Source organism: Myotis myotis, unplaced genomic scaffold (genome assembly GCF_014108235.1).
Source record: "Myotis myotis isolate mMyoMyo1 unplaced genomic scaffold, mMyoMyo1.p scaffold_m19_p_16, whole genome shotgun sequence".
NCBI classification, from domain to species: Eukaryota; Metazoa; Chordata; class Mammalia; order Chiroptera; family Vespertilionidae; genus Myotis; species Myotis myotis.
The window spans coordinates 3,755,852-4,044,209 of NW_023416320.1; the positions used below are offsets into that span (position 1 = coordinate 3,755,852).

A 288,358-nucleotide genomic window follows, 5' to 3' on the forward strand; every position below is an offset into this window, starting at 1 on the left:
CCCAGACCTCGCTCCAGCGGGGAGGGTCAGGGGAAGGAAAGAGGAAAGAGGAGAGCATCAAGCCTGCCTTACCATTCTCTGCCTGCTTGCTTGCTGCTGAATGAAGAGAACAGTTTACAGGGTTTTTATGAAGATTGAGTGAGATCATTCTGGGGAGAGAGCTCTACGAACGGAACGTAAGGGCATGTCAGGTAGTGCAATTAATCCCACTCTGTCTCATTCAACAGAGCAGAGGCGGGAAGAATCCCAAAGCCTACACATTGTTAGGAGACAGATTTGCGTTTTCAATTGTTCTTCCGGAAATTTTAAAAGCGGTTTCGGCCTAAATGAGTACTGAAGCAATTTCAATTTTCCTTTAAATTCCGAGATGCCAAAACCCTGTGATTTAGACTCCCAGGAAATACCACGGCCATCGTCTGCCTGCTCTTAATTTTAATCAAGTACTTAGTACCTCGCTGCAAGGAAGACAATAATGTCCTCAATCATGCTTCAGCCTTTTAGCGAGACAGGCAAGCTCACCTATTAAGGACCCACTAGGGTTTGAAGGTGCAAATTAGTACATCATCCCATCCCATGCCTCTGTGCTTCTATCTTCCATTTCCCTCTGTCTAGAATGCCTTGACCTCCACCAGCCTGCCACCAGCACAGAGACTTCTGTGCTTGTCCTTGGATCTCAGCACCCTTTAGCTACAACTCAAACACCCCTTATTCTATGAAGCTTTCCTCTCTGTCTTACTCTCAGTCAGAATTTATGTCTTCTTCACCTATGTTTCTCTTAGAGTCATTTATGCGTCCGTCTGTCCATCCCTCTTTCTATCTATCCAGCATGCCTTTCCTCCCTCTCTCCTTCTTTCCCTCCTATATTTATCCCTCCATCCATCCCACCCTCCTTCCATTTCTTCGTCTCTCCTGCCTGCTTTCCTCCCTCTCTTCATCTATCTACTTATCTATCATCCAACAGGAATGTCTCCTGTACAAAACCTTAAAGTCCTAGAAGAAGTGAGGGGAGGGGTCAAAACAAACAAAAACCATAATAGGTCTCAAAACACCCCTTTATTTGATATTGAAAATTTTCTAAATATTGTGGTTGCAGTGAGTAAGTGAGATAATGGTGAATGTTGAGGATGGAAAAGTATTTTTTCATGGGTAAATCAAAGAAGACTTCAGAGAGGAGGCGATATTCACATTTACCCATTTTGAAGGATGGATAAGAAGCTGCCATATGAAGCCCATGAATTGCAGTAATTTTCTTATCATCATATACTTCTCTACCCTGTTTTTCTGGGAGTCATCTGAGGGCATAACTCATATGGTGTTATTCATTCTTAGTACCTTGAGGAGTGCCAGTGAAACCAATAAACAGATACATGGTGATGTTTCAGGAAGAGGAAATATTTTCCCTTTTTTATATATATAAAGGAGCTCGTGATGGCAAGACAGAAGTATTCTGGTCATAGAGATGAGCGCTATGAAGACTGATCTCATGCTACATTGTGAAGCAATACTACCCAATGCTTATTGAGCACTTAATATATGCCAGACAGCTGCTGAACATTTCTTCTGCATTATTATAATCAATCTACAAAACAATCTTGACTCATAGCGATTATTATCATCTTTAAGATGGAAAAAAAAAACCCAGCACACAAAGAGGTAAAGCCACTTGTCCCAGGTCTCACAGTTCTGACTCAGCTAAGATTCAGCGGTTCAGCCTTAGGGGACACTTGGATGGCTCACACTTGAATCACTCTACTTGGTCCATAAAATTTCTTCTCTGGGATTTTGATTCATAGCATTAATGAGTGACACATTCTATATGGCACTTTGATTTAGCATCGTCTTTGACACCAGATAACCCCAGGTTCAAATACAAGCTCTGCCACGCCCAAAAGATCTCAGACAAAAAAAGACAAACAAAAATCTATTCAATTTAGCTCAGTTCACATTTCATCAGCTATACTAACAGTACGCTGACACCTAGTGAGGCAAAATTAAATGCGATAACATATGCCACATGCTGAGCATGGTGCCTATCATATGGTAAGTGCTTAATAAATATTGGTTAACACTCAATTTATGCAAATGTGCATATGCACATATGCAATACCAAAACTATAAATATTGCATATTATGCATCATATAGCACAATGAATACTGTTATCTCTATCCCATAGTATAAACGCATTTTATCCTACACATAGCATAGTCATTGAACAGTTTTTCTCACTTCCGCCCAATCTTTCAGAAGCTGCAGTGCAACGCATGCATTATGAGCACAGGTTTGGAAACGTGACTGCATTCCGTGGAGCCCTGTTCTTCCAGGTGTTAGCTGTGGGTCCCTAGCCAAGACCACGGGCATTCAGGAGACTGGCAACAGGAATTCCAGTCTCACTGGGCGTTCTGAGGACTGAGTGAGACACAATTCCCAAGCAAAATGACAAATAAATAGTAAGCACTTAATAAATGTTGTTGTTATTATTTATTACCTGTAGCGTTATAGCCCCTATTTCCCTTGTCTTCCCAGAATGCCTGGGCATGGCTTGCATGTACCCGCACGCCCTGAAGGTGATGCTGACATGGCTGTGTGTGGCAAACAGCTGCTCGATGAAGGAGCATTCTGCCTCCTTTTCGATCCCCTCCAGCTCCCACCTGCTATGATCTTTCGTCTGTAGGGGAATCAGATGCAATGTTTGAGAACTTGACGGCAGCAGTTCTCAAGGGCAGCAGTACCACTCTCCAAAGTGCACGCTGGAAAGATACAGGGTGCATTTTTTTGTTTGTCCCAAGAATTGGCCATAGGGAGCAATATCGGCACCGGGGATGCTGCATGTCCCACACTGTCAGGGACAGTGCATCACACAAAGAACTGTTCTACCTTTCACATGATTTAAAGGTTTCGCTGTATAGTCATCAATAAATCGCTTCTAATTATTACACACACATGGGGATACACACAGAGTATGTTTTTCCTGATTTCAAAATAAAGGTAATTGCCCAGGATACAACTATCATGTAAAGTGACAAGAGATTTCAATGCGCTATTTTTAGAAGATTACCAAGGCTGTTACCCATTGAGAAAATCACCCACAGTAATAACTTTGAGACAGTTACTCACACTCAGATGAGCCTATATTTGTAGCTGTCATATTCCTGGGGAGCCTTGGATTCTGGCAACCTCGGATAATTTGCCAGCTCATCTAGAGTATCTACGTATCAGTAATTATATATAATGCCATATGCATAATAAGCAACAATGAATTTATTGAACTACAGATTTGATTTTAGCGTAAACTAATTTTACTTCTTACATCTATTACATTCAGAATTCTGTCTTGTCAGGGTTCGATGGGAAGAGAAAGCTTCGGACGGAAAAACCAGACCAGAGGTGTTCTGAGGTGAATATATTTTAGGTCACCCATGCATTTAAATAGCAGTGCAGACAGTCATCTCTACATTAAACGAAAGGGTGTGCGCCTCCATTTTCCTCTCTGCTCTCCAGAACATCTGCATTACACACTTCCCTGGAGCTCTAAGCACCCGTAAGTTACAAAGGAATGTGTACTCTGAAGGGTCTCAAAGCTTTAGTCATAGAGTCATTCTGACCCCACTGTCACTGGCCTGCACTGTCCGGGGCTGGGTACAGCGGAGGCAGGGGCTGCCCAGCTTGCCCGGTGCTGATGAAGGGCCTAGAGCTCAAGGAGCTCCTAGGGTCATCTGCCCTGGCCTGCCTTTCCTTCGCCACTGGGGCCCCGCCTCCCCCTCAGCCTGCCAGGCAAGTCATAAAGAGCATAAATTCTTGGCTTAGGCGCGGGTTTGAATCCTAATCAGTCACGAATTAGCTAGATAACATCATTCAAACTCTCTTCGCCTCAATTTCCTCATCTATGAGGCAGACAACTCATACGCTTGCTATAATTGAGACAGTAAATAAGGGAGACAAGGAATGATGAGTTCATGACACACAATCTTTTCTTTCCAAAAACGGTGAGTTTTCTTCATTGATGAGTTTTTCTTTACTTTTTCTTCCATCCCCCCAACTAAACCAGAAGCAACTGCCTCTTCCTCTGTTTCTCCAAAAGTCGTCTGCAGGTATCACGGGACACTCAGCACGGTCCATTTCGTGTATTAGCCATTGCTGCCCACTCCCTTCAAATGTTCCATGGGAGAGAGGAAGCTGCTGAAGGGGATCGTGTCTTTTGTATAGTAGCCTTAGCCCTAGAAGTTTCTAGCATATAACTGAATACAAAGAAATGACAGGTTTTACGGATGTGTATTTCAGATATGCAAGAACAGCAAACAACCTGTCAGCAAAATTAAATATTCCAGAGCAGCGGTCACCAATCGGTGGTCCATGAGGTCCGAAAGGTTGGTGACGGCTGTTCCAGAGAATACACGCTGACTAGACACATTAGGTGTCATCTTTAATTTAATAGTGAATTGTCTATTCAAATACACTTCAACAACCTTTACCACTTTGGGACAAGAATTAACATTCCCCTTTGGTAGAGACGAGCCTTGAATATCATGCTAATAAACTAGGTCTTGATCCTGTGGATTTAATATCAGCAATAGCCCTGGCTGGTGTTGCCCAGTGGTTAGAGTGGTCAGACCACCCACAGAAGGGTCATGGGTCTGATTTACGGTCAAGGCCATGTACCTGGGTTGCGGGTTCACTCCCCATTCCTGCATGCAGGAGGCTCTCTCACATCGGTGTTTCTCTCCCTCCTGCCCTCCCTTTCCCCCTCCCTTCCCCTTTTTGCAAAGCAATGGGAAAAATATCCTCAGGTGAGGATCAACAACAACAAAAATCAGCAAGTCAGCAATAAATTCTCAGTGAACAAGACTAACAGAATGGCATACAAATGATACCAACTCATTGCTCGGCCTGATTCAAGTCCTGACTCTTCCATAGCCATGCGCAGCTCTCGTCATCAGCTTTTTGAGTTGATAATAGGCCCAGTTGCTTCTCTGTCCCACGGCTTCCCATTTTGCATCCAATACAAACCAGATGCCTGGAGGTAGCTTTCAAAGACCTACGTAATCAGGCCCCATTACTCCTCTACTCCTCTTCTCTTCCTCCGTCTCCTCTGCTCCTGGCACACCACCTGCCTGCTACCTAACATGCCAAGCGACCCCGCTCCCTTGCACTGGCCTTTCCTTTCGCCACATGCTCGCATGGCACGCCTTCCCTTCTCTTCAGGTCTCGGCCCAGACATTATCGCTTGGTGAGGTCTGCCATGTGCACCCATTTAAAATCGCAGCCCTCCTCACTGTCCTCCCTTCCCCACATCCCATTTCATGTTTGGCCATGAAACAGATGCCCTCTAGCATATTATAGAATTTACTGCCTCGCCTCTAGCTTATCAAGTCCAGGAAGGCAGGAGGCTCTGCCCCTTTTAGCCTCTGCAGCGAACGGCTCTTGGTCAGAGCTTAATATTTGCTGGATGGATGAAAGAATAAGTGGATCTCTCCGACTCTAGACTCTAAATCTTTCCCCACAGTCACCATTCAAGACCAAAGATCCACAGTTTCTTCAATGTTCCCGCATAAATTCCTATTTCATAGCCAATTCATTCGGAGGGCAATTGCTCACTGCACACAATTTCGCTTACATTTCCACCTTTATGACCAAAGAGCTAACGAGAAATGAACATGTGATGAAAATAGACAAAAGTAATATACATACTTTTTAGATGCGCAATTTTCACTTGAATCATTTATCCCTTTTTAATCAGAAACCGGTGATGCACAAAAGCAATCAACGGATGGGAGGGAACTCAGGGGGGGGTTGCAAACAGCAATGTGCTGATAACCAGCCATGCATTTCCTTTATGTTAATTACTTTCCCTGCTTAGACCCTAAAATCACTCATTAAACGCTCGATTTGCTAGGCTTTCTCCTTTTCTCTGGTTGCATCAGGACATTCTCCCAGGCACTCACTTTCCCGACGTAACTGCTGCAAAATTGTGTAATGTTTTCTCTCTTTCCGAATCATCCAATGTAGAGATTCGTTAATGCTATCTTTAGTAACTTCTCTTTATTTTTGGTAGCAAAGACGGATGTTTTTATTTTAATCACCCCTCCAAATTTTAAAAAAAATTTCTGTTAAATGTTGTCTTACTTCTGGAGTGTCTGAGTAAAGAACTTAGCAAATCCTATCTCCAAAAAACGATAGTGAAACTGGACAAAATTGACCAAAACAACTATTTCAGGACTCTGGAAAGTGACCAAAGGCATACAACGAATTGAGATGTATTTCTTTAAGAAAAAGCTATTATCGCCTGGCCGGCATGGCTCAGTGGTTGAGCGTTGACCTACGAACCAGGAGGTCACTGGTTCGATTCCTGATCAGGGCACCTGCCAGGGTTGTGGGCTCCATCCCCAGTGTGGGGCCTGCAGGAGGTAGCTGATCAATGATTCTCTCTCATCATTGGTGTTTCTATCTCTCTATCCCTCTCCCTTCCTCTCTCTGACATCAACAAGAACCTATTAAAAAAGAAAAGAAAAAGCTATTATTAAAAAATCCACCAAATTAGGTAAAAATAGGGATTTAGTTTTCCTGTTTTGCCTCGTGATTCCTTCATCTGACCTTCTGGCCACAAAGTCTCCTTTCCCTGACTCCACTTACAGCAGTGGTTCTCAACCTTCTGGCCCTTTAAATACAGTTCCTCATGTTGTGACCCAACCATAAAATTATTTTTGTTGCTACTTCATAACTGTAATGTCGCTACTGTTATGAATCATTATGTAAATATCTGATATGCAGGATGATTTTAGGCAACCCCTGTGAAAGGGTCGTTCGACCGCCAAAGGGGTCGCGACCCACAGGTTGAGAACTGCTGTCTTACAGAAAGATCTGACTGTAACGGCCCCAGGACAGAGCAGGTGCAGTCAAGGGTGGCATCCTGAGGTTGCTAGATGCTTGCTCCCCACACCCCAGAGGTGCCCCATACAAATGCTTTTCACAAAGACATTTCCTCCTCGCCTCCCTCCTGAGGTAATAAAAGGAAAATAAAGGAAGCCTTTATAGATGTCACAATGCTGCTTTTTATCAAGGCCATCGGCTTCACAATACACCGCCTTATTTATTGTTTCCTTTTATGTGGCCCAGGTACAGTCCTGCTGGCGCATCCTCTAACGGGGTGAGCGTGTGTGTATGTTTCTTTACATATAATCAGACCGGCTGTTGCCACTGCTTTATTTCCACAGTGTCTCCTGTGGTCAGTTTTAAAAATGGGGAAATTTCTCTTTATGATTCTGTACACAGTTTGAGGCACGTCTCTCTGCTGAAGGCTTCGCTTTCTCAGATGTTAGTGCCCGTGTTTGCGCAAAGTCTCAACGTTCATGAAAGGGAAGATAAATGGACTTGGCTATGGAATTATGATGCAATAAAAGATGTGGGCGCCCTGGTCGGTGTTGCTCAGTGTTTAGAGCCTTGGCCCATGCACCAAAGGGTTGCAGGTTTGGTCCCTAGCCTGGTCGGGGAGCGTGTGGGAAGCACCCAATCGATATGTCTCTCTCATATCGATGTCTCTCTCTCTCTCTCTCCCTCCCTCTTCTTCTTCTTCCCTCTCTACCCCTCCCTTTCACTCTGGGCCCATGGCATCCCAGATTGCAACTCTTTCCTCGCCTGTCCCGCAGCTTAGCTGTGAAGCTGACTAGCCGATGGAGTGAACATTTTAAAAAGTAAATCAGAACTTGTTACTTCTCCCCTTAAAAACCACTAATGGCTCCCATCACCCGTAGAATAAAATCCTAACCCCTCCTCTCATCGACTTGCAAAGCCTTGTATACTCTGGGTTGTGAGCCTCTCTGTGACCTCAGCTCGTACCACTTGTCCTGTCCTCGCGGGGCCATGACCCATTATCTACGCCTCAGTGAGCCAAGGTCACCACAGGCCTTGGAAAGGGCTATTTCCTTTGCTTAGGATGCTCTCGCTCTTGACCGCTATTATTCTCTATTATTTCTATTATTCTATATTGTCTCTATCATCCTCTATTGTCTCTATTATCCTCTATTGTCTCTACTATTCTCTATTATTTCCTATTATTCTCCATTATCTCACCCTATTGTAGTTCTTTTATCTGATCTCTCCCTCTCTTTTCCTTCCTCCCTCCTTCCCTTCCTTCTTCTTTTCACCATCTTCTATCAGAATTCAAACACCTGTAAACATGACCCTTACCTGTCTTGCTCGTGGCCATAGGCACAGAGCAAGTGCTCCACAATTACCTGAAGCATAAGTGAGTCCAGCTCTGACAGGTAGAGAAGTAGAGGACGGACAGCTCGAAGAGACTGCGGTAGCTTCAAGAGCCCAGACAAGTTACTTATCACCAGGGGTCATACATTTCCGTGCCTAACATTTTTCTCTTAAATCCAAATATGTCATGTTCTCCCATTGTACAAGCCCTGGTGTCTATGGGGGGCCAGGGTGTGCAGGTCTGGTGCCTGTTCTTTCAGAGGGACTTCATGAGGCTTGGGCTGCTCCCCCGAAGGCCAAGGGCAGTAAGGCTGCTGGACAATTTCAGACTCGAAATGACAGGATGGTTTTGTCTTGAAATGTTAGGTTGAGAAGAGGTGGGAACAAAATCTGAAGGGATTTGGGGAGAGAAATCGCCATGTTATTCATCAAAACCCCAAAATCCTATTTCACCTCCTTTTGGAGCTCAAAAGAAGACACTTTTAGGGCAAATAAAATATTGTTACCCTTCATTGGCATGACACTTTATGTTGACAAAATGCTTTTATTTCTTTTCCCCCCCAAAATATCCACACAACATCTGTATAATGATTTTTATTCTGAAAATTGAGGGTATCCAGGCTCTTGCCTGAATTCTTTAAGGAAAAGAGCCACATCTGATTTATTCTTTTAGTGTCATCTGTAAAGTTATGAAAAAAAGATCAATAAACATCTATAAAATTGACTTGGATAAAACCCAGATAAATAGGAACAGGCTTCTTAAGAATGCCTTGCCCATCTCTTTTATCATTAAAAGTGAAGAAAGAAAAAAAAAAAAGAAGAAAAAAAAAAGTGAAGAAAGAGAATTCACTTTTATTGCCTCATCGTTCATAAGGCCCTCACCCTTAAAAGATGAGCAGAATGAACACAGAAATGAAAAATTCAACCAAAAAGATGTTAACAGCTCTCCACGGGGCCTGGAGAGAAATGAGTTGCAGAAGAAAAGGAGAGTGAGAGCGCCCTGTTTCCATTTCTTGACAAAATGATGGAACAACATACGATCCTTTCCCTCAAATGAACCCTAGAAGTCTAAGCAAGGAGAGGGAGGCGGCAAACCCCCAAACTGTCAGTTGGGGTTCTAGTCAAGCAGAGTGAGCTCGAGTTGCCCTGTCTTTCCCACTCGGTGCCACAGAAAGCCCTGGACAGAACGCAGAGAGCAGGTGTCTGAGGGCTGTTCTGTAAAGTGGTAGCAGGTAGAGAACTGGAAATAACACCGAACTGGCGTCTTTCCTCTTTTTCCTCCTCCAGTATTTCTCAGCCTGGACTCAGAGACAGCCTAACACTCCTAAGTGCACATCAAATAGAACAAGAGAGATCTGTTCTTGTTTGCTAGAGCGGTCATATCAGTGAGCCACACGCTGGGTGCCTTAGAAGACTGAAATGTATTATCTCACAGATCTGGAGGCTAGAAGGGCAAAATCGAAGTGCCAGCAGGGTTGGTTTCCTCTGAGAATCAGGAGGGAAGGCCCTCTCTCAGACCGGTCTCTGGCTTGGAGGTGGCTACCTCTTCCCTGTGTCTTTTCATGACATCTTCCCTGTATATGCACTTGCATCCAAACTTCCTTTTTAAAAATTTTATTCTATTTATTTTTTTATTAAATTTATCAGGGTGACATTGGTGAACACATTATAGAAGTTTCAATAATTCAGTCTACAGATGCTGTGTACAAGTCTATGACACAGCACCTGTAGACTGTATTGTGTGCTCACCACCCAAAGTCTAACCTCCCTCCATCACCATGCAATTGGCCCTCTTTACCCTCACAGCCTTTCCCCACCCCCTCCCTCTGGAAACCGCCATACTGTTGTCGGTGTCTATGAGTCTGTTTGTTGCCTTCTGTATTCCATCCCCCATATGAGTGACCCTCCTTTTTAACAAGGACACCTGTCAGCTTGCGTTAGGGACCAGCCTACTCCAGCAGGGCCATCTTCACTGAACTAATGACATCTGCAATGATCCTATTTCCAAATAAGGGTTTCAACATGTGAATTTGGGGGGACACAGACATTCAGACCATAGCTTAAAGTCATTTTTAAACCTGATTTACTATCCAAAAAGACTATGAATTTCTTAATGTAAGAGGCTCTGGTGACACCCTATCTATGTATCTAGTGTGCTTCTGGCATATAGAGCTGCTTAACTTTCACAGTGTGTAGTCTGATGAAGGGGGCATAAAACTCCTATGGAAAAAAGTGGAATGGGAAGACAATCTGCCTCCAGCACTCACTAGTTTCCCAATCTTGGGGAGTCGCTCAACCTCTGGAGTCTCAGCACCTTTTCTTAAACCTTAGAAGAGGCCCAGTGCCGACTGGGGTACATCATGAAGATGCATAAGCCAGTCCCTGTGCAAATGCATTGGAGGGCAATACACATATGACATGTCATTGGACTGATTCATTGCAAGGCAAACAGGAGTAGGTCAAGCACATGATAAAGAGCTTGGCAGCCTAGGAGAGGGAGAGACTGGCTCCCAGCTGGGAGCACTGAGGAAGGTTTTCCGGATAAAAACAACTACAACAAGCTGGGAAGGAGTTGTCTAATAGCAAAGAGGCCAAGGCCGGAGGTACAGAGAGCTGCGTCCTGGCGTGGGCAGCCCCACCCTGGAACCTACTTCCGACCTCCTCCTCTCCCTCGAGCTTGGCAGAGACAGGAACTCAGGGAATATGCTCAGAATCACAGCAACCATTTGGAACATTTTGTAATTGAAAAGAAAGAGAGAGAGAGAGAACACCACATAGATGAAAATCAAGAGACAAAAAGAGAGAGGCTTTAAGAGGAGCAAGGTTTTTATGAAGCATGTCTTTATCTTTTATTATTATTAATTTGGGGGGGGGAAGGGGCTTTTCTTTTCCAAACTGAGCCAAATTAGCTTCTAGTCCAGCTGTTGGGGAAGCCAACAGTTGTGTCTTCTGTGTTTTTAGCACAGAGTTTGTGCCAGTGTTTTTCAAACTTGAGTGTGGAAAAAAATTACCTTGATGAGATTATTTTTTTTATAGATGCCCAGGCTGAACCCACAATGCTTCTGATACAGAGTGTACCTGGACTTGGGCCACCGTTCTTTATTTTTTAAATGTTTTTATTGATTTCAGAGAGAGAGGAAGGGAGAGGGAAAGAAACAGATTGGTTGCCTCTTGCACGCCCCCTACTGGGGATGGAGCCTACAATGCCGGCATGTGCCCTGACCAGGAGTCAACCCGGGATGTCTCCGTGCACAGGATGATGCCCAACCAAGTGAGCCACACCGACCAGGGTCCCAGTTCTTTATTTTAACACATAACCAGGCACTCCAGCTGCAGGTGATTATTCTTCTCACCGTGGACAAGACCGAAGATCAGTCCATGCCAAAGCTGAGAGCACAGTTACAGGCACTCTAAGCAGTTCCAAAGATGCTAAAGTCCTTTCCTCCACAAACAGCAGCTTGGGAATGTGGACAGAGAGGGAGGCTTGAAATCCACATTGGCTTTTCCAGATTGCTTTATTTTATTCTCTGTATCCCACCCCCCACCCCATCCCCGACGCCCCCCAAGTAAAAGCGGAAAAAGAAAAAGATCTCATTAGTCAATTTTTACTTTAAACTTACTTTTTAAATAAGACCTGGCCACTGTACCGCCCTGTCTGGGAAACCAGGCAACCATGGTCTTTATAAGGCAACTTGAGGACACAGTTGTGTCCTAATCCCGAGCCGGATGTGGTTGCACCACTCTCCTTTTCGTTCCATAAAAAGAGAGGAAGACACAATCGAGAACTAGACAAATAACATGGAAATTACCTCCTGTTTATAGTTCAGTGATGACAAATGTTGAAAAGCGCTCCAAGCACTCACAGGAATGATAATTACCTTCTGCTCCTGGGGTGAGAACAGGGACACCGTAATGGTCTCATCAGAGTTGGATAAACTGCAACGTAAGCAATAAAAGTTCCCTGAACATCTGGGTTCTGTCCGCCCTCTGAAAGGGTTGTGAGCATCAGATGAAGCAGACTCGGGACATTTTGATTTCAGAGAGTGGTCACAGTGGTCCCATTGTGAATTAGATCAAGTCTGAATTTCCGGAAGTCACCAATGAAAGTCACTCTCAAAGCAGCCCGTGGCCGGAAGTCAAAGATGTGTCCAACTGAACCATGTCCTTCCAAGGAAAACCAATTCCTCAACCCCACAACTTTCCTCATTTCAGTTCTCCCGATGGAGAGAACACCAATACTGAAGAGTTGCCCAGGCCAAGGAGTGTGGCGGAAACTCTACAAAGGTGACATCATTTAACCCGCCCTACACACAGGCACGGCTGCAAGTATAAGCTCTATTTTACAGAAGACAGAACGGAGACTCCAATGGGCTACAGAACTTGGTTAATATTGAACCGGAAGTAAAGGGTAAGATAAGAATCCAGGCTTGTCTGATTCACACACAAACTGCAAGTTACACCTCAACCACCCCCTGCTGGAAGTCGTTCATAATCTCGCCCTGAATCTGAGTTCACCGTCCCTCTAGGTGTGCCGAAGGGTCAGGAAGTGCATGCTTCCTGGAGCGGTGGGAGGCTGGGTCACGTGACTTTAGACTGTAAGTGTACATCCTTGTCATGGGCGACGCTCCATGGGCTTCCCTCCATGAACTTCTGGCCACATGTTATCGCTATGAAGAGAGGAAGGGAAGGAAACAGTACACAGTGTCTTGGTTCAGAGAAGTGAAGGCAGAAAGAGGGCAAGTGACTTGGTCAGGTATGATCGTGAAGCCTCGGACCTTGGGGTCCGCATGGGGCCGGGGCTGGTTTCAGGATTCCTATGGTCCTGGGAGCCGGGGGTGGGGAGAGAGGTGGGGCGAGGGGAGCTAGAGGTCCAGGTGTGAGCACCGTGGGTTTCACACCAAGCAGGGAAGCCGCGTAAACAGAGGCGTCAGTTTTTCTCCTGAACCGGATGGAACTAAGAGACCTGGATCATTTCCAGCTCGGCCACTTTGTACTTGTGTGACCTTGGGAAGGTCACTGGCTCACTCTGGACCTTACCTCCCTTTTCTCTAATATGTGCAATCATGTCAGACCATCTCCAAGTTCCCCTCAAGTTCTGAACTCCTCGAGCTCTATACCTTTGCCAGAGGAGGAACAAGGCCGGGGAGAGACCGGAGACGAAGGAAGGCACCCCAAATGTTCTGCAGTGTCTCCGAAGCGGATAAGTGGAATTCGAGCTTTGAAAACAAGTTAAAAGCTGTTTCCCATCCCACCTCACCCACAGCTTCGACCACTGCCTGAGGGATCTTAGAAAATTAAAAACAATGTATGTTCCCATTGGATTTATTTTTAATTTCTGAATGCAAATATTTGAAGGGAGAGGCTTAAGGCAAGTTCTGGTAAAGTTGAAAAAAATACAGGGGAAAAAAACAAGTAAATCAAAACCCCTCTCTCCTCACAGGATGTGGGAGAACAAGTAATGCTGATATTCTCTGATGGTTGGTGAGGGACACAGGTAGATGGGTAGAGGGAATGTATATGCCCATACGTGTGTGTGTGAATTTGACATGTCTCTACCCCAAGTTTCATCATATGTGCTGATTTCATTAAGATCCAGCTCAGCCTTTGAAGAGACGAGTTCTCTCTGCAGGTGTTCTTAATCCTACACATTCTGGAGCCTATTCAATGGACACTTTCATTTCCATGCTGGTCCGACCCCGCCTCCCTGTGCTCATCTCTTACAGCTGGGCTCACACGTCTCACTAGGGAAGGTGACGTGCAGCCCATGTGCCTGTCTGTTATAAGAATACACACTACATGCACCCACACCTTTCTGCTGTTCTCATACTTCCCATAAGAAAGTCAAGTTCATCTGGTGAGACATCCTGGCAGCACAGGCCTATGGGTAACTAAAGTTAATACCCCCACTTGCCGAAAGGGCTGCAGTACAGAAGGCAGTGAGCTGGTACTTTGAGGACATACTGAGTGTTAGGTACTTGGTTCTATGTTGCTGCATTTAAACCTTAAGAAAGAATTGTATGAGCTTCTGTCCAGGAAACAGTGCAACCATGGTCTGTATAAGACAGTTTGAGGACACAGTTTTGTGACCTTGCTGGACAGAGCGGTATTCCAGTCAGTAAGCAGGTGTAAAATCCCCACATCCACAGAGACTAAATGAAATAAAGTCACACAAGAAGAGCCTGGTACCCAGTAGGAGCTCCATAAATACTACTTCTCTTTTAGAGCCATTTAACCTAAATTTTGGTGAGGGATTAGCATCATGGCTTTCCCCAAAATTCTCTCCAGGAGCCATGACTGATTTATTCCTAACAGTCCCTCAATCATGCAGACTACCGATGCTCTCGACCTGGAGGGCTGCTCTCCGGGTCCGACAGCCACTGAGCTATAGTCAGAAAGTCAGGAAGGGAAGAAGGGCAGAGCCATTAACTGGTGCTGAAAGGAAAAGTGAAATATGATACCAACTGACAAGAGGGTAGGAGCAGGGAATAATGGCTGAGAAGGAAGGCTGGGACCTCTGCAAGGGTGGAGGTGGGCAGGAGAATGAGGCAGGTGGGAATTAGTTCTGAGAGCCTCATGGAAGATGCTGTGTGTGTGTGTGTGTGTGTGTGTGTGTGTGTGTGTGTGTGTGTGTGAGAGAGAGAGAGATAGAGAGAGAGAGAGAGAGAGAGAGAGAGAGCGAGAGAGAGACTCTTGAAGACACTGGTTCAGTCGTCGTCATCAAGTCAACCTCCAAAAACTTTCAAATCTGTCCCTCTTCCCTGTGACGACTCTACTCCAGATTGCGTTAGCGTTGGTCTTGGTACCTAGCCCGGCCTTCTTGCGTGTCTCATTCAGCCTTGACTCCTTTTAATCCCACGGTGAGTTTTCTAGCCATGACATTACCTAATTTCAGAGCCCTCAAAACCTCTCCATGGTCCTCCAAAGTACAACCTTGGCCTCCATCGCTGCCTCCTTGCTGCCCCACTTTTCCCTGCATATGACCCTCCAAAAGTGTTTCTCTTTGGGACCATCATTACTTGTCATTTGTTTTACTCGCTTTTATTCATCCTTCAGGTGTCAGCTTCAACACCATTTCTTCCAAAAAGCATCACTTACAGGCGACATGCTCTGTGTTTCCCTTGTCAAAATAATTGTCAGTCTGTATTCTAATTGCCTGTCTAGCCCTTGGTGCCTACTATGACACTGTGAGAACGTTAACATCCTTGACACCTTCTTCACCATCGAATGGCTGATCCCTAACGCATGATCTAGTGCCATTAGAGGAACTCAGTAATATTTGGCATATCTGTTAAAAGAAGGATGGAATAGGACTATCACTGTTGGGCTGAGAGGTGGCATTGAAAATAATACAAATGTGGGAATTACACAAATCTAGTTGTAGTTTCAGCTTCTTTATTCATAAATCCGAATGAATTTGATTAAATTTCGCACCTTAGTTTCTTTGGCTACCATAAGGACACAAAATTATGTACTCTATGGGATCATTATGAAGATTTAATGAGATAATATGTACTAGGCTTCTTGCAAATGATTATTGTTCAATAAGTAATTAAACAGGGATCATTTAGGTTCCATGGTATATTTTCACAAGCTATTTCCCCATATATTTTCCTCTTAAAGATTGTTCTTGCTTTTTATTATCCAGATTCCCACTGAGTAACCATTTGGGAGAACCAGAACCCAGGTCCTGGAGTTGAAAGTGGGTTGTAGATGTAAGATTTGCTCCTGGCGTAGTGTCCTGATTTTAAAAAAGCTGGAGTTAATTTCCTCTTGCCTGTTGAAATAGCTGTCACCAAGACTCTGTGGCCATCCCCAGTTTCAAGCTAATTTGTCCTTTTAAGTATTAGAAGCTGCTTCTGGATCGAGGCAAATGCCAGCAGCACCAGTGTCATATTAGAAGGTTGAAGACAGTGATGTGTGACACATGAAATTGGGAAGACTCTGCCAGATGGATTGGGGGGCCTCTTCTTCATACCGAGGGTCTCGGGTCAGGCAGGGCCTCGGAGCTGGTTTCAAGGGCACAGGAAAGGCAGGCTGGAGGCAACCAGACAAATGGCTTTGGATAGAAAGAGCAGTCCTTTCCGGTGGAGAGGAAGCAGCCACCACATGTGGAATCAGAAGCCCTGGGTGGATGGAGGGAGGCAGAGCAGAGGGAGGGAAGAAAGTGAAAAGTTCCCAATTCCCTCCTGAAGATTAGGCATTTGTGAGCAGCTGTGGGCCGTTTTTAATAGGAAAGATATAAACCCTATAAACAAGAAACCTCAAGGGCCATGGGAAGTATGGATTGTGCAAGAGCATCTAGAGCAGCGGTTCTCAACCCGTGGGTCGCGACCCCTTTGGGGGTCGAACGACCCTTTCACAGGGGTCGCCTAAGACCATCGGAAAACACATATATAAATTACATACTGTTTTTTTGATTAATCACTATGCTTTAATTATGTTCAATTTGTAACAATGAAAACACATCCTGCATATCAGATATTTACATCACGATTCATCACAGTAGCAACATTACAGTTATGAAGTAGCAACGAAAATAATTTTATGGTTGGGGGTCCCCACAACATGAGGAACTATATTAAAGGGTCGCGGCATTAGGAAGGTTGAGAACCACTGGTCTAGGGACAGATAGGCAACATGATCTTGGTAAGAGGTAGCAAATGGTTGAGTTTGGTAGAGGGCATGGAAATGAGCAAGCAGGCTTGGATAGGAGAGAGATGTCAATGAAAGAATCAATGGGGCCTGAACACTGATTAGAGGTTGGGTTCAAGGAATAAAGCCTCCCTGACTGGGAGAAAAGTGGAACCAACAAGAAAAGATCAAGGTCAGGAGGTGCCGCAATGTGGACAGTGGAGGGACAGGAGGTGCTTACACTCCCCCCTGGATTGCTGCAGAGTCTCCTGGGACTTGTGTCCACACGATGTCACAACATCTAGTCAATCTGCTCTAAAATCCAGTCCAGCTGTTGGTTAACACCCTGGGGAGAAGCAAGAGGGTGACAGGATGAATTCTGCCCTTTCTCATGGTGTCTCCTGGCCCAAACTCATTCTGTTTGGCTATTGGAAGGCAGCGAACTGACCTACAACAACGACGGCGCATGACGCTGAATAGCACAGAGCGTGACTGTTTCCCAGGATCTTGACTTCATTGGTGGACAGTGAAGGCCCAAAGAGTGGGAGGCAGGGAGTTAGGAAAAGAAAAGCAAAACACTGAGAAACAAAAAGGTGACATTCTTTGCACTCCCTGCAGCAATGGGTCTATTCTTACATTTGCACATGGGGCAGAGGGCTGACGTTGTCATTTCAAACACTGCTTCATCTTGACCAAGGCATGATTCCATGTGACAGCACTGCAACCACATCTCCCCGGGCGACCGAGCGGAGGACTTCTCAGTGCTCTGGGGACCCAGAGGTACCACCACCATCCCAGCGTGTCCCCGCTGCCTGGGAAAGCGAGAGCATTAATTCCCCAGAAAGAACACACTGAGTTTTCAAATAAATATATGAAGAAAGCACCCTGCAACACAATAACCTCACTGTGATATGGTTTGTTCAGATTATAAAGGGGCTCAATTTTGCCATCTCTGAACTTAGAGTAATCCATATTATTTTTTTTTTAAGTGTCAATAGAAACCAGGTCCAAGACAGACAAAGAAAAATGCGCAAGACCTCTTTCTTGGGGGTATAGAAAATGCATTCTAAAAAGCGCACTCGCTGCTTTGTGTGCATGTCATTTATTTCTGTATCCCCGGTGCCTGGTACCATGTCTAGGAGTTTAATAAGTTTTGGTAGGTTGAATGGGTTTAGCAAAGTAACTGTGCGATGTTATTCCCCTACCAGGAGTGCCCTGCTACTGTGTTCCTTTGACTGGAAAATTCCTACTTATATTTTATGTCATATCCCCACTCACATATGAAATATCACTTCCTGGGAGAAATCTTCTCTGTCAACAAGATTGAAAGGATGTCTCCATCATTACCTTAACACTGCGCTGGCTTACTGGGGGTGCCAGCAAGCGAATTGTGTTTTATCTGGTATCCTGTTTGCCTCTGAGCAACCTGGGGGTAGAAACCATTTCTTCTTCTTCTTTCCTCCTCCCCCTCCTCCTCCTCCCTCTCCTCCTCCTCCTCCTCCTCCTCTTCCTCCTCCTCCTCTTCCTCTTCCTCTTCCTCCTCCCCTCCTCCTCCTCCTCCTCCTCCTCCTCCTCCTCCTCCTCCTCCTCCTCCTCCTCCTCCTCCTCCTCCTCCTCCTTCTTCTTCTTCTTCTTCTTCTTCTCTCTCTCTCTCTCTCTCTCTCTCTCTCTCTCTCTCTCTCTCTCTCTCTCTCTCTCTCATTGCTTGATATAACTTGGCACACAGTAGGTTCATAATAAATAAGGGTTGAGAAACTGCTCTGAGAGATATTAGAGAGAAAATATTGTCAGAGAGAAATAACGGATGGAAAGCAGGGACGAACAGGAGGGGAAGGGTGGTGAGAAATAACCCTGGGCAGTCATTTCTTCAGCCTCCTTGCATTTCTTTGCTTGTCATCAGTAAGTGATCTATGCATGCAGCCCTTCCAGCCCCGACACAAACCCTCAGCTGCGATTTCCTGCAGTGAGGCTTTCTGCCATGAAGTTGCAAATAAAAGATAAAAAATGTGAGTGATGTTTTCTGGATGGCAGTTGCCTTTTTTTATGATTATTTTTCCCAATTGGATTTAGAGCCCGAGTCTGCGTGTGGTCCCTCGGAGGAGAGCAGCTTTCCGGTCACAGTGGGCTGGAATAGGGTCTGACACGCTCCCCAAAGGGAGCCATTATGTGCAGCCAATTAGATCCTGTTCCACGCTCCTGTTTCCTCCTAAATCATCGTGTATTTTTTGAAGTGTATGTGCTGTCTATGAGATGGATTGCTCGTCTCCTTTCATAAAGCAACTGAAAGAATCAAGGGGCAGATTTTCTTGGCACTTTCCCCTTTAAAAAAATCAGCCACACTCATAGCCTTGCCTTGTTGTTGTTTTTTTCAGGGGAGTGACCCCTAACTCTAAATCGTCAGCTCAACCCTCTCGCTGGATCTTCAAGTCATTATCTTCCGTCCGGCGCACGAATTTCCACACGTCTCAAGTCTAACTCAGAATCTCCTTCCTCCACCTGCAAAACCAGCTTCCCACGTGGCATTGAGGCCACCTCTCTCCCAGCCACCAGGATGGAGGCCACAGTCACCTGGCATGAGAACGGGAGGCTTCTGCTGGGTTTGCCTGTCACTAGTCCTCTGCACAATCCTCCTGAATTATAGGCATGAAGCTTCATTTCTTCCACGAGAACTCACACTCTCCAGTCTGGCTTTCAAAGCCCTACACAGATGACTCTTAGGTACCAGTCCAGGTTATCTCCTGAGAAATCCTCCAAGAACCTTCTCCTGGGTCCCTCTAGTTGCCATTCACTAAGCAAACTCTAACCCTCAGGCTCCATCCTCGGACTCACCATCCTGAACTAATTCCCTTTATCTCTCCAGTTCTTGTCCAGTGCCTAGGCTACTTGGGGCCTTGGGTTTGATGCTTCTGTAAGCTTCTAGTGTGTTCTGTAAGTTCTGAAAGTATGATCCCACGTAGAGTCCGGATGCTGGTCATCAGTTGTACCTTGACTCCATGCTCAGAAGCTCACTGGACAACCCAACCCCACTTCCAGCCCTCACCCTGGTTCCTAAGACCAGAGCAAGGCACATGGCCCAGGGTCACTGTTTGTCTGGAAAGGAAGTTCAGAAAGTAGCTAAGTAAAGGCATCCTGGACCATAAAATGAAGAGAAGCCATGATAAGATAAGATACGAAAGAGACCCTTCGGATGAGGTGCACCATCTGGGAGAATTTACTGGTACTCTTTTCGTTGCAATTGATGGAGACCTAACTCAAACCTTGAGCCATACCAGGATGAATTAGCCCATGTCACTTAAAAATCTGTAAATAATTTTGGCTTCCTATGGGGTTGAATATAGGTGCACAGATGATGTCCTTGGACACCTTTCTCTCTCCGTAGCTTGGTCTGCTTCCCACTGTGACTTCTTAGGCGGGCTCCTCCTTGCGTGAGCAAGCTCTCAGCTTCCATCCCACCAGCTTAGCATCCCCAGAGAAGAGAGCGCCTCTTTCACAGTCGTGGTGCCAAGTTTCAGGAATGTTTCCTAATGAAGTGGCTTAGGCGCTATTTCCATTCCTGAATGAATCACTGTGGCCAGAGAGGAGAAATCTACCACCAGAAGACTCGGGGTGCTGTCAGAAGGACAAGGGACGAGATGTGAGGTCAGTAAAACACAGCCAGCGTGCACCAGGATGGGTAAGAGAAGCTGGTGGTTCGGGACAAAGGGCGTGCTGGAGGCCTGGGCCTTGTGGGTTGAGGGTGATTCGGGTCACTTTTATAGGTCCCACGCTTCATCTCTCTCTTATAACTTGGTACATGTGAGAGGGGTTATGGGCGATGGTGAACCAGAGAAATACCTCTTCCCATCTCAATAATATGGGGCACACGCTGATACAAAAAATCACTGGTCAAAGGAAGTACCTTCTACTTAGATCAGCTATTCAGAGGAGAATCTTACTGAGCAGATGTCTGGGGCCACCCACAAAATACGCTCTCCTAGTCTAGGTGAAAGGATGGGTGAGCAAGACCTGGGACCAAAGGAACAGCCTCAGGTAACTTTAAAGGCAATAAACTCTTCAACCAGGTCATTGCAGTTTGGCCACCAATTCACCCCATGCAACCTGATGAGCTTTTAAGAGGTAAGAGCTTCTTTAGGGAAAATTTCTCACCCCAGACCTCTAACCTGGATAAAACTCCTGGTGACCACATGCCATGGTCTTTCCTTGCTCTGTACCAGGGGTTAGGATCCAAGGGTCCCTCTGACCGCCCCCCCGCCCCCACCCTTGCCCCAGGTGAATCCTTGATTAGACACATCCCAACACATTTCTTCACCTGGCCCAGGTCAAATTCCTCTTTCTCCTACAAGCCTGCCTCCCAATGCCCTTATTTTAAGTTAGCTCCCCCTTCCCCCAAATTCCATAGTATGTTGTTTATTCTCCTGCGATCGCTCTTATCACAGTCTGCTTTTGAATTAGGGTTATTTATGTACGTGTCTGTCTTCCTTGATAGACTGGGAGCTCTCAACAGGCCTGGAATCGCTCTTATTCATCTCTGTGTCCCCCACAGTGTCAAGTGCAGCCTTTGTACTGAGCAGAAACTCCACAAACTCAGAGGGCTGAGTCCAATCATATAGTTTCCTGCACAGTGTTTTTCAGAGGTTCCACATTCACTAGAGCACTGCTTCTCACTTGAAACAAACCCAGCTCCCCGTAAGAAATGAAAATCTCATGCCTCCTGCTGGGATTGGAGGGGTGTGCTAAATAAACCCTTCTCTCCACTCATGTGCTGAACCGGCTAAAGCGTTAGACCAGAAGGCAGAGAGAGGATTCGAGCAGCTTTATGACGGATAGAAACTAAATTGAGGAAGCGGCTGAGGATGGCAAGCCCTTTCTAGGGCTTCCTAATCTAAACACCAGCCGCAGGTCTTTTCGGACCTGGGCGTGCCCTTCAGAGATGCAGAGAGGAGAGGAGCAGAGCAGCGGCTCCTGCGTGCTGTGAGCCGGTGGCTCCCAGGATGGTGGCTGAGCTACGCATGCATGTCCTTCCTTAGCCCATATTCAGCCAGCCGCTCTTCCTCCCGTGGAGGAGTGAGAGGAGGGGAAAGACGTGGCTTGAGTGTCACTATCATTAAAAAAACAGTCCTTCATATGGAAGGAAGCACAGGAGGTGCGGATTATGTCTTCAACCAGCACCTGTCTTCATTCCTTTGTTCACTAAATTTTAAAGTAAATAACTATGCATCATCTACTTTGTCCCGAGTACCTGTTGGCACTTGGAATAGAGCAGTGGACGAGGAAGGCGCAATCACAGCCTCCAGGGCTCACAGTCCAGAGTGGGGAACAGACAAGAGGCACGTGATAGCAGGTGCAGCACCCCAGGGCCTGTGGAGGCAGACCAGACTGGGAGGTCCAGGAACGGCTCTGAAGAAGGCGTTTGGGCTGGGATCGGATGGGCCTTCTTGGCCACAATAACAGGAAGAGGGTTTGGTGGAGAGAGGAGTGGGAGAGAAAGGGAAAGTAGAGGAGATGGTTTCAAAGAAAGCGAACAGAATGATATGCAAGGGCCTGGCACATCTCCAGAACAAAGAGGAAGCTGGTCCACTCTGGAGAGCTGGGAGTAAGGAGGATAGTGAGGTGCAAAGAGCCCATGGAGGTGGCCGGCCTGGTAAACCAGATTAAGAAATCTGAATTCATGCCCGGCCGGTGTGGCTCAGTGGTTGAGCATCGACCTATAAACCAGGAGGTCATCATTCCATTCCCGGTCAGGGCACATGCCCAGGTTGTGGGCTCAATCCCCAGTAGGGGGCGTGCAGGAGGCAGCTGATCAATGATTCTCTCTCATCATGGATGTTTCTCTCTCTCTTTCCCTCTCCATTCCTCTCTGAAATCAATAAAAATATTTTTTTAAAAAATAAATCTGAATTCATTACTAAATGCACCTCCCAAATTTACAAAATATTTCAAAAGTACATACAGAGGCCCAAGATTTATTCAGCACTGAATTTTCATCTGCTTTCCTCACCCTGCTTCATGCTAAAGTACAAAGCTGATTGCCAAGGTACCCAGGTGCTGTGGCGTTTGGAAATATGAATGGGATTAAAGTGAGAGGCAAACAATGACTCTAAGAGAGAGCGCGTCGCTGACAGAGAAAACCGGAGAGAAAAACACAAAATCACGAGGGTTGGAGGCAGGCGTGTCAGCTCTAAAATGATTCTTAAGGGAAAGAGACAATTTAAACTTGTCAACGTACTTTTTAAAGGCAGCCAAATGCAAACAAAACTCACTTGGAGGTTTTGGCAGTGCTTTCATTCTTGCTGGGGAAAAAAATAAAAGAGTCTGCATTATCAGAATCTTATTATCAGAAACATCTAGACCAAAAAAGGCTCTGTTCTATTTTTAATGTCACCCGCTACAGCAAGGCTGACCCTACGAGCAGTCATTAGTTAGCCCCATATATGGCACCTCTGTTTCAGAGCCCAATTCCCAAAGCCAGAATAATACATGGATACCAGCGACGACTGTGACGTGCAAAGGCAACTGATCGAGATGGAAGTCAGCCTACAAATACGAACTCCCACCCCTCAGTGTTCTCCCCCTAGCACCGCGGTATATTAAAGCTAGAAGAAGCCTTAGCGACCATCTTGTCCTACCCTGCCACTGTACATCTGAGACAACTCAGGCCCGGGGCGTTCAGTGATCTTCCCAGCATCACACAGCGTGTCGGTGGCAGAGCTAGATTTAGGCCCAGACGCTTACTTCATTAGGACTGTTATACTCCCCGGGCTCCAGACAACGCATTGAAAGCCAACTTAGAAGCAGGTGTGACCCAAAGACAATCCATGCGCCATGATTCCAACTACATTTGAAGCTGGGTAGTCCAATGGGCTTAGGAACATTCCTCTGAAAAAGAACGTAGCTCCTAAAGCAGCACACTTTCATTGCAGGGTGGAATCTGCTCCATTAAGGTGACTACCTGGTAGAACAAGGTCAGAATGTGTCCCCTTAAAGGCAGGCAGATCCCAAAAGGAAAGCCAGAGTGAGATAAGCCATTCACGCCAACTGCCTTTTCCCAAACTCATCAAACAAATAGGCCATCTGTCTTCTGGTTCGGGTGGAGGAGAGTCACAAAAGGTCGGGGCCTTCCATAGAAAACAAGGAGAAAGGAGGTGCCTTTTCTACCAAAGCCAGGATGAAGGAGGTCCCTTCTCTAACATTTCAAGATAATTTTTAAAATCTTAATTCATGGAGCTTTTAATCATCAACCCAGGCTGTAGTCTACCCATGGTGAGAGAAGATCAGCAATCTACCAAGAAATTCTTGTTTCCCTTCTCATGAAGCCACTTTCACTAATAACCAATATACCTAAGGGTATCCTATTGATTAGCTACATATATTTTGCTTCCAGTATGGGTCAGACAAATATTAAGTGAATGAACTTCCTGTCCATGTTGTACCTAAAACTGGAAATGTATCCCCTATTCTATCAGATTATGTCCAGCCACATTATCTAGGAGAGCTTGTCAAAGGTTCTGGAACAAGATCAAATGGCGACCTAAATGACTCTCCAGCTCCATGGTGTTGCAAATCGAGAGACTTCTCCCCTTGTCCAAGCCACAGGCAGAGACAAAGGTACAAAGATCAAGTGCTCTTGCAGGTTAAAGCCCAAAGAAATGAATTTCTAAGACAAAATATTAGGCATTTTAAGGAAAAGTTCAAAGTAGAAAGTTCAAAGTATAAAAAGTAAAACCCAAATAAAAATAAATTAAACTACCCCCCGCCCCCCCCCCCCCCGCCACCACCAGTTTTGTATTCTTCACGATGCCACCGAGGACTCCTGATGCCTCGGGAAGGTAGGGGTTCCCTTGGCATGACACCCTTGGTTCTCTTACTATAATGAGTGTCTTTCTGTTAGGGTCTCAACATTTGTATACGTCTAATCCAAAATCACTCATAAGCTCCCCTTTCTAAAGAATCCAAAAAATTAATAAGGATAAACATTATTTTGGCATCTACAGCACACCCACAAAATTTAAAAGCATAAATTTCCAGTCCTAAATCGTTTAATTTAAGTAAAATCGTATTCCAATAATTGACACAGCAATAGCAAGAGTCTGTAAAGCATGAGCATCTGGTTTATGAGCATTCTGTTCAGTCTCGGTAAGCCCTCCAGGGCCTATGACCTTTAAGAGAAACCTTCCATTAAGTATTAATGGCATATTTTCTATATTTAGGGGGAGAAAAATCCCCACCAAGCAATATTATTATTTTTTGTTTAAAGGGATGTATTTATGAAACTCCTCTCTTCTATTTAAGGTATAGAAATGCCCACTGTTACAAGCCCCTTTCATTAAAAACCTCTTCACTCCCTTCATCATATTGAACTCGGCCTACAAAATCCACATTATCTTTGTGAGCATACATTTGCATTTCTGAGAGAGTGGTTGCTGTGTGTTGCTTAGGTCTTAAGAAATCTGCCCCCTAGATTTCTCCTCACCCTAATATTAGTTTCGGTGAAAGAATCATCCCCAGCATATTCCAGCACCAAGACTGCAGTTGATGCTTCAGAAATGTTTGTCCTAGGGACCTAGGAAGGGCCGCTACCTCTGCTGTAAGCCCCTCAAGACACTCTGCTCACTTTAATTATCCTGGTCTTGAGTAGCACTTTTTTCTGTGACATCCTCCTTTGCAGGAGTGAGCTATGCCTTTGATGTTTCTTTTCTCTCTGTTGTTCTGCTAAATTGTACAGGAATGCTCAACTCAGTTCCTAACTATTTATTCTGCTTCGTAGCTTGGCCCCATTCCCTCTCTAACAAATGGAAAAGTTCTACTATTAGCTGGAACTGAATTCCTTCCTTTTCTCCTTTGATTTTTTCCCCTCTGCTTTCTGGCCAAAACATGTATTCATCTACTATCACCCTCTCGGTGTTATCTCTCCTAGTTTCCCACAATGAGAGATATGAAATTAATAACTTTAGGGTCATCCAAAAGCCTCTACATCCCAATAAATCTTGCCCATTACCATTTCCCGAGTTAAATCACCACACCCAGGAGATAGTCTCTCACCAGACTACACCAAGCCCAGACTGGACTTAACGTACCAATTATTCTAGGTTCCCTTTAATATGTGTTGTGGTAAGTAGAATCCAAAAATAGTCTCGAGGTATGCCACCCGAATCCCTGGGACTCTGAATATGACATCACATTGATGATTATGCAGCATTACATGGCAAAAAGGATGCTAAAGATATAATTAATGTTTTCCATCAGTTGACGTTAATCAAAAGAAATATTATCAGTATTATCATGTGGTTTATCTAATCACTTAAGTTTAGACAGTTGTATCTGGATGGTGGCCTTAGAATCCTATACCCGGAAATAGCCCAAGCATGGTCTCTAATGGCTTAGGTAGCTGAAGTCCACCTCTAACATCTGTGTCACTATTGACCCAGAACTTCTTTGGTGTATGTTCTATTGGCCTCTCACTTGCCCAAATGAGCGTCACCACATGTCTCTCTCAGTTTCCAGGGCTACTTCCCGGTGTGGACCTTCATGGTCACCTCTTGGCGGTTCCCAGAATCCAGCCACGTCCATTCCCGTCAGCTTTCTGAGACTTTGCCTCTTTCCCTGTGTTACATTTCTTCGTATTCCTGGCACATTGTTGGATCTAACAACAACTAAAATGCCTTCTTTGAGAACAATTACACCTAGGTGCAGCTACTTGCACCTTTTATTATACTGCTTATCTCATTTTTTCAGTTTTATTAACCAATGTCACTCCAATAAATTCAATAAAAAAGAAAAAAATTTAAAATCTCATCTTTCATATCTGCCTGACTGTTCCTATAAAATGTCAACATTTTTTCCTGAGGAGATATTTTTCTGCTTCAACACAATCTCCCTGGGCTTGATTTCATTGTTCCATGACTCTTGTCGAGATAGTGACACCCATATAAGTCGGGATATCCTACTTCTTCCTTGATTTCCTGAATAAAATGATTCCTAGATGATAAATATTCCAGGCACAGGCAGTTTCTGACTTGCCTTCATAGCCTCTGGGTTTTTAATAATTCCCTCTGAGAAAAGAGCTTATTCTTCTTTACAATAAGAATATTTATTTATTTATTTATTTATTTATTTATTTATTTATTTATTTATTTTTGCCTGTTTACTATCACCAAATCTGTGGGTGAAGCAACAGTTCTAGTCTTGGGAAACTAAAGCTGTGGGCACAACCTCAGAATGAAGAAACCTCTGGTCAGTTTGAGAGCGCACAGTACAGAGCTCTCAAGAACCCACAGGTGAGCCTGAGTGTATAAGAGATCAGAGCTCGGGGTTCCACCTTTGTTCCTTCGTGTAGCAAAATGAATTTCAGGGAAATTCAGTCTGCCTACCTAGGCTTGACAACATTTTAAAGTGAATATTTTACACAGTAGGGCTCTGCAGTCCATGAAGAACGTCCCTGCCTTTGCAGTTCGAAGTCTTCATAAAGGATATGCCATTTATTAAGCCCAAAGGGTTCTAATATCTGCTCAGCCTCTACTGAAATATGAGTACAAGTCCTACCTGTGTGGTTTAAGGTCAAGTTTCAGTAGGCCAAAATGAAGATTGAAATGGCTGGCATATTTCCAAGTTTGTCCTTAATTGTATAATAACAGCCACTCATTAGCAGGAAAAGCCCGCAGGTCAACAGTACAACTGTAAAACCAAAACCAAACCCATGGTACACAAGTTCAATGCCAATGAGTCAAAATCCCACATGGGCACCATGACCCAGAGCCACGTCCCTGCCCAACAAATTGTCTCTCTCAACTCTTTTTATTTTGCCCCCAAATACCATTTCTTATCTGTGGTTTAAGATGGTCTATTTTCACTCAATGACAGAATTTTTGTAGTAAGTAAGTAATAGCTCGCTTTTTCCTATTATGGAGCAAATGAGATACGGACTCAGGGTTGGTGAGACAGAGATCAAAATGTCAGCTTCATTACTGATAAAAGTTACAGTTATCGACACGGTTTCTGTGCACAGCCAATGGGCTTGCGAACACTCTTTGAAATGAGCTTCTGCCAAATCACTGTTCCTCTCCTTTGACATACAAAGCCTGCCCCGCTCAAATCGGTGCATAACAGAGAGAGTGGGCCAGATGCTTTCTCTTTACAGGCAGAAATGCGCCCAAAAGAAGAGTGAGGATCGATTGAGCAATCCACCCATCAATTAAGTTGCCTTTTTGCCCTGAGGATGGTGATGGAGAGGAAGGCCAGGACAGCCCTGTAATGGAGCGCTTTCTGCATGAAAGCATGAAGCCAGGGAAGAAGATTTCACTCTCAAACAGAATTGGCTCAATTTAGACTGCTTCTGAAGAAATTAAGTAATCATAATAAAGATAGGACTCTCCTAACAACTGACTGTCTGGTTTCCAAGTTCAGGGGTATAAGGAATAATTAACAAACCATCTATTCATTCATTCATTCATTCATTCATTCATTCATTCATTCATTCATTCATTCGTTATTGAAAGCCAATCATGTAGAAGGCATTGTGCAATCCCCTCTCGATCAAATGAAGAAGCCAAGGACCAGAGAAATGAAGCAATGTGACCAGTGTCACCCACCACATCGAGGATGAAGCTAAGACTAAAACCCATCCTTCTGGGCACCACAAAATGAACAGACTAAGATGTGTGCCCCTAGGCACATCGCATCTGAAACGCTGTGTTCAGTGCTAGCCACCTCCAAGAAGTTGGTGACACAACTGTGACCCAGAGAAAAGAAGTCAGAGTAGTGAGAGAAGGTGTGGAAAATGGGTTCTGTGAGAAGTGGAAGGAAGAAAGCTGTGGTGGAGAGAGTTCTTCCGCTGGTGTCAGATCCGCTGGGTTCAAGACTTGATTCAATCACGCTGAGCTGCTATAACCTTGGACAGCTCCCTTGACTTCCTGAGCCTCCATCCCCTCCTCTATAGGGTGGAGATGACGATAAACATCACTGCCCTTCTCACAGAATTATATGTGGTACTGGACCAGAGTGATGTATGTAAAATGATGCAATGTCAGGCATTTTACTATTATTATTATTATTATTATGGTCATCATCATTATTGAAGGTAATAGAATATAAAGAATGTTTAGCAAAGAGAGTTGAACCCTTGGTTATTTGAGATTTTGTCTCTTATGACAAAAAAAAAAAAAAAAAAAAAGACTAAATTTGCTAGCCTTCTAACTGTTAAGGTGTTTTTCTAAGTTCTCATTGTAAATTCACCACTAAGTAATGCTGTGATTACTGTTTCCCTACTATGCATATAAGGAAAATGAGGCTTCAGAGAAGTTGAGAAATTTGCCCAAACATGGGAAGTGGGGGAGTCACGCCTGGTATGAAGTCAAAATTCATCCTATTTCCTCTGCACGCACCTTCAGCCAGTCTCTTGTAGCGGGCACACAGAGCTGAGGACAGATAGAGGTGGTACACAGGCCATACGCTGGAATCACACTTGAGTCTGCCTGCTTGGGTCAAAGCACAGCTGCTGTCCACCATCAGGCAAAGAGTGAAATGGTTGGGGTGTGAGCTCTGGAGCCCAAATCCTTGAGTTTGCATCTGGGCTCTGCCACTTAGTAGCTGTTGGCCATAAGGGTTCCAGAGGGTTCTCACCCAGCCACAAGATACCTGATCTGTCTGTGTCTCCTCTTTTTGCAACTGAGGGTGCTAATTGGCCTACCTTCCCAGGTCACTATGTGAGAACACGTGAGCTCATGCATGTAGGTGCTTGCAGCTGCGTGGCATAAATACAGCGATCATTACTGAACTGCTTGTCAGGGGAGTAGAAGGCAGAGCCTTCGGAAGAGCGATGGACCAGGTGACATGCAAGTCCCCTTGCAACCCTCAGAGCCTAAGAGCACTGTTCCTGTTCCCTTCTCCACAGATCACGGGCAGGCGCTCCTGGGAGCTTCCTGGAGCTCAGCCAGCTGCTTAGCTCCACAAGGATTTTGACAATGGCAAAGGGAATTGGGAAGATAACATCAAAGTGCTGGGTACAGAAACTGATTTTTAAAAATAGGCACACTCGAGCTGGTTCTGAGAATTTGCTGGCATAGTTCATATATTTAGGGATTATTCTACCTCTTCTTTTAAACTGATCAAACATGTATTGCATAGTCCTAACGGGTCTGGATTCCAGGAAGCCCATTCTGAGGCAAAAAAAAAAAGGTTTTAGCCAAACAGCATGCTGTCACATCTTGAGGGCGGAGATCCAACCTCCCTCGGGGTGTGAGGAGGGGTGAGTCTCGACAGGAAGTTTTAACGGGAGAATAAAAATAGTAGAGGTGGTATAGTTTCCCAAGTTCCACTGAGATCAGGCTAAGTGACGGGTGTGGACTTGTGGCAAAGCCCTCTAACACAATTATAGCCAGAAAGCTATGGTTGTAAGCTTGACCTTTTAGTCGGACCCTGCAGTCCTAGGTACCTAAGGGATGTGGGCTGCGGGGGGTGCAGCAAGTGCTGCAAAAACAAGGCCTGACAGAGTTCAGAGAATGGCAACAACAGGAAAGAAGCAGATTTAAAATTCGCAAGAACATTATAAACATCTTGCCCTTGTTTTGCTTTGTGTGACCTGACAATAAAATAAAGCTTCGGCCTACAGGCTGTGTCACTGTTTCCTCATCCAGGCACAGTGATCCACCTGGTCCCAACTGTATTCTCTTGTCTGTCTTCTTTAATCCTTCACCGCCCCCCTCCACCCTCCTGCTAAGGTTCACCCCTGGCTGTGCTGGACACGGTTCAATGGGAAATGTCAAAGTTGTCTCCCCCAAACCCCACACTACTAAATATCAACATGGCTTTAACTTAATTAGGAACACTTCCTCTTTAAGGTGGTAAATCTTTTGGGCTTGTTTTACTGAATTAATTGGAGTTACAATGGTTAAGAAAATTATATAGGTTTAAGATGTACAATTCTATAAGACATCATCTGTATATTGACTTGTGTGTTCACCACCCCAAGTCATGTCTCTTTCCATCACCATTTATCCCCTCTTTACCCTCACCTGCCTTCCCCCACTCCCATTTCCCTCTGGTAATGACTGTACTGTTGTCTGTCTATGAGGTTGTTTGGGTGTGTTTGTTTGTTTGTTTTGGGCCTTGATTTTAAAGGCAACAATCACAGCAGTAGAGGAAGCCAGGGTGGCCATTTGTACAGAATATTGATGAAAAAGTAAGGTATATCTTTTTGGAAGGTAATACGACAGTAATGTATATGAATCCCCCCAAAATGTATTTTGATCCCAAAATCCCTTTTCTAAATAAACCATTAAGGATAGGTCAGATGGCCTGTTTTCTGCGTTTAAAGTTCAGAAGCATAAGAATCTGGTCCATCGATGCTTCCAATCCACCAACGGGAGAAGAAATGTTCGAAAATGCAAGACCAGTGAAATAACTCAGAGCAGACCTGTGAGATGAACATCAGGCTGCTATTAAACTGATGATTTGGGAAAAATAATGGTACAGGAAATCATTAGGAGCAACTGTTGGGTGAAAGGAGCAGGTTCATTAAGGAGTCTGAGCTGTGGACACCATAACTGTGTGCATTCATTTACACGGAAACAAGAGGACGCATGGCAGGATGAATGTAACCAGATAAACACAGTGATTACTAGGGCTAATGGGATGCAAAGCATTTTTTAGGTCCTTCTGCATGCTTTCATGTACTATCTGAATTATTCCAAATAAGTTTCACAGTAAGTACCACTTCACAATAAGAAAAAAAAAAATCCATAAATAACTTTTGTAAAGGAAGACCTCCTGCTACTTTTTATAGGCAAAGAGGAAACTGTAGATTTGTGGAAGATATATTTGGGTTGTCCAGTAGCCTGCAAGGAGTTAATGGAGTCACCCACATTCTTTAACTGTGCCTCTGTCCCTCCTGTCGTAGAAGGAGATGGGGTTGTGAAGTTCGAGATAATAAAAGCAACAAGTCCCAAATCATTCTGCCTCTTATTGAACACATGGCCTTGATCTCACAAGGCCTTCATTTCCTTATTTCTAAAATGAAGATCCACAGTTCAAAGTTTTGCTGTGAAGGCTCATTGAGAAACTAAATTTGAAAGCCATTGGACAGGGCCTGCTCATAGTTGAACTTCAATCGACATCCGGTGTTTTACTTCATCCACCCATTTAAAACGTGGGCTGGTGACCTTCGATGAGATAAGGTCTGAAACGCACGCATGTGCTGGAGGACACACAGGACATGCTGAAGGCTGGTTCTCTTCCTCTCCTCTTTGGCTATACCTGAACTTGACCTCCTGCTCAAGCCTTTGCTCCCTGCTGCCCTTTTAGGACATAAGGCAGAGTAATGGAACAGCCTGCAGGAGGCAAAAGGGGCGGGCGGGGGGGGGGGGGGGGCGCTGCTGCACCTTGGACTCCAGGAAGATACACCTTGCCTGTGCTCCAGGGACAGAGAGGCTGACACCTCACCTGGCCACTCCATGCAGGCCAGTTCTGCACTAGGAAAAAACAGGGTTTAACATTTAGTGGAAACATGCTCTAGTTTCCTTCCTTCCTTCCTTCCTTCCTTCCTTCCTTCCTTCCTTCCTTCCTTCCTTCCTTCCTCCCTCCCTCCCTCCCTCCCTCCCTCCCTCCCTTCCTTTCTTCCTTAGTTAATCCTCACCCAAGGATATTTTTCCATTGATTTTTAGAGAGAGTGGAAGAGAGAGGGAAAGACAGAGAGAAACATCAATGTGAGAGAAGCACATCAATTGGTTGCCTCCTGTATGTGCCCTGACCAGGGCCCGGGCTGGGGAGGAGCCTGGAACCAAGGTACATGCCCTTGACCGGAATCCAACCCAGGATCCTTTGGTCCACAGGCCAGCGCTCTATCTACTGAGCCACACCGGCTGGGGGAAAACATACTCTAATATTATACACTTCTCATAGAGCTGCACTTAGAAGAGGACCGGTGTTCGCCTGGTGAGATAGAGTGAGGCATCTGGCCTGAGGAGGAAGAGGGAACGTGGCCTTCGTCCCACGGAGAGAGGAAACCACTCCAAGAACGACGGTCTCTCCAGGTGGAAAGTGTCCCTTAGGGGCTGGGATCATCTCCCAGGCTGAACAGGGCCTGTCGCCGCAAGGACAAGGGCAAAGACGGCCAGTGGTCATTTCCCTCTGTGGTCCTAACAAACATGCCGTCGCTTTTCACTTTCCTCTCCGGGTTTACGGAGAAGCCATTGCCTTGCATCGCTGTGCATGTATGAAGTGCCGAGCACGGTGCTGTGACTTACATATATTGTGGAGTGGTTATCACAGTGGGTTCAGTTAGCATCCATCATCTCGCATAGGCACTATACAGAGAGAGCTCCTAGGACCTCCTCTCCAGCACACAGCAGCGAGGCCACAGTCATCATGCTTACATTACATCGCTGCAGCTTACTTCTCTTATCACTGGATGGAGCTTTTCATTTGCAGTCGAGGCAGGAGAGAGGAAATGAATTACGACTGAGCACTTGCTTTAGGCCAACAGTTGTCACTTGCCAATTATTCGCGGAGCTCCTGCTATGTTTCTGAGACTCGGGTTCAGGCATGGGATGTGCAAGGCAGATGAAGACGCCAGCACTAAGAGGAGCTTCAAGCAGGCATGGGGAATAGAGAGTTAACACCAAACACAATAAATCAATACGTTTTCTAGCTCGTTAGAAAGAGGCAGGTGTTCCCTAAAATGAATAAATAACACAGGCTGGGGGGGAGGGAGAGGAGTGGGGAGGGAATTGTGACTTAAACTCCGGGGCCACACTAGGTTTCACTGAGAAGGTGACTTCTGAGCAAAGACTGGAAAGGTGGACAATTAGCCAGGAGACCACAAGGAAAAGAGGGCGCCAGCCAGGGGAAGCAGGCCCCCTGGGGCAACCTGTCTGGGATATTCAGGGAAGAGGAGGCCAGCAGGGCCAGTTCGGAGGAAACAAGGACCAGGGGGGGAGTAGAGAGATGAGATCAGAGAGGAAATGAGGGGCCGTTTTGTGAAAGGCCTTGTGGGTCATGGTAAAGATTCTGGCTTTTTCTATGAATGAAATGGGGAGCCATCGTAGGCTTCCGAGAAGTGACATGATCTAATTTGTGATTTTGAAGGAACACATTCTCTTCTCTGCTGAGAACAAACTGAATGGGGGCACACGTGTATACACAAGGAGATTGTATGGAGGCTGCAGCAGTAGCCAGGTCAGAGACTGCCGTGGTTGGCCCATGACGGTAGTAGTGGAGTCAGTGAGAATGGGTGGAATCCAGCTGAAGACAGAGGTTGATACAAGGTTTTCTCATGTATCACATGTGACGTGTGGAAGGAAGGAGTCAAAGGTGACTACAATTTTTTGACTTGAGCAAGTAAAAGGATAGAGTGGTCTTCAACTGACTTAGGTAAGATGTGTGTGGAACATCTGGGGGAGGAGATCGAAGTTGTTTTAAATATGCTTTGAGATTAATCTTAGATGTTCAGGTAGAGATGTCAAGTAGTCAGGTGTTAGTGAGCCTGGACTTTGAGGGAAAGTCCTGGGGTGGAAATGTAAATTTGCTTTGCAATTGGTTTTATTCATTCCTCCTCAAAACCCCTCAAAGTAGGCAGTGTTCTCTCTGGGTTGTTCCAAAGTGGTTGTAACTTACCCATGATCACATCATTAAGAAAGGACTACATGGAATTTTGATTTGTGTCGCCCTCCTCTCCCCCTGCAAGCCCAAACTTTTTGAAAGGTAACGACTCCTGCAAGAGAAATTAGTTCACTTATTTCCCCCTTATATTCTTTTCGTTTTATTCCTGTAACCTAGTTTGTGTTAAGCTCAATACAGAATCATAGAGGGATAAAACTACAAAGAACTCACAAATCTGGCCTCCCTTTCAACAACTTTATTGTTATTATTTTATTGATTTCAGAGAAGAAGGGAGAGGGAGAGATAGAAACATCAATAATGAGAGAGAATCATTGATCTGCCTGCCTCCTGCACGCTCTATACTGGGGATCAAGCCTGCAGCCCGGGCCTGTGCCCTGACTGGAATCGAACTATGATCTCATAGGTTGATGCTCAATCACTGAGCCACGCCGGCCAGGCCCAACAACTTGATTAGGATTGAAGACAATTAGGAGACACTTGGTGTTGAACCCAAAATGGGGACTTAGAAAAGATGGACTAGAGGCAATAAGAGAAGGGAATTCAAAGAAAATGTGGGAGATTTTGTTAGGGGCAGAAATAGAATATTGGGCACCAGCTATAATTAGAAGAAATACAAATCATGTTCTGTTAACCATGATTGTTTTGTTCTGACTAAAGAAGGCACATTGTTACCTGGCTGGGAGTTGTATGCGAGAGGCCTGGGAGCCCAAATGGAAACGTAGCCCATCCTCCATATCCGGGAGCAGTCTGTTATCATGGAGAGATTATCAACCTTGTTGCAGAAACCAGAGCCACCAGCCCTTTGAGACCTCCCGGCCCTTTGCATATTCGCAGCCCTTTGCAAACCCCCAGCCTGCGTTACCTATAAACTGCCCATTCTGCATACCCATTCCTATCCCTTTTGCCTACTTCCCCATGTAATCTTTGTCCTTCTACCCAACGTAAGCAGCTCGCTTATGGGGAGGGGGTGGGAAGAGCAGATTTCTGTGGATGGCCTGCTGCTCCCACGCTGCTGGCAGTATTGGAATAAACACTCATATCTGATTCAGCCCTGTCTCTGCTTCATTGGCTCGAGCAGTGACAGGCAGCCCGGATCCTTGATTGTCCGCTTACAAGTTGACAAAGTAGGCCACTGACAGTCGTAAAACATCAGGGGATACAAGATGTATCAGAGAGCATCTCCCAGCCCTTTCAGACCCACCATTCCCACCGCATCACAAGTGAACTTAATTCTTTGCATCCCAATGTGCACCGTGAGGTCCATGTACATGTTCTGTCCCCTTTAGACTCAGCTCCTTGAGAACCATCCTGCTGTATCTTATTCACCTTTGCAACTCCAGCATCCTGTCTCATGCCTGGCTTGGAGTCCATGTAAAATGGACATATGGAGAATACATGACTTAAATGCCAGATATGCAATAATTTGTATCTAGAGTTTCCTGAAGGAACATTCTGGAAAGAAGAAAAATAATTTGAGTGAAAATTAAGCATCTTGTTATTCTACTTCAACATGAAGGGTAGCAGATTTCTGTGGACATATTTGCATATCTCTTTCTTAAATAGACAGGCCAATTTACATACATTTTTCTGTTCCATTCAAAGAAACTTGTTGTCAGTATGCAAATTACTCAACACATTGAGTTCTCCTTTTCCTCTTTGGATTTATACTTAAATATCTATATTTTATGCAAATTATCTCCATATTCCAATAGTGCCTTTCAATGGCCTATATTATTTTTAATGAAATTATATAATTATATATGCATCATCTATTTGGATATGTATAACATATATTCTGAACTTTTATTAATCAAAGAAGCCATATCCTTACAATTCAGTATAAAAAGTTCTGACTTAGAAAAGCTTCTTAATCTGATTGCATGTTATTTTTATTACTATTACTGATACAATTGCTGCTTGTTTGTACAAGTGGTCAGAGAGCACAGGGACCAGCCAGCTGGGTTCAAATCCCAATTCTGCCACATAGTGACCTGGGTCACTGATTTTATCTGCTGAACACCATTTAAAAATGGGGACAATAACAGAACTTACCCCTTAGCGTTGCTGTGAGGATTAAATGAGTCCATCTACATTAAATCTTAAAATAATTCCTGGAACATTCATTATGAGCATCATTCAGAGTCCGAAAGATAAGTATTTAAGACCTCAGGCAGGTCACATAATATTCCCAATCTCCACTATTATCTTTTATAAAACAGGGGTATTTGATATCTACTTTGCAAGTTGTAGTAAGAATTAGTGTGAAAGTATGCATCCATTAGGGTTGGGTACTCACTGAATTATATTTCCTCCTAGTTTTAAAATTGTGTGCATTGTTCATTTATCTATGAAAAATTTTGCCCACGTTGAGCCACAGAAACACTCTCTGACATCATTTCCATCAATTATTTTAATGGAATATGCAAATAGTATTTCTAGCCTCTGATTTTTGTTCTCTCGTTTTCTTAGCTTTTCTTTCATAGCTTCTCGAGCTGAAAAATCAATCGGATTTTACTTAGTTCCAGCCATTCAAAGGGCACAGGACGCCGAGAGGATGCTGGGATTGCCATCCTCATGCGATGTCGGGGACACTATCAGATGCAAATGAGGTGTGGGCTGTGTGCAGCCATTTTTCTTTCACGGAAGCATCCCCGGAATCTCCATCCACCAGGGCTGACATTTCAGGGCATGAGATGGGAGCCCTGGCCCAGCTGTGCTTCACACTCACATGTGTGATGCGCTGCTTACACTCTGAGATGCAGTGTTCTAACCCGTAAAGTGGGGGTGCTGGCGGCTACCACAGAGCATTTAATGAGGACTCGATGTGATAATGCACTTGCTGTGCTTAGCATAGTACTTGGCACAATAATGTTCAGAATTCTTTTGATGATGATGATGATGATAGATTTTGCCTGGGGTCCATTATCATCAAAGGGTTCTTTTACCCTTAAGACATCTTCAGGAGCCCTTTCTACAATCCTGCCATTTTTAACATAAACCTTCATGTTGGGGTGTAAAGTCTGATTCTTACCAAAAGTGAGAAAATCCCTCATTATGAGCTTCACAAGCTGACATTAAAAATAGCCTTGCCAGTCAGTAAATGCATAGAAACCAGGCAGCATCCCGGACTTGGGAAGGGGGGGCGGGGGGGACGGGGGGGGGGGGCAGGGAGGTTATAGGCCCATGGGTGTTCTCTTGGCAGCTGAGCTCCAAGAAGGCAGGGACTCTGGCTTCTTTACTCATCACAGCCCATGTGGCATTCATCTTTCACCTGGATTACTGAAATATCTAAGTCCTTTTTTCCTTTTTGACTACTTTTCTCAAAGTTATCCTCCATAATCAACTGTGGGAAGAGCTCAGGAGATTTATCTCAGTGCAGTGGCAGATGCAATGGCGTGAGTGCACTCCACCTGTACAAGCTTCCTCGGCACACCGGGAAGTGGCAGCGCCCGCCTGAGTAAGCCCCCTAGAGCCCCTACATAGTACCCTGATCTTTCCTACTATTGGTTGCCCTAAGGATGGTGTAAACTTCTGATTGGTCTGGAATGTTATATATGTTGCTGCACTTACACAATAAACTTAGATCTGCGTCACTGAACCTGGTCTCCGGAGTCGGGCATGCTTCGTTAGGACTCCGTAGGCCTCACCCCCGCGGGACCCCCTGCTTCAATCAACCAAACGGACTTATGTTCGTGTCCTAAAGAAAGCCGCCATGCTCCCTGGTGGCATGAGGAAGGAAAGACAAACTCTTTGGCATGTGATATAAGGTCCTCCATGACCTTGAACTTGTCTCCCAGCCTGATTTCCTGCCACTACCAAACCTCACATCCTACGGTCCATCCACCTTAAGTTTCATCTTATATGATGCCCCTGAACATGGGACTAATTCTCTAGACTGGCCTTGTCTTCTGCAGTTCAGTAAACCAGCTTCAGCCTCTACCCCAGGAGACACAGGTACTATGCCCTCTGACAAAGCCAAAGTGGCCTGCCAATCCCCAAGCACACAGAATGGCCTGGAGTGTTCTTCCCCCTCAACTTCTTCATTATAAAAAGTCTGACCTCATCTTCCAGACCCTGTTCAAATATCACTTTCTCGGGAGAGCATTTCCTGACTATCCCTGGCAGAATCAATTGTGCACTGAGTGTTCCATCAATATTTGGAGCTCACTCTGACTATAACACTTGTCACATTATATTGCGGATGTCTGATGCATGTCTTCACCCTCCCAGTGTCTATGCTTTGGGCCCCTAGAAGGCAGAAACTTCTGGTTCATCTTTACCAGTTCCTGTCACATAGGAAGCATTAAAAATAAAGTTCAGAGGCAAAGAAGGTGAGTGGCTTTCATCAGAGATCTCTCCCAACAACTGCACATATAAAACTAGAGGCCCATATAAAATGGGATTCCTGCACTGGTGGGGGGTGGGGCTTAAGGGGATTGGCCTGCTGTGGGGCCACCACTCATCCTGGTCAGCCAAGCAGCACTCCCACTGTGGGAGTGCACTGACCACCAGGGGGCAGCTCCTGCATTGAGCGTCTGTCCCTGGTGGTCAGTGCGCATCCTAGAGACTGGTCAACCGGTCGTTCTGGTCGTTCTACCATTCAGTCGCTGGGCTTTCATTATATAGGATTGTTTTGCTTGAAAGTATTTGGTGCTACCATTAAAAATCACCAGAAGGGTACCCTGGCTGGTGTGGCTCAGTTGGTTGAGCATCATCCCAGGCCTGGGTTGTGGGCTCAATCCCCAGTATGGGGTGTGCAGGAGGCAGCTGATTGATGTTTCTCCCTCACATCGATGTCTCTCTCCATCCCTCTCCCTTGCTCTCTCTCTAAAATCAATAAAAACATATTTTTAACAAATTGCCAGGAGGGTAAATAACCATAGTGATAATAAATAAGGCTGGAATAAAATTTGGAATAATTTGGGAATGATAAAAAAAAAGTGTTGACTATGCAATGGCATTTCTAATGAAATGAGCAATCAATTTAAATTAGGAGCTATTCATAAAAAAATATGGGAGCACTTTGGGAAACAGGTGAAGAGGAGCTTACTTGGGAAGTAGATCCTGGCAGCATTCATATTTAAGAATGACAGCTCTTAAAACACGAATGAGGACCTAAAGGTCCATGACAAAGGAACACAGGTTCAGCATGGTGGACCCTCAACCCATGGTTGTTGACTGATACACGGTCATTCAAAAAGTGTGGCAGATGGAATGTTTTTAGTTTGTGTTGTGCATGTTAACTGCTTTGCCCCAGTCAACAACAAATGTTCCGAAAATCACTCTGAAAACATTCATTTCTTAACTACTCTATAAAACGGAGTATCAGCCATTCATTTTGTCTCCATGATCAGATCCATCAAAACTGTGTAGACATCAGGGAACTGAGTTAAAATCTGGCAGACGAGGGTTGCAATCCTATCTCTGCTACCAGCTCGTTTTCCTCCAGGGTCTCACTTTACCCTCTTGAACCAGATGAGATAAAAGTTAAAGTATATTAAGTGCTTATTATGCTCCGGGCACTCATGCAAGCACTTTGTATATTAACTGATGCCGCCTTCGTAACAATTCTGTGAGGTAGTTACTGCTGTATCTGCATTTTCAGGGGAGGAAACTGGGGCATTAAGGGGCTAATCAAGTTTCCCAAAATCGCAGCAACTGGGACTGGAGGAAGCAGCGTTTTCAGCAGTTCCTTTAGCTGCAGAATCCACAGGCATCAGTTCTAGTGACCCCCACGGCGGGGCGGTGGGAGGTGGCCATAAGGAAGTGCATTGTCTTCAAGAATTTAAAAAAAACAATAAACCTAGCTGGACACCAGTCTGCTTTTATCATCAGCGTCCACTTGAGACTCTGAACATGAGGGAGCAGATACACATCCCCCCCAAAAGTATTTGTTGTTCCAAGTTCTCAACAATGGCTGTTCTCCTGTTGAGCTCGACTAATGTTTACATAAGTGTCAAATGGGCACATTTATTGCCCATTAATGAAATGGAAGTTGATCCAAAGAACTCCCCTGACGCAGGCTGACCCAGCTGCACACATTGATTTTGAAAGCAGGTTTGCAACGATCTGAAATCATCTGCTCTCACTGCAGGTGCTGGTGTCGCTCAGATCCACAACCCCTGTGGGGGGACCTGGTCCTCTATCTAACCAAAGGTGGGAAGTAAACAGCGATGCCCGGTGAGAGCAGAGGTGAAGAACTGCGCGGGCTCCCGAGTGCCAGTCTGTGGGGCTCCTCAGCCTGCTTATTTCTGTGTAAACGTTTAAACGACGAGACAGGGTTTGAAATGCAAAGCGTGGCATTTGTATTAGGAAACTGCCAAGTTTAGTTCATAAATAAAATATATCCATCCCATATCACGGTTATCACTAAAAATAATTCTGGCCTAGGACGGAAGGAGGTGCCAAGAACAGCTCTGCTTCGGGTGTCAATCAACTCTGCTAGCTCTGCCACTTCACTCTCTGAGTGTCTCAGGACAAACATGCGCTCTCCGTGTCCTACCTCATCCCCAAATGCCACTGTTTACGACTCTATCAACTCTCACTCTTCCTATTTCTGGGCTGAGGCAGCTCAAAGGGCCTGAGATCCTTCTCCAAAAAGGAGCAGGGACTAAATAATTCTTTTATACCGGCCCCTCCACCATCGCCTTCATCGTATTGTGATGCTTCCTTCTCCACTGTGCTCCTCAGAAATGGGGCTGCCAGACCACAGGGCAAAGCTAATGCTTCTCTGTAGCTTTGAGCCCTAAGTCCTTCCCGGCTTCATTTCATCCCGATAAACTCTTGCAGTTTCCCCGGATGTATCATCGTTTTCCTCACCGCATCTGTGTGCCTGCTCCTCCCTCCACCTGCAGGGCCTTCCTCTCTGATCCGCCCTGTTTGCTGGAGAAATTCCTCCCTTCCTGAAGGGAATGGGTATTTCCTTGTGGAACACTTACTACCATCTCCGAAGGCTTGTTCACACATCCGCTTCCCCTCCTCCCATCTTAAAGTGACCCCTGAAGCTCAGGAAGAACTAGCTGTCTTGGCATTTTGGGGCCTATGAGGCCCACTCGGAGCCCAGCCCCTGGTATGACCGCAATAAGTATCCAGCTCATAACTGCAGGATGGAGGGCTCACGTCTTCTGACTGTTTAGACTGATGGCCCTAAAGAAGCATCTGATGCTGAAAATAATAGGGGAATTATCTAAGCCGGGGCTTCCGAGAAAACAGTCGGAGGCCAATCGTAACTGCTAACTTTTTTTAAAAAAAAAATCTATTTTTATTGATTTCAGAGAGGAAGGGAGAGAGAGATAGAAATATCAAAGATGAGAGAGGACCACTGATCAGCTAGCTGCCTCCTGCATGCTCCCAACGGGGGATGGAGCCCACAACCCAAGCATGTGCCCTGACCGGAATGGAACCATGACCTCGTTGCTCAACCACCTAGCCACACTGGGACTGCTAACTTTTAATGGGGATGTAATGCCAGGCACAAGAGAGAGGAACAAAAGGGAAGAGAGCGAGAGGGGAGCAGGAAAAACCAATATAAAGTGGGCACTACTCTCTTGGTCAAGATTCAGACGCAAGTAAAGGGAGAGGGTTGACTGTCACGGGGATTCCCTGGAAAAGCCGAAGGGGCTGTCATGTCTCACGGCCTCAGAAGGAAGAAGGGTGAGCACTTCATCTCCCAGCTCCTTCCTGTCTCCTGACTCTCCTGGTCCAAATTTGCCCCCTGGCCATCAACTCCACCCAGCCTCTCCGGGAAGCCAGAGCCTCTTGGTTCTGGTGGGGTCAGACCTAGGCTCTGTTGTACCACAGACCTCACCAGTGCAGACACCCTGTAGGCCACGCTGCAGCCTGGCTCTGCCCCCGGGGAGGCAGTGCTAGGACGCAGGGATGGAGACAGTCAGTGTTTACTGCTGCAGAAATGGTAGGAGCCACAGTCAGAAAAGGGGCAAATGACTGAAAACACCAATTATACAGACGGGATCCACTAAAAAATTAATGTTAAACAGCAGCTGAAATGTTCGGAGCATTTATACTGGCTCAATTCTGGGACATGGAGCCACAAGGGTGAGCCAAAAAAAAGGGGGCATAGTCCTACTTCAAATGGTCTGGCAGGAAAAATGGACATTAAGCAAATAACTGCCAAATAAATGAAAAATGGCAAATTTGTAAAGCACAAGCAAGAAGAAGTTCTGCCATCTTCTCCGAGCCGGTGATAGGAGCCTTGACTAGATCAGGGGTTCAGGGGAAGCTTCTCGGAGGATGTAACAATGAAGTGAGATGTTGAGAATGAACAGGAGTGACAGAGGTGAGCAGGGAGAGAAAGGCAGAGACAACGGGGCTGTGGGTGGGCAGGGGCCCATGGACAGCGAGGAGGTGAACAGGATGAAGGTGATGGTTGGGGCGGGTAAAGAAGGAGAGAAAGGCCGAGGCTGGGTAAAGGGAAGCCCTCGAGTCCATACTGGGGATTTCTGTCTTCACCCTAAGCCAACAGGAAGCTACCAGAGGGGGTGAGCAGATTTGTTGTGTGTTAAATTGTTACCCAGATCAGCATTGCCAGAAGAACACGCTGACAGTGAAGAAGAGAGTGAACAAAAGGAAGGACAGGGACACCAATTAAAAAGCAGTTGTAACCTGGGCTGAGGAAGTAACAGCGGGGTTGAAAGAAAAAGTAGAAAGACTTGATGGATGATTTACGATGACAAGACAGCTTACGAAGACAGGCGGGACAGAGCCGGGAGAAGTGGAGCTGCATGTGATAATGACCCTCGTTTTACACCTTGTCACATGCGTCCCCAGACTGAGCGTTACCGGTGGCTTGGACTGTGTTTGTTCTGAGCACATGGCTTCACACGTCCCAGGTGGTGGACCTTTCCTTACCCTCTCTGACGCCCGGTGAGGCTCTGTTTCCTAGTAGTCAGATGTTCCACTGCTCAAGCAGAAGGATTATTCTTTCATTTCTTCTCCTGATGTTTAGTAACCTATTAACAAGAACACCTGACCAGACACGTTTCCCAAGAAGACATACAAATGGCCAACAGATATATGAAAAGATGCTCAACTTCACCAGCTACTAGAGAAATGCAATCAAAACAACAATGAGATACCACCTCACACCTCCTGGAATGGCTATTCTCAACAAGACAAGAAATAACAAGTGCTGGAGAGGATGTGGAGAAGTGGAACCCTCACTCACTGCCGGTGGGGAGGAAAATTGGGACAGTTACTATGGAAACTGTATGGCGGTTCCTTAAAAAATTAAGACTAGAGCTCCCTTATGATGCAATGCAACACACTGATGATGCATTATAGAATTGTACACTGGAAACATAAACAATGTTAATAACCAGTGTCACTCCAATAAATTTAATTGAAAAACTAAACAAAAGGCTGGTTATCCCTTTTTAAAAAAGAAAAGAAAAGATGAACTGCCCGGGTTTCTGGAATTATGCATTTAAAAAAACATAAGAAATAAATGGTGAGCATATTAACAATTGCCAAAACTATCGTTAATAACCTACTACTACTGGTCACGGTTGGATTCCAGGTCAGGACACATGCCGGGGTTTCGGGCTTGATCCCCAGTAGGGGGCATGCAGGAGGCAGCCAGTCAATGATTCTCTCTCATCGTTGATGTTTCTCTCTCTCTCTCTCTCTCTCTCTCTCTCTCTCTCTCTCTCTCTCTCTCTCTCTCCCTCTCCCTTCTTCTCTGAAATTAATAAAAAGCTGTATTTCTTTAAAAGCTAGAAATATATAAAAAGCTAAAAATATGTCATCTTAATTTTGGATGGAGAGACGCCTCTCTCTTCTTGAGGAATTCTGCCTGGGTGTGCAAAGCCCAGGCCAGGAGCGATGAGAGGGACCGTGCAGAGTGTGCACCGAGGTAGGCAAACCCCTTCACCGCCCTACTTCCTTGTCCTCGTCCTTACAAAGATGGAACACAATCAGCCTTATTCACCAGGGCGTTGCAAAAGCCAATGAGAGTTTTCTTTTCAAATAATCTATAAACCACTTATAACAAGTGACCATTACGATTACAACAATAGGAAATGATAGAAGAACTATGGAGTGCATCCCAATGCAGTGTGGGATTTTTTTTTTCTTTTACTGTAACAGGAAATATGACACTTAAATGCTAATAGTAGAGAAAAATTTAGTAATGCTTGTAGTAGAGTTCATTAAATTTTCTTATAAAATATAATTAAGATATGAGAAAATAGAAAGTATTGTGAAAGATATTAAATATTCAACCTGTGTGAAACATCCAAAAAATCCCATTAAAATTCTAATAGGCCACTTGAATTCGCTTCTTGATAACTTTTAGTTTATAGTGGATTCTATGCTGGAATTGGCCCCACACAATTTCTGATTAATACTTTTTAATGAGGCTCTTTTCAAAGTTTTAATAGTCATCACAACTAAAAACCGTCTTTGTACAAGAAGGGATAATAAAACGTAAAAACACTTTCCAACCATTCAAATTTTGTGACAGCTGAAATTAAATTTACAGAAGCAAAAAGATCTTTCTCTTCTTTCATTGACAAAAGTGTTAAAGAAATTCCTTGTGATGAATGAATGGATTTCATATGCAATCAAACATTTTCAAATAGAGTGTCTCAAAACAAAGCAGGAATTTTCGTTTGGGAACATACATGAACTCTTAAGGCGCTGTCCTCTCCAACTAGTTTGGACTAAAAGACTACAAGATAACTGTCCTCGAAAGAGCACACCAAGCCCAGCCGATGTGGCTCAGGGGTTGAGCATCAACCTATGAACCGTAGACCAACTGGTCACGACTGGATTCCAGGTCAGGGCACATGCCTGGGTTGGGGGCTTGATCCCCAGTAGGGGGCATGCAGGAGGCAGCTGGTCAATGATTCTCTCTCATCATTGATGTTTCTCTCTCTCTCCCCTCTCCCTTCCTCTCTGAAATCAATAAAAAACTATATATTTTTAAAAAGCTACAAATATATAAATAAAAGAGCACATCAACAGCAAATAGAACAGAAGTGGCCAACATCTGTGGAAACAGAGACTCGTGCTGGCCCTGGAACTGTGGCTCCCAGACCTTACAGAAGCTGCCTCCTACCCACCCCACCCCCTGGCCTGCAGGCTATGCTCCTAGAGCACCAGGAGCATGAACTTCTCCCTCAAATCCATAGTCATCTGGCCACAGAGGGCTGAAAAGTTCCCGGCCACATTTCATATTAAACAGAAGAACCGGGGTTGCTAATTCCGGTCCGCACCTGCAGTGGCTCCACTTGACCTCAGTCATCAGCCCCAACTCTTTGCCCCAAAGCTCCCAGGAGTCTGTGCAGCCAATGGTCACGGGATCCTGGCAACTACAGAGGTCCATATGACAAAGGGCCCCAGCAATCCATCCCATTCAAACCGTATTCTGGAAAATTCTAGTTAAAGAACCTCTTCCAGTAAGAGGAAGGCAAGAGTGTGTGTCTATGAGAAACTCACAAACCCCGTGTTAGCACAGCAGGCGTGCTGGCATTCCCAAAGGGGTGGTGACGGCTTCAATAAGCAAGCCGTGCCGTGTCCACCAGTATCTTCTCTGTCACACAGTGGAATATAGCTCTCTCTTCTGAACTTGTCTAGACAATATGCTCATTTTAACTGGTGCGGACAAAACTGAGCTTTTGAATGAAATGGGAATGTGAGTCAACAGAGCATGCTATATGTAGATTGAAAATAATGGCCAAAGATGCAATTGCATCCAAGTAACACCACAGAGACAGATCAGTCCAAGTGAAGCTCATTCCTGCTCCACAGCTCTCAGCAGCTTGGAGGGTTCAGCATCACTGAGCTGTGGCTTTTGTGGGCGAGCAGTCATCAGGTGGACATCGGGGACCGTTACAAATCCATTGGTGATGTCCCTTAAAAGCGAGTAAATATTTCTCCCAAGGAAGGAAAGTAACCTCCTCTGTTTCTTTCGTTAAGTTTTTCTGCCCAGGAAAAACTTAACAATATGAATCAAGGGAACTAAATTTCTCAATTATCTTTCATGGGGCCTTAGACACATCACTGAAGATCTGTGGGCTATTCATCTATAAACCAAAACCACGCACTAACAGTATGCACGTGGCCACTTAACTCTAAAATTCTAGAATTTCATCTTCATTTCCTTATGTTGCTCAATGGATTAGCACTATGCTACTCAGATGTAAAACGCCACTCAGATGAGCACTGGAAGCCAAGAAACGAGCCCGGCCCGTGTGGCTCGGTTGGTGGAGTGTCTCCGTTCACCAGGAGGTCGCTGGTTGATTACCGGCCAGGGCACAGGTCTGGGTTGTGTGCTCACCCACGGTGGGGGCATGGAAGAGACAGTCAATTGATGTTTCTCTCTCAGCGATGTTTATCTCTCTCTCTCCTCCCTTCCTCTCTCTAAAATCAATAAAACCCTTAAAAAACAAGAAAGAGAGAGAGAGAGAGAGGGAGGGAGGGAGAGAGAGAGAGAGAGAGAGAGAGAGAGAGAGAGAGAGAGAGAGAGAGAGAGAGAGAGAAAGGAAAGGAAAGGAAAGGAAAGGAAAGGAAAGGAAAGGAAAGGAAAGGAAAGGAAAGGAAAGGAAAGGAAAGGAAAGGAAAGGAAAGGAAAGGAAAGGAAAGGAAAGGAAAGAAAAGAATGACATAAAAAGATGCAAGCTTTAGGTGATGTGGGCAGGGGGCATGCACACACACATATACACGCTGTGGGCATGCGTACAACACTAACAACTATTTAGGAATGTCAGGGATGTCAAGTCCTGTAGTGGCTGGTGCTAACCACCTGTGCTTGGGGTGGAGGAGACGGCTGTCTGTGCATTTATACTGCCTTCAAGTTAGGACTCAGGGCCATTTATACAGAGGAGCTCTGTCACCTGCCCCGAAAATAAAACCCTACTAGTCCCACTAGGAGCTAGTTAGTGATCGTGAGCAAGTCGCTTAGCTTTCCGGAAACTCGGTTTTGCGACTAGTGATCAAGAGCGTTGGGGCCACGATAACATCCCAGCCACGCCGCTGGCACCCACAGCCCCTGCGCATGGCCTTCGCAGCCATGCTCCCTCCCTCCATCAGGTCTTGGCCTTCAGCCCCCTCTCCCCAGGGAAACCCATTTTCTTCCCACCCATCAGGTTTCACTTGATGTTATCACACAGATCCACCTGGCCCTCTCCAGGTCCCCACGCCCAAACAGGTGAGCGCTTGCTCTCAATTCATGACAACAAAAACCTTTTCTTTTTTATTTTATTTTATTTTTTGAGAGGGGGTGGGGAGAGGGAGGAGGGGTTTACTGTCCCCAAAAGACGAAGTCTAAGGTTACAAAATCAATAATAAATGCTCACCTATGACAGAGACATCACATGGATATCTTTTGGAATAGGTATTATTGTATTGTTATTCTTCCCAGTTTTCAAATGCGGATGCTGAAGTGGAGGGAATTTGAGTTACGTGGCCAAGGCACAGAACTGCCGCGGGAAGTCAGGATTTGAAACCAGATCCTGCATCAGGACTTTGTGAATGAAGGACAGACCCGGGTGCTGGTCCTGGCAGGCAACCCCTTTAACCTCTCTTGTGCCTCACGCCTTAAGATATCAGGGTGTGAGTCTCTAAGAACCCTTCCAGCTGTAAGTCACTGGTTAATGATCACCAGAGCATACTGTATTTCTTAGAATATCAGACACCATTAATTATAAGACACTCCATTATTTAATGCATCACTAAGAAAGGAAAAATGCTACTGATTACACTGTAAATAATGCTTTTTATCACTTAGAATTCTGATTTTATACTTACTGAAAGAGCATTTTTAAACATAGCGAAATACAGACTTTAACAGATATCACACTTAGAAGTACATAAAAAGAAAATATGGGTGACATAAATTGGGAAATAAATTCCTGAAACTTTCAAAGTGGTTCTCTCCTGAGTAACTTTCCCACTCAGAGTCACGAGTGCTCAAATTTCCTGGAAAATACCATCTTCTGTGCCATCAAGAGCATCATCTCATCTCTCTCAAGTGTTCTCCCAAGCTGCTCACCCTCATTCCTCAGGCTTTAATTCTGGCACTTTCCAGATCTTACTGGTGATGTGAACAGAAGGGTTTGTAGACAACCTCAGAGAGATATAATGTCAAAGGCTAGATCTGTGGTCCTTTTTCAATTGGGGGGCCAGAGACAAATGGGCCTCCTCTGTTGGGACCCCACTCGGGTCCGCTGCGCCCACTCCCAGCCACCCAGAGGAAGGTGGTAGGGTCCTAGGCTCGGGGCACACGGAGAAGTCATAACCAGATCCTGCCGTGGAGCCGTCGGTCTCCCCAGGAATTGAGGCCAAAGAACAAAGCTTTATTTGTGGCGACCTCCTTCCGGGTTCCACAGCCACAATGTCTAGACACTGTTTGTTGGCAATCCCCCTGGGGCTTGTAAGGAGTACACTCACGAAAAATTAATCAATCTGCCTATTAGTGTACGCGGTCGTCAGGGAGCATCCACAGCGGTAATGAAGACAAAGGGCACCAGATGGTTCCTCTGATCCTAGCTCGGGCTACTCTGTGTCCCCTCCCTGATCGTCCCCTGTCCTGCCTGACTCCTCCCAGTCCCCACTCATTTTCTATGGCACCTCTGGGCATCTTTCCTCCTGTGATTCGGGGGCGAGCACATGGACTTGAACACCTCTGTTGACACCATGTCCCATTTCTGAATCATGCAGAGGAATTGCTGCGTGGGCTTGATGAGGCCTCGGTTTCCTCATCTGTCCTATGGGGGTATCGACGTCTAACTTGCAGGGTGGTTGTGCGGATTCAATACAATAAAGTATGTGGATGTGCCGGGTTCCCGCTGAGTAAGTGCAGGTTACCCGTCCTCCTTCTCTCCCTCCTGTCTTTCTCAACCCTCCTATTCTTCCTTCCTTTTCTCCTTCCATATCAAGCTCTTTCCAAATCCTTTGCCACCTTTCCTCCCTCCTTCCTCTCTCTTATCACTTATTTTTTCTTTCCTTCTTTCTTTATTTCCTCCTTTATTTCTACCCTACCTTTTTTCCTACCCCCTGCCCATTCTGGGTTTGTTTTTTTTTTTTTTTTTGCATGATTAAAAAAAAAAAAAAAAGAGCGACATGATATTTTTAAATTTAGAATGCTCCCAGCAGCTGGAGAAAGGAGGCAGACTACAAGGAGAGAGACATGTTCCATCCACTGAAACATCTGGGTGAGAGGACGGAGCCAGAAATAGGAAAGCTGCAGGGGGGCGGGGGGGGGGCGGAGAAAGTTGTGATCTTCCTGCTCAGTAGTTCACAGGCCTTGTTTTGGGAGTGGATGGGGCATTTTTCTGTGAGGCACCAAACCATCCCGGGTGCTTTATATGAATTACCTTTAGGCTTCAAAAAACCTGGCCAAGTGGTTATTTCCCTCATATTATGAAAGCTGAAAAATTTTAAGTAATTTGGTCAAGGTCACAGAGCTAGCACCTTGCAAAGTCAGAGCTAAGAATAAGTCCTGCTGACTACAGAATCCCCTCTTTTCACTAAACCACAGCCTCAGGTAATGATTCCAGTTAGAATCTCGGACTAGACCAGGCACTTCCAAACATTTTTTTTTTTAACTGCAATTCGCATTAAGAAATCCACTGTAAATTGGGGTCAGTACCGTGTGTGTGTGCGTGTGTGTGTGTGTGTGTGTGTGTGTGTGATGTTATCCAGATCTAGTAGATTTTGATTAGGTAATGAGCGTTCAAATATCAAATATCAAGTTGGATATAAGAAATACCATGTTAAATTGCACTTTGATTTGTGAATTTCAGATAATGTCAAATCAAGAGTTTGATAAGGTCTTTTCCTGAAATTTTATCAAACTTCCTTCTGTTCCTCAGAGAGAAGAATCTGGCTGTTGAAGAATGCCTTTGCATAGAGTGGCAAGACATAATTATCCTTATGAGTCTTCCTTACTCTCTTTAATTAATTTACTCTTTAAATGCCAGTGGAGACCCCCGAGTTGATTTTACAACCTAGGATTTGGTTGGAACCAACAGAGCAAACCCCACTGACCGGGACGTGTGAATCTTGTGCATTTAGTGTCTGTGCAGAGAGAAATGGGAGTGCACAGGACATAATCAGCCGGGCTTAGAAGAAACATAAAGCAAGGAATGACACCAGACTAAGAAGATGCTCCCAAACTGGGGGGGGGGGGGGGGGGGGGAGGGAGGGAGGGAGAGGGAGAGGGAGAGAGAGAGAGAGAGAGAGAGAGAGAGAGAGAGAGAGAGAGAGAGAGAAAGAGAGAGAGAAGGGCACACAAAGAGAAACACACAGGGAGCTACTGCGTCCTAAACCACAGCTTCCCAGCAGTGCCCTGGAGAGGGGCCAGCAAGTCAAGCACATGGGACCAAAGGCAGACCTGCGGAGACTCTCCTGTCTGTGTTGAGAGGAAGCAAGGCAGAGGGCAGTGGGGACCGAGTGAGCAGGACCGAAGGCTGACTGCCTCGGTGCTGAGCTGGAGTGGGACCTGGAGTGGAACCATTTGCCAATGGACAGCCAAAGACCAGCGGTCATGCTCGGCATGGGTGGGTGTCCCCCACCTGGGCACCACATCACTATGGCATCTACCTGGGATCAGGAGGGTACAGATGAAAGCCTCGGGAAGGATTTAAGTGTCTCTCCAACTGGATGAAAACAGAAATACACTGGTTTTTGAAAGGTGAAGACTTACGTTTCTTTCACACTCAGTTAATGAACTGAATCCACATATGTGTCAATGTAAATTCACACAAGTACATTTCTATTATAATGTTATCTATATATTTTAGCCTAAATATCCTAAATAGAGTCCCCAAAAAAACCTCTGGGCTTTGGGGAGGAAGACAGTAATAGGGCAACATATTTTAAAAAATAAGAACTTTTTCGGTATTGAAATAGCAATCAGGTAGTTTTTGTTTTGTTTTGAACGAGAATAGAGAACAATGATCTGTTTTGCTTCCCACTGAGGGAGATCATTTCTCTCCGAGCCTTCATATGCGTGTCAAATATTTAAAAACAGATCTTAAACAATGGCCCAAAGAAGATTTGGTGAGATGGTGAACTAGCTGGAAACCCTTTATTTTTCATCACTACTTATTTTAGCTAGCTTCTTAATGGTTCCTCTAATGCAGCGGTCGCCAACCGGTGGTCCACGGGCCACTGGTGGTCCGTGAGGTCCAAAACGTTGGCAACCACTGCCCTAATAGGCTGGGCGCGCACTCACGTGTGTGTGTGTGTGTGTGTGTGTGTGTGTGTGTGTGTGTGTGTGTTCCCATGATTTCAGTAAGTGAAGGCTCCCTGGGTGACGTAACCCTCTACTAGCAGTTAAACCAGAGACAAGGGCATCATCTTCTCAGAGGAACAGAATGTGTCTCTGTCTCCCTGGGAGATTTCTCCCCGACTTGCCTGACGGATGAATTCTGTATATTAATATACTGGCTCGGAATTGTTTTCTCACTGAGGAGACTCACTTCTCCTTCCAGGCACCAGAAGCTAATTTAAACTAGTTCCTGTGAAGACCCAGAAGGTATACAAAGGTTTTTTTCCTCTTGCATTTTACAAGGCAAAGGAAATACGAGACAGACGTAAGATACATTTTATTGTCTCTGTTGTGCATGGGACTGCATTCCAGAGGAAATGGGGGTCCAAAGTTTGGAATTCACAGAGTCTTGTCAGGGGTGAGCTTACTGTAGACACTCCTGACTTTTCCTGGAGCTGAGTCAAAGCAGCGAAGGTCTTGGCATTTCCTAAAAGCAGGGCTCCAGGCCAGGCAGGCATTTCCTTCCCCACCCCCCGGCTTTACTGAGCCGTAATCAAAACTAAAATTGTATGTATTTAGAGGGCTTGTTCTAGATCTGTGAAATACACGGTTGGTATTTTAATAGGGATTGCACTGAATCTATAGATTCCTTTGGGTAGTATGAATATTTTAATGATGTTGATTGTACCAATCCATGAACACGGTATGTTCTTCCATTTGTTTATATCTTCCTCTATCTCTTTTTTTCAACATCCTGAAGTGTTCCCAGTACAGGTCTTTTACCTCCTTGGTTAAGTTTATTCCTAAGTTTACTCCAAAGTATCTTGATTTTTTGTTGTTGTTGCATTGGTAAATGGGACGGATTTTTTAGTTTTTCTTTCTGGAAGCTCATTATTGGTATATAAAAATGCCATCGATTTCTGTGTGTGAATTTTGTATCCTGCTCCATTGCTGAATTCGTTCATTTAAAGTGCACTGGTTAGGGGCAACTTGATGTTTTGGTAAACTTATGCAGTGTGAGTCAATTGCCACAACCACGCTAATGAACACACGCACCACCTCATGTAGTTATCGTCTCCTTTGTTTTTCTTTATGTGTGCCTATAGGGTGAGAATATTTCAGACCTCCCCTCTCTGCAAATATCACCTGCTTTTCCTTTAAGGACTTCCAGCCCTGGAAGCTGCCTTGTCACCAACACCCTCCTTCCCTTTGGAAACAGGATCCCTCTGGTTTCAGGTCCCCTTTCTGAACTGAGTCCATCTTTTCTTTGACATGTGAATATTTCATGTCTTCGGTGAGCATCAGGGTTCCTACTGGTCTTTTGCAGAAGGCACAGCTCTTACAAAATTTGAATCCCCATATTAATATTGTTGACCTAGGAAGTCAAAGATGCATCTGAGTGGAAAACAAATGTCCTTTTCTTGAACATATCTGCCGTAAATGTGGCCGGTGGTATTCAGTAACATCACAAAACAAATACATTGGTTTCCAATGAGGCAAAAGGGTGTTTCCCCATTAACCACCCCCCACAGGAAGAAAAGCAGACCCAATCAATTATTTTGGTTAAACCCAATATGTGAAAATCTGCTTTTTCACAAACTGTAGAAATAGTGCCTACAGCTTGAACTGAGCAAACAGACACCTTCTATTCTAAGAATGAGTTCTGCTCCCTTTCTCTGCCATTCGGTCATCCTACCGGGCTTCCCAAAGCTGAAATATCTCAGAAGTCTCTTATTTCATTGGCACGTGGACTCTCAAAATATATTTGACATTTTCATTTCCATCTTCTATTTAAATTAGGTCAACATTGGTTGACTGCCTGTGGCAGCATTTTTATTAAGCTCACAAATGCTAGATTTATATGTTCCAAATCTAGTTGATGGAATTCTGATGTCTGTTAATTGGAAGATGCTGGATAAGTTACTTAGCCACCTGGAGCCTCAGTATCCTAGTCAGTAAAATGGGAATAAGAAGAAGTACAAAAGGATCTAACTCAGAGAATTGCTGGGATGAATCAAGGGTATATTTATAAAGACCTTAAAGGAGGGTTTCACCCTTCAGGAGAGATTCATGGGGAGAGGTGAGACACAAATGGGTAAGCAGATCCTTGTAAGGAGGGCCATTCTATAAGTACACAGAACAGACTATTGTACAACAGAGAAGGAAGTCAATTTCACTGGGGGGATCAGGAGAAGCTTCCTGCAGAGGACACTGCTAAGGCTTTGAAGGATGAGGTGGGTGGTGTTTGGGGGGAGGAAAATGGAGAAGGGTCTGGGTACAAAAGGCAGCAAGATGGCAAAATCCTGTCCCGGATCAGAGTAGAGCCCCGGCCATAATAAAGCAGGAATAAAGGGAAGCCTGATGAGAAGTCCATGCGGCCTCAAAGCAGTGTGTTGGCATCTCTCCTTCTAAGTGATCATCACTTGGAGGTTTGTATGTTCCCCAAAGCCTCTGAATATGTGTGCTGAGCCCAGGCTGTCATTTAAAAAGCAGAATGAGTTGGGGGCTGAATGGCACTGTGTCATCCCAAGAAGAAGAATAACATGTGAATCTAACTGTGTCATCCATGCTCTTACTGTAAAACAACTTGTTCTAACAACACCAACAGCAAAGGAGAGCTCAGAGGTCAGCTGACCAGATGCAGCGCTTCCTCCCTGACACATTCGTTTCAACCTCTGATTCATGAAACCCTCTGAGTTTCTTTCTGTGGCATGCTCCGCTTCTCCACCAGCCTGACTCATTTCATCTGATTGGGTCCAATCTCCCCCTCCTTGGCACGCCTCCTGCTGCTGCTGAATAAATAAATCATCCTGGGATGTGTCCAGGAGGAAGATTCTCATAGGAAAGTTCCATCTGCAGTCCGCCCCTCGTGTGTTCAGGCTGGGTTCTCAGGCGCCCAAGGAGGAAGAATTGGGGAAATAAAGAGGTGTCTTCCTCTGCCAAGTGGACAAATATGGTCATTAGCACAGGCAACCTGGGGCTATGCCCACAGAGAGAGAACACAGCTCCACACACACCTCCTCTGGGGTCTGCAGGAACCCGCCTCCCTCCCTTCCCAGCCCGAGGCCCAGTCTGCTGTCGCTCCTCTAGTTAAGAAACTTCCTACCCATCTGAGTGTCAGTACAGCTGGCGAGGCTGATGGGTCCATGGAATTTAGGGAAGAAAGACGCAAGCTGCATCCCTTCTCAGGTATGTCATTCCTGGGATGGCTTCATTAAGATCTAGGTAACTACAAAACAGAGTCATTGTTGTTGTTGTTTTGCGGGGAGGGGGGACGCAGGGAGAGAGAGGGGCTTTGGCCCTAACTTCCGGCCCCATTGGATAGGCCAGCTACTCTGGGAGACCTTTACAGTTAAATTAATTAATCTAACTGGGTTAAAAATAGAATCACCATTCCTTCTACTTAAAATTGAGTGTTTACTATGGTTGCCTTTCTTGGGGATGGGAGAATACACCTCTAAGGGACTAGTGTCCAAGGGGTCATTCCCAGGATGTGTTCATCCAGAAATCTACTGGTCGGGGATGTGGAAAAACGTTACAGGCTTCTTCCCGCTTCTGGGATTCTCCGTGTTAAGGCCCGTGTTGCGTGTAAACCAAAATCACGTGCGTGGAAAAGGAAGCATTAACAAGGAAAGAATTTCTGGGACACGGTGGCACGAATATACGTAGCTGGCCACCAAGAGCTAATCTTGCCCTAAGCAGTCGGAGGGACGGAGCCTCTCTAGGCCGGGGCAGGGGACATCGCTCGCTCGCTCCGAGGGCAGAGGGGCGGCGGGCGAGGCGGGTCATTTAGGCTTCACGAGAGCGCGAAAGCGCCCAGAGCCTGACGTCATCGGCCATCAGCTGACTGTGCTCAGGGCCCGGGCTCCGCCGCCTGCAGCCGCAGCCGCAGAAGTGGCGGCCACCACGGCTGGGCCACATTCAGCCGCGGCTCGGGTCTGCGGCGGCCGCACTAGCCCTGGGACTCGGCACCTGGGGCGCCGCTCTGCAGGCGCGGACGCAGACACCGGGCGCCCCCGGCGGCACCGCGGTCCCTCGGAGCATCCCAGGGGTTTTGCCCACAGCCCGGCGCCTGAGCCCAGCGGGCGGGAAAGCGGGCGCTGGAAACGCCTTCCTGCGTCCTCCTCCGGGCCCCCTCCCGGGCCCAGGGAGAGCCTCGGCGGGCCAGGCGCTCGGGGGCGCGCCTTGCAACGCCCGGGATCGGTGGAGTAAAAACTCCGCCGGAAGCTGCCCGCCGCTACAATTTCGGCTTCTTGGGGTTTTGTGCTTTCGAGCCCGAAAGTTGGCTTCACCCACAGCCCCGTGGGAAGGGCGGAACGGAGACCCTCAATTCCGCGCGCCGGGCTCTCGGAGTCCGTGGGCAAAGGGCCTGCGCGTCCCGGCTGCGCACCTGCGGGGGCCCGGAGCCTTCAAAAGCACCGCGGAGCCCGCCCGCACCGCCAGCCGGAGCGCGGGACCCGCGGAGGGGGTCCGGCTGGGGCGCCACCGCCCGCCCCGGCCCGCAGCTGCCGCCTTCCAGACCTGGGGCGTCCGGGAAGATCGGGGTGCCAGGTCCCTGCCGCCCCCTCCCCTCCCCCCAAGTTCCGGGGGCGTGGCTTGGCGCGAGGCGGGGGGAGTCTCCTCGGGTGTCTGAGCAATCTGACAGGTCTCCCAATTCCTGCCGCCGCCGGCGCCCACCGCGCGCTCCGCTCCTCGGCGGGTCCCTGGATCTGGAGGCATCTCCGTGACTGCCCCGCGGCCTCGGGCTTCCCTTCTCGCCCGAACCTTACGCCGCAGCACCCACTCGGCCTCGGTTCTGGCCTTGGATTCGCACGGATGACTTCTCTCCGTTCTCCGGGCGGCTGGCTTTGGGGCCCTCCCCACTTTTTCCGGCCCCCGCCTCCCGCTGCTCCGGGCTCCGGGCCGAATGGACTCCAGAGAGCGCAGTGAAGGGCATGGGAACCGTGAGCTGCGCCTCGTCGCAAGCACAGCTGGCGGGGTGGACCTCGTCTTATTGCCGCGACTGGGACCCTGAGACCCTCCCCGCGCCCGGATGGATGCGTGGGGCCGGAGCCAGCCCTGCTCCGTCAGTCCTCGCTCAGGAAGTAGAGGCAGCCAGAAACGATGAGCCCAGAAGGGAGACTCAGCACACCCCCTCCTCCAAATTAACTGTTTGGTGACTTGTTAGCGCGGAGGCTTCCACCTCTCCAACCCGCCAGCCGGCACCCAGTCCTCCCCCCTTCGTTGCCCCCGCCCCCGGCTCCGCCCCGGCTCCCCAGCCCCGCGAAATGGAGTTCTCCGAAGGGCTCTGTTCCAGCCACAGCTGCTAACTTCGCACCCGTCGCCTCTGCCGGTCACCCTAGGCCAGCCCCCCTCAACCACCCGGCCGTGGGCGTCCCGAGCCCGGTGCCGCAGCCAGGACCCGCCTGGCGCGCAGCAGAAGCGCGGCGCCCGGGAGCCTCTTGGAGAGCAAAGGCTGCGCCAAGACAGGGAGCCGAGAACCGGCCTAGAAGCCCAAGCCCGAGCCCGGGAAGGGGGCTGCGTGGCCCAGAGCCCCGCGGCTTCTGCGGACGAATAGCCGCCGCTGCCGCTCACCCAAGCTGCGCGGGTCGGCGGGAGGGCGGTGCGCCAGGACGCGGGGGTCGGTGGCGATCTTCCAGGCGCCCTTGGCCCCGGGCGCACTATGACCTGACCTGCAGGGGGCCTCCTGCTCCGGACTCCTGCCGCCACCGGGCGGCCGGGACCAAGGGCTCCACGCCAAGCTCCTACGAAGCCGCCTTCGGGTCTTCAGGAGCCCCCTCCCCCAGCCACCTCCCTCGGGCTCTGCGCCTCCTCCCTGCGGCCCGGCGTCATGGAGCTCTCCGATGTGCGCTGCCTCGGCGGCAGCGAGGAACTCTACACCATCCACCCCACGCCCCCGGCCGGCGACGGCGGGAGCGGCTCCCGGCCGCAGCGGCTACTGTGGCAGACGGCGGTGCGGCACATCACCGAGCAGCGCTTCATTCATGGGCACCGGGGCGGCGGCGGGAGCGGGGGCTCCGGCAAAGGCTCTGACCCTGCGGGCGGAGGCCCCAACCACCACGCCTCGCAGCTGTCCGGCGACTTGGCGCTCCCCCTGTATTCGCTGGGCACCTCGGAGAGAGCGCACGGTACCAGCGGCACCAAAGTCTTCCCTGAACGCAGCGGGAGCGGCAGCGCCAGCGGCAGCGGGGGAGGGGGCGACCTGGGGTTCCTGCACCTGGACTGCGCCCCCAGCAACTCGGATTTCTTCCTCAATGGGGGCTACAGCTACCGAGGGGTCATCTTCCCCACCCTGCGCAACTCCTTCAAGTCACGGGACCTGGAGCGCCTCTACCAGCGCTATTTCCTGGGCCAGAGGCGCAAATCCGAGGTGGTGATGAATGTGCTGGACGTGCTGACCAAGCTCACCCTCCTGGTTCTCCACCTGAGCCTGGCCTCGGCGCCCATGGACCCGCTGAAGGGCATCCTGCTGGGCTTCTTCACGGGCATCGAGGTGGTCATCTGCGCCCTGGTGGTGGTCAGGAAGGACACCACTTCGCACACGTACCTGCAGTACAGCGGCCTGGTCACCTGGGTGGCCATGACCACCCAGATCTTGGCCGCGGGCCTTGGGTACGGGCTCCTGGGTGACGGCATCGGCTACGTGCTCTTCACGCTGTTCGCCACCTATAGCATGCTGCCGCTGCCGCTCACCTGGGCCATCCTGGCCGGCCTGGGCACTTCGCTGCTGCAGGTGGTCCTCCAAGTGGTGATCCCCCGACTGGCGGTCATTGCCATCAACCAGGTAACTCTTGCCTGCCTCGCTCTTCCCCTGGGTGGTGTGGAAATAGCATTCCGAGAGGCAGGTGGCCTGCTCACTTGAGTCCCCGCCCTGGGGTGGGCCCAGGGCCTTGTACCTGGGAGGTCCTGGTCCTGGGTGTTACTGGGTGGCATTTCTCTTCCTAGAGGAATTGGAACTAAAACCTCTAAAGTTTCTGTCAACACCCTGCCCTCCCCCCCACCCCATTCTGATTCTGTGAGTATTTCATCCCTGACATCAGCCAGGAAGCCAGCGTCTTCCTACTCCGCACACCTCCCGGGGTCAGTAGTCTCTGGAGTAGGAGGCAGGGGGGAGGAGAAGCACCCAGTTGAGAAGGTGACCCATTTCCTCCCAGCTTGGCTCTGAGAGTCCCCGCAGGGAGTGCTAAGGGACTCTGGGATTCAGAGCTGGGTTGCTGTGTATCTTCGGGCCGCACATCCTCAATGCTCGGAGGAATCAATGTTTGCTAAGCACATACTAATTGCTAGTGCTGGAATCCGACTTCTGTCATCTCACCCCATACTGCAGACAATCCTATGACACGCATTTATCTGGAAATTCTTGATTGCTTTGGGGACCTACTGACGATGTCTTCTTTGCAGAAGCCACCCCAATACTCTGAATCAGTCAACCTTGGGAATTGGGGCCAAGGTGGGTGTCATTGACCAAGAAAGCAAGTTTTGCTTAATTGAAAAGGGGCATATTAATGCAGACGGTTTGAAATATTTAGATGGAACCTGACCCTTCAGGTCCCTTTCTCCCGCTTTATTCCGCTCTTTCCCTATTAAATATGGATGTGTTTAGTGAACAAAGTTCCCATTGTCTGTGAATGAGAAGGTAGACAGTGCCTCTATTGTTTCAGCTCATTAGAATCAATAGATAATTTATGGTCTGGCACTTTCTTTGCCAAATGTCTGGTGGTAACAGGAGACTGGGTTTGGGGGCTTCTGGATAAAGATGAGGGGAACACATCAGTGGAAGTGTTTTCCCATAGAAGGCTGGTGACAGGTGCTGGCCGCTCGGTGAGTCCCTGCTCTAGCCTCAGGCTCTGTGCCACTTCTGCTGTACCTGAAGCTTAAAAACTCCTCCTCCGTGTGCCCAGCTTTGAACAGATGGTTCATAAGATAAGCTGGTACAACACCTCTGAAAATTGCTCATGATTTGTAGAGCACTGGCACCGTGTGAGTGGTTGACCCATGGTTGACCTTCTGGGCTTCTGGCAGTTTAGGATTCTCTCCCTTCTCTGATGGCTCTGTCTGCATTGCTCAGGCTAGTCATCTGGTTGGCAGTGTTTACAGTGCTTTCTGAAGGCTCCCTGTGTAGAGCAACGAGTATGTAAAGTATGTGGCTATGGTCTTCAGGCATGAGATGGGGCCATGAGAGCCTCGGTTAGTAGGGGATGACCAGCTGAACTTTTCTAATTAAAGACAATAATGAAAGTTGTATCAAAATGACCAGGAACCTTAATACCTCCTTGTGATAAAGATTCAATTTTGAATTGTATAACATTATATTTTAACTGTGTTTCTCAATCCTGTTTGTACATGGATCTGAACTGAATCTCACGTTCTTCCAAGTTTTCTCATTATTTTTTTTTGCATTTTTGTTACCATACCTAACCATCAGATCTCTGTTCCCCCTCCTCCCTTTCCCCCTTCCCATCCTCTTCTTTTGTCCTCTCGTCTTTCTTTCCCCATCTCTTTTTTTCTCTATAGGTTGTTCTCACAATACAGCATAGCTATTTGGTCACGTGCAGAAAATTCCATTATAAGCTACTGCTTTTTCATACACTAGCCTTCCTAGGGACGCATTACCAAAAGATTTCATCCAGTCGGCTTGGAATAGTATTTGGAAAAACACATCCTAAGTGGCAAAAGATGAATATTTTCTAAGTTCTAAGTATAGAGACACTTTTCATGCCAAATGAATCCAGAAAGTAAATTTTGGCTCCATATTTGTTTTATATTCTACTCAAATACTACCAGATGGCAGGAGATTAAAAATAACCCCAACATGTCTTCCCACACCCACCTCATCATAAACAATCCTACACTGTGAAAGCCAAGGCCCTGGTACATGCAAACCAAGTTCATCAAACTTTCTGTTTAGGGAGGAGTTGTAGATGAACTACCATTTCTAAGTTGAGTCACCTTTCACCTAACAATCTGAGCGCTATCCTTCACTTTAGGTGCTGAAAGAGCCTTTGTGGCTTTGGCCACAAAACGTTTTCCTTTGGCGCCCTCTACAGGTCCAAGCTTCTTTCTTAGATCCTGCAGAGGGATGAAGATGAAGTGTAATCGCTTTAAAAATTAAAAATAAAAATCTGTGATTTTTGAATAGGCACTGTTTAGTTTTCCCTGCTTGGGTGTGGCAAAAGTAGGTTTACAGTTGTGAGTATGCGAAACACAGTTTATTCTTGTATCATTATTTATTAATTATTTTCCATAAGAACAACTATAAGCCTACTTTTGCCCCACCTTCTGCAAGGCACACTTAAAACCTGCCAACAGCCTCTCGTAGCAACTAGAATAAATCCTAACCCCTTACCATGGCCTCCTTGAGCCTCTGTGAGCTGGCTGCTGCTTCTCTACCTTTCTTTCTCTTCTCTTCTTCAGGTTCCAAATACTGTCCGCATTCTGTTCCTCCGATATCCCAAGCTCTTTCCCTCTTCCTAGCCTGCTGCCTAAAACCATTTTCCCAGGTCCTCACGTGACTGACGCATTCTCATTATGTCATTCACTCCCCAGTGCTTGGTGTGTCTTACTTTCTCCAGAGCACATCCACTATCTGAAATCATCTTACTTGTTTATGTGTATGGTGTTTCTTCCCCTGCCTCCACAACTGCCGGGGTCCAACCCCAGCGGGTCCAGGGGTTCCCAAAGGCGTAGACGGAGTCGGTGAAGAAGGAAGGACACGGAGACAGTGTTCAGTTGATCAGCAGCCTAGCCAGGATCCCCAGCCAGGATCTCCAGCCAAGTTCCGGTCTGGATCTCCAGCTAAGTTCCGGCTAGGATCTCCAGCCAGGTTCTGTGTCCATGTTCTCTTGCTAGGTTCTCCAGGTTCTCCAGCCAGGTTCTGTAGCCATGTTCCCTCGCTAGGTTCTCCAGCCAGGTTCTGTCCAAGTTCTCCAGCCAGGTTCAGTCACCAGGTTCTAGTCAGGTTCTCTTGCCAATTTCTGTAGTCAGGTTCAGTCCAGGATCTTTTGCCATGTTCTCTCGCTAGGTTCTGTCTCTAGGTTCTGAGGCCAGTTTCTGTCCAGGATCTTTTGCCATGTTCTCTCCAGCGAAGTTCTTCTGTCTCTAGAGAACGTTCTGTGTAGGTTCTGTGCCTCCTGGTTCTGTCTTCTCAGTTCTGTGTTCTAAGTTCTGACTCTTGCTGTCTTATTACATCTGTATTTATACCAGTTGATTCAATCCTATCAATCTCTATTACAAAGGTTAGGGTGTTTCTTATCTCCATTCCAGGGAGTAAAGATTATGTAGCTTAAGCATGATTGTTCGTAGTTAAAGTGATTAATTACCCGCCTGGCACTTAGTTAAGAGGTTTTATACCCTCCCTAACTTCAGGGGAAAATCCCTACCTGGGGAAACACCCTTTCTCAGAGACCTTGGTTAAAACACATAGTGCCAAGAAGGTGAGCAAACATATTAAGAACAGTATGCCATATATGCCAGGTCCCTTGAAACAGCAAGCATGGACCGGCTCCGGGCACACAACCTCAGGAGGTAAACACCACGTAAGGGCAAAGGCCTTGTCTGTCCTGTTTACTACTTGATCCTCAACACCTAGAAATCCCCGGCACATAGCAGGTACTCAACAGTCACTGAGTAACAAGGCTAGTCATCGCGCAGACAATATTATAAAACATCCAAGTCCCCTGACGTGTTGGTGAAGGCTTTCTACACACATGTAAGCTGTATCTATGTAAGACAGCCTTTTACACATAAATACCTTTGGAGAAATCAAAGCTCAAAACCAATTCTTTACTTTTATGCAATATTTCATATGTATCCAAGTGCCTTTACATACATGTTCACATCTAATGATGACAAACAGATGGGATCATCCTTCATTTTCGTTTCAGAGAAGAACTGCCTGATTCTTAGAAACTTTAAAGGGATGTCCCAAGGGTGAGGACCCGACAGGTGCTGAGTGCAGGACTGAAATCCTAGCGCCGGTGCCAGTCCTTCTTCGGGAACCTTTAGAGGTTGGTCTTCTGAACACCTAAGTGCCGAGATGGGTCAAGAGTGAGGGGCACCGGTTTCACCATTCAAGAGAGTCACACCCATACAACACCTGAATCAGCGTTTAGTGGGAAGGGCAAAGGGAAATGAATTGCTAGGAGTGGGCCCTTTGCCGCAAGCTCATGGTCATAGTTCTCAGCCGGATCAATTTTGACCACTGAAGGCCATAAATACTGCAGTGTCCTCTTCTTCTACACTAATTTCGATTCCTATGAACAGAACGGTCACATTTAACTTCGCATTTTCGAGAAGCACCAAGTGAGAACAAGTACACAGTCAGAAAACCTGAGCAGCTGTTTCACTTTCCTGAAGATGCCATTTCGAAAAGTAACCCATGAGCCAGCGATGGGCCTCCTTAATCCAAGCTATGAGGACCCCTTTCTCCCCTTTCTGTCCTGGAGGGAATCAGATCTGTGGCTTGGTAGGGTAATGACCAAGCTGTAAATCTCTGCAGATTCCCTGTGTGAAGGAGGCAGAGTCCTGTGTTCACTGAGATCAGCATGTGCTTTCCACTGAGGATACAAGAGGGGACCGAAAAGGGGCCACCCAGGAGGGGCCTCGCCATCAGCGAAGAGGTGGTTTGTGTTTTCTCCACTCAGTGAACAGAGAAGTTCACTCGTCATGGACTTCCCATCCAAACAAGAGACTGCTGTCCAGGGCAGACGTGATGACCCATATATTTTCTAGGTTCCAAGTGGCACTGGAAGTACTGAGGAAACCAGAAGGTTCAACGCCAAGTTTAAAGGGCTCCTATTTTGCGCCCCTGACAAAGCTCAGCTATAGGTTACACCAGGGCTGTAGTGATGCCTCACCCATTTCAAGTTACATCAGCCCCAGGTATGTGATGGAAACTAATAATACTAGTGCTGTTGTCCAGAGTCTCTAAGACACAGATTTTCCCACATTTTAAGTAAACTGTTTATCCTGCTTGCTCAATATACCAACCTGAAAATTCATTACAAAATGACATTACATGTACAAATAAAATATTAATGATGAGGCTATATTTGCTAGGTTCTTTCACGGGGTAGATAAATTCTAAGCACTGTTGCTATAATTAGCGTTTTTCTCTATTTTAATTGCTGGTGACAACATTATGAGCCACCTAACATTTGAAACTCATTTTGTTCTCATTCTTCAGCTCATTAGTGATACAATAGTGAAAATCATTTCGTTATTGGAAAACTGAGAGGCAGCAACAGGAACCAGAAAGATTGCTGCTTTATGCTTCCCTCTGGGGGATTCTAAAATGTGAAAGCTTGTGGCTAATTAATCTTCTGTAACCTCTTGGTGAGGTAGATAAGCAGACGTGTCAGAGAGGAGGCGATTTCTCCAAGATAACTCAGAGCAAAGGCAGCCAGGTATGCAAGTCCAGGTTAGTCAGGGCTCAAGGTCACTGTCAGATCTGAATTTCCCATGCAGCATTGTCTTTCCTGTCTTACATCCATCAAACAGTAGAGACTAGAACCAGAAAAGTGCTAAGTAAATCATGGTCATTAAACTTGACTAATAGTGAGAGATATTTAGCTTATCATTTGGCCTTTAAAAAACCCTTTGGCAAGGAAAATGTCTTTTTTGTACTAGGTAAGATGGTGGCTGATGGTATGAGTAGGTGGGGGTTAGGAGAGAAGCAGGCTTTACATATGCTTTCAAGTGCATTTCTGGTCATTGGAGTATAGGATTGACTTCCCAGTAAAGATTAAGTAAGTATAACGGAATTACCAACATCTCTCCCCCATTGGTATAATTTAAACATAAGCACGCATTATATGTTCTTTGTGAATGTCTGCCAAATCAAATCAAATAAGGGAATTGGCCCTGCTGGCGTGGCTCAGTGGTTGAATGTTTACCTATGACCCAGGAGGTCACGGTTCGATTTCAGGTCAGGGCACATGCCCGGGTTGCAGGCTCGATCCCCAGTAGGGGGCGTGCAGGAGGCAGCTGATCAATGATTCTCTCTCATCATTGATGTTTCTATCTCTTTCCCTCTCCCTTCCTCTCTGAAATCAGTGTGTGTGTGTGTGTGTGTGTAGAATTGTATATGCCTTAGCATACTGCAAATGACATGTAATTGAAATCATTCCAATTTGGTAGTTGCTATCAAGGTAAAAACTCACTTCACAACACACAAATATCCATGAAATGCGAGCACCTCACTAGCTATGGTGTGTGCATCTTTTAAAGCCCAAATCTCTCCATCCCTGTACATTTCCCGTAGCCAGTTCGTATAGGCTTAAAACAAAGAACTGCCTCGCCCCAGCCTGTCTGAGGAAATGACTTTCAAAAACGGGTTTGAGTGTCAACATCCCCAAGAGATTCCTTTGAATGCCCAGAAATGGAAATATTCTCTCGTATGTGTGAAAAATGCCAGAGCCTATCCTTTCTGGTTCTGTCTTTCCTTCCTTTTCTTCCCCTCGCGCCCCCCCCCCCACCTTTGGGGTGGGGGTGGATAGAGAGTAGGCTTCGCAAAGGATATTTTTAATGACTTCTCAAACGACCTATTAGATCCACTCGTCCTGGTCTTTAGACACCTGTGCCCTGAAGTTGCAAACAGACTCGGCGTCTGATTGAGAGAGAGCTATGACATGATTGTGAGGTGCGTGCTTTGCAAGACTGGGTTATGAATGCGTGTTCCTTCCTGCCCAGTGATGTCGTGTGCCCGCCTCGGTGGGCCAGACGTCATCAGATTGGAACTGGGAGGACTGGGAGGACTCCGCTCGGGGACTGCAATGTCACGCTATGTAGGACAAATGCAGGAGTCATAGCTACCCCTTGATGATTGATGGCACTTTCAGAGCGCAACAACAGGAAGGGAAAGCAAGCCTAGGAAGAGGAAAGATGTTTTTAAAGTTTATCGCAGACCCAGTGCTGCTGGCACTGTGTCATCAAAGGACACTACGACCATCGTGCTGCTGTGACATTTCACTGTTGTCTAAATATTTCTTCGGATGCTAATTTATTCATCTCACAAGGGTGTCTATTTCAGTGGGCCCCACATGTGTTTATTTTCAGGGCCTAAGAGACACGGACAGCCTGCATCTCAAACCTTTCCTCTCACCCACAAACGGGTACGATATTGATTCCCTGGGAGGCCAGCGGGTCCAGACCAGGCAGTCAGACAGCCTAGGCGTCCGCTTGGCATATTGATTGGGAAGCGTGTTCTTTGCTTTCTCTGGGCTGGAATTCAAGGCAAAAGAGACTGAAGGCTGGTGAATTTCTGTCATCTATCCGCTTGAAGCTCAGCGTGCAAGGGAATGGGTTCTGGAGATAACTCCTCCCCCACCCCCATTTTCTTGGGGCTTGAGTCTAGGACCACTGCTTTAGCCCACCCGTCCCCACAGAGCAGCGGAAGCCAGAATCACCTGCCCTGTGTCTCCCTGGGAGACGCACTGGATTTACACCCTCAGACGATACCCTGTGAGTTTTGTTTATGAAGGACTATTTTAAGAAGCCAGCTTTTCTCACTGCGAGATTTTTCACAGTCTGCCCTGCAGGGGAGAGGAGGAATGCAGAGGAGATTAATTAACCACTGAGGTGCCAGCCATTCCCAGGGAGGCCTGGCCACATCCTGGCAGGAATAAAGGCCATTCCACCAGCAAATGCAACTATGGGACCACATTCTCAACCAATGAGCTGGGCCTGTAACTCAGCGTGATGTCCCAGAACCTACAGTACATTGTTCCGTTGATATCTCTGCACTGGACCGGGACTGGGCATGTCTGGTTTGGTATTTGAATTTCATTGACCTAGATCCCATATTGAATATGTGCCATACCTTGCTCATTCACAGTTACATGGGGTTTTCTATCCCTTCCATCTCACTTCCTGACTTTTTTGCCTGAACTCTTTGTTCAACGCATCAGATGCTCCTAAATCGGGAAAATGATAAAATTATTCAGGATGAGACATGGAGCTCAAGGTGAAATTAAATCGTATTAACGTTTGGGGGTTTTAAAATGAGTGAGTTGTTAAAACTGCCATCTCTGTGTAAATTGCTACTGGCATACAATTTCCACATGAATCAAGAGCTATTTTCTGAACCATTTTTTAAACAACACATCCTTGTCCTTCCTGGGTCAGCCGGTTTTCCAGTTGACCGGAGTTAACCATTTCGGAATATTTTCTACTTTTGTGTGTGATTGCATGCTGAGCCCACAGGATTGCTTGGGAAAGAGGCACGGCCAAGGATTAGGGAATGCATTAGCAAAGTGCATGTGTTTCTTTAACTCAGACCTGGGGAGAAGAAATGCTGCGTGAGGAATGGAACAGAACAGGACCCCCAAACAGAGAGGACATGGGGAGGCCTGGGGATAGAAGGGATATAGAAGAGATATGATGGGTGTCTTCAAATTTCTGGGGGCGCTGCCATGATGAAGATAGACCAGTTATGTCGTTTGTGTCCTGCAGAACAGAATGAAGACCAAGGGTGGTCGCGATAGCATCCGAAACTTTGGTTCATCTAAAGCTGAGGTTTTGTAACAACAGACCTGCCCCCAGGGGCTGCGTTTTGAAGGGATGAGCTCCCTGATCAGGGATTACTCATAGGGAAGCTGCACAGCAGTCCACAGGGATGGCTCAAAGGAGATTCCCATACAAGGAGATCTTTTTCTCAAGGTCAGTTGAAAGCCACTGGCTGCCTCTCCAAGCCATCATGGCCACTTTGCAGGCAGGAAAATGGAGAGAGCAAAGAACGAGAGGCCAAGGTGGCCACAAGGCCTTTGCCAGCCAAGTCATCTGCCCTTTTATTTATATATTTTTATTGATAACAGAGAGGAAGGGAGAGGGAAAGAGAGATAGAAACATCAATGATGAGAATTATTGACTGGCTGCTTCCTGCACGGCCCCCCCACTAGGGATCAAGCCTGCAACCCAGGCATGTGCCCTCATCGGGAATAGAACTGTGACCTCCTGGCTCATAGGTCGATGCTCAACCACTGAGCCATGTCAGCCGGGCTCAGCTGCCCTTTTAGGTGCCGCTCTGGAATCCCTGTCAAAAAATGTCTGCTTATATTTTGGGAACCAGAATTCTGACACTGGGACACTCCATCCACAAGAGAGAATGGCATAGAATGGATCACATTTCACTGCCCCCAAAAAACTTGGGATTGGTTAGGAAGAAGGGGAGGAGACTGAGAAGGTAGATTATTCCACAGATATCTGTTGACTGCCTGTTGGGCTCTGGGTTCTGCGTACGCAATGGTCAAAGGCAGTTGCTGCATGAGGCTGGTATTTGAATGGATTGGGGAGGGAGTTTGTGACTGGCGCAGAGGTGGCAGGTTTGTGCCTGTCTCTTCAAATCCATCTGGGACACAGAATTCAGTCAATATTTTATGTCAGGGCAGGTCTTGGGCTGCTTTTAGCACAGATCTCTAAAGCATGAAAAATCAAAGCTGCGGTAGATTTTTTAAAGGAAACATCAGACTCTAAAAGATACTGTAGATGGTTGTGTAATGTGAGGAATAGAAAGGGACCCCAGGGAAGGGCTATGATGCCAGTTATTTACCATCACCTATGACTGAATGCACGCCAACCCTGAGGACCAGAAGACATGGTGTGAGGGTGTGCCTGACTCGGGGTCGGAGAAGAGCAGGCTGGCCTGTGGCTCCGGCATGCCCATCGCTCTGTGTTCACAATGACCCCCGCTAAAAGCTGACTGGCTTGCCTTGGAGCTCCAGGCAACCCATCCCCACGCAAGGTGGGCAGACCTGGCACTTAGGCAAGGCTCACATTCCTCTCCTGGGCACTACACTCTGCCCTTCCCCCATCAGAGAAATGCCATGATATTCCCATGTGCCCACCAGGCTATGAGCCGCTGGAGGGCAAGGATTTTGCCTGGCTCATCTCTCGGTCTCTAGCACCTGGCATAGCACCTGGCACATGAGGAGCTCTGAATACCATACTTTTAAAAAATTATATTTTTACTATTGATTTCAGAGAGGAAGTGAGAAGAGAGAGAGAAACATCAGTGGTGAGAGAGAATCATCGGTAGGCTGCCTCCTGCACACCCTACATTGGGGATTCAGCCTGCAACCCGGGCATGTGACCTGACTGGGAATTGAACCATAAATTCCTGGTTCAAAGGTTGATGCTCAAACATTGAGCCACGCAGGCCGGGCTGAATACTGTACTTTTAAATGAATGGAATGAATGAATATGACCTGATCGCCTCCTTTCCTCCTAACCACCCCAATGCACATAGTCACACAGTCATCAACAGATGACTGAAAAACCAGTGAAAGAACAGAAATGAGTTTCTCTGGTCAATACAGGCAGAAGTGCACCAAAAGTTATTCCATGAAGTGTCTTGGGCTGAAAGCCACAAGCTGAGATTTTGCTGCACGGGTTAAAGACGTTATAGCGGATAACATGAAGACAAACTCCAGTGATTATCCAGATTATTTAAGTCAAAAAAAAAAAAAGTAGGAGAAGAAAAGATAAAAAGAAAGGAAAAAATGTGGACCTACGTTATTCATAGATGTTTGTCCATTGCTGAAAAGTTTAAATAGACCCAGCCCATCCATCCAAAATACAATCCAAGTACTAACACAGGTCTTACCCTCTCATTGGCTTCTTTCGTGGTTCTTTAGCTCTCTGGCGCTGAATCCCAACACCAGCACCTCACTCAGGCCTTTGCTTTGTGGGATACCAAGAAAATGCCTCTTTGACTTGACCTCTCAGTGGTGCCCCCTTCTGGTCGCCAGAGGATGTTCACCCACTGACTTCACAGGGGTCCAGCTGTGGGCCAGAGGTGCCCCCACCTTCCAACTTGACACTATACACCAGCAGCATGGCTGGTCTGCCTCACTCCTGAGAGCAAGACATTGAACGGAACCCATTGACTTTGCGGAGCATAGTAACTGGATGATAAATTAGTCCACCGTTTCCCACAGCTTAAAACCTATCCCATCATAGAGCATCGGCCTGCGGACTCAAGGGTCCCAGGTTCGATTCCGGTCAAGGGCATGTACCTGGGTTGCGGGCACATCCCCAATGGGGAGTGTACAAGAGGCAGCTGATCGATGTTTCTCTCTCATCGATGTTTCTAACTCTCTGTCCCTCTCCCTTCCTCTCTGTAAAAAAATCAATAAAATATATTTAAAAAAAATGTTTTAAAAAAAAACACCTATCCCGTAAAGAACAGGTCATGCCCTAACCAGTGTGTCTGAAGATTGCCTATAAGCAGAATGAAGCCTCATTTTGGATATGGGAACCCAATTCTGTTAACTAACGCAGACTTCAGGAAGTCCAAAACAAGGTTATGGTGTAAGTCTTCCGTCTTCAGTTTTATGAATCATTATTCTACTTAGTTCATTTTTCTATGGTCAGTTCAAGAAACAGAATCAAAATCAACAAGAACAAATTCTTTTTCTTCTAGATCAAAGTCAAACTTCCCCCCAAACTTGGGTGAGCCTCCCTAGCCTATTGGCGGCGGGCAGCTCATTTAAGAACAGGTCATGGCCAGACAGTCAATGTCAAATGAATAGAGTCCTCCCTTCTTTACTCATGAGAAAGAGACAAATGGAATTAAGTGCTTTTAAGCCAATTGACATGGAACCTGACCTGCTACGACCTTGAGACAAAGTGCTTCCCGAAACTGTGCGCCCTAGGCACCCAGCTGGCCTCACCCTAGTCCCGGCCCTGGTTTATGTTTAAGAGGAAGAACCTGACTGGGACTGAGAGGAGGGGGTGTTTCTTGGTTAAGACCTGAAGGAGGAAGAGGGGCTATCAGGTAAGAACGGAATTATGGGATCCTCATCTGTTTCTATCACTAACCCACGTGCTCTCTAAGGACAGGCACTGTCCTTTGGTGAATTCCTGGAATACACACGGCACATCACAAGGGACGCTCATCGGAGAGGCTTGCTGAGTATATGCCTGAACAGTCATCCCAGCATCAACATTGCTGCTTCCCTTTTTAGAGCGAGGACACTGACCCTGAGTAGTTACATCATTTCCCCTGGGCCGAATGGCTGAGAAAGGATTCCAAACCACATCTGTCTCATTTCAAAGCCGCCCCTCGATATGATGGTCTTTTAAGGCCACTTTATCTCAATTAACTCTGCTAGCTTCAGAGGCAATGAGTTAAAAGTCATGAAGAACAAGAAACGTGAGATTAGTATTCCAAATAGTAGCCAGGCTTACAATAATGCTATTGCACTATGGAGACGGGGCAGCACCCTGTATTGAAAATAGCACCCCGTCATCACTGGAGGACTGACCTTGGACTTTACATCCAACACGATGCAACTCTGTATAGACCCATCCACCTGTTGTGGCCACGAACTGAATTCCCGCAGCTCTAAAATCCTATCCCTGGGAAATCACTTCTGAGGTTCCTCGAGCTGTCAGCTTTTCATTCCCATGAGTTGTAATGAATGTGAACATGGGGATTTGTGTACTTGGCTGGTTTAGTTGTCTCCTAACATCAGCTAATGACATATCTCACAGCAAACACAGCCTGCTGAGGTCTGTGACCTCTGGAAAAGACGGGGAAATGGGAGTAATGATGTAGCAAATGCTGGGAGAATGACTTCTTAGATGGTATTTAATATTTAATTTTTCCTAGTGGTTTAATTGCATTGGACACCATGAGTTGTAAAACTGTGCAGTTTTTAGTCCGTTGATTTGTTTGGAAGGGAAGAATGACTGAGAGATTTAATTGACAGACAACTGTTTCTTTTGAATATTTAATTACGACTTTGTGGCACTTGTCAGAATTGCCTATCTGGCTTTTTCCTAATGTGCCTGTCAGCTGTGATCAACAAGCTATTTTCTGTCAGCGTCACTCAGAGTGATGGAGCTGGGCACTCACACAGCCTGAGTAACCCCAACCGCAAGGCTGGCTTTGTGGTTTCCTCGTCGTTGTCTGCAGACCCCAGGAGACAGGCACGGTGGCCTTGCTGTACTTCAGTCATCCCACCTATGACGAGATGTCAGACTTCACCATTTATTTTTTAATATGTTTTTGATGTTTTAGAGAGAGAAAGAAAGGGAAGAAGGATAGAGAGATAGGAACATTGATGAGAGAGAAACATCAACATCATCGACTGGCTGCCTCCTACATGCCCCCGACAGGAGATGGAGCCCACAACCCAGGCATGTGCCCTGACCGGGAATCGAGCCTCTTGATCCTTAGGTTGATGCTGAGCCACACTGGCTAGGCAGAACTTTCACCATTTATAAATATGAAAGGGGTTGAGAAAGATGAAAGAGTTGTGAACGAATAGCAGGAACCAAGCCCTGGGCAGGAGCAGTCGTATTTCTGGAACACAGAGGGGTCTGATGTTGTCACTCGGGAGCAGACTGCCTCGCCCTGCCTGGGATGGAAGTCTGCCAAGCACAGGCCAGCGGTCCACAGGCTGACTGCCCGAATGGTAGGTGCAATGGGAGGGCCCCGCCAGTTCCAGAAATAACAGTCATTGCACACACTAGATGCCCAAACTGCTCCTCGGAACGAGAGGATGGCCACTCCCTTTCAAGCTACACATTACTCTAATGTCCGTGCACTAAAACATCAGTCATTAGGAAGCACGCCTTCCATCATGGGTCTAGAACATTCTTCTAAGGAAGAGAAACCATTCTGCGCTTATTGCTGAGGTGTCACCCTACCGATGGCCACAGTGAAGTATTTTTTTATGCAAAGTCCTTCCTAATCTGTGGATGGTGGAAACACATTTTCATTGGACATTGTGCAAAAAAAAAAAGACCTTGGTTAAGGTAATTTGGACATTTTTTTTTAAAAAGGTTGAAAATATCATTTTAAACTCTAGTTAATAACCTTTGTGGGGGGTTTCCAGGCTGATTCATGAGGGAGGTCTGCCCTCTTTCACCCACCCACCCTGTTTGGCTGTCTTTCTGCCTGGTGACCAGGTGTAATGGCACCTCTGCCAGCCATCCTAGGCCCGTGGTCGGCAAACTGCAGCTCGCGAGCCACATGCGGCTCTTTGGCCCCTTGAGTGTGGCTCTTCCTAAGCCTTAGGAGTACGCTAATTAAGTTAATAACAATGTACCTACCTATATAGTTTAAGTTTAAAAAATTTTGCTCTCAAAAGAAATTTCAATCGTCGTACTGTTGATATTTGGCTCTGTTGACTAATGAGTTTGCCGACCACTGTCACAGGGCATGAGCAGACCTTGAGGGTGGAAGCCACACAGTAGGAGGGTGGGCCCCAAGGAATAAGAGCCCTTGGACACCGATAACACCACACTAGCCCTACACTGCCCATCCCTAGATAATTTCTATGTGACATAAAATAGACTCCAAGTTCGTTCAGTCCACTGTTATTTTAGTTCTCCATTACCAACATCCAAATGTAATTTCTGATCAATACCGGCTGCAAAATGTACTTATGGTGTATCGCCCAATAAATTAACATCGACTGCTCCTTGAGACACCATTGCAACTCTTATACTTAATGATCTAATCATCGAAGACAGGCAGGGCCATTTTCATTTTGTGGTTTTGTGGGGGTTTTTTGCTCCATACTTGAGATTCGGGGACCAGAAAGACCCAGATCATAATTCACAGCACTGGAATAAATGCCAGGCAGTTTGTATGGCTGAAGAAGATCCGTGGAACTATTTCCCAAAGGAAGTAACAGATACTTTCCTATTTATAACCCTTTGGACTTGCACCAGGCCTTATGGGATTAAAAAGCCATCCCTGAAGGTGCTCGGTGGAAGCCAGATGCCATCGCCAGGGATTGGGGGAAGCAAGGAAGGGGTTGAACTTAATGCTATTTAAAATCCCTTCTAAAAACAAATAAAATACCTTCTAGTTTGAAGCTTATGACTCTGTGACTCTTGACATTATAAGTAATTGGTTACATGTAGAATAATTGAAATCTAAAAAGGAGAGAAGTCCAATCAACCTCCTAAATCTCAGGAGGGAATGCTGGACACTGACATCATGCAGTTCCCCCTAAACTTGGCCTCATCCTGGATCTTGATCTCAATGAACCCAGGGATCTCTACTCCATCCTCGTAGCTGCCCAAGTCAGAAAGCCCACATGCATTCCTGTCACTTCTTTCTCTCTCAGTCCTCATGGCCAAGCGATTGCAAGTTCCTGACAAATTTCTCTATAAATATCCTCACATCTCTCTCCACTTTTGTCTTTGCTCCGTCCACTTTGGTGCAGGGGACACAGTTCCTCATCTGAGTCATAGTAGCCTCCCTGCATCCACTTTCAATCCTTTCTGATCTCCTTCCTGTACACTGGGTTGCCAGGGTGGTGCCTTTCTTACCATGAGGGCTTACAACCCATCAATGAACATCCGTAGCTAACACTGCTCTTGAGACAAAGGCGGAACTCCCTCCTGGACCCACCTTTTAGATCTCCTGTCTCCCTCCGATGGTGCCATTCTTTAGATCTCTCTCTCTCTCTCTCTCTCTCTCTCTCTCTCTCTCTCTCTCTCCCCCCTAAAGCCACAGTGACCTTCATTCAGTTCCTTGAAGAGCCCATGCCTTTTTCTGCCTCTGGGCTGTCTGACTTTCCCTTCCTTCTTTGCCTGAGATGCTCTTCCCTCATTCTTAGCTCAAGGACACTTTCTTGGGAAGATTTCCTCTGCCTCTCTTAGGAATCACATTTTAAAATTCCCCCTACTTTTCTAAGAAAACATATACCATTGTGTGTGTGTGTGTGTGTGTGTGTGTGTGTGTGTGTGTGTGTTAGTTCATTTCCTACCTGACAATAAATGCTTTGAAAATAGGGAATTGGTCTGATTTGCTTGCTCACTGGGATATTCTCAGCAGCCCATGTTCGATAAATAATTATTTATGATGGAGAGAGGGAAAGAAAGCAAGAGAGGATATAGGGGAGAGGGATAAGCAAAGTGAGGGAATTGCCCAGGGCTGGTATTCACAGCCAGATGGTGGTTCTGGCTTCTTTGAACAATGAATGATAATAGAATTTTAATGTCCAAGAAGGTGAGATAGACTTGAGTTGGACCAGGGTTTGGATTGCTGCTTCTACCAGACTTCTGGCCTGTTTCTCTCTGGCTTAGATCCTGGGTGAGGCTAAAAATTGCAGTGCCAGCTGCTGAACAGGAATCGTACCAAGAGAAGATGACTTAATGGATCTGCCAATTTGTAACCCCAGTGATCCCACATAGAATCGTCATGCCAATGCGATGCTTTCTTTTATTCTGGTAAAAATACTCATGGCTTTGTGATCTTTAAATAGATGGTATCATTAAAGAGGCAAATACCAATTTTATTAAATATAGTTACGCTTATTGCTTATCTATAATAATAAAAGCATAATATGCTAATTAGACTGGACATCCTTCTAGACGACCTTCCAGACAAAGCCAGGGCTGCAAGGGAAGCCTGGGTCCTGGGTGCCGGAGGGAAGCCGGTGCCAGCAGCCGGAGGGAAGGAAGGCCTACTCTTGCACGAATTTCATGCATCGGGCCTCTAGTTTCTTATAAGGAATATGGATAAGGCTGAGTTATCAAATAAACATAAGGCTCTGTTGATCTCATAGAGGAAGTTGACACAAATATTGAATTGGATAGATAGATGATAGATTAATAGGTAGAAAATAGAAGATAAGTAGAATATAAATAGAAAGAAGATAGGTAATAGATAGTTAGTAGATAAATAGACAGACATATATACTAGTAGTGAGTAGCATTTTTGAGTCCTGTCATTCCTTTGTGCATTTAATTTTGGAAATGGTCTGGGAGGAGTAATGAACAACATAAGAAAGAAGGATACAAATAAAAATATATGCTTAATCTAATATATTTTCTATCAAATTTTTATCCTAATTTTGTTTGAATACCCCAATGGTGGGGCAATCACTCCATTCCAAATAGGTCTTTGCCTTTGATGTGACAGCTCTGCTTGTAGGAAATGTTTGTTTGGGGCATGATAGAGGCAGCTGTCAGGGTTGTATGCCTAGGACATCTATGTCATCATTTCCAGTGATAGCACCATTACCATCACTTTAATCCCCATCATCCCCTTTCTCCTCCCTTTCATCATCCCCACAAGACTTCCTGGTGTTTCTGTAGCTCTGTGTGAGCTAGAAGGAAGATGTCGTTATTTCTGACTAGAGACACTGAGGACGTCGCAGTGGAGGAGGAAGTGAACTGGGAGTTCAAGGGCGTGATTGTAAGGTCGACCGCCACTGCTAGGAGGTGAGATGCCCACATGATGCCCTTCACTGTATTTTAACCTTCAGGAATGTCCACTCATACATTTCCTCTCCAAGAGAAGAAGGTACTTCGGTAAAATGAGTGAGCACAGGTGCTCTGGAGCCAGAAGGCTTGGGTTTAGACCCTGAGGCCACCACTCATTAGCTTATGACCTGAGCTCAAGTCCATCATCTATAAAATGGGGACTGTTATAATGCGGGGGGAGGAGGGGGGAGCACGGACAGAGATGATTCAGGATCAGTCTCTGGACAGTGCCTAGATAATGAGTGTTATGTTATCATGCAGCTTGTAGTGGAAACTTTGTGAAGGCGGAGACCTCCGTTCTCTCATTTCCTGCCAGATCTCCAGCCTGAGAAGGTGCCTGGTGCATAAATGCTGCTCTCTAAGTGATTAGTGAATGAAAGCGCAGAGCCCCTGGGGAGAGAATGGCCAGAATGAAAAGGTAGGCAGTAGGCTCCAGCCAAAGCACTAGCACAGTCTGATGAATGAAAGTGTCTGCCTTTGATATTTGAACTGTTTGAAAGAAAATGTTTACTACAAATATCATTTCTCCAGGATGGTGTATTTTAACAAAAGAACAACTTCTTTTGTTGAATGTTCTCTTGACCTTTAAAAAATAGCTAATGGAGACAATATTGCAACTCCACTGAGTGACTATTTTGATTAGATGCTGAAAGAGAACATGTATTTCAAAGCCCACTTCTTTCTCTTGAACCAACACTTAACTCCAAACGATCCACTCGGAGCACTCATACCAAAAAAGTACTTGGCATTTATTTGTGATGCAATTGATGTTTTTAGTTTTCTGTGTACACGGTGGTAAAATAACTGGGCTATAGAGTGCAAATCACTAGCCCTGCTGCTTACCTGACCAGGAAACACAGACCTCAAAGGTTTCTTACCCTCTAAACACTGGGCAGCCACAACCCTGGGCTGTTCGTTCCCTAGAGGGCTTCTTCCCCCTCTTAAATGACCAACTTCTCTGTCATCATTTCTAAAACTCTGATGAGCAAAGGAGATTGATTATTAGCAGGCTGACTGCTAACGGACTCCTGCACCTGCCCCTGGTGGAAAGTGGGGTCACACTCCCTACTGGCGGTCACCAGCGAGAACAGCACCCTCTGGAGGCTGCCCCCACCGTCCCCAGGAGAGGAGGAGGCAGCTCTTCTAGCACCCCAGCACCTGCTCCCTGGCTTCCCAGCATCTTCTATATGTAAATTCAAAAGCCAAGGCAACTGTGCACAGAAGGACCAGGGTGGGAGCAAGGAATCCCCATCTGACCGCCTCTGATCCTCTAGCTCCGCTTTCTAAGTCACGGGCATTCCAAGTTTGAAGGGATGCTCAAAGCCACCAAAGGCCCCTTCGAATCAAAGCCAGGGTCCTGCCTCCAGGGTCCAGGGTGGGGCAGGAGAGTGACTTAGGGCTGAAGAACTTTCGGAGGAGTCACCTAACAGTCTGCGTGCCCTGCCAGTTCCGGCAGTCGGGCCAAGGGCTTCTGGGAGGATCACTTCTGAGCCGAACGTCTATCAGCCGGTCAGCTCCTCCTCTGCTCCAAGCCAAGCAAGCCGCCCCTTTGCAGCAAGCTGCTGTCCCTCACGTGGTCCTCAAGCCCTGCCTCTGGTCCCCGCCTCCCTCTGCCCTGACTCCCATGGCCTCCCCACTGCTCCCTCTGCTCCAGCTCTCTCTCTCCTAGAAATCCTCTGAGCATCCCCTCCTGTCCTGACCACTGGCCCTTCCCTCCACCTGGAATGTCCTTTACCCAGAGACCCACATGACCCACTCCTCCTCCCAGTTTTGGCTGGAATGCCAGCTTCTCAGAGAGCGTATTACCTTAAAATCCTAATTTAAATGTGTGACCTCTTTACCACATGGCGTCACTGCCCGCCCTGCATTCCTCTGCCCTTTACATTGCACTATTTTTTTAAAAATCACTTTCACCTCTTACCAATCCAGATAATGTGCTTAGCTACACTGCCGGCAAGGCAGGCTCACAGATAGGAAATGGAAAATTGTGTCCATTTTTCACGACTGTATCCCTGGAGTGGAGGGCAGTGCCTGGCGCGGGCACTCGGGAAATATTTGTTGGATGATGGATGAAGGAACTGGGTTCCATCAGTAACTGGGTCGTGATGTTTGTTGTCCTCAGACAAACACAGGCTTCTTATCTAGGTGTTGGGATTAAACACAGAGGCTTCGAAGAAGAGGCCGGCATTTGGGACTGGCAGGCTTGGATCTGTATTTCAGGCCCAGCCCCCACGACCTGGCCATGTGCATAGACAAGTGTCTCACCTCTTAAGCCTCGTGTTTCTCACCTGAAAAGTGGGTGTCATTGCCCCCATAGTGAACTGTTATTATATGGAATACACTATTTTTATAAAGCACCAGGCACCTAGGAGGAAATTAGTTAACTATTGTTTTTGTAATGGTAACAGCTGGATAAAGCTAGCTGTCTGTTATGAATTGTTTAAAGACCAATAGCCAAAGTTACAGAGAAGACAATAGGCATATCTGAAGTGAGTTTCAAAAGTCCCTGTGACGTTGATTAGCTCATATTTTATCCATCGTCCATTCATTTTTACCTTTTACTTCATCGGGGCAATTGCTGTGCATGCTTGTTGCTAATGGGATATATACTTTCCATTATTTCTTTGGAGACCTGCTGCATGGTTTGCTCACCTTTTTTGGGTTTCTGCTCAAATACAACCTTATCAGATATACCTTCCCTGACCCATATGAAGGAAGAAGAGCTCCTCACTTCTCCCATTCCTTTCTTCTCTTAATCAGCCTTATTTTTCTCCATGACACGTTTCACCCGTGCACAGGAAATGCTATATTTTTTTACCTTTTTGTTTATTATCTGTGTCCCCATAGGGTGGTGGAGTCTGTTTGGTCCACTGACGTATCCCCAGAGATTACAGCTGTGCACTTACTGATTTGAAGTGACTGCTCTTGATCAGGCAATTGCCCAGGAATAGAGTTTGAAGACTTACACAAATGGTCTGTGCCTCGCCCAGTAGAATGTGCCACGGGTAGGATGCCCATACATCATGGTGTGTCCAGGACACTCTAGGTGTATGCCTGTCTCCTTTCATTCTCAAAAATGCCAGTTTGCAAAATAAGGGCATTGCCACAATAGCTATGGAGTCCAAAAGAACTAAGTATGACACATAACCCTCACTAAAGGAACACACAGTCTAGATGAGAAGGAGAAATAACTATTGATAGTAACAGCTAACATGTATTGAATGCTCATCATATGCCAAGGGCTCCATGTAATTACCTCTCTCAGGCACAACAACCTACGAAACACACAATTATTACCCCCATTTAACATCGGAGGAGTGTGAGGCTTAGAGAGGTTAAGTAGCCTTATCTACCCACAACTAGTTAAAGGCAGAGTTTTCCAGTTTTTAAAAATTATTTTAACCCTAACCATCTTCCTGAGAATAACAGTCCCTTAAGCATGCTGTGGAATAAAATTAATTGAGATGAGTTGGGGAAAAGATCCCAGAATCAGACCTTTGCACTGCTAGGTTAGAGTACCAGGCACCATGGAGGGGCTTTTCTGTGTGACCATCTTTTACCCAAGGGCCATCCTGAAGGTTAATTGTCCCACGTTTAAAAATTGGTGAAGTAGAATTCAAATCCAGAATAAGCATATTTGGGGGGAGGGAGGGGAATATGAACAGGATGGTATTAGGCATGAGTCACCGTGGGCTGGAGACCTATGTTCCTGGCTTCCGGTATATTCTTACTGCCTAATGTGGCACACAGTGTATGTAACTCAGCGTTGTAGACCAAAACACATTGCACTCACTCATAATCACCATCACCTTACGTTCTGGAGGAACACCTTATTTCATTTAGACATTAAATGAATATGCCTGGAAAAGTAAGGGTAGATGAAACCCTGGTTAACAGATTAGCTTCCGTTTATTCCCTACTGCAGATGTTGACCAAGGTTTGTCTGTAGATAGAGTGTCCTTTTAAACCACTCTATTCTCTGTCCTCATCACAAAAAGGGTTGCTGAGAGACAACTTTGTCCCCCCACCCTGAAAATAGTACAGCTGAGAAACTTTATAAAGTTATTCCAGGTAAAGCCACCTTCTGTCTGAATTGGGCTACTCAATTTGGACCTAAGCAACTCTTTTTCCCCCTTTTTTTGTAAAGTAAAATAGAAGATAACATGGGCTTCCTTGGGTGAGTCACGATTAAGACGTCAGTGACTTGGGGAAATGCTCCAATTTTGGGTGCCTACTGGACTTAGGCAACCCCGAACAGATGCATTTGAAGAGAAAACAAGCTCTTGAGAAGATGCTATTTTCAGCTCAGTAACTAATGATGAATCCAAATGTTTCTTCAAACCCGATGACCCAATAAAAATTGCCATAGTAACTATGGCATTGTGGGACACCTCCTTCAGGCTCACACCACAAACTTCCTTAGGAACTGCTGCCACCACCTCCGTGACAGCGCCATCTGCTGGGTAGGGAGGAGGAGGCGGTGGCGGGGAAGCTGGCGAGGACAAGGTGATTCTGATTTGTGGGAATCACTGGGAGAACGGAGTCTCGGGCAGAGATACAGGGTGGAAATCATTCTCTGTGGTTTTCACCATGATCGAGAAGTGGTTCCAGCCAAGAGCACCAGGTGAGACAAGATTAGCGTTCACACAAGGGTCCTCTCCCGCGGCACACACCGTCGGGTCACCGTCCTCGGAAGAAGTGTTTCCTGCCTCTTTTCTTTAGGTTTCATTTAAGTATTTCATCCCCAGAGAGATTGTTCTTCAACCACTTAATCTACATTAAGGTCCCCACTGGATGCCTCATAGGAAGGAAAACTTAGTTGTCCTGTTTGCCACTGGAATCTAAATCAGTGCCTACGTCCTATCTGGGGCTCAGTAAATATTTACCAAATGAATGAAGAAAGGAGGAAATTAATCATGAGACGGTCACCATCACCATCCATCTAAGGGACTGGATGGTACAAACTAATTAAATCCATTAATTAAATTGATCATTCAATAAATTTATTCATTCAACAAATACTGGAGTCTGGCTGCATTAGTAAGGGTAGTGCTTTCTGGTTGTTACAGTTCAACCCTCTGAGGAACAGGCTCTGAGAGGGAGATGGCTGGGTAGGAGGCTTATTAGGGGATGCTGCTGGGATCAGCACCCATGGGACAGAAAAAAGAAATGGAAATAGGCAAAAGGACATGGTGAGCTGTGATGCAATTTCAACAGTCCCGTGGGGAGTTCTGCATCTGGGAAGAACCTTCTGAGATATCTGAGTTGGAGTTACGAGCATTTATATAGTATGTCCATGTACATAATAACCTTCTATGACCTTGGATGAGAAGGCTCTCTTCAGCTCCTCAAAGAGGGCTGAGAGCTGAGGGCTGTCCACCAGCAGCAATCCTAGGAGAATGTTCTCTGTACTTCTTTCCTGAAGGCAGATGCAGTGACTCAGCTCAGGATCCACCACAGTCCACCCCTTGTGCCACTAGGATCTACCTCACACAGGTTCTTCTACGATCCCCGGGGCCTGTCTTCCTTGGGGACACTTGGGGGGGATAAATTAAAGTCCCCACTGCTGCAGCTGGTCCTAGGTTCCCAAGTGGTATACACTGTCTTCCTCCTCTTTCTCCCAGATTCCCCTCGCCCTCAGCCAGCCCCTCTGTGGGACTTGGTGGTTCACCTGATGGCATGGTCCAGAGACTAACTTGTCAGGGGTCTCAGCCTCTGGTAACCATGCCTTTCTCAGGCCAGGAGATAACCCTATCCAGATGGGAACTCTTGTCTACTGCTCCCTTGGCATGAGGAACCCAACGTGCTAGATTTTGTAGTTAACGGGACTCCTGCTGGGTCACCCGGAGGAGGCACTCAGCCTGTGGAAGCTGGAACTCTAAAGCTCCTGGCCCCAGAGTTCAGGCTCTGTCATCACAGGCTCCCCAAGTGGGTCATCAGGAGTAGCCAGTCCTGCTTCCTTGTCTCCCTGTCTCCTGCATTCCACCGACCAGGGATGCGGGACTTGATGGAGGCCTTTGATTTAAAGTGGGCACTGAATTCTGGAGGGGGCACCCCATTCTTGGAGAGCATTGCCTGCAGGACAGCAGCAGGGTGCTCCCTCATTCTGGAAGTGGGGCCCTGGAGTCTGTGATGCCACCACTGGACCCTGTAGACTCAGGCCCGTTCCCACCCCCACCCCCACTACCACAAAAGATGCCCTTGGGCTGACACAACCCCGCTGGAGGTGCCTACAGTATTGTCCCTAAGCCACAGTCTCCTACACACACCTTTCCCCAAAAGTAGAACCAAACTACCCCAGGCTCCATGTTTAGATTTTTCAAGTTAAGCCTAGAAGCAGAAGCACTGGAAGGCAGCTGACCCAGGTCCCCGGCTCCTCCCTGCCCTCTGTACCAGGCATGAGGATGTGGTGAAGGTGGCAGTTTCATCAGTGACCTGGCCAGGAGGGTTCCTCCCGCAGGGCAGCAATTCACCGGAGCCCGAGAGGCTCCAGCAGACCCTTGGCCGCCTCCTCCCCACATCCATCACACACTTTAGACGCAGTGCCTGACAGGCCCGAGATAAAGAGGGAGGAGAATTGAATCAGTGTCCACTTTGGTCTTCAAAACATATCTGATTTGCCTGCCTGTGGATACGGATGACTTCATTTCCTATGCAGTGTTGCAAAAAGCCCAGTCTCCATGGGAAGCCTTCTCAGAAAGACACCCTCCTTCTCCTCCTCCTCCTCCTCCCCACCTCCTTTCTGCCTCTGCCTTCTCCTCCTATCTTCTCTTCCTCCTCCTCCTCACCTTCCTCCTCCCCCTCCTTTTTCTTCTCCTCCACATCTTCTTCCTCCTCCACATCTCCCTGATCCTCCACCTCCTCCTTCTCTTCCTCCTCCTCCTCTTCCACATCTTCCTTCTCCTGCCCCTCCTCCTCCTCCTTCTTCCCCTCCCCTACCTCCTTCTCTCTCTCTCTCTCTCTCTCTCTCTCTCTCTCTCTCTCTCTCTTTCCCCCTCTCTCTCTCTCTCTCCCCCCCCTTCCCCACCCAAACTTGTTATTAACTAAAATGCATATTAACTAAATGTAAGTGTGAGAAAACTCCTCTTGATTTTCCTGGTACCGTCCACATTTAAAAATAAAGTTCTGTGTCCCAGGCAAACTAGGGCAGTTGGCTGCCTTAATACCACATACTAGCTTGGCGGCCTTAGGTAATTCCTTATCCCTGGGAGGCTCACTTTTCTATTCTGTGAAATGGAGCTAATAAGACTAAACACAGTCGCTACTGGATTGTGCAAAAGCCAAAACGCGTGTCTGATAGGCAGTCGGGTGTGTAAATGGAAGTTGCCAAGTCCCGTGCAAGGAAGATGGCAGAGTCTAACTCTAAGCAGTAGTTGCCTCCGGCTGCAAAGCACTCTTGGAACAATTTTGGCAACTGTGTTCTCTCCCTCTCCGAAGGCAGTGGAATGAAAATAAATGTTTACTCTCTGAAGCTACTTTGCATGAACATAGTTTATCTTTATAGTTTGTGCTACCACCTGTTATATTTCTCATATTTAAAAAATTAACTTCATCATTTTCTTCTTGCCTATTTTTAAAGGGTTTAATCATTTTTTTTCTCACCTCCAATCCTTCCTATTTTTAGCGTTTCATTTAACTTTTGTGCTTCCTCCTTAATGTCAGAGGTTTTTATGGTCCATTTTTTTAAAAAACCTTACATCCATGTTCTCTTGTTCTTTTAATTCTAGTTTTCAAAATGCTCTCTTCTTGTTACCTTCTGAAAAGCCTGCCTTTCCCTCTCATCATTTTGTCATTTCTCAGGATACCACTGATTGAACTCGGGCTATGATGTAGGTTTTCCATCATTTACTTTTTTTGTCATGTGATGCCAGCTGAGCTCAACATGCCCGCATCCTTCTCTACCTTTGTCTTAGATTTTCACTGAAGTGTCCTATCCTTTATTGCTCTGCTATTTTTTAAACTTCCTTGCGTACTATTTCTAATTCCCTTTTCTAATTCAGCATGGCCTATTTATAAAGGGCAGGCAGGAAGCATGGCCACAGGGCCGACAGCTGTGGGGAGAGCCCACGCCCTCGCAAGGATGCTGGTGGTACTCTCTACTCCTCCGTCTGGCTTGCTGACTCCTACAGACCCTCCCACCACTTTCATCCCATTCTCCACTGGGTCCTTAAAGAGCCAGCTTCCCCTGGGCCTCACTCTGCCTCCTGCCACATCACACCAGGTCTCCTTAAAGCTTCAGCCTCTCCATGTCGTTTACCTGCTCAGGTGCATACATAGTGAGCAGTCCTTTCATTGATTATCCCACAACACTTTGGGAAAATAGTTCGGTTTTGAAGGCCAGAAAAAATGAACTGGGCCAAATTTACATGACAAATGGCATGAATGGGAGCCCAGATCTTTAATCATTGGGCTAGATGGCGAAGCTCTACATAGATCAGCAAACCAAACCATGTGGTATCTGCCCTCTTAGTGAGGGAATGACTTGCTTGGTCATGGGGGGCAGGGGGACGTTAGAGATGGGATTTGAGGCCCCTCTGTCTGAGCTGGCTCCCTAATCCCCCTCCACTGTTCCCTGAGCAGCAAATAATGCACATAAGCATTCTTTTTAAAACAACATAAATACTAAAGATCTGGAATAGTTTGTAACAAGAAGTATGAGACGCTATAATGCACAATTTATGAAAGAAATAAAAGATACATATTACACCATAGATTAGCATTTGGGGGGGAAATGGCCTTATATTAAAGTATAGAGTGTCCCAAAAAATGTATACACACTTGACAGCTGATAGCTCAATTGATTTTTTTTCTTTTCAGATTTAACCCATAGGAATTAATTATTCAAAGTGCATATACATTTTGGGGGGACACCCTGTATATATCCAACAATTATTGGATATATATATATATATATATATATATATATATATATATATCCAATATATATATCCAATATATATATTGGGTATCTGTTATGTGCTAGGCACATTCATATATATTCACTTGTAGTAACTATATAAATATATAGCTATACATACATGTACATTACTTCTGTGTGACAAAGGTTGATTCCCATTGTTCAGATGAGAAAGTTGAGGCTCAAGAAGGCATAAAGTGACTTGCCCAAGGTCAGATGCCTAGTAAATGGTGGAGCTGAGGGATGCAAACTCGGGTCCCTGGTTACAGAAGCTCCAGGTGGGTGCAAAGGCCTTTGGTGGGTGGCTGCCCGCTCACTTGGCCAGGACCCCACAGCACCCGAGCGCCCCCTCGGGGTTGCGGAGAGGATCACAATCTCCCTATATTGCCGCCCCCCCCCCCCCCCCCCCCGCAGTCTCCAATGCTTGGGCTGCCCTCCTCTGCAGCCCCTCCCTCTGCCCAGTGTGCAACCACTAATGCTCAAGTGTGAAACCAGTGAAGACACACCCAAGTCCAAAAGCAGAGAGGCCCACACACGGGCACGTTCTCCGGCCGTGAGAAGGACTTGTGAAGACACGCCAAGAGCGCATGCTTTGGGTTAAGATTCTGGCCGGGAGAGTTTGGTGCCTAGGAGCTGGGTGACGCTGGAGGTGAGAAGCAGCAGACACTGTGATATCTTTTCTCGAGTTAGCACATCAGGACTTGGATGCTGCCCAAGAGGGCCTGAAAGCACAGGTCAAAACACAACATTGCTCTTCAACTAATACTTTCCCTGGGTCTTAATAGTCTCTTCCCTTCTTCTCACCTGATTCCCAGCCCCTTTAAAGGCCAAAACCTTCAGCTCGTGGAGAGGAGAGGTGAGGTGAGTGTGGAGGAGAGAAGGAGCCCCTTGTCTTGCTTCACGCCTCCGATCCAGGTTCAACTCCGAACTCGGGGATGGAGAAGCTCTAAGTTAGATGGATCGGCCACGGGGGGCCCCTCGGAGGGGCTGACATCTGCCTCAAGACCTGAATGAAGAACTTGGTTCTGCTCACCTGCTACTAAGCTTTGGGATTATTCCCTTAAGATTTGCCGTGGAAATGTTTATTGATTTTCTCTCTGTGCCTCTACACAGCTCCTCTTTGAGCTGCCTGACCGGGCTCTGTCTGCGATTCTGTTGCAGGTGGTGGCCCAGGTGGTGTTATTCATGTGCATGAACACGGCTGGGATCTTCATCAGTTACCTGTCAGACCGCGCCCAGCGCCAGGCCTTCCTGGAGACGCGGAGGTGTGTGGAGGCCAGGCTGCGCCTGGAGACGGAAAACCAAAGACAGGTACCGATGGGAAAGGCTGCGAGTCCTGCTGAGCTTAATTTCTGCCCCAACGTATCCGGACTTGCCTGTGTTCTCTCAAACTGTGTGTCACGGAGTTACCAGGTCTAAAATAGTTAAGGAAGGTCCTCCACACTCAAGTAACTGTTCCCTCAAGAAATAAAATGATTCTAGTCTCAATGTCATCTCCTGCTGCTCTTGACCGACATCTCTGCTTCAAGGCTATGGTTCCTAAAACCATGAAAATTCTCCTCTTTGACCCTCCTGTTTTTGAAGCTGTACATTGTTATTTCAGATGCAATTTTTTTTTTTTTTGCTAGCAATTCAAATTGTAGTAAGCACACAGAAGAATCTTGAGGTTCCTAATACCTGAACCTCACACTCACAAAAGATGACCCAACATAATAGAATTTATGGAACATGACAGGGCTCCCAGGACAAGGGGACAGCAGGTCAGGTCACGGTAGGAGCTATGAGTTCAAGTTTGAAGACATTAAAATAAAGGAGTTTCTTGGGCGGATGTTACAAGAATTTTAAAAATAGCTTCAAATTATATGTTTCACCAAAATAAAATTAGCTTTCATAGAATAAAGATTTTTCCCCTATCAAAATTATTCATCCATTAAAAATGTGTGCCTATTTTAGCCTCTGAGCGCAATTTTCAAAGAGGAATAACAGGAAGGTGTTGAAAATTGGTTATAGAATCAACATATTTTACGTTCAACATGTTTATGTGCCCTTTGGAATTCTATGTTCAATGGATATGTTCTACAATACGAGGCTCTTTTTATTTAAAGTAGTCTGTGGGTACACACTTGTTATTTTAAGCCTTATGCAAAACTGGTATGAGAAATTATAAAGAAAGTAGCTGCAAAAGACACAGCATTTTCCTCATCTTCATTTGATCAAATCATCAGTAAGACGTGGATCTTTGAAATGGGGAAGCCAGGTCTGTGTGGTAATGGATGAGGCAGACAGGCCGGGTGCCAAGACTCAGCTGCAATGCCATGTGTTACTGCCAGGGGCACAGAGGAAATGGCTGAATGGCCAGCTCCTCCATGGACTTCTCAGGATCCAGAATTAGGAAATCTCTAAGTTCATGTCTAAAACCAATATGGAACCTCATCACTGATTCATTGTAGTTGCTCCGAATAACCCTATAGAATAATTTAGAGAAATAACTTTGAGAAAGAATTCACCTTGCGCCCCAAATATGAGGCTCTCCGGGGACTATACGTTGTGTTCCTCTGCAAAGCAGAGCAGCCGCCAGGCAGACATGTCACTCTTTCCATGGGCCCTCTGCCAATTCAGAGAACGTGGCCGGATTAATAATGTGTCCCGCTCTTCTCCATGCTCTGTGGCAACCAGAACTGCAACTGTGGGTGAGTTGTCTGGGCAACTCAGTCTTTTATTTAATGTTCGTGAAATATTGGAGACACTAAAATGATTGCCTTGTTAAACCCATAAGACTTCTTTCCCACCCTTCACGGGGAGTGTCTTGGAGTCACTGTGATGTAAAAATCAAACACTGGTAAAAGGACCTTCCTCTATCCCCTCTAATCGTTGTATCTTTTTAAGTTGATGAAAAGAAGAACATAGTAATATACAGGAGCGAGGACAGGTGCCAACTGGAGTGCAGTGGAAAGCTCACTGCAGTTCATGCCACAGCGACCTTACCCCCTAGCTGGGCCACCTAAGCCACTGAACTTTCAGCCCTAGATCCCTCACCCACAAATGGGGCGATGTCTCTCTTCCCAACCTTGTGCTTGCCTCAAATGAGATAATGTGTATAAAGCAATACAGAATTATGTCAGCCTCATGGTAAGAAAAGATTATCTTTTGGTGGAAGATCCCTTGTTCTGAGGATTCAGTAAAATGTGCTGTAGGCGTGTGAGGGTCCTGTGTCCACAGTGATGGGAAAGCATTTCTGGGGCCCTCTTCCCTCAGCAGTCGTATCTGAGATAGCTGGCTCTGCATCTTTCCGTTGACACTCGATCTCTGCTTCAGGTTCCCATTATCCCTGAGAACCACATCAGTGGAGATGGGCAGGGAAGTTTTTTTAAGGAGACTGCACAAGATTTGAAATCTTTGCCTAGTGACCGATCATTCCAGTGAGCTTAAGCAAGATCTGAGTCTTAGTTTCTCCATCCGTAGCATGGAGATGATAATACTGCCCCCTTCCCCCCGAAGAGGTTCCTTGTGATTAGAAATAGTGTGTGTAGGCCCCTTGCAGCTCAGTGAAGAGCGTCTAGTAGCCTGATTGTGCATAATGGTTTCTGTGAGGCAGCCAACATGGCACAGTCCTGGGAGGACTCATTTGAGAACACGTGGATGGGCTTGTCTCAGTTGAAACCCCAATTGGCAGTTATTCGTGGGGGGAGGGGAATCAGGTCGGTGGTCCTCCTCAGGACACAGTGATCACAGCTCAGCATTAGGCTTCATGTCTTTTAAAGTATCATGTGTCATTAACAAATTCATCCCCACTTAACTCTTACCAAAGCTAATTATAGTACCATAACCGTTAGAAATTCTATACTTTGTGAAGGAAACACTGTCCCGAGGGCTTAAATGACATCAGATCCTTTTTCCTTAGGAAATGATTCCCAAAGAGAACAAATGTCATTTTTTTAAACACTTCTAAATGCAGAATCAAAAGGCCTTATTTCACAGAAATGAAATGTTCAAGTTTTGTGTGATTTTTCAAGCACTGGCTTTACCTCTTGATAGGATACAAAGGAAATATTTAAATAACTTAATATGTTCAACCATGAATTAATTTATGTATTGAGGGTCTAGCGTGTGCCATGAGCTTTGCTGGACATTGGGAATATAATGGTCACTAGCAATTGGTTCCTGGTTTTACAGAATTTACCAGACACAGAAAGAGATGGGTGACTATGCAGACACCTATGGGAATGGCGTATGGGTCAAACCCAAACTGGAGGTGGACAGAAGCCTACCCAAAAGAAACGATGCCTGAATTGATATGTGCATAGGATTTAGCTCATTGAGAAGTGATGAAGAGTTCTGCATAAAAGTCAAAAAACACATACAAACATCCTGGGAGAAAGGAGAACGTAGTTTGTTGGGGCAATTGTGAGTGCTTCCATGGTAACTCACTCCTGTGAAATTCACTTATCCATCCATCCATCCATCCATCCACCCACCCATCAATTTATGTTGGAGCAGCTACAGAGACAAGTAAGACTCAGGCTCCATGCTGGGTTGGGACAGGAAGATGAGTAGAACTTTGTTGGGAGAGAAGGAAGGAAGAATTAGCAAAGATACTGATGTTAAGATGTATACAATGTGATGAAGCACGACCCTGGGGACACCCTCTAGCAAATTCGTGTACTTTCTTCAATGGCATACACTGCGCTTTTCCAGTCAATGAAAAATAGATACTGAAAGTTAACTATCAGGCACTGATCAATGTACTATATATACCAAAAGGGAGGACGTCTGTTACAGATCTCTATGACAGCATGCCCCTTTGGCTCTCACTCTCTGCATGCCTTCTTCGGGTAAACTGTGAGCCCCCTGAGAGTGACCCATAACTCATTCTTTGATACAGCCCACCCAGCAGTGCCTGAAAACCAGCATGGAATATATGGTTATGAAAAGACTGAGGTTTTCAATATTCAATAGTGGTTACTAATCTTTCTTCCCAAGAAAAATCACCAAGCCGTGGCTGAAGGACGCGTGGCCCCTGAGCCGTGCTGCCTCTTGTTTTGTGGGTCCCACAGCACGATGCATGATGAGGTGCTTGGGGTGAGCAACAGGCTTTCTCCTTCGGTAGCCTGAGGCTGCATGTGTGCTTCGTAAGGTCAAGAGCAAGCAGGCAGGAGAGCCCAGCAAATGTGAGCACCCTTTGCTCCATGTCTGTTCTAGAGTAGCCTCTCAGCCAAGCTCCTTAAAGATGGCTCTCTGCTTACGACATCTGCTTCCCCTCCCACAGTAACTGGATGGCACAATGCCAGGCAGAAACTACGGAATGGTGCGAAAGGTTGACATTTTTAATCTAGGTGACTGGCTTCAAGAACTTGAGCACATATTGACCCTTCAGAGAGGCAAGGCCTTTGTGCTTTCTTTTTTTTAAAAAAAAAAAATGTATCACCAATTATCACTAGCACAGTGCATATTAAATACCTCTTGTCTGGTCTCTTGAGCCCCAGCTTCCCTTCCTCCAATGTGTTCTCCATCCCAAAGGCCTGGTCTGGTTCAGAAGCAGTACCTTGTAGGGGTTCAAAGCAAAATCTTCAGTGTCTAGGAGATCTGGATTCCAATCCTACTTCCTGTGCTTCTTGACCATGGGAACTTAGGCAAACTATTGCCTCTAGAGCAGTGGTTCTCAACCTTCCTAATGCCGCGACCCTTTAATCCAGTTCCTCATGTTGCGGTGACCCCCAATTTCATTGTTACAAATTGAACATAATTAAAGCATAGTGATTAATCACAAAAACAATATGTAATTATATATGTGTTTTCCGATGGTCTTAGGCAACCCCTGGGAAAGGGTCGTTCGACCCCCAAAGGGGTCGCGACCCACAGGTTGAGAACCGCTGCTCTAGAGACCTTGCTTTTTAGGTGTGATGTGCACATAATGATGATTCCTTTCTCCACGTGGTGAGAGTGGAGGGTTAAGGATGAACAGGGCTTCGCCCAAGGCAGGGGAAGCTGAGGACCTGACATCGATGCCACTCCTCTCTCAGGAAAACCCTTCAGTGGCCGCATTCCCTCCAAGATAAAGTCCAAACCCCATGCGTGACCCAACAGGACCTAGTCTCCGTGCCCTCTCCCCCAGATTCTTCTTCGCCGCCTTGCCTTGCACTCACCAAACGACCACCGGCTCCCTGGACTGCTGTTTCGCTTCCCTGTGCTATGCGGCTCTTCAGCCTGAGAGGCCACCTCCCTCCTCATGTCTCTGCTCTGAAAATCCCGCTCCCGCATCTCTTCCTCCATGAGGCTTCTTCTCCCCGGTTGAATGAAATGCTTTTCTCATATTTCCAGTACACTCTAACGTTAACTCTCTTATAGAACCATCTAGAACCTTTACTGGTCTGCATTCCTCTCCTTGGCCAATAAGGACTACTTCAAGGCAGCTCCTCCTGTGTGAGTTATCTGCTTCCCTGGTATTTATTCAGCACAATGGCTGGAATATAACATCTTCTGATTGATGTTTATTAAACTGAGTTTTATTGAATTCAAATGTTGGTGCCCTGGCTTCACTTCTACCTACAGGAGGGCCATGTTGAAATAATTCTCCTGTGTAAAAGTTAAGACATTTGTGCCCACTGTGATGCCATCAGAGACGTGGTGGCGGGAGGACGCTTATCCAACGCAGCAGAGACTGGGGCGGGCTGAGCCTGTGTCTTGCATAGACCTGCCAGGGGAATTTTCCATCTGGAAGCCACATCTTGGAACATCTCTCTTTGGGGAGTTAGATTCTAATTATTGTAGTTTTGGTAATTCCACTGCTCCTCCCAAATGATCCAAATGGCCCATATTTATTTTAAATATTTAAATGAATTAATTGTTTTCCTTTTAGCTTTGAGAGTTGCCCAAACTATTATGGTAATCATGGCATTTTGGAGTCTCAGAAGCTCTGGGGGCACTGGAATAACGTTTCTTTTGATGCCATATGTTGCAGCAGCAGGACAATTTATTATTAAATGCGGCAGATGTTCCAGCTGTGTTAAAGCAATTCTGTTTAACTTTAACATCTTCGTTAGACAATATTGATGTAAGTTAGTGGTTCGGACAATAGGTTGGATGGGAAAGTTGGGTTTCCTACTGTGTTCCGAGGTGGTTGGTTTGATTCATATTAGTGCCCTATAACATCTAGGAAATGGTTTTTAAAGCTACAGATAACTGTTAACTGCTAGTGAGACAGAGCCTTGTCATTCATTGATTCATTCATTCATTTATTCAGGAAGAGTCAATTCAAGGTTGACCTGAAAGTGGCAGAATCTCAGAAAATTTGTGGGGTTTTTTGTTCCAGGTCAATGGGTATCTTTATAATCCGAACACTTCTTGAACCTCACACCATCAAGCCATTTATCTGCTTTTCTCCATCTCTTACATTCAAAGACCACCTTGTACCACCCATCTGTCAGGTTCACCTTTTTCTGTCATAAATATATTTTATGGAACTATTCGCCAGTTTGTACTGGAATTTCTGTTTCCTAAACATTCTTATCACGTACTGCATTCATGCCATTTTCATGCCATTGCTTATGTTTTTCCTGCCTATCTGGTATAAAGCTCCTTTCACCCCCTAAACCTTATCCACTCTTCAAGGCTCAGCTCAAATGTCACATCTTCTGCAAAGACCCTCTCTGTTCCCCCTGCTGTGACCTCCATGAGGGTTTCATTCGTACACTGCTTTATGCGGTGATACCTTTCTGCATTCTGCTGCGCTCTTTCTTTATTTTTCCTTCTACATGATAAACTCTTTGAAGACTGGACATGTTTCACTCCCATTCTTCACTATAGCTGTGGATCTGGATGTGGAGAAACCCACGCGGGGAAGAAGAGCAGAGACAATGACTACACAATGAGTGCTGTAATTGTGTTTTTCAAGTATTCTTTCTGTCAAAAAATATTTGTGAACGAGCAGATTTGGGAAATACTCTCCTCTTTGGGTCTGATTTCTGGGGTCCTTGTCCTCCAAAACCAGGAGTCCAATGTCTTCGTGTCAGTGAACAACTTTGTTGAACTTCCTCCACCTACCAGTCAGACTTCACCTTTTATTATTCCTTTACACAAATGACTTCAGTCTAGGTAGAATCCTGCCTAAGCAAATTAAAAAAAATAAATTTCACTCAGAGGCATCGTCTTCATCATCATATTCCAATAAGCTTCTCTATCTTTGTGCTTTATGTCTTTCATAGCTTCCTGTCATTACTTTCCATAGTTTCGTTTTCATTTCTTTCAGGTATTTTGGGGAATACAAGTAAAATGTGATGGAAATATTCTCCCTCTATGTCATCCAAAAGCCACTAACCACGTGTGACTATTGAGCAGCCCATGAAATGTGGTTAGTGTGATTGCGGAATTGATTTTTCTTTTCAATTAATTTAAAAATAGCCATTAAATAACCATTTTTGTCTCTTGTCTCTCTCTGAGTGATTTATCATGACTCAACCTTTGCTTCTGGATTGTTCCCATGTCAGCATCTCTAACACCATGTTCTCTTCTGAGCTCTAGATACCCGTCGTCATGGACAGCTTCATCGGCGTGTCCCGCTGGTATCACTGGTCAGCCTGGTCACGAGCCTCTCATCCCCCTAAAACCTACTTCCTTTCAATATGACACATCCTTGTACCTGATTCACCCACCTCCAGTGGTGCCACTTCCTGTTGATGCTGTCTCCACCATTTATGTACTAACTGTCCCTATCTTTCTTTTTCTATTACTTAATCCCTCCCACAAAATTGCTTTCTGACTGATGCTAACCAGTCGTTAACTAGGGTAAACTGCTCTAACCACCTGAAGTAAACCCTAAAATCCTTCCTGAAAAAGAAGCTGTAGTTTGCTTTTTCCCATTTTCTTTATGAAATAGGAGACCTTGTGGACATATCGAGCCTCATGGGAATGTAGGGAGCATAAGCCACTGCTTTCTCTCCATCCATCTTGTCTCTCTATCTCTTAGAGCAGGATTCCATTGTACTATATTCATAGCCCCTTAGCCTTCTTGTGGGGTAAGAATGTGGATCCTCTCTTCCAGCAGGGAGCCCACTGGCTCAGTGAGCCCCACAGTGGCCCACCTGCTCTCTCTCTGGCTGGAGACCTGTAACCAGTACAAAAAGGAGGCCTAGGAAGCCCATGTTCACTCACTTTGCAGCCACAGTCCCCAGCAATGAAGTGGCTGGTCTTGATTGTTGTATGCCTCTTGTGTCTATTTCTCAATGGGTTCACTTGAGAGGTGAGGCGTGTAGCTAATTCAAATCTCAAAACCCAACAAGTATAATGCCTGCCAGGACCGTCTCTTTAGTGCCCAGTTTTAGTGTAGAAGACCTCACACTAAAGCCTTCCTTCCATGATAGTTACTGATGACAGAATACAAGCCACGACCGGGCTCCAGCCCGACCTTTCAGTCATGTCACTGGCTACCTCCATCCTTGTGCTCTGACGCTCCACCAGACAGCAAACAGGCCCCCACACTCTGTGCCTTTAATTTTTTGCTGGTTTTTCCCTGTTTGCCTTCCAGATCTAGTCTCTATTCTTCTCTGCCTTTCTCTGTGCCCCAGGAGGCTAATGTCTATGGCTGCATCAATAGGCCGTTACCCTCTACTTTGACTGGGTTTGCCAAGGAGGCTCTGAATGGAAGGGCAGGGGTCAATGGATTTATCTCCCCATCTCCTACCCTGCCAGGCTGTGCAATGCCAGTGGCTGTATGTTCAGACCAAAGGCCATAGAATCTATCAGGTAGCCCTCAGCCATAGCTACAGGATTGCCAGGTTCCAGAGGTGTCTGTAGATCCACTCTTCCTAGCCTTCAGGTGCTTTCCTACCCATTGTTGGGTTTCTTAACTCTTCACTAAGCTCTCTCCCATGACCTCTTTGGAAGTACCAACTGTGTCCTGCTAGGACCCTCAATGACATGCTCCTTTTGTTTTATTTGTATGAGAGGCGCTACTCCCATCTCCCATTGTGTTTCTGAGGGAGTTCAGTAGAACAGAAGGATTAGGAGTCAGAACAACTCTCCTCGTCCTCCATCCCAAGTGTGGGTACTGAGCACCTGGTCTAAATGTGCCTCGTCTAGATTCAGATGTGCTGTGAGAATAAAATACACACCAAGTTTTGGAGACAATACCAAAGGGGGGAAAAAAGGAATGCAAAATACCTCTTTTTTACATATTGGTTATATGTTGATTACACATGGAAATGGCAATATTTGGGGTGCAGCCCTAGGTGCTTGTCCCATTTCAATTCCGAACTTGCTGGTGTGACTCTAAGCAAGTTGTTGAACCACTCTGGACAAGAGTTTTCTCATCTCTCAATTAGAAATGATTATTTTTGTCCTCACCCCTGGGGCAGTTCTGAGAGACAAATACCAAAATGCCTGAAAAAAGTGTTCTCTCAGCGGTAAAGAACCCTACAAGTGCGAAAATCTCACCAACCGGATGCTCAGATGCCCCTCCTCCAGGAAGCCTCCTCTGCTGTGTCCAGTCGAGAGCTATTTCTTTTTCCTTGGCACTCAGAAATTTGTAGTTAACGTGGGGTTTTCACACTCTGCCTGGTATTGTGGTTGGCACTGTGATTCCCTCTAATTGCTGGTAAGATTTAGAGCAGTGAGCCGAGGCCCAGTGCTAATCGTCTGTGACCTCCTGTAGCAGCTGACTTCACCCGAAGGTTTGTGTTTACCCCATGTGGGTGGACTGCCAACTCCTGCTCTCCATCTGGCGGCCTGGTTCTCTGCAGTTTCTCCTGCCCACTGTTTGCATTTGGGGGCATGGTGGAAGGAGTGAAAGCTCTGAAGTAGAACAAACCTGGGGTGGATTGTTACCACGATAGCTGGGTGACCTTGGGTGTGTCACTTAAACTCTCTGAACTTTGGCTCTTCCCACAAAATGATATCCTCCTGTAATCTCAAAGTGGATCCGAGGAAATCAAGCAGTAAAGATGAGCACTGGGGCCCAGGTTGGGCGGCTCAGTTGGTTGGGTCATTGTCCCCTCCACCAAAAAGTTGTGGGTTTGATTTCTGGTCAGGGCACAGACCTAGGTTGGGGGTTCGATCCCCATTTGGGGTGCATACAGGAGGCAACAGATTGATGTTTCTCTATCTATCTCTATCTCTCTAAAAATCAATAAAACCTACCCTTGGATGACTTGGGGATGGATCATACTTGGTCCTTGAATTTTTGAACCACCTGGGCCATATCTTGAGTTTTATAGCAGAACACATTCTATTTCTAGTAACTACAGGTTTTCTTCTTGCTATTTGTGTTCTTACTCAGATTTGGCCTCCTGGGAAGTACTAATTGCACCCTGTGCTCACTTGCATACAATTAACATTTCCAGAGGCCGTTTAGACAGAGGACATCCATCACCATCACTGCCCTAGCACCTTCGCTCCAGCCTGGAGCTGGGGAGCAACCAAGGAGCCACGTGGGGGCCTCTCTCCCATAAATCTGTCCAAAGAAAACTGGAGCTGGAAACCTAACTCGGGCCAACCATAAAATGCTGAAGGCCAGGCATGCCCTGTTGCCTGATGTAGTTGAGGGCACATTTCAAAAGTGGTAGTAAACAGGGCAAGTGGAAAATAAATTACGTATTTTTTAAAGTGACCCATGCCTAAAATAGCTTATTTCAGCTGGATTTGAGTATGGGTCCATTGACAGGAATTCTATATTCTCTATTTTGCATAAACCACATTCAAAATAAAAAAGTATACATAATAAAAAATACTCCTAGAACAACCTGAATACAGAACCATTCTAGAATCATCTGCTGTTTCTAATATTTTGCAAATGTCTTGCTCACGTGTAATTGGAAAGCAATTATTTCAGAAGGAAATTGAGTACTTACAAAGAGTTTAACTTATTTTTCATAGAAACAAATGCTTGCTTCCTTTTTACACTCACATTTTGTTGTTTACGCCATACTCAGTTAAATGTGGTCAGGGCAATAGCAAACACAACTGGTATCAGCAGATTTGGAAACAAACACTGCTGCCTCCTGGTAAAGATACGACGGAAGTGTGGGGCACACATGGGGGGGACACCAGACAGGGGCCGGCTAGCGATGAGTTTTTCGCATGTTGGAGTCTCCATCAGGAGGACAGTCTGTTGAATCAGTTAAATGGAGGTCTATGATGCAGTGCCATTAAAATATTATTTATGAAAAGTCAAAGGACTCCACATTGATCTTTTAAACACACTGCAAGTAGTCTTCATTAGCAGTCAGAGTCTACAGAGTTGAGACATGCTGAGAACTCTGCTCTCAAGGCAAGAAGAAACACAGAGACTCACAGGCAAATGCCATGCGGGGAAAGAGGCAAAGACTGGAGTAGAGGGATCTACATGTGCAGCTGGAGCTGAGACTGGAGAGATCTACAAGGCAAGGAGCACCAAGGACTGCTGGTGGCCACCAGAAGCTAGGAGAGCTGGGCCACGGGTGGTGCAGGGCTTCTAGGAAGGTACCGATGTTTTCTCACAGGGGTTTTTATGTTCTCCTGGCTCCTCCCAACTCAACTACTAGTAAAGACTCCAGCTTTGTGCCTACCCACCAAGTGCAAGCAACCGGTAACAGCTCCAAAAGATACTTGGCCAAAGTGTCGACCCCTCCTCCCAAACCAGGTTTAGACTTGCTGAGTTCCATTCTTAATAGGCTTCAGGCACAGTTTGATCCAGGGGCTATCCAGAACACTTGGTTGATGTCTCTTCATTGTTTAGGCCTGAGCTGAGTCATCAAAATCCAGTAAAAATTCCACATTAACTGACTTCTTCTTAGAGCTTTAATAGTAACAAATGTATTATGACTAGTCAGGTGACTACATTATGTAATGTAGACCAAGCTCTAAGTTAGGTACCAGAAATAAAAATAAGATGAAATTTTTTTTTTCATAGTAAACTGGAGTTTGACAAGCTTGGCCCTTTGCAACTTGGAGTTATATGTGTCATGTCTGATATTCCTCCACTGGATTGTAGGCTTCTTGATCAATAGAGGACTCAATATTTTCCCCCATAATATCTAACATGGTATGAGACATTCAGTAACATTCTATCAAATGAATAAAATAACGATTGAATTAAGGAGCCTTTCCCACAAGTCCTTTCCCCAAATATGGGAGAAATAGAGGTCCGGTGCATGGATTCGTGCACCGGTAGGGTCCCTCGGCCTGGCTTGCGTGGTTTGGGCCGAAACCTACTCTCCGACATCACCCGAGGGGTCCCGGATTGCGAGAGGGCGGTTCTTGGGTGACACACCCCGGAATCAGGCTTTCTCTTCTCTGGTTCCAGGTGCATCACCCGAGAACCACAGCTGCCAAGTCACTGCAGCTCAGCAGCTCCTGCATTGAGCGTCTTCCCCCTGGTGGCCAGTGTGCATCATAGCTACCAGTCGGACGGTTGAATGGTCACACTAGGCTTTTATATATATACTAGAGTCCCGGTGCATGAAATGAAATTCGTGCACTTGAAGGGGGGGGCGTCCCTCAGCCCAGCCTGTGCCCTCTCGTAGACCAGGAGCCCTTGGGGGATGTCCGACTGATGACTTCGGCCCACTCCCTCTGGGGAGAGGGCCTAAGTCGTCAGTCAGACATCCTTAGTGCTGCCACAGAGGCCGGAGAGGCTCCTGCCACTGCCGCTGCGCTCACCAGCTGTGAACCCAGCTCAGGCCTTCTGGCTGAGTGGTGCTCCCCCTGTGGGATCGCAGTAACCACCAGGGGGCAACTCCTGTATTGAGCGTCTGCCTCCTGGTGGTCAGTGCTCACCATAGCGACCGGTCATTCTGCCATTTGGTTGATTTGCATATTAGCCTTTTATTATATAGGATAGATTATTGACAAATATTGAATAATTTCCTTCCCTCTTTAGTCAATGGGATGCTGGATTTTTCATTTACAACAGAGGGTGTTCCTGTTGAACTCTCTACTCCACCAACTCTTCTTTCTTCATTCCCATTGTTCAAAACAGTTTGCAGGTAGTCTACGGGAGCCTCTTCTTTTTATACAAGTCGCCAAGATGTAAATATTTCATCTTGACACCTCCTCACTCGCCAACAAAGTATTTTATGTCTCACATCCATTGTCCTGGTATCTCTTTGGAATATGCAAGATACAAGTGGTGCCCTGAGCTGACTTCTATATGAAGGCCGTTCATATTTCATTATAGCCATTTTTCCGTGTCTTGGCCAACTAGACTGCTTGCATGATAAAGGCAGAAGTGAAACGTGTCCCCGGCTCTGCCCCATGCAGAGCACAGTGTCTACCACTGCCTTATTCTTTAGGACACGTGTGTTTGCAAAATAAGTTTACCAGATATATGAATGGGTAGTAGATGATAATCCAACACATGTTACATGGAGATGTGGGAAAGACTGACATGGGAGTCAGCCCCACATGACCCATTGCGCCCAAGAAAAGGATGGGCCCTAATCGACCTCCATAGCACAGAGGCTGGGCCACTGAACTCACTCACTGATGGACCCAGAGGCCTGGGCTCACTCACAGCCCTGCCACTTGCTCTGTGTCCTTGGGAAAACTCCCTGACCGCTCTGGGCCTCAGTTCCCACTTCTGTAAAGTATCAATAATAAGCATAGCACCCTAGCTGGTTTGGCTCAATAGGTAGAGCGTCGGTCTGTGGACCAAAGGGTCCCGAGTTCGATTCCAGTCAATGGCATGTACCTTGGTTGCAGGCCCCACCCCCCCAGCCCAGGCCCTGGTCAGGGCTCATGCAGGAAGCAACCAATCAACGTGTTTCTCTCACATCAATGTTTCTCTCTGTCTTTCCCTCTCTCTTCCACTCTCCCTAAAAATCAATGGAAAAATATCCTCGGGTAAAGATTAACAAAAAACAAAACAACAACAACAAATAATAATAAACATATCTACCTCGTGAATTGTTGTGAAAATTAAATGAGATGGTTCGTGTGCCGAGCTGGACACACAGTAACTGCCCAGTAAGAGCCGTTGTTGGTAGCAGGGCTGTCAATATCACTGCTACTCCTTCTTAGACATTTGCTTTGATCATGAACTACTACATTCCACATTAAAAAAAAAATCCGCAGCCTAACAGACACTGAGTTGACTTTAAATCCAAACAGGGAGAAACCAATTGAGGTGTTTGGAGTATGAAAAGATGGGAAAATCAAAGGCAACTGAATTACACCTTATGTTGTAAGGGGTAGCTGGTGTTTTCGGTTTGAAATAATAGAGAGAACTAATAAATGAGTGAGTATTACATGTATTTTCCGGGTAAGCCATGCTGATTATGTGATTTTCTGCTTTTCAAATGTAAATGAGAAGTGTTTGATAATTGCTCTTCTCACAGGCAGAAAGCTGACATAATTAAACACTGGCTTGAACAGTGATGATTCAACTCATCAGCCACTGTTTTGATGGGCTGGGAGGAGGGGGCTGCAGAGACCACAGGCCCACACCTGACCTGCGTGACTTCTCCAGGCAATTTGCGCAAGTGCAGCAGCAGCAAAGGGGCCACCAGCCATCCCGCCTCTGCCGTGTCCTCCAGCCTCTGACCTAGTTTCCTTTGGCGAGCTCTGGCCTGATAAGCCATGCCTTTTAAAAATATATTTTCTTATTGATTTCAGAGAGGAAGGGAGAGGGAGAGAGAGAAAGAAACATCAATGAAAGAATCATTGATGGGCTGGCTCCTGCATGCCCCACACTGGGTATTGAGCCCACAACCTAAGCATGTGCCCTGACTAGGAATCAAACCGCAACCTCCTGGTTCATGGGTCCACGCTCGACCACTGAGCCACACCTGGACAAGTCATGCCTTTGAGATGTGGCAGAAGCAGGGTGTGTGGCGTGGTGTCCTGCATTCATGCACAAGTTGGCCTTGAGCAAATTGCTTCTCTGAGTCTCAGATTCTCCGCCCGTAAGATCATCTCACTAATTCCCACCTCCCTGGATTCTTTTGACCCTTAGATGGGCTAGAATACATGCAGGTCACTTTTAAAGGTATTATTTTTTTATGTCGTATTTGGGGAGGATGTACAATCTCCTGATAATGCTGCAAGGAAATTATTTGAATTTTAATCAGTCTTTCCATCTCCAAATCAGAACTACTCTACTCACTATTCAACTATGATGATCTTGAGTAAGTGTGAAAAGCTCTACTCAGTGTCAAGACAAAACATAATTTCAATGTTTTTAAATTTTCAATGGATGAGTGCAGAAAGCATTTATAAAAGCATTCTAGAACATGTATTGTGGTGTAATTATAATCAGGTATCTACAGAAACAGCCCATATTAATACTTAATACAGGCGATAATTTGTCTCATCTGTCCCCACGCAGCCACAGGCAGGCAGTCCTGGGTGTGGGCACCATCGGCATTTTCACAATAATGAAGAAAGTCTGTCTGCTCAGGAGCAGATGACGGGGAAGCTGGTGGAGTGTAAGCAGCAGGGCCCTCCTTAAAGGCCTTCCAGGGTCCTAGCAAGTGTGCAGTTATGATTTTCAATGTTTTTCTTAAAGAGGATCCCTCCAGCTTGTTCACGTCTTAGAACCACAAACCCTGCACCCAGCCCCGGCCTCTGCCCCTGCCCCTGCCTCCTCGGAACAGATAGAATGTTCTCTCCCACTACCCCCCACCTTCAGGACCAAAACCTCCACCTTGTAAATACCCAAGTGGTTACTGGTGTTCAGACATGGGGGACAGTCTGAAAATGTATGTATTATTTTTATACCTGTCCAAATATTCTCGGGGGAAAAACAGAAACAAAAAATTTACAATCTAGAGGTACTTTCCACACTGGGATTTGTAATTGTCCAAAATATGTGCTGCTGTTGTTGTTGTTGTTGTTGTTGTTGTGAGCATATGGAAGCAATAGTTGGTAGCTCTTACAGCCTTGCTCCTGTCCCTCATCCCCGACGGCAATATTACTCTAGCAGGTTTGGAAGTGACCACGGTATGAAAAAATTAATCAGAGGTGAAGGGAATGCAGCTCAGAATTTCCCAATGACAAGCCTGACTGTGAGTTCTGTTTTTTTTCATCTTAGAATTTCACCGACTAGAACGTTTATTTCTGAGAAAATCCCTACTGGGTTCACAGGCCACTTATTTGTGATGTTGGCAGTGGAGTCAGACAGAGCTGGTTTTGAATCTCAGCTGTGCGCATCGTGAGCCGTAGACACTTGGGCAAAGGGTGTAGCGGGATGTGCCTCGGTTTTCTCATCTGTGAAATTGGAACAATCCTCCCGACCGCAGTGAATCCTTGTGAAGCCTGCTTGAACTCAATGCGGTGGTGTGACTGAGGGACCGGCCCCACCAGGCCCACTTCCCCACCCGCCCCTGTCTCACTCCTGGTGTCCCCAAAGTGCCAGGGTCTTGCTTCTATGACAGCGCTTCCTGAATGAAGCCTCGAGGACGCTGCCGTGTCTGCATGCCCCGCAGGCTGGGTGTTCTTCGGGGCTGGAGTCTTAATCGGCACCAGGATCACCCTCAGAGCTTGGCACGCAGCAGACACTTAATGTTTATTGAAGGAAATTGAATTGAACAGTCAAATAGAACCAAAGATGCGTGCTCCTTGGTGTGGGGTGGAATAGGAGAGGGATGTGTGCTTTGACATTTGCAAATATGTACTTAGAAGGATGTCCAGGGCACACGGATTTCTGTGTGCCTGACAAATCTTAGAGAGGATTCCTGAGTGCTGATGAAATGATAAAATGCCTTCCTGACCCCCTCACCCCTGCCATCAGGAGACAACAGGACTCGTCTAGTCCGTTGGCCTTGGAGGTGGCACAGATCCTCTCTTGGGGCATCAGTGTGCCTCTTGTGGACCCTACGGACCAGCTTCTCATTGGCTGTGAGCGGCAGAGACCAGGAAACTCCCGCAGCCATGGCTGTTCGCGCCAGAGCTGTGCCACCTTCCGGGTCCACCCGCAAAATATAGACCCTGGGCATCTTCTGAACGGCCACCAATCGTGTGACTGGACACCGGAGGCTGCTTAGTCTCTAGACTTCAAATTGGAAATATTTGGGCACTTATTAAATGAAGAGACCCGAGAAAATGTTAACCCCCTGAAAGAGATAAAAAGGAGGAAAAAGTCCCTGAAACCTTGAATTTTGTGTGTCATCCTTTAAATTACACTCCATGTCATGTCAATGTAGAGTATACAGACTCCAGCATCCTGCAGGCCGTGGCCTGTGAGCTAGCCCCTGGGTGAATTAAAACACGTCTGATGACCTCTGCTATTTAATAAGCACCTACTGTGTACCAGGATCTATAAAAGGGGTTTTGTCCTTTAGTGTGAAAAACAGTCCTGGGAGGAAGGTTATTATTGTTCCCATTTTGTAGATGAAGAAACTGAGGCTCAAAGGTCGTGGGCATAGAACAAATCAGCTGTTGAGCTCAGGCAGGATCCCACTCAAGCTCGCCTGACTCCAAAGCCCTTCAGTCATTGCATTTCTGAGCAGAACCACAGTTCCTGGGACCCTAGACCACCACCAGGGGGACATGGACGTTCACCCAGGCTTTCAACCTCCCTGCTGAATCAGCCTGGAGAGAACATGCCTCTAGGAGCTGATTAAACCACAACTTCCGCTCGGCTGAGTTCACACTTTGCTTTCAGAGACAGGAACAGTTCTGGGTGAAAATGCCATAAAAGCCTTTAAGATATAAACTCAAAAGTCAGGGTCAGGATTTTGATGACACATCTTTAAATGTTTTGTTATTAAGCATGTGACTGGAGGTTTTTCACTGTGTGGTCCAGTTGCCTTTTACGTATTCTGCCTGCTCATTCTCCCCACAGATCCTGAGCAATGTCCCTACTCTGAATGATTTTCTCCTCAGCACCGATATACAATTAGAGCTCTAAAACCAGGCTTAAAATAGAGCATGCTTGCCAGTGAATTCATCAAACATTCGGGCTGTGATTTCAGTTAACACAAATATTAACTCTACACCGACCTTATCAAGTAGATGCTATTAGTTTTTGTTGTTTTGGGGGTTTTTTTTATTGAGTTCAGAGAGGAAGGAAGAGGGAGAGAGAGAGAAACATCAATGGTGAGAGAGAATCATTGATCGGCTGCCTCCTGCATGCCACACACTGGGGATTGAGCCAGCAACCCGGGCATGTGACCTGACCGTGAATCGAACCGTGACCTCCTGGTTCATAGGCCGACGCTCAATCACTGAGCCATGCCAGCCACGCAATGCTATTATCATGTCCAATTTACTGATGGGGAAATTGTGATACAGCGGGGTTCAGTCACAGAGTCAGGAAGTACACTTACGATAAACCTGATTTTTCTTCAGCTATGTTGAGTTGGATATACATCTCATTGTCATCAAAGGAATCTGCAGAATACAGCCACCCATTCCTTACTAAACCTGTGTTGGGTTCTTTTTTTTTTTTAATATATAGTTTTATTGTTTCCAGAGAGGAAGGGAGAGGGAGAGAGAGAGAAACATGAATGATGAGAGAGAATCATTGATCGGCTGCCTACTGCACACCCCACACTGGGGATCAAGTCTGCAACCCAGACATGTACCCTGACCAGGAATTGAACCGTGGCCTCCTTGCTCATGGGCCCACACTCAACCACTGAGCCATGCCGGCCGGGCATGCAAGGTTTTGATTAGATACTGGATGCAGAGCAGTTGGCGTCTGCAGAGTGAGTGGTCAATTAAAACAAACTATTGTCTACGACCGACCGGAGTGAGTCTCTCACCCCGTGCCTGGGCCTTCACTGCAGAGGGAGGTGCGTCAGAGGCCTCTCAGTCTACAAGAGCCTGACGCCATTCCGAGGTCCTGCTTCGTGCACACCCAGACTCGTCCGCCGGGGGCTACCTCTGCTCCCATGCTGGGCCTCCCAGTGTTCCCACCTTGCCTCCCCCAGGGGGACTCTAGCAACTGATACCATGAAGCCATTCTGGTGGCATGAATGGAGCACGTCACGTGAGAAGAGGTGTAAATCCAGACAGGAGCCGCCATGCACTTTGAATCAACCCAGGCCCCTTTTCATGCAAATGAGGGGGGGAAAACACACAAACCAGGGAGTAAAAGATGTGCAGAATGGAGCTCAAAGGCCACCCTGGGCCCCAGTCTGGCTCCAGGAGAGCTTCTGATACTTCTGGTTGCTGAAGCTGGCGAACCATTTATTACGGCTCAGCAGGAGTGGGAACTGTACGGAGGGGCAACTTTCCCATTTTCTTTAAATGGTGTGTTCAGGGGATGTGAGTGATGTGTCTCCAGGAGTCAACAAATCAGGGAAACAAAAGTGTCGCAACCGGGCTTTTCTAAGCAGACTCCAGGCCAAGTTCGTCTTTCAGACCTTGCTCTGCACGGGGAGGGAGTGGGGCTGTTGCCGGGTAGTAGCAGGGCTGCCTGGAGGCGGGTAAGCCTGGAGCTGGAGAGTTTTGCTGTAAAAGTCTCCCTTCAAAGCATCCGTGTCCTGCTCGAGGACTGAAAGGGCATTGCCACTTAAAGAATTTGTTTCACAAATAGTTACCCTGTCCCAGGGACACTGCTGGCCCCTGGAGGAGCTGGACACCATCTCCGCCTTCCATGTGTCCAGGTGTTTGTTTAGGAAGCATTTAGTTAGCACCTGCTGTTTCCGGGCACTGAGTGCCCCTCCGGCTGTGACAGTACCTGCAGTGACTGGGTGAACAGGGCCACCGGCACCTGGCGAGGGATGTTTCTCCCTGTTCTAGGGATCAGCTTGACAGTGGATATATCTACCTCCTTTGTTCTGACTCAACTCTGAATTCCTTCAGCCACCAACTTAGCCACTCTAAATTCATACTTCCTCACTTCCTAAGCACTTCCTGTAGCAGTAAGCCAGCACAGGGCCTGGCAAACAGCAAGCAGTCCCTAGATATTTGTCATGTTTGTAAATGGGATGAGAGGAACAATTCCTCAGGGAATTCAGCCCAGGGCTTCCCTGCCGTCCGCCCGCCCCTCTGAGCCTCGGTGGCCAACCTAACAAGACTGTCCCTCTGCTGTTCTGTCCCAGGAGCGGCTCGTGCTGTCCGTGCTGCCCCGCTTTGTCGTCCTGGAGATGATCAACGACATGACCAACGTGGAAGATGAGCACCTGCAGCACCAGTTCCATCGGATCTACATCCATCGCTACGAGAACGTCAGGTGAGAAAGGCGACGCCCCACCCGTGCGCCATGCGTTCCCTGCGCTGGGCTGCTCTCATCTCGCTGCCGTGACTTCCGTCTGCCTGGATGTCATGCCATTTTTCATTGGTTGGTTAATTCATTAACTAGTTATTACCCATCAGAGAGTTCTACATTTCCAAACAGGCTCGAGAAGAATGTCAGGGAAATGCAGTCATATCTGCTTGCTGACGTGCTGCTTGGCTCCCCTGCAGCGGGCCTGCTGCCTTCACATTCTCAATGGGAAAGTCCAAGCCCTTCCACTGGGGTTGGCAAACTAACCAGAGACATCTGGGGACCTCAGGGTGATCAGCAGCTCTGCTCCTTATATTCCTCATAAGTGTCTTTAAAACAATATGAATACAGGCTACAGCTTTTTTTTTCTTTTTGAAAATGTATTTTTGGCCAACCATGCATCCATCCATCCATCTATCCACTCACCCATCCATCCACCCACCCATCAGTCCATACACCCATCCATGCACTCATCCACCCATCCATGCACTCATCCACCCATCCATGCACTCATCCACCCACCCATCAGTGCCCTCTGAGCCCAGTACTGCCCTGGACAACACGCTGTGCACTGAAAACCAGAGGGTGGACTCCTTACTGAGGCAGAGCAGCTTTAGAATCCCAATTCCACCTCTCCCTCATGTGTGAGCTTGGAGGATTACAGACGCGAGTCTCAGGATCTTTTTCCATAAAATGGGCAGTTTCTATATACCCTGCAGTGAGTAAAGGTCTAAAGAAAGCACAGGACAGGGATGAGCATGCAGTAGAGCACTGGGCATATTGTGCATTGATTCAGACGTGGTTTCTAGTGGCAAACAAAAAAGAACCCAACCTTGGCTGATTTAAAAGAAGTTTCTGAATGGCTACATGGCGGCTCCAGAAAAGTTGGGGAGGGGCAGAGGGGTGGTCTCAGGAACAATCTGGAATAAAGCCAGAAGCATGGCGGAGCACAAGGCCAGTGAGGACCCGCTTCCACTGTTTCCGAAGAGTTCATTCCCTGTCCTCATACAGCTGTCACCTCTGCAGTGCCTCAGTGCCCCAGGATCTGGATATGGCTGCCTTTGCCCACTCCTTACCCTCCCCCGGCCTGCCTCTTTGCAGGTCAAGTTAAAACCTGGGGCTGGTGTGGCCCACTGGCAGAGCCCCGTCACTGGCAAGAAGAGACTGGGAAGCAAATGGCTGGCATGTTCAACTTGGACAGCAGAACTGCATTGCCTTCCCACCAAATGCCATAGGGCGGAAATTTCCCAGACGTAGGGGGAAGTTCACACATGGCTCTGAAAATGCCAGTCTGCCTTCTCAGTTCCTTGCTTCCCACCTTTGTGGGGGAGGAGGAAGAACATTTCCCACATACCAGCACCTCTGGCTGCCCTACACTCATTTCGAAGCAAGGCCAGCAGAGGGCGTGATTCTCACACCTCCCTGTGGCGGGAGAGCCTGTAGAGGTGGTCCCCTGGGTCACATTCAAGAGTGGAGCAACCCTGCCTTAGACGCTTGAGTCTATAAAGGGTCCCTCATCATACGGCAGCGTTGGTGAGAGGTACACACACCCCAGATCTGGGAATCGGTCCACAGATCATGGGACTCGTCATTACCAATTCTAGAACAACAGGTTCCGGGCAGTACCTATAATTACAATACAGTGTGGGCTCTATTATTACAGTAAGCAAAGGGTGCCAAGGAAGCATGAGGCGAGGAAGCCCTGTGGGGGGAGAGGGGGCGGCGAGAGGTGGAGGGTGCCGGTGGGTAGAGAACCCTTTCAAAAGAGATGGTTCTTATTTGCCTCAGTTAAAACTGAGTCAGCCAAGTGAAGAGGACAGGAAGCCAGGCAGAGGGGGCACACAAGACCGAGGGTCTATAGTTATGCCTAGACCTGGATAGAAAAGATGTGCATTATCTATTAATATAAAAGAGGGAAAATATCAACATATGACAAATTATGAGAGTGCCTGTCACCATGGAGAAAAAGATGGGGGGAAACTAACCTTAAGGAAAAAAATGGTGAAAATACACAAGCCAGCTCACCCATACCCACAGGCTGGGGACCCTCAAGTTCAAGAAACAGCACCTTTGGCTTTCTCTCTGCACTAGTCAATTTCAGTGCTGCCTCTGTCCAGAATAACGGAAGTTATTTCCACCCCCTCCATCCACCCATTTATTTCAAACCACTGAACTGAGGTCTGATGCTCCGAGACCCTTTCCTGAGTTCACAACACACTCCATCAAAATTGAGTTTACTGCCCACATTTCTCAGTGGCCTGGGCTCGCGGCAAAGGATCCCTTTGTAAGGGGAGAAGAATCTAGAGACCCCACTGCGCACAGGGCCTCTCCCAGCACTTCCCTGAGGCAGCTCCCACGGGTCCTGGGCAGATGAACTCATCCGGGGGTGGTGGGCCTGTGCAGCCCACGGCAAGGCTGCGGGTGCTAAAATAAGACCAGAGATGGAGAAGGCGGAGGAGGGCCGTCCTTGGCCTGTATCTGAGAGCAAAGTCAGACCGGCTGCTCCGCCCGTTCCCAGCCCCCGGAGCGCACCCGCTGTGGAGTAGGGAGCATCTCTGAAATCATTTCTAAATCTGTCCCTCTCTTCATGGCCACCCACCCGGTTCATCGCCTCCCATCAGCAGGGTACACAGGAGGCACCACACCACGCCTGGGGACATCCGTGGGCCCAGGGGACGGGGAGCCTGCGGACCAGGCTCTCATCAGGAAGACTGCCTGTGAGCCACGGCCCCTACAAGACATTGGCTGCATCCTTTCGTCTCTCTGGGTTTGCTTCCTAAGCCAAAGCATGAGCTGTCTGAAAGGGTCCAAGCATTTAGACTCCAGTTGATTTCGTCCATACACAGCTGAGATGTCTACAACGAGATCCCGGCACTGGGCTTTGTACAGGAAGCCTTTTCGGCTTCCAGCCTCATCTGCCCAATTCTATCCCCTTCCTGTGTCCTCCCCCGCCCACTTCCCCGCCCGGTACATGTAAGACACTTCCCGTATTAGTTAGGCCCTGCTGTGCACTCTAACACAGAACCTCCCAGTTTTGATCATTGAAACTCCATATAGTCAGTGGATGTGAGTGATGAGTCTCAACTGTCCACGGCTAATATTCCTGGTGGGTGGCTGATTCAGGCACAGAGGCCCCTGCATGTTACAGCTGTGCCAACCCCTGGCATTTAGCTCTTGGAGGGAAAAGAGCAGAAAAGGCCCACCTGTTTCTTGACCACCTTGGCGGAGAAATGGCAAGGATCACTTCTGCTCAGATGCCACTGATGAGCCCTGATGGCATGGCTCCACCCAGCTACCCGAGTGGCACAGAGTCCCTGACTCGGCGGTCTTTGCTAGGGCAGGGCGGCGTGGATTTGCTGGACAGTAGCTTCTCTGCCAGGCCTCTCTCCCCCCTTTCCTCCACCCCAGCCCCTGCCACGTGGTTTGCACATTCTCAGTCCACCCGCTTTGGGCTGTTTATTTCCCGCCAGGCCTGCCAGCGTGCGCACTCGCCACATTCGCCCTGCAGACTAGAGTCCCATGGACAAGCGAAATGAAATTGAATGAGCCCAGAAAACTGGGTGCCTCTCGAGGCCTGTCTGTGTGGCAACCTATTAATCCCTCGCTGGTCCCCAAACTTCCCACAGCTGTTATGTGTCCTCTACTTACTGAGGACCGTGGCGTGATTTATCGGCTTCTTCTGACAGCAGAGTAGCTTTAATCATTGCACTATTGTCGAGAAAGTGGAAGCTCGAGGGATTAGATGCGTTTCCCTGGAACACACAGCTAGGGAGACGAATCTACACAGTGTTCCTAATGATTCTAGTGGCTTCTGCTAAAGCCTCTTTGAAGACTCTATTTGCAGAGCGACTGTTAGGTAACATCACTTATTTTTAGCCAAATAAACAACTTATATAACCAAATTAGAGTTGGAAATTAATACGGTCCTGTCAGTATATTCCAAGATGAATATCTTGGAAGGTTACAAATTTACACTTAGAAACAAAAGGCCCTGCCTTGAGCCCAGCACGTGGGGGCAGCAGAATGAGCAAGGCAGTGAGAGCCAGGGCCCGGCTTCTGCTTCTGGTCTTTCCTTCAACTCACTCTTAGTGCACGCGTGTGCCTCAAGCCAGTGCTTCTCGGACTTGACCGCGCGCACGCGCACAAGAATCACCTGAGGCCCTGGTTTTGTCCGAGTGTGACCCAGCGGGTCTGGGTGGTGGCCGGGACCACAGTCTGAGGAAGGAGGTCCTGACGCTGACCATGTCTGTTGATTCAACTCAGAAGACAGGTCATGAGTCTTAACATATGATGGAATCATGAAGGACAAGCAGGATTTTAACAAGCAGCAACGGGAAAGAAAGCTATGGTGGGGAGCAGGTGCACTGCACAGATGCAGGTGCCCCCTTGTCCTTCCTGAACCCCTGGGTGCACTGTCTCAGCCGGGATGTCTGCTAAATACGGCAGGGAGAGCGAACATCCCAGACCACGGCTGACTTCTCTGCCGATGTTGGTGTATGTCCCGGATGATTTAAAACCTTAATGCGCTTTCTCCCCACCCCACCCCTTCCCTGTTGTCTAGTATTCTTTTTGCAGATGTTAAAGGATTTACCAACCTCTCCACGACCTTGTCCGCTCAGGAGCTGGTCAGGATGCTCAACGAGCTCTTTGCCCGATTCGATCGACTGGCCCACGTGAGTTGAATTTCATTCCCTGCTTGTCTTTGGCGGGAGTGGGGACTGCATGTGAATGAGGGGAGGACTCAGCCTTCGCTGCCAATGTCATTACTGTTCTGCATCCTGTCCCTGGGCGTGGCCCCCTGATCCTCACACATTCTGGGGATTAGTGTTAGTTACTGACAGGTCTCGGATGGGAGGTTTGACAGATGAATCTTCCCAGTGGAGAGACAGCTGGTTGAGTGACAATTAAACCGAGTCCTTTTGAACCGCTTCCACCCCAGCATCATGTCCGCCGGAGTGGCCAGGTGCCACCCAGCTGCCCTGGTTCGTGCGGAGGTGGCTGCCTGCCGTTCCCCAGCCGACCCGGCCATGGGGACTGAATTCGCCGGTTCTCAAGAAACAGTGGTCCACTGGGCCCCACTGTGTTTGACCTTACTTAAGAGCTTTGCTGTGTTAGCCAAAGAGACACCACCTTTATTTTCAGTTAGCTGATCAGAGCTCAAATAGAAAACAGGTTAAAAGAGATGACCATTTGCCATCGAAACACAGATTCCTGGTCCTAAAGCCACTTGAGTGATGGAGGGTGAGTTACTTCGTCCTTCTTGGTAAAGGGTGTGCATCACAGCCAGCTTCACAGGCTGGTGGGAGTTCCATGAAACCACATTGAGGGGAGTGCATTCTCCGGGCACTGAAAATGTCCTGTTTTGGCTGCCTCGCCCCAACAGAGAGCCATTCATACTGGAATCTGAGCACCTCTAGGGGTGGTGCGTGGGGCTCTGTGCTGGGAGTATGGGAATGACTAAAGCACACGCCTTCCCTTCCCAGAGCTAAGTCCAGCTGGGGCTACATAAAGAGGAAAGCAGTGCACGATGTGATGTGTGCAAAGGTACATCTGGGTGACCCGGGACTGCAAAGGTGACACAGAACCCTTGGTCAGAGATTTCCAGGAGAAAGTGGCACTTAGGCTGAGTCTTAAAAATTAGAGAACAACATAGATCACGATTCAGCAACGAAACGGAGCAAGCCTCTGATACCTGCCAGACCATCACTGAGTCTCCAACACAATATGCCAAGCGAAAGAAGCCAACCCAAGATACAGATGACGTACCCCTGAAATCTATATCATTTTATGAACGAGATCACCCCAATAAATTCAATAAAAAATAAAATAAAGGAAAAAAAAGAAGCCAGACGCAAAAGGCTAAACATTTTATGATTCCTCACATAAGCCATTCTCGAAAAGTCAAAATTACAGGGACAGAGACGAGCTGAGTGGTTGCCAAGTGGAGGGTGTGGACTGACTGCAGGGCAGCATGGGGTGCGGTGATTTGGGGGTGATGTGGGTGCTCTATATATGAGCAGGGCTCTTCACACTTAGGGAAAGGGTGACTGTTACTTATTTAAGTTATATATCAATTAGCGAGGTAAAGAAGATAGGGAATGTCAGCCGGGAGAATAAAAATAAAGATGCCAGCTACTCAGAAACCAGAAGAGATTCAGCATTGCCGGAGGGAAGGGGTGAGGTGCGCTACACAGACAGGCGGGGACCCGCCAACAACCCGCAGAGGAGCCTGCAGCTCCCGGACAATGCTAACTAGGGCACTAACTGGGCAGCGGAGGAGGTGGGGACTGAGGTCTCTCCTAATACAAGAGCTGGGTTTACTGAAGGGCTGGGAACTGGGAGGTGGGGAAGAATATATACCACCTTTTGATTGTTGCATCAGTGGGGGCTGGTGTGTTACGCATAAATCATTCTACTTCATATTATGGTTGTGAATATTTCTGCTCAGAGACGCTAAGATGGATAGACATGACTCTCCCGCGAGGACTGACAAATGTGACCAAGGTTAATTTTTAGTGTCGCCACAGACGCCGCTGACTCAGGGAACGGGTTGAGTAACAGTTAATGCAAGTTGTTCAACCAACATTTATTGACAACGTACCACATGCCAGGGAACATGCAGGACTCTGGGAAGGCAACGCCAGTCCCTGCCCTCAGGGAGCTCTGAGTCTGGTAAGGGAGACGACCAGCCCGTCATGACTGCAGGACAGTGCGGTGCGAGCAATGACAGGCACAGGGTGGGGGACGAAGGGAAGCCCAGCCAGATGCTGGGCAGGTCTGGGGGTGATGGTGTTGGTGATCCGGCAGCACACAGAGAAGAGGGCCTCTGCACACTGGGGCCTGAGAAAGAGGAAGAGCTTTGCTGGCATCAGATGAGAGGAGGAGGTGCCTTCTAGGCTGAGCCATGGGGCAAAGGCAGGGGAGTGTGAAAATGCAACACTGTGCTACTGGCGTGGGAGCTAGAAGGAGCTCAAGATTGTCAGAGCGTGGAGGGCGAGGGCAATGAGAGGCGAGCCTGAGGGCCTGGCGTGACGTCTGAGGGAAGGTGGAGTTTGTCTCGGTGCCTGGGCTTTTCGCCTGGCTCCTGTCCACACGGTGGGGGAGAGGAGCAAAGGAAGGTACACGGCCAGTGATCCCCACTGGGCACAAGATTCTGTAGTCCACCTTCTGGGGTATTACTCTTATTGGAAGGTTTTAAAGGGAAAATACCTATCAAATTAAGCACAGATAGGTGATGGAGTAAAGTTATTATTAATTTGATAAGATTATTAAATATGAATAAAATGCCCTTTTTAATGCATTGTGATGAGTGTTTTCCCTGGCTTGCCTAACTTAGTTCTCACAACAAATCTACAAGGCAGTGTCTTTATTATTCCCATTTTACAGAACAAGTGACTGAGGCTCAAAGAAGTCAAATAATCTGCCCAGAAGCACCGGTAGGTGGTGCATCTGGGATCCAGACCAAGGCCAGGTGCCTCCATGATAATACACATATTCTTCATGACTAATTTGGATGGGGAGGGGCAGATAGGAACTACCTTACTTTACTAAAGGATCAGGCATTTTAGGGGGTGGAACGGGAGACCTCAGAGATGGGTTGCTGCCTCTGCAGGATGGCTTGAAGGGTTCGAGTGAGGCCAGACTTGAATATTCCTTGTGCAATTCCCCTCTCTGCATCTCAGTTTCCTATCAAAGGTGTGATGAAGGATAAATGACACAACACTGTGAGATGCTTCACACACAGGCTGCTCCAAATAAGGACTCCGTGCCGTTAGCGCTCGGCAACGCCAAGTCCCCCCGCCCCGGGTGCATCAGTACCTGCTGCCCTAGGAGACCTCGGTGGGAAAGTTGAATAGTCTCTGCCAGGGAAAACAAGTCCACTCGGGAAGGAGAAACCCCACCGTAAATGCATTTACCCCACAACTTGCCCCTTGAGCATCCTTTAGCACCAAAATCCTCTGCCTTTGTAATGACCTTTCTCTCCTGGCCACGAGTCTTTGCTTTAGATTTCCCTTATGTTGCACATCAGAGAGAACCCACCTCCCATGCAAATGGCACACACTGCACCTGTTTACTCACTGCGTTATTAAAATACAGGGGAAACCTCACAGCCACCTGTTAGAGATCCTCTTAGCGTGATCCAGTTGCTCAGTTTCCCCGTGGTTAGGGCTGCTCAGAACAGAGCACTGTGACCCTTGACCCTTTGGCAAACTCCCATTTTAGGGGGTTTGGTCTCTGTCACTTTTGCTCTTTGATCTTTTTGTAAAATAAAGTAATTCCTACCTGCCCCTCCCCATCCAAATTAGGAATGAAGAATATGTGTATCATTAGGAAGTCTTTAAAATTGTAAAGCGAAAAACATACTGATTTGTTAACATGATTGACCTCAATACAGCTTAAACCTTTCTTAAAATGACTGACAAAACTGGAAGCACCGAAACTGCTATTATAAAGAACAAATCGAACCCAATGGAAAGCTAATCAACAGATTAAAATCAAGGAGAGAGCTGCTTCTGTACTAACATCGAAAGAATTTCAAGGTATTTGCTGCATGAAAAAAAGCATGTCTCAGATCTATGGACATGGATTGATAAATCTATGGCTAAGAGCAGCCGTGGGCAAACTACGGCCCGCGGGCCGGATCTGGCCCGTTTGAAATGAATAAAACTTAAAAAAAAAAAAAAGACCGTACCCTTTTATGGAATGATGTTTACTTTGAATTTATATTAGTTCACACACACACTCCATCCATGCTTTTGTTCCGGCCTCCGGTCCAGTTTAAGAACCCATTGTGGCCCTCGAGTCAGAAAGCTTGCCCGCCCCTGGCTAAGAGCATGAAAACTAGTCATACGCAACCATGGAAATGTACCTGTGAAAACCAGCAGCCTCGGAGGGGACTGAGACCAGGTCCCCAGGGGCGGTGGGCCTGAGCGCCAGGGGCTGGGCGGGGGCTTACCAGTCTCACTGCTCGTGGACAGTACAGTCTTCTGTTGTTTCTGTAATCACAACGAGACAACGTCATGTTCTCTAACACAGCTATTTTAAGTGCATGAACTGCACCGATGTTTTTGTTCCAAGAATCTTCTCTCTTTTTATTTTTTATTGATTTTTTTCTCTGATTACAAAAGCAATGCTGCTCCTTATATAAAATTTAAACGCCAAAGATATAGACAACACAGGAAGCACACATCCCTGTCGCCCTCGCCCTGCCCAACCACGGAACCGTCTTTGATAACTGGGTGTACAGATCTAAGATTTATCTACACAAATGGTTTCACACATCCTCGGGATTTCCCAAGATATTTATATCAAAGCCATCGAGATGGGAGGAAAAGGATTACATAAAGACTAACTCAAGAAACTCTGCAAGAAGACCCTCGCCCTACTTTATTTTTCCTCTTCAATATCTCTTTTCAAAGCTACCTGGCTTCCTTAATCTGAACTTTACAAAGCAATTTCGGATAAGAGGAAGTTGCTTGCCTATTACTATCAAGTCACCTGACAGCTCATAGAAATTGATCAGAAAAATATGTCTGCAAATTGACAGATAAGAAGACAGGCTTCCACGTATTAGTCAATGAAGGGAAAATACCACATGATCTCACTCATTCATGGATAATAGAGACCATTATAAACTTTTGAACAATAATAGATACAGAGGCAGAGCTGCCTCAAACAGATTGTCAAACTGCAGCGGGAAGGCCGAGGAGGGTTGGGGGGCAGGAGGTAGGGGGGTAAGAGATCAACTAAAGGACTTGTATGCATGCATATAAGCATAACCAGTGGACATAAGACATTGGGGGATAGGGGAGGCTAGGGGACTGTCTAGGGCGGGGGGATAAAATGGACACATATGTAATACCCTTTGTAATACTTTAAGCAATAAATTAAAAAAAAAAAAAAGAAGAAGAAGAAGAAGACAGGCTTCCACGTATTATATGCATGAAAGAGTGCGGATGTGGAAGGCTGACTTGAGCATTTTGGTCTCTCCGGGGGGTGCCGGAACCAATGCCCTGCAGTTACCAAGGGATGGCTGTAGGTAGTTAGGTTTTGGGGAGTCAAATGTTTATGTGGATTTTTGACTGTGTGGGTGGTGAGTGCCCCTAAGTTTCACATTGTTCAGGAATCAGATACACACACACACACACACACACACACACAAATACAGCAATATAGTGAGCTTTTATAATGTTAATTTAATTTAGTGCAAATAACTTTCCTTTATTCTAGGAATATCTTTTTTTTTTTAAATAAAGTGCTGGTGTAGTCGATGGTGGTTGGGTTGTTATTTTGGTTTGTTGATAGGTTTTTCATACTTCCTGGTCAAATAAAAAATTGAGCCCTCCAGCTGTCCCTCTGGCCCTCTGGTTTTTTAGTAACTGTCCCATCGACTCCATTAATCTGGAAACTGCCAGGTCTAGTGGGCGAAGGGCTCCATCTTGGCCCGGAAGCTGTAGGGGTCTCAGAGGAAGCAGAGGAAGGGCCTAGGCGCCGCTGACTGACCAGACCTCTTCGGTGGCTCTTTTGCAAAATTAGCAGCATTGAAGCAGCCAATAGCCAGGAACCACAGGCTCCTAAGAATAGCCCTGGGAAGGCTGTGCGTGCCCTCAGAGTTCCGAGGGTGGCATCTGTGCCTATTTGGGAGGGTTGGCCCTGGAGATCGGATTCAGACTAGAAGCACCAGAGCCCGTTCCGAGTCTCTTTGCTTGTCTGACGCTTGCTTTTCACTGGGGGCGGGGCTCAGTCCACCCTACACATCCTTTCACCCAGGCTTTTAAGTGCATTCATTTGTAACCGAAACATAACGGCCTGACTCCTGCTGAGGTTAGGAGGCCAGCGCAGTGCTTTACAGCCTGGCTATACAAGGGCCTCCATGGTGCTGCTGGCACCTCCCCTCCCCCTGCCCTTGGGCCCCACCCCATAAGGAGGGCCTCTTACCCACAACACACAGACCCGTGCTCCTGGGGCTTCAGGTCTGGAAGGCATCTCAGGGTCATTCAGTCTCACCCATCTACCCAAGGAAACCAGAAGGGAGAGTCATCTGCCCTGGGTCACAGATCAGAGAGGTGAAGGACTGGCACAGGGGTCCAAGTCCTCATCACAGAGGCAGGCCACATTAATCTAGTGCCCCCTCCACTGGGCCCTGCACTCAGTCTTTCCATGTTAATCCTCACAGGCATGATGAGACGGGTCCTATTCTTGTTCCCACTTTACAGATTAGGCAACTGAGGCTCAGAGGTTAAGCAATTTAACTAAAGACACAAGAAAGACGTAGGGTGCCTGGGATCTGACCCTGAGCAGTGTGACTCCTCAGCCAATGCTCTCAGCCCCTATGCTGCAACTTTCAGACAGTTTCTGCGCAGTACGAAGTTTGCACCTTTTCTTTGGGGTTTGTTATGTTTTGAAACTTTGTAAAAATCATGTGTTCAAGATTGTGAAGCCACGAAACAACTGTGTCCCGCTTCTAAGACACAGTTAGCCCGTTCTTAAGGTGCCAGTAACCTACATGGGAAGAGACTTAACATAGAGTTGAAATAGTAGAAATCTCTCCTAATAAACGATTGATGATTTTAAGTGCTTGTTGTTGAGCTAAAGACTGCTAAAGCCCATTAATTCAGAGGCTCGGCCAGAGAAGAAAGACAGTGCTGGGGATAGGATTCCCAGGGGAACACGCAGGTTGAATGCCCGCTCTTTGCCAGGCCTGTCCACATGATGGGTGTTCAGATCAGAAAGCTAGTGCCCGGCAGCGCTAAGATACGGTGCTGAATCTGTCAAGGTCAATATCCAGGGTCTTTCCATATCTCCACTCTACCTCTGAGCCCTTCAAACCCTACTTAGGGTAACGCCTCATTCCCTAGGAAGATAACGCAGGTACAATGCGAAGGTGGGTCCCTGACCCCCGGTGCAGACCACCTGACCTTGCTTCCCTCCTCCAAGCCGCTCTGGAGCCCTGGCCCATCTGCGGACTCAGTCCTTGCCTCTCCATCTGTTCCTTCCAGGAGCATCACTGTCTTCGCATCAAGATCCTGGGGGACTGCTACTACTGCGTCTCCGGACTTCCGGAGCCCCGCCAGGACCACGCCCACTGCTGCGTGGAAATGGGCCTCAGCATGATCAAAACCATCAGGTAACTCGGGGTCTCCCTCATAATGCCAGGCTTTCGATGCGCATGACGGGAGAGGCAAACACTCCATCTATCCTTTGCGGTCGATCGCATGCATGTTGAAAGGTGACGCCCTGATTTGTTTCATGAGCACTGCGTATCCATTGCTTCTCCCAGATGAACCTAGTAGTTTCAGGATGTTCGATTTATACCTCACTTCCAATTGTTTGTGCAACAACTTTGAATTACCAATGTCCTCGTGGGGATACAGCGAGGAACAAGACGAGCGGAACGCTCGCCTTCAGGGAGGCTACGGAGCCGTGGGAGGGACGAGCACATAGGCACTTTCAAGATGGAACAATAAGCTCTGTGATGAAGCAAACCCAGGATGCTTGTGGGGAATAAAGAAGGAACAGCTCATTCAATCCTGGGCGCTGGAGAAGGCTCTGCAGAGCAGAACGTCTGAGCTGTTTCCTGAAAAGTGAGTAGACATTAGCCAGATCCTGAGGGGGCACGAGAGCCTGGAAGACAGCACTGGCAGGTGCCGCGATCAGGAGCTGGGACCTGGGGAGGAACGGGTGTTGGCAGCGCACTGCAGCCGGAGCAGCGAGGGGCTGCAAGGCCTCCTGGGCCATTAAGGGGCTGGACATTATCCTACGGCCAAAAGGAAATCATTAAAGGGCCACCCCAGGGTGGGCCTCATGGGTATGCAACAGCAGAACTCCCCAGAGTTTGTTTTGAACTTTCTTCATTTTAGTTTTCATTTTGTATTCAGGTATAACTGACAAATAAAATTGCACATATTCGAAGGGCACAATGTGATGATTTGATATACGCATAACATTGTGAAATGACTAGCGCAATCAAGCTAATTAATATCCATCACTTCCCATGGTTATCTTTTCCTCTTCCTTTTTTTAAGAGAACGCTAAGATCTACTCTCTTAGCAAATTACCAGTATACACTGCACTATGATTAAGTATAATCACCCTGCCATACATTTAATCCCCAGAACTTATTTTTATAACTAAAATTTTGTACCTTTGACCAACATCTCCTCCCTTCCCCACCTTCGTGCCCAGCAACCACCTGCGCACTCTGTTTCTTTGAGTGCGACTTTTTTTTAGATTCACATATCCAGTATTTGTTGTTGTTGTTGTTGTTTCTATCTGGCTTATTTCACTTAGTACAATGCCTTCCAGGCTCATCCATGTTGACGCGGTAACAGGATTCCCTTCTTTTTTAAGGCTGAGTAATATTTCATCATGTATTTATTTTATGACCTTCCTTATCTAATCATCCACATCTTCTTTGTCTCTTCATGCACAAACTTGCCATAGAACTTTGTATGTTGAGCTTAAGCAATAGGTATGCTGCAGAGATGGCACTGCGGGAGAAATGAACAATGATGATCAGAATTCTTTAAGAGAATTAGAGCATTGCCACTTATCTTTCTGGAGAGGATCTTGTCCCTCCTGGCCATTTTCTCTGACTCACGGTCTCCTTTCTGAAGTTCTGCAGTGGCAGAGTGAGAAATGAGATGTGGGCAGGTTGGAATGACTCAGGGCTTCTCTCATTGATACATAATAAAGAGTGCTGCTTTTACTCCTTTGGAATAAGACGATTCGGTGGGATACTTTTCAAGCTGCGTGAGTCAGAGTCTATTAATGCCCGAACATCTCCCGGATTATACTGTAGGGGACTGAGGTCCAGCATTAATTCTCCCAGTTAACAACACGGCGCGGCGCAGCGGGAAAGCAAGAGCTCTGGGCTTGGGCGAGCCTTGGTTGCCACTGGCTCAGCCTTCTAGAGTTTCCACTCTGCTGTCAGGCCTGTCCTCTCGGGAATGCCTGGCAGACAATATCTGCACACAAATGTGTGTGGAAGAGAATCCCAATGATGTCGCTCCATCAAATAATTAACCATCTTAACCAACTGTTACTTACAAGGGATGCAACTTTTTATTCAGCCCAAAAGAGTCTGGAACCGTGTGGAGCAGTATACTGCAAGGGTTGTAATGCAATGTCAATGTCAATTACCCATTTGTTGACTGGTTTCCCCAGACCAGATGGCCACCTGTGTAACTGTCATCACAGATGGATCCCTGTGGAGGTATGTCCCCACCCTGTCAGGGTCTGTCCTTGTCCCTCTTTCTGACCTTTCCTCGGAGTTAGCATCCCAACAGTAGTCCCACAATGCAGCACGGCTATAAGAGGCTGGTGCTTTGAACATGAGGCGGCATCGACATCTTGGCTCTCAGGATCCCAGGGGCTCCGGTAGTTTTTTTGCTTCAAGTGACATGATAATTCTTGCCCAAAAGCAAACCAACTCAAAGGGACCCAGGTCCCTTATTCACAGATCAGTCCAAATATGTGAGAGAGATTCTGTCAATCACAGACAAGTGGGCACAGGGTGCCAACATCAGGATGGCTGGACTTAGCTGCCGTTGGTGCTAATTCAAACATCACAAGTTTCAGAAGTGAGTGAGAGTCAAGACAAGCAGAAGCACAAACGTGAGGGAGACCACTTCCCTGTCTTTGTCTTTTACTGGGGTGTTGCTACTGTAGTCCTTTGGATGGAGAACCAGTAATTGCTTCTGGTGCCTGAAATCTGACATTTATACCCAAAGGATCATTTCGACCCAAAGGATCAGCTTAGGAGACCTCACATACATCCCTAACAAATTAGCAGAACCAATACTGAAAGTGGAGAAAAGTCCGCAAACGTCAGAATAGCAAAATAATGAGTCTTAGTCAAGCCTCAGATTGAATTTATTCCATTAAAAAACATTTGATTTTAGAAACATATTAGCTAGATGAATGACAAAAAAAGCAATGGCATGTAACTTTATTTCTAATGAAGCATTTAGTGTCGTCTTATGCATACCTGTTCATAAAATTAATTAAAATCGGCTTACATAATGGCTCCAGGTGGCTCCTCTTCCCATGCCCTGGTCTATTCCGGTGAGGCTTGATGGCTGAGAAGACACCACATTATGGTGGGCTCCGTTATAAGCAATATCTTTATGAATGATCTACAGAAGTCTTCCTTGGTGAACTTAATGAAAATCACAGAGCCTGGTCTTTTCAATGCAGCCACTAAAATGTCATAGGATGACACCGGAAGGCCAAGCAGGAACTGGCTTGTCCCTGGCTGGTAACTTGGAGCAAAGGTCTTAATCCCTGTGCAGGGTGGCCCCCAAGCAACATGGCAGGACAAGGGATGAAAAACAGGAGTTACTTTGCTTTCCTCACTTGCAAGGATGCCCAGGCTCTCTGCATGCCTTCCTTTCTCTTGCCCTCTTTCTTATTACTCTTCCTTTTCACTTTTTCTTCTCTCCATCAGCTCTCTTCCATCCCTTTCCTCCTCCTCCTCCTCCTCCTCCTCCTCCTCCTCCTCCTCCTCCTCCTCCTCCTCCTCCTCCTCCTCTTCCTCCTCTTCTTCTTCTCTCCCTCTGCTCCTAAAGCCCCCTTTCTCACCATTTCTGAAATGCTATTAACTGCAGCATCCACAAGACCACATTCCTCTTAAAAATTCAGCAATTACAGCAATCTTGAGTCAATGGGTAATTTATTGTTTTGCAAAAGTATTTACAATGGTGAAGATTGAATATATCTAGTAATTTCGATTAAATGTTCACCTTGTACCAGGCAGACACTGTACTAAATGATCTTCCTAACTCGCCTCACCTAATTCAGAACCCTGTGAGGAAACTGCTCGTACTTCCCCCAATTTTCAGAGGAGGAACTGATGCTCTGATAGGATAAATAACTTCTGATGCACAGCTTGTAAGCAACGCCATAAATGCCCAAAGGCAGGGAAACGGTGAGATTAATTTTGGCATACTACAAAATAGGAAAATGGGTAAGCGTCATGATTTACATTAATATTTACCAGTAACAGCATAAGAAAATGCTTGTGCGTTTAACGAAGTATGCATTGCAGAGTACACACACACACACACACACACACACACACACACACACACATCGTTTAGGGCAACCTCAGCTTTTTAAAATATCTATTTTTACAGAAAGAGAGAAGGTCCTAAAACTCTGTGGTGGGAAATGGGTGGCTGGGTCTTTCCTCTCGCTTTCCCTCACTAGGTCCACGCTGTTTTGGGACAGGTATCGACATTAGTCTTCCCATGTTGTGTCCACCCCCAAAACAGGGGACTACAGCTGAAGGGATACAGGCAGCAAAGTGTCTAAAGGGCACTCGGCCTTGGGCCCTTCCTTACTGACCTTGAGCGGGTGATTTAACCTCTCTGTCCAGCTTCCTTAGTTCACCTCCGTCACTAACTCCCTCCAGAAAGGTCAAGGGCACTGTTCCTCCCAGGTAGCTGAGGACCAAACACTCAGTTCTTTCTACATCATCAACTAGTTCAACCTTTTGAAGCAACTTACATCTAGGAGCTGCACAGTTGGTATATCAAATGGGTTGGTAGAAGCTATTGCGATGTAACTAGAACACATGCAAGCACAGTTTTAGCAAGAAGGGTAAAGTGATCAAATGCATAATTTTTGATCTGCTTCAACCTGTGTAATTGTTGTGTAATTATACGTTGGTATTGCTAACAAAAGTCAGTAGTAGCCACTATGCTTATGTTCAAATAGTACCAGGTGAAGTGCTTTATCCACATGATGTTATAAACCATGCTAACAACTCTGCGGAGGACTGGTGCTCGCTCCCATCACCCCTGAGAAAACTGGGACTTGGACACTAATAGAGCAGTTGCCCAGGGCCTACAGCCAGTGAGTGGAGAATCCCACCCGCACACCAGGCTGCTTTGATGCAGATCCCAGGCCCCTTGGTGCCGGTGAGTGCTCTGCACTGAGCAAGCCTATGGCAGTTGCTCCAGCTCCCACACCAGCCAGTGGTAGGTCCAGCTTGGAACTCCTGTCTGCACCCCCAGAGCTGAGGAGCTGAGTGTTCTCCACCCCACAGTCCCGCATGCGACTCTGCTGAAGTCTCCCCTGCTCATCCAGGCATTTCACAGTGGAGAGAGTCTCATCCACAGACCAAGGGCGGCTACTAGGTTATTCCTCCTGTCATTCCTCCAGCACCTTCTGTAGACGGATTCATTAGCCAAAAAGAGCCACTTAAAGCACTTAAATTGAAAGCAAAAATTCTAAGGTTCTTCATCTTTTTTTTAAACCTCAGTTTCTATTTATTTTCAGAAAGAGGGAGAAGAGGAGGAGGAGAAGGAGGAGGGGAAGGAGGGGGGAGGAGGAGGAAAGGAAGGAGGGGGGGAGGGGAAGGAGGAGGAGGAGGAGGAGGAGGGACCTCGATGCGAGAGAGACACATCAATTGGTTGTCTCCTGCATGAACCTTGACCCAGACCAGGGATTGAGCCTGCAACCGAGGTCCGTGCCCTTGTCAGGGAATCAAACCCGTGACCCTTCGGTTGGGCGGGCTGACACTCTTACCACTGAGCAAAACCGGCCAGGGCATAAGGTCCTTCATCTCTGACCATATACCAAGCATTCCTCTTTAACAGTTCAATGAAAAGGAATATGATCTTCAATCTTTTTCTGGTTAAGTTTTGCATGATTGGTTCCCAGCTTGATATAGAGCTTCAAAAAAAATAATAATTATTATTAAGTGAGTTCCTTATTTAAAAGAAATCTTAGAAATGCAACACGAAAACCGGGAAGGCAAAGGTGCATTATTTGAAGGGGTCAGATGTGGAGGGTCACCCCCACTCCCCAAATGGCAGATCCAGAGACATCTCTGTGGTTCCCTTAGACCAGGGGTGGGCAAACTTTTTGACTCGAGGGCCACAATGGGTTCTTAAACTGGACCGGAGGGCCGGAACAAAAGCATGGATGGAGTGTTTGTGTGAACTAATATAAATTCAAAGTAAACATCATTACATAAAAGGGTACGGTCTTTTTATTTTTAGTTTTATTCATTTCAAACGGGCCAGATCCGGCCCGCGGGCTGTAGTTTGCCCACGGCTGCCTTAGACGCATCTTGGGTCAACAGAGGACTGTGAAGCTAGAGAGCCTTTGAGCCGCGTCCATCAATTCAGTGACTACTAGAGCACTGGCGATGCCGCTGTGCTAAGCACTGTGCTACATGCTGGGCATGTGGAAATGAAAGGTAGTCCCTGTCCTCCAGAAGCTCAGAGGCCCCAGAGAAGAAAGAGTGGGTGCAGGTGTTTATAGTGCCAGCGATCTCTAGTCTTTTCCCTTTATTTGTGGCTGAGGAGGTACAGCTGACATCCCTGGAAGAACGGAACACAATTTGTAACTCAGCAGAATTTGCTCCCCTCTCACTTGAAGATGCTCCCAGGTCCTCCCCTGGAGAGCCTGAAACACATGGTGCGTGTCGGTGGCTCTGTGTGACCACCAGGTCGGCTTCCCAGAGAGGATCAGCATCTGTGAATTATTCATTACTTTTACATAGTTTCATTCCTATCTTTTATGTAAGCCAAATCCCAGACATAACAAAAAGAAAACGGTGCCATAAAGAGATTTTGTCTCTTATGATTTTTCTTTTGCAGAAGAAAAAAAAATCTAAGTGTCTTTTCATTGAGATGTTCCAGTGTGTTCCCTGTGTAATGTTAATTACCTAATGGCCCTGGCATGGTGTGCTGTGTACTCGTCCCTCACAATTAGTCAGCAAAGCACTCTAACATCCATTATCTCCTGTGGGACTCACCGGGGCTCTGTATGTGAAGCAATCAGCTAGAGCTTTATTTACAACCACTGAAACTCAAGGTCACCTTAAGCTATATGCCAAGGATCACACACCACGTTGCAAAGAGCGTGAGGTTTAAAACAAAACAGCCCCAGGTTAGTCCTAGAATCCTATGTGACCACAATAAAATCCTGTACCTTCCTGGGCTGCAGTTCCTTCATATATGGAAAGCAGCTAAGTAGTACTCAGTATGTGCCAGACATTATTTGCAACTCTCCACATATGCTTATTTGCCTAATATGACAATGCTATTATTATTCCCATTTTATAGATAGAAGGTAAGTAACTTACTTGAGGTCCTACAGCTAATAATGGAAGAGTAAGATATAAACTCATGTCAACTGGCTCTAGAGTCCATGTTAACCAATACACTCCAGTGACTCACATGTAATGAGAAGAACATGGAGTGAGACTGGTGATTGTAACAGTCAGGATAGTCCTGGTTATGCTGAAGTAACAAACATCTCCCAAATCTCAGTGCTTTAAAACAGCAAAGATTTATTTTTTGCGCTCATTTCCTGTCCACTATGGGAGGGTTGGGGGAGTAGCAGGACACCACAATACATTGCCTCTTTCAAGAACCCTGGTTAAGAAGGCTCCATCTCCAAGGTCATTGACTGATGGTAGACACAGAATAAAAAACAAAGGAGTGTGGTTAACCAGACTTCTAAAGTTTCTACTCAGAAGTGACTCCAATCACTACTGCTCACATTTTACTGTTCAAAGTAACATGGACTATACAGGAAAGTGCAATCCTACTATGTGCTTGGATATTGCAGCACAAGATATAGCTGGTGGACAGCACAGGTGACCTCTCCCAATGACCTGCCTTACAGACACTGAAATGCTCCTCTCCAATGCTGATGCTATTTCTCCTCTTGCTTTGTTAAATGTTTCCAAATGGCCCCGACTCTTTTCATCATCAGTGGATAAAGGGAACTGTATAGTTGTTCACTTATAAGTCAAAACCATGGCCCAGACACTAGAATCTTCACCAGGGACAAGAATCGTCTCACCCTTTAGCTACAAGCATTCTTTCTAATCTCTTTGGCTTCCTTCCTAATAGCTAATTTATTTCAATATTTTTAATCTTCTCAACTGACATCAACTTTTTTGTTTGAATAACTTTGTATGATCTCACAGCCTGTTGGGAACAGAGAATACAGAGATGCAGTTTTCACATGGAATCATTCATTCACCTACTCTTTCCCTAAAAGGGAGGCATATTTCTAAGCCCAGCTCTATGAGAGGCATGATCCTTCAGGCTGTGAGAGATACAAGGGTTACTCAGAATACTGCCTTCAAGGAGCTTATACTCTTCATCAGAGAACCTAGATATGTGGGAACATGACACCCATCCATTCATCCATCCACCCTTCCATTCAATAAACACTTATTGAGTGTTGGCCAAGTTCCAGACAGTACGTTGGGAAGAGGGGTATATGACACTGAGCCATGCAAAGCCCATATCCTCAATTCAATTAGTTTAAAATCCAGTAGGGGAGGCAGATGGTTACAATGCAGCACCTCGGGTATTGCTCAGATGGGATGCAATAGGAACACTGGGAAAGGCACATAATCGAGGCTTCAGTTAAATGAGGAATGGACATTCCAGACTGACGGAGCATCCCTAGGCCAGAAGAAACACAGGCTCGGGCAACAACAAATTGCTGTGAAAGGCTGGAGTCCAATGGGCGCGTGAGAAGTGAGACTAATAATTTAGGCCCAGGGACAGATCGGGAAGGACTGTGTGTTCCGACCGGGAATTTTCCATTGTATCCTAGAGGCCAGTTTGATCTCCCCTCTTTATCCAAAATAATTATAATAATTATTGTTATTATGTATAAACTGTACTTATTATCTATTCTATTATATTCACGCATGCTATAAAACATACATGTTTTAAAGGATAATGATGAAATAAATAATAATTTTAAATATCTTAATTCAATTGCTGTACTAAAATCTTTCTGTTCTCTTGTTTAGTGAGAGCAATGGGTTTGCACATAATTTATTCTATTTAAAGCATATTAATAGTTTGTGAGACATTAATATAAAGGTCAGGTTCCAAATTTAGTTTATTTCTATACCTGTCTCTATTGGCTATCAGATTTAAATATGTATTTCATAAAGACAGGGAGATCTAGGGGGCGCCCTTGGACCACTGACTGTGTTTTTAAGTCAGTTATGCCCAAGTTCAAGTTCCGTATAAGGCTTGTCATAAATTTGCTTCTCTGGTAGCTCTGAGTTTTTCTTGCAAACTCATTAGAAGGCAATAGTTTTTTGATATTTTTAAAAAATGGGTACAACCCCCACCAACACATTTCACTTGGAACATCTGAAAACATATTAGTGAATATGCAGCTCTGAGTATTTTGATAGATGACATAACTCATGTTTGACAGCCTAGTTCCCGAGGAGATGGCAACATTTCCAAACTTCCTTTTTCAAAATCCTCTCTTCAGAGCACAGATTTCTTGTGAAAAGCAATTACTTTCACCTTCTAAAACTGCCATCTTGAAACAAAATAAGCAAGTTGGGTTTTTCCCCAAATGTTTGCTAGAGAGAATATTAATAGCAACCTATTATCGAAGAAAAGCAACAAATATGGGACACTTGTGGTTTTTCTTTTTCAATGAAAAATGGATAAATCATCTTTAATTTTAACAACTCTGTTAAGCATTTTGAAGTAAAATAACAATTGAATTTCTATGTGGCGCTGAAGATTTTTCTAGTTATTATATTTCAAAGTATTGTGTCCTAGCAGTTGAATTTTTCCTACATAAATGGTGTTTTTTAACTCATAAACTGAAATGGTTTGAAATACTCTGAAAGTGAAGAAGGAATGTGCGTGCAGAAATCTCTCTCTTCTCTCAAGAGGCCTCCTCCATGCTCAGGGTCAGAGGACAGGCCAGCCAGGCCCTGTAGGGTTGCTAAAGCTCGCATGGAAGTGGTGACATTGTCTTCCTGCATCCGAGCAGATGACCCAGCTCAGCCCAGGAACGTGAGTGCTCTGCTCTGGCGACCACTGCTCTGAGGAGGAGGCCAGGAAAGAGTTTTTAACAAGGGAGGGATGGTGCGAAAAGGTCCCATGTGTTTGGGATAACCGTGTAGAACATGGGCCCACTCTGGCCTTACATGTGTATCTCTCCATTCACCTATGTCAACAGGTATGTGCGGTCAAGGACGAAGCATGACGTCGACATGCGAATCGGAATCCACTCGGGCTCAGTGCTGTGTGGTGTGCTGGGCCTGCGGAAGTGGCAGTTTGACGTCTGGTCTTGGGACGTGGATATTGCGAACAAACTTGAATCTGGAGGGATCCCTGGGTAAGCCAGAGCAAAGCCCTCGTCCTCCTAACCCTAGTCATTTGCCACTTTGTGGGAGCGGGTTTCCCCTGTGCAGAATTCAGGGGTATAGATCTAAAAGCAATTATTTGGAAGAAGATAGAACCCTTCATGGTCTGAGATTTTGGGGTTTATATTTTTCTTTTAAGCCCAAATGGCTTTTTAAATGTCTGGTTATTTCCCATCCCTATCAATCCATACATATAGGAATAAACTAAGCTTACTTTTCCTTTCAGGAAGAGAGTTTGCCCCCGATTCTGAACATGTATTAAGTACCTACTATGAATTAGCCAGTCTGCTAAACATCATTACTACATCACATCATTTGATTTTTCAACGCCCCACACAGTAAATGTTATGAAGGGCCTCACCAACTTTACTGCCTCCCCTTGTTAATTCATCAGTCCCGTTTGCTCAGGGCTGACCTTTCATTATTAATCTCCAGGCCTTCAATGTGTCCCCAAGAGCCTGACACGATGCTTGGCACATAGGAAGGAAGGAAGGGAGGCACACAACCCCACTGTGTAATGGTTGACAGCCTGGACCCTGGAATCGTGCGGAATTGAATTAAAATCCTTTCCCTGCCACAGACACCAGCCATGTAGCTCCACACAAATTCTTCAGTGTCTCTCTGAGCCGTGGGTTCCCAGACTAGCGATTCTCAGCTTGTGCTAGAATCTGAATCACCTGGAGGGTGTGGTAAACCTTGGGCGGCTGGGCCCCACCCTCAGACTTTCTGATCAATGTGTCTGGGGCAGGACAAAGACTATGTCTTCCCAACAAGTGTCCAAGTGATGCTGATGCTGCTGGCGTTGGTACCACACTCTGAGGACCACTGTTCTCGAGCTTTAGTTAAATGAGAAAATGCATATCAAGTCCTTGGTCCTGTGCCCAGTAAACATTCACTGTGGTTGTGTTTGTAGCAGTTACCATGTGACACACATGTAGGGTCTTACAAGGGCCTTGAAGTCCTTGTCTCCCTCCAGCACTGCTTGTGACCTCCCAGTGATGTGACTCTGGGCCAGGTACTTACTCCTGGTCTCGGGGCCAGTTTTATCATCAGCAAAATGGGGGTGGAGGGTGCCTATCAGGAAGAGGGAAATTCTATGAGATGATCCATGGAGCCGGTCATGTCATAACAGCTTTGACTACAGATATCGTTTATGTAAAATAAAGTGTTACCAAATGGTTAGATCATATTTACTGTCATGACTATCATCATTATATCCTGGCATTTAAAATTATCAGAAAATATCAGGTTTACCTGACAGTCAATATTTGGGAATATTGCCTGACTTATTTCCGTAGATAAACGTAATCACCAGAATCTCATCCGCACAGTCTTTACTCCAAAACCCCAGCTAGCAGCCATGATCCAAGGAACCTCTAAAGCCCAGTTTCTATCAAAACGTGTAAATGTAAATTGATTAGAACTTGAGCAGAAGATTCAGTAATGAATGAAGGTGAGGATGTCTTTCCCTACGGGAAATATAATATTGATTCAGTATGTGCAAATATTATTCCCCCTGCGCACTGATGCAAGGTAATAAAACGCAGAATCCAGAGAAAATACCAAATGGGGGTTGGCATTTAACTTAATTATTTTAAGAGAAGATCAGCCATCAGACTTTATAAAGATGATGCATGGAGCCAGTCATACCATAGCTTTGACTACCCTTCTGGGGTTTCATTGTGCCTGAGAGAAAAAGACGGCCTTCTAGCCCTAGCTCTGAGGTTGACCAGAGAGACAGGTCTGGGACACCCATTTCATAGGAGGTCAAATGACCTTTCTCTTCCCCGAGGTCAACATTACTGAGTATGTACTGACAAAATCCGCCATGGGGACACTCCGTGCTTATTCAGCGTGTTTCTGAAGAGAGCGCAAATATCTGTACATGTTTCAGGTTTTGTGCTCTGACCCTAGAAGTCAGTGACTGGCTGCAAGGCTGCGACTTTGGAAAAGGTGGAGAATGTGCCTGCAGGATCAGAAATGCATCCTTGGTAGTTTCTGGGTGTTTTACGTGTCCTCTGCAGTGATTTATTCTATGAGCAGGAATTGAGCAGAATGGGTAAAAAGGAAGTAGAAATAGCACTAAAAGTACAATATGCCTGGCCGGTATGGCTCAGTGGTTGACTATGGACTCATTCACTGAGTGGGTACTATTGTTTTTCCCATTTTCATGGATGAGAAAACAGACTCATAGAAAGATTAAGTAACTTGCCCAAGATCTATCAGCTAGCAAGTAAGTGGTAGAGCCAGGGTTTTGATCCCACAATCCGGCCAAAGAGTTCATGTCCGTAACCACCGTGCTAGGCTACCCACAGCACACTATGGCACTGTAAGGCGTCTGGGTGAGTTAGACAGGAGCACACAGAAAAACCCTCCCAGAATGATTCACCATGTGAAATTTCCACGATTCCAGTGTGAGCCTTAAGGCCCTTGATGTCATCTGTTCTTTTGCTAAAAAAGAAACTTGAATCATGAGCTGCAGTGGCTGATGACTGTGCAGGAGTGAGTCACTCACCTTGTGAGTGAGGCCGGCCAGTGGCCAGCCAGCACGTGGCCACAGCTCTGTTCTCCACTCCATGCCGTGCACAAAGGTCAGGGAAAGCTTCTCTGTGGTCCTGTGAGGCCTGCCTTTTTCTTATGATTTTAGACAAGTTGAAGAAACGAGGCAAGACGATAAGAGAACTGTCATTGTTGCTTGGTGATTTTGGACAAAAAATGCCATGGGTTCAGAAACATTTATGGAACTTGTTTTCCCAATATAATCAACATCACTGGAAAAAAAAATCACTGACCGTTGCTTTTTTCTGTGTCCATGAATTTTTTGTTTTATTTTTTTTGCTCAATCCCTTTACCCAGCACCTACCCACCCCCCGCAGCTGTCAGCCTGCTCTATATCTATGAGTCTGTCTCTATTTTGCTTGTTAGTTCATTTTGTTCATTAGATTCCACATATGAGTGAAATCATATGGTACTTGTCTTTCTCTGCCTGGCTTATTTCACTTAGCATGATACTCTCCAGGCCCACGCATGCTGTCACAAAGGGCAAGATTTCCTTCTTTTCTATGGTCCAGTAGTATGTAAATGTGGTGTAAATGTACCACAGCTTTTTTATCCACTCATCTACTGATGGGCACTTGAGTTTCCAAATCTTGATTATTGTAAATAACCCTGCATCTGTTCTTTCGAATCAATGTTTCGGGTTTCTTTGGACAAATTCCGAGAGGTGGGACCGCTGGGTCATAAGGCAGTTCCATTTTTAATTTTTTAAGTAATTCCATGTTGCTTTCCACAGTGGCTGCACCAGTCTGCATTCCCAGCAACAGTGCACGAGGGTTCCCTTTCTCCACATCCTCGCCAACACCTGTTATTTGTTCATCTATTGATGGTAGCCGTTCTGACAGGTGTGAGGTGATATCTCACTGTGGTTTTAGTTTGCAATTCTCCGATGATTATTGACATTGAGCATCTTTTCGTTATGTTATTGGCCATCGTATGTCCATTTAAGCAAAGTGTCTATTCAGGTCCTCTGCCCATTTTTTAAATGGACTGTTTGGGGTTTTGTTTTTTTTTGGTAAAAATCACTGTTTTTAAGGGTTGCCGAGACCAGGCTGACAGTCACAAGAAAAGCTGAAATAAGTGCTTATGTGGGGCAGCTCTGCAGGGCTGTGTTCATCAGAGGCTGCAGTGTCCCTTGGGGTGGAGTCAGCGATGCCCTGCTCGTTGATTTTTTCTTGGAGTTCTGTTTTCTTTTATTCTTTCTGATTTTTTCAGGGGCCCACACACTGTCCCCGAGGACATGACCTCACAGTGCCCTGCTGCTGGCTTTGCCCAGGCCACGTCAGGGGTGGATAATGACCTACGCTTTGTGTCCCCAGGAGGATTCACATTTCCAAAGCCACCCTCGACTGCCTCAACGGTGACTATGATGTGGAAGAGGGCCACGGGAAAGAGAGGAATGAGTTCTTGCGGAAGCATAACATAGAGACCTATTTAATTCAGCAGCCGGAGGACAGTCTGCTGTCGCTGCCCGAAGACATTGTCAAGGAGGCAGTGAGCCCCTCGGACCGGAGGAACAGCGGGGCGACGTTCACCGAGGGGTCCTGGAGCCCCGAGCTGCCCTTCGACAACATCGTGGGTAAACAGAACGTAAGTCCTGGCTTCCTTCTTCTGGTCAGCCCAAGGCATGCGCAGTGCCTCTGCACCAGAGAGGCCCCAGAGATAAGCCATTCATCTTTCACCTTTTCTCTGCTGAGCAACAGCATTGCAAATCATCAAACCCTAGCTCCTCCGGACAGAAATAACTTTTGTATGCAATGTCAGGAAATGCATGAGATACCAGAGTGTGCTCAACACCCTCTCCTTTTATTTTTTATTTTTTTACCTCACTCAAAATAAATGTCATGTGAAGCTGAATTGTAATTATAAAAAAAAAAAAGACCCATATTGCAAAAGAGAAACCTGATATTATTATACTAGCAACAGAAGTAGATGATCAGGTCCAGGGGAATGCCATTCCTTAGACAGCTGGCAGGCTAGGAGTTCTGAACTGCCCTCTGGATTTAAAGTCAGGGGGTCGCCATTGATCTGGGACAGGCAGCACCAGATGATGCCCAAGGGGAGGGTGAGAGCGTTCAGGAGTAGCATGAAATTGCAAAGCCGCCCTCGTAATTCTATTCCTATTTAGTGTGAATTTGCTTCTTATCTGAGGGATGGAGCCAACAGTCAGTCCATGAGGAGTAAATCACCAATCACCAAATTATTTCTTAAATCATTTCTTCAACTACCAGGACTCCACTAACCCGAATGAGATGCTCAGACTCCTAGAGGCGCTAGAGGACTGAGGCTGGTCAAGGCCGAGAACCTGAGAAGTCTGCGATGCCCCGTCCCCAGAATGCTTGCTCAGGACCGGGGCTCTAGTACGGGTTTCCCCTTTCATTGCCCAGGCCCGCCACCTCCAGTTGAATTCATGTGAGTTAAAGAGTAGAACCCCACCATCCTTTTCTAAAGAAACAAACAAAAAAAGCCAATGTGTATGAGACTGGGAAACAGTTTCTGACATGCCCCTGTGCCCAGCAAAAGCTGAGCGCTGAAAACAAAATCAACCCAACCCAGAGCGTCAGGAGCTCTCTGAGGACCTGACGGGGTTCACTGTTTCAATCCATGGACCTGGACTTTCTCCTTAGCTGATAGATAAGAAAAGTCTGTCTGCTTAAAGCCATTTAAAAAGGGAAAGGTTAAAGTGCTGGAAGTCTTCTGCATGGGACAGGTGGGTGGGGCACTCTGAGGCCAGGTTAACCTCTGTCTCCAGTCAGTTCTGTGTGACGGGGCAAAGGAGTAACTCATGGGCCAGACTCCACCGGAAGACCCAGGTCAAACCCAGTCCGCACGCCTTGGGAAGGTCAACCCTTAGGTCCTTACTCTCCTTCTGTGTTTCATTTTTCCCCAGAATTATTATGCACAACAGAGTCACCGCTGATTTCAGTGCCCACTTCCTCCCATCCCTGAACTGGTGTGCATGGTGCAATTTGCTATTATGTAAAACAATGGACTTATATGTCCTTCCTGGAGTGGGTGCGTGGCCAGCTGACAGCACCCTCTGCTTCCTCTGCCTATTGTTAGCTTGAGCCTAGAAGCTGGTTATTTAGAGAGGAATGCATGCTTCACCATAAATACCTCAGTAACTCTGCATCACATTCTCTAAATGTTTTTTTTGTTTGTTTGTGTGGTGTTTTTTTTTGGTCTTGCCATTTGAAAAACTTTTTCTATTTAAGCTGATTGTGGAACCAGGGATAATTCCTAATTGTTCTAATCTTAGTGGTTCCTAACCTGGCTGCTAATCACTGAGAACCAAGAGATAGAGGTGGAGATACTCGGTCTTATTCTGCGATTGATGGATCTGGTAAAATTGTACAGGAATATCTGAAATATTTCTTTGCTAATTTCCTAAAAAAAAATACTTGCTGATATCATCAAGTCATTATTATAAGGTATATCATTGTTAGTCAATAATCACACTGTATATTTCATATGCTGCCCGAGTTTTGCCTGGATGCACTCCACCTGTGCCATCTTCAGCGTGAATCATCTCAGTTCATGTTGATGTCTTGGGACTTCAGAGGCAGGGGATGTGTACTGATATTCACAAATAACTAAATGGCACTAATAAGACTGAGAAAATGAGTCAATTAAAATGGTCACAAACCCTCAAAGTTTACACTTACACTTAACTCTAGAAATCGAGGGCCATCTGTGCCACTCAGAGACATGTGTGTGCCTGGGAGAGACGGAGACTGGTCTGGCTGGGCCTGTCTGCCAAAACACCCCGTCAGCTCCCCGGAAAGCCCAGACCATCTGAGTGTTTGCACATCACATGGAAAACAGACTAATTCTCCACTGGGGCTTTGCCAGCTGAATTGGGCAAATGTTTTGGCTTCTATTGATTCATGTGAGCTTCGAAATATTTTTAATGACATCGGAATGCTGTGGCATAATCTGTGCGCTATACATAGCAGATGTTCAGATAGTTTCCTTCTCATTTATTCATTCATCCAATAAGGATTAATTGAGCATCCTTTACATGCCAACTGCTAGTAGCAGTAGCAGGAAGGACAGAGAGAAGAAACACTGCAGAGATCAAGTCAGCCAGTCGTTTATAGGTTTCATGAAGAGAGAAATTATGTTTCACTTACCACTGTTTAGCCCAACATCTGGCAGGTAATGGGACTTGATGATAGTTTGGTGAATGAATGAATGAATGAATGAATGAATGAATGAATGAATGAAATGACAGATGTGGGTGGTAACAGAGAGGAACCAGTTAAGTTCAACTTCCAGGTATTTTGCTTAGGTGTCGGGGTGGACGGTGGAAATGCCCACTGAAATAAGCACTACTGGGATGGAAGGAGATTGGATGGGAAACCCTAGGAGTTCCGTTTGGGGCATGGTGAGCTTGAGATGTCTGGAGAGGGCTCCGTGGAGGTATATCCGGGGACTACTGAACACTCACTCTGGAGCTCAAGCATAAAGGAACTGTGCAAGGGATGTGAACATGGCAGTCATCAGAACCCGAGGGCTAGTCGAGGCCATGGAATGAAGGGGATCACAGCAGGGAATATGTGAAATAAAACCATAGGGAGGCACAGGATAGACCTCAAGGGGCACCTGGTGGGAGGTGACAGAGAGCAGTGACCCCACAACAGAGACAAATAGGAAGGAAAGTGATGAGAAGAGAATTAGGGGATGTGGTGTCCTGGAAGCCCAGAGAGCAGAGAGCGCGTTTTGAGATGGAGGGAGCAATCAACAATGGCCAGTGGAGCCAAGAGGCTAAGATGGAAAACTGCCCATTGGAGTTGGATGGAAGAACATCATTGGCAAGAGGCAGATTTGATGAGGTGGCAAAGTCAGATGGTCACGGGTGATAGATAAGAGAGGGCTCTGCATCTCACAGTAGATCCCAACTCCACCCCTGTCTCCTCCCCACCACCCCTCTAAGGAGTCTGTCAATGGTTTGGAGCAGCAGCTACTGCACTAAGAATTGTTTTTGGTCCCTTAGGTGAGTCTTCCAGTCCTGCTCTATGCTTGAAGAGCCTTCCTTGGTTTTGATGTCATGCATCTTCCCTGCCCCTTATCTGTGTCCATTTGGGTTAAATTGCTGGTTCAACACAGCCTGAGGTCTGGTGTCCAGGTTGCTCTTGGAAGCCTGCAGCACTCGTGGTTTGCATCCCCGAATCCTGACGTGGCAGGTGTTTGCCCACTGATTTGGCATCTTGGCTCGCTGAACCCTGGCTCAGTTACCAGTGGGGCTGCCTATGCTCGGAGCCTCAGAATGGAATGAAAGTAAGGAAACTAGAAGTCAAGAAGTGTATGATCACAGGTGGACTATTGACGTTCAAGGTATGAATGTAGAAGTGGGTGGTTGAAGTAAATGGAAAGTGGACAATTGGACGTGTGGGGGAGGGTGTCCAGAAATTTCCAGGCTAGATTGTTGGATGAGTCATCAACATGGTCATTGAATCTCTCAGAATAAAGGTAAATTTGGGGATGAAAACAAAGACTTAAGAAATGGGTCCTTGTAATAGAGATCATGCTTCCCTCTGATTGCACGCTGTAACTAAAATCCATTGTGGGCTTGAGCTCTTCATTCGATTACTTAACAGGAACTCAGCAGTCTAACTGCTGGGGATTAGTACTGAGAAGGCAGACCTGGTCCCTGTCCTCTAGGAGCTAACATTTTAAGGGAGTGGGGAATGTACACAACTAACCAAAACATGAAAGTGCTTTGAAGGAAGTAGATATAGGAATGGGGGGGGGGGCAGATCAAATTATCACCGATAGGATCATCGCAAGTTTCTGAAGATTTGATTGGAGCGCTGAAAGGAAACCAGGAGGACATCTAGAGAAAACAGCAGTGCAAAGGCCCTGCAATGGAAAAAACGTTTCATATGTTAGAAGAGCAAAATGGCCCAAGGGGCTAGAGCAGCAACTTCCAACCTGTGTGCTGCAAGAATTCTTAAAACATGAAATACCTGACTATTTAGTCAGGGGCACTGGTCTCTTCTCCCTTAGATTATCAAATAAAAATAAAAAAATGACAGCCAACACAATAGCTGTCTTGTGTGAATGAATAAAAATTATACCTTTTTTGTCAGATCAGCAAAAACTATATTTTCTGGTGTGCCTTCGAATTTTAGTAATGAGTTTATGTGCCATGAGATGAGAAAGGTTGAAAATCGCTGGGCTAGAGCATAGTGAGCAAGAAAGAAAGGGGTCAGAGGTGAAGGTAAAGCATGCGGAGCTTGCTCCTGCCAGCTCAACATGGGATTTCCTTTGAAGGGAAGTGATGGAAAGGCATCCAGCAGGGCACAGACATGACCTGATTTAGATTTTTGAAGGAATCGCTTTGGCTGTCTTGTGGAGAATGGACAAATGGCATCTTAGACTGATGACTCCCAAGAGGATACAAAGGGGAAAGCTTTTGCTACTATGAGATGTATTGTGTGAGGATATTAATCCTTCTTACATGACTTTTGTAACAAGTGATATGCCAAGAACATGGAGCCACCCTTTAGAAGTGAAGCCCCTATCAGAGCCTAGGGTCTGTCCCTCACATCCTATGAGGTCCCCGCCACTGTCCCATCCATCCCTTGCACACTTATCACAATCAGACATTTGTCTATTACTCCTCCAGGCCTTTTAAAAGAATCACCTGGAGAAAAGCACACATTTGATACTTCTGTTGTATATATTAGATGTGTCTACAAAGTAGAATGCCCTTGGTTGTTACCATTACCATGAAGTTAATATGCGCACCATCGATATTTAATTTATTTATTTTTATATTTTTATTGATTTCAGAGAAAAAGGGAGAGGGAGAGAGAGAGAGAGAGAAACATCAGTGATGAGAGAGAATCAGCTATCGTCTGCCTCCTGCACTGCATTCCCCACACTAGGGATCAAGCCCACAGTCCAGGCATGTGCCCTGACTCGGAATCGAACCATGACCTCCTCATTGATAGGTCGACACTCAACCACTTAGCCACGCCGGCTGGGCTGCACCATCAACATTGAAAACATAGTTGGAATTTCTATATTCTACACAACCAACTAGAAAGCACATATGCTTCTTTGCCATGAGGATAGATAGATAGGTGTCCATGGTGTCACTAACATTAATAGAAGTAGAGAGTTTGGGGCCAGGTACCATGGCGGGTGCGTTGCTCACATCCTTTCCATTTCATTTTCTTACCAACCTGACAATGTGATGTGCCTGCCTTCCAAGTGAGGGGACCATGATCATGTTCTTTTATTGAGTCATATTGATCCCTGGGGTTCGGTTTCTTTCCTTCTGTATCTGCCCCTAAAGGATGGGATGCAAAGTGAGTGGCTGGCCCCTTTCCTGTGCATAGAGATGCCCACGAGAAAAAGAACTCCTAAATTGCAACCTGACTTCTGTCGTTCAGCTTGGGCAAGTCTCTCCTCCATGATGTTCATTCGTTCCCTCATTCATTCAGTCATTCACTTATCAACCTCTACTGAGTAACTGCAATTTGTGGACACTGATCCCAGTGTCAGGGGTAGAGAGATGAAGGACAGGCAAGCTATTGAGGAGCTCACGGAGCAGAGGTATTGCTAATAGGTCCACAGGGCCAGTGTGCGCTTGCTGTCCCAATAGCAGAACAGTGTATGGAGGTGGAAAACTGATCCAAGGTGATCGGGGAAGACCTTCCCAAGGAGGCGATTGTTAAGCTGAGATCTACAGACAAGCAGGGAGTTTGGGCCAAAGATGAGGGCACAAGACCCCAGGTGGAGGGGAAAGCAAGGTGACCATCTTCACCAGGTTCTACTGCTCAGGACCAAAACACAGGCTTCTCTTCCCCCACAGAGAACTCCTACCCCTAAAAACGCCCTAAGTAGCAGACATTGGCTTTAAAGAAAAAGTTATGTTTTCAGAGGTTAGTGCTTCTGTGATGAGCCGCCCAATATCTAATTGTCCGTCTAATGGTGAGTCTTGGCACGCAGGTGGTCACAGGCAGATTTTTCTCTGTAGGAAATTTATTTCGAGCCATTTGAACATCAGATTCAGCTTTGATGGTCACTGAATGGGACGTTTTGCAGGCTTTGGGGTAGAGGGCATGAAGAGCTTGGACATTGCCCGCCGTGAATCCGCACTCTTCCAGGAACGTGGCTTTTTCTGACAGCAAAGCCCCCAGGCTGTCCTGCACCCGGCTCAGAAGATAACGGCTGAGCTCCGCCAGGAAGAGTGATTACAGGGGCCTGGTTTTCCACTCTCTTCAGAAAGGCAAGTGGATCTGAAGCCTTCCTGGGAGCGCTGAGTGGATTACGCAGGCCATTTGCTCTAACTTTGAGTGATCATCCTTTCTTTCTCTGACACTACAGGGGTAAACGAAGGCGAAGGAAACGAAGGTAGAGATGAGTTTGTGGCTCGTGTAGAATTGCTCTGTGGGGGTGGGCAATGAAGTTGGCAAGCGCATGACATGCAGCCTGTGGTCACCTGATGGCCAATAACTGCCACAAGCTCGTCTAAACCAACCAGGATTGGCCGGTTGTTTGGGGAGAGAGAAAACAGTGGCCTGAGAAAGCAGAACCCATAATGAGTGCACACGTGAAGGTGAACATATGACATTTTGAACATGTGAAGGTGAACGTATGGTACTTTAAACATGTGGAGACAGGTAGGAAGAGAACGAGGAAAGAACCTGCATTTATTTCTGACTTCTTTATTTCCAAGATTTAAAGAAAAAAAGAACTGGATTTGTTTTATTGATCTTGGTGCTAATTTTGCCAATGACAGGGTTAAAGATTCTTTGTTCTAAAATTTATTTAGCTGCATCAGGATTTTATCATCTTTTCTCTACCAAGATATCCTTTTGTTGTTTTGACCTGGTGCAGTGCACGTGTGTAAAGGATTTTTCTTTACAGACACTAGTGCGTGTAGTGTGGCTGAATCTGTATCCCCACTTTTTAAAGTGATTTGGCACGTGAGTCACAGTCGACCATGGCTGTGCTGGCAATGAGTGGTGTCACCCATGGGGACTGAATTCCAGCCGAGAGCAAAGGCACTCGGCATTTTGCTGGCTGACCAGCCTCCGCTTTGGCTTTGCTTGTATGTACTTACTTCTGCCTCACCCAGGGTCACACAGGAAGCACAGTGGTAATTCCTCGGGCTTGGATGAACTTTCTGAAAGGTCCTCCCCTAGCTCTGGGATCTCCAGATGACTTCTGTGAATTGTAGGTTATGAACCTGTAGGTTCGATCGTATCTGTCCCACTGTATGACGCTTAGGTCACCTGTAATGGCCTGAAGAACCTCTCCGCACCGTGAGATAAGGGCTTTGTGTACATCATAGCACCGTGGGGGTAGCACCCATCAGGAAAGCATATCTTGGAAGTAAGCAAACACAGGGCTGCTCTTAGGTGGTAAACTCAGATGCAAACACTGGGGATCATAAAAACCTGGAAAAGCTAAATTAATGAGGCAATTCCAACAGACAAGTGTGGGCAGAAAATTAGGATAAGAGAAAGCAGAAGCCCCACAGACATAATAGTTTGGCCCTAATCTGAGTAATTTCTTCTCTTCCCTGTTTTGTCCTATCATAACTGGAGATGAGTGAGAGAGGCTGGATTCTTGAAGGTCGGCAATTTATAGCTCATTGGAACAAAATTAAGGAAAGCATCAATAACTAAATTTAAGTAGCAAATTTGTATAACAGGAGTCTGAAAAAAACTCAGACCTACAGCCTTAAAACAAGAACCCTGAGCAATTTATCAGCAACTTACAATATACTATGGCAGGTCCTCAGGTCATGTCATTTTGCTATCACACTGATGAGATGCCATAGGAACTTAACTCTTATTCATATCAATTAGCCTTTGGTAAAAGTGGTTTTTCTTATATGTCGTTTTGCCGCAGTTCCAAGAACCTATTGGTGGCATTAAGTGAGGACTTACTATACTCATCTCATAATTCCAAATGTAAAGAGCTACGTCAGAATCTTTAAAGAGATGAAAGTTTAGGTAATTATTACATTTCCATTTTATCCAAATTTGTTATGAACACACACACACACAAACACACAATTTCATTTTCCCCATGGCACTGACATTTCTGAAAAATCTACGCCTTGGATGTTCACAAGAACACTGAGTAGCTCAGGTCCTGATATATGAGCTGAATTATTCATACTGGCCCACGAGGTCATTTGGTCCGTGGGATAGCAGTCACCTCTCTAGCCCCTGAGATTGTGGCCCAGCCATTGCAGTGCTGTGAGTATTTTGAGTCCCACCTCTCGGGTGGCCCCCGTAAACGAACCATTCATGTGTCAGCCTCTCTGTGCCCAGATCCTGAGCCACGTCCCGGGCAGGAATCCTGCCTCCATCCTTAGGATCGCCCCATCTCTCTCCTGACACCCTAATTCTGAGATGAGGTCAGTGCTGGAGTTAGCATATCTGTTGCACACATGGCTAGGGATGTGACATTTTGAAAGCTAAAAATTCAGTTGGCAGCTTGCCTCCATTCACGTGGCTTGAAAGTGGCCACATCTCAATGGATGTGCACGTTCTGTTTTGGACAATTCTGCACGTTTAACAGCTCCCTTTGATTAAAAATGGCCCAGGTGTATAATGAGTTGGGTGCAATCACATTCTAAACTGAGATTAGCATTTTCTGAGGAACTCGAAGGACATTATCAGAGTAAGGAATCCTGAAATCGCGAACAGGAAATGTCCAATGAGCTTTCCCAGGAATGTGACTGACAATTGCTAAGTGTTTTTGACTCACAAGACTGTTTCTAGAGAGAGCACCTTCAGCCTGAAAGCTTACTGGGAAGAACTGATTTGCTTACACAAACTGATTAAGGAATACCAAAGGTTTGGCCATCCATAAAGTGGTAGGACCTATAGGAAAAGTAGGTTTTCACTGTGTACTTAGGTAGAAGACAATTCCCAAAGAAACGTCTCTGGCCATAAACCAAATGATGAGCTTTAAGACGGTTCCTGACTCCCCCCATCCCATTCCAATGAAGTGTATAAAGGATGTCCTACCTAGAACCTCTGATGATAATTTTCACGAGAACCCCTGACTCTCAGACAAGACCCTATCTATGTTCAGAACTTGGCTTTGGAAGGGACTCTGGTCCTGTCTTGAGCACCTGTGTGTGAAGAAAAAATTCCTGCAATGCCTGAGGAGGGCATGGATCTCAGTTAGGGCCAGTCTCAGGCTGCAATGACTTTCTCTGAAAAGACTCATAGGAGAGGCCAGCTCAGCTGCAAACTGTGATATATCCCAATGTTGAGAATCGGACCTCCCAACTATCTGAAAGTACCAGCTAAAGTAAAGAAGAAAATGTGCATGCTTATTATTGTATAGAAATGTAATACATACTTCAGTTACACACTGAAACACGCATTTCCCATTTCCTTCCATTTCATCCATTTGTTTTCCTGATTATCTGACCAATTGCTTTACGGTGCTCATGTGAATGAACACTCTCAACCTTTTTGAGGTCCATTTATGATTGGAATCATATTTGAAAACTTATGCCAATTTTTAACCTGATCCCAACTTGTTCGCACTGGCGTTGTAAATCTTGAAAAGCCATAATCTATCAAGAACAGCTCACTACAGTATAACTCCAGATAGACAAATAAGACATGCTACACATTTTCTCAGTACTGCTTACAAATGAGTCACCGTGAAGAAACCCGCCTGTGAATTTCAATGTCGGCAGCATTATTCCACTTAAGGTGAACACATGGTCAAATATTAGCGGCCATTACTAATGGAGGGGAGGGGGGTCACAGGCAATCTCAAACCAAGGTCACCTCCAAAGCCATTCATGCTTCGCAGCGGTGCACTGGAGGGTAAATGAAAGCTTAAGGTTACCCTTCCTGATTCTAATTTGCTTGACTTCTTGCATTGAGATTGGTCTTCCCTTGAGCATACACATATGTCCTGAAGGTACGAGATACCAGAGAGATTGCTGGTCAAACAGCAGGCATAATTGTTACATGTAACTGAGAAAGCAAATGATCAGAAAAGGGACCCCTGAGCATTCGGTGCATATAATACTAGTGACATAACTGCGAGGAATAAAAACAATCGCTTGCAGGAGAATTATCCACCTTAGCGTCACTGACATGTTGATGCAAGGGCTCCTTCCTGGCTCTAAACTATCCCCTGGTGGCAGTGATGAAAGAAAAAGCTTTGTCTCTCATTTGAAAGAGCCACACAGACAGACAATAGAATTTAGTGAGGGTAGGGAGCTCTGAAAGGTGGAGAATTTATTGGTCTCTGCCTTTAAAACAGAGGTCAATGGCACAGGCACCCAGGAAGCAACTCTTATTCCTAGTTTCCCAAAGGCCCCCTAGAGACCAATGTCCATCCCTGACGACATTTCACCAGTGCCCATCAAGAGGAGAACAAGGAGAACAAGGCTCATTAAATGAGTTATTCATTCAATTACATGCATTCAATGTCAAGGACACATTTTTTGTTCTGAGATTACAATATTCTTGTGGGGAAAAAATGTACCTTTCTTTTATGAAATGGGAGTCATGCAAAAGTGCTGTAGCTGTGACCATTTATATAAATAAGTCCCAAAAATGATTTTGTAAACTCTCCCTCCCTGTGAAACTCGAAGGTCCAAGGGCAACGGAAGGCATGAGAGGCTGCTGGAGTGGACAATCAGCTCAGTTTAGTTCAAAGAAGCGCAAGTGTAGGAGAATACAAATTACACAGAGAGATGGAAATGCCTAACTATGAACGTGCCCAGATCTTTAGCCGATGTATGTCTGGCTGTTAGATCCCAGGTCAAACCACTTGCTGGGAGGGCATCTTGGCATCTCAAAGCCAGAATGTATGCCCAGACAAAGGCAGCATCTTTCCCACCTCCTCTCAACACAGAGAACTAAATTTTGTCATTTTTTTCTGCACCTTTTATAAAGGATTTCCACCCAAGAAGCCAATGGGAGATGCACCGAGTGGTGGAGAGTCCATCTCCTTTGCCTTCTGAGGGGCTGTTCTAATGCAGCTAATCCCAGGGGCCGAGCCCTCTGGCCCTGGGTGGATCCTGCTGTTCAATTTTCTGGAACATTGGTCCGTGTTCCATTTCTCCATTTAACTGTCTTTTTCCCTGTGGTAGCCTCCCTGGTACTCAGAGCTGAAACTCACTGCTCCAGAGCCCGAGGGGCATGTACTTCCCTTTCTCGTGTTGGCACATGCCACTCTATCTGGGGCTGGAGAAGAAGGTTTCGGTGAATTCTACCAGTGATGAAGCCATGCTATGGAGTTCCTTAGAGACCTGGAAATTAGGTGACACTGTCTGTCTCCAGGAAGGTTAAAATGAAGAGTCCGACAGCCCACAGGGAGGATCCTATGGATGGGGCTGGAAGGTCCCTGAGGTCACAGTCCCCCACTCTGGCTCAAGTCAGAGGATGCGACCCCTGTCTCTCAGATATAGGAAGGGTCTGGGCACAAGGGCCTCCAAGGTGCTGTCAGCTCGCCCAGGCTGCCAGTCAATGAGCCCGTCATCGGATCTCAGTCTAGCCTGTGGTCTCGCGCATGGCCACGCCGAGAGGCTGCCAGAGAAAAGCAGGAGTGGTGAGTATAGCCCGAGGCTGGGAGTTTTCACTGCCCCACTCTGCAGAGGCACCACATCTTCTGCCTCTTGGGGACAGAGACGTACACCCCTGTTCATCTAGCCTTCAGCTCCAGTTCCCCCCTTTTTGTCAAAGAACTGTCTTATGTTGGAGCTGTAAGCGAGCATTGCATTTGGCTACCTCCAGCCAGTTGGTCTTGTCACCTGCACTGAATTACCTATCAGCAGGGGCCTCCCTGCCAAACCTGGTGTGTCTTCATAAGCTAATGCTATTTCTGCATCCACATAGCCATACCCAGGGGCCAACGGGGTGGTCGTGCCTTTCACGCCTCCTGTTGTTCAACCCTGTGAACTAGAGAGGCTGCAAATGCTTGCATTTTTTTTTTTTTGGCCTAAAGGAAATTAAACACATATATCTATATGGGAATATAGATATATAATGGTTTATGGGGGAAAACATTTGTGCAGCATAAAAATCTAACTATCATTATCAAGTTCAAGGTGCAGATCTTGACACATTTGGCTGTCTGTCCATGAGGATCGCTTAAAAAAAATGCAAGCCATGGGTCCCCACGTCTCTCCACCCCCATTAAAGCAAAGACCACACGAAAATGTGGAATCTACTTGGTTGGAGATGATCATTTCCGTGGGCTTTTCAGGTTTATTTTACTTTCTGTTATTGGTACTGGTTCTCTTTCTCTCATACCAGAGATGTGCCTGGTTAGAGAAATGGTCTTGATTAACATTTCCAAGCCGACAGCTCTCCCAAGTACCTGAACCGAAGGAATTCAGTGCACCTACTCAGAGGAGAGGGGCACGTCCCTCTTGATGTACTAACTGGCCAGGTTGTGTTTCTCTAAACCAAATAAACCAAATGCTAACTTACCAACTTCTGTAGGTTTCACTGAATACAGCTGCATGGAATGCTATTACTGTTTGCAATGCAACCTGATTTAAAACATTGCATTTCTCTTTAATCCAAAGGGGACTAGCAGGTTTATTGTGTTTGCATGTGCTTTCCCCCTAGACTCTGGCTGCCCTAACAAGAAATTCAATAAATCTACTTCCAAACCATCTTGCACAAGCTTTGCATGTCCAGTCGGGGCCTGAGGAAATTAACAAGCGAATAGAACATACCATCGACTTGCGGAGTGGCGATAAATTGAGAAGAGAGCATATCAAGCCATTCTCACTGATGTTTAAAGACTCCAGCCTGGAGCACAAGGTAGAGCTGGGTCTGCACAGCGGCTCTTTTTCTGAAGTCAATTGTCATAAATGTTCGTGGGGCCAGAGAGAGGGCCAGGGGCTGCGGTGTCGGTCGGTGTGTCTGTGGTTTGTCTGTCTGGTTTGGTTTGGTGCTGTCTTTTCTTTTTCTGTTTGAAATTCATGAGTAGACTGAAGGCCATGAAAGGAGTTGCTATTTAGATAAAGAAGGAAAAGATAAGGGGAGGAACAAGGAGCCCTCACCCCCAGGAGCCTCCCAGGCCTGCCTTTCACTTTGACGTCATTAGCCCAAGTGACGTTGGCACTCACTTGCCTCTGCTTTTAGGTTAATTCTCATGAGTAGCAACCACTGTGACATAATACATGAAGGCACCGAATCACTTCAGGCAAGCACCGCTGTCTTTCTTAGACTGTAGGGGACATGCATTCTCCCAGTTGTCTGCTGGTCCCCTGATGTAGACATAATAGAAGGAAGATGAGCTGTGGATTCAGAGTTGGGTTTGAATGCCACCTCTGCTACTTCTTTGTTCTGTGGCCTTTGAAAAGTGGGGTAGCCTCTCTGGGCATGAGCTGTACAGTGAGATAATGAACGTGCCTCCCTCACAGGTTAGTATGGAAGGTTCCAAGCAATGCCTTGAGTAGGTGAAGTGTCCAAAAATGGCACCATCACCACATTGATGGTGACTTCCTCTGATGCCCTTTTCTCTCCCAGCTCTAAACTGTAAAGAGCTGTGGGGAGGTGGGTATGGTCCCTGCTGAACTGGGCTGCTCCTTGCCCTGACGGAAGCTGGCAGACCTTCCTTGACTGAGCACAGGAGGTCTGGTGCTGTAGGAGCCTCTGGCAAGAACAGCAAGGAATTTGCAAGCAAACTTCAGGATTTTGATGTGACCCTCTGCAAGCTCCAGGGAGCAATCTTTGGTGAGTTTGCCCAGTTTCCTGGGTGACTCTGCATTCCTCAATGTGAGGAATGCACACTTCCGTGACCATGCACCATTCCCAGTGAGTGTCTGACAACCACCCAAGGCTGCAAACTCCAAAATTAATATCTTCACCTGCCGTTCGCAATGTGAAATGTATTGTGTCTGTATGCCAACAAAACCAAAGGAGAGGGAACATTCTGCTTTACTCTACCTCCCCTCTGCCAAATGCCAGGTAGGCTTTTCTGATTTGTAATATAATTGGGGGCTTAAGGTCCAAATTAACTGCATTTTCTTCCCTGGTTGCTGCATTGAAGGAGCTAGGAAGAGCAGGGTGGTCTTGCGAAGAATCTTCTCAATTAGCCCATGTAAATGCCGGTGTCCAGAGCTGCACCAAACCCTTGTATTCATTCTTGGTAAAGATGTACTTGATTCACTAATGACCTGACCTCTGCAAACATAATTTCTATTTCTAATTTTTTTATTAAATAGCGTCCACATCTCATCTGCAGGGACCTAGTGCTGGAGCAGGAATGGACCTGGGAGGCACAGGGTGTCTGAGGGTGACTTCTGTGACAGGGGAGGTTCTTCCAGGAGAGGCAAAGGGCAGGAATGCCCCACCACAGTCCAGCCTTGTGCCATTTAGCGTGTGGTCTTCATTGCATGGGGTCCCCGGGGTAAGGGCAATGGGGCACATCAGAAAATGTTCATCCCCCATCTGACAGAGACACCCCTCACTGACGCTTGCTCGGGGACCCTCTCTAGGGGCTGCATTACGGCTGAGAGGGGATATATATTAAGTAACAATCATTGGGTGTTTCCCAAATGCCATATACTCGTCTAAGCTGTTTGCACAAATAGACCAACAATGAAGAGCATGGATTAAATGTTACTATGAGCCTCATTTTCTACTTGATGAAATAGAGAGACAGGGAAATGACCAAGAAATGCCCAAACTCGAACTGTCAGTACAGGGGCTGTGACCTAAGGCCACAGTGACCCTCAAAACCAGTATCTTGTCTCTCCCTGGAGCCCGGGGACTTGCCCTCCCAGGCCCTTGTATAAGAAGACAGTCCTGTGTTATCTTCATCCTCTCCTCTTAGAACCTTGGATGGGGTGCGAGGCCTGGAGCAGGGGTTGGAGGGCGAGATTGAATAGGAAAGGGTCCTAGGGCCTTAACAAAACAGAGCAGGCCTTTCAAATCCACCGGATTCGGTGCCTCGTGTTTATATATGTCAGTTTACTGCATCCTCAGAAAAACATTACTATCCCACTTACAAAAGGGAAAACGAACCTCTCAGAGATCAAGTAGAGGTCACCGACCTCAGAACCCCACTGCCATACTTAATGGGCTCTGAGCTGCCACCACCCCGGAGCTGTCCCATCTACTACACAGCACGGAGAAAGATAAATTGCCCAGCATGGGGAGTTGGGTGATTTATCCCCTGCCCCTCCCACCCACAGTAAACTGGGCTTATACCTCCAGGGTAAGGATGGACAGGAAAAAAACCTACCCAGCAGACAAGGAAAGTGCGGAAACCCACATTCCTATACCCTAGAATTGGTTAGATGGGAAAAAAAGAGCTCTCCAAGAAGTTAAAATCCAAAAGGCAATCTGCATAGGTTTGCTGCCTGAGTTCACACTCTGAATGTGGTCTTAAAAAGCACCTCAGGCAGAGAATGTATATATAAAGCAGTCCCTGGTTGACACTGCCCCCTGCTGACCAGCGGGAGCAATCGCAGACCTCCCTGGCAGAACTCAGAGATTTTAAGACTCCATTGATGACAGTCAGACCCAAAATGTGAAGGCGGGTTAAGTATCTTAGAGTTGGTGAAATGTAAACAGTATTTGTGACACCAAAACCTTTAACCACTGCTCTATCCTGCTTTTGGGGAGCAACTTTGCACCATAACAGCGTTTTCTGAAAGGAAAAGTGGAAATGGCAATGACCTCACCCCGGGGAGGTTTGTGGGGAACAAAAGGCTTGACTGTTTCAACAATAAAAGGTGTGTAACTAAGGGATATATAACTTTATTGTCTCCACAGTAAAAGGATATGTAACTAATAAAACTCTCCAGCTTTATTAGTGAGCTGTCATTCAGACCTTTCCTGACCACGTGCAACTGGCACACCTACCGGCAGCGTGTGCAGCAGGCCTTTCGTGTCCCCCCGTGCTGCTTGAACACTTGTTGGGTGAATGGGGGGACTGACATCAGGGAGACTATTCGAGGAGACTGCTTCGCCCTGCAGCTCGTCTCAGGGTATCATTTTAGAGAACTCTAAGCCAAAGCACACAGGTCAGTTTTGAGCTGATTCTAAGAAGCAGTGCTTCAGGAGAGAAGGGTATAAAGTTCCACATATTCCCTGCCGTGTCATTTCAAAGTCACACACTCACACATACATACATATATACACATGCACGCTACACATAGACATGCATACACATACACACATACGCACATGTACACATACATAAACCTATATGAATACACATTCCTACACTTATACACACATACACATATACATATTCATACATATATATACATGCACACATGTACACATACATACACTAATGCACACACCTACATATGTATACATTCATACACATGCATTCATACATACACACATATATCTATCTACACATGCACATACACACACACACACACACACACACACACACACACACACATACACACAGAGACATCTTTTGAGTTAAGCTTCAGAAAAGTGCACTCACAACTCGGGCAGCTTAGCCACATCTGGGCAGCACATTTCCCCACCTCTGTTCCCCAGGTCCCGCATCTGTGAGCTGGGAGGGTTGAACTTCCCATCTTTCAGCCATCAGTGCTGTGAGCCTGTGAATTCCCTGTGACCACAGTGACCACATGTTGTGGTCTGCCTGAGACGGTCCTGGTTTACATCTATTTTCTCAATACAACTTTCAGCAGCACCACCTTTCAGGCTCACAAATCACCCAGTGTGGGTGACAACTCGTGTGACCCAGGTCTCGGGCCTCAGTCAGGTCAGAATTAGTGGTTCTCACCATCTTCATGTCCCAGCAACCACACGAGGACTTTCTGGGTAGACCCTTGGATGAGGGAGGGGACCTAATCCAATCACCAAAGGTCCCCTCTAGGGCCCCCCAGATTTTCCAGAAGGATCCACGGCCCTCCTTCAGCATCAGGCTGAATATTTCCTAAGGGAGCTTACAGTTCTCAGGGGCAAACAAAAATTAGAACTATGGTGAAGAGATGTAGGAAACAAGACATATTTTTCAAATATTGTCAATCATATTGGACTTTTTCTTTTATTATATATGACTTATTTCTTAGTAAAAAAAATACATTTTCATTACTGAAAGCTTATACCAAACATATAAGGCAAAATGATGAAAATAATATGTTGTGATCCTACAACCCAGGATAACTACCCACTGTTAGCATTCTGGCATCTGCATGCTGGTCTTTCATGAGTGTGGTTCTGTGTACTTACCTTTGCTATTGGTTTTACTAAGTGGGGCCATCTTATACATATGCTTTGTACCATAGTGTTAAACATTCTTTGCTTGAGCTTTTCCCCACATTACTAGGTTACAAGGAAATTACTTTGTAACTGCACACTATTCCATTCCATGTTTTAACCATTTTGGGCTTTTTTCCCCTCAATTTTTCACTATTATAATTTATAAACTACATGGTGATGGCCATTGTCATATTGAAATCATACATCCATGCTTAATTGCTTTCTTAGGATAAATTCCTAAAAATGAGAGCAAGAGAATGCACATTTCTAAATATTCTATGTGCATTCTGAAATTGCCCGCCAAAATGTGCCTGTTCTTTTTAAAAATCACCAACTTGATAAGAGACAAGCAGCATCTTCCTGTCATGTTTTAAAATTATTATTGAGGTTGATGTCTTTCTGTATATGTTTTTTTAAATATAGTTTTTAAATATGTTTTTATTGATTTCAGAGAGAGGGAGGGAGAGAGATAGAAGCATCAACGGTGACAAAGAATCATCAATTGACTGCCTCTGTACCCGCCCTACTGGGGATTGAGCCTGCAACCCAGGCATGTGCCCTAACCAGGAATCAAACCGTGACCTCCTGGTTCATGGGTCACTCGACACTCAACCACTGAGACACACTGGCTGGACTGTCTTTTTTTTATGTTTTGGTCTTTATATTTCTTCTTTTGTGATCTGCACATCTGTCTTAACTGCCATCTTTCAGTGTGCTCACCCGTCTTACTGCTTTGCAAGTATTCTTTATATAGTGGAGAACTTAACCCCAGGACACTTAGAAGAAGGTGATGTTTCTCAGTCTCTGGTCCTCTTTTCTCTGCTAGGGCAAGGCTCTGAATGAAGGTTAGGATGAGGAAGATGATTACTATTACTTAAAACCAACCCCAAACCTTTAGTGCCTTAAGAGAGCTTACTATCATAGAAACACGTATTTGGAGTGACTTCATTCAACTTAGTGTTGAATTCTGTCGTCCTGAGTCCCTGGCCACCTTTCTCTGTCCTGGGCTGCACGTCACTTCCTCCTGCCCTCTGAGGAACACGGGACTAGCTGTCACTCCCATGGCCTCACCAGGCTTGGGGATCGGACCAGTCAAGGAAGGAAGAGTCCTCCTGCCAAGGATGGGAGGTTTTGGGGAGGGGGAGCTGGAAGAGTGGTGGGTTGGAAGCTTTATAAAGTTCTGCTTGGGATTCTCCTATGTCAGTCAACCATCCTTCCATCCCCCCCACCCCCCCCACACACACACACACACTACCACCCCACCCCCAAGGCACAGCACAGCACAAGGAAATATATTGCCATTAAGGGTCTTCTTTTATCCCTGGGGTGAGATCCTTCCAGCCTCACACTTCTGGGGCTCTCCATCTTATACATGTTAATGTGTTTCTTTGTGAGTCTACCAAACATGAGGAAATCCACGTTTGTGCAAAAGCGAGTTACTCAGAAAGAAGTGTGCCGTGAGAGATTTCCTCAGGCACCTGTCACTCACAGAACCGCTCTGGTAACGACTCTGGCTAGACACTAGACACTAAGCTAGGGAAGACAGTCTATTTCAAAATACGAAATTATTCCTTTGCATTTTTATTGCAATTATGCCTTTTACCCAAATGGTCCAATTTAAGGAGGTTCTAGCCATTGCCGCACTACGGTAATGCGTGAATTCACAATAGAATGAGGTTAACTTCCCTCATTTACTCATGAAAAATGAGCAGATTGTCCCTGTTGAGATTCTTCTTTAATTTAACAAACATATTAATTTATGCTAATGAAAGACATGCTAGGAAATTATCTCTCGCAAACTAGATTTATCCAAAGATGAAATGGGTTCTCAAGTGAGTGGTTGATTTCCCCTATCATTGGAAATCTGGAGGCAGGAGCTAACGGCTCATTTCTGTGAGATTTTACTGAGTGAAATCGGCAATAAGAAGGGTTAGACCAAGGCAACAAATACAATCCACTCCACCCATAAAATTCTGTAAGCTCGCATGCACACTTGGACAAAAGTATGGCTGCAGGTGGCAGCATTAACGAGATAACTGCTTTGGCTAGAAGCATCCCTACATCTTGTGGAGTTGTAAGTCCTCTGTACCTCCTAGGCCCGTGGTCAGCAAACCACGGCTCGCGAGCCACATGCGGCTCTTTGGCCCCTTCAGTGTGGCTCTTCCACAAAATACCGGCTCTTCCACAAAATACCGACTTCTGCGCATGGGCCACGAAATTTCAATCGCACTGTATGTGCGCGCTCACATGTGGTATTTTGTGGAAGAGACACACTGAAGGGGCCAAAGAGCCGCATGTGGCTCGAGAGCCATGGTTTGCCGACCACGGTCCTAGGCGAAGGGGAGAACCTAGGCATGGAGGGTGATTTTCCTCCCACACACCTACCAAGATGTCCTGGGTTGTCTTAGACACAGAAGCACAGAAGACCAGAAACTCTGTCCATCACCTCTGTAGGTTGGCTCCCCTGGCCATCCCTCTGTGGGTAAAGAATCCAGACGGGCTTTTCCTTGTGTGATCAAACCTGTGTTCCTGGCTTCCTTGTGACAGATCCATGAACCCATAGATCCTCAAGGCTCTGATGTCATCTCTGAAGATGCCTTCTAAGAGCATCCATGGCCAACATCCCCACCATCCCCTCTTACTTCCTTGGAAGGGAACCCTACTGTCAATCTAATCAAGTCAGAAACTTCCATAAACCACATCACTGAAATATGTCACGATACACTACTGTGTGCCCAGTGAAGAAAATGACCTGTCCTTGAAAATAGCAAGATAGCAGCAAGTGGAGCAGCCAAGGAGACCTCAGGCTGGGGAACAAACTCTCAGGATTCCCTACTTATAATCTGTAAAGTCCTGGTTGAGTTACTGAATTACCCTAACCCTCAATTTCATTATCTGCAAAATGGGGATATGATAAATAGGATCTCCCTCGAAGTGTTGTCATAATTAAATGAGATCATCCATGTAAAGCACGGAGCATAGTGCCTCCTTGCAGTGGGTGCATAATGCGTGAATAAACAATAGAACAGAGGTTAAATTCCCTAATTATCCATTGTTATCACTCAAACTTTTCATATTACATTTTGGCCAGTTCCTGAAAACCCTAGAGATTCTAAAATAATAATCAAATTCTAATCTACGCTCTCAAAGGAAGCCGTTGTAATTGATGCCAAGCGTCATGCGCTTTTAATTGGTCTGAACCCCATTTACACCTGGATCAGGTACTGCTCACAGGGAGACACTGACAGGGGAAATCTGGAGGCAAAGCAAGTCTTCCCACTTTGTCTTCCCCAGCTTGCCATGGGAAGAAAATGAAAAACATAAGATCTGATGCAACTGTAGATTGGACGCATAATGATCATGTAACATTTTGAAAGTCATCAGTAAGAAAAATTTAAAGGAGTCAGAGACTCAGGTATCTATAAGGACCTCTCATGGGGAGAATGGGCCAATAATGGAAAGAACACTTTGCAAAGGAGTGAGCTCTCAGGCACTGGGAGTGTTCAAGTTGAGGGTGTTCCAAGCCCTAGGACATCCTGCCCCAGCTCTGAAAAGAGAAGCCCACTTCCTCCACCAAAGCAGAGAAGGTCACCTGGAGATATCAGTACGCATTTGAGTCCATATCAGGGGTGTTATGGAAAGGATTCCTGAAGGCAGAGGCCCATTACAACTGCAAGATGCTGTGACAGTGATAGTAATGAGTTAATGACAATGACAATGATGATGATAATGATGAAGATGAAAAGGAGGAAGAGAGGGATTAAGTACACTAAAAAGTATTGTTTTAAAATTTTCAAGATCAAATCTATATAGCCAAACCAGTTTGAAATTAATCAGTCAGCCAACAAAGAATAATTCCATCTTGTGCAATTCATTGTTAAGAGGAATTGAGACATGTATCTTCCTTTGAATTAACTGCTCTGTGGCTAACTCCTTTATTTTCAAGCTGGTGTGTGTGGGTCTCTATGATTGTGCCCCTTTCATTGAAAGCACTTTTGTGATTATTAGTAGCATGGATTTTCTATGGCATTGCCAGGAGTCACAATGGCTTACAGTGATTCTTCGGAGCATGTTCTGGTTTTCTCTGGATACCAAGCAAGCTATCCGAACATGGGCAGAGGCCTGAGGTCTGGGGAGTGAAAAAGCATTGCCCAGCCACCTCTGAGCAGTGAGCTCCACGGAGCTCACCAGCTGCAGACCACTGCCCTCCCTGAATCTTAGCCGTGACAGTGAGCAGCAATTTTGATCTGAAACCCAGACCACACCAAGAAGCAGGCAAGAGAACAAAAATCATGTAACTGTTGGCTATGACCACCGTACCACCAAGAGGTATGGTTTCTTCGGCATGACCACCAAGAGAAGGTGATGGTCACCTCTCTGTTGGGGGCAGAGAATGAGCTCACAACAGTGAGAGCTCAATGTCCTGACTTCCTTCATAAAGCAACTCTGTGAAATTCAAATCAGGGGCTACAAGGTTCTAAAGCCAGGCTTAGCTTCCCGCCCCCTCCCTCTACTGCCCCCCCTCCCCCGCTGAACATGATCTGTATGCTGTGTGATCCATGGCAAGTTACTAGGCCTCTCTGGCATGAAGGTACTAGTAAAAGGAGAAGCTTGGTTTAGGCCAATTCCAAGGTCTTTTTCTGGTTTAAAAACTCCTTTCCACTCTAACCAGTTTGGCTCAGTGGGTAGAGTGTCGGCCTATGGACTGAAGGGTCCCAGGTTCGATTCTGGTCAAGGGCATGTACCTTGGTTGTGGGCACATCCCCAGTAGGGGGTGTGCAAGAGGCAGCTGATCAATGTTTCTAACTCTCTATCCCTCTCCCTTCCTCTCTGTAAAAAAAATCAATAAAATATATTTTAAAAAAACAAAAAAAAAACAAACTCCTTTCCTCTCTCTGAGGGGGCTGGATTATTCTTCCATTTAATGACTCCAAGGTGAATCTGGAAACCAGGCAGGACTCGGCCATTGAGCACCGACCTTCCAGAAGCTTTTAAGGCTGGGTAATGAGATTACCGAGTTCTCTGGATAATCAAAATCAAGTCAGCGCTGTTCCCCGGGGCTGCCTGCAGCAGACACAGAGGGCATCCAGCTTACGGGTCCATCAGTCTTGGTTTCTCTCGCGTGAAATGAAAGGGCTGCCCTTTTTCCATTTAAATGTAAGTTAATTTTTAAAAAACGGATCCTCAATGCAATTTTTTTTAACAAAAGAAAAAAATGACAAGAAAGTTATAAGCCAAAATGTTAATAAGTGCTATTTCTGGGGTACTGAAAGTATAAGTATTTTTGTGCATATGTTTTTCTATATTTTCCAACACTGGGTAATTGTATAATTACTCTGCAATCAAGAAAAAAAGGTTACTTTTAGAAACAAACCAATAAACTATCAAAGCTACTATTGAAAAAAAAAATTTTTAAATAAGGAAGTTGCAAAGGATTGAAAAAAATAAAGGGCTGTCTTTGCTGGGGGTCTCTGAGGCTAATTTCTGTTCTAAGAGTCTGTGGATTTATTTTATGAAATAGTTTTATGAAAAATGAGGCAGAAAGACTCTCTGGGTAACACATTTCCCCTGTGTCCCCAAACCAAACAAGAAATCGAGCAAGATCCTTAAGGGACTTAAGTTTGCTCATGAAGGAAGTCAGTGTGAATTTGATTTGCTAAATATATGGGTGTGTGCTCTTCTGTTTTGTTAAAATGATGCTAGTTCGGTGGGAGAAGAAAGGGACAAGCTCAAGCCAAGTCCCCCTCCCAGGCCCTGTGCCTGGGAAGGAATTTATTTCCTCCTGGGCTCTCAGCAAGAGGCTGGTGGGAGTGGGGAGACGATCCTTGGTGAAGGGTTTCCTAAGAGATGGATTCCTCTTAATTTTTTAAAAAAATCTTTATTGCTTTGTCTCCTCTTGCTGTTTCCCCCGCCCCAACTCCAAACACTGGTGAAACTGAACTCTTGCAAACACCCAACTGTGACAGAAAGTAATTTCTCCTTCTTTTTTGATCACAGTATTCTCAAATGAGGGACGAAGTGTTCAAGTCAAACTTGGTGTGTGCGTTCATCGTTCTTCTGTTTATCACGGCAATACAGAGCTTGCTTCCTTCTTCAAGGTAAATGCGCAAGGACACAGTGGGCAGGGGAGAGCTCTTCGCGAGCCTATGGTCCCTGGCCTGGGCCAGCCAGCCGACCTTTGCAAGGGGTCAGAATTTAAAATCCCGGGATCCAGGACGCATGGGTGGCGATATCAGTGTCTCTTCTGTGGTCTTCCTCTGCTTATAAGCTCATCCTTCTGCCAAGGCCAGAGGCCCTCCCCCAATCTTAACAAACACATAGACCAAAATCCACATAGGCCTCCCTCTTATGTGACATCACCCATGAAGGCAGCAAGTGAGTATAACAGCTCGATCGGTTTTCTCATCTATAAAAGGGGAATAACAGTGCCAATGTCCCAGGGCTGATGTCCGAACTTAATGAGCCATTTGATCAATTCTGGCCCCATTCCCCTTTCTGGGCCATAGTTTCCATCCACTGAAGTGCTAAGAATGCCTTCCTCACAGGGTTGCTAAGAGGATCAAGGGAGCCTTGGCCTCCTAGGCTCTTTGCAGGTTCTAAAGGGTGTGCGAATGTCACGGATCAGTACCACCTGGGTCTGTTTCCCACTGCACCACAACAGCTATTGGATGTCCACTCATCCCCACCGATGCCTGCCTCCCCAGCAAACATCCGATCGTGATACTAACCCAGGCCTGTATACAGACAGACTGCAGAGAGCAATTAGAACACCGTGTCGAGGAAGGATTGGACAGAGCTGTTTGCACATCCCTTGTCATTCCTTTTCAGACTCAGTTTCAGAAATGAAAGGTTTCCTCACCTCTTCCGTACACCACCCATGCAAAAGCAAACTCGGGGCCCCTGGGTGCCTGAGGAGCTCTATGAGTAGATAAAAATTACACCCTGGCGTTACCATGTTTTTGTGTAGATATGAATGGATGCTGAGGAGCTGTGGCAGGGCCCTCCAGAGGCATTTAACATGCAAGTAGGAAGCCTCTCTTGTCACTAATCCTCTTCCCATAGATCCTGAAACCGTCTTTGGTTTCCTGAATTTCACCACGAACAGAGACACAGAATAACCTTTCTTTGAGTTCTTATGTGCAAACCATTTCACTGCGTGACTACTTTAGCAGCTGAACCTCCTTTAAGAGGTGAGCTTAAAAAAACCCAGTTTTGCACCTTGAAAACTTATACTCAGAAGAGTGAGTTACCCTGCCTAAGGCTTAGCTCTTGCTGCGGGACCATATACCTGCCTCTCACCTCCTGTCTTAGTCGGCTCAGGCTGTTATTTTAAAAAATGCCACAGACTGGGCAGCTTATAAACACTAGAAATTTGTCTCTCACAATCTGGAGGCTGGAAGTCCAAGGTCAAGTGCTGTGCTGGCTGATCCAGTGTCTGGTGAGGTCTCTTGGTTCACACAGAGCTACCTGCATCTTCCACATGCTTGTGGCAGAAGGGACGAGGGAGCTCTCCTTTTAAGGGCACTAACACCATTGCTGAGGGCTCCACCTTCATGACCTAATCACCTCTCAAAGGCCTCAACTTAAACACCATCACACTGGGCTACAGGATTCAACATATCAGCTTTGGGGAACACAAACATTCAGTCTGTAGCACCTCCCTTTCCTTTATCCAGCAAGCCCAGCAGGAAGTGCTGATCGCTTAAAACTCTGTTAGGGACTCACTCAGGTGGTTCTCTAGGCAAATACAGCCCGCGGCCCTCCAGTGCACCTGACACCCCACCAAAGTACACACGAAAGCACAACAGCTACGTGGGCAACAAACATCCGCTTCATAAAGTCCCAAGACAGCGCTGGCTTTGCTGAAGCAGAGCGATGGTGAAAGCTGGAACACAGAATGTGGTTACAGTCAGGAGAGGAGAGCACATGGTGTTTGCTCTGAATCTCTCAGCTCGATCTCTGCCTCTCCGTTCTCCCCTCCAACTCCAGTGTGGGGTCTCCCTGCTGTGATGGTGGGAAAGGTCAATGCAAGGCACCCCCGCCCGCCCACCCCAATGCCAATGAATGAAGGGGATGGGACTTCCTGGGGCGACCTGAGTTCCCTGCCTGGGGAGAGATGGCAAAGAGAAGAGATAACCAGACTTCTTCCCACAGGGGAGGTCAAGGCTGTGGCTTCCAGGCCCTCCCAGTGAGTCTAGGTCACAGTGGTCGGCAAACTGCGGCTCGCGAGCCACATGCGGCTCTTCGGTCCCTTGAGTGTGGCTCTTCCTAAGCCTTAGGAGTACCCGAATTAAGTTAATAACAATGTATAGTTTAAGTTTAAAAAGTTTGGCTCTCAAAAGAAATTTCAATCGTTGTACTGTTGATATTTGGTTCTGTTGACTAATGAGTTTGCCGACCACTGGTCTAGGAGGAGGAGGGGACCTGCATCTGAATTCACATGCACACTGACATTAACAGCGACCTTGTGTTTCAGGAGGAAGGAGGAGGCAGCAGGGGGTAGCCAGAGGGGCTGAGAGGGTGGGCGGAACTCTTCCCCTGAAGGCTGGCGAGGGGAGGAACGGCCTCGGCTCCCCATTGGAAGCTCCATCAGTGAGTGTTTATTGAGCACCGTCCATGTTCTCAGCCCTATGCCAGGGGTCCGGGAAGAATCCAGAGAAAAGCTGAAGCTTGGAGGCCGCGCAGGCGTTCCCCCAGGAGAGGGAGCCCCAGCGCTGGGGGGAAGCAGGCAGACTGTGCTCAGCACCAAGGGCCTGGGCTTGACTGTTGCCTATGGATGGGAAGGGGAGGGGCAGAGAGATGAGAGAGAGACAGAGAGGAAAGGCAGCCCACAGAGATTTCAGATGCTGGCAGCTGGAGGCCACAGAACTGGGCAGCTCTCTAACCACCTTTGCCTGGTTGGCTTAACACAAGATGTTCATAGTCTCCGTGGCTGCCTCACATGATGAGACACAATAGCCTTGGACGTCCTCTCCCCTGGGATGGCCTGACACAGCGATCCGCTGGCTTTCTCCTTCATCGCCTCCCCCTGGGGCCCAGGACGAATGGTGTGTTACCAGCGGGTTTGGGGGAATTTCCCATCTGCCTGGAGCCCTCTGGGAACCCACTGCCGCAAAGACCTTCCATTCTTACCTAAAACTCCTGCAGATTCCCTGCCAGGGTAGTCCAAATATCAAAACTGTGCCGTATTTAAAAAGAATGAAAAGAACAAAACCTCCCACAGGGAGAGCTGGGCTGGAGCCACACTTCCCAGCCTCTCTGATGCTGGCCGGGCAGAGGCACCTGAGGTCTGGCTACTCCCTCCTTGTAAAGGCCTTACCCCCGGCTGTCATGACGCCCTGTACCCCCACTACCCTGCCGTTTGGACCACATTCCCTAACTTGCCTTTGCCACGGAGAGGAAGCAGTCAAAGACACCTCCAGAGATGGGGTTTTAGAGAAACTGAGTGGCTAGGAGCAGCCTGACCCCCAGCAGAGGTACCCACTAGACAGGAACTACCACGGCAAGAGCTTTGGTGAGAGCCTGAGCTCAGGATGTAGAGTTGGGAGTGATGTTGAAGCCTTGGGCAAGGATGTATTCACATCTCAAGGACTGTACTCACGTCTCAACTGTATCCTCACCCACGTACTAAATGGCACACAGCACATGCCATGCAAACCTTGGTGATCACTCACCAAGCTGAGCAACTTGGACCAGGTGCCAGGTTCGGTTCTTGGCATCAGACCAGATGGAGAGGGAATGTGTCTTATAAAACCCGCCTTGAAGGGGAAAGGGCGTGTGGGTCCCTCCCACAGCCAGAGTTGTGAGATAAGATCCCAGTGTCGTGTTGCCTTGGCAGCCGCTGGCCTAGTGAGAAAGATGAATAACAAAGGAAGTGCAGAAATTGAGCAGCAGTGCGACATCAAGCCAAGTGGTTGATGTTCACTGCAAAGTTTCTCAATCAAAAGAATATGCTAAGAACAGATACAATAAGCCCGACTGGCATGACTTAGTGGCTGAGCGCTGACCTATAAACCAGGAAGTCAGGGTTGGATTCCTGGTCAGGGCACATGCCCGGGTTGCCCGCTCAATCCCATGTGGGGCGTGCAGGAGGCAGCTAATTAATGATTCCCTCTCGTCATTGATGCTTCTATCTCTTCCTATCTCTCTGAAATCAATGAAAATATATTTTTTAAAAAGAATGGATACAATAAATGTTTCCTGCCATAGCCTGTTTCTAAAAACAAGTAGAGATTTAGAGGAATTATTGGGACCAAGGGTGGGAAGGGCAATCATGGCTGTGACTGACAGCATCACCCAGCCAATGGGAAATAAGAGGATGGAAGCCATGTGACCCAGCTGTGTTTCCCTGCAGGGCTATGCCAATGGCCGTCCAGTTCTCCATCCTGATCATGCTGCATGCGGCTCTGGTCCTCATCACCACGGCGGAGGATTACAAGTGTTTGCCACTCGTCCTGCGGAAGACTTGCTGCTGGATCAACGAGACCTATTTGGCCCGGAACGTCATCATCTTCGCATCCATCCTGATCAACTTCCTGGGCGCCATCCTCAATATCGTAAGCATCCCAGGCCCGCCCACACTCCAGTGTCCGGGATGCTCTCGGGGGCCCAGGGTTTGTGGAGCTGCTACAGCGTCTTGCATTGCCTCCCTCCACACCAGTTACCTTTGTGCCTGGCCCAGCCCCAAGCTTAGGGACAGAGCACAACGGTGCGGCTACTGCCAGAGCCGGGCATTTCACTGGGCAGTTCCAGTGGGAGAAGTTTTGTGCTGCAAAGGCCTCCAGCCTCCCTGCAGTTCCTGCCGTCACTGGCTACTCGACGGCAGGGGTCAGTCAGGCACCGTGTAGGAAGTACCCCCTGCTGTGTGCCACGCACTGAAGGAGGAGCCGTGCACAGTGCGGTTTTCATATTTAATCCTCACTAAACCCCGTGAGGTAAGTCTCATTATCCCCACTTTATGGCTGAGGAAACTGAGGCTCAGAGACATGAAATAACTTGTTAATACGGTCTGTCTGACTCCATGACTCATGCTCAGTCTCATCTGCTGAATGGTATCTCTGGGGATGGGAGTGGGGCCATGGGGATCAGTAGCTGTCGTTTACTGAGCATCCACTGTGGGCTACAGGTAGGTATTACCGTTCCCACCTAATGGATGAGGAAACCGCATCTCAGGAAGGTTAAGCATCTTGCCTGTGGTTTTCTAAAAGCTCCTATTGGATGTGACACATCGAACTCCAATGAATCTCCAACTGCCATGTTTATCATTGTTTTTAGTTCGGTGACCCATGTGTCAATGATTTCATTTTCTCAGTAGAATGGTAACGATAGCTGTAAGCATTGTCTGTGTAAATACAAGCAGCCTGCGTTGTCTATGACTTAGGGACGGAGCGGAGGGTAGGAGTGGTTTGTCTGATCCCAGGGTTTGAACCTGGCATGTGGAGAGAGGCTAGTGGAGGCGTCATCTGGTGGCTGAAACCATCACCAGGCCCCTTGAGTCTGAGGAGGGCATCCACGAGTTCAGGCGTGGACACACCTGCTTTAGGATTTTAAGATGAGCTGGGGGAAATGAATAGGCGAGGAGGAGACAGAGGAATGAGGAAAATGAGTAGAGGATTATATGACCTGAAATGTATTGTGCAAGTTGGCCTAGTATTTACTTAGAGTCTATGCTGCTCGAGCTCTACGGCTGGCCTTGAAGTAAAGGACTCGATGGGCTAAAGAAAAGGGGAATCATAGTCTAGTTAAATTCAGCGCCACATGAGTATTTGATGTGAGATTGTGGTACTTGAACGTGGACGTGCATAGGACCATTGATCACAGAATGCAGAGTTGTAGCTGGCACCTTACTCTTGACAAATCAGATAACTCTGGGTGCAGAATTGGGCAATCAGTCCAGAGACTCAAGGTCAGGGTTACCCGTGGGGCCAGCCATGCCACAGTGGTGTGGGTGGAGGTTCTGAGGCGTTGGAGTCAGATAGACCTGCGTTCAAATCTAAGCTCCACCGCTTATCAGCTCGGTGACCCGGACAAGTTACTTTCCTTCTCAGAGTTTCCTATTTTTCAGTTGTAAATGGGGATAAAAAGAGCAGCAGCATCACACGGGGATTGTGAGGGAGTTTTTGTACCGAGTGTCTGGCACAGAGGAGGTATTCTGCCAATGGTAGCTGTTCTTTTCTGAGCGCCATGAACATCACCTGCAAAATGTCTGGGCTCTGAATTTCCCACCACCCCAGTGCTAAGAGTCTGTACGGAACATGTGCCCCTCGGGTCCCTTAACACCTCCCAGCTGCTGAGGTGGAGACAGGCTGTGAGCACACCCAGGCCTCTCCTGCCACCCAGCTGCTCTCTTCTGAGCCCCCGGGCACCCCCGTGACCCTCCGTGATGGGGCCACGAAGCAGTCTTCCCCGCTGTCCTCACTGGGTGGCCAATGCCCTTCTGAGCCAGTGCTTTCTTTAAAGTGAAAGAGAAGACCCCCGCTGGCACTGCCAGGCACAGTGATGCCCCTCGGGCCTGGTCCGCCCCAGGCTCTTGCTGAAGCCCAGCGCCCATAGCACAGGACGCCTTTTCCAGCACTCACACTGACTTTGTTGTTCCTGTGTTTTTTGTTTTTTTGTTGTTGTTCTTTTTTTTTTTTTTAATCCGCAGCTGTGGTGTGATTTTGACAAGTCGATACCCTTGAAGAACCTGACTTTCAATTCCTCAGCTGTGTTTACAGATATCTGCTCCTACCCAGAGGTATTTATTCACAAGCCCCCTGGGCAAGACCTGGGCCTAGACATCTCCACCAGCTCCAACCACGCAGGACTGGGGAAGGGCCTCCAAGGGCACCGGAGGCCTGTTTCCTTCTTCTGCCTCTTCCTCCTTCTTTGTCCTTCTTCTGCTTCTCTGCCTTCCCTTCTCTCCTGGTCTCCTCTGCTGTCCCCTTTCCCTTCCTGCTCCCTCCTCCACCTCTTTCCCATTGCTGCCCTTTCCCCATGTCTCCCTTCCTCTTCCTTCTCCTCCATGTCTTCCCTCTTCACCTTTCCCTCTACTCATTTCTCTCTTCCCCTCTGTCTCCTCCTCCCCTATTCATTTCCACCAACTCATCTTAAGATCCTAAAGCAGAGGTGCCCAGTCATTAATAGAAGACAGAGCACGGAGTTACTGCTCAAAGGGTGTTTGCTGTATTGGAAAAGGAAAGCTGGAAAGATGGATGGATGGATGGATGGATGGATGGATGGATGGACAGATGGAAGGAAGGAAGGGAGGGAGAGAGGAAGAAGGAGCTAGTGACTCACAAAAGCAGAACACAACTAAACTTAAATAAAAGTGGTGTAGACGGTACATGGAGGTGTAGACAGGGTCAGGAGGTGTCCCGACATCACCCCCACCATCGTAATATAAGTCTGACCCTCTCTTGGTGACAGAGCCACTGGTCTGGTCCTGGGTATCAGGGTCAACCTACGGGGCCAGGCAAAGGACAAGCTTAGGCTCCACTAGTCATAGCCTAGACCTTTACACATTAGGACAGAAGTCCTGGGCCAAAAAGGAGGATAGCTAGGGGTCCCAACAGACCCCAGCCAACACCATACTCTGAGGACACTAAGTGGACTCTTGTTCTCTAAGACTCTCTCCACGATGTGGGTGGAGGAAAGGCTCTCTGTGTCTCACCTAGGCCCCAGAATGCGTGTGAGAAATGTCTGCAAAGAAGAGAAAGCCTCGCCCCGCTCCCCAGGTGCAGAGCATCTATCTACTTGATATGCAGAACATCATTGAGTCAAGATGTGTGGGGTAGAGGCTGTGACCACCTCCACTTTATAGATAATGAAACGAAAGCTTAGAAAGTACCTTGCTCAGTGCCAATCCTGCCTGACTCCCATTCTTCCTCACTCCTTTCCGTCCTTCCTTCTTTCCATCCTCCTCTTCCTATCTCAGTTATCAAGACTCGCTACTGCAATGCAAACCATGTCTGGCATATCCTGAGCCCATACGTCTGAACCCAGGCTCAATCCCTAGGGAAGAACTAGGCTCATGTTAAGGAAGTTCAGGGCTGCACAGGACAGACCACGTGCTCTGGGACTCCCTCCACCAAGTAATGAGTGAGCTCTGAGGTCATGGACTCCTTGGGACACCAACACCCCAAGAATGTGGAGGACTTGAGGGACCCAAGAGGCAGTGAGTTGGCCAAGAGTCGGATATTCAGAGCTAGGCAGAAGCTGGATCTCACTCCCAACAGAGCCTCTTCACTTGCTAGCAGCAGAATCTTGAATCAATTCTTACTCTCTCTGAACCTCAGCTTCCTTGTCTGTACAACGGGAAAAATAATAGCTTCTTCACGTGGCTATTGTGGAGTTAAGGAACAGCACGTTCTCATGGCGACTACCTAGAGGAGCTAGCAAATGCTGTGTTTCTAGCATGACGTCTGACATGAGTGGATGTTCATGAACTATTTAATCTGGGCTTCCGTGTCATTCTTGACCAGCAGTTGGGGAGGGGGGGACCTTTTCTCTGTCAAGGGCCATATGGATATTATAACATCATTTGCAAGTCATATAAAATTATGAACTTAAAAATCTTGCTATATCTGGTTAAACATTTAATTAACTCAATCCTAATGCCTTGGCAGGGCCAGACCACACGATTTTGTGGGCCTTACACGGTCCTTGGGCCAGACGTTGCTCACCCCTGTTCTAAACCAACACTACATACTCTGGGCCCCAAACCTGAACTCCCAAACTCAGGACCACAGCACTCATGATGCGTAGGCTTTTGGATCACATAGCTTCATCTCTGTGCCTCAGTTTCTTTATCTGTAAAGGGAGGGTGAAAGTAGTCCCTTCCTCATGGGTGGCTGTGAGGATTAAGTAAATTCATGCATGTAACATGTTTAGAGCAATGCCTGACCCAAAGGATCTGCTCATTAAATGTCAGCTGTGATTGATTTATCACCTCTAGTACAAGCTTCTGAGCCTGTACTGCCCATACATGTTTACTACAAGTGACACACCTGTACCAGTGCTGACATATCATGTGCACTATGAAACATACTCAAAAACAAGAATGTTAAAAAGTGAGATAAAATAAACAAATCAGAGTTTCATACTGTCCTCCCACAACCAAAGAATCACCTTGTTCAGGGTCAGACTCTGCCAGCCACCTGTTTTGTAAATAAAATTTACAAATGGGCACAGCCGCACCCATTTCTTACCAATTTTCTATGGCTGCTTCTATAGGACAATGGCAGAGTTGAGTAATCACAACAGAGATGGTGTGGTCCACTAGGCCAACAATATTTACGGCCTGGCTCTTTAGAGACCATATACTGATGCCAGCTACTGATCTCTCTCTGGTGCAGGAATCCCACTGGTCAAAAAGATGGGCAGCTGGGCTGTGTCCATCCCCAGCTACTATGACAACCCAGTTTGCCCCACCACTTGCCATCCTGATGACTGTGGCTGTGGCTCCCTACCTAAGGATTTGTCTAGCAAACTGGAAGGAATCAGACATTCAGACCTTCTAAAAGGCTTCATCTTACACACCCCTTCCCACCCCTCACAGTGTGTCCCCAAGCAAATCGCTTCATCTCTCTGAGCACTGTTTCCTCATCTTTGTCTCTGACCTCTGATCCCATGAGAAATGATACTCAGTCCAAAGGCGTGTTATTAAACTGGATGATGTGATATAAACAAAAGAGGTTGTTACAATTATAGTGCAAAGTAGAATTTCGTTCTGAACTGTAGCTTGCCAATTACTGAAACAGAAGTGAAGATGCAGGAAATGACAGCCAAGAAAGCCATGTGCCAACTGTGAGTGGAGAAGTAGCTGAGGGGGCAGCAGAGAGACACAGGTCTGCAAAGTGAATGCAAATCACATGCACAAACCCACCATGTCATTATCTCAGGCGCCTGAAGGCAGTCCTCAGGCGGTTTGATGGGAAGACCATCTTAGAATGCAGGCCCTTGATTACAGGCTCCGGCAGATCCGGATAAACAGCTAACTATATTGCGAGAGCATTCGGAGCGGTCTGTCGTTTTATAGGCCCCCGGGAGTGTAATTGCCTGTGTCTTCTCATCCTGGTGCTTTTCTCCCATTTCCTTTCCATGCTTTCGGGTCCCACCCAGCCTTCAACCCCCCGTATGCCAAAAGGCATTCTCTGGAGGACCCAGTCCCTTCAGGCCTCTTCTTGCCATTTCACAGACCCTCTGGCATCATCTTCGAATTCACACTCGGTCCTTTCTGCAATGTATTTATCTGCCTAGAACATTCTTCCCAGCCCGTCACATTTATAAACTGCTTTGAGGACAACTGACAATATTTATAGTCATTCAAGATTACTCAAAGGACAGAACCCACAGTGTGTGCTTAGTAATTCTTCTAAAACAAAAACAAAACACACACACACAAACACACACACACACACAGTAAGAAAAAACACGAAATAAGCCAGTCAGAGAAAGACAAGTATCACATGGTCTCACTCATATGTGGAATCTAATGAACAAAATAAACTAATAAACAAAATAGATCCAGAGACACAGAAGCATGGAACAGACTGTCAAATCTCAAGGGGAAGGGGGGGGTGGGGGGGTGGGTGGGAAGAGATCAACCAAAGAACTTGTATGCATATATGCATAACCTATGGACACAGACAATAGTGTAGTGAAGGCCTGGGGGGAGATGGGCAGCTAGAAGGGGACAATGGGGGGAAATAGGTACATCTGTATTACTTTCAACAATAAAGATAAATTTTTTAAAAAATAAAATGCATACAGTGCATACAGTAGAAGGGGGGGGAGGTCTATTTCAAATGAAGTAGCAGAGAGATATTTTACCTTCGCACCTGAACTACTAAAAGCAAACAAACTGGGCGTCAGACAGTGACCCCAGAGAAGCCGGAAACCCATGGAATGAGCCCTGTGGTTCCTGAGCTGTGTGGCTGCTGTAGGCCAGCTTTCAGGCTGTGGCTCAGGCTGGGGAAACCCAGGTGGAACCTGATTTGGGAAGACGGAGCTAAGAGTCTGGGGAGGCCAAGGGGCTAGAGTTTGCAGGACAGAGGGAAGAGAGCTGCACAGAGGAGCCCAGAGATCCACAAAGGGTTCCACCAGCGCAGGTGAGGGAACCACCTGGTGCTTGGGGGAGAGCCGTCCGGAAGGATCCGTGCCTGGGGCTCACACAGTGCTGGAAAGGGGTTGTTTTGTGTGTTTTTTTCTCCCTGCCAGCCAGACTGAAAAGCCTTGTAATTCAGGGGCATTGGGTAGCATCATCAGAAGGGCCTTGCTGGGCAGTGTGCAAGAATTACCCTGAGCATCTGTCCTTGGGCCATTTTAAAAATTAAGTAAGACGAAGTGTATAAGGTCATTCATGGAGGCCTGGCACAGAATGCATACCCAATAAATATTTATTTTAATTTATTTCTATTATAATTTTAGTTCTTACTTCTTCTCCTGTCTCTATGTCCCCATCACACAAGCTCCTATTGCTGCCAGAACATTTTCCACAGTGAAGTACCGTTGGCATTTCCGTGCCTGCTTCACTTATTAGGCCTGGCTACCTCTTAGCTTTGAATTCCCAGAACCTACCACCATGCCTTGACTACAGCACGCACTCCATAAATACTCACTGCATTTAAAATTTTTAATAACGTTTTGCTTAAGGGCATGATCATTTTGATGACTTTTGACCTAGTAAGTGATGCATAACTGGCATTGGCAAAGCCATGGGCAACCCTTCACGTGATGCAGGTAACAATGAACCCGGGACCCTCGGATCCACTCCTCTTTCCTCCATTTGGGAAAATGGAGGATCTTGGGAGTTTCTCTGGATGGAGAAAACACACGAGAATGAACTTCTCACCTGCTCACTTCACTCGCAGCTTCCTGCACAAACGTATCAAAATGAGTTCCCTGCAAACCTGGCCAGGGAAGACCTTGGAGAAGTGAAGAAAGCTTATTCACTCCATCTGAGATGAGGACATAACTGGATTGGTTGGGAAAGGAAGAGACAAGGATAAAGGATGCCCCAGACCCTGGGCTTCTTGAGAGTAGGGACAGTCGTTCATTTCTGAGTCCATCCCGTGCACCCTAAAGGCACAGGCCCTCGCCCCCATTGGGAACTCTGTCAGGGTGCTGTCCACATTTTTTTGATATCAACATTTCTGACAAGTATACATGAATGAGTCAGTCTGCTATAAGAAGTCAATAAACATGTGTTCAGTAGTTTCTCAGGGAATTTCTGGAAATTCTTACCTATCTCCTTGGCTCATACAGAAATAGCCTCTCCATGTAGTAGGAGGGAAAAGACAAGTTGTTATAAAGAGCCGAGTATAGCAAGACAGGAATGGACTTTAGAAATGGCCAAGCCCAGTGTACTTGCCAGGGTCACCTTTACAAGGACAGGTCATATCGAGGTGTTTGTGTGTCACTTTCTAGCTAAGAGAAGTTAAACAATTTATTCAAGCTCTGTGAGCCTTCGTTTCTTCACTTGCAAAGTGAAAATTATGATTCTCATCTTGACTGATGTTATTTTGAAAATTATAAGAGAAAGTGGGTACAAAGAGCAAAGTACTGCCACCAAGTGGGTCTTTGATGACACAGGTCTGGTTCTTTCCCCCACTGAATAGTCAGAATCTAAACCAACCATCCCAAATGCGATATCGGGATACTTCTGTCAGAGAAATAGACTGAGGAGCTTCCTACAGAAGCTGAAATCGGCTGGGCAGACTAATAGATGGGAGCCCCTGGAATCATCCAGCCACTGAGTGGTTTTAAACTGGCCATCTGAACAGCCATTTCTAATACAGGTGACAGATGTTACGCTGGGCTAGAAAGGGCGCTGTGCAGGCATGAGGCCGTACCCAGAAGCACCTGGAGATGTGCAGGAAAGCTTCTCAGAGAGGACACTGAGTTTGTCAGAGGAGTTCGGCTCGGTCGCCTGGATGAGATTTGAGCGACAGCACACAGGGAGTACAAAGCACTGAGGCCTGGGAGAGCAGGCGAATAGCTGGTCGGCAGTGAGGCTGGGCCACACATCGGGGTTCGGAAAGTGCAAGGGCATCCGCTGTATGAGGCCTGGAGAGCTTTGCTATTCAAAAAGGAGAAGAGACTTGGAAGGAATGGGGAGCAATAAAGGGGCTTCAAGTTAAGGAGTGACATGATCCGGTCTGCGCTTTAGAAACACTGGGTAGAATGACAGTCTGCATTCGGGGGGCCTGGGGGCAGGAAGCAGGCAAAGCTGCCAGAACACTGTTCCAAAACTGTAGGTGAGAACTAAACAGAAGCAGGTGGAAGGAGAAAGCTGGCTGGATGCGAGATCCAGGGAGGAAGTGGTTTCTAACTTAGGATGACCTGGCTGTGGAATGTGGGGAAAAGGAAGGCACAAAGATGAGATCAAGGTTTCTGGCTTAAGGGATGGGGTGTAAAGTCCCCCCCAAAACAGGGAACAGAGTCTTGGGGAGGTGGTAATGAAATGATGAGTTCAATGTGGAGCTGCGGAATTGAGGATGGCTGAGACCTCCAAATGGAGACGCTCAGCGAACCTCTGTACAAGGAGGCCTACTGGCATCCGTGAGCGGGAGAGTGAACCCCCACCATCCCACTGAGCCTGACCACCGACATTCTCTGCTTCCAGTACTTCGTCTTCACGGGCGTGCTGGCCATGGTGACCTGTGCGGTTTTCCTCCGACTCAACTCTGTCCTGAAGCTGGCCGTGCTGCTCATTATGATCGCCATCTACGCCCTGCTGACCGAGACCATCTACTCAGGTCTCTTCCTGCGCTATGACAACCTGAACCACAGTGGAGAGTAAGTGCCCGCCATCGCGTGTTCAGAAAGTGCCCAGCTTCCTGTGGGAACTAGAGCCACTGGGAAAATGATGGAGGTGGAGTTAGGGAAACCTGGGGACCGTTTGAAGATCAGTGTATTTCTCAGCTGAGGGGCTCTCTAGCTTACAAGTCTAGGCAAAATCTCTAGTTTTCAGTTTCATCACTTATATTAATTACAGATTAATTACTGAGTTAAAGTTTGGATTGAATAACAGCTCAAGTCTCCTCTTAACCTAATAATTTACGACTCCTTCACCTTTAACAGATCCCACACTTGTAGGATCTGATTATAATTTGACTGTAGCAATGTTAATAATAGTGGACATTGTTCACTTAATGGACCCCCAAAATATTAACTATTGTTTTCTCTGAATGGTAGGCTTAAGGACAATTTTTATTGTTTTATTTGTGAATTTTTATCTGCTTCCAAATTCACAGTTGGCATATTTCTATAATGAGTAAACACTCAAATTAAATACTAATTTTTATGAGACATCTGATATGATGTCTCTAAAGATTGTTATTGCCCTGAAAATGACATTATCCCACATGTGCTTTCACTTATGTTCTTTTCTATTAACTTAGGGAGGTGGTAGTATTAATTCAATTATTTTATTAATACAAATAAATTAGTTCAAAATGTTCTTAGTTTTAGTCTCTACCACCTAATATCAAGCAAAGTATTATAATTTTGTATGGTTTCAGCCTATAACCATAGAAGCTACAAAAATATTTTTCTTCTGAATTCAAATCACAATTCTTTCTGGATGTCCCTTGACCTGGCTGACTTACTATGCATCTTCTACAGTCTCTACTCAGGCCATATTTTTTCCATCTGAAGGACATCAGAAAGACTCAAAGACCATGCACAATTTCCTTTTACTTTTCCTCTGAATTTGACCTAGTCATCACTGCTTTCAGAATGATTCAAGAGGTATTTATGGCCCTAGCCGGCTTAGCTCAGTGGATGGAGCATCGGCCTGTGGACTGAAGGGTCCCAGGTTCGATTCCGGCCAAGGGCACATGCCTGGGTTGCGGGCTCCTTCCCCAGTGTGGGGTGTGCAGGAGGCAGCCAATCAATGATTCTCTCTCATCATTGATGTTTCTATCTCTCTCTTTCTCCCTTCCTCTCTGAAATCAATAAAGAAATATATATTTTTTTAAAAAAAAGAGGTATTTATGTTTCCTCTTGAAAGCACATTTTAAGTGATAAATTCTTCGGCTTAAAAAAAGCATCTGCATCACAAAGAAAAGGATATTAGAAGTGGCAGCAGAGCAGGAGTTTGGGATGCATTTAGGGGGAGCTGAACAAATGACATTTCCCATTCAAACTAAGCCGGTGAACCAGTGATTTTTTTAAAGCACCACTACCAGGAGCAAGATCATGAGCTGGGAGCTTTATGGGGTGGAGAGAGGGAGGGAGACACGGGCCATACACCATGCCCAGCACATCACCAAGATTTGCTCATTTACTCCTCCAGTTATGCAGGTAAATGCTATCAGAGTCTTTCACAATGGGCAATGAACTGAAGCTCAGAGGTATAGAGTGTCTTGTCCAAGGTCAAACAACTGGTCATTAACAGAGCTGAGATTGGAACCTGGGTCTGCATGAGTACAAAGCTCATGTCATTAGTTATTTTTTCAGGAGTCCTCAAACTTCAGGGGCCAAAGAATTAAGTGACATGGAGAAAAGAGTGGTACTAAAATATCCCTATTGCTCCCCCCAAAATAAGCACTGTAGTGACTATGAGTGAAGAAATGAATGAATGAATGAATGAATGAATCCTAGTCCTAAAATGCTGGATGATAATATGGGGCTCACAGTCCAACCCTCTTCACTTCAGCATTGGTGGTAGTGAACAGCTCCAGTAGATCTGAGCACTTTCTCCTGCTCACTGACTATGGCCTCAAACTTGACATGTGACATTTACTTCTCACCCTAACTCTAGAGCAGCCGTGGGCAAACTACGGCCCGCGGGCCGGATCCGGCCCATTTGAAATGAATAAAACTAAAAAAAAAAAAAGACCATACCCTTTTATGTAACGATGTTTACTTTGAATTTATATTAGTTCACACAAACACTCCATCCATGCTTTTGTTCCGGCCCTCCGGTCCAGTTTAAGAACCCATTGTGGCCCTCGAGTCAAAAAGTTTGCCCACCCCTGCTCTAGAGGCTTGTCAACGGCTAGCTAAGCAAGATATATGTCCCATACCTATAAAGCCCATCTCACCCTGACCTCCCAAGACTTGCCATCCTTTAAGACTGAGCTTTTGAGTCCTCCTAAGCTATATTCTATTCATTCCCATGGCAACAAGGATGTATTCCTACTATGGAGTCTATCATGTTACAAAATTATTTGTCTGTTTGATTCTCTATTCTTTTTTAGTGGACTCTTTTGAGCACAAAGACAATGTGCCTTCTTCATTTCTGTATCCCAGCATGTCCCTGGCATGCAAATGCTCAATAATTATGTGATTTGCTGGGGCTATAGAAAAGAAACACAATAATGAGTATCATCTATTATTAGCATCTGATCTCTTAAAAAGGCAGATAGAACTAGAAATTCATAAATCTGAATACCTCCCCATGAGAGAGCATATTCCCAGCCCCATATACCCGTTCCACCTAGAGCACTGAGCTGGGCCTGGCTCTGTATAAGCCAGAGGGTCTTTTAGCATAAAGCTTGGCTAGAAGCTGCCCCCATTTCCTGAGCCCTGTGCTACTCTAGCTGGCCTCCAGCAAGAATACAAAAGGGAAAGGTGGCATCGCCTGGGTGCAGCCACATTAATACTCACTACTCCTCCCTCTACACATTGCATCTCATCTACCATGGCCCCATTATGTCCCTAAGCCACACCAGAGTTAAGTTATTTTGAGTGAGTTCTGAGTTTTTGTGTTCTCATGATTAGGAGGCGATAAAACAAGTGAGTGACGTGATCTGGCTTTAGTGATAATAAATATTCTGGCAGCCATGTAAGAAAGTAGATTGTAGACAGTAACATTAGGAAGCTACTGGGAATCATGGTGGCTGGACTTAAGTGCTGGAGGAAGAGGGGGAGAGAAGTGGGAAGACTGAGGATATATTTTGGTGGAACAGTGGACAGGATTGGGATAACGGAGTGGTGATGCCTCACTCCCAGTTTTGTTTTTGGTTTTGGCTCAAGCACCTGGGAGAATGGATGAGGGGGCACTTGTCTGAGATGGAGAAACCTGGGGGATAAAACAGGAGGTGATGGAAAGCAAGTCACAATGTCCACAGACGTAAAAAAACAGCATAGGCAATCTATCTATAAATATAAAAGTCTAAGCGACCATTTGACAGAACAACCAGAACAACCAATTGCTAAGATGCACACTGACCACCAGGGGGCAGACACTCAACGCAGGAGCTGCCCCCTGGTAGTCAGTGTGCTCCCACAGGGGGAGTGCCGCTCAGCCAGAAGCCAGGCTCATGGCTGGTGAGCGCAGCTGCCAAAGCCGGAGCCTCTCCCGACTCCGGGCAGCACTACTGAGCAGCGGCAGCAGGCGAAGTGGGCCGGGATGAGCACGAGTAGCTCAGTGCTGGGCCCCAATTCAGGCTCCGCCCTGGCCGCCTGCTGCCTGGCGCACTGCTACATCCCCCAAGACTGCAAGAGGGATATCCAACTGCCGGCTTAGGCCTGATCCCCCTGCCGTTCTCTGTAGAAGGCAGTCAGTCTGAACAACTCAGGGAAGCACAGGGAACTCAAGGTGAGCCTACCTCCACGCTTGACTCACCCACTCGATGGTGTTCACAGGACAGACCATGGTGGCCCAGCCCATGCACATGCAGCAGCTGCTGAAGCTCAAGCAGCAGGTTGTGCAGCAGCAGAAGACCATCCAGCCACAAGCCAGCAGGCAGACATCCCCCAAGGGATCCCGGATTGCGAGAGGGCGTAGGCCAGACTGAGGGATCTCCTCCCGCTCCAGTGCACGAATTTTGTGCACTGGGCCTCCAATACTGTCAATACTTTAATAACTATGTCAGTGCATGGTGGGTGCTGGAAATATCAGGTGGGGGGGTCACTTTGTAGAGTATATGACTGTCTAACCACTATGCTGTACACTTAAAACTAATACAAAATAATATTGGGAAAAAATCTTGATGACATGCCTTGAGCATTTTAATTTGGGGTTTCTTCTTCAACCAGCGGAAGCCTGTTGGGGGGAACTGTTCATTTCCAAAGACACCTGAGTCCACATGCAAAGCTCCACCAAACACTCTGCCTCCTGGCCGAGGTTGTCCTGAGAAAGGCTTCATATGGTGCTGAAATGAAAAGAGAGGAACATTTGGAATCAAACAAGAGATTCCCTGGCCACCTTCTGAATTTCCTTGATGGCTGAAGGTCAGGTCAGCGTGTAAGTGTACACTGGCTGCTGGCCATCTTCAGCTGCCCTCCAGCTTGCTCCTCTTGAGAGCCCGGAGAAGCCGGTCAGCGACCAGCAGCTTGTGCCTCAGGAAGGACGGGATGGAGTGTGAGAGCTGACACAATGACACATGGAACAAAGCCTTTACTGAAGGACACAGGGCTTGAAATGGGGGTAACAACAGTGCCCAATTCAGAGAACAGATGTAAGAATTTCAGAACTGACAGAATCAAACAGTGTCCCCTTGACACAGCTGATGGAAGAATCTAAGTGTGATTCCTACAGCACTGAGGACAGGGAGCGGCAAGGAGCAAACACCCTCGCCCCCCGCCCCCACCCCCACCCCCTGCCCCCACCCCCACCCCCACCCCACCCCCACCCCACCCCCCCCGCCACCTGCCTCTTAAACGGGATGACTTCTAAGAAAAGTCTTCGCGTGCATTTTTGTAACCAGAAAGTCTAAGGCTCTTTGAAATGTAGAAAAGGTGTCCCGCAAATAGAAGTTTATTTTTCAATATTTTTTGGGATTAGTTTCAGGTGTACAGCACAATGGTTAGACAATCAGATACCCTCCACCACCCCACCCCACCCCCCCGATATTTCCAGTACCCATCTGGCAGCACACACAGTTACTAAAAAGTGTTCCCCACCCCCCCGATATTTCCAGTACCCACCTAACAGCACACACAGTTACTAAAGTATTATTGACTCTATTCCCTAGGCCCGTGGTCAGCACACTGCAGCTCGTGAGCCACATGCGGCTCTTTGGCCCCTTGAGTGTGGTTCTTCCTAAGTCTTAGGAGTACCCTAAGTAAGTTAATAACAATGAACCTACCTATATAGTTTAAGTTTAAAAATTTTGGCTCTCAAAAGAAATTTCAATCGTTGTACTGTTGATATTTGGCTCTGTTGACTAATGAGTTTGCCGACCACTGCCCTAGGCCAGTGGTTCTCAACCTTGGCTGCACATTAGAATCACCTGGGAATCTTTTTAAAATCCTGATTTCTGGGCCTCATCCTCTAGAAATCCTGTTTCTTTGTTATGGGGTGGGGCCGCAACATTAGTAACAAAGAAACAGAATTTCCGGAGGATGAGGCCCAGAAATTGGGATTTTAAAGAGATTCCCAAGTGATTCTAATGTGCAGCCAAGGTTGAGAACCACTGCCTAGGGCAGTGGTCGGCAAACTGCGGCTCACGAGCCACATGCGGCTCTTTGGCCCCGAGTGTGGCTCTTCCACAAAATACCACGTGTGGGCGCACACGTACAGTGCGATTGAAACTTCGTGGCCCATGCGCAGAAGTCGGTATTTCTAAGTGGAACCCCCCACCCCCAGCTGCCTCTATGAACTAGCGGGTGATCTTTCTTTTTATCCTGCTCCTTTCTGAGCCTCAGTTTCCTATCGCGTGTCCCTGAAGTCCCTTCATGGTTGCCATTTGCATTTCTTCTTCCAACAGAGATTTCCTGGGGACCAAGGAGGCGTCGCTGCTGCTAATGGCCATGTTCCTCCTCGCTGTGTTCTACCACGGACAGCAGGTAACCTGACCTTCTGCTCGGCCTGCCTTTGGTTGCCTGGCATCTCCCGCTGTCCTAAAGCTGGCTCTTCTTTGCAGCACATGACTAGTAGCTGCTTGCAGCAAGCTGTGATTCCCAACAAATCAATTTCTAATATAGGCCACTTCATAAAACACGAAGTTGGAGAAGATGGTAAACAATACGTCTTAAGGATAGCTCTTTCAAAGAGACCATTGTCCTTAAAACAAAACAAACAGACAAACACAGAGCTTTTGATTTCTGCTTGAGGGAAATGGCTCTCTCCCAGTTCCGTGGCCTGGATGAAATTGTGACTATCAGAGTTGTGCATGCAAACACTTGGGTGCCAGACCAGCTGAGCCGGGGTTCCAATCCCGCCTCTGCCTCTCGGCAGCTGGTGGCCTTGGGCATGTTGCTTATCTCCCTGAGTCTCAGTTTCCTCATTTCTAAAAAGGTAGGAACACCTAAGCAGGGCATTTGGAAGAACCATTTCTTTATTATTGGGCAGCGTTTTGCTCATGGCCTTACGTAACCATAGGAAGTGCTTCGTCACTGATGTGTCCCGAGTAGATAAAGCGCCTACCCGAATGATGCCACTTCCCTCTGAGCCTCTCCTCTGCCAGGGTCTGGGGGGCACTGTGCATAGCACTGTCCAGAACCCCATCCCTGGCCCCAAGGTTCCAGTCTCTCGGAGGAGAGCAAGCCCCAAATAATGCCATGGGGCACGTGCCGAGTTGAGAACAGGCTGTCCAAGGACCTCAAGAGTCGGAGGGGCGAGAAGATATTCTGCATGGGAGCATCTCAGCAGGCTTCACCTGGTGTCACCTGCTGTCCCCGTAGAACTTCTCCATGCAAACCGAGACCATGGACGTGGTAATGTTATCCCTGGGGAATCCCCAACCCCTGCAGAGCCACACCTGCTGGCCCATGCTCCCCTCTGGACTCCTGTCCGTCTTTCCTTGGTCTGTGCACACTTCCAAAAAAATAACCAGAAAGCAAAATAAAACAAAACAAAACAGGAAGACGTCAGCTAAAGCAGAAATAGAAACAGATCACTGAGAAATCACCATGGGAACGGGGAGGCAACGAACCCTGAGAAGCCAGGGATGAAACAGCCCAAACCTCAAGAACCTAGAGCTGTTTGCCGTAAAGGGGGTGGTGAAGTGCAGTCACAGTCACGGGGGAGGAAAGAGTGATATAAGCTTGGCGAGCAAGACAATGGGGGAAGGGTTCACAGGTACCAGTTCCTACTAAGTGCCTGGCACTTACCTCCACTTCTCATTCACTCAAGCACCGCGCCCTGCGATGGCAGTGATTGTCAATCCCGCTTCACAGATGAAGGAAGCAAGGCTACTCAGCTAGGAAGCAAGAGAAGCAGACTTCCAGCCCAGCCCCGCCGCCCCAGCTCACCCTTCCCACATCCTCAGCTGGAGGAGAACAGAGAGGACGTGTGCATAGCAACACAATGGCGGGGGATAGCGGGGGTGCAGCCCTGCCAGAAGACTCTGACTTGTTTTTCAATTTTAGCTGGTTTGATGGTGAAACCATAGGCCAAATGTGAAAGTCTAGCCATTCCCAGAATGCCTAGATTTAGCTCTCCCAGACTGGGCTGTCTGTGAGAGCTGGGTCGTGTCTGCCACGTCCCAATGGATTCTGGTTGCGGGGGACCACTCCCGGGGCTCACATGCAAGTGGCAACCCACTGAAGGGCTATGGAGACACAATCAGGCAAGGCAATTCTACACAACACCATACGCACACTCCGCCAGCCAGGATTTAAGCCGACAAGTGAAAACCCTCAGAGAGCAAGTTCCAAGCGGGGGGCCTCAATCCGCAATGAGAAAGACGTTCCCGTTTCCTCCGCCCCCTTAAGGCATGACTGGGTGCCCTGTCGTACCCCTTCCTCAGTCCCTTTCTAACATTCCAACATTCCGATTTAATTTATTCCACTCTCCACGTGCCCTGGGCACACAGGTAACCTAAGCCCATTCAGAGTGTGTATAAATAAGAGTATAGAAGTGCAGCGAGGGTCTGAGTAAGTGACTTCCGATAGTGTATTTTTTATTTGTAATATTCCGAAGACTTTGAAATGACATAATCACAGCCCATAACTGCAGCAGGTATAGGCACAGGCTTGGCCAGGGCCAGATGAGATTCAAACCCCAGCTGTGTGGCTTCCAGTCCTTTACTCAACTCTGGGCCTGTTTCTCTCCTATAAAATGGGTGTGATCATAATATACAGGGTTGTTATAGTACTTAATGCGAGTGTAACTTTAACATACTTATCCCAGGACTTTGCACACAGAGTACATGCTCAAAAGTCATGAGCTATGCATGGTTTGCATTGGAAACAAGCCTCTGAGACTAACAGGGAAAGGACTGTTATCCACCTGGTCCCCAGGCAGGAGCAGAGACTCAAGTCACTCGAGGTCACAACGCCAGTAAGGAAAGCCAGACAGACACGGGCGTGTTCCCGCTCCACCCGCATGGCGCCTGCCTGGCTGCTGGAGGAGGCTTCCCGCAGAACGACATCGGTTCAGGTGTCACCCATTCATAGCACCTGTCGGGCCCCGTCCTTCCGGATCAAGCCTGCCCATTCCTGGGTCTGCTACCTGCTTCCGCTGGTTCCCCTTGGTGACTCAGGCTCCCTGTGTTTGTTGACAATGCCCACTGGTGCCTGGTACGCAGCAGCCTCCGGTGGGAGCACTGTAATGACACATCTCCGGAGAGACTGGGCGGTCATATAATAGCTGAATAGTTGGAGAATGCCATCTTACACGTACGTGAAAGCGATATGCCCAACCCTTCCTCCTCCTCCAGGCAGGAGAATGCTCTGAAGGTTGGGCAGGGAGAGCAGGCATCCCACACCTCCCACCTCGGCCTCATGCACCTGCAGCCGGAGGTTTGGGCTTTGCCTCACATCTCCATTTATGGCCGAGGAAGCCACACCTGGGGGCAGGGACTACTGAGGTCATGTCTCCAGTTGTTCACTCACTCCTGGGCCTGATGCAGACAGGCAGTGGGATTGTGCAGCTTGGAGAGGAAGACTCAGTCTCGGGACCGTATTCTTAAATCTGAGTCCCGGCAATGCCACTGGAAGAAAGGGGACCCTGAGAGACTCAAGCTCCCAGAGCTGTCATTTAATAGATAATAGTTATCTATATGAGTTAGACAGCAGCTGAATGAGGTCACGTATATAGAGTGTAGGGGTAAGAGCCACAGCTTGGCGTCAAACGCCCTGTAAGCTTCGGAATCTTGCGACATAAGCTCAGTAGGTTCTGGTAATCTCCTTGCTTTCTGGTGTGAAAAGATGTTCCCGGCTTGCACATTTTCTCCCCTAGGTTTCAGCCATGTTATTTTTGTAGGAATTGGTATTTTTGAAACCCAATCTGGATCCTGGGAGTGCTTGCTGCTGTGGTTCTCACTGTCTCTCGGCCTTCACTCCGGGGGTGGAGCTGGGAGACATACATCCATGTCATGCGCTCACAGGGCCACTCACTTCACAGGCAGGACATGTGCTCTGACTTAACCTCATCTATCTTACATCTGCACCTCCTTTTTCCCTCCCCCAAATTCCAGTTCTCAGTGACACCAATGAAAACGCTCATTTGCGTTCTCCTCCGTTCGCATACAGTAGTCTAAGTGGTAATTCCACAAACACTACCAGCTGCAGTAAGATGGTTGTAAACAGTTTTAAGATTATTTTTAAAGGCTTTTTATTGGTTTTTAAAGAGAGAGGAAGGCAGAGGGAAGGACAGAGAGAGAAACATCGATGTGAAAGCAAGACATCCATTGGCTGCCTCTTGCACATCCCCAACTAGGGATCAAGCCCGCAACTCAGACATGTGCCCTGACTGGGAATCAAACCCGGGGACTTTTCGGTGCATGGATGAACGACACTGAACTAACTGAGCCACACCGGCCAGGGCTTAAGATTTTTTTAAGCTTTCTTCATCCTCGGAGTATTTCCCTTTATGAACGTTTTATCAAATCCTTGTGTTAGGAGAAATTTGGAATCACTCCTCTCCGTGTGGTTTTACATGTAGATTCATTTGCCTAGTTATGTTTGTTTTTACAGATTTAAAAATCCATTCAGTTTTATACTTAAGTAAAATATTTCCGTGATGCAAAAGTCAAGTTTGTAAAACAACATATAATATTAAAAATTTAAATTCTATCCCTTTTCCTCCACTTTTTTCCTCCCTTCTTCATATCATTGGTAATGATTTTTTTAGACTTCAATTTTTCAACAAATAAAATTCCCCCCCGCCAAATATATATATATATATATATATATATATATAGAGAGAGAGAGAGAGAGAGAGAGAGAGAGAGAGAGAGAGAGATATCTAGATATCTCCCTTCCTGAGACCAATGGTGGCATACTAAACACGCATTTCTCCACCTTGGAGATAGTCCATCAAAGTATAGAGAAATAGTCTTCATTTCTTTTTATAGCTGCATACAATAGTTCATTCAACCAACAAAAGGAACACTTGGGTTGTCTCCAGCTTTTGCTATTACAAATTCTGCTGAATAGATAACCTGCCGCCTCTGTCATTTCACATTGTTGCCATCCACTGAGACTTTCGCGTAAGACAAAGAAAAGAAACGAGCTGGAGTTTTTTAAGCCTCTGAATGCAAGGCACCCAACCATGTATAATAGTGCAGTTTACTGTTCAACAGCCAAAGACTTTGAAATAATGACATCCGCCAGGCTGTGGTAAATATGTGAGGTGCTTTAGAAAGGAAGTTGTCCACTAGCCAACACCAAGGAACACTGGGACAAGAGGGAACGAATGGGTATGAGTTCCTACCATGAGCCATGTGCTTTATCTGTAACTTCCTGTATAATTCCTATTCTAATCTTGCGAGGTCACTGATGCTCCTCCCACTTTCAGAGATGAGGCACCTGGGATGACGTCACCAGCCCAGATCACAGTATGTGAATTGGGACCAGGACACTACACCATACTTGTCTCACAACTAAATCCACAATCCTTTCATTGTTAGCTCATTGATTTCTTCCTTATTGCCTAGTGAATGTACTTAGTACCACTTAAATGTACACTTCAAAATGGTTAAGATGGTAAATTATGTTATATGTACTTTATCACAATTTTTTAAATAATTTAAATGGTATAATAACAATAACGTGTATACATAGAAACATGTGTATGTATACATGCAGGTATGTGTGCACGTGTGTATATGTGTGTGTATGGCTTCTTAGCATACTGCCTACCATGTAGTCGGCACTCACAAATGCTCTTTGTACATCAAATGATTTTTCTTATCACATTATGCCTGAAGGATCACTGAGTGAAGTCCAACCGCTACCAGTATTATTCAGACTCGGGTTGGGCTCTGGAGTGAAGCCCAAATCCTAGCTTCCCACTAACTAGTGTGTGACTTTGGCCGAGTTACTTCACCATGTTTGCTTTCATTTCCTCATAGGATTGATCATAATGACTCCTATGAGGGCTTTTGTATGAATGAAAGGAGTGAAGACCTGTATATTGCTTAGAACAATGCCTGGAATAATACTAAGCACCATCTAAGTGTCAGCTGGCTTGATTACTATAACTTCTCCATTGAGTCAGTAAGTCCTGATTGAACACCTGCCCTGGGCCAAGCATGTGGCTACATGGTAAGGATGTCCTGCTGAGCAGGGGAAAGGACCCTGACCGCATAGCACCTGCAGGCCAGTAGGCGACATGGCCATTATCAGACATCACACAAACAATCGTAGTTATAGGTGCCATAATGCCAGGAAGGGAAGGTACACAGCCCTGTGCAATGGGATCATCCTCTGATCTCTTGTGTCAGGCAAAGTGCCTCCCCAAATACCCAGATGTGGCTCTGTTTTGTTCATGAAGGTTCCTGAGCAGCTTTCCCCACCTGCCACACGTGGGCCTGAAGCTGCTTGCCCACCTGTTTCCCTCTTCCTCTCCCCTGAACTGCAGCTAGAGTACACTGCCCGCCTGGACTTCCTTTGGCGGGTTCAGGCCAAGGAGGAGATCAACGAGATGAAGGAGCTGAGGGAGCACAATGAGAACATGCTCCGGAACATCCTGCCCAGCCACGTGGCCCGCCATTTCCTGGAGAAGGACCGAGACAACGAGGTGAGCCAGGCTCGTCTGGCCGGTGAGAAGGGGTGGTGGTGTGGGGGGTGAGTTGGACACATGGACCCCAAGCTCAGGGAAAACCCCCCTGTCCTCTGAGCACGTGGTGGTGGAGATCATACCTGCCACTTGGTGCCAGGCCCCCGAGACTTCCCAGCACTGTGACATATACACACCACCTCCCAGCCCCGGGTCCCCCATCGGTAAGATGGACAGAATAAGATGTCCGTTGCAAGACTGAACTGGAATTGTAAAGTTTTACATATGTGTGTGCACAGATCACCTGCTCGTCAGTGGCTGGCAACAGCAGGTGTGGTCAGGGGAAATGCTCACTGGTTGGCTGGCTGGTTGGTTGGCTTCTTTGTTTTAATCCGTGATTGGATGGATGCGTGCAGGCATGGAGTAGGCTCTCCAATGTATCCATCTGTGTCCTGCCCCTTCTCCTGCATAAAGACATTTGGGTCTGTGACCCAGGCCTTAGGATGGAGCTGGGTGAGACCTAAGGGTCCCTATCTCATCCAAGCAGCCACGGAATGACCATGGGAAGGAGCTGAGCGAATGAATAACCCGCTGCTCGAACAGCCAGCTCTTGGTGAACCCGGGCCCTGGACAATCTCCTGGGTGCAGGTCGAGGCACCGCCCACCCCATGGATGACGTTCTCTGGAATTAGGTTCAGGCCCGGTTTCCTCAAGGCTCCCTAAGGGCAGGAGCTCTGTGGCAAGAGCTTGGTGACGAAGCCAAGAAAGCAGAGGGAATACTAATGTGGGTCGCCATGACCTCCAGAAGAAGCGGATGAAACACTGAGCCCTCCGAGGCCAACCCAAGGAGAACGGAAAGGAGAACCGCTTTTCCATCAACACAGCAAAGCCACCGGGATCTGGGGCCAGTGGGGAGGAGCACGAGCACGCTGCCCTCGTCCGGGAAAGATGGCAACCAGCCAGGGATGCTGAGACCGCAGGTCATCAGCTGTCTCCAGGCCAACCCCCACTGAGCAAAACCAATGGGAGGTTCAGCCTTCATCATGCTTATTTGAGGCTTTATAAATATTTAAAGAGTTGACACTCGACCTCTCTGAGTCCATTTCCTTTCTCATCCAGTCAATGAGGAAACAATATCACCCTTGCTGAGTTGGTGTGAGAATTAAAACAGGTGGGAACACACAAGGTGCCCGGTGTAGCCAGGTATGTAGCAGGTTCGGTATAGAAAGGCCATATGATGGGCCCAGAAGCCTGGTGCCCTGTGTTCAAAACTGACTCCCCCTCTTGCTCCCTCTGAGACTATGGACAAGTGATGAACTCTCTGAACCTCATTTTTCTCACCTACAAAGTAACAAAACTTCCCTACTTTATCCGATTGTTAGGACGTTTATATCTGTGCATAAAGTGCTTATACGGTGCTTGGCACATTCTAAGAGCACACAGATTGTTACTGTAATTATTTTTTGATAAATGTGAGTCACCACTACTTCTGCTCCCTCCCAATCGCAGCCCCAACCCCTACCATTCATTCGCTCATTTGCTCAGCAAATGCTTCCTGAGGGCTGACCATGTGTCAGGCATTGTTCTAGATCCTGGCATTCAGACAGTGAGCAAAGAAGAGAGTCCTTGCTGATATGAAGCATGTGTTTTTATGGGAAAGCAGACATTAAAATGAATAGCTATACAACCTCGTGCCTGGAGTGATAGTTCTATGAGAACAGAAGCCAAATGAGGGCTACAGTATTGAAAAGGGCTGGCATTGACATTGAGGGGGCTTTGGAAGCTGTCTTTAAGGAGGTGACATTTGAGCAGAGACCTGAATGTCATGAAAGGATCCTAATAAGACCAACCGGTCTCAGCCCTAGTTTCTCCCTGCAGAGAGAGGGCTTGACTTCACAGAGGAAACATGGAACTTGGATTCAGACATCCTGGGCCAGGAAGGACCAGAGCTAGCTCCCTGAGCAGAGAGGAACCAAAGTCTCTCTCTCGGCGTGGAGGAGGGGAGGGTGTGGATGCTCAAAACCCTCCCCAGAGCCCAAACCTGTACATCCAGCCAGAGGAGGGTGGCAATAAGGCAATAATAGCTTCTCTATATTCAGTGCTCCCTCCCCAGCTCACAATATTTTTATCTTCTTTGAGCCCCAAATAGCAAGAAACAGATGGCACACTCAAAGCAGCTGATTAGAGCCAGTTGAATGATGGGCTCTCTCTAACGGTGGAGGCAGGTGGCTGGAGCGCTTCCGGGTCCCCTGAAAACCCCCCACCCTTCTCCCTGCTTACTTGGGTGGTGGGAGCTGACTTGCCTGGGCTGCATCAATGACTGCGCACACCCTCTGGCACCCAGCTGAGGGTCATTAATTGGGGTGCTGTATGGGAGACCAGAGGGAAGGGAAGGAGCGTGAGGTCAGGAAATAGATTCCTTTGGTCCCCTTTCTTGGGATTAGCTGAAGCTGTCACTGTCCCTCCCCAGAAATTGACAGCACCTCTCCAACCTCAACTCAGTTCCTCCCGGGCTCCTCTCATGCCTTTGAGGTGGGATGGCAGGGAGGAGAAGACCACCTAAGCCAAGGAGAGAGGCCTCAGAAAGAGCCAATGTACCAACACCTTGACCTTAAACTTCTAGTCTCCAGAATCCTGAGTTGATGGCAATAAATATGAATGTAGACAAATGTATGCGTATTGGAATGCCAAGAGCCTCAGATTTTTCAGTGAAGTAAGAGATCATCTACTGAGAAGAATCAAGTGAGGCTGACATTAAGGAATGTGGTGAGGGTTTTGCCATTGAGGACAACAGAACAGGAGGCTGGGCACAAAGGGATGGGCAGTCAGAACTCTGAGCCCAGCTGAGTTGGAGGCCATGCATTTCAATGGTCCCGGTCCACACGGTGGTGACGCTGTGATTACAGTGTTGACATGGCAGCGTCCTCTCTGGGGTGCTGTGCTTGGGTGCAGGTGCACACCTGCACAGGGAGCGTCCTCGCAGAGCCTCACCTCTGATGACTGTCTCTGACTCCCCCTGTGTGTCCCTCTGTCCAGGAGCTGTATTCTCAATCCTATGATGCTGTCGGGGTGATGTTCGCCTCCATCCCGGGGTTTGCGGACTTTTACTCTCAGACCGAAATGAATAACCAAGGCGTGGAGTGCCTGCGCCTGCTGAATGAGATCATTGCAGACTTCGATGAGGTAAACCGAGGCCTGGGGAACTGACAGTCACAGTGGCCGTCGTTGTGGTCACAGCATTATGTGAGTCATTGAGCCATGACCATTACAGAATTCCAGGCTGCACTATTAACACAAACATGTGTCATCTGATCTACTCATCACAATTATCACGAGATCAATGCCATTGTTTCTCACTGGGGGAGGGGGTGGGGGAGCAAGAACACGAGCCTCAGATGCTAGGTAATTTAACCCAGCGTCACACAGCTAGCAAATGGCAAACCAAGGCTACTCAGGCACCAGCATCACAGCGACTGGGCACCGATGGGGACATTTCTCCATCTGCTCCAAGTGCCAAAGGCAAAGCCATCAACTGGCGTTTGGTCAGAGACCTGAACACAGGATGAGCACACTCTAGACAGGACTTCCTTTGTCCAGCCTCCGTGAGTGTGAAGAACACCTAACATGGGGGAGCCGAGGGGGCTCACGCTGTACTTTATTCACAGCCACAGATTTGGGCAAGAGTGGGCCTTCTCCTTCCATCCCCGGGAAGCCCAGGAGGACAAGTGTACCACGGAGTTGTTTCCCAGTGAGGCAAGGGGGCCAGGTTTTGCACCTCGACACTGGTCAGCCATCGGCTGTGGGCTGCCCCAGGGGGGTGCATAACCTAACAGCATTTCCAGCCAGGGGGCTTCGCCAGCCTGGGCAAGTCTCCGAAAAAGCATACAGCAGCCGGCCCTCAGGACATTCTGCAGGGTGGCCCCGTAAAGCGGGTCTGGGTGGGGCACCAACAGCACCTCCTACATGACCTGGACACGGTCCTCCCTGTCCCCACATTCCTTCTGGCTCCTGAGTCCCGTGGATCCCTTCTTCCTAGTCTTGCTCTGAGCCATATTATCTCCTAACTGCTGTCCCTCCTGCATCTCCCCATCGGCAATGACCAAAGGCAGAAGAACTCTGTCATATCCCTTTGACACCCAAAACCTTTCAGTGGCTCCCCTTTGCCAGCTCCTCGGGTCACCTGAGGCTTTGCAGGTACTGTCCCTGTGCCCTCTCCAGCCTTACCTGCCACTACATGCCACCCGTCCAGCACCGTCTAGCTACCTACAAGCCATCGGGCCCCCCTAGCTGTTCCACACACAGCTCCTTCTGCCCAGAGATTATTCCCTCCTCACCACACCCTCCTCCCTCCCTGGACTCCATGGCCAGAGGAAAACCTAATAGTCATTTAACAGTCAATTCAACTCCCATCCTACTTGTGACGCCTCTTCTAATTCCCTCCAGCCAGGTAAATATTGTCGCTCCTTTTCCAATGAAAAACTTATACTCAAAAAACCTTCCACCGTAAAGCCCTCAGCCCTCAGTGTACAGGTCTTCCTCCCCCACTAGCCACTTAGTTCTGGGCAGACACCCATTCATTAAATTTCTATAGGCGTTTATCACGTTGCCATTTTCAATATTCTGCACCAAATCCACAGGATAGGAATCGCTAGCCTTCATTTTAATATATTTTTATTGACTTCAGAAAGGAACGGAGAGGGAGAGAGATAGAAACATCAATGATGAGAGAGAATCATCAATAGGCTGCCTCCTGCATCCCCCACTACTGGGAATCGAGCCCACAACCCGGGCATGTGACCTGCCGGTTTATGGGTTGACGCTCAGCCACTGAGCCACACCAGCAAGGCTAGCCTTCATTTTAAACATAAGAAAAACTGGGCCTCGGAAGCACCAAGAGTGTCCAGGCCACACACCATTAAAATGGCACCACCAGGATTGGTACGCAGATCCCCTGTACCGTTTTGGTTTCTAATCGTTGTGTTGCACTGTTTCCCACTTAAGGGGCATTTCATGGTTCTGGTTTTGTGACCATAAACTCAACGATGGCCATTTCAGATGTCCTAGGGATGGGGGTGGGATCAAGATAAGTGACACAATCACTTCCTGCCTTCCGGGCTTCACAGTCCACTGAGAGACAGGGTGGCCAAGAGCTGTCTTTGAATGAGGAGTCAGTGCTAAGTGTACAGTACAGGGACCTCGAGATGCAGGGGGTCAAGGGCAACTCCATGGTAACAGCACCTGTATTCCCATCCTCCATGCCAGGCAGATAGAAAGCATACTCTCATGGATCCCGGGACATCCCCAGCGCTAGCACGGTGCCTAGAACATAAGACATGCTCATAACGGATGCTCTATTAACTACTTACATAATGGGAGACAGAAACCAGCTGGCTAATAGGAAGGTGGTGAAGGACTAGTACCCCCCAAAACATCCTCTCAAGTAAAAAAATAGAAATAGCTCCATTAACAATCATCTGACTGAAGGCTGAGACTTCAGGCTCTGTTTTATTTTCAACTCCACAGCACCCCATCTCCTGAAAGGCTCACTAGCATGTTTTTAAATTGCAAAACATAAATCTGAACTAAATGCACATCTCTGTTCCCTAAATTGTAAACACCCTGCAGTCTTCCCAAAAACTGAGACAGAGGACAGCGCCCCTAGTGGTAGAGACGGGTGTTTGTTTGCAGAGGGGAAGCTGGTGAGACTAAGGGAGGGGATTGGTCCAGGAGGCTGTCATCTTTAGAACCGGGAATTTGGAGAGGGGAGGGTAGGAGGGGAGGAAGTCGAAGAGAAAGGTCAGAGAAGGAGGAAGAGGGAAGAGAATGTTGTCCATGAGGAAGAAGACATTTCCTGGCTTGCAAACCCCAAGCGCTGTGCACTCTCCTTGTGTGACCTAGACGTGCCTCGTTTCTTTGGGTCTAAAGTGGCCCTCCAGGGGGCTCACTGCTCTTCTTGCTGAGCAGTTGCCACAGGAACCTGAGAGCCTGCCAATTCCTTCCAGCTCAGGGGAAAGCAGGGCCTTGCACAGAGCACATGCTCCAAGGCTGGGTCTGCAGCAGTGCCATCCCTCGCCCTCAGCCCCTGCCGGCCAAGGCTGAGGAGTCCCCTTGCATCTCCCTGCGCCACGCAGATGAGTGAATTAATAAAGAGGCGATTAGGAACCCATTATGCCCGCAGATGCTCTTAGCTGTACAGTAGATAAGTGTGCTGCGTGGATACTGAATGAAATAATGAAGACTCTTGCTGCCTCCTAACCGACTTCAGAGGGGGAGGCAGCTTTGCCTGGGCCTGAGATTGGCCCTCAGCCAAGTAGTCCTGAAGAGAAGAGAGATGGGGGGAGTCCCCTCCCTGCAGGAGGCTGGGGAGGGAGGTGGGCAGCCCAGGGCAGGCCGAGATCTCTGGGCTGCAGTATTAACAGCCGAAGGAAGGGCTGCTTGCAGACCAAAGCTGCTTTGGTGTCTGAGGGCACCTGTCAGTCATGGCCTCGGGTTGAGGACAGGCAGGCTGCCCGGGTGCACTTGGCAGACGCTCAGCCAGGGCAAAGCTCAGAGCAGAGGCTTCTCTTCAGCTCAAGACACAAAAGTAATGAACAAAGGCTGCTACACACACACACACACACACACACACACACACACACACTAAAGCAAATCACAAAAGCACCTGCCTGTGTTTTCCGTGTTCCCCAAGACAGTTTCTCTGGAACTGGAATTTTCCAAGGTTCTCAGCTCTGGCTTAATTTTGAGAGGATGCCTGTAGTAACATGGTCTGTAGATACCCCACCGCGTCCTCTCCATCTGCCTGCCCGCTGCCACCCCCAGGCTGGCAGGAGCCCCTGAGGATATTACAAGGTTAAAGGGAGGCAAAGAGCTGGAGAACCAGGAGTTACATCAAAGAGCTGCCAACACGAGGAAGAGGCCAGAGTTCACACTTGGGGACGGGTCTGTTGTGAACTTGGCTCCTGGGCTAGGGCTGGCTGTGCGGATGGGTGGCCTGGGCAGCAGAGGCAGTGGGACAGACAGAGTCGGGGATCTCTGAAGGCGGAGCCACGGCGCTTCTGACAGAGTAGGTGTGGGCTGTGAGGTTTTATCCAGAACATCTGGGAAAATGGAGGCCCCATTAATCAAGATGGCAGGTGGGTACAGAAGACCGAGGGTGTGGCTTTGAGAATGGCCAATGAGAGATGCCTGTTAGACTGTTAACTGGGGTGTCGCTTAGCAAATGTGTAGAAGAGTCTAAAGGTCAAGGGGGACGCATACATCCGGAGTCTTCAGGAAAGAGACTGTGTTGAAGCCACGAAACAAGAGATCGCATCGGGTGGCGGGAGTGGCGGGGGGGTGGCGGGGTGGCGGTGAGCCCATCAGCGGGATTTGACCTGGGAGACTGCGCCTCCCCTCTTGGGGCACCTTTTTCCTCTCTTGTCTTCTGCCAACTTGTGTCTTTATTTTCGCTGCACTGTCAGCTCTCCACCAGTCTCCTTTGCCAGTTTCCTCTCATCTTCCTTATCTTATAATGTAGGTGGCCCCTGGGATGGGGTGTTGTGTTCAGTTTGGATGGGGTGGTCAGCAAGACCCCAGTGGGATGACATTTGAGGAAAGACTTGAAGAAGGTGAGGGAGGAGCAGTCTACCTTGGGGGGAAGACTATCCCACTGGGGGGACAGCAAAGCAAAGGTCCTGAGGCAGAAGCAAGCCTGGCTCATGGGGATCAGCAAGGATGCTGGTGTGGCTGGAGCAAAGTGAGCGAGGAGACCAGGCAGGGGAGGACCGAAGGTCTCAGGGAAGACTCACTTTGGCCCTGAGTGGAAGAGGCGGCCACAGGAGGGTTGTGCACATTTGAATGGGATGTCTCTGATGTCCATGCTGGGCATGTAGGGTAAGGGCAGGAGCTGGTAAGTTACGGCGATACAGAAACAAGGTAAACGCTACCAGGGGCTTAGACCAGGGAGCTGGCAGAGAAGGGTTCCAAACACATGTTAAAAATAGAGCCAAAAGGATGTGTTGATGGACTGCAGGACATTTGTGATTTCTTCTTCAAATTAACAAGGTAGCTTTGTCCATTTTGAAGATTCATAGCAATAGACCTATCCTTAACGAGTACCTGGTCACGCCCATCCTGGCGTCTGGCACTTAGCAGGTGTTCAATAAACATATGTTGGCTCTCTGAATGGCCGGTCGGAGGGCATCTTCAGTGTGAGCCAGGGGGCTGTTCTCAGGACCCCCGGGCTGCTGGGAGAACACACACCAGGACTAACACCGTTGCCTGGTCTGTTTCAGCTGCTCGGCGAAGACCGGTTTCAAGACATTGAAAAGATCAAGACCATTGGCAGCACCTACATGGCTGTCTCAGGCCTGTCACCTGAAAAGCAGGTAAGGGAACTCTTGGGACTCAGCCACAACCTCTGGCAGGGGCCTCAGTATTGTCACACTGCCTTAGGCAGTGAGGCTGCCATCACCAGGAGGCAGGGGAGGGTTAGGGAGAACATCCCATGAACCAGATACTCTGGTTGTGTGATGCATGTTGCTCTTGAGCTAAGCAGAATCCACTGGATGGACCGACGCTTCTTCATGAATGAGAACCCTCTTGGCTTCCTATGAACCTCTCTGTTCATGTGATGAACAAAATCAGGGCCAGCAGTTCCCTGATTATGATTAGTTGTCGGTGTTGCTAACCCCCTGATCCTAGCCTGTTTTGTTTTTTTGTTCTTGCTTTTGTTTTCTCCTCCAAACTCATGACCAAAAGTAGCATGTAATAATAATAACAACAAGAATAACAATAGCTCCTGCTCTTTTGAATGTGGCCTGTGTGCCAGGAACTCATGTTAAGTGGGAACACCAACATCCACCTGCCGGGGTTAGTGGACGAGTCACCCGCGATAACGTCATGCTCCCACACAAGGCCTTGCCCCTTGCAGGTCCTCAATCAGTGTCACCTGGACATGAGTCTAAGTTACTCCAGAGAAGGAATCCTCATCCCTTCTCATCCCGCCTTTGCTTTCTGTCCAACTAAACACCTAGAACTATTACAAGGGTAACTGTCTGGCAAGAAGACCATGCTAGGAACTGGTCCGTGTGCCTGGCGCTCCAGAGCAGGGTCCCTGGGACAGCCTACGGCCAGGTCTGGCCAGTCACCTGTGCTTGCAGATCAGATGTCACTGAACACAGCCACACTCACTGCTTGTACTTTGTCTGCGGCTCCTTTCAAACAACAATGGCAGAGCCGAGTAGCTGCACCAGAATTGTGGCCCACGAAGCCTGAGATCTGTGCTGCCTGGCCCTCTACCGAACCGGTTTGCCAGCCTCGGCTGCATCAGAGCACAGAGCTCAAGCCCAGCCACTCCCCGTGAGGTAGGCAGGGCCAGGGTGCTCAGCGCATTTGACAGATGACAGAACTGAGGCTCAGAGAGGCTCAGAGGCTACTGGAGTTTGGTGAGTGAAGCACTTCAAAGGAAATAGACAGTTCCTAGAGTGGAAACACTACACATATGTACACAGGAGCATGTATATATACATGCATGTACATACACATACCCCCAACCCTACACACAATGTACCTACACACACACATACACACACACCCAACACTACACATACTATACACACACACCAGTGAACATGGACAGGAACTCGGCCCACCAGCCTGAATAGACAGGGGCAGGTCTGGGAAGAATGACAGGATCCACACCTATCTTACTCTCTCATGAAAACGCCCTGTGGTCCCATGTTTGCGGATATGGAGGGCCTGAATGTGCAGGAGCCACACACCTGGTGCTTCCTCTAAGGGACGTGGGGTGGGGTTAGGACGCCAGGCAGGCCCCTCGCCCGATGCTCACGCTTGCTGGAATGCGTGCCTCTCTCGCCCCCCAGCAATGTGAGGACAAATGGGGACACCTGTGCGCCCTGGCCGACTTCTCGCTCGCCCTGACGGAGAGTATTCAAGAGATCAACAAGCACTCTTTCAACAACTTTGAGCTCCGGATCGGTGAGTAGCTGCAGCGGGCGGCCACTGGGGGCCCCGGGCTGCCTGGCCTGGTAGCATGGGACCCTCCCAGGCCTGGCCATCGAGCCAGGGACGCTCTTTCCTGCAAATGCAGCAGGCTTGGCCTGACCTTGCCGAGGACGGGGACAGGGTCGGCTCAGGCTTCTCTGGCTGCCTCTCACCGAAGATGCTGGAGGCCAGGCATGGACACTGGCCCGGGTGCAGAAAAACAAAGCGAACACTTGACCGCGGCAACCTCTCTCCCACGCGGGCCTTGCTCAGGGAGGCAGCTGGCTCACCAGTCATTTCATTCTGACTTCTGTCCCCCGACCCCGAGCGAGCAGGCAAGCAGGCACGGTATTGGTCTTTCCAGATAATGCCTTCAGGCAAAAGCAGGAGTCCACTCCTGAGGATTCAGCAGGACAGGCAGAGAGCCTGGGGCACTTCAGGCGGCGGCACGGTTCGCCCTTCCTGTGATTTAGAGACGCCCTCGTGCAAAGCGACAACACAGCAGCAGTCACGGCAATGTGAATAGTCACCCTTTATCGTGTGTATCACACGCCAATTTCTTCAGCGTCTCTGCTGAGTCTTGAGGGCCTCCTGAAGCGCCAGGAAGCCCCTGCTCTGGTCCGCACTCCCATTTCCAGGACACAAACTCAGCCCGCACGGTGTGTGTGTGTGGGGGGGGGGGGGGGGGGGACTAAAGATCACACACCCCAGCAGCAGCTCCCGGGTGTCCCGAGACCAGCGACATTCCGGCTGCTAGGACTCAATCGAAAGCCATCGTTGCTGCAGCCCTGGTGTTAGATCCCTTCGCTGCTGCGCCATTTTACCAAATACCAAACTCCCTTAGCCACTTTCAAGTAAAAAAAAAAAGGTCAAGAAATACCAATGTCTGACTTGTCTGATCTAAGGATCGCCACGTGCCTTTGTTCCCTGCACCGAAAGGAATTACGTTTTGTTTTTGATCTATGGGTGGGTATTCGGGGCTTGTTCCAACATCTCCCCTGGACTTTGCGTGTCCTTTCTGAAGTCACTGGCTACAGAATGGGAGCGGGAAAGCAAAGCGGAACTCTAGGCCTGAGCGAAAGGGTCTTCTACATAAAGTCGGGACACATCTCTGGGGTCAGGGCCAACCCAGTGTGGTACAGGGTACCGCTGGCATAGTTCGGGGGTCAGAAAATTATTTCCCCAGTGGGACTAAGTTGTGGGTCCACTGTGACCGGCTCTGTGAGTTTGGCTGAGTCATTGCAACGCCGAGTGTGTCGGTAAACCTGGCATCCCACAGGCTGAGCTAAGTCAGCGTCCATGGGAGAATATGAATTCTTTTCTCTTGAGCACGCACTAGCTGCCAGGTACTATGCCAATGGCTTTGCTCATATCATCTCATTTCATCTTCCTTTTATTATTTCCACTTGACAGATAATAAAAAAGTGAGGTCCAGCCTGGCCAGTGCAGCTCAGTGGTTGAGCATCAACCTATGAACCAGGAGGTCACGGTTCCATTCCCAGTCAGGGCACATGCCTGGGTTGTGGGTTCAATCCCCAGTGTGGGGCGTGCAGGAGGCAACCGATCAATAATTCTCTCTCATCACTGATGCGTCTATCTCTCTCTCCCTCTCCCTTCCTCTCTGAAGTCCATATATATATAGATATATATATATATCTATATATATACTAAAAAATATATAGAGACTAAAAATACATATATATATGTATTTTTTTAAAAAAAACACAGACCCAAATCAATTAAGTAAGTGACGAAGGTCACTATCTAATGAGAGACAGAACTGGGCCCTGCAATCTACCCGCAGAAATCACACCCTTCATGATCACTACCCCAGACGGGTGTGGCCACCTCGTGGCTGCAGATGCCTCTTCTCTCATCTCCTGCTCCTCTGGTTCCCCCACAGGCATCAGCCACGGCTCGGTGGTCGCTGGCGTCATCGGCGCTAAGAAGCCACAGTACGACATCTGGGGTAAAACCGTGAACCTGGCCAGCCGCATGGACAGCACGGGAGTCAGCGGCAGGATCCAGGTCCCGGAGGAGACGTTCCTCATCCTGAAGGACCAGGGTTTCGCCTTCGACTACCGGGGGGAGATCTACGTGAAGGGCATCAGCGAGCAGGAGGGGAAAATCAAGACGTACTTTCTCCTGGGCAGGGTCCAGCCCAACCCGTTCATCCTGCCCCCGAGGAGGCTGCCGGGGCAGTACTCGCTGGCCGCCGTGGTCCTGGGCCTCGTCCAGTCCCTCAACAGGCAGCGGCAGAAGCAGCTCCTCAACGAGAACAACAGCTCGGGCATCAAGGGCCACTACGCCCGGCGGACTCTGCTGACGCCCGGCGGGCCCGAGCCCGGCGCCCAGGCCGAGGGCCCCGACAAGTCCGACTTGCCATAAGCGCGTACCCTTTGTGTTCCTTTTTTTTGTATTTCTTTTATATATAAAATAAATATACTAATAAAAATGTTTAATTTTTTTTAGAACAAGGATGGTCTCGCTGGTCTTTGAAGGCACTGGGTTGAAGACACGATTTGGGTTGCTCTTCGGCCACCAACGTGGACAGGTCATCTCTCACGTAGGTTCACGGAGAAGCACACATCAGGCCTAGTTCCTGACCCTGAGAGGCTGGCTCACAGCTGTGTGTGAGAGCAGGACATGTCAACAGACTTGATCCGATGGGATAATAAATAACAGCCAGCAGAGGGCGCCGGCTAGACTTGGTGCTGTTCCCAGGGCCGCAGTAGCCACTGCAGACCCAGGTCTCAGGCTGCCTCCTGGGTGCAGGGAGAGGGGGCGCTGGGCATTCCCTTCCCTGGCATTTTAATTGCAGGCCCCAGGCGTTCTTCACACTGGCTCCCGGGCCCACCAGCATTTCCAAGAGAGAGTGTAGCGCTAGGATTAGGTGTGAGCTCCAAACAAAGGAACTGATTTTTTTTTAAATATATTTTATTGGTTTTTTTACAGACAGGAAGGGAGAGGGATAAAGAGTTAGAAACATCGATGAGAGAGAAACATCGATCAGCTGCCTCCTGCACATTCCCTATTGGGTATGTGCCCGCAACCAAGGTACATGCCCTTGACTGGAATCAAACCTGGGACCCTTGAGTCTGCAGGCCGATGCTCTATCCATTGAGCCAAACCGGTTAGGGCATATTTTATTGAGGAGTCAGCAGGGGGCAGAGGCCTGCAGAACAGCCAGTGCCCATTTGAATCATTAACTGCAGGTCAGCTGCTCCTCCGGCCACCATCCTGCCCCCTCCAACCCCATCTTTTGAGTGAGCTTTCAAAGCGGGTTGAGGGACTCTGTGCGCTTGTCTTTTAACCTTTTAGAAAACAGACAGCGTGACTCCAGTGCCATCAGTTCCTGTTTGGAAGTTCAAACACGGTCTTTTCCTAACACAAGATCCCCATTTGGATAGTATCCTAACAAGAATCCTAGCTGGTTTGGTTCAGTGGATAGAGCATCGGCCTGCAGACTGAAGGGTTCCGGGTTCGATTCCAGTCAAAAGCACATACCTGGGTTGCAGGCTCGATCCCCCAGTAGGGGGCTTGCAGGAGACAGCCAAGCAATGATTCTCTCTCATCGTTGATATTTCTCTCTCTCCCTCTCCCTTCCTAAAATCAATAAAAATATTCAAAAAAAAACAACACTTTCAGATTTAGTTTCAAAGTCCACTTCTGACCATGATCTCAGCTGAGCCTCCCAACAACTCTCAGGGACAGAGGATTATCCTCATTTTCCAGCGAACGGAGGCTCACAAAATTAATAAAAATAATTGTTTGAAAAACTCCATCTAAAAATAGAGCACTAACGCTAGGAAGAGGTTAAAGATCACATGTGATCCTAAGTCTTGATTTTGTATATAAAACAAAGGCCCAGACAGGCCAAGATCCACCAACCAAAGTAGAACCAGAGCGGGGCACACAGGACCGGTTGCCTCTCCTGTGCCCTCCGCAGACTCCGCACGGGGCTCTGACCTCCTCCCTCTGCTCCCTGCACAAGGGTCACCCTGTAACCAGGGCGTACTGCGTCCTCCCTGTCCCATAATGAGCTTGGCCGGCAGCGCCATAGAAGCCCATGGCATCTGCCAACCCCCAGTCCCTCGTCAGACCCCTGCTCTGGACCGATACAAACTCAGCCTCTTCTCAATTCACAAACACAAACACGCCCCTCCCACACCCACACACCCACACACACAATCTGTACGTAGACCCATGCTGCAATAGGCTTTCCTGAATTCTAGAAAGAGGAGATGGAGGAGCGGGTGACCTGGAAATAACTAAATACCTTCAGATTGAATGTTAGGTATCTCCCCCTTAAAGGGCCATCCCGCTATCCACCTGGTCCCTCCTCTGCCCCTCCCTCTCCCTTTCAAGAGCAAAATCTAACTCCTAGCATTTTCTCATGCCAAGGAACATAAACCTTCTTTATTCGTCCAACAAGCAATCACGGAGCACCTCGTCTACTCCACTGCAACCTCCCGTATGCCAGAGCTGTGCTGTGCGCTTGAGGCCAGTTAGAAAAAGCTCTCAGATACCTGCAGGGAGGGAAGAAGGGAGTCAGCAGACGGGGTACTGAAGGGCCTGCAGACAAAAGAGCAGCAGGAGCTAAGGCCCTGTGGTCAGCCCTGTGTGGCCGGGCCCTGCAGTGGAATGAGGTGAGGGCGGTGTGAGATGAGCTTAGAGGCAGCCAAGAGCCAGCCTGAGGGAGCATTTTGTTGTTGTCATGTTTTTGTTTGTTTGCTTGAGCTCCAGCCAATATCTCACCTTCAACACCAAGGTACTCAACAAGGCATTTTCCCCGAACAGAGAGAGGCTCCTCCTGTCAGGGGGAGTAGGCCGACCCAGCCAGAAGCATGATAAATAGTCAACCAGACGCCCTGGGACCCAGAGGCCCGAAGGTGCACAGCTGTCGCCTAGGGGACGCAGTCTCTTCTCTGCACAGAGGAAGGGTTTTTAAAGGAAACTAGGAAAGCAAACTGCCCCGGACAAAGACACTGTTGAAGCCGCCCCATTAGGGACCCCTCGCCTCCCTCTGGTGACACTGGTGGGTGGCAGGAGGCCTCTGATGAGTGTGGACACCGCACCCCCCCCCCAACTGCCCACAGAAGACACCGCAAGCTGGGACCTGTCTCCTGACACCTATCAATTTGTTGCTGAAATAAGCACCTTCTTGGCTGAAAATGATGAATCTCTCTCTGCTCCGTGACCTGTGTTTGGGCTTGTTCAGCTGCCGGCGAGCCGAGCAGGTCACGGCGCAGTGACTGTCCTGAACTCTGACAAGGCGCCTGGAGAGGGACAGGGAGGGGCGGTGCTCCCACACCCACTCCAGTCTCCCCATGGTGCAGATGACACGGGATTCCAAAAGTCTTCTGAGTGGGTGTTGTGGGCAAGAGGGAGGGAGGGCAGGGAAGGGTACAGGAAACCACACCCCCAGTCCTTGGGGTCCTCACTGGGGTCCTCCTTCAGGACCCAGAGCCACACCCCCAGAGAGAAGTAGATCTCCCAGGGGCTCCTGGCTGCTGGCTGCCCAGGCCCTGGACTGCGCTCCTCCCTGCTTTGCTGGGGCGTTCATTTCTGTGTTGCTTGTTTAGCACAAGCCTCTGTCTCGGGTTCCAGTCCTTGTCCTGCTCATTAGGTTCACTCTCCGCTGGCCTCGTTGCAATTTATTCCCTCCTCTGCTGCCGGAGGCGGCTGAGAGCAGCAGGGACCGGCCCCTCTGCAGGAGCCAGTGGCAGAGGAAATGCCATTAGCTTCCAATCCACAGAGCAGGGAAGGGGGTGGGCTTCTCACCTGTGGCCAAGCTTCTGTGGGGGAGGGGGGGAGGGGGAGGGCCAGCAGGGAACTGGAAGCCTGGGCAGAGCCTGCCCTGAGCCCGGAGGAGGCTGGGAGCTGGCGCTGGCGATGTGCTTGTGTGGGACACAGGATGCAGGGAGAGCGCCGGCAGCCCAGACGGCTATTTCAAGCACCGCATCCCTGCCCACTACTGGGAGCCCAGGATCTTGGAGAAAAGGCCTGCGAGACCTTTGATTGGAATCAGCGTTGGAGGCCGAAGCTGCAAATAGGATTGAGCGAGGTTAAGCGATGCCGTAAAATGAACCAAGAAGGGAGACTGAGTTGAAGTCAGATTCCCCTGTGTACCTGCTTCACCCCCATCACATCTGCCCCCAGGGGCAGTGGGGCCCGGGGTCAAAGGCTGCCCCACCTCTCCGAGGCTGCAGTGCTGGGGTGTTTACTTCATCTCTCTGAGCCTCAATTTCCCACATGTGTGGAAAGCCACTCTGGGGCGGGATCAGAGCAGGCTGTGAGGGACCAGCATCCCCAGCAGTGGTGGGCAGTGCACTTCCGGTCCCCAGCGCTCTGCCAGGGGAGGGAAACAGCCCTGGACAGAGAGAAAGCAGTAGGCTGGTCGCACCCGGCGCTCACGGTGTGCGCCCTAACATCTCCGGGTCCCATTCCAGCCCCAAACCTTTGTGGGCCACCTCGAGTGCCAGGCTCTCTGAAAGGGCACCAGGAGATAGGCCTGCTGCCTCCCTCACTGGGCTTGCAGTTCTGCGCGGAGCAGAACAACACAGTCCACTGATCTCCACGTGGCCCGGGCATCATCTGAAAGGCTCAGGAGGCCTTGAGCCATGAGCAGCGAGTGTAAGCTGCAGGTGGGGACAGTGGTTCCACCCGCATCCGCTCTAGTCTGAGCACTAACCTCATGCCCCCATGGGTCCACCTCTGAAAATGCCACAAGGGTCACGACCGGCCCTGAACACTCTGGTGAGCGGGGACACGGGCACAAAGCAACTGAGGACATAAAGACTCAGCATCCCCCCTGGTACTGGCAAGTGCTCTGTAAAGTGTGACAGAAAGTGGGGCTGGCTGCCCTGGCTGGTTTTCCTCAGGGGTTAGAGCATAGGCCTGTGGACTGAAGGGTCTCAGATTCGATTCCGGTCAAGGGCATGTACCTTGGTTGCAGGCTCCATCCCTTGCCCCAGGTTAAAAGCAACCAATCCATGTGTCTCTCTCACATCAATGTTTCTCTCTCTGTGTCTCTCCCACTCCCTTCCACTCTCTCTAAAAATCAATGGGGGAAAAAATCCTCAGGTGAAGATTAACAAAACAAAAAAATAAAGTGGTGTTATGGGTTCACTCAGCGAGATAGACCACTGACTCAGAATTTAAATTTAAGAGCCTTTATTAAGCTGGCCAGCTGACTACAGTTACAGCACCCTGCCGAAGCAGAGGGCTGAACTGCAGCGCAAACTACAGGAGTTACATTTTATTATTAAATTCTGTGGAGGCCCAGAGAAAAATGTGTCTTTCAAATTCTGGGCCCCCAATATGGAGGACACTCTCTTTATTTATACTTTTTCCAGTCCTTTGTCTCCCAAATTTGGAATGAGACTTCGGCCTTCTGAGAAAGAAGGCCTGCATGCTGGGAAGGGGCCATGAGACCATATCTCAAGGCCTGGCCTGATGTCAGTACCTTCCTATCTATGTGTTTTAGGAACAGACAGCACAGCATGACCCGTCTGGCCAAAGCGCCAGATATGCAGCCCAGCACATTGGAGCTGGTTAAATGAGGGGATCACTGCTAAGGAGGACATATCTGGGCTAAAACCTGAAGGAGCCAGCACTCAAAATAACACCTGGCTCAAAACGCAGTGATAAGTGCCAAGACTGCTAACGGACTACTGTATAAACAGGCGGTGATACCTTCAGACGTTTCTAATCCTGGCGTCCAGCCCACAGCCCAGCCTGACGGCTCTCCCCAGCCCCAGTGCCCCAGTGGGGACTGAGTAAGTCACAAGGTCCTGACCCTTCCCTGCGCAGCTGGCACAGCCTCCAGACCTAGGTCAAAGCGCCCAAGGAACCCGCTGGCCCCTCGCATCTGAGCAGCCATGGCCACTTCAGAGAGGAGCATCATTAGGAGGGGCTCACAGGCCAGGAAGGAGAGCAGAGGGAGCTCCGTTTCCTGGCACAGGGAGATCAGATTCAGGGAAGTGTGCAGCTGCCCTTAGAACCCGCCTTGACATTGGGATTCGCTTTCCTTTGCTGCCATCTGGTGGTCACACGTGGGAACAACAGCCTGGAGTGTGGGAGGCTGCTTCCACAATCAACTGAGTTGACTCCCTGGTAACCAGGCGCTGTTCTGGACGCTGGTGCTGGACATGGAGCTGTGGACAAAGCTGACCAAACCCCCTGCCCTCACGGGGCTTGCACTCCAACTGGCTGCATCAGACACAGCTGCTTAAAGGCTGGCAATGACAAGGGTTCAGGGGGAAAGGCACTGCCTGGACCACACAGCTTGCTAGTGGAAAAGCTGACCTGAGAACTCCCTGCATAGCCCCCCTTGCCTTCCCAGGAGTCAGGCAGAAGGATGAAAGGCTGGCTCTCAGATTTTGTGAAAATAGCTTCACTGGACCGCAGCCCAGCCCACCTGGAGACACGGTGCCTCTGGGCATCATGAAGTCAGGAGAGTCCATGTCTGATTTTAAAAGGACCACTCCGGCTACCACATGGAGAAGGGATTGGAGGCGAGTCACGTGGAAGCAGCAGGCCATCAGAAGGCTCCTGTCAGTGTAACCGGGAAGTGCATCCTGGCCACTTACCCCCATCCCTCTCTCATGTTAGAGCACACCGAAGCCCTATAAAACCTGGGGGAGCCAACTGCTTCTAAAGACAGGGGAGGGTATGCAAAAGAAAACTCAGCCCTTCAAAGTTAGCAACGTCCTTTAACATCACAACTTGTGCTCTTCTCCACTCCTTGAGGACTAATAAAATGAACCCTCCCCATCCAAACACTCTAAATTAGAAATTTAACATTTCATTAACAGCATCCTTTACCTGGAATAATTATCACCAGATGCAGACGAATGGCAGGGATTAGGCATTTTCCACCACGAGAGACTTTCACTCCACCACTTCCGCCCCCCCACCCCCTCTCCCGCTGTTTCCTTGAGCTGGGACTCGCTCACCTGCCTGACAGCAGTTCTCCTGGGCTGGGGCACTGTGGTGAGGAGAGGGGTGGAAACTCAAAACATCCAACAGGCAGAACCGTGGCTAAACTAAAAACAGTAAGAATAACATGGCGGCTATCGTTTGTTAAGAGCTTACGATGGGTTGGAAACTATGTTAAGAACTGAATACACCTGCTAAAGCAACGAAATGTCTCCCCCAATTCACTGCCAAGTTACCATTCAAGATCACCTTGGAACCTTAGCCGGGGTCCCCAGTGCAGCAAGATGCTACAAGCCACATAGAGGAAGAGCAATATGGCGGTGGCTTGGTGCTTACAAAAATCCAACCTTCCAACCTCTTCAAGGGTCACCTTCCTAACCATGCAGGTCCCGATCCTGAGCCTGGATGTCTCGATTGTCTCCTTCTCTGCTGCTCCAACGTGCTGGCCACTTAACTATGTGCTCATCGCCCCACCGGCTGGGACTAGTTCTGAGATACTGATGAGCACCCATGTCCTGGGTGTCAATCCCTCCTCACAGGCTTCCTGCACAGCCGTCCTGACAGCTGGGGCGGGTGAGACCTGCCCCTCCTCCCACCGCCCTTCCCAGGTGGGTCCCAGGGATTTAGAGGAAACCACAGGAGTCTGATAACACTGCTGGTAAGTAGCAGAGCCTGGACTCAACGTTGAATCTATGTCGGACAACCCATGCCTTCGAGAAGCTTGTCCCACTGCCCCTCGCAGGTGCTCACAGACGCCTGCTGAACACAACTGAAGGAAGGATTTAGCCCAGAGGAACAGCCCTCCATGGGTGGTACATTTTCACCTTTGGTACCATAACTACGCACATAGGACCTCTTCGAAGTCCCTTAAATCAAAGTGCAAAGGCTGCCCCTTCCGAAGGCCGGTCCAGGTCAGCCCAGCTCCATCCCAGGCCCTTGTACACTTTGAACAGAGACTCTGCCTGTATGTCAGAATCTTTGACATTCACCAAAGTAGAAGAAAGACAGCATCCCAAGAGGGATGGGGCAGAGAAAAGCTAGAAACCCAGAAAGTTGGCCAAGGTTTATAAGCTGGGACAGGGTCCAGAGCCCAGGACTCAGCCACACAACGGCCAGCCCCACCGTTTTTGCAGAATGCTAGTGCTGAGCCAGTCTAGGGAACGTCTCATTGCTGTTTTTAAAGTGACACCAACAGACGTTACATGATGTGCCCACACAGACCCAGCAGCTGAGGGGCAGAACTGAAACTGGAGTCTGAGGGATCCTAGTGTATTTGAACCCAAGTCTGGTGGCCCACCGCCTGGGGTGCTCCTCCCCCGACTATGCAGTGATTCTAAAGTCAGGCAGGCCTGAGTTAGAAACCCTCACTCATGGTCTCTATGGAGAAGGTTATTAACCTCTCCAAGCCTCCAGGTTCTTCTCTAAAAATGAGGACAATAATGAAACCTACCACATAGGTTTGTTCCAAGGATTAGAAGAGAGAATATATTGAAAACATTTCTTGGAATATGAAATAGCTCAAATACTATTGGCTCGTATTATATAACAGTGGCCCCCATTCTAACCTTTAAGAAGGTTTTCAGCTATTCAGAGAGTCAGCTAAGTTAAAAACTTACAGGGAGTAGACCTTACAGGGGGTTTAGAGCAATAAACCTCCCAATTACAAAGTTTGGATTTGTTCCTTTAAATTATTTTGAAATTGTCCTTCAGTAAGATCTCAAAGGCAAGAACATTCCTTCTTTCCTGATACTTTCTTGTATCACAAACTATATTGGTTTTAGATTCCCCAGACCAATCAGAATGGGACATGACCATGCTGCTGTTTATCCTCAAATAATGTCTGTGACCGCCGCCTGGCAGCCAGGACTGGAAATAGCAACCCTTAGTTAACAGTAGGAGCCAAAATATCACATTCAGTGGAATAATTTAGTTGCTTTAACCCAGACACTTCTTTTACTGTTCTTATTTTCAAAAGTAATGTTGACTATAGGTTGCTCTATTCCTTATATCCCAATGGAATATCCATACACAGATAAAGGAAGCATATCCACTAGTACTCTTTTTTTTCCATTCATGTATTCAAATAATATGTATTGAGTGCTTACATAACAGTGCCAGTCATATACTAGGTGCTAGGGACAATAGTGAACAAGCCAGGGACATGGTTCCTGCCCCCAGAGACCTCTGGGCTAGCAGAGAGATGGTAACTCATCATTGAGAAAAATAACTGTATAATTGCAATTGTAATAAGAGCTGGGTGAAAAAATCAGGGGACTCTAAGAACTTTGAACAGGTTGCTGATGTGGCCCTGAAAGAGGATGGTCCCTTCCTATTCCACTGAGCTGAACATGGAGGGGAAGAGCCCAGTGGTAGACACATATGGTTTTAGGCAAAAACACTGACGAACCAAAATCACAAAGCAGGGAGTTGGAAGGGAGGCATCATCAGGTCAGATTTGTGTGGCTGATACAGGAAGTTCAGCTGGCTCAATATCGGTCCCAACCTTTTCCAAGGTTTCTTCTGGTGCTGCAGAGGCTGGAAATCCGAAAACCACATTTCCCCGACTCCCTTGCAGCTAGGATTCTAGATGTGATTCAGGGTTCCCTACTGGTCTTGCTGACTCAATACAAATGCAGAACTGGGTTAAGTGGGAAGAGAGGGGTCAGTGGGCAAGGCATCATTTTGCTGGAGCAGATCTAGAAGGGATGGCACAGGTCTGAGCCAAGAGCTGGACTGTGGCATGAGTAAGAAACACTTGACTTTTCCATTAGACAACCATCATCTCTTATTTTATTTCTAATCCCAAGAAGGCCTAACTAGCCTTTATTAATGAGCACATTCTCTGAATCTGAAACTTGCTCTCTGACATGTGCTTTTAAAGTTGTAAAATGTTGGGGTTTTTTACTTTTAGAATTTCAAGCCTTCTGGAATGTTTCCTATAAATAATTTGAAGTAGGAATCATATTTTTTTTTTCCTTCTGACAAGCTAATTACATCAACCACATTTTAACATTTATTAAACAGTCCTCTCCCCACTGTCATTGCCATCATATATCAAGTTCCCAGTTTTCTGTGTAAAACTGTTTCTAGGCTATTCATCCTGTTATGTTATTTACAATATGTCTGAAAACTTGAGAAATATAAAATTAATTTATTTTAAAATAATACATTCATTCCATTCTTCAAATTATATGTTCAATTTACATTCTCTTGGTCCAGAAAGTAAAAAACTAGCTCAAATTCAAGGGGTAAGGAAAGAAATTCCTTTTAAGGGGAGTACCTGCAAAATTGCAAAGGATGGGCAAAGAATTGAGCATAATTTTTAAATTAATCTGTCACAAGCAGTAATGATGCTTAAATATTTAACATGCTCATTAATATCGACCTACTTATTTAATATTACTTTATATTTTCCCTACAAAGTCCAAATTGATTGAATATCACTTACATACTTAAAATCAGACAAGAATCTTGGCATGTTTTAAATCCTTACAAACCCCATTCCCATCTTTCATGCATTTATTGTCCAAAATTTTAATTCCATCATTTGATTTAAATACGAAAGCTGTGTGTGTGTCATGTGCAGATTTAACTCACTGTAGATAATTACATACATATTTCATCTTTCACATACATTGTTCACGGTTTCTTCTTACATCTTCTCTCTTCCATGTTCATTTTTCTTCTTGATGAATTTGTATCATTCTGTAGTTCTTCCAGCAAATACATCTGAGTTGTAACTTCCTTTCCTTTGTAGGCTAAAAATAGCATTACTTTGCATTTACTCTTGAACGATTATTTGGTTCTCTGCATAATTCTGGGTGAGAGTTATGTTATCTCTGCACTTTGATGGAGGGAAATTTTATATATATCCTGAGGACTTCAAAACCAGATTTCAAATACCATATTATTTTTATGGGAGAGGTAGGTTTAATAGTGAATCAATTTAGAAGAGCTGACTAAAGGAAAATAATCAAAAAGGTCAATGTCATGTATAGGTTACTGGACAAACTGAAGAATGAGAAACACCTCTTTAACCATCCCAAGTTCCCTGCCCCACCCCCACGCCCGCAGCAGCCAGCTGCCCCACAAGGCCCGGCGGATCGGCCAGCTGAACTCCACGTGACAAATGTGTAAAAAGCAAGAGTGTCGAACTTCTCTCTCTACAGACTTCTCCAGAATTCCCTGGCACTTTGCAAAAGTGCTACTTTTATCACTTTCAATTTAGGGCAGCAGTAAATGCAGGCTTCGCTTTAGAAGGAAGAAACTAGAAAGAGCTGGTTACTGAGACATGAAGAGACAGCTGAGAGGTCTCCAAAACCCCCAAGAGGAGAATCCCATTTACAGAGACAAGGCGACAACTGCCCCATCGATTGGGACTTCTACATCTCCCTTCCCCACCCTCCCATCTGTCTTCCCCTGAGCAGAGAGCTCAGATGCAACTCGCAGGCCCCCTTGTAACACCGTTAAGTGAAGCAGTCAATACAAACTTAATATCACATCTCCCCCAATGGCATGACGCTAGACGCCACACCCAGGCTCAAGCATTTCCTGTCGAATGTCCATATGCTCCCCTCCCAGGCCGCACTGGTTTGGAGGGACAGTAACCAATGCTCAGTAGGCAAAGTGCTCTGCAGAGTGAGCTGTGAAGCCAGAAGGGAGAGGGAATCTGGCCCTCGTTCTTGGGTCTCAGGACTCCAGAAGGAGGATGACTTCCCTGTAAGCCTCAGCCATGAGTCGCGGGAGATGGGAAACCATTTTTAGAAACTAGAACATCTACTCTCAGTTGAGACAGAAGAAAATGGACATGGTCACAAGTCCCGGAAGGGGGTGTCAATTCTCTTTCTAGAAAACAGTCTGGGAGCATCTATTTAAAAATACATATGTTCTCCCCACCATTTGCTTTGTTTTGAGAGAATCCAGTGTATACATACAAAATACATATAGATATTTACTGTATGGTTATTTGCAATGGCAAAACCCTGGAAACCACTTCTATATTCATCAATAGGAAATTAATTGAAGAACTATGGTATCTATGCTATGAAATATCATGTACCTCTTAAAAATAAAGAGGTGTGTGTGTGTGTGTGTGTGTGTGTGTGTGTGTGTGTGTGTGTGTGTTTTGAACTGGAGGAATGTCCATGACATGCTATTAAGTAGAAAAAGTAGTAAGCGGGAAAAAGCAAGCTTCCCTGCAAACAAGTGCAGGTCACAATCGCCAGCAGAATGTGGCAGAATCGGAGCGGACCAGAATCCATAGCGTGTCCCCTCAGGGGTTAAGCGACTGCCTGTCCAGATGAACCTGAACTCACTCAAGATCCTGAGGTCAGTGGGGTTAACATAATCTCTCCGAGCATCTCCCTCAAGAAAGTTATTTATTCCCTAGTCCCGGCTTCCACTGGAGGATGCTAATCTGCTAATGGCCCTTTCAAGCGAGGCACATGTCCAGCATCTTCTACCAAGGGACTGCATGTCTGTCTGTACTGGCTTTCAGGGAACTGCAGATCAATGCTTGCTACTCCATCTGCAAACTCTCTGCCCTGAGCCAGCGGTGGCCTCCAGGACAAAGGCCAGCGTGCCTTGCCATTAGCAATAATAGGTGTCCGACCATCACATCCAGGGAGGGAGCCAGCAGGTCTTGTCCAGTACACAAGCCTCTGAGTGCTCTGCGGGCAAGGAATAGCTCCAACCAGATAGACTCGGCACTGAGATCTCACAGACACAGACATGGACGCTCAGAGGAGAAAGTCCTCAGAGAACCTAACCCGATGCCTTCTGGCCACAGATGCGGAACCGATGACAGAGACCTTTTCTTCAGACACAACTGTGACAGTGCCAACGCCCTCCTTAATGGCTCCCCATCAGCTAAAGAATAATCATCATAATAGTAACACCATCAGCAAGATTGTAGCTCATCACATACAACGCACCATCAATGAGAAGCTGTGCCTTTACTTGTCTACCTCGAAGGAAATATTTATCTGCCAATTAAATGGTGACACACAGTCCTGTGGGGGGTATGAATCGGTCACACCAGCATCTTGTTGCTTTGAAATGTTTCTCATCTGTTTTGAGGATTTGGGCAATTTCCATTGCCATCGTTGCAATTCTTTGTGTTTGAGGGGCAACCCTGGTCGCATGTATCATGGTAACAAAACAGAGCAGTAGCATCTCATGTAGGTGTCTTCCTGCTTTGAGCCTGTAAGGCACTGGGTTTTGCTTTGCAAGTAAGTATAGAATTGTTGTTATCCTGCCAATAAATATTTGCTTCACTAATTTCAAATCTCCCTCCTGCTGCTGTTTCCACGCTTTTTAGCAGATATAATTTTTAATCCAATATCAAATGATAGTGTATTCTTTTAGATATATTTTAAGTGGCAACTAAACTCAACACCCATTAAGTCAACAATGTGTGTCATGCAATGGAAATCAGGACAACATGGACAGTGTGCCCAAGTTCATGAGTACTCGAAGATAACCTTGTCACATCTGCTATGTGATTGGCAGTAACTGTAAAGTACGCTCCACCACAGACACATGCAAAGTTGAGAGATCCTATCCTACCGCAGAACAACGTGCATCTTGAAATCAATGAAATGAAAGGACAAGAGCTAGTGCTTATTGAGCACTTACTATATGCCAGGCATGTTTCCAAGTTCTTTTCAAGTCTAATAAATTTAATCTTAGCACAACACTAGAAGAAAATAGCATGTACCCATTTTATGGATGAGGAGCGAAAGCTCAGGCAGCCAGACAAACTTTCCCGAGGTCACGTGGTCTCCTCCCCTTTTATCACTTCCTCTGGCCAACCCTCCCTCATCTTTGAAAACTCAATTCAGATGTTGCTTCCTTCCCAAGCTGGTCATGATGGTTCCTCCTGAAACCCTCCTGAAACTTGAGTTAGGAGCCTGCACTGTGCTTCTCTCACAGGTGAACTTCCCTCTCTACGAGCACTTATCACCTTACATTTCATCTCCCTTCTCAGAGCTGGTGGTAGGTCAGCATGCAATGGTTCAGAGTCCTGGCCAATGACTTACGTGACCAGATGGGCCTTTGTGCTGGTGAGTCAGGGCCTTGGGGTCACCAATCATTCAATGGTGTGGATGGCACATGCATGTCTGTCTCTCCTGCTGAACCCCCTCCACATCCTCACCATGGGGCCCTGCATCTGGCACATACTGAGCCCTTCATAAATGCGTATAGAAGTGAGTCTATTGAGATGGGCCCATGGTCGCCTAGCAAGTCAAATGGGTTTGTCCATCGAGCCATGGGAACAATCTTTGGAGGATCCATCCCATCCCCATTAGCAGGATCAGCGTGAGGACAGGCAGGGAGCGAGGAAGAGAGATGCCTGAGAAACGAAAGGTTCAGATGTCAGCCACGAAGGGGAGCACGGGAGAGGCAGGAGCCCTTGTTCATCACTGAAGACTGGAGCTGGGAGGACCCTGTAGAGACTGGATCTGCCAGTTTCAGGGGGAAGGAAGTGAGGCCCAGGAGGGGTCCTTCCTGGCCAGAGGCTCTCGGACAGCTGCAGGTCCTGCACATGCCCCATCCACTCCACCCCCCAAGCCTGAGGGCTGGTGGCTAAGCTCTTTCAAATCCAAAGGCAAGAATCACAGCAGGTAGTTCCCATAAACAGACGAGGATTCTAAATAGACCACTTTCTTCTTGGAAGGCTTTTCCTCTGGCAAGGAGCTGACTTGCTACATTTAGGGCCAAGACACATGTATCGACAGAGTTTAAAATGACTGAGAGACAGACGTGCCTAAGGAAAGGGCTGACGGGCTCTCTCAGCACAACTCCACCAGCTGATCATCATACAAATTCTGGCTGGAACCAATCATCCTTGGCATGAAGGACAGGGATGAATCTGGGCCAAGACAGTAGAACACTGGGACTGGAGGCAGTGCCCAGTCCCCTGAAAACTGGCAGCAGGAGCTCACCCAGGGCAGTGACAGGCTCCCCAGATTTCTAATCCATCATAGGGGTGGGGAGAGAATCCTGGACCTAAGAGAGGGCACACCTGGATGAGACCCCGTCTCCTGAATCGCAGTCCCTTACCCTCCACCACTTTGAGTCCAGCACCACGGCAAGGGTGCCCTTCTACTGCAAATTATTCAAGAGTCCCCCCCTCGTTCCTGTGTCCTGGTGTTTCTCACATGGTGCAATGACTTACCATTTGAAGCTATCACTACAAGACCTTTAGAGATTTTATTAAAGAGTAGGTCTTGCCTGGATGGCATGGCTCAGTTATTGAGCACCAACCTATGAACCAGGAGGTCACGGTTCAATTCCCAATCAGGACACACGCCTGGGTTGTGGGCTCAATCCCCAGGAGGGGGCATGCAGGAGGCAGCTGATCAATGATTCTCCTTCATCACTGAGGTTTCTCTCTCTCTTCCTCTCCCTTCATCTCTAAAATCAATAAAAATATATATATTTTTAAAAAGAGTAGGTCTTTCTTTCCCTTTTGTACCACAGTCAACCATTTCTCCGGTCTTTTGACATGCAGTAGTTGTTCTGCCCAAAGACCAAAGTGCCAGCACAAACAACCAGCAAATACATGGAGCTGGGCTCTGCGTGTCTTACTGTTGTGAGAGGTAATCCTATGTTAGCTGAAGTGAGAGGCCTTATGAGTCAATTACGTGTTGGCAGAGCAAAATCACTGTTATGCAATTCAGAATTTACAGTGGAAACATGTGTCGGAATTCAAACATGCTATCATTTCCGCCAGAGACTAATAATTACTATGGGATAATCATTTCACACCAAGGAAATCACCATCTTACCTTCAACAATAAACATGAATTGTCTCCAGCGAGGTTTCCAAGGACTGAGAGGCCCTGGGCATGAACTGCATGCTAACACTAAAAGTCCCAGCAAGGTGGGACAAGTAGGTGACCCCACGTGTGCACCTACTATGTGCTAGGAACCGTGAGGAAGTACAGAGAGAAAGTGACACATAATCCTCTTCCTTAAAGACACCCCGAGAGCGGCAGTGGTACCTCTTTACGCTCGTGCGCCTTTAATCTATATTTCTGTGTATCTGACCTTCTCTCACCATCCCCAGGCGTCCATCTGCCTTGGCAAGGAAGACTGTGACTTCTTTTACCTGGGCAAGAGGATTAGGACTCTTACAGCAGATGTGCAAAGAGGAAGGAAGAACATTTGGAATTCAGATTTTGCCTGCTAAAATAGAATTTTTGAGACAATATTTTGAAAGTCATACTTTATTAAGATCTATAGCAGATATTCCGTAAGTGCCAATTACCATATCAAAAGCCAGACCTGCCTGAGGGGAACGCTGAGGTTTTCCTAAGCGGGGCACAGACAGTGCTTAGCATGAGACCTTGTGGAAGCCCCATCGGAAACCCGGGGAAACTGGGAGCCTTTCCAACCCAGCGGAGAAAGGAGAGTGAGGTAGGGGAGCAAGCAACCAGACACGGGTGCAGCGGCTGCGACCTCTAGAATTTCAACACAGAAAGTGAGATAGTTCAAAGGCTTTGCCAGAGACCCCTGGTGTCCCAGCCACGCTGAGAGACAGCCTAAATGGTTGCTCCTGAGCCTCCCTTAGCCCCACCCCACCCCCAGCATGGAATGGACCCAGACATTTCTGCCTTTCTGGCGAAGAAGTTGGAAGGAAACTGCATTGATGGCTTCTGCTGGCCTCCCAAGGACAAGGAGTAAAGTGGCAGAGCCACATGACCAAGCAGTGGGCAGCCAGGCTGGATGCAAGAGAGAGAGGGAGAGAGGGGGGGCGGGGGGGGGGGGGGGGAGGGAGAGAGAGAGAGAGAGAGAGAGAGAGAGAGAGAGAGAGAGAGAGAGAGAGAGAGAGAGAGAGACGCGTCACACAGCTGCCCTTAACCAATCATTCACAAAGGGCAATGGGATGAACACAATTGGCTTAGACCCGTGGTCAGCAAACTGTGGCTCCAGAGCCACATGCAGCTCTTTGGCCCCTTGAGTGTGGCTCTTCCTAAGCCTTAGGAGTACCCTAATTAAGTTAATAACAAAGTACCTACCTATATAGTTTCAGTTTAAAAAATCTGGCTCTCAAAAGAAATTTCAATCATTGTACTGTTGATATTTGGCTCTGTTGACCACTGGCTTAGACTCCCTTCCCAGCTGCAGACTAAACCAGGCTTCCTTAACCTGGGGGAAGGGCAGTGGCTGTGGGTGAGGAGGCATCAGTGTCTGCCACATCTCGCACACGGCTGCTGCCAGAGACTCGGTGAGAGTCAGGATGCCATCCTAGTGCGCTCTGCCTGATGGCAGTGACCCACTCTCTCTCAAGGACTTGTGCATCACCAGGCACCTCTCCTCTATCACCCTCCCCTGTCACCCTGGGCACCAACGTACACTACAGGCCTCCTGGGCTACCACACTAAAGCCCTACACCCCTCGAGGTGCCAGAGTCCACCAAGCATCTAACACACATTTCTTGCTCCTCATGTTCCTGATACTGGGACCATGTATTAACTGATATAACACTATGGCCAGAAAGTCTGGTTATCCACAATTTATAGGAGAGAAAACTGAAAATCATTAGCACATGGACTCGAAGGCACGCCTACTGAACTCTGGATTCTTTTTTAATATATTTTTATTGATTTCAGAGAGGAAGGGAAAGGGAGAGAGAAATAGAAACATCAATGATGAGAGAGAATCACTGATTGGCTGCCTCCTGCACACCCCACAATGGGGCTGGAGCCCGCAACCCGGGCACATGTCCTGATGGGGAATCGAACCTTGACTTCCTGGTTCATAGGTCAACCCTCAACCACTGAGCCACACTGGATGGGCTGAGCTCTGGATTCTTCCTCTTAGCTTCCATCCATCCCCCAAGGTCACCTTCCTGCTGTGCCCTCAAATGGCATTTCCTCTGTGCCACATGGAGGGGAGAGAGATCTCTCATCCTCTCATAAATAACCTACTTTCCCTAAAGAACTGGTTATATTCTGATTCACCACGAGGTGGCAGCATCGGGGACTGTGGGCGCTTCCTTCCCACAGCAATAATGGGAATATTAAAGCCCAGCTAGGACCTGATCTCGGGTTCCCAGAGCTCAGAAATACTAAGTACTTGCACATAATGCAGGCCCTCCCGGGAGTGTCCCGTCTGCTGTACAGCAGCTACTACATGATGAGCAACTGAGCTAAGTCCAAGGGGGTGTGAGATGGTTACCCTCTGAGAGGTTTAGACAACCCGAGAGCAGGGAGACCTTCGGGTGCCCAGGCGGTACAGTGTGGGAGTAAACATCTACCTGAGAGGCAGCCACACACTGGCTCCCAAACCTCGGTGTGTCCTGTGAACAGCAGGATGGGCCCAGGAAGGGCTTTTCCTTTCGGGCACAATGGGGCAACACTGCTGTAGAACAGTGGTTCTCAACCCTCCTAATGCCGCGACCCTTTCACACAGTTCCTCATGTTGTGGTGACCCCCAACCATAAAATTATTTTCGTGGCTACTTCATAACTGTAATTTTGCTACTGTTATGAATCGTAATGTAAATACCTGATATGCAGGATGTATTTTCATTGTTACAATTTGAACATAATTAAAGCATAGTGATTAATCACAGAAACAATATGTAATTATATATGTGTTTTCCAATGGTCTTAGGCGACCCCTGTGAAAGGGTCGTTTGACCCCCTAAGGGGTCGCCACCCACAGGTTGAGAACCGCTGCTGTAGAATGTTCTCCCCTGGGCAGTGGATTTCAGCACCAGCGTGTAACGCTTCCGCGGCTGCTCTGTGAAGGCAGGTGGCTCCGCTGTGGGCGATGCCCGCTGGCACACTCCTCACTCAGTGCGCCGAGCCTGGGAGTGTTCGTTTCTGCTTCCTGGGAAGTGGCCTGCAGTGACGTGTCTGCTGGGTCATCCAGGGAGAGGCCTCCGGGGGCCCGCCCGTGGTGGCGGCGTTCAGAGTGGGAAAGGATGGAGATGGCTCCCTGGAGCAGGGCCCTGGGGCTTTCAGAAGAGCCCTGGGCTGGAGGTCAGGAGGCCCGGGGCTCCCATCGAGCGCGGCCATCATCGGCAGTGACCTTGGGCAAGCAAGTCAACCTCTCAGCATCGCTTTCCCATCTAAAAATAGAGGCGATGCTTTCCTCACGGCTTAGTCACAGGAGTGAAACGGGAGGAAACGAGGTCGGGAACTGAAAAACTGGAATGAGGACTAGGGCGCAGTGTGACACGGCCCCACCACCCTCACCCTTCCTTCCTCTCAGCGTCTTCCCTCCGGCATGGCAGGGCTGCGCCTCGCTTTGGGATGTGCTCTAACGTCAGGTGCGGGATAATATAGGAAGTCATGGTCTCTGTCCTGAAAGAAGCCTCCATGGCCCAGCTCCCAGGCTCAATGCCCTCACGCAGCCTCCCACTAGACGCTGAGCAAGCCCCAAACTCCTTCCAGGGTCTACACCATGCCCCCGGGCCTGACCCTGAGTCTCTCCCAACAGCACCACCTGTGACAGGCGCCCTGCTCATCGGCTCCCTCACACCGGCTCTCACTGCTCTCAAACACTCAAAGCCTGTTCCCGCCTCAAGGCCTTTATCTTGCTGTTCCCTCTGCCTAGAATGCTCTTCCCTCGGGTCTCCTCACACTCGCACACTCACTTTCTTCTGAGCAATGTCAGTGCCGAAAGATTCCTGCATTCCGCTCCCTCGATTGGCAAACAACTCGGCTCTCGGCTCTCAGCCTGCTCATCACTCACCAGATTGACCATTGGGTCTCCCTTCCACCCATCCTCCCACCCTCACCCCCCGCTACCTCCCCCCCACCCCCATGCACACACACCCCACACACCTCCAGCCTTTACCCTTCAAGCCCTACAGGCTGCTGGGTGACTTGAATTTTGGAAAACAGCCGGCTGACCCTGACTGCCATGGTCCCTCTTCACCTGACGCCTCCTTTTAACTGTTTCTGGCTCGAGCCTTCCTTGGGGGTTTACATTCTTGTCAAGGTGGCTTTACAGGGAGCAAACAGGCTGCCTGTGACTCGAGAAAGAGTCGGGTGTCCTCAGGCCCCTCCCAGCGCTGTACCAGCTCTGCAGGTCCCGTTCACTCCGGGCTTCCCACTTCTCACCTATGAAGCCACGGGCTTTACCTATAGGACCCTGAAAAAGTCAGCCGGTCGGCTTCCCCCACGCCCCTTAGGAGTCATCGAACCGGAAGTCCCGTGGACATTTTATACAGTCAGGGCCTAGGAGGGAAGACGGACAAGATGCTGAGGGGAGCCGCCCTCGCTCATGCAATAGCCCCGGCCTGATGTTGCTTTTCCAAACCTTTCTCTAGCCCAGCAATTTTCTTCGCCTCCAGGTTCAATGAAACACAAAAACTGTCCTTCGCTAAGTGAGGGAAGGGTTTGATTCTGGACAGATCGGCACACACAGGGCTCCGTTCAAAAGAGTTCCCTATTGCCTTTGGAAGCCCGGGAAAATTAAGCATATGCTCAACTTTTTCTTAATAGTCTCGTGACAATGAGTCAGTTTATGGTGTGTTTTGAACTGAGGTTTACATTCCTGTGGGCTTGTAGTTCTTGCAATTGGTTAAGAGCTACCTCCAGGGAAGGTGAGTAACTAAAAAAACTCTGATGCTGATTTCTTAAAACCAGAAGCCGAGTCCCAGGGTCCTAGGTGGTTCCATCCTGAGTTACCGCCGTGATCTTACATAACCCTGGCTTCCCAGGCACAGAGCTCAGCACTCCACGTGCTGTGTTAACACAACCCGTGCCAGGTACCATGGCTGCATAACCAGCCACTCCAAAACGCAGTGGCCTCAAACAGCAACCTTAATTTGCTGCCGAATTTGCAGTAGAGGGCAGAGTTCAGCATAAACACTCCTGGCTGCTCCATCCAGCATCGCTGGCTCAACCTGGAAGCCCAGGCTGGAGTCAACCACAAGCTCCTCACTCCTGAGCTTGGAAGACTTGATTTGAATGGTGGGGGGGCGGGGGGGAAGAGAGGGGAAAGACACACAGGGGGTGCCGAGGGGAATACTGGGTTCTTTGCACCTCTCTCGCTCTATCTCTATCTCTCTGTTCTCTAATCTGCACTCCAGGATGTTCTACTGGTTACCTCAGGGCTCACAGGAACACAACCCAAGACAGAATAGCAGGCAGAAACTGCACTGCCTTCCATGAGCTGGCCTCGGGCACCAGGAGGAGTTAGTTCTGCCACAGGCTGTGGGTCAAGGCAGTCTCAAAGGTCCAGCGAAGTTCAAGGGAAGGAAACACAGACCTCACCTCTCAATGGAGGAACGTCGAATCCACCTCGCAGGAAGTGCATGAGGGATGGGACAGGCATTGGTGCTGGCATCTTTGAAAAATACTGCCTGTACCCCCCATACCTGTCAGGTAGGTATCGAAACCCCTCCACCCCTTACAGATGGTGAGAATGAGCCTGACAAATGGAACGTGATTTATCCCAGAGCCAGGTAGTGAACAAGGGACAGGGACAGGATTTGGGGGAAGGGAGCCCGGAGGATGAAGGCTTGGGGATTAGGGGTGAGAAGCTCCCAACCACCCCTGAGTCACTGCCAAGGGAAAGAGCAGAACAGGCTGCGCCAGGAAGCAAGGGCTCCCACTCCTGTCCCAACTTGACAGTGAGATCCCCGGGGGCAAGAACACCCTGGCTCATCTCTGTGCCCCTGCAGAGTGCAGTGCAGAGGGGACCCAGTGCTAAGGTGGGGAGAGCTTAGGGACTAGAATTCGCTCTAGGCTGAAGCTGTGGGATCTTGGTCAAAACAGAACCTTTAGCAGATGTCCTATACGTCTTCATTACTTTGTTATAGCAGACTCTTCGTAAACACAGTCGTCATGGCTGGGCTTGTTCTAGTGAGTGGATAGAGCAGAGCTGATTTGCCGTGGGTAAGCAATACATTTCTCCTCTCTCTATATGGAGAGGCAAACGCGTGGTGAATTAGGCCTCTTTTTCACTTTGGATCATTGCTTTAGAATATATTTCCAGAAGAGAAATCATTGTACCAATAAGTAAAAATAGTTTAAAGCCTTTGGTATCTATTGCCAAATTCCTTTCCAATATTTCATTTTTATATATGAGCTGCTCTCACAATTACCTGTTTTCCTGTTAACCCCTTATAAGCTGTGGGCTGCTGGAGGCCAGAAACTGTATGTTTTTATCCCATATTACAGTGCCTGGCTGCGGGGTATATTCCAATACATATTTACTTAATGAATGAAAATGACTGTGTCTGCTCACGGTCCCATCAGCGTGGGAATGCCTATTCCATTACATACTCATTATACCTGAATACACCGAGTCCAGGGAGAGAGCGAGTGGTGGAGCCAGAGGACAAATTCCTAAGTATATGTATTTCGTGACCTTTCTAGAAATTTCCAGGCTATTGCAGAACCTAAAACGGCTGACAGAATCCTAGTTTCTGACTTCCTATTCAATAGCCACCCTTCCTAACTTATATGCGCTCTTGGCCAAAGGACATACTTAGAAGCAGTGTTTACTTTTAACAAAAAGCAGTGAGCTTTCTGCAAAATGTTTATATCACTCGGGCTCTGTTGCTGTGTACAGACCACCTCAAAACTTAGTAACTTAAAAAAGCAACCATTTATTTACTTCATGATCCCACAAGTCCATAATGTTTAGTCTGGGCTCAGCTGGTCTTACCCAAGCTTACTCATATCTCTGTGGACAGCTACCGCCCAGCGCCTGGCTCGGCTAGAGGCCGGCTGATGGCGGGATACCAAGCCATTCTTTCACAGTGAAGAATATGTGTTAAAGTGCAAACCACGAGGACATTCATTATTATCATAACAATTCTATAATACATTAAGAGTTATGCATCTCTATATATTATCTATGTTCCTTTAATGGGAGACCAAGTCATTCCTTGGTCTGTTTGAAAATATAAACCACCAAGACTGGAATTATTGTTAATTATTATAATTAGTATAATAATTATACTTAAATTAATTATACTTATAGTTAAATAATTAGTATAGCAATACTAATTATATCATACATTATAGGACTGCATTTCTGTATATATGTATGTATATGTATTATGTAATCATTATATACCATTACATAATGTGTTTTCTAATTATAAGACATAATAATGCTGATATATTTTAATAATAATGAATTTATTGATGAACAAAATATATGAAACATTGGATATCAGACATGGAAGGACAGTGATCCCTCAGAGATGGGAAATAAATGAGGGGAGCCCCACAAATGCCCCAGGATAATGGCTTGGCCATGGGAAGGGTTCTGTGCTTGATTAGTGATGTCTGATCTGGCTTGGGGAGGGCCAACTACATACTGCCCATTCCTGCATGACCGTTAACATCTTTGCCCTCCGTACACCGTTCTCCCTCCCCTTCCAGATTCTGACTTTCAGGACCCCTCCCTGTATCTTCATGCTACTTTATCTTAGACGGCGCACAAAACATTGTATATACACCGCACCCTTTGCTCCTCATGAGCGTCCAGTGCATCAGTTAACACCCCAACTCACAACGGTTTCAACTATAAAGGAACTCATTTTCTCTGATACAAAGACATTGGAAGTAAGGCCCCTTCACAGTTTGTTAAATCAGGTCAGCAGCATCATGGAGGACGAGATCTGCCCATCGTACTCCGCTGTCACCCTCTGCTGGTCCACCTTGTACCTCATGGTCCGAGCTGGCTGCCCCACATTGACACACTACAGGTGGACACACTGTTCCCCAGAAAAGACACCTTTTCTGGACCCCGGGGGCTGCAAAGTAGCAGAGCATCCCTCCAACCACACCCGACTCCAGAGCCAATGCTGTTTTTCTTTTCCAAGCGGAGTCACAGATGATCCTGCCTCGATGAAGGCTAATGACCGAGGTGATTTGTTTGTTGACTCGTTTCAGCAGGGAATTGAAAGTAGTAATTATCGGGTTTGACTTCTCCCACACAGGAAGTGTAAATTTAGCTTCTACCTGCAGGTCTTCTCTGTGACTCTGGAGCAAATCCGCCCAACATCACATAGAAAACACTAATCATGCCACATGGTTTGGGGATAAACTAATTACCATTACTGCTGCTGAAAATGCTAGGACATACCTAATTATAGGGTCTGAGGAATGAATACGTTCGTTCTTTATGAATGGGACCGAGAGCCCAGGTTGGCAGGCAGGGCTTCAAGCTGGCTGCCCGGGGCAAAGAAGATAGTCAACCTTGCTGAAGCTGGCAACTTATTCTGATGACAAAGTAGCGTTCCTGAGCCCTGGTATAATATAACACTAAGCAAAACAAATGTACATGACTGAATGCCTATCAGGACCCAAGTGCAACAGCCAGCGTCTGAGAGACGATGCAGATGACATCGTGTAGTGGTCAGGAACACAGTCTCCGGTGTGGCTGGGTTTGAAGCCTGGCTTGGTTACTTGCCAGTTATATGATCTTGGCCAAGTTGTTTCCCTCCCTATGCCTCATTTTCCTCCTCTGTGAAATGGGAGCAGCAATAATAACACTATCAATCTGACAGAGTACATAGAGCACTTACAACTGTCTGTGGCACACAGTACTTATTACCTCATTTATTTGAGTGTGTCTAGCACCCTGTAGGGTGGATGGAACTGGATACTAATAGGTAACCCCTAGAGCTACTATGAGGGTGACATATGATGTAGGAGGAACTCAATGATTGCAAAGATCAGTCCCCCATGAGGAGAAAGGCCAAATGAGTAAGTGATTTCACAGGTCGCCCAGATGAGCTGGCCCTCCTGCCCACAGCCACCCCTCCCAGGGTCCTCATCTGGAAACGGGGATTGCAAGCAGTGCAAATCTTTAGGCTTGTGTGAATGAGGTTGGGTCAGGTCTCTTCGGTCCAGCACCTGCCACACAGAAAGGCCTTGCAGTGGGGTGAATGGTGGCCCTACAGAAGATCTGTCCACCCACAATGCATGACTTGGCATTACACTTGACCCTTGGACAACATGGAGGTTAAGGTTGCTGACCCCTGTTCAGTCAAAAATCCATGTATAGCTTTTGATTCCAAAAAAACTTAAAAGGTCCCTCCAGGACCCCTCACTAATAGAAATATCCATGGATTCTCCAGTCTCCTATATAAATGGCATAATCAATGCATGCAGTCAGCCCTCTGCTTCTGCGGACTCCCAACCACGTATCAAAAACAGTACTGGTATTTATTGAAAAGAAAAAAAAATCTGTGTATAGCCTGGCCAGGGTGGCTCAGTGGTTGAGCACTGACCCATGAACCAGGAGGTTGCTGGTTTGATTCTTGGTCAGGGCTCATGCCCAGATTATGGGCTCAATCCCTCATAGGAAGCATGCAGGGGGCAGCTGATCAATGTTTCTCTGTCATAGATGTTTCTATTTCTCTAACTCTCTTCCTTTCTTTCTCTGAAAAATAAAAACATATTCAGAAAAAAAATCCATGTATAATTGGACCTACGCAGTTCAAACCCATGTTGTTCAAGGGTCAACTATATTGGAAGGGGGGGAGGATGCAGATATAATTAACTTAAAAATTTCACGATGATATCACCCTGGACTATGGTGGGCTCTAAATCCAAAGACAGGTGTCCTTAGGGGAGGGGAGAAAGGGAGAAGACACAGAGGAGAAGGAAGGCCTGGTGAAGACAGAAGCAAAGACTGCGATTGTGTAGCCCCAAGCTAAGGATGCTGGAGCCCCAGAAGCTGAAAGGGACCAGAAGGCTTCTCCCCGGGACTTTGGAGGGAGTCTTGATTTCACGCTTCTGGCCTCCACAGCTGCGAATAAATTTCTGTTGTTTTAAGCCACCATGTTGGGAGTCATTTGTTACAACAGCCTCAGGAAATAATAAAGGGCTTAATACATGTACATACTGCCATTATCTGTTGCTTTCCTCTGCCCTCACCAGAGCTGGAAGAAACTTCCCCCAGCCACGGGGGCAAACCTCTGTGAAGTGCCCAGATTTGGACACAAAGGAAAGGGTCCATCTGGGGTGACCCAGGTCCCTGCTCCTGCCCCCACGGACTCTCCCTCCTGCCGGGCAAGGCTCCATCCCTGGCCGCCGTGGTGCCAGCGCCCTGGAGGCTGGCAGCGCACTCCGAGCCCAGCGATTCCAAGCCGCGGCGTGAAGGGAATAATTGTCAGCGAGATCCCAGATTGTTTTGTCACATACACTTTGCAATATGACAAGTAGGCGTCCAAAATATGCTCCAGGAGGGGGAGCAAGACGTTTTCCAAAAGCCTACTTGGCAGCCGGAGCCCCTCTGCGGAACCAAGTGCCAGCCTGGCTCTGGCTCGCTCCTCCTGCCACGTGATGCTGTGTCACTCGGGAGGGGGAGCGCCCACGGCGTGCCACCGGGAGAAGCGAGGCCTGCTTTCCGTGGTCTTGGAAGCATCGGCTCGACTCTACTGGCTGCTCTGGGATGTTTCTAGATGATTTCATAACAAAAGCTCGATTCCCACCATCATAAAAGTGACGACAATCCCCAGGCAAGAGGCACATCCCCTACGTGAGACATTTAAGCCCATCCCTTCTTCATCTGCACCATCCTTGGAGGAGGTGGAAATACTGTTCTCTCTCTGCTACAGTCAAGCTAACTGAGGCAGGAGGTAGTTCAACAATCTGCCCGAGATTCCATCTCTAGGAAGCGTGGGGTACCATTCCCATTCTGCCCAGCCAGGCTGTCAGGCTGCAGAAGTGAGAACTCTGCGGCCACACCGAACCATGCCCTACTCTTTGCTGGACCAGGACCATCGTCCCTCACTCCCACAGAACGCGAGCGCTTGTATGTGGGGCACACTCCCTCTGGCTGACTATGTGGGATAGGAGGTTTGTGCATAAGACTGCTAACATATGGAAAACATACAGAGTTGGAACAGGATTATTAAAGCAAGGCTGACTGAGTTTTCTCCCTCTCCCACCTCTTTCCCTGGAGCCCGGCAAGTCCAGATGCTAAATAAGAGAAAGCCTTTTGTCATGTAAGTCAGAGTTACACTGAAATTATGGAAGGAGACTGACATTCTTTGAACAGAATGTGGTACAAGAGAAATATTAGCAATAGGTTAATATTTGTTGTTTAAAAAAAGTTTAATTATGGCTGTACCAATTTATAATCCTACCAACAGTTCACTGAAGCATTATTTACAACAGACAAGATATGGAAGCAACCTAAATGTCCATCGATAGCTGAATGAATACAGAAGATGTGTTACATACTATATATATAATGGAATATTACTCAGCCATAAAGAGAGTGAAATCTTACCATTTGTGACAACATCAATGGACCTAGAGGGTACTATGCTAAGTGAACTAAGTCAGACAGAGAAAGACAAATACCATATGATCTCATTTATACATGGAACCTAAAAAACAAAATAAATGAACAAACAAAACAGAAACAAACTCATCGATACAGAGAACAAATTGATGGTCACCAGGTGCGAGGGGAGTTAGTGGATAGGTGAACAAGGTGAAGGGATTAAGAAGTACAAACAGCCAGTTATAAAAACAGACCTGAGGATGTCAAGTACAGCACAGAGAATATGGTCAATAATATTGTAATAACTATGCATGGTGTCAGATGGGTACTAGACGTATTGGGGTGATCACTTTATAAGGTATATAAAGGTCTAATCACTATGTTGTACACCTGAAACTAATTAATGTCCACTGTATTTGAAACATAAATTTGAAAAATAATTTTTAAAGGGTTAATTGAAGGCAGATAATTCCAAGGACCTCTTTCCTTCTCCTTTTTACTCTTAAAATCTTACTATAGGTTGTCCACCCCACATTCATTCCTCCGTTCTTCCTTCCTATCCAAACTCGGGTTGTGTTATCTCTCTCTCTCTCCCACATCAGACTGAATGGTAGTGGACCTCACTCCCAGCTCCAGGGATGGGCGTGATGGACCTAAGGGTCATCCTGTTCCCCCTGCCAGCGACTGGTTTAGAAATGGCCATCCTCCAGCTCTAGCCAAGGAAACACGAGAGGAAGTCTTCCGGGGTTAGTGGTGGCTTGATGGCTTCGAGGGAAAATGTCTTTGCTTCTAAGAAAGAGCCACAGAAAGGAATGGACCCCTCCTTCCTCTAGGTCTTGTCATGTATGGATTGCTGCCACCATCATGTCACCGGCCTGAGAAAGAAGCCAAGTGATGGTGGCAGAGCAGAGACAGAATCGGCTCCTAAATGCCATTGTTGAATGGGTGATTCAACCAGCTCTGGACCCGCCCTGTCCCCTGGAATTCCTGATATGTGAGCTAATAAACTCCCTATTGTTCAAGCCAGCTTGAGTCAGGGTTTTGTTTCTTCCACCAAAAGCATCCTGACTAATATGAGATTCAAAACAGACTCCCCGCCCCCTCCTCCTCCACCCAGCAGCTGAACTGAACGCCATTGAGAATGACCAGCAACCCATTTCAGAGGCCGCACACAGAAGAGGGGGACCTCGGGAGGGAGGGCAGTGATGGAATACAAGAGGAGTCTAGGATACGGCTCCATATCCATATCCATGGCAAGTTGAACAAACTAGAGCATCACCACGGAACCTTCACCATCCTCTTTACTGAGAACATGTTGGACCATGATGTTGGGACCTGAAGAACTGACTGAATATTCTCCATAGTTCCCTATGGTGTTTCCCTCCCTGGCCATTCTTTTGTAGGTCATATCACCACTTCTTCCATGAAACACAATATGCTGCTAGAATTACAGATTGTTGGCCTCAGTAGATCTTACAAGGCCCACTGGTCCCACCCCTCTATTTTGTGAATAGGGACCCAAGGTTCGGAAACAGGAGAGATTCCCTGAAGCGGTGCAGAGTAAGTCTGTGGCAGAGCCAAGACTGAAATACAAGCCTTCTCCCTCCCAAGCCAGTGGTCTCCCCAATGCACCACCATTCCCCACAAGTACATACAAAGAAATTGTCTACAGATTTAAACAGTTTTTGATGGTCAAATAAACTTAGGAAATACTGCATTAAATAAATCAGGTTCAAGATGTTTCTATACTAGAGGAACTTCTCATCATTTTTGGTTATGTTTTCCATGTTTGTTTGTTTGTTTGCCAGTAATGTTTTCTGAATTTCTAAAGCTGAAATGTAGTATGCACTCTTTCTCAAATCTGTTGGACCATGGAACCTTTCTTTCTCCCAGAGCATCTTACAGAAATTGTGTTTGCGAATTCCATTTTAGCAAATGCACAACATGGACCTGCATAAGAAGGGAGTGAGGTCAAACACAAAGAGAAGCTGAGATAGGCAGGGGTGAAAAAATTGATAGATTAATAGATGGATGGATGGGTGGATGGATGTGTGGGTGAGTAGATGGATGGGGGGGATGGATGGATATGTAGGTGGGTGGGTGGGTGGATGGATGCATGCATGCATGCATGCATGAAGGGATAGATGGCTTGACGGATGGACAGATGGATGGATGGATGGATGGATGGATGGACGGATGGATAGATGTATGTATGGACAGATGGATAGATGGATAAAGGCAACAATTTGAGCCTCTCACCTAAAGTAGACTTGTTACGTGAACTAAGAGATTGTTTCCTCTTAGGCTAGCTTGAATTGTACATGAGTCAGATTTTCATCGTTACCATTGTTGCTGTTATAACTATGCCTAACGAACAATCCCCGGTTTCAGTAACAGACCACAACGAATGTTTACAGTACACTCTGGGCTGGGCCGGGCCAGGACCTGAGGCTCCACTTGTGTCCAGGTCTGCTTCATTCGTCTTCATTCCAGGACCCAGACTGATGGAACAAAGGCTACCTGGTGCGTGCTCTTCTCACCGTGGTAAGAGGGAGTCCCACAGAGCTCCCTCCCCTTCCTTCATGTGAGGACACTGTGAACCAGGAGAAGGTCCTCACCAGACAATGAACCTGCTGGCACCTTGATATTAGATTTATCTCCCAGTCAGAACTGTGAGAAATAAATGTGGGCTGTGGCAGCCACCAGTCTATGCTATTTTGTCAGAGCCCCTGAACTGACTAAACCACACCATCATGCTCCTCCGAAAAAGGTAAGTACATAAAGTTTAACACACAACAGATTCTTGGGAAGTAAGCATTTCCCTTCTTTCACCTCAGGAAGAACTACCATAGGCACTGAAACAGCTGCTTACAACCTCATGTGTGTGCCCTGCAGGTTCTGTATGTCTCCTGGCTGACACTCAGTGCAGGGGCGGAGTGTGGGATGACTGCCTCCTTCTAGCTGTGTGACCTCTTCCAAATCATCCAGCTCCCTCGCCTGTAGGATGGGGCTGGAAATATTTGCCCCTGATAATTGTGCAGAAGTATTGTAAGGTCTGAAAAGATAACAAGGCTAAAAGTCCCTTGAAGTGTTAAGTCCTCTGCAAATTGGCTAGAAATGCTATCTTTGTTCTGTAAGATAAAGCTGATGGTTTAAGACAACATGCCAGATCTCACCCTGCAAATGAGAGCGGGCCCTCCCAGAGCACTCCCTCCTCTCCTCCCAAGTCAAGGGCTTCGTCAAATGATGCCATTTTTGCTCAAGACGTGCTTGGAATGTTTCTTAGGAAATGATCTTTACAGCCTGTCTGCAAGCCCAAGGAGAAAATCAGTGTTATTACCTCCATTTCACTTGGGGAGCCAAAGAAAGAGTGTTTCTGAGCACTTTTCCCATCTTATTCATAAGGAGAAGTTCTGAGTGATTTATGTCCATTAAAAAAGTCACACCACCGCAGAGGGGGAGGTTGGCCCCGCGGAGACCATCAAGGGAACTCTCCACGGGACCTGAAAGCAGTATCATCATTCCACAGTCACCTTTTATGCTCATGGAACAATGATGCCCCGTGGGACCAGCCAAGTCTGCAAGCTGAGACTTAGCCTGTCAAATTCAGAAACCTATCCCTAGCATCATCTTTGGACTGGAAGATGAAGAATGGTGAGAAATATTTGTTGTTTAAACCACCAGCCTACAACTTCCCTTAGAAACCATGTTATCTAAATCATTCCATTCATTCCTTCAATCCGTGCCTTCCTCCAAAAAGCACTCACTGAGCACTTTCCCAGCGAAGATAAAAATGTGAAAGAGAAGAGGGAGGAGGCTGCCCCCGGGGTGGTCACACTCCAATGAGAGGAGCACAGGTCAACACACAAGTGCAAGAACAGGGTGATACACACAAGTGCAAGAACAGTGTGATGCACACAAGGGCGAGAACAGTGTGATGCGCACAAGGGCGAGAACGGTGTGATGCGCACAAGGGCGAGAAAGGTGTGATGCGCACAAGGGCAAGAACGGTGTGATGCGCACAAGGGCGAGAACGGTGTGATGCGCACAAGGGCGAGAACGGTGTGATGCGCACAAGGGCGAGAACGGTGTGAAGTGTGGTCCATGGTTGCTCTGAGAGGGAGGCCCTGTGCAGAGGACACACAGTTGCTTGGGCCTCAAGAGGGGAACCCATACAACCTGTGAACCAGAACTACTGGGAGCTGTGCAACCCCGAGGTGGCCCAACGACGGAGCTGGCCCAAGACAAGTGGGTATGACCCGCAGCGTAGACCTCGCACCAAATGTTAAACCTCTTGGCTATATTTCAAACGCAGAGAAGGGACGCCACAGGAGGATTTTCAGCAGAAGAGGAAATAGTCACTTTTGCGCTGGGGAAACAGAGAGGAGGGGATGTAGTAGAGGAGCTTGAAGTGAGGGAGGCGGTCAGAAACCCAAAAGGCATGGAAAAGGCCCAAACCAGGGCAGTGGCGGTGGGCAGATGGCAGTGCTCAACTCCTACACTATTAGACTGTGAATCAACCCTCCTTGACACCCATATCATGAAATAAACTGTATCATTTCATAGTAAGTCTAGAGGTTAAGTGACTTGCCCAAGGTCAAGGGCAAACTGTGTGAGCTGCACAGAGGTCTTCTGCCTCCTAACATGCGGGGCTCATGGGAGCACAGCAAGGAAGTGCACAAAGCAAATCCAAAATGCACGCATCAGGATTCACAAAGAGAGTATCTTAGGGCCAGAACTCTCTTTACAAAAGAACTTCAGGGGATACTTAAAGAGCATAAGCCCTCCTAATAACTAAAAATTTTCTGACTTGCCGCCGGGCCAGCGTAGCTCAGTGGTTGAGTGTCGATTCAATTCCCGGTCAAGGCACATACCCAGGTTGTGGGCTCAATCCCCCGTTTGTGGCGTGCAGAAGGCAGCTGATCAATGATTCTCTCTCATCATTAATGTTTCTCTCTCTCTCTCCCTCCCCCTTCCTCTCTGAAATCAATAAAAAATATTTTTTAAATGTTCTGACTTGCAAGAAACTGTTTTCTTACCCAGTTCTACAGAAAGGCATTGGGTGCCTGGGAACCCAGACATCCCAGGCAGTGCCAGGAGGGTGGTAAGGGTCCTCGGCCTGTGGGAGCCCCGCTCCAGTCCCCTCCCCGCCCTGAAATCCCTCCCCCTGCATGTGTGACTGCGTTCTTGGTTCTACTTGCTTAGAGGCACCTGGGAGGGAACCCGGCACCAGAGATCACAGGCCGTGCTTGGCTCCCAGAGGCACCCGCTGCTGTGAGCGGAGGTCGGGGGCTGCATTTTCATTTGCCTCAGCGCCTGGGTGGTCTTCGGGGCTGGTGCCAGGGAGCACATACTGCAGCAATTTGCTGGAGACCACAGACGCGGGTACAGCAGCAAGGCCCGGAGTGGGCTCGAGGTGGGCACTATGCCCACCCCTGCCCAACGCCTCCTGCCACCCACGGAATGGAGAGATGCTTCTGGTCTGGACACGGGGCTTTTTCCAGCCTTGTTCTCGTGCTGGGCAAGCGGTCATGGGTCTCTCCCTCCCTGAGCCTCTGTTTTCTCCGACAGAGAAACTGGGGTGAGGGTGTCCACCGTGAAGGTCTGGCGTGAGGATGACAAGTGCTCATAGTGGCGAGGGGAGTGGCAGAGAGAGGGAAAAGCCTGTGGCCCACGGGAAGAGTGTACAATTCAGTCCCACAGCTGTTTATATTGGATAGATGCACCATTCCAGAACCTTCTGGAAAAGCCGAGATGGAAAAGATACAGCCCCAGCTGTCACGGGCCTGACATGAGGCCTGGTTTCCATTTTCTTTCAACTTGGAATGACGAAGGGGAAGGCGATCTGGGGGTTCCAGGAGAGGATCCACTGGCACATGCCCTCAGCCGCTACCCCTCGGCAATGGTGCGATTACTTGCCAAGACCATACTTGGGACAGAGCTGGGCCCCAACAGCTGGGGTGAATGCACTCCCAGTCCCATGCCTCCATCTCTTTCACCCAATGGTGACCCCGTGATTCGGGCCTGCTGTCTGGCCAGGCTTTGCAGCCCTCCCAGCCAGAGCAGCCCCACCCAGGAGTCAGATGGACAACAGGAAGAACTCTAACCTGAGCAGGAATGTCGCCAAGACTCTTCTGAGTGGACTGGCCCCTTGGAATGGCAGCTGCCCAAAGGCATACTGTTCCTACACTGTCTCCCTCCCAGCGCTCCCCTCCACGGAGATGCTTATCTTCCTGGATGCTTCTTCGGAAGAGCTGAGATGGCGCAGGGTCAGGCTAAGCAGGGAAGCGGGTTCCTGGGGAGCAGGGCCATGCGCATCCATCGCCAACAGCTGTCACAGCTGGAGTGGGGCTCCATCGCAGAGCCACCTCCATCCGCACACACTCCCCGAAACAGGGGCCAGCGCTGCCCCTCCGAAAGGGGACGCGCCGCCCACTTCCTCCTTTTCAGTTCCCCCTTTTGGAGACAGATTCGCTGTCTTGCGGGTCTGGAACTGAGAGACCAATGTTGTTGCCAGACAACCGAATTACTTTCCTTCACCGGCTTAAATCAGGGCCTTGTTTCCACATTGAGTTTTAGTTAAACTAAATTCAACAACCATGTGCCGCAGGCAGCTATAGGCCAGGTGCCTGTGCTGGGTGCTCGGGTAGCAAGGTGCAACCCCACTTACCCACATCCTTACCAGCCTACCCAACACTGGGCAGGCCCAGGGAAAGGCCCAGCCACGAACTCATGACCTTCCCAAACTCCTTCCCCAGGGCCTTGGTTTCACAAAGGCCCCATGTACCCAGTTGTCTTCTCTGACAGCTATGGTGGAATCAGCGACAGCTGGAGGAGAGAATGCAGGTGGGGGACGGAGGTGAGAGGAAGTGACACCAGAAAGCAGGCAGGGACCAGCCAGCTCCAGAAGGTCCTGGCGGAATCTAGATTATATTCTGAGGGTAACAAGGGGCCTTTGAAAAGTTAACTTCGGATGGCTATTTTAGGAGGAAGCTATCCCAATCTTTATATTTAAACAAACATAGCTATAATATAGAATAGGGAAAAATTCACTTGTTTTTTCAGACAAAAACATTCGAAATTTGCAACAGTCATGTGGCTCGGCTTTTGGGGGCATTTCTGTGGGAAGGTTTTAGAAGCACTGCGTGAACATCAATTAGTCCCCCTGACGGGGAGCAACTGTCAGGAAATTAAGGAATTTGGGGATCCAATTCCTGAAAGGCTGAGGCCAGATGCCGAATGTCTCTCTGAGGCTCTGCACCTTCATCTCCAGTAGGTTCTTAGCATGACAGGGGCTGGGCTCCAAGGCCAAACGTCATATCCTGTCACGTCCTCACACGGGATAGTGCAAGTCAAGCACACTGTGAATTACTCACGTCCACCAGTGCCCTTGAAAAAGGAATATAACTACTTTGCATGTTAAAAGTGAAAGAGAGAGTGCATTGATTTATTCGGTATTTATGAAGCTCCTACTAAGTGCACTAGGACCACATCGGTGTGCAAAACCGACTAAACCTGGCCTTTATGTTGAGCCTACATTCATGAGGTTGATTTTTTTTCTTCCCTGATGCCAGGACAGGAACCAGAGAGGATAACACCCACCCACCCACCCTTTCATATATTTGTCTTGGGGATATTCTTGTCTTGGGTAAAATGGGTTTTAGAGGCTGTTAAACTATGCAGAATCTCTAAAAATATGAACACAGTGGGTTTTAGTCTCAGCATCCTTCTAATTGGTTTCTAAAATCGCACTTCATACTCATCATGAAGTGAGAACAAACCCAGTCACAGCATTTGGAAAGCAATTAACAATGTACTGTCAGCACCTAACAAGGATGCGCGTTACAGCCCTGAGACCTTCCCCGACTCCCCGCCCCCAGTCTCCCCTCTCTCCGGGGCTGCAGCTGGCCTTCTTTGCTGAGTGATGTGAATGTGTTGGGATGTTATCTTCTCAACCATTTTTTAGGTTCCTTCAGAGACGGTGCCTTTCCAAATGCTTCTCGTCTAGCTTCCAAAGTGCCAAACAGAACCTAGCATTTTCTCCTCTCAATTTAGAAAACAGGGATCGGTAGAAAGAATTAAAATGAATACCGATTAGCCTGGCTGGCATGGCTTAGTGGTTGAGCATCGACCTATGAACCAGGAGGTCATGGTTCAATTCCTGGTCAGGACACATGCCCAGGTTGCCGGCTTGATCCCCAGTGTGGGGTGTGCAGATGGCAGCTGATCAATGATTCTCTCCCATCATTGGTGTTTCTAGCTCTCTCCTTCTCCCTTTCTCTTTGAAGTCAATAATAAGAAAATGAATACTGATTATAATAACAACAGCACCAGCAATGATCTTACCAGCATTTAGCATTGTTCCAGCAACTTAGAGATAACACTGGCTGCCCTGTCTATCATTTCTCTGGCTGTCACTCACTCCCGAGCAGGGAGCTCTGTGGGAATCATGAATAATTACTGCCCAGTGGTAGGCAGTGGGATGGTGTGGGTTTGGTACAAGTTTATGGGGTCAGTGCCAGTTTTTCAAGCAGGATACTGAGTTTAAGTCCTGTCATTGTTTTTGGCCTTCTTTTAACATTACCCAACAGATGCTCATTGTAGAGTGGAGAGTAAGCAAGAAGAGAAATGACATAATACACCACAACAGCCTAAAAGTCCACAACCTAGAGAAAACAGTGTTTGATGAGCAGCCTTTGAGATTCCTTCCCATAGTTATAAATGTCATGTGTATTTAAAAGGAATGCATGGCACTTACTCTTTTTAACTCATTTTCATTTAACAATAAATTACTGACATTTTCTGTGACAAAAAGCATAAATCTATGCAACCTTTACTGATGCATGTTGATGAACCATCGTTTATTGAACATTTTCAGTTTTTGCTGTTATGTATAATGTTGTAACAAATATTGATGCTTATTACACTTGTCCAGTTATCTGTTTATTTAGGATAATTACTTGGAAGTGAAATTTCTGGGTCAAAGAGCATGATTCCGTGTGTGTGTGTATGTGTCTTATCAGCTATATTATATGTCAGGAATTGAGCATCATATTTAAGACAGAAACATTCTACATATATATTCTGTCTACATATGAACATGCCCGCATCCCCATATCCAGGACCTAACTGGATATTATTTTTAAAATGTATTTCTAGTTCTTTGTCTTCCCTCCTTCCTTCATGAATAATTCAGCCCAAACTCCATTTGGCAGGCCTGGATGAGGAGGATGGCCCCATGGGGACCGGGACTCAGTGAGGAAAGCAGCCAAGCAGGTTCAGCCCCGCAAGCCTGGGAGATGGGTTAGATGTGAGAGGAGGTGAACAAATAAGTCCATTCTGGAGGCTAATGGGAGCCAGAATTTACTTTTATGGAGGGAATCACACATACAGAGAAAGGGAAAGCGAGGATGAACCATGTGTGGTATGAAATTAGAGACTGAGCGAGGCTGGAAGCATAACACCCAAGCAGCAACGTACATACCTCGTGCCCAGATCTTCGCTTCAAAATAACATTCCATTAAATGGAACTAAGGCTTCTTAGAGACATGGCTCATTCCAGAACTGGGCCAGGATAAATTTAAGATAAGCCACATCAAAAGGACACAGGACAATTTAAGTATCAAAATAAATAATAATAATAATAATGGATCGGGTGCCACTGAATAAATTAAGAATGTGTACCCCTACATTGATAAATATATATGTATAAGTATATATAAGAACATATATAAATAAATGAATGAATGAGGAAAATAGAACGCTCTTCCTCTCCCTAGGGTGCCAACTAATAAACACAGAAGGAATTATGGGGTTTTTAAAAATCACTATTTGGCAACTGTTATCATAAAAATTAATTCAGGCAAGAACCATACATAGGTGGTAACCCTGAATGATAAAGAGGACAGTTACAGAGTCTCAAAGTGTCTCCCCACAAAAGTGCTTATTAAATCCAAGGGGACCGGGGAACATTACAGTGGAGCACGTGGCACTTTGATGGAGCTTAGGATCTAAGTTAACGATATCAGTAAAAGTTAAACGCAGCACCATGTGACACTTGACAAGATGCAGTGACAAGATCACAGAGTCACTTGTGAAATTACTGTCAAAAACTCACAATGAAGGACAGTCTACAAACTAAGTCTCCCATGGTGCTTAAAAAGTACTTTTCCCCTCAATTTTATCATCCAAGGAGAGTCAATGAATCATGAGAAAACACCAAATATCGCAAGTGCATTTTCCACTGTCAAAAGTCACCATAAACCTTGAACTTGGCCAGCGTCCACCCCATTACTAACAAGCTGTATTACTATTAGGATAATCACTGCTGTGAATTGAAGTGAAAGAATGTCCTACTTAATGGAAAAGAAACAAATGTTGAAGTTGTGAACGTCATGGCAGACCTGAGGAACTGTCACACCTTGAAGGAGACGGGAGAGACATGACAACTGAAGGTGACCGATTCTGAACTGGATTCTTTCTGCTACCCAGGGTGTCACTGGGACATTTGCCAAAATGTGGGTGGATTCCTAGGAGGAGGGAATGTTGAGAATTCTTCATACTGTTCTTACTACTGTTCCATACATTTGAAAGTATTTCAGTATTTTTAAATGAAAAATAAATAACTATTGCTTTGGAAAGCATTGAGGTCACACTCTTTGGAGAAGAGATGACAAGTTATAAATGTCTTATGTCTTTCCTACTATATTAGTCCAAGCCAAAGTTTTGTTGTTTTTTTGTTTGGTTTTTTTTTTTCCTTGCTATTTCCCTGAAACTCTCAACATATCTCCATGGCAGTATTCCCTCTGCCTTAGATGGTCCCTTATAAGATGCCCATAAATGCCTTTCACTTTGGACAGTCTCATGCCATCTGACACCAACTCCCACCAAAGAAGCTTGCCTACCCTTTCATTTTCATGAACCAGAGACCTGCCATCCAGCCATTCATAATGCTAATTAGAGAAATTAGGCTGAGACAAAGGCCACCCCCAGGGGACAGGAGCACATGGAAATGATAGGGCCCTGAGGCCTCATGAGCCTCACAAGCCTGTGATGGAGATACATTCTCATTTCCACTTTGTAGATGGAGGGACAATTGTCCTGGAGATGTCAGATCTGCCCAGGTCCTAATAGTCAGAGGGATTCTTTTCTCTGGTCCCCATGTTTCCAGGAGGTAAATTCCACCACAGAAATCAGTCCGGCTTCCCTCTCCACCCCGCGCTGCCCCCTTCCCACCATTTGATGGGTGAGGTGGAAAGGGTCTGATAGCCATTATTTCAGGTCCCCTTACCAGGCAAAACTAAAGTGGACAGTTCATATTTCCACATGGTCTCCCTCTCTCTCTTGAACTTCCTGCCCATGAAGCAGAGATAGTCCCTCATATTCTGGCCTTCATCAACGTGTAAAATACTTACTCTTTTGTCTGTCCTTTGAGACCAGAGACCTTACCCAATCTCTGTAATCACAGTGTTTACCACAGTGGTGCTTACACAGGCAGGTGCATAATAAACATTCAATGAATTAAAAAATGTCTGGACTGCAACGGGTGCCCATAAAGGCTCTACTCAGGCCTCACGATAGCATGAGTATTTTTTTAAATATATTTTATTGATTTTTTACAGAGAGGAAGAGAGAGGGATAGAGAGTTAGAAACATCGATGAGAAAGATCGATCAGCTGCCTCCTGCACACTCCCCACCGGGTATGTGCCCGCAACCAAGGTACATGCCCTTGACTGGAATCAAACCTGGGACCTTTCAGTCCGCAGGCCGATGTTCTATCCACTGAGCCAAACCGGTCAGGGCAGCATGAGTATTTTTGTGGTGAATTTGCCTCCACCGTGCCCTTCATGGACTCATCTGAAGGACAATTTCCTCTACCTGGTAAATAGTGAAGAACCGAGAAGTAAGGTTTCACAGCAGTACATAAAACTTTAACCAGAGTTTCAATTCGTTTAGCAAATAATGTGCTTGCATGCCTCTTTCCAGTGGATGCTGAGCTAGAAATACCCTGGGAGATTTTAATTTCTTCGCCATAAAGTGAATGTCACCTTGGAATGGGGTTACTTATCCTGGTTAGCTAAGGCTTTTTGAGACTGCTCTGCCCTTCCTCTGATGTATGTGTTGATGCTGTTGTCTACCAATATACAGATTGATGATTAATTCACAGTGCATTAGGAGCCTTTGGCTGGCTCATGCTTGGTCAAATTTCTAGCTATTCTATTATTCTGAGTACTACATTTCCAATCAACCACTGGTTTTAGAAACAGCACACATTAAGTTTCCCCAATCAGCATTTCTGGACGTCTCCTCGGCAGTGTATCTTGTCTGTAGGTGGGTGCAGACAGTCTCGGCGGCATCTGAGTAGGATAGAGTGTTTGTTTGCGAAGCAGAATGAGGGAATGAAGGCCCCGCATCTCATTGAGTAATGAGACAGGAGCTGCGCAGCATCCAATCTTGGCCACAGCACAGTGACTTATAGGTTAGAGGCTCCCAGAGAGCCCTGCATTCCATCTGCAAGACGGAGCTACTCAAGCAAAGGAAAACGACTCCTGCATTTAGCAGGCACATCGCCCTCAGCTGAGTTAGTATCAAACACCAATGACTCTGTCGGGGACCAAAGCAGGATTTGCTGGTGTTGTGGTGGAAATATCAGGAGCCTGGAGCCCAAAGATTACCCACATTATCGGGTGAGCGCCTTTGCTGAAGGCCAGCTGACTGGATGTTAACCACATCTACCGAATACCCTCCCAGCAACATCTGGATGGGGTTTCAAAAATAACTGGGTCCCATCCCCGAGCCAACCCAACCACCACAGGCTTTTTTCTCTGCTCCTTGGTAGCCACAAGATGCAAATGTCCATCCATAACAACAGATAAAGACGCCTGCTTTTTCTTCTTTACTCTGTGTTTCCCACTCTGGGGACCGTGACTGAAGAAATAAGCTACTTGAGCTATGTTTAACATTTCAGAAAGACTGGCAAGGATACCCTATGTTTTCTGATTAAAATAGCCTTTTTTGCTTCTGCCTAGAATTATATCTGCTCTACTTAGCAAGCTAGTTATTTGATACAAAAACAAAAAAAGTAATTTAATAAATTCATTGTACTGGAAGACCTTTATGAAATATTCAGTTTACTGTGGGAAAATATTTATAGGTGTCTTCAGTGGGGAAAATATTGGCATTAAACCAACACATAATGAAGTCAAAGAGCTCTCTGCTTTGGGTGGTACCATGTCAAAGCCTCAGATGGAATTCACAGTCTGAACTCATTAAGCGTCACGCCCAGCACCTGTCAGGTCCTGGCTACAGGAAGGCACCATGGTTTTCTAACCGAATGTGAACGGGGCTGCTCCCGTTCTGTGGTGGCATTCCCGGCTTCCTTACCTTGGACTTGTTCTGAATCCCAAACTCCCTGACTGTGGATTCCCACTTCTCAGCCCAGTACCTACTCTATCTTCACCTCTCACCCCAACACCCAGGGACTAACTTTTCGACTCCACTCAACACCATCACTCAATGCCACTATGATATCTTCAGGGCAAAATGGCCATCACCTTCTCCATAAGACCTTTCCTACCTCATCCTCTCCTGGTCTGCGTTACCCACGAGCTGGGCACCGGGCACTACCTGGAGTATATGGTTATATATGTTCATCTCTGCTGCTCCTCACCCTGGGACACGGAGCCATCCGAGTAAGCAGCAGGTGAATTACACATCGACGCCTGCAATCAGAGGGTCTCCTCTGAGCGCTAGACCTGGGGCTCACATCTGAAACCTCTTTCTCATATTGGACATTTCTCTTTCTGCTTCTGGGGTGTTGCCTAATGCAATGACATCAACTCCGTGTGGCAGAAGAGCCTAGCCCAGGAGATAATGAGAGAGAAAAAGCCAAAGACACAGGAAGGGCAATGAGCAGACAGTCTATGGGATGCTCTGGTGAACTCACAGGGCAATTGCGAAAGCCTGCTCAGCACCAAGGTCACTTGGGAACATCTTGGGGACCAGATGGCTCCAGTGAACACCCCAAGGACAACCATAATCTCAAATTCAGTAATCACCACGTTCCCAAAAGAGATCCTGAGGACAGTGATGAAAGGACCGATGACTCCGGCCTGGAAAGGCACAGTAAGTTTCTGCTCCCCACAGAGGAAGCCAGGCTGTGAGGCTGGGGCAGGAACTCCTGCTGAGAGAAGGTGAAAGGGCACTGGGTCCTTGATGGGCCTCAGCAATGACTTAGCAGCCCGTGTCTGAAAAAGTATTCTGTAAATCAGCTTACAGACTCACCTCCCACCTGCTGGCCCCAGAGTTCCAATTGATGGCGTGGGAACCAAGCAGAATGCCGGTCATCTCACTGCCTACATGCCTCCTGGGATGGAGACAGGGCTGGCATGGTTTCCGTATGTAATTTTCAAAGGTGCTATCGATTTTAAATTCAACCAGGGAGGGCTGTTACCGGGAAGGAATGATGTCAACAACCCAAGGGCCCCAAGAGATGTTCTGACCCTTGACTGTGAGGGAACATCCAAGTTTCTGTCCGGGTGGACAGAAAGCTTTGTGTTTGAGACGCAGACAGAGCTGGGCAGGGGCGGAGCTGAAGAGGACAGGCTTCTAGGGCTGCTGATTTGAAATAAAGGAGCGGGCAGTGCTGCTGGGATTTGGAAGGAGAGATTGAGTTGGGGCTAGAAAATAGCTGAGCTTTCCACATAAACATAGACATGGCAGGTCGGTTCCTTCTGAGGGCTGAGAGGGAAGGGTGTGCTCCAGGTCTCGTTCCTTGGCTTGCGGAGGGATGGCCGTCTTCTCCCCAGGTCTTCACATGCCCTTCCCTCTGGACGTGTCTGTGCCCAAGCCAGTTTCAACAGTGTGCACAGAAAATGAGGGTCCACCCTAATGATCTCACTGTAATTTAATTACCTCTTTAAAGACCCTTTTTCCAAATATAGTTACAGTCTAAGGCAGTGGTCGGCAAACTGCAGCTCGAAAGCCACATGCGGCTCTTTGGCCCCTTTAGTGTGGCTCTTCCACAAAATCCCGACTTCTGCGCATGGGCCACGAAGTTTTAATCGCACTGTACATGCGCGCCTGCACGTGGTATTTTGTGGAAGAGCCACACTCAAGGGGCCAAAGAGCCACATGTGGCTTGCGAGCCGCAGTTTGCCGACCACAAGTCTAAGGTACTGAGGGTTAGGACTGCAACATACACATTTGAGTGAGGAGGGACAATTCAGCCCATGGCGGGCTCTAATTTGTGCCATGCACTTTACATGAATGCTACCGGAGATGGGCTTTCCTGCAGTTTGGGGACACCCAGAGGACAGTCATTCACCCATAAGCCAGAGGAAGAGGAAGACGCCTTCACAGAGCAAGTGACGTGGAGACTGGGCTGAAAGGATGAAAAGGTTTCACGGGTTGGAGAAGAATTAAGTGGAATTCTAAGTAGACCTAACTGCTGGTGCCAGAGCTTAAATGTATGAGAGAACAAGCCACCGTGAAGAGAGGTGGGTGGGATGAGAGGGGTGGGTCGAGGGACGTTGGAGATGAAGGTGGAAAGACAAATGGAGATCCAAGTGCAAGTCAAAGTAGACTTGATCCTCTGAGTTGATTCCAAGAACATTTTATCATAAAATCGTTGAGGCCCATAGTATTCGATCTGGAGGGCCCATAGAGAGCCACGAGTTCAAACTCCTCCTGTTACAGATGAGAAAAATGTGGCTCAGAAAATACAAGTGATTTTCCCAGGTCGTGAAGAACTTACACCAAGACCCAGAGGGTTCAATCTTCTCTGTTCTCTACATCACACATGACCCCCGGGACTCTGAAAGTACTAAGACTTACATACCCAAGCATCTCAGGGACCCTGGGAATTAGAAAAATGGGGACGGGGGGATCCCTTCACCATCACCCTTCCAATCACAATAACATTATACTGGATCATAAGAGAGGCCAGGAAAAATAGTTACCACCAGTGATTTATGATCTGAGAACCAAGACCACCTACAATGCTCCGGCCTAAAGCAGGTTCCATTTCAATTTTGAAAATAATACTCAGAGTGCAGCCAACCTATTGGCCATATGCCTACATGGGCCCCTGCCCCAGCATCAGGACCCAGTAGCCTCCACAGTCCTATATTCACTTGACCTTGCTGTCTTTTATGAGGAACAGCAGGTACAGACTGATCAGGGAGCAGGGCACAATTTATTTTTAGCTCTTGTCTCCGGAGGAAAATTAACCCAACGGTGCTGCCAGGATGGAGGAATGGTGGCTGAGATCTTTCCTCAGAAACAGAGGACAGCTCCTGACCCTGGAGAAGGTTATACAGCAGGGAAGCTAAAGAACCAACCAGGAAACTCGCTGGGCACGGAACCTCACTCACAGCTGGTGCTGATTCAATGAGCCTGGGTTTGCTAGCGAGGTGCAGAAAGTCACACCGAGAGGGAAATTTAGGAAACATATGGGCGGTCTCTTCTTTAAGACAGGGGAAATTTGAGACAGAGAGGAGACAAATGATCTGCCCAAAGTCACAACTTTGCCAAGTGACAGAGCCAAGCCTACAGCCCAAGTCCAACAACTCTTGGTTTAGTGTTTTTCCCACTGCGGCCCCATCACATCCTTCAAGCAAGACTGGATAGCAAAGGTTAGGGATCCTTCCCCTTACCTGAAGGTCAATGCAAGGCCCCAGCTCCCCTGCACACTACCCACCACCAAACCTCCAACGGCTGCACCCTTCCTTCTGCTTGGGATGAAGTTCTCAGCTAAATTTCAGGATTGAATATCTGGGTCAATGCTAGTGCTGGATTTCTTCAATTCGGATGAGTTAACTTGATTAACTAGTCATAACCTTGGACCCTGGGGAGCCAGTGAGGACTGGGGTGGTAGTAGGGGGCTTCAGGTCAGGTAAGGTGGGGTGAGTTCCTCAGGGTGGAAGAGAAGGGGTCAGAAAGTGGGAGAGTAACTGATACAGGTGGCACGGTCAATCTTTGAACTTGGTGTAGGCTGTCCCTTTATGGAGAAGGTGGGGAGAATAGGTGAGCAGGGGTTTGGGAATCATGAAATAGGTAGCTGGGTGACCCTTAGGTTCTAAGCACTCAATCTCACTGTGCTTCTGTTTACCCAACCATCGAGGCAGAGTTCTCACAGTGACTCTGTCTTCCACCAGGAGGCTGTGGGCAGGGAGCTGGGAGCCATGAGCTGCAGAAGCAAGAAAGACACTTTCCCCAGATTGGAGGAATCTATTTCCTGACAGTGGCAGAATGGGAAGTGTGCTTTATGGAGATTGACCTGGCGGCAGGTGTGAAACTGGCAGACAGTGACAGGAAGATGACTTAGAGCACAGAGGGCTTGAGGCAGAAAAGAGTCAGCAAACTGCTGGAACTGTCTTGGGAAGAGGGACTTAGTTCCGTTCAGCTGTTAGCGGGCGTTCTCTTCCTACACTTACGGTGATGGGCCTTGACAGGCCCGATTCAGTGTCACAGAATAAAGATAAAATCAGTCATTTCACAGGAAAACCAAAACACAACTTTTTCAACTAATTGATGCCTAGGCTACGACATTTGCCTTCGGCCCAGGCGCTGCTTCTCTTGAGCTACACCCAGCCCATCCCTCCCCTGTAGGCCCAGCCCTCTCCCTCTTAGGGAAGATAATGTATCATTGTTATTAGTTGACTGTGTGATCCTCCACACACACACGCACATGCACATACACCTAGATTCTCTTATTCTTCTTTCATCGATCACATTGATCAGATACCATATCTGATCAGACATGAGCACAATAACCATTCTTTAGGTATCTCATCCCCATTACTCCTGAGAGCTCTGAGATAGTCAGTCTATGAGTTGCAAGAACTGCCCTGGCCGGGTGGCTCCATTGGTTGGAGCGTCATCCCAAATACCAAAAGGTTGCCAGTTTGATCCCTGGTCAGGATGCTTATGGGAGGCAACCAATCAATGTTTCTCTCACATTAATGTTTCTCTCTCTCTCTCCCTTCCTCCTCTCTCTCTAAAGAATAAAAAAAAAATCTCAGGTGAGGATTTTTTTTCAAGTCTCAAGAACTGGTTTGGAGCCTCAGATATGTGGCTTTGGGAAAAGCACTTCTGCTCTTTGGACCTCAGCTCCTTGATCTATAAACTGGAATGTCAGTTAAGATGATCTCAGAGGCACCCTTCTTTCCTGACAATCCATCCTGTAAGTTGTAAAGCCTTCCCCTGTCTCCCCTGCAGAGGTTTCAGTCATGTGGCTGATGAAGGCCCATGGACAATGACAGCATCTTCTCCCTTCCACCAGCCTCCCACAGCACCCGCCGTGCATTTCCCAACTCCATCAAGCCCCCAGGGGACCTGCTGGGATCAGCCAAGTCACTGTCTCAGCTGATGGATATCGTAAGGAACCGTGAGAACTACTTGGGATCTGGGAGCGGCGGGAGAGGAGGACTAGTCAACTACGTGTGATAGAGGGCTTCCGCCACCCTCATCCTGCCTTCTGAGCTAGAACCGCAGTCCTGCTGCCAGTCCCCACGGCACCCTAAGACTCCAGTTCCCTCCACCAGTACGCATGGGCTTGGGGCCCGCAGCGCAGGCCTGAGAGCTTGAGGAGAAGGTGACATCTGCAGCCAGAGTGGGTTTTCTGTTTTTACAAGCCTACCCAAACACTGCTTGGCCGCCATCGCCGATGAGCTTTCCCAAAGTGAAGAAAGAGACGGGGCACAGGGGGACCCGGCGGACACTGGAACCCTGTGTTTTCTCAAAGCATCACAGTAGTCCACATGACTTTGGGTTTGAAAGCAAAATACCAGCACAGAGCGGATTCCTGACGAATGTGGCCCAGATGTTTCTGAGCGATTTATTTTTGTTGATGGAAAATGGCTGAGCTAATAATCCTTGGAAGGCATTCCTGGAGGGAGAGCTGAAGTCTGCTTTGCTTCTCTGCTCCTTATATTTGCTTGTGGTTTTTCTTTTAGGGAAGAACAGAAAGAAATTGGATGCCAGGAAAGCCCAGTAACAACTGTGTCCATTTGACAACTGATGCCCAAATCCCAAGCCTAGATTTGTTGACCTGATTTATATCGATTATTGAACATTTACTGAGGTCCAAGTACTTCTCATCATTATCTCATTTACTCCCGATCATCAGGAGGAGACCAAGGCTCAGAGAGGTGGGGTGTCCTGCCCAGAGTCACACAGCCAGTAGAAGCAGGGCTGAGAATGAAACCCCAAGAGTCAGCCTGTAGAGCAAAAACATTCCTACCACATTGCTGTGTAGGGAAATGATGGGAGTGTTTAAGGATTAAAGGGGAGGTCTTTGAATTGATCCTTCTTTTTGTCAGCTTCTCTGTTGTATGTTCTGAATTTAGTCAAGAGGTCCTTAAAGGAGAAGCACCGCTTTTTGGCACACACCTCCCCTCCCCCCTCCCCCCTCAGCACCTCCCAGGTAATGAGTAATTGTGCTGTGGTCCAAAGCGGTACTTGTGATCATGTGGAAATGGCTCTGAAGCAGGCAGAACTGCGTCCAAATCTCAGCTTCACCCCTCACAAGCTAAGGGACTTGGAGCAAGTCGTTTAAGTTCCCTGTGTTGAGTTTCTTCATTCTCTCTGGCTCTGGCTCTATGGCTATGGCTGCAGCCCATTAAAGTGGCGCTGTGAGGACAGTTTTGGGCCCAGCGCTTGGCACAGAATTAGCTCAGTGGATGGTGCTTGGGCCGGCACAGAATTAACCTGGTTCTCTTGCATCCAAGTCTATTTCTGTTCGGAGGTACAATGAACATTCATTGAGCACTTAATTACGCCCCTGCAATGGGAGAAAACAGAGCACTTCTGGAAGACCCAGGATCCCAAGGGGCTCACATCCTAAATATTTGCCAAATAAATGCCATCTTACCGACACCGTATTTTTGGAACTAGGGTAGATGGAGGACATGCAATGGTGGATAGGACCGGCATAGCTTTGTCCTTGTGGAGGGTACAGGCTTCAGGACAGACATGACACATATATGAAAAGTAAATGTGGCAAGTGCTCTAGTAGGGAGACTCCTACAGCACGGGGACTCGGGGACTTGCCGAGGGAGTGTCTCTCTAGTGATGAGGAGGCTTCCGAGGGAGCAGAGCTGGACAGGGAGGGAGGGAGGCTCTGAGCAGGGGCTGAAGGGGAGAGACCAAGGACCTCTGAAGAACTGGAGGACGCTCAGAGAGCTGGAGGAGCAGGTGGGAGAGGGCGTGGGCTTAGGTGAGACTGAGGAAGTGAGGAGGGTCATGGGAGCCTTGCAAGAGAGGTTAGGAGTCTGGGTGTTTTAATGAGGCCGGCATGAAACCTTCAAAGTGGTTTAAGCAAAGGATTTACATCTTAGAAAGATTACTTGGCTGCAATTTGGAAAAAGGATTTGGGGTGAGGGAGACACAGAAACAATTACCAGTAAAGTAATGCCATTGATGTGATGAGGTTGGGAGGATATTCAAGATGTTTAAGAATGAGTACCCAAGGGCCATCCACCAGATGGACTGGAGGCTATTGAAGGAAGTCCTGAGGACCTCTGCCAAGCCCAGCATCATCCCGAAGGGCACCAGCAATGGGCTGGGCTGCTGGATGGCAGGGAGGGGGCACTCATGGAAGGGTCACTGGTGGTGTGGGCAGGAGCGCTTGACCAGTTAGCATGGACTTACTTCAATATTCCAGCCATTGGTGAGGTCGTTGTGATACATTCCATTGTGGATGTCAGCCGGGGTGAGGGGAGAAGCAAAGTGGAGCTGGAGGAAGACTCCACAGGTTCCATGCATTTCACCCATGAGCCAGCAATCAAGGACCTGCTCAAGCTCATGGTCTGAACACCTTGAATCCGGGAACTCCCAGTGAGACCACTATGACTTGGAGGAGGATGTGCCACACAGAAGAATGGGGACACTGCCACTTTAAAAGGAATGTGGTCTCACTGTGAACTGATCACAACCACAGCTGGAGGGAATGCCCAAATCCACTTGCCATAGTCAAGCCAACTCTGTCTCGGGTTCATCCTGACAACTCCCACTCTAGAGATTCCTACATCATCCCTGCTGTCCTGACCCTGACCAGGTTCTTGGCGAATATGGCTACTCTGTTCATTTTTCTTATTCTTCTTCATTCTTCTGGTTTTGTCCTGTATTCTCCATAAACAGCAGACCTTCCCAGCTCCATTTTACTCTCTGCCTGTGTCCTGCAGTTTCTTCTGCTTAACCTTCCAGCTCAGTGCACACCCCTCATTCCTTGATGGTAACCCCAGTTTTTCTCCAGGGAGACCATGGGATTTAGTGTGGTGTATGTTGCTGTGCTAACTAAGATAGTCAAATTAGTCAAGAATTTAGTTACTCATTCAAGTTTTCCTGCTGGGGGCACAGTAAACGCTTGAGAGGTTCATGGCTGTTTCCATAGCTCCACACTCTGCCTGGGGCCTACGATGCCCTCAGGAATGACTGAGACACGTCTGACTGGGTGAATGTTATGAGCATCCACTGTGCTGTGGCTGCTGAAAAATATGGTGTCAGATCAAACTTGAATCTGTTCATTGGTTCATCCTTAAGTCATTCACTCAGCATGTAGGGCTAAGTGCCCAGTCTGCGCCAGGCACTGTGAATAAGAAGCAGTTTCTGAGCTCGAGTAGAGAGGAACGAGAACAGAGAGAGGTGTCTTTAACCGAAAGATTGTGTCACCCATGAAAAATGAAGACGGGAATTAAAACCAAAGTTTGTAAAGCTCTTTGAGCATTAGATATTGATTTTGGCAAGCAGGTGGAGACTGGGTGGTCCTCCTTGAAGGATGAGGCCTTAAACCCCAGGCAAGGGTTTTCCAAATCCATCTCGCTTCAGAGGTTTAAGTCTAATGGGGCAGGAGTGTGGGGGGTGTACTTGGACTTGGACAGCTGACTGTGAGCCAGAGCTGGAGTTTATATGTGAGACTCATGCTCCACAAAGAACACGCTTGGACCCTTGGCAGCTCATGCAGGCTCATTGCATCGGCTCTCCCCTCTGTCAAGATGCAAAGCCTAGGACAAGGGAAGGTGTCCCCTCAACACTGTCACGGCCGGACAGATGAAAATATGTGGTGTTAATCTCAGTAAGCATTTATGAGACTCAAGCCTCTGCATGCCTTCCTCATTCAACAAATACTGAGTGAGGCCCTGTGAGGACCAGGCACTGTATTAGGGGCTCACCGTGGGGCTGAGAGGTCGTCCCTGCTATCTGGGACTCACAGATGGATGGGGCTCCCAGGGTTCTATAAACCACGTATGGGTGTGGAAACTGAGGCACGGAGAATTTAACTAACTTGCTCTGAGATAACTGGAAATATACATTGGTCTCTGCCCCTGGTTCCTGGCACAGAGCTCCCGAAAACCTGATTTCCCAAGTGATAAGAGCACTAAGAGCATCTTTGTTCTATTGAGGTGACTGAGGTGGGTTCCTGAGTGGCTTCTGGACGGGGGCTCGTCATCAGAAAAACCAAGCTGAGATTAGAAACTTGGAATTTTCAGGCACACCCCACCATGCCCCCATCCTCTAGAGCAGTGATGGCGAACCTATGACACGCATGTCAGAGGTGACACGCGAACTCATTTTTTTGGTTGATTTTTCTTTGTTAAATGGCATTTAAATATATAAAATAAACATCAAAAATATAAATCTTCTTTTTACTATGGTTGCAAATACCAAAAAATTTCTATATGTGACACGGCACCAGAGTTAAGTTAGGGTTTTTCAAAATGCTGACACGCCGAGCTCAAAAGGTTCCCCATCACTGCTCTAGAGAGGAAGAGGGGCTGAAGGGTCCCTGGTTTGATTCCCTGTCAGGGCACATGCCCAGGTTATGGGCTCAATCTCCAATGTGGTGTGTGCTGGAGGCAGCTAATTAATGATTCTCTCTCATCATTGATGTTTCTCTCTCCCTCTCCCTTCCCCTCTGAAATCAATCACAATATATTTTTAAAAAAGAAAAAGAAAGTATGAAAATATCCATGGAAAATTACCTCCCAACAGCAACGTGGACAGAGCCTGGGCCGACCTCGTGGGGCGCTCTAGAGCAGCAATGCTGGGCCAGAATGTTGTGCCCTGGTGGGAAAAGGCTGGGCCTTCCTACTCTCCCTCAGACAGTCACCAGATGTCCGCCAGCTGGGAGGATGTGCCTCCACCGAGCCTGCTCTCCACAGTGGGCACGAACCCTGCAGGAGCTCACGGACATGGAAGCCTTCCTTGGCCTTGGACCTGAGTGGTACATGTCTATGTCTGCCACAGCGATACACATGAACATTTTCTCACATCGGGGACTCCTTGCAGTTGTGTGTTATTTCTGATTACTCGAATTGACGAACACCCCAAGGTTGAGCTTTAGGTTTTTATGAACTTTCTGCTGTTCTGAATGATGCCATGCATGAACATCCTAGTAGATTACAATTTTGTACTCTTCCCTGATTTCTCTCCTTAGGACAAATCCCTAAAAGTGGGATTCTACAGCAAGGTGTTTGGGTATCTTCAAGGCTTTCGGCCCAGACCCCCACACTGGCCTCCATGGAAGCCGTGCCGATCCCCACTGCCCCGCAGTGGCTGGGTCCTGTTGACACTGATTACCCTGACTCCTTGAATTCAGCGCGAATCTCATAGGGAAAGAAAAGTATTCTGTTTTTGTTTTTATTCGCATTTTTTAAATGCTGTGGGTAAACACGTTTTCACATGCCGCTTGATTTCCTGTCTTTCTGAACTGCTTGTTTATATTCATTCATTTTCCTAATGCAGCTTTTTCTTTTCCCTACTGATTGGAAAGTCTTCTTAAACACATAGGTTCACTCTCCCTATCATCTATGCTGCCATTATTTTTCCCAGTTTACTGTTTGCCTTTCATCTTGTTTACAGTGTTTCTGACATGCACATGTTTATAGTTTGTTAGGGCCAATTCATCAATCTTTTCCATCTTAGCGTCTGTCCTTGTCATTACGATCCCAATGCTTGATTCATCTTATTATCTCGATGCTGGACCTTGATTCTCCCCTATTAAATGTGACCCAGTTAATTTCAATTCACTGTTGCAGGCTGCCTGGATCTTTTAGAATCTTACATCACCCAGCGTCTCAGCTCTCCCTCCCAGCTTTGAGTCAAATGCAAATTTGATCAACGCTCTTTCTATGACTTCATCCAAGTCGTCTATCACCCCCCTTTTACATTTCTCTAATGATGCTCATTCAACTCGTCTGAAAAGGAGCCAAATGGAGCCTTCTATATCACCAAAGCAGCAGCCAACTGGCGCCAGGCCCCGACGTGGGAGAGGAGATGATCCCTGCCAACTGGACGCCTGGCCAGGTCCAAGATGCCTCTTTGGATCAGTGTTTTCAAGCACCTGTCACCCTTAGAACCACTGCTTTGTGGCCATAATCATTTATTTATATTTTCTCCTCCCATTAGCATATCTATTTTTTTCCTTTTTTAGCCAACTAAATGCTTTGTGGAATGACAAGGGACATAAATATATAGAAAATAATCATGTGTTAGATGACAATGATGAGGCATGAATGGCAGAATAGTCCAGGGTCACACTGGACAAGACATTCAAGAGTATCTGGTCCACACCTTCCCACCCTTATCCACCTGATGCTAACATCCATTTTTCCTCATGAAGGTTAATTATAGCTACCATTTATAGAAACCATCTGGAAACCAGACAGTTTTCTTACATGATCTCTACTCCTTTAAAAAAAACAACAACAACACTTTGCAAGACAGGTGTTTTCTCTCTTTAAACACAAGGAAAATAGAGGCTCCAAGAAGTCAAGCTCTTAGTTCAAGATCACACAGTGTCAAAGTGTTGGAGTCTGGTTTTGAACTTGTATCTCTCTAGAGCAGGGGTGGGCAAACTTTTTGACTCGAGGGCCACAATGGGCTCTTAAACTGGACCGGAGGCCGGAACAAAAGCATGGATGGAGTGTGTGTGTGAACTAATATAAATTCAAAGTAAACATCATTACATAAAAGGGTACGGTCTATTTTTTTTTCTTTTTAGTTTTATTCATTTCAAACGGGCCGGATCCGGCCCGCGGGCCGTAGTTTGCCCACGGCTGCTCTAGATCCAAATCCCATACCAAACTGCCACCCCAGCTGATGTCAATTGCCCTGCACTCTTTAAACACCATCAGGATTGGATCACTCCTGAAGATCAGGAGTGCCATGAGGGGAAGAATTCTGGATATTGGCCTAAATGTCCTTTTCTGTATCTTCTGCCCTTTGAAGACACACAAATTAATCTTCTTGCCCCTCCTCAAGATAGGACTTCTAAGCATCATCTCCTCCCTGTGCCCTCTTCTCAGATCTGTCAACAGTTCCTCATACGATAGAGTTGGGACACTTTTCTGGGGATCGAGCCTGCAACCGAGATACATGTCCTTGACTGGAATTGAAATCACACCCTTTCAGTCCTTGGGCCGATGCTCTAACCGCTGCGCCAAATCAGCTCGGTGCACTATATGACTTTTTAAAATCAAGATTCCATCCTTGCTTGAATGTTCAAAGAAGGCAGGAAGGAACTCCAGGGCAAGACTGGGAGGTGAGAAAAACCAGTCCTGCCTCTTGATGCCCGGAGGGTGAGAGACAGATGGGTGAGATGGGGAAAGCTCGGAGTTCCTGGGGGAGGCCTCTAAGGTGGGAAACCATCTAGCACAGAGCCAGGAGGCTTTTTCAAGAATGGCTGGGCAAGTGGCCGCCTCTCTGCTGTGGATGTGTCTTGGAAGGAGTTGGAAAGGGGGAGCTGCATAGGTGACATCCAAAAACACGGAGGTGGGACAAGGAAATATATTTCAACACCCTTCCATGGTTCTGTCTCACTTCTGTTACTGAACTATGTCTTCTTTTTGTGTTCTGAGCCCCACATGCTCATTTTCCTCATTCCTAACATGAAGATAATAATATTACCTTCCTTGCGGGTTTGTGCTGAGAGTTAAATGATATAATCACTGTGAAGCGCTTAGAACAGTAAGTGCCACACAAATGGTGGCCATTATCATTTTCAGCCTCGCCCTACATTTAATTATTTCCACTAACCAAGCACCAGGCAGTGTGCAAGGATAACAGCCGTACTTTTCGACCTCTTGCTTTAGAGCTTTCTCATACACACCTCACCTGAGCCTCACACAACCCTGGAGAAGGGAACACAGCAGGTCCTCACTGCCCTTCCCGTAAGGAGGGTGCAAGGAAGACTGGGATGATGAAAGAGGAAGACCAGAGTTTGTCCAGGATCCATCACCACTTTCCCCGCCACCACCCTGTTTTGATTTTACTGTGGATTGATGACCAGCAATAAGGATCGACTAAGTTGAGTCTTAACTTACATTTAACAGCTCCTACCCCCCCTTCACTCTTCCTTTGCCCCCCTCAGCCCCACATCAGAGACCTGGCAATGGCCCTGAGTTTGAGTCTGAGGCTTATCCCAATGCCTGAGCTGACTGTGAAAATAGCAGGAAGTGACTCAGCCCTGCCTGCTTCTTCATGGTTTTGACCTTCACTACCAACTCTGGACTCAGCCCAGCTCTCAGCTCTGGAATCCCACGCTGTGTTAAGAACTGTGAAGGACCTTGGATTTTACCCTACCTGAGATCTAACAAGTAAGCCTACTACAATTCTCAGGTCTGGCAGAAGATGTGAAACGCCTGGGTCAGAGACAAAAGACAGCTTATTACTCACAGTAACATTAGGAGCCAGAATGCCATCGCTGGTGCTGGTTCCCTGAACCTGTTCCCCAGGGGCAATGACGTAGGGGCCAGTAACTCCTCTCCACACAGCAGGTTTTGTTATTAGATGGGAATCCAAAGCCTAAGAAACTCCAATCTTTTAAAGGAGCTGTAAGCCAACCTGCCTAACCTTTGCCCGGGAGAGAGACAGGACTGGTCAGCAAACAAATCAGCCCTCTGGCCCAGAGGGAGACACTGTGTCCGTGCTCCAGGGCTAGCTGTTATGCAAAAGCTTTCAGTGCCTCTGCTCGCAGATGTGCAGACACTTGAAGAAAGACCCCTGGAAAACTGACTCCTAACATGACCTGCCTCTGTGTTCTGTGTGATTGTTCAGGTCATAGCTTCTGGGATACCCAATAGCCATGGCCTTCCTGAGCTCATCAGAGCAATATTATGGAGGCAAAAGCCAGGTGATTTTTAGAAAGTTAACATGCCTTGTGCTGCGAGCTGGTATAATGGACACAGGTGATGTGCCCGGCTCCTGGAGGAAAGGTGAAATGTGGTCCAGTATGCAAATGAGTACGAAATCTTAGATAGATTAGAGGAGACACTGACACAATTCGTATAATGATGTCCTGACCCATTTTTCTAATGATGAAAGTCGGCGTGTCTCTAATAATGAATGTTAATTAACTAACTGCAAGGTATAAGCCGTTAACCAACGTGGACTCTCTTGATGTCTGTGTTTACAGTTTGAAGTTTAGGAATACAAGTGAACAAACACCCGGCTCATCTAAACATTCCTTCACCCTCTTACCCATGAGATGAAGAGTTACTGTAGGGCTTCCTATGGGCTGGATGTACAGACTGTACAGCACTGTGAGCCTGGCTACACCAAAGTGACCCGGCCTGAAGTGCCTACTGCTCCACCAGGGCTTTGGGAACAGGCACGCCCTTTCCTCAAGCAATCCCACATCTAGGGACTTATCCCAGGGAAGGCACCAGAGATGAGCAACATGGCTTTTCCGAGGGTTAAATAAGCTAATACAAAGTGCTAAGAACAGTAGCTGGCTCAACATATTTCATTTACGTGCTCAGCTCAGTTTTACTTATAAGTGAAAAGCATCGACATAACCCAAACCTTTAACAATAAAGGACTCTTAAAGTAAATTATGAAATGTACCTAAAATGAATTGATATAGGTGTTAAAAGCGTACTGTAACTAGATTCTGCTTATGGTTAGAATGTAAAAAGTAAGAAAGGCCATTGCCCTCACTGTCACAATAAGGAAGCACTGATAAACTAAAGAATGTCACACGTATCTAGGAATGAATTAAGAGCAGGTGTGAAGATCTCGACAGTGAAAACTACAAAGCAGTGCTGAGATAAATTAGAGAAGTTTTAAAGAGACAAAAAGGAAAGACATACAATATTAATGTGCTCAAATATTTAGTTTTGTTAAGATGAAAATTCTTCCCAAGTTAATTTATAGATTCAATAGTGTTCCAATCAAAATCTCAAAAGAGTTTTTTGTAAACATGAATAAGCTGGTTCTGAAATATAGATGGAAATGGAAAGACCCTAGAATAGCCAAAATAATCTTAAGAAGAACAGAGTTGCTGGCTTATATTAACATATTTCAAGAGGTAGCTTTTTGGTCCAAAGTAACTCCATAGTGTGTCACTGGTCGCCTGGTACTCACCAGGAGAGCTGTAGTGGCTGTTTTTGGCTAGCATCTGTTCCAATTAATGAGAATCTGAGTCAGGCGGGTTTTATTCATTCATTAAGCACATATTTACTGAGGTTGTATGTGCCAGGCAAGGACAGATTTGCAATGAAGCTAACCAGTTGTAATGGTCAGGGCCTCTCCTTGGTATAGGCCTCCTTCCAAGAACTCCCATAGTCACAAGTATTTGTAAAATATACAAGATCTTCACCATGATTGGTTAAGACAACTGTCTCCACTGTAGTCTTCCTTCCTTCCTACTTCCCTCATGTTGACTGACATGGGAGTAATTGCATCATTGGGAGAATTCAATTTAAGTTGAAATGTGGGTTTATTTAGGGTGACTTTGAGGGGATATATTTATGTGGCTGCAGCCACTTCCAAGGAGGGTTACCTTATTTCTAGCTGTTCCAGAAAGGAATGACTATCAGAAATATTCTTACTGCCCACTACGCCAACCCACCCAGAGTCATGACACACTGTCCCATGCCAAAAATGGTTTATCAAGATATAAATGGTTTCTATGGTACCTGGCATCAAAAATATGGGGTAATAGAGAAAAATTGAGGTCCAAAAGCAAGTCTGTGGAAAATCCTTCCTCATGTTATGGCTCAACCTGAAAGAAATCTGATAGATCTTCCCAACGTGGACATGACAAACAGCAGATCGTGAAGGCAAAAGAAATGTTCCTGAAACATTATCAATAAAAAAGCAAATCCCAATCAACCACAGTAGAGAAAAGGACCCAACTGTCTTTATATTCTCTCTATAAAAAATATTGTAAGATTTACTGAGAAAAGTGTTAGTTTCTCACTCTGATAGCAAATTTGTGTATTTTTCCTTGTAGTTCCGCCAGATTTAACTTTATACATATTTAAGACTTGTTATTAAGTGTACGCAAATTCAGAGCTGCTATATCATCCTGACAAACTGAACCTATTTTTATTACACAATCTCCTTTTTTATATCTCGCAGTTCTTTGCCCTGAAGTCTGCTTGGCCTGTTATAAAGATGACGACAGCACCTTCCTTTCCATTTCCCATTCTTTCACCCTAAATACAGTCATGGGCCATCACTCCAAATGAAGGCAGGGGGTCAGGCCTCCATCCTGCTACTGTATGACTCTTGCATGGACCGGTCATTGGGGATGAGTTGCTGGGAGAGAGCGGGCATAGCCTTGAGCCACACAGCTTTCTGAGGCAGGAGTGACGCTTGGGGAGGAGCTCAGCTTCGAGCCATCCGCAGACAACATGGGCAGCCGCCAGACAACTGAATGTATTGGTCCCGAAGGGAGATGGGACAACACCCCAAGGCACCCACCATACACAGTCAACCTCCAATCAAGTTGCTATGGAAACAGACTCTCAGGAGAGAGTACCGGATTGTTAGATCTGCTTACTAGAACCAAAAACCCTAAATATGTTGAATCAGAAAATGGCAACAGTGTGGTTCTCAGAATCTTTGAGCTGGAAGGCACCTCAGACCTGTTAGAGCTCGCCCTCCTCATTACAAATGAGGTGACTGAGGCTCAGATCTAGTCAGTTCCTTTTCCTAAGGCCAAGGAGCCATCTCTTGCTCTGGCAGGACCAGAATCATGAGTTTGCTCTTTTGACTCATAATTTATTGCATGACTCCAGCCCTGCATTTATTTGGCAGACATCTATGGCTAAAGAATATTATGCATAAGTCGTATAATCTATATTTATGATGTTTTAAATAAGTCTGAAAAAGTACCCTCAAGAGTCTCTTAGTTGTCAAGACTTTTGCATATACATTTTCCATTAGCATAATTGATTAAGCCATAAATGCCCCTATAAAACTAAACACAGTCTTTGTTTTCTAAGTACATTTATAAGCTCCTGACGACAGAATGATGGAAAATTTGTGCAACCCAACTTTTATTTGATTCCAAGTAAGACCACGGATAACGGCTTCATCTGGGTAATCAGTTCATGGTCATTAGTACCTTATAGTCTCATAGTTCTGTAGCTTCCGCGTTATCTCATTTAATCCTCCCAGAAACTGTGACGTGGGAAGGGAGCAAAGTGGTAGCTCCAATTTAGAGATGCAACTACATAACAAGAGAAGTGAAATGGCTCACTGAAAGACACACATTTAGTCCGTGGTGGTTTCAGGGCAAAATTCGGTCACTGTCTCATAACCCACTAACAAACACACCCTACATTGCCCCTCGCCCCCACAAAGAGTCATGCCCTTGTACAATTCCCTCACCTCTGACTTGCTTAGAATATGGCCAGGTGATGGGATATCCCTACCTTGATTAGGGTAAAGATGGTTGTGTGGTCACATTTTGTTATGTAAGACTCTGAGCTGAAGAGAGGCACTACTACTGACCTAACAACCTGAGTGAGCCTGAAAGCAGATTGTTCCCCGTCCACACCTCCAGGTGAGGACACAGCCCAGCTGACACCACACTGCACCTTCCTGGTAGGTTCCTGAGCAGAGGGTCCCTGGGTCCCCATTCACATAAGAGACATACCCTGACTCCTGACCCACAGAAACTGTGAGATAATAAATGTGTAATGTTTTAAGTTGCTAAGTTCATGGTAATTTGTTATACAATTATGAAAGACTAATATCCCTAGTATTCCCCCCAAAATGGCTCAGTTGAAACCATATATATCTACCTCATCGTACTCCCTGGACTCAGGGGCCAACCTTTTAAAGGCTGAATAATATTACACTGTAGGTTTGCATATACTAGTTTCTTTATCCATCCATCAGCCAGTGGACATTTGGGTTGCTTGTACCTTTTGGCTATTGTGAACAAAGCTGCTATGAGTACTGATGTGCAAATATCTCTTCAAGACCCTCCTTCAGTTCTTCTGGACAAACACCTAGAAGTGAAATTGCTGCATCATATGGTTTAATTCCAGTTTTAATTTTTTGCGGGCCCACTATACTCCTTTCCACAGAGGCTGCACGTTTTCCATTCCCACTAACAATGCACAAGGGTCCTAATTTCTCCAGAGCCTCAGAGGAGCTAGTGTGGACCCTTCTGAAGTGGATGTGAAGGCAGGACATCTGAGTGGAACTGTCCAGGAGACACTGACCACGACTCAGGTGACACGATGGTACTGATGACAGACTTGGAATTTATCCAACAGGAAATGAGAGAAGCCACAAAAGATAAGAGTTCACTGATGGCAGTGGAGGGAGGAGAGCAAAAGGTGAGGACGAAGCCTTGGGCAATGGCCCCGTGGGGCTGGGCGGCACATTCATTCACAAAGGGCAGGGGCTAATTGCTTTTAAAAAGCTCCTGCTCTTAAGTTAAACATTCCCCTGCTGTCCCTGGATTTACTTAGCAAACGCTTTTGCATATTAAATACTAACTTATCTCAGATGGAGTTACCCAAATCAAAATTAGAGACTGCAGTGATAGTTACCATCTGTAGAGGTTTTTAGTTTTCATATATGTAACAACCCTGAAGGTAGACATGATTATTCTTACTACAGTCCTGGGGGGAGGAGGGGGCAAAGCAATAGAGCCTCCAGGAGGAGGACATGCTCTCCTACCCTTATTGTTCGCTCCCACTCAGGGCAGGAATTAGAAAGGATTGGTCAGGTCTCAGGCTCTGGGGGTGGTGTGTGCGCTAGTTGGCAGGGACACTGTGCATGTAGAGTATATGCACAAAGATCAGTGGACTTGAGAGTAAGGTGAAGAACAGAGAATTTTTAGGGCAGAAAAAGTATTCTGTATGATACTGTGATGGTAGATGCAAGTCATTACACATGGGTCAGAACCCATAGAATGGGCCACATAAAAAGTGAATTCTAATGTAACTATGGACTTTAGTTCGTGATAACAAACTTGTAAGTAGTGAAGCCAGCACCCAAACTCAGACCTTCTGACCCTAGAGTCTACATGCTTTCTATTATCCCACCCCACTTCTCTAGACAAATAAGGCATTCTTTGATACCTATTTAGGAATTTTGAATTCTCTATTAAATAGAAGTCGATTATAGCGCTCACACATGACATTTGAGTCTCTTGCCCCCAAATCCTATGTGTTACCAGCTTCTTAAGTCAAACGTTTAACGTGAGGCCAGACAGTGTGCCCAGGGCTAGCCCTGTACAGAGTCATAGCAAGAAACACACCAACAACACCAAGGCTAGAGTGAGGACAGGGACATTAAATCACAGGGATATCCAGGGCTTTACGTCCTTAAAGACAATGATCTTTTTGTTTGTGGAGGACGAATAGGTGAATTCAGTCATTCCGTAAACACCTACTGGGGCCTTGGGAAACAGTTCTTACCTTCAGAGAGATCACTTCGGATGGCATGGGTAAGGTGCGTTCACATATAACTACACACAAGGGTAATACTCTAAACACGTTACAACTGGAAAAGCATGGAAGGCAACCAATAGGAATGGATAGCTCAACCTTCCAGAACATACTCCAGCCATAAATCAGCCACCTGGACATACCTGGACTAATACCTGTGTATTAGTCAGCTCAGGCTGCCATAACAAAATACTATTCATTAGATGGCTTTGAACAACAGCAATTTATTTTCTCATAGTTCTAGAGACAGAAAAGTCCAAGATCAAGATTTGATTTCTGGTGTGTGCCCTCTCCCTGCCTAGCAGATAGATGCCCTCTCACTGCGTCTTGGGTACCAATCCTATCAGACTAGGGACTCACCCTTATGACCTCATTTAACCGCAATTACCTCCTAACGACCTCATCTCCAGATACAATCACACTGTGGGAGGGATCCCTTAACCTGTGGGGTCTGTGCTAACTCCTGTTAGTGTCAGGACTAAATTGCATTATGGGATACCCAGCTGGGGTCAGAGAGGTTCATGGTGACAGAAGTGTTGGGAGTGTGGGAGTAGAGGAGAAACAGAAGTGGTTATTCCAATTCATCATCTGTAAGATGGAAATACGCATCACCATTCCTACTCACTGCTTGCTGTAAAGAATAAATGAGTTAGTGCTTAGAATAGTACCTGGCACAGAGGCAACATTATCAATGTTAGCTGTTATTACCGCAGAGGTCACGCTCTTAACCATCATGATATTGGGGCCTCATTTTAATTTATCATTCTGATCATGCAAATTAACAATGCATTTCTCCCTCTGCTCAGCCAACCTGAGACTCAATGTTGAGAGTTCACCAATGGCAACTCACTCTACAAATAGCAGAAATGAGTACTGCTACTAATAAATATTCACTAATATCTATGAATTAGGAAAATGGCTATAGATAGATAGATAGATATGCATTTAAGTAAAATGACAAAAATAGACTCCCAAGTCTACACAGCCTGGTAGGGCCATAAAGGGACTGAGGGTAATATTTTATTTCTTTTCTTCTTCCTGTTGTTCTTGTGTGGTTTTTGTTTGTTTTGTTTTCTTGTTCTCCGTAATGAGACTATCTATTTCGTACTCATAAAAGCAACTATAAAAGTTATTTTTAAAATCCTATCTGGGCAAAGGATCTGTGAGCCCAAAGGAAACAGGAATGCACCCCACCCTCGTCCTTTCTCCTTTGCGTTCAGCTCAGGGCATGCCCGGGGGAATGAAACCGCACTGTCCCAAGGTGCGGTCACAGAGGGATGACTCAGAAGTGGCTTCTGGCACCAGGCAGCACCAGAGCCAGGAAAGAGCAAGAGAGCTGCAGCTGCCACACCAGCCAGTTCTGCAGAGAATCCTCACTCTGAAAGGGGGGCGCTCGCAGCACGTTCCCACCTGAACCACGCAAGGCCAGACTCGCCTAATTAATCATACTAATCGCAAAGAAGGAGCCTGAAGCCAACAGGCAGACCCAACACATTGTAGAATTAAAGAATATCCAAGCATAGGAACCCCAGTCAGCTCCTTCATTAGGCTGCTCCACATTTTATTCAATTATTTTGCAATACAAATCAAAAATGCTCAGCATCAAGACTTCCTTTGCTTCGGGTCCCCCCAGAGCCCTGCATGGAGCCAGGTACACAGGAAATGCTGTGCTTTGATTATCTTAATCGATATGTCTTGTTTTCCCAGCCCAGCATCCACTGTTCCTTTTCCAGGTAAAACACCTCCCAGTTTCCATTTGAGGAAGCACCCCTCTAACACTCTTGGTAAGCCTGTCAATCAAAGTGACCTTCCCGCCCAGGAGGTGGGCACTGATCCCAAGATAAGCCAATCAGATGCTCCCGTCTTTGAGTAGGGGCAATGCATTATGCCAACAAGCCTTCTCATTGGCTCAGATGGTACCCACATCACTAAATAAAAGGTAGAACAGCCAACCAGCTTCCTGGACTGCGCCCTAAGTCACTTCACAAGTATTCCAACTCTCACCTTGCTACAGCCCTGTGAGAATTGGCTCTTATGAATGAAGGGTTTGAGGCCTGGAGAAGGGAAGGCAAGTGCCAAACCCTGTGGCAGAGCCTGGAGGAACTTTTCCACTGGTCTCTGTTCTTTCCCATCCCCTCTCTGCTCACGAGGACCGGAGTGAGCTTTTCATTCTTCTTAAATTGTGATACAACACACCAAACATAAAATTCACCATTTTAATCATCTTGAACCGTGCAGTGTAATGCATTTAGCACATTCACAGTGTGGCGCGACCAACATCACTACCTGGTTCCAGAACATTTTCTTCACCCCCAAAAGAAAACGCCGCACCCCATCAGGCGGTCACGCCCCAACCCCTCTCCCCCAAGACCCTGGCAACTACTATGTTGCTTTCAGTTTCTGTGGCCTATGCTAGATCTTGCATATAAACAGACTCACACATACGGCATGTGATTTTGTGTCTGGCATATATGACCCAGGACTCGGTCCACAGACCTTTCCTCTTGTCAACTCAGACTCACTGCCCGGGAGATCTCATCTAGTCCCACAGCTTTCAATTCCATCTCCCAACTTTCTCCAGGCAGGTGTCTCCCCTGATCGCCGCCAACTGAGCATCTCTAACAGATATCACCAACAGGTGTTGCCAACTTCACTCCAAAACAAACTGTTGTTCTCTACCCCTCCCCTACCGTTAACCCTTATCTCTACAAACGAAAACGCCAAACATCTCTGAGTCCTCGACTTACCTCTCTGTCGCCCCATCCAGTCAATAAATGCAGCCGACTTTGACTTGAAAACATATCCAGCATCACACGGCTTCTGGTCCAAGCGACCAGAGCCCCTTACCTGGGTTACTGCAACAGCCTCCCGGTCCTCCCTGCCTCCGCCGGTGGCCCCTTCCATCGGCTCTCCCCACAGCAGCTCCAGAGATCCTGCCCCAATGCAAGTGAGATCACACCCTGTTAAATCTATGTTTCAGGTAAACAAGAAGTAACTGTTTAGCATAAGTATGTCCCATGCAATATTTGGGACATTTCTGCATAGGCCACACTTATACTTTAACGTGATCTGTTGTGCCGGTCTAACCGAGTTCCTGTATTTTTATTTGCTAAGTCTGGCAGTCATCATCCTAGTCCTGGTAAACCCCCTTTCCTGATTTTTTTTTCTCCTTAGCATATTGCCATCTAACATATCACATGTGTTACTTACTTTATTTATCTCTCTACATTCGCTAGAACTGGGCTGTGTGATAAAGTAGCCACTGGCCACACCTGGCTATTGAGTGCTTGCAATGAGACCCACACTAAATTAATTTCAACTTTAAAACGCACACACGAGTTAGTTATTGGGAAGCTTTTAAGTGTGTTTAGAAAAACTTGCGAAAGGGAATTTACTTTTTCGACTATACGTTTTATGAAATCGAAATACAGATCCTGTTTTTCCCATGAAACCTTAACATTCCAATTGAGATGCGCCCGAAGTGCAAATGACACATCAATTTTTTATTTTTATTTTTTTTGCGAGGCAGCACCTTTCATTTCCCGGAGCCGGTGGAACCCAGGGGTAAAGGACGGATTCTGAGTCTACTCACCAGCAAGAGGTACAAGAGGACAGCTGGCCTGGAACAACGCGAATTTGAACTGCTGGGGTCCAATTATGCACGATTTTTTTTTTAATAACCATACAGTAGGCCCTCCACATCCAGGGATTTCGCATCCGTCAATTCAACCAACATTGGCCTGAAGACGCTATGCGCGGTTGCGGGTCCGCGGGCGCAGAGGGCAGCTGCGTGCACGCTCCATTGCCATTTCATAGACGGGCCTTGGGAGGGGCGGGGGGGGGGGGGGGGGCTGCAGCCAATCCCCAGACACGAGGGCCGACCGCAGCCACGTTTTTGCTGAGTCCAAATTACACAGGATTTTCCACGGCACAGGGACTGGCGCCCCCGGCCCCCACACTGTCCAAGAAGAGGAAACGGCACTAAAGAAACGACCAACGCCACACGGAGATGCGTCCGCTAAATTACCTCCGAAATCACAGCGTTAGCGGCCTGAGTCTGTGGCTGAGCCAGAGCCGAGGCTCCCGGAAGCCTGTCTCGCCGTGCACGTGGCTAGACGACCATTTCCCAGAAACCTTTGCGGTTCAGCTGAGGCCATGTGACCTGTTCAGACCAATGGGCTTTAAGCTGAGGCCATGTGACCTGTTCAGGCCAATGGGCCAGGAGAAGCTGAGGCCATGTGACCTGTGCAGGCCGATGGGCCAGGAGAAGCTGAGGCCATGTGACCTGTGCAGGCCGATGGGCGGTGAGGGAAGGTGCTGTGGCACCACGGTCTTTCCCTGGCTGTGGAAGCCATGGGTTGGGGTTGGTGGCATTGCCAGCCGGGGGCAGGGGCCCTGCAGATGGCACAACCGCCCTGGAGAGTCGCCAGACCATGTGCGAGGCAGAGAAGCAGGTGCCTGCAAGGTAAGTGAGCCCAGCCCGTTCTGGACCAATCAGAGGCTTTTTTTGCTTTTTCTTTTTTTTTTTTTTTTTAACAGGGTGGCCTACAACGCTCAGGAAGCCTTGGTTGTTTTAAAATTATATAGTCCAGCCCTAGCCGGTTTTGCTCAGTGGATAGAGTGTTGGCCTGCAGACTGAAGGGTCCCGGGTTCGATACCGGCCAAGGGCACATGCCCAGTTGCAGGCTCCAATCCCCAATAGGGGGAGTGCAGGAGGCAGTTGATCAATGTTTCTCATTACTGCCGTTTCTCACCCTCTCTTTTCCTCTCTGAAATCAATAAAAATATATTTAAACAAATAAAATAAATAGTAAAATTACATAGCCCAAGTAAATAGGAAAACGAGATACAGAAGAGAGGTGACGTTATTCCTGCACGGGCTTGACCTGAGCCTCGGTTTCCTCTTCTGTAAGGGGAATAAAGATAACACCTACTTGCGGTTCTTAAAAAATAATTTAACAAACACAGGGTACTTACCATGGTTACCAACATTAGCACACTCACTCCTTGTATTCGTTTCTTGAAGCTGTTGTAACAAGTTGCCACAAACTGAGTGTCATAAAACAATAGAAATGTATCCTCTTCCAGGTCTGGAGGCTACACGGGTGTAATGCAGGCGTCAGCAGGCCCCTGCTCGCTCCTCAGGCTCTAAGGAAGGATGTGGGGCTGAGGACACTGGGATCGGAGGTAGGAGGAAGATTTGTTTTTTATTGTGTGCCTCTCTGTGCTGTTTAAATTTCCTTTACAACGTACTCTCATTGCTTTTTTTTTTTTTAACATCGACAACAAGACTCATGTAAAAAATAAACTCTAACAGTGAAAAGGCGGACTCTGTCCCAGGTGGAGGGCGTTTCGGGAATCAGCAGTAGTTGCAAGGGCGTGTTTGTTTACTTGGCTTTTATTTAGCGGAGGGAGAGGAGAGTCAGGGATTCCTCAGCCCTGAGCTGCTTCCCCTGCCCAGGAGGTTCCCTGGACAGCCTGTCTCACGGGATGGACATCTCTGGCCACAACTTCATTCTCTTCTGTTGGTTGGTACAGAATTTGGGAATGATATGTAATTAGAGATGGTTGATTATTTCCTAACTTGCCCTCTTCTCACTGTCTAGGTATCTCTCTGCCCACAAAAGACCCCCACGCTGTCACCTTTTCCCCCAGGGATGAGCAAGTTTTGTGTCTAGAAGGTGTTTGGGGCGTATTCAACACAACAGCAGTGTCCCCATGAATTCTCACTGTCCTTGGTGCCTTGGGAGAATCAAGGCTGGTCACTGGGACAGCAGCAGGCCCACTGTTTCAACAGATGCCGTTGTTGTTGTTTTGTTAATCCTTACCTGAGGATATTTCCCACTGATTTTTAGGGAGAGTAGAAGAGAGAGGGAAAGACAGAAACATCCATGTAAGAGAAACACATCCATTGGTTGCCTCCTGCACAATCCCTGACCAGGGCCAGAGCCAGGGCCAGGGCCAGGGAGAAGCCTGCAACCAAGGTACGTGCCCTTGACCGGAATGGAACCCAGGACCCTTCGGTCCACAGGCCAACCCTCTACCCACTGAGGCAAACCGGCTAGGGCTCAACAGGTGGCCTCTTTTTATGCCAGTGGCAAAGCTCTGACATTTTGGGTCTGTTCACTGATGGCGCAGTTCAGCCAAGGCAAAAGCAGGAAGACTCTTTCCATGGCATTAAGAACACCGGCTCTAGGGCCAGAGAGATACACCTGGGTTTCCACCAGCTCTTTTTCCAATGGCGACCCACAGAGTCCCTGTGGTTATGGAGGTTCAGCAGGTTCACGCTAACAGGGCACTTAGCACAGTGCCTCTCGTGCGCCAAGCGTTTGGAGTCAGAGATGATATTGCTGCTGTGATGGTCATGACTTCGATGATATTGGGCTGGTCCCTTCCTTTTCACTCTTCCCATAGCCTTGCACCTGTTGCCATAGGCCTTTCACAGCGTGGGGTTAATCGTGGAAAACAGAGTTTTCCAGTGGTTGTGATGGTGGTTTTTGTTATGATGGATGTTGTTTTAACCTGTAAACAATAGCTTTTCTGTATGAGGGAGAAGCACCCTGTGGCCAGTGTGTGTGGTGCAACGAGCACCATCGGAGCGCAGACAGACCTGGGCCCTAATTTCAGATCAGCCACTGGCTAGTGGGGTGGCCTTAGGCAGATGGGTTAATAATTCTGAGCCTCAGTTTTCTTTTCTGTAAAATAAGCATAATGATCCCCAATTCATTTACCTAATTTGTATTAAGTTTTCTTAGGTGCTGCATACTCTGCTAGGTTCTGAGGCTACAAAGGCAGAGAAAATTCATCCCTCACTTCAAAGAGATCACCATCTGGAGTTCTCTGCTCCAGAGAACGGTGATTAAGAGCTTGAGCTTTGGAATTAGACAAACCTGGGTTTAAATATGTACTCTGAACTCACTAGCTGTGTGATCTTGAGCAAGTTAATCACCTTTGCTGATCCTTAGTTCCCCCTGTCAAAATGGAGATGGTGGTAACAGCACCTGCATCTTGGGTGGTTTTGAGGCTTCAGGTAAATCGTGATGTGAAGCTCTTAATTCACCCTGCGGGCACCCAGCAAAGGTTGGCTGCTATGACAAAGTGTACTCAGATGTTGCTGGTGCCATGCAGGGATGTATACTGGTTTCAGTGGATAATTATACACAGAGGCCAGGGATGTGGGAATCGGGAAAGGTTTCAAGGAGACCATGATGTCTGGACAGAGTCTTAAAAAATGAGTATATATATCTGGCAAGAACATAAGGGAGAACCAAGGAATGCATCCAAGAAGCTACAGCAAGATCAGAATGACAGGAACGTAATGTACAGGGTTAGCAGGGCCCAAGTGCATGGACCTCGTACCGAGTGGCAGTGGCATAAGAGATGGGCTGGAGCCAGATGTTGGCAGGAGCCAGAGCATTGCAAGTCTTAAATGAAATTCCAGGGAACTCAGAATTTCATTTGCAGGAGACTGAGGAGCCACTGAGTGCTCTTTAGAGTAGAGCAATAATGACATTAGATTATCACGAAGAGACAATGATCTATCATATCCATAGAAAAGTTCTAGGAAAGGCAGAATGGAGGAAAGTCCTGGAGGGGGGGCAAGCCTGGTGGCCAGGAGCCCAGTGAGGAGGTGTCACCAGAGCCCCAAAAGAAATGAGGAAAGGCTGCACCTGGGCAGCAGCAAGAGTGGGGAGGAGCCATATTGTGCAGCCTCCCCGGTGAGCTGTGCTGCTTGTGAAGGCTCATGCACTTCCTATGCACTGTTCTCCTTTCTCCCCTTCTCTATCGCCTCCCAATGTCTCCATGTCCTTCGCTCCCATGCCTCCTCGCCCCTTCTCTCACCACTCTGTCCTCTCTCCCTCCTCTCTCTTAGAGCTTTGCTGAGAGCAGGGAACTAAAAAACCCAGTTGTGGTTTGATCCAGATGTGCAACATCTCAGGAGGCTGGAGCAGGACAGAGAGAAAATAGGACACAGACATTCACTCCAGTTCAAATTTCTCTTTTAAAAAATCCCTTTGGACACCAGGACAAACCCCACAGGAAAATTTAGCAACCCTGTCTCGTGATGACTTGGCCTCCACTCACCGCCTTCGGACCTCACTTTGCAGGCTACGTCTGTAGCCAGAGAGCTGGATGTCTAACTGGACGGACACAACAGCACATCTTCCTTCTCTGCTGGGTTGCCATCTTCAATCTTACCTTCTGGCTGCAAAACATGATGATAAGCTCATGGTAGGTCAGGAACTGGGCAGGCGCTGGACAAACTGGAACAAATGAGCCGTGGTGCCTGCACTGGGGAGTTCAGGTCCTATACGAGAGAACACATACACAAATAATTCTAATACAGTGCCGAAAGAGGTCCATGCAAAATCCTGCAGGACTGCGATCATAAGCACCAACTGACTGAGTGCTTACTAAGTTCCAGGACCAGTGTGAAGCCCTTCATGTGAGTGACTGCATCAAAGCCTCAGAACACTCTGCTGGCACATGTAGGCACTCAGGCAGCTCACAGATGAGGATCCTGAGGCTCAGAGAAGTGAGATCTCTGGCCCAAGGTCACAGAGCTGGTAGCACAGCTGTGAATTGCACCAGGCCTGACTCAGCCCATGATCTTGACCGCTGTGCCCTCTGGCTGGTCATAGGAAAGAAAGCGATGCATCATCCTAAGGAAGGATGTGGTCGAGGGAGGCTTTCCAAGGGAGGTGATTCTTGAGCAGGCCCTTGAAGAACAAGCTGGACAAGCAGAGGAGGGGCGTCTGGGAGGGGAGGGTGGCAGTGAGGGCTCGGTCTCCTATGGCTGGACATCAGCTGCTGCTGGAGAAGCAACAGCAACAGAAAAGGCCAGAGAAGTCAAGGGCAGAGGGTAGATGATCCTCCGGGACACAGATTCTCATCTTCTCCCTTCCACTTCCTTTCTGTGGCTCTGGTCTGGAAGGTTCCTCTGAGCGGTGTAGGCGGATCTTAGGCCTGCGTTTGATTTATTTTATAGTTGGAGTTCCGGAGCTTGCAGTGGTGGCTGCAACATATAATATGGAATTTCCCTCCTGAGCAATTCTTCATCGTTGGCAACCCAGTGGAGCATGAGTCTGGCACGCTCTCCCTTTTTCCTCTCTCTTGGAGCTTTGGTGGGGGCTCAGCTGTGCAAGCCCAGGACACCCCGCGGCTGCCTTGCCAGCTGCTCAGCCAAGATGCCCGGGTCCTGCAAGAGGCCCGAGCTTGCTCCCTCCCTGGTGGTGGCATTAGTGCTGTATCCTGTCCATTTCTCCCTTTTCCTTTGGGTCTCTTCCATTGAGAGAGGGAGAAAGCGGGACAGCCACGTTTGTTTGTGTCTGTTTCCATCACTCCTGGTGTGGCTTTATCTCTGCTGGAATGAACACATGTCATCTTCTATCTTCAGGTCATGAAAAGGTCACAGGCTTCTGAATCAAAACTCAGTTGGGTTCCAGTCCCAGATCTTTCAGATTGACTTACTCTAGGACCTTGGGAAAGGAGCATTTTAACCTCTCCTAAGTACCAGTTTCCTTATCTGCAAAGTCGCAATATTAGCGATATGTGTATCAGAGGGATGGTATGAGGTTTAACAATAACCTGTGTAAAGCATCAGGGGTAACACTTAGCACATAGTAGGTGGTATGACCTGTATGTTGGCATTTCCTCCAGATTCATATGTTGAAGCCCTAAGCCCCTTTCTGATAGTATTTGGAGATGGAGCCTTTGGGAGATAGAGTTTGATGAGGTCATGAGGGTGGGGCCCTGGTCCATTGTGATTAGTGTTCTTGTAAGAAGAAAGACTAGATCACTCTCGCGCTCTCTTTCTTTTTCTCTCTCTCTCTCTTCCTCTGCCCCCCTTTCCCCGTCCCTTCCTCCCCACTGTCCTCTCTCTCTCCAAACAAGAGAGATAGCTATCAACAAGAACCAAAGCAGTTGTTGCTTAAGCCACTCAGTCTGGCATTTCCTTAGGATAGCCTGAGCTAAGACAGTAGATACTCAAGAACTGCCAAATCATTGGGCAGCCGAGAGCCTGAAAGTGCAGAAATGCCAAATCTATGACATCACCAACATCCTCAAGAGCATCCAACTCATCGCCAAGAAGTCCAGGAACCACATCCAGTGGCTATGCAGCCATGCAGTGGTGGGCGTCAGTGGGCCATTTGAGGGGCTGCCTACAGGAGACTGCGTAGCAGCTGGACCACCGGGCTCACATCTGTACCATGCACCTGCGGCTGCCTTCTGAGGATGCCGACAGCCAGTGATGTCCTTGGACTGACTTTCTGGAGGGCCGCCATGGAGGGCAGACCTGGCAAGTTGGGCTGCTCCCAAGTGGGACGAAAGAGGTTACCCCAGGCCCTGGATTTGGGAGAAGGCTCTAGCTTTGGATGCAAGTCTTGGCTCAGCATTTATTCACTGTGTGACGGTGGACAAGTTACTTAACCTCTTTGAGGAAAATCCAATTTCAGCTTTATCTGAAAAAGGAGGGGGAAATCCAATTTCAAAATTGCACAGATTAAAACAAGAAAAGCCAGTACCAGCAATAACAAACATTGAGTACAGTAGTTCAGTACATGGCTGTAGCTTCAGGGCCAGAGATAACAGCTTCTATCTTCATTCACAAAAATAGAAACTTTATTTTACAATAAGCTTTTTTTAAAACTTTTTTGTGAATACCCAAGTTATCTTTATAAATTTTGGAGACAACCATTAATTGACACCACGATTATGGGTGAGAACAAACAAAACAAAAAAGGAACTACCAGATTATCTTACTCACATCTCATCTCCATTCTCCTTGAGGGCAGGATCCGTCTTAAATCTTCCTTGTCTCCCATAATGTCAAGTTAGAGTGCCTTGTGCAAATTACAGACCCACAAATACTAGTTGAAGAATTAGTGAGTGAGGGAAAAGTGCAAGTGAGTGAATGAATGGAAAGGCAGAGATGCACCTCAAGGAAACGACTGACTCAAGAGGTGGATTCTCTTTCCTCCATATCTTCTCAGGGCACAGACATGGATGCACACAGTGGATTGGCCTCTACAAGCCCCTCCTGACTCTCTCGAAGCCGTGCAGGACGGCCTAGTCTGGACACGGCCAGGCTCCTCTCCCAGTGCCAAGCACAAGGCCCTAGAGCTCTTGGTGTGGAAAATGGGGCCTCCACTCAAGCCTAATCAGGGTCCCACACCCTGTGTCTAAAAGGAGGGAACCCTACTCATGTCTAAACAGAGGGGGCCTCCCTCTCCGCCCCAGGCCTGCAGAGAGGTGCTCTCACTAGAAGACAGACTCGCTTAAAGAAAGCCCACAGACTAATCAACTGAAGACTCACTGGAAAGAACCCTGACGGGAAGTGGAGGCCGCATAGAGACTGGTAGGAAGGGTGGAGGTGTGAAAGGGCTGGATGAGCCCCCACAGACAGCAGCTGAGAGATCTCAGCCATGGGGGGTTGCCATTGAGGACTCTGGGATCTAATCCCCAAGCTGGCACCCCCAGCAGAGAGCACCAGAACTGAGAAAGGTGCCCATGTAACATCTTGATGCTAAAAGCAGCAGGGGCGCTGTCTGCCAGGGAGAGCTGGAAATGCAGTCACCCTCTTAAAGGACCAACACACAGAATTCCATGTGCAGCCACTCACCTTGTGCTCCAGCAGCAGGGGCAGAGATGACTAGAACTGTGTGAGCCAGGGTTGGGGTTCTGGGATTAGAGCTCAGAAGGCAGACACCCCGGTTTCCTGTGCTGAGTCTTCCCTCACGCTGCGGAGGTCATCTTTCTCATGAAGACATTTGCCATCCAGGTGGTTTTCCCTGGGGGGAAGATAATTGACCCACCCTATTGCCCCACTGTGTGGAGTTCCGAGACCTATTCAGAGATGAGAATAACAATTAGCCTCCAAGCAGAAGCAATTGCCCCACCCTGTTGGAAAAACTCTCGCCACACCTGTGGGAGAACATATTTGGCAACGATGTATCTGATCAAGAGTTAATATCCAAAATATATAAGGAACTCATACAACTTAACAGAAGGAAAGCGATCCAATTAAAAAATGGGCAGCCCCGACTGGTTTGGCTCAGTGGATGGAGCGTTGGCCTGTGGACTGAAGGGTCCCAGGTTCGATTCCGGTCAAGGGCATGTACCTTGGTTGCAGGCACATTCCCAATAGAGGGTGTGCAGGAGGCAGCTGGTCGATGTTTCTAACTCTCTGTCCCTCTCCCTTCCTCTCTGTAAAAAATCAATAAAATATATTTTTTTAAAAAATGGGCAAAGGGCCTAAATAGACACTTCTCCAAAGTGGACATACAGATGGCCAAGAGACATGAAAAAATGCTCAAGGTGTGTTCACCTATTTTAGTTTGAAAAGGTCCCCGGGTTCCCCAGCCCACCCCACACCCTGCCAGTCAGAGCATTAGCATCAGGTTGTTGGCCAGAAGCCTTCATTTATAAATGCCTTTGTTTTCCTGTCCCCCGCTATCACCTCCTTAGCCCCCTCTCCCTCACCACCCCCTCCACCAGTTTGCACAAAAAACACCGTTTGTGGGAGTGAGACTCCCAACCCTGGCACAGAGCCACAAAGTGAAGTAATTCTGCAATTAGGACTTAATTGCTGGATTTAATTTCTTTCTTTTTTCTTTTCCTCTGCCTCTCAGTTGTTGCAAATGTGTAGTTCTGCCTTGGGATGTCTGATGAGTTCCTTGTGTCTTGCCCCAGGAAAGGATGAGACTGGGGGGAGGGAGAGGCAAAGACAGCTGGCTGGATTTTTCTCCTCAAAGAGAAGTTACAAAGGAAACCTTCCCCAGACACTGAAAGACAAGGAGGAAGACATTTAACTCCATAATCTGGTGGCAAAGGATCCCCGCCCCCCGCCCCCAACCAGGCCGGATTTCCAGTGACCTTCAGCAGAGGCTGTGCCTGAGCTTTGGCAGATGTGTGGTCATTGCATTAGACACCAATCCACAGAGCATGTACCATGGATATTCTAGGCAGGTTACATCCCATCTAAATTCTCCCAACAGTCCTATTATTTCAGTGGTTCTCAACCTTCTGGCCCTTTAAATACAGTTCCTCATGTTGTGACCCAACCATAAAATTATTTTCGTTGCTACTTCATAACTGTAATGTTGCTACTGTTATGAATCATAATGTAAATATCTGATATGCAGGATGGTCTTAGGCGACCCCTGTGAAAAGGTCATTCGACCGCCAAAGGGGTCGCGACCCACAGGTTGAGAACTGCTGCATTAAATGGTCGCTGTCCTTCTTGTTATATGTAGGATAACAGGTTCAGAGAGGTCCAGCTACTTGCCCCGGGGTCACACAGCCAGTGAATGCTGGTGCTTGAAAGTGAAGGCAGGAGCTAGCTTTTTCAGCCCCTTCTACCCAGAGGGCCTAGCACAGTGCCCCAGGACCCACTCCAGAGACTGGGCTCCCTCTCCTCTCTTCCCTGCTCACGAGCAGAGAGGCACAGTCTAAGCCCTCCGCGCACAGCCACTCACAAGCCGCATCACAGGCCTCACTGCTCTGCCCAGTTGCTCTGGGGGCAGCCTGTCCTGTCTCCCAACAGCCACGGCTGCTGCCAACACGTTCCTTCTCGGCCCCATGACTGCAGGTTTGGAGTCCCAGCACCACAACCCCCACCTGCCTCCCGGGCGTCTTCTGAGAACTAACGGTGTGAAGAGGGCGCCCCATGCTTGGCTCAGGGACTGCCCCTCCTGCCATCCCCGTGCACTGGTGGCGGACACCTCGGAAGTTGGGCACTTGGATGCTGCCACAGCCAGAGCTCTGGGAAGGGCGTCTATCTGCACGCTTGGCTCAGAGGTCTCGCCTTTTTTGTGCTTATGGAGCGGTCGTGAATGCTAGTAGCCCTGGGGTGTTGCTAGATGAAGTGCACTCCTCAGAAACCATGCTACTCACTGGCCCCCCTTTCGTTCTCGTCACATTTTCCCTTATATCCTCCCCTCACGGCGAAGTCCGTGCATGTTTCAGCAAACAAGCCCCAGCTTGAGTCTGTTACGGGTCCGCAAACCACAGCCTGCCGGTCAAATCCAGCTTACCACTTGGTTTTGTTGTTGTTTGTTTGTTTGTTTGTTTTTTAATCCTCACCCAAGGATTTTTTCCATTGATTTTTAGAGAGAGGGAAAGACAGAAATATCAATGTGAGAGAAACACATGGATTGGTTGCCTCCTGCACACGCCTCAACCAAGATCCTGCAGCTGAGGCACGTGCCCTTGACAGAATGGAACCCGAGATCCTTCTGTCTGCAGGCCGATGCTCTATCCACTGGGCCAAACTGGCCAGGGCTGCCACTTGATTTTGAACAGCCTTTAGCCTAAGGATGGTTTCTGCAGTGATTAAGGTAGGGGAGTGAAGGGGTGGGAATCAAAAGGAAAATAGTATTTGTAACACATGAAAATGATCTGAAATTCAAATCTGTGTTGATAAATAAAGTTTTATTGGAACACAGCCACACTCATTTATTTGTGTATCCTACGCGGAGCAGTTGTGACAGAGACCATATGGCCTGCAGTGCCTGAAATATTTGCCATCGGCCCTTAACGGGGAAAGTTGGTTAACTCTTGGTCTGCACCATGCGACTCACCTCTTACAGCAACTTTGTAGCCCATTTGGGCACCTTCTTTCATGACCCACTTCTCCACCCCATCTGACAGGTACCCGTGGGGTTCTGAGCTCAGCCCATCCACAGTAATGCCCTGCCATAGGGCGTGGCATCCAAACAGGACCCTGATTGACCCAACCTTTGCCGAGTCCCTGCCAGCAGTGAAGTGGCCCATCCAGGGAGTGGCAGCTTGCAACTTAGACCCCCTGGGCATGAATCCTGGCTCCCCATGGCCCTCACTCAGTTCCCTCCCTGTACACAGGGCGTAATAATGCCCACAGCACCAGCTCGATGCAAGGATTAGCTAAAAGGATTCAGTAAAGAGCTTACCACAGTGCCCACCTCATGGTAAACGTTCAGTAAGTGTTAAGTTGCTGATGGGTTGAGCAGGCAAGAACGTGACCCCAAAACCTTTCTCAGAAACCTTTCTCCCTTGGTGCTTGTAGCTAATGTCATTTCTCCAGTTCTGATAGCTACTTTACTTCCTTCCCTTCCTCCCTCCATCCAGTGCCTGTCTTTTTCCTAACTGGTGAGTAGTATTTACAGCTTCATGAGCGCCCTTGGCTGTCACTTAAAATGTCTTGCAACTCAGTTTTTCTGACTGTAAAATGGGCATAACATTTCCTCCCATGTACTTGACAGCTGCTGAGCAAATGGGACAAGAGAGAGGGTCTAGAAAAATCAATTAGATGTTACTCATGACTCAATATCTCAGAAGCAAAAAAAAAAATATGAGTTGAATAATGTCCCCCCCCCCAAAGATATATTTACCAATATATACCAATATATATTTACCAATACCTGTGAATGTAACCTTATTCAGAAATAGGGTCTTTGTGGATATAACCAAGTTTAAGAAGAGATCATACTGGACTAAGGTGACTCCTAATGCATTGACTAGTATCCTTAGGAGAAGAAGGAAATTTGGACACAGAGAGAAAAAGGCAGCCATATGATGGGGGAGGCAGAGACGGGAGGGGTGCAGCTATAAGGCAAGGACTGCCAAGGATTGGCTGCAACCATCATGGACTCAGCAGCGACAGGAGGAATTCTTCCTTAGAGCCTTCAGAGGGCACAGCCCTGCCAACTTCCACCTTTCAGCCTCCAGGACGCTGAGAATAAATTTCCGTTGTGGTGAGCCACCAAGTTTGTGGTTATTTGCTATGGCAGCCCTGGGAGGCTAGGACAGAGTGTAAGGGAACTGCTACCGGCTAAGCCCCCAGAGCGCCCACGGTGGTACCCGGGCTGTTTACTCTGACCAGGCCACCTCCTCACCGGGTTCCCATCACGCAGCCCCCAGACCATAACCCACCACCAGCACACCCGGGTCATATTTTCCTCCCCCGCAATGCTGTGTCTTCACACCAGCGCTGGTGTGACAAACACAAGGCAGCATGATGCGCCAGGGTAATGCCAGGTGGCACGGCTGCTGATGTCGCCGGGCCCCGTGCCAGGGGGTTGTGTGCGAGCAAGGCCTTCCTCGCTGATGCCTTTGTTTAGTTGCCAAGGAGAGAAATGAGAAAGAGCCCGTCCCAGTCAGGGCCGAGCTGCTGCCTGGTGCTTAGATCTCATCAAACCCTAATGAAACTCAAAAATGATCTCTCATGTCCCCCCCTGGACCGGAGTTCATCTGTGATTCATAAAACCCGCCCCCAAATCCAGCTCAGAGGAAGGAGGCTTAGTCCTTTATTCTTTTTAAATATATTTTTATTGCTTTCAAAGTGGAAAGGAGAGAGAGAGAGAGACACCAGTGATGAGAGAGAATCATTGATCAGCTGCCTCCTGCAAACCCCACACGAGCCCACAACCTGGGCATGTGCCCTGACCAGGAATAGAACCATGACCTCCTGGTTCATAGGTCCAGGCTCAACCACTGAGCCACGCACGCTGGCCGTGCAGTACTTTTTGTTTTTTGGTTTTTTGTTAAAAGAAAGTATCTGCCACTTCCCTGGCATGCCTGCCCACTTCCCTGCCTCTGCCATTCTGTTCCTTTCTCTGAAAAGATCCCTCCCCAGGCCCAGATGAATCCAGCTCTAATGCCACCACCTCCATGAAGCTTTCCAGGATCCACTCCAACCAGCACTGTCTCATGGACATGTGTCCTATGCAGTCACACAGGCCCCTAAATTCAGAAGGACCCACATTTGGGTTAATGCTCTGCTGTCTCCATCTTGAAATTCTTAATCAATGTTGATCAAGCACACTTGTGTCTTCATTTTGCACTGGGCCTGGAAAATTATGTAGCTCAAGCATGACAAACTCGCATGCTTTGTTTAAGGCATGCGGCCCACCGGCCATGAGTTTGATGTGGTTGAAGCTGGTCCTGAGTCCAGCCCTCTCTAGCCAACCAGACGGAGCACTCTCTCCTCCCTCTGGGCCCTCGTGGTACTCTGCTGCTTGGTAACGCCCTTCATTATTCACTCCAGGAATAGTTAGCAAGCGCCAGTTGGGGTGTCAGACACTGTTCTGGGCAACGAAGAGTCAGCAACACACAGGACAGGCCTGGTCCCTGCTTTTATGGAGCTGACAGTCTAGCATGAGGGAGACACACACACAAGAAAAGCTCAATGCCATAATGGAAGGTTCAAAATCCCCTTACTTTCTTGAAGTAATCATCAACTTCTACTTGTGTGTTCATTTCTATACCCTTGTCACTCCTCCAAAGCTAATAATATTTCATTAGCTCCTAAAATAAGGACCCAAATCCCTACATTGGCCTGGGGGCCTGACCCCTCCACACCCTCTGTCTATCGCATTCTGTCCTCTCTGGGTCTCTCCAGGCCTCTTATACTCTGTTATTCTGCTAGGGCTGCCGTAACAAATACCAGACCCGGGGTGGCTTAAACAACAGGCATATTTTCTCACAGTTCTGGGGGCTGGAAGCCCAAGATCAAGATGTCCACAGGCTTGGTTTCTCCCCACTCGACAGGTGATGCCCTCACCTCCCACGTGATTCCTTGCCCGCGCCCTGGCTGGCTCTGTGCCACCTCTAAGTACCAAGTCTTGGATGCAAACTGTTCTCCTGTTGCCCCAGGAATGGTGCAGAGACTCTGGAGAAGGCTTCCCAGCAGAGCAGAGTATGCTAATTAAGTGGCTGGGTCCCCACCCACAGCCTCACTGGCTCCCCACCCACAGCTTCGCCCCCCTCCTTCTGTGCCATAGACAGCCGGCTCCTCCCACAGACTGTGGGAAAGGGAGCTGAATGCCTGAGAGCCTGAAATGCCAAAGTCTGCACTCTCCACGGTGCAGTCTGGGAGCTGAAATCCTACAGCCACAGCTGAAACCCCGCCTGGGGGCTGTGTGTGCGCATGGGCGTGTACTTCTGTAAGGAGGGGCGTGCATGTGTGCGTGCACGTGTGCCTGTGTGTAAGCCTGCTGTCATTGCCAGTCCCAGGGCCTGAGCCACATTCTCCACTGAAACTCACCACATGGCATTAGCGCAGAGGGGAGCCCCGGAGAGGCCAGCTCTGGGCTCCCTTCAAGGACGTGTCTTTGTTCTGGTGAATTAACTGAGCTAGCTTCAAAGCTTCTTCCACCACAAAAGAGCAACAGGAAGGAGGTGCCTCCGAGGATAGTCACAGCAGCACCTGCGAAGTAGTCTCCCCCAACATTAAATTCCAATTGGGTTAAGCCTCTCGGCCTTTAAGTGTCCAGTAGAGGTTTCTGCACTGATGGCCATGTCCTGTAGCCTGTCCTGCCCACGTTGCCTGAGCGCCTGTTTTCACAGCTGGGGCTGGAGGAAGGGCAGCCCTAGGGACCAGAACGGGTCCAGAAAATGAGCAAAATAGAGGAAGCCCGTGGCTCCGGCCCTGGCACACACAGACATGCCTCCTTCTCATTCCTCCTCGTCTCCCAAGCTCTCAGAATGTCCCCACCATGACTGTCCACATCCGGACCTCCTCCCTCATCACAAAAGCTCACTAGAGCTCAAAGGCTAGTCCCAGCCCTGCCGCTGCCCTGAGCCTGATTTTCTATCTGCAGAGTAAACTGGTGGTTGGGTGGGAATAGATCAACCAAAGAACTTTATGCAAATATGCATAACCCATGGACACAGACAATAGGGTGGTGAAGGCCTGGGGCAGGGAGTGGGGGCAGGCTAGAAGGGGGCAATAAAGGATAAAGGGGGACATATGTAATACTTACAACAATAAAGATTTTTTTTAAAAAACACACCCTGTCCTGCCTACCTCCTGGTGTGGGTGTGAAAACCACTTTTTGTAAACAGCAATACAACCAGGAGTTTAGGCAGCCGATGGCCCTCCGGCCACACCAATTGCATTAGAAATGCTGCCTTCAGCCCTCTGGCCAGTGGGGCCTGAGTGGCGCTGTGTGCCTGGAGAGCGATGCTGACAGACTCTCTTCCTGTCAACTGCATCCAGGGTTATGCAACAGGCTCCCGGGACGGGGATGAACCTCCCTGGGTCTGTGAGTCTTGGCTCTCAGCCCCAGAAGCAGAGCCCTGCACTTCCCAGGAAAGAAAAATAAGTGGTAATGGCATTTCTGACCGGCGCCCTGGGGCCTCTGAGGGCAGGACTGCTTTTTTCCAGGGAAAGCTGGTGGAGAAGAGCCTTGAGAGCCATGGACAAACGCTGGCTGCAGCCACCGTCCAGGCCTGCCCGCCTGCCACTGCCAGTCGGCAGCTCCAACTCTTGAATGGGTGTCTGCAGGGCCAAGGACCCATCTGCTCAGATCTAGGCAGCCACTTCCAAGTTCCAAAAGCATTTCTGAAAAGGCAATAACAACAGGTTGGGAGCGGGAGATGTCTACCACAATTATGAGAGTCAAGGATGCTGTCCTTGAGCCAACTGATAAGGCAATCATTGAGAGCATCCAGGGACAAGTGGACAAGGACATGAACAATTCCCAGAAGACAGCCTTTTTACTTAGTCACAGTTGCTCAGTGTTCTGCAAAGAGCATTGAGATTGCTTTGGCAATCAGAGAATTATTTTACTCATCCAGACAGCTGTTTCAAAAAAGGCCCAAGGTGACCTCTTTGCTGTCGTGTTCTTAGGTGCACACGCCATGTGCACTTAAACATCAGAAGCCAACAGGTATTTGGCACATAGACGAGGAGCCATCCTGGGCCTGGAGGGAAGGCCACTGGAGGAGACAGAAGACAGAACCATGAAGAGAAAGAATGGTGGCCGTGGCCCGGGGTCTATGGTCAGATACCCTAGTGTATGTACCAGCTCGGCTACTTAGCAGCCGTGTGACCTTGACCAGCACACTCAGGCCGTCTAAGAGTCATCACCTTGTCTGTAAACTGGGGCCACAGTGCGTACCTGTCGGTGTTGTGAGAAGTCACTGAGATACTGGTCTGTGGAACGGACTCAGCCTTGTGCCCACACATGATGGGCCTTCCTTAAATGGAAGCTTCGGTTTACGCTGTTCTCTGGTTGAAGAAAGCTCATCGTGGGTAGGAAAGAGCATCATGAGATGGGATTTGAGGCCTAGTCTGTGAAGTTACCTTGTGGCCTTGGGCAAGTCATGTCACTCCTGGGTCCCTAATGATCTCTGAAGCCTCTTCTACCCCAGACATTCTAAATCTTGTTCTTAGACCATCTCTTCCGGCCTGCTTTAAAGAAAATAATTTTTTTTATTGATTTCTAGAGACAGAGGAAAGGAGAGGGAGAGAGAGAAACATTGATGTGACAGCTAAACATAGATCGGTTGCCTCCTGCATGCCCCAGTCCCGGGGAATCTAGCCCACAACCGGGGCATGTGCCCCGACCAGGAATCCAGCTGGCAATCTAACGATGCCCAGCCAACTGAGCCACGCCAGCCCGGGCTTGGCCTGCTTTTTGTTTGGGCCCCTCTGCCGTTTCCATGGCAATGAGGGGCCGAACAAGGTATTGAAAAGTCCTTCCTTCAGGAAAGGTCTCCTCCCCTCCCCAGGGAGCCTGCATTCCAGTGACTCTGTTTCCTGGATCCACTGAAACCAAAGGGATTTCCCATCCCAGCGCCTCTGGGGCATTCTGGGCAAGGCAGCGGGGCCAGGCGGCCCTTTGAGGTGCCGCCCTGGGGAGCTGGTCCAACTCCAGTGTGACTCTGTCTTCACGGGCAGCTTTCCTCTCTTTGGCTCCAGATCCCGCCTCTCCTGCAGGTACCTGCTTGTCCTGTAGACAGAGGAGGAATTTCCCACAGTCCCTGCTCGCAGAGCTAAGCCCTCAAGCTCCTGAGGACAAAACCTCAAAGAGAAGGCCTGGAATGGATGCCTCTTCTCTCAGCAGAGCTCAGACTACGAGGGCCACGCACCCACCGACAGGGCAGGCCTCGTGCCAGTTTCCAAGGCTCCATCCTGACTCGGGAGCAGTGCCCACCTCGGGCGAGTCCCCACATCAGCAGTGCTGCCTGGGTTATGCTCTCCTAGCTCCTCTCTGCACCACTGAGCCCTCCCTCGGTGCCGGCCCCCTGGTGCCCAGGGCCACTGCATGGCCATGGGAAAGCATGGCCATTAGAATTTTTGGTTTAAGTACCAGGTCTGTCACTTACTATCTGGGTGACATTAGGCAAGTCATTTACTCGAGTTTCCATTTCCTCACCTGTAAATAGAAACTGCATCATAGAGTTTTATGCATCCAACCTATGCTTCCTGAGCACATACTCAAGTGCCTGGCATTGTTCCAGGTGCTGGGGACGACACTGTGAGCAAAAATTACCTGGATTCTTGTCTAGCTGGTGTGTCTCAGTGGTTGAAGGTTAACCCATGAACCAGGAGGTCACAGTTCGATTCCTGGTCAGGCCATATGCCTGTGTTGTGGGCTTGATCCCCAGTAGGGGGCATGCAGGAGGCAGTTGATCAATGATTCTCATCATTGATGTTTCTCTCTCTCTCTCTCTCTCTCTCTCTCTCTCTCTCTCTCTCCCTCTCCCTCTCCCTCTCCCTCTCCCTCTCCCTCTCCCTCTCCCTTCCTCTCTCTGAAATTAATAAAAACATTTTTAAAAAGACTGGGGCCTTGAGTGGTTTGACATACAGTTCACATGCTGTCTGTTTCACCTATTTTAAGTATATGAGGCAGTGGTTGTAAGTGTACTCACAAATATGTGTATTTTTTACAGTGTGTGTGTGTGTGTGTGTGTGTGTGTAAGGCAGGAAGTACATGCCCAGGGCTCACAGAGGTAGGACAGGCGCTTACACTGTCCCAGGGCCTCAGGGCTGCAGGTGCAAACCCGCTACATCTCTCGTTGGTTTGGGAGAAAACTCGGAGCTCTGGGGTGCTGAGCATTTCTGTGCAGGACGTGCCTGCAGAGATGAAATAACTCACAAGTGGCTGTTTGCAACAGAGATAGGCTCTCCAGAATCTAAAGAATGAATTCCTTTCTGGTTATGTTTCTCCGAGCCAAAGGCCAAGCTGCTGTCATTCCAGGGTCTCCTGGATCTGGCCCTGCTCTGGCTCCCAGGATGTTTCTCCAAAACGGCCTCTTCACATGTTCCCAAACAGGATCCTGCTCGTCCCCCTGCCTGAATGAGCCCCGTCTCATCTTCATATGACTAACCCACCCACCCCCTGGCTAGCCCTCCCGTAGTCTCCTGTTGCACTTACAGTAAAACCCAGGGTCCTGCCTGTAGTCCAGGGGCCCCAGCTACCTCCCACCCATATTTCCCTCCACTCTGCCTCAGGCCTTTGCACCTGCAATTCCCTCCGTCTCCCATTCCTTCCCTCCAAACCCTTGCAAGATTGGCTCTTTCTTACCCTCAGGCCTATCCTGATCACAGTCTAAAGCAGCCCTGCTCTAGGCACCATGCATTGCATTAACCTGTTTCATTTTCTTCACTTATTTTACCCACATTTTCCTGTTTGTTACTGGTTCACTTGTATTTTTATCTGGCCTCCTCCCCACTAGTAGATATAAACCCCACGAGGGCAGTCTCTTCTGCCTTCCCCAGCACCACCTGTCTCCAGCCCCGGGCAGAATTCACATCCCCATAGCAGGCATATACTAGTATTTGCTGAGTAAACAACTGAGAAGCTCAGTTTAGGTGGAACCGTCCACAAAGCCTTGGCCTGTTCCCAGGCCTGGAACTAACCTCCCTCCTCTGAATGGCAAGGCCACACTCCCGCCCTCCCTGCAGGTCCTCAGCACCGTCTACCTGTGCAGTTATTTGTGGATTTTCCCCTCCCAGACCTCAGGCTCCTCGATCCAGCTCCACGTCTGATCCACCTCTGTATCTCCCGCCTCCTCCCAGCCCTCAGCGAGGCGCCTTGTGCACCTTCGCTGCTCCATCAGTGCTGAGTGCGTAGCGTTGACTGTCGTCATGGACACCTACGAGTGATTTAGAATTCCGTGTCTGCTCATACCTACCGCCGTGCTTGTCACTCTGTTCAAAATGACTCTGACTTTATGAGAACAGTGTTTCCGAAGATGAATATTGCTGGGCGATAGAATCGAGCAAACGCAGGGCTCGGCTGGCAGGCTGCTCTGATGACAGTTCCTCCCCACACTCAGTGTCATCGGAGGGCTACACCTGGGCTGTTCTGCACCAGCTCTTCGAATGAGAGCCATTAAAGGCAGAAGAGAGGGAAATGAAAGGCAACAATGAAGGGAATGGGAAAATGACAAATGTCTCAGGGTCTCCGTGAGGACGCAGTGCAGAGAGGGGCCTTTCTCAGTGCTGATTGGAACTTGACTTTAAGGGGCTTTGAAGGCTGTGACTTTGTTGCCTGTGTAGTAGGTTTCCGCCACCAGCCTCGAGGCTGCATTAGCTGGTCTGCAATTTGCCCGAGTGTCCTCCTGGGCTTTCTTGGTCCACGGAGATCTTATCAGTTGTTACCCAGCAGTGCGTGGATTTGGGGATTGTTTTTGCTTCACCAGGAGAAACACAGCTCCTTCTGACACCCACTGTCCCCTGAAGTCTCAATTCCCACTCTTCCCTGCGGGACCATGTTTCCCAAGCACATCACCTTCTCTTCCTACCGTTGGCGGTCACAGCTTCTTCCGGCTGGGGATACTCTCTCCCACCGCCCCTTTCCACATCCTTCCACCAGAGGCCTCATACCCACCCCTTAGGGCCGGCTCCAGCCACCGGCCTCAGCGAGGCCTTCTGAGTGACCTGCCCTCCTTGGAATTTCACTAGATCTTGTTCTTGCCTTCATCACAGCAGTTGACTGTGTCCATCTGCCTCCCCCACCGGATTCTGAGATCCCAGAGGCCAGGGCTGAGTCTGAGTTATCTCTGCATCCCTCACGCCTAGCACAGTGCCTGGCACCCAGGAGATGCTCAATAAATGTTTGCAGAACACGATATAGGACTCGGGTCAAACTGTCCACTACCGCCCGGGAGAGCAGAGTTGGTTCAGGTCCATGTCAGTGGCCCTGAATCCATGCAGTGTCCTCCTCCTCTAGCATCTGTCCCAGGGGCTTTCTTACTCTTGGTCCATTTGCCATATTTCTGCCAAATCAGGGCCGAATAATTGTGTGCTGACTGAATAAGCTTGTATCTTTAAAAACTCCCCAAAAGAAGTCGCCAGTCAAAAGCATGGTGGCATGTCTCGGAGACAAGGGCATGAGGATGTGGTCTGAACGTTCAGAGACAAGAAACACATTGATAGTGAGGGGGAGCTGGGAGCTCTCCGAAGACTGAGGAAGGGTGGGATGTGCCCTCCCATCAGAGGGCGTTCCCCTGCCTCCTGTCCTCGCTGGCCAAGGGATTCCTGTCCTGTGCGTGTTCTGTTCCCCGGGGCTTTGGGCTCTGTCTGGACCTCCCTCCACTAGACTGTGAGCTCCTGCAGACCAGGGGCCCAGTCTGAGCCAGTCTATACATCCCCGATGCCTAGCACAGTGAAGAGAAGCGGAGTAAATGCTGGCTGCGCTGAATGGCTGAGCCCAGAGGCTTAGCGATCCCGCCTCACCTGTCTCCGGTCAGGTCCTCCTTCCCTGCCAAAGCCAGCAGGATCCTTGTCACACATCCAAGGTCTGAACACGGCCCCGTGTGCTTTGCAAGTGGGATAATTTGCTTCTTGTTAGGAGATCTTGTCGGCCTCATCTTTACGAAGGTGAAGTTTAAAAAAATCTTGGCAGAAAGGAGTCCAAGTGGAAAGCGACTTGGAGGAAGGTTCAACAACAATCCAAAAGGTGTCTCTTCCAACAACCTCTTACCAGCGTCTCCAAAAATCCAGTGTAACAGCAAGCGCAGGCCACTGCCATCTTCCTCTGCCAGGGTGTCATTCAGTTAGCTTTGTCAGTGACCGCTGGCCCCCATGGACTCACAGAGGGTCCATTCATTCCAAAGCACGTTTAGCACAGGCATCTGTCCTTTGCGGCCACAACCCAGGCAGTTTTGTTTTGTTTGTTTGTTACTACCATTTCATCGGTACTGCGTGCCAAGGGTATAAGGTGGATGTTTTCTAATTCCCATTTGCAGCTGCAGGATTGAGGCTCAGAGAAGTCAAGTAACTTGCCCAAGGTCACACAGCAATCAGTTCAGCCAGCATTCACAGTGTGCATAACCAGTGTTCCTAATGGTTACACACTGCCCACCAGCCTTCCCAAGTCCTGTTCCCTGTCTTCCTGGTAAGAGGTCAACATGACATCTCTCAGACCATGGCCTTCAAAGATGGAGGCTCTTTAAAAGCATATGGGTGGAAAAACATTTTTCAAATCATTGAACATGTAACAAATCAGCTATAAGTGTCTAATCAGATACCCTGCCATTGCCAACAAGTAATAAAAACAGGGAACATTGAATGTCAACTATAATTGAAATACAAAATAAAATAAAACAGGGAACATTTATTGAGCACTTATCCAGGCATTATTATATTATTCTAAATAATCATTCAATGATGTGGGTACCATTATTATCCCCATCATACAGAAACTAAGTAAATCGCCCAAAGTCACAGAAGTGGTCAATGGAGGAGCTAGGATTGCCTCTAATTGCCAACCCCATATTCCCTTCCTCTCACACCCCACCTCTCCCCTCTCTCTCTCTCTCTCTCTCTCTCTCTCTCTCTCTCTCTCTCACACACACACACACACACACACACACACACACACACACACGTGGTAAAGGTGGTGACCTAGAGAGGTAGTTGGTGGTAAAAGAAAAGAAGACTCACCAGTTGGTCCCAAGGGAGCCACAGAGTTCACCTTCTGGAAGATGGGTGTGTTCTGAATAACCTCCGCACCCTGAACAGCTCCCTCCCACCCTGGACATGCCCTGTGCAGCCCCTGCAGGAGGCTCCAGGGCCTGGGGAGTATCCCCAGGACCATCCTCTCCATTCTCAACAGGCCTGCTCTGCATTTCACGCTCCCCACCCCCAGTTTCCACCTCGCAACCCGCCTCTGGGTGCACATTTCCTCTGTTGCTTCGCAATGCTGCTTTTCAGCCAGAACTGAACAGAAGCAAGTGGGGCCTCAGGCTGGCGAAGCATCTCATGCCCCTACAAATGGGCATTCTTGGAGGACAGTTGGCAGTCTGGGAACTTTGGGGAGATCTCCCCTGTAAGCCTTTTGTCGAAATACTTGTTACATCATGTGCTGTATTATTATTTTTTTATTTCAGAGGGAAAGAGAGATAGAAACATCAGTGATGAGAGAGAATCATGGATCGGCTGTCTCCTACACACACCCCACTAGGGATTAAGCCCACAACCCAGTCATATGCCCCGATCAGGAATCAAACCATGACCTCCTGATTCATAGGTTGATGCTCATCCACTGAGCCACACTGGCCAGGCATGGGCTGTAATCTTCTTGGAAGGAGCACGGGAATAATGTTTTCTTTCATCTTACGTCCCAGTACCCGGCCAGTGGATCCCTCCTGCCTTCCCATCTCTCCAAGCTCTAAACTGGGTCCCTATGCTGGGTCTCAGGCTGGGAACAGACTTTTGGAGGCCGCACCCAGGTATAGGAGCTCCCAGGGTTAGAAAGGGCGTTCCAGCAGCTTTATTTCCACAATGTTAACATTTCCGTGATGCGTCTTAGAATCAATGTGAACGTCCAGTGCGGCGGTACATCTGATTGTTCACCCAAAAGCTGTCCCTGGGTCAGAGAATAGCTCATAATCAATGGTGTCTTGGGAACACTGGCAGCCTTAACGCAGACACCGCTGCACAGCACTCACACCTGGATGGAATCTGCTCGTCTTAGCCCTTTCCCCACAGCACTTTCTGTGCCAGTTGCATAACCCCTGTCAGGGAGCATCATCGCCATGTGTCCGTGTGTGTCTCACCCACTAGACAGCGCGCTCCTCAAGGGCAAAGCCTGTCGGTTCACTTCTATACTCTAATGCCAGCATTGTGCCCAGCGCCTCGGAGGCACAGCATTCAATCTGATCGAAGGGGAAAGAGAGTGAGTTCAGAAGACTCCTGTAGGGGAGACGCATCCGTCCTGGAATCTAGATGTTTTCCCACAGTCAGGGTGGGTGGCCATGGCTCTCTCTAGGGCAGGGGTCAGTGCATCTGTCTCGGGATGAGATGGACCAGGCAGATGACGGATTTTCGGGGAATCTCCCAACCCTGACATTGGGCTGGGATGCAGGGTCCCTTCTCCAATGCTGCGGAGCTCCCTGTCTGGCCCTGCAGCAGGGCCAGTGGGTGACTCACACTGGAAACTGGAAAGGACAAGATCTTGTATCACAGGGGCCTGGCCGGCAATTGTGCCATTGATCATGTGGCCTCAGGCTTTCGGTAGGGCCTTTGGGGACTTCAGGGGGGTGAGATTTATGAGCTCTGGCGTGAGAAGGAAGGCTATGAGGTAATGCAGGAAAGAGACCTGTAATCACGTCTGAAACTATATCATTCTCACGCTCCCTGAGGAGCAGGCCAAGGAGGAGATGTTCCAGTTGCCATTGTGAACTAAGGAGGTTTGATGAAATTCACCTAGCAATTTGCCTCTTTTTGATAATGATAATATTGGCCACCATGCGTTTGTGTTTCTATGTGGCACATATACTGAGTGGCACATAGGAGGCCCTCGGTACATCACTGTGGACAGAATAAGTGAGCGAATGCTCTCCCACAGCTATTCTCTCTTTTAAAGCTCATAGCTACCAGCAGACACTCACAGATTAGTCCTCCAGGGCTGCACAACAAAGCATCTCAAACTGAGTGGCTTAACCAACAGACACTCACTTCCCCACAGCTTTGGAGGCTGGAAGTCTGAGACCACGGTGTCGGCAGGGTTGGTTTCATCAGAGGCCTCTCTCCTTGGCTTGTAGATGGTCACCTTCTCCTTGTGTCTCCACATGGTCGTCCCTCTGTGTGTGTCACGTCCTAATCTCCTCGTCTTATAAAGGCACCTGTTGGATTGGATTAGGGCCCACCCTACTGGCCTCCTGGGACTGCTGTCACCTACTAATGCAGGTCTTCACTAAGTACCTGCAGAGTTTGAAAATCTTCTCAATTGGCCTCCCCGTCACCCATGGTTCCCTCCGCTTTTCCCCTTCCCCCTTTCCCGAGGCCAGAGTGGCCAGGTCAGTGTGGACTAGATTGGGAAACACCTTGACTGTGAATGCTGAGGGGCTTGGCTTTTATCTTATGGCAACAGGGGCATCTGGACTGTTCTTAAGAAGGGCCAAGTTGTCTTTTCAGGAACATAACAGGCCAGAAGAGGGAAGATGGAATAGTCTAACTTGAAGGACCATTGATGAGACTTTTTTGGACACATGACCATCCTTCTGTGGTTTTCTCATTTGCAGAAAAGGAGCTGAAAAAGTATCTAGCCCTAGTGTGGTGGGGAGTCTCGAATAAGGCACTGTAGGAGCAATCTGTGAGGCTGCGGTGCAAGCTAATCGCCAAAGTATGAATTAGCCGCCTCTTGGGGGACAGATGCACCTCTGCCCAAGACTGGTCCCGACTGGGACAGCTGAACAAAGATGGTAGGAGGAAGGGACAGGAAAGCCAGTCTGATTCCAGTCTGACATTCTGACTAGAACAGCCGTGGGCAAACTACGGCCCGCGGGCCGGATCTGGCCCGTTTGAAATGAATAAAACTATTGAAAAAAAAGACCGTACCCTTTTATGTAATGATGTTTACTTTGAATTTATATTAGTTCACACAAACACTCCATCCATGCTTTTGTTCCGGCCCTCCGGTCCAGTTTAAGAACCCATTGTGACCCTCGAGTCAAAAAGTTTGTCCACCCGTGGACTAGAAGCTAGTCGGCCTTGCAGGCAAAGACCCTTCCCATATATCCCAGCAAGTCTATGAGTGGCTCCCACAATGCACTGCTGTTGTGGCCACACAGGAACCTGCAGGGTGCCATGGCCGTGATGGGACATGAGCTCTCAAGGAGACCCAGACATCAGGGAAGGGTAAGCGAATCCAGAACTGGTTCTCTGAATGTTCATGTTCCAAACTCAGAGGAAATGTCTGCAAACACCAGGCTATCAACAAATCACAAAATTGCTGTCTGGGAGAAAAAAAACAAAACAGAAACCAACGTCAGTGTCTCATCACCCTATTTCAATGAGAAATATCAGCGAGAGGTGCTTTTTTGCTACTTGCGCAATTTACTGCATTTCATGTTTAAATTGAAGTACCTAATTATACAATTATGAATCATCCTGATTCAAATAAAGTTCACCAAAATAATGGTCTTATGCAACACTGTCTTCCAATATACCTGCTCTCTCCATTTCATTGTGTGCTTTTATTCCGCCAGAGTCTAAACATCTAATTGTATTTTTAAAGCACCCCATTAAACCAATATAACAATTCTGCTACAATAACCATCATGAGCTAGTCAGTCCTGACTTATATTCCATTTTGAAATGTCATGCTTTTTTTTTTTTTTTAATGGTTGTTTTCCCAAGAGAATTTATAGCTTTTTGCAATTAGGCAGCCTTGTAAAAGCATGGCTTTAAATGATTTTAATGTTTTAAACTAACTGAGCATTTCATACACCAATTCCCTTTGCCTTTTTTTAAACTAATAATAATGCCTTCCATGTAGCTTAGTTCTTTGTAATTGACATGATATAATCACATTTGTTGTTTCATTTGATTCTTCTTTCCAGACCTAAGTTACATGCTAGGAAAAGGCTTAGATCATGGACAAGGCGAGGGACTCAGGCTAACAGGAATGCAAATTCTGAGTTATATGATTTTACCGGGATGTTTGGTTCATTCTCTTTTTTGTGGACACTGGGGTATTTCTGTTTTCCGCTGTGGCAGAGTTCCTCGTTTATGTTTCTCTGAATTTGTGTTGCATGTAGCTGCAGCAACTCTGTTTTCTATCAGTGGAAAACAAAGTAAAGATGAGGGTTTCAAAATATAATGTGAGGCCAGAACTCATATCTTGACAAATTACAAATTACCACACAAATGCACAAACCACATATACCAATAATTACATTAAGTATAACTGAACTAAATTATACAATAAAAAGATAGATTGTCAGGCTGGATTTTTTAAAAAGCAACTATGTACATGGTACTTTCAAGAGACACATTTTAAAGGTACAGAAAAGAAGATGACAGACAGAAAAAGATAATGTCAACACTCACGAAAAAAAAGCTGGCATCAGAAAATACAGACTTGAGTCAAGAAGCATTTATAAGAGATAAAAAAAGGTAAAATCAACCAGGAAGATAGGACAATTCTAAATTTAGAAACATTTTAATAATATTGCTTCAAGTACAGGGTGTCCCACCCTGATGTCCCACCTCTGCTGAACGTCCCCCCAACTCCCGTCTCAGCTTTTACGCCTGCTCTTTGCTCACCATCTTGTGTTGTACAATGGGACCTCAGTTTCCCCATCCCTAAAGGAGGAAATTAATTATAAAACCTGCCATTGATTTAATACACTTGGTCGGGAATTGGATGGTGAGCTTCTTTTGATGACACAGACACATTCGAATGAGGGGAAATTAATGTATTTTCTAGAATGGAGACAATACATCTTATAAAACATAAAAGGGGCTGTAGCTCAGGCTGAAGTGGAGAGTTGGGGTCATCCCCTTGCCTTTCCCGTGGTGTTGCCTAGGCACCTTTACAGAACCCTGGGCAAGGCAAGAGGCTCAGGTTTTGGAATCAGGCAGATGTGTGGCCTTGAGCTAGTGGCTTCACCTCTGAGCTCCAGGTTCTCATCTGGCAAAAATAAAATTATTCCACTTACACAGGTACCGAGATACTGTCTTCGGCATCTCCCGTTCATAGAGACTGGAAGTAAAAGGGTGGATGCCAAGGCTGGGGAGTGGGGAGTTAGTGTTGTTCACTGAGATATCCTAAGAACCAAGAAGAGTGTCTGGCACGTTATTGGTGCTCAAGAAATATTTGTTGAATGAGTGAGCCTAGGTCAGTGGTTGGCAAACTCATTAGTCAACAGAGCCAAATATTAACAGTACAACGATTGAAATTTCTTTTGAGAGCCAAATTTTTTTAAACTTAAACTATATAGATAGGTACATTGTTATTAACTTAATTAGGGTACTCCTAAGGCTTAGGAAGAGCCACACTCAAGGGGCCAAAGAGCCCCATGTGGCTTGCGAGCCACAGTTTGCCAACCACGGGCCTAGGTGATGCCCCATGAGTACATGAATCAGTGGGGGAATGGGTGGATGGAATGATGCTGTCACCTGGCTTACCGGGCACCACTCTCCAGTGAGAGGCCTTTAGAGGCCCCACGGAAGCCCATTCCACACCTGAGTAAAGTGAGGCACAGATGGGACTAACGATTCTTCCACAGTTCAAATAGAAGACTGACTCAGAGACGATATTCAGAGAAAATAGCAAATCCAATAGAAAAGAAACAGTGGCTCTCAGTGTCAGAAAAACATGAGATTCACCTGCTAATCTTTTTTTAGCATTTGCCCTCAAGGAAAAACTTGTTCAACTTACAGTTAAAAAAAATTTTCATGTTTTCTAGCAGTATCACTGCTAGATTCCTTTCCCTACCCGAAATCCAGTTGGTGTAGAATGGAAAGGAACAGGAAACGATTGGGGTAAGGGAGAGAGATGGATTGGGTGAACTACTGGGGTTTAACACAAAACATGATTTTGTAATTACTTTAAAATGTATTTTTGTTGATTTCAGAGATAAAGAGAGAGGAAGAGAGAGATAGAAATATCAGTGATGAGAGAGAATCATTGATTGGCTGCCTCCTGCACACCCCACACTGGGGATCAAGCCCGCAACCTGGGCATGTGCTCTGACTGGGAACTGAACCATGACCTCCTGGTTCATAGGCCGATGCTCAACCACTGATTCACACCAGCCAGGCTGTAATGACTTTTAAAAAATATCTTGAAATTTTCAGATAAATTTCATGAAAGTGCCTCACTGTATTAGGAATTTTGGATTCCACATGATTTCCTGGATGGGGGACTCTCAGAAGACTGGTTTTATTTCTGCTTTTCACAGTTTAACACTCTCTCTGTTTAAATAACTTTCCCTGTTGGATCTCAGCTTGTTCATCTGAGTAGAACAGGGAGTGGGGGCACAGGAAATGTGGTAGGTGATTTCTAGGGGTGCAGAGCTGTGCTTGGATCACTGTTTCTGCTTAGTTCGTGTTAGAGACCAAAAGCGGCATAGAATTCGAAGGAGGCTTCCATTCATTCAGCCTCTTGACACCCTGTGTTTGGACTGGGAGTGGCCGATGAAGAGTGAAGGGACAGGAGCCCTTGTGGCCGTCCCTGCAGAAGTGGACAGTGGCAGAGGGGGCCTGGTAAGATGAAGGGTAAACAGAACCAAGTGTCTAGTTTGTGGCTCTGGGGGCACTAGGGTGACATCAGTCTGGGCAGGGACTCCGTGTTTGGTGCCTGGTGCTGGGAGCCAGGGCAGGGCCAGGCACCTGGTGGGAGGGCTTGGAGGGCAGAGGACAGCTACAAAGGGCATGGAATAGTGGACCAATCGGAGAGGTCTGTTTAGAGACCCTATTGGGATCTCAGAAATAACTGGGTTGGACTCTGAGGGGATGGAGGAGAGATCTGCCAGAGTGGACCTCAGCCTGTGAAATCTGAGACAGGACTGTAAATGAGGTAAGGACTAGAGAGGTCCGGATTCGAAATCATTAAGGTTTCCAAGAAATGAGTGAAACGATGTGAAATCTATTGAGATGGCTCCATGGCCAATCATAAATATTCCAGATGATCTGAAGTTTTAATGACATTGGTTGATTGCCCTTTGGGCCAACGGGGGAAGTGCGTGGTTAAACAAGTTAAAAAACAGAATGGATACTGGGATTCATTTCGGGATTCAGCAAATGTGGGTCCACGTCATGGAAATACTGACCCTGCTCTTCTCTGCGCTGGTCAGGTGCCACCTGGAGAATGTGGTTGCTTCGGAGAGCCGTGTTTTACGAAGACATTAGTGAACAGCCAGGGGTCAGACGAGGGCACCTGGGTGGAGAAGGGGCTAGCACTCTGTTACCCGAGAAGACGAAGACCTGGGGGATACTGGCAGAGGGGTATCAGAGTCTGTTGGAGGTCTGAAGAGCTGCTGGATGGAAAGGGCTGCCTTGCCCTGCATTTTTCCGGAAGGTGGAGTCAGAGCCATAGAAAGGGGGGTGATAAGACAGAAGCCGTGACTCTGTTGAAGAAAGAACTTTCGATCTGATTCTCTCTTCCAAGGAGGCTGGGAGCTGAGTCCTCTGGATCTGTCGGGGGCAGGGCCCATCAGCTCTGGGAGTCTGGGACAGAGACAGCCATCGGGGCAGAGCCACGTCCGTCTCCAAGTGCCAAGACCACAGGCAGACTAGAGAAGCACACGGGAGAGGGGCCAAGCCTCAGGAGCCGGGCCGAGATAGATAGATGGAGAGCTAGCAGCGTTGGCCCAGCCTCAGCTGGCTGTCACCCATCAGTGAGTGGCTCTATGAAATATGCGCAGAGCCATTATCTTAAAGAATCTGGTTATAATAGAGGCCATGAGCTGGTCCCTGGCAACCTCATAGTCTCAGGAAATGCTCCCACCGTGGAGGTATTTATTCGCAAATGCCTGGTGACCATCCATACTTTCGGTGGTTCAAGTCTTCCTGAAAGTCATATTGTGGTAAAATACGCATGATATAAAATTTACCATCTTAAATTTTTTTATACTGTACCACTTTTTTTAAATATTTTTTTTATTAATTTCAGAAAGGAAGGGAGAGCGAGAGAGAGAGAAACATTGATGAGAGAGAATTATTGATTGGCTGCCTTCTGCAAGCCCCCAACTGGGGATGGAGCCCACAAGCTGGGCATGTGCCCTGACTGGGAATTGAACTGTGACCTCCTGGTTCATAGGTCGACACTCAACCACTGAGCCATGCCGGCCGGCTGTACCACTTTTAAGTATACTTTCTGTGGCATTAGGTACATTCACATTGTTGTGCAACCACCACCACCATCCACCCAGAACTCTTTTTATCTTGCACAGCTGAAGCTCTGTCCCTGTTAGACAGTAACTCCCCATCCCCCCTACCCCCGGCTCCTGGCAACCCCATTGCCTCTGTCTCTTTGAATTTGACTTCTGAGATACTCATGGCAGTGGCATCATACAGTATTTGTCTTTGTGCGAGTGGCTTACTTCATCAGCATAGTGTTCTCAAAGTTTATCCACACTGCAGCATGTGTCAGAAGTTTCTCCCATGTAGTGGCTGAATAATACATGTATATACCACATTTTGTTTATCCATTTATCTATCAATGGACTGTTGAACCAATTGGATTGAATCAACTAATCTAGCATTGGGTCCATACTGTGCTAGGCCCTCTGGCAGGCACTGCAATTAGTATGATGACTTGTGATCTCCGAGGACCTCATAGTTAGTCACTGGGAGTGGGGAATGGGCCGGGGATGGGGGGAGTGCATGGCAGATATGTAAACAGAATTTAATAACAAGTATTGAGTCATAAAATGGTAAAAAGTCTGTACAGGATAGAGTGGTGAAGGGAGAAGACCTGTACTGTGGGTGGTACAGAGGGAAGGTTTCTGGTGGGACTATTTCTTAAAGAGGCATCATCTGAGCTGATGAGATAATACTGCTAATATTTTATAATAAACCTTTTTTAAAAAACTTGCATCTGAACTACCTTGCAGGGAGTGGCTCCCAAATGCTGGATCAGTTGCATCTAACGCCATGGGACAGCTTTTTGAAAATACTGATCCCAGTTTCCAAGCCCAGAAATACTGACTGAGTGACTCTGGCGTGGAGGGCAGGAGCCTGTAGTTTAAGCAGTCCCTCCTGGTGGTTTTGGTGATAGGCTTGGCAGGCACTGGGCAAACATCAAAGGTTATCATCTCCAGTTTACATGGTAGATAAGCCTGACCTCACTTTGG

At 47.4% G+C, this 288,358-nt stretch overlaps 1 protein-coding gene across 3 annotated transcripts; it reads left to right on the top strand.

Annotated features, from left to right (window-relative positions):
* Positions 1 to 56,959: 56,959 nt before the first annotated feature.
* Positions 56,960 to 194,124, top strand: ADCY8 (adenylate cyclase 8). Of its 3 annotated transcripts, XM_036338034.1 has the most exons (18): positions 56,961 to 58,455; positions 85,978 to 86,127; positions 105,774 to 105,904; positions 110,499 to 110,610; positions 117,937 to 118,064; positions 127,916 to 128,074; positions 131,978 to 132,248; positions 145,244 to 145,441; positions 155,879 to 155,979; positions 160,236 to 160,437; positions 162,528 to 162,617; positions 169,488 to 169,660; positions 175,525 to 175,603; positions 181,566 to 181,724; positions 184,740 to 184,886; positions 189,977 to 190,069; positions 191,567 to 191,681; positions 193,591 to 194,124. In XM_036338034.1, the coding sequence occupies exons 1-18, from the start codon at positions 57,502 to 57,504 to the stop codon at positions 194,073 to 194,075; spliced, it is 3,747 nt and encodes a 1,248-aa protein (XP_036193927.1). In that variant the 5' UTR covers positions 56,961 to 57,501; the 3' UTR covers positions 194,076 to 194,124. The 3 variants fall into 3 exon arrangements, with proteins under 3 accessions (XP_036193928.1, XP_036193929.1, XP_036193927.1); XM_036338035.1 differs by lacking the exon at positions 162,528 to 162,617 and having other exon boundaries at positions 56,960 to 58,455; XM_036338036.1 differs by lacking the exon at positions 145,244 to 145,441 and having other exon boundaries at positions 56,960 to 58,455.
* Positions 194,125 to 288,358: the final 94,234 nt, after the last annotated feature.

Coding starts and splice junctions, on each gene's coding strand:
- ADCY8 (XM_036338034.1), top strand. CDS start 57,502: ATGGAGCTCTCCGATGTGCGCTGCCTCGGCGGCAGCGAGGAACTCTAC. Junction 132,249..145,243: donor ACATCGTGGGTAAACAGAAC/GTAAGTCCTGGC, acceptor CTTTCCCCCTAG/ACTCTGGCTGCCCTAACAAG. Junction 162,618..169,487: donor ATATCTGCTCCTACCCAGAG/GTATTTATTCAC, acceptor CTCTGCTTCCAG/TACTTCGTCTTCACGGGCGT.